Here is a 249892-nt window from a genome sequence, read left to right on the forward strand (position 1 = left end):
TGGAAGTCCCACTCCATAGCCCCTGAGCTTTGCCACCAGAAGTCTCCCCCCTTGCCCCCCAGAAGTACTCCTTTTGGGAAGAGGGTTTGCATCTTGGAACTGGAAAAAACCCAAATTATATACTAAAAATCAACCATCCACAATAAAGTATTTTAATTTTATTTTAAAAAATATTTTGTTCTGATTTGTATGTGTTTGTGTGATGTACATAGAGGTGGCTGCATAATAGCTCAAAATGAAATCTTACTCTTGTATATTGCAAGGGGTGTGGAGAAGTGGGGATGTATGGAGGAGTGTGTATGGGGTTTGTGGGGGCTCTGTGTGTGCGGATGCATGTGTATGTGGGGTGTGGGGGAGGGTGTGTGTAGATGTGGGTGTGTGGGTATGGGGGGTTTGTGGGGTGTGTTGGTGGGAATGGGGTTTGTGGGGTGTGTGGAGGGAGAAGGTGGCTAGGGATGTGCATGGGGGATGGGTGTGAGTGGGGGGGGTGCATGTATGGTGGTGTGTGTTCATAGCAGTGAGTGAGGCTCCCCCCAGAGGCACACAGGTGTGTGTGGGGGGGCGCATGTGAGGGAGGGTGTGGCATTTGTGAGGGAGGGTGTGGGTGGGTATGGCATTTGTGGAGTGTGTGAGTGTGTGGGGGGGAGGGTGTAGTTGTGGAGTTTGCAGTGGAGGGTTTGTGGGTACAGTTGAGTGTGCATGGGACCCCCATGCATGTGCCTTCCTGAGCCAGTTAGCACCTGCCCCTGCCTCCACTCCACAACAGCTTAGAGCCTGCACATCCTGCGGCACCTCTGCGCCACCGCCAGCCGTGCACAGCCCCAGCATACCCTGTGCCTGCTCCAGACTTACCCCTGCCAGAGCAGATCAGCTGGAACCCACACACAGCCCTGATCTGGCCAGCTATGGCACAGCCTGCCACCCCCTGGGCATGCAGCAGGGCTGGGGCAGATCTGCAGCTAGACCGCCTTTCTAGGCAGCTCAGGGTGGCAGCTCCTTACAGCTCCCACTGCTCACAGCCCCACAGTACTGGTGGTGACCTGCGCTGCATAACCCCAAGCTGTAGGCCCTGGACCTGCTCCAGGCTCTGTCACTCAGGCTCAACAGTGATGGCACAGGACAAAAGCTGTTGCTCAGCGTGGGGAGAAAGCAGATGCTCCCCCTCCTGCTGCTGGCAGTTCCCTGCTGCAGCAGCCCAGAGCCTGCATGGGGCTGCCCTGTGTCTCCGATGCCATCACCACTGCCTCTAGGCTGCCCTGCGGTGGCAGCACAGAGCAGACACCAGGAAGCCCAATGCAGCATGAGCTCCAGGTGGCTGCAGCAGGGAACTGCTGGCAGTGTGAGGGGGAGGGGGAGGGCCAGGGCCACTTTCTCTCCACACTGAGCAGCAGCTTTTGTCCCAAACTGCCACCGCTGAGCCTGGGCAGGTGAGCCCACAGCAGGAGTGGGGAACATGGGACTGTACAGCACTGGTCCCTGCCAGCTGGAAGGAGTCGCCTCCACCTGGGCTGCCTAGAAAGGCAATCCAGCTGTGGAGCCGCCCCAGCCCCCCTGTATGCCCGAGGGGGTGGCAGGACACATCATGGCTGGACTGTGCCTGGGCCAGGAGACTGAGGGAACCGCTGCAGGCTGGACAAAGACCTGCTGTAGGCCAGAACTGGCCTGTGGGCCGTATTTTCCCACCCCAGTTATAGTCAGTGTTCTCTCTAGTAGGACTAAGCTGCTCCACCTTTGGAATAGAAGTTACACTTGGTATAACCATTCAGCTAAGGGCAGATGAAGCAGTCTAGGTGTCTGCCCTTGGTCTTTATACCTGTGAAGAACTCTTCCCAAAACTGAGGGATATATTGCTATGATTTTTGTGGTCCCCGCAGTCATCCCTAAGTGGCTGAGAAAGTTATGAGTAACTTCATTTTTAGAAGGAGCAGTGACAAATGTACCTTTTCAAGGCTATATGTGAATGGAAAAGGCTGGAAAGCTTTTAGCATAAATTAAATTGACATTCTCCTGCATGTTGCTCAGTTCCCCAGTCAGGGAGGCACTGGGCACAGGCTTTGCTGGCCTGTGGTGGTTTTACTCTAAAAACCATCTGTAAGAAGTAGTGTCTTTTCATTCAACAGAGCTGTGCCCTGTGTGTGTTCAGTCACACCCACTGACTTGTATGACTAAAATAAGATTGTGCTGCTTTTACTCCTGTTAGCTCTGCAGAGCCAAGGCAGTGATAGGAAAGGAAGCTGTTTTCTTTTCTTTTATCAGCATAAAGAGACTTGTTTAGTGGGGGCAAGTGTCACTGAAGGTAAGATTTAGACTGCAGACTATTACAGATGATGACAAACATACATGAAAGCAAAGAGCACAGACTGCCTCTCAGAACCAAGGCTGAGTTTGTAGGGTTGCAACTGGGTTGGTTTTTTTTGGGGGGGGTGGGGGAGAAGGGAGTAAGGTATTCCTTGTAAAATGAAAAGTTTGCTATGGAGATGAAGAAACAATGAGCAGAAAGCCCCCATGATGTTCTCTGTACAGGATTTTTATTCCACATTAGAACAACACCTGAAGTCCCAATTCCATTCCCAAAAAGAAAGGGGAGAGCAAAGATTCAGGGTGAACACAAACTTGTAAGGAATCAGTGGGGTTTTTAACATCTACTTTCCCCTGATAACTCTCCCCTGGGGTGTGTGTTCAGTCCTGCCTCCTGCATGTTAACAGGGGAAGTGAAAAACTAGAATGTTATCAACCGAACCAGACAAAAACTGCCAAAATTATTCTATTCACTTAAACCCCCCCCCACCAACTCATCCTGGAAGAAAACAGCAACCTCTAGAAATGCCAGCCAAGGAGAATTGGGGGGGAAAAAAAACTGTTCAGGAGATCTAGCAGGGGCTGACGGGTTTCCTTGCTATGGAGCTTCTCTGGGGCAACTGCTGTGCCAGTCTCTCCCATGTCTGACATGGCTGTTTTATTGTCTCTTTATGGGAAAGGCAGAGGGGTTGCTCTGCCTGGCAACGCAGGGCTGTTAATTTTCTTTGAGGGGATTAAAAGGCAGGCTGCAGCACTCTGCCACGGAGAGATTTTCTTGGAGAAAAAAACCCTGTATGAGCACTTGCAGCTCAGTGAGGGCAGGGTAGGTTGAGCCATGAAATGTGCGTGTGGAGGGGTCTATTCTCCTACTTTCTCTCCTGTGCCTCTTCTCCCTTCCCTGCCTCTGGGGGTCCTTTCCCTCCTTCTCTTCTTTCTGAATCTCTCCTTGACTTCCTCACCCCTCCCCTTGCTCTGCAAACCTGCCTGCCCCCCCCCCCCCGCTCCCTCCAGCAACTCCCTGAGACCTCTCAGGCCCTTCCTGCTCTTTCCTTTCCCCCTGTCCCTGTCTCTCTCCACTACACCCCCCACACACTGTTACACACACATACACTTCCCCTTGCCCCCCACTCTCTGCGCAGTTCCCCCAACATATACCGTCCACCCACCCTGCCCATTGCTCCCCCAACACCTCCACCCCACGCCCCACTGCAACACACACATACCCACTGCCCATTGCCCCCCACACAGCCACTCACCACCCATTGCCCCCACATATACGTTGTGCACTGCAACACACATGTGCACGCCCACACTGCCCATTGCCTCCTACGCACACACTGACCATTTCAACACACACACGTACTACCCGTTGCTGCTACACCCCCCAACACATACATACACCTACTGCACCCACTGCAACACCCACCCCCACACACTGCTCCTTGCCCCCCACCTAACACACTGCCCACTGCCGCTGCACACACACCCAACACATACACTGCCCATTGCCGCCCACAGACACACTGCCCGTTGCAACACCCCCCCAAATCCCCATTAATACCCATCGCAACCCCCCACCATCGCCGCCCAGCCCCGCGCCCCGCTGCCGCCTCCCCCCGGCAGGGCGGGCTGCGGCTGGCCCCGCCCCGGCCCCGCCCGTGCGTGACGCGCGGGGCAGGGCCGGGGCAGAGGCGCGGGGCGCCGGGCCGGCGGGCCGAGAGGCAGCGGGCGGGCGGGCGGGCGGGCGCCGATGTGCCAGCGGCGGCGGCGGCGGCGGCGGCGGCGACGGCGCGGGGGGGCATGGAGAGCCTGCTGGAGAACCCGGTGCGCGCCGTGCTGTACCTGAAGGAGCTGACGGCCATAGTGCAGAACCAGCAGAGCCTCATCCACACGCAGCGCCGCCGCATCGACGAGCTGGAGCGGCGCCTGGACGAGCTCAGCACCGAGAACCGCAGCCTTCGCCAGCAGCAGCCGCCGCCGCCCCCCGCCGCCCCGGCCCCGGCCCCGGCCCCGGCCCCGGCCGCCGCCGCCGCCCCCGAGCCGCCCGCGGCGCCGCCGGAGCCGCTCCAGCACCACCGACAGCTCCCCGCGCCGCCGCCGCCGCAGCCCAGCCGCGCCGGGCCCAGTGGCCGGGCGCCCCCGCAGCCGCCGCCGGCGGACCGGGACAGGGACAGGGAGAAGGAGAAGGAGAAGGAGGCCCGGGAGCGGGGCTGCTGCGGCGCGCTGCTGCCGCACAAGCCCCCCGCTGCCATCGCCAAGGGCGCCCTGAGCCGGAGACCCGAGTGAGTGGGGCGGCGCCGGGGGCTGCGCGCCGGGGCGGCGGGGGGCGGCAGGGAATCCCTCCCGGCCGGCCCGGCCCCAGGGCTCGTGTGCGCCACTCCGTGCCTCTCGTCCACACACACACGCACCTGTTGTCACATACCCCACCCATTTGCCCCCCCACATCAGCCTTTGCACCACGTACACACACTTCCCCTTGCCACCCCCCCCCCCCGCATATTCTTTAGTCTCTCACACACACTGCCCCTTGCCACACACACTGGCGGTCACTCATACACTGTGCATTGCCCCCACCACATAAACACTCTGCCCCTTGCAACACACACACACACACACACATGCTGCCCCTTGCCACCCCCTCATGCTCTCCCTCACACATGCGTGCACCCCCCCATATTCTCTCTCACACACTGCCTCTTGCCACACCACCCCATGTTGTCTGTATCGTCTCTCCCTCACACCCCATGTTGTCACGCATACACCACTCATTGCCCCCACACACTGCCCCTTGTAACACACGCACGCGCGCGCGCACACACACACATATACATGCACACTGCCCCCTGCATACATCACCAGTGCATACACACACACGCACGGGTGCATGTGCACACCAATCACCCAATACATAAGGCAGGATGGTTCCTGTGCAGCCGGGGCAGGGAAGGAGGCTTTGCCAGTCACAGCAGCAGAGCGCCAGTGCTTCTGTTTGCATCAGGATGGTGGACAGCTGGTAGGAGGGAAAAGAAAAAAAAAACCAAAAAGCATCCTCGTGGCCCAGCAATGGGATTTCCTCACCATTATGGATGCCTGGCTGTGTTGCACAGCTTGGATGTAGGCACACATGCCATTCACTTGTGACTATCTCAGTTTTCTAGCTTCTTCAGTGACTGGTACCTGTCTAAGCTTTTCAAAGGAAGCGGGTATTTTTGCTTGCCTTTCCTCTTTAATAAAGCATGCATGGATTCTAATACCCAAAACCATGCTATATGTGTGTGTCTATGCTAAGCCGGAGCTAGCAAGCCAGCAGCACGGACACTGAAGGAGATTAGTGCTGGAGAGTTATGTTTTTCTGCATTAGCCATCTAGTATGTCCCCTTTGGAATTAAAACTGTGCTAGGTACCTGGTCTGCTTTTTCTTAGGTGTTTTGGAAGTAGGGAAGTGGTTTTGGTTGAAAGCAGAGTTAGTGAATTTGGGAAGAACAGAAAGAGTCTGATGTATTCCTTAAGCCACTATAGCATCTGAGAGCAAGAGTACACACTGGTTGTAAAAGCACGATTGGCCTTCTTTTCCAGATTAAAATGGTTTAGTTCTGATGCTATTGAAGAAAAGGAGGTCTTTGGAATATTTTCTAGCCCAGAACACATTCTTTTTCTCTCTCCTCTCTTTCCATAAAAGGATCCCTATACTGCATTTGCTTCAAACACTGAAGGTTAGCTAGAAGCATGCAGCTAGATTCCCAGCTAATTTACACCACTTGCTCATGTCAGTGAAATAGAAAGTTAGTACAGAAATGTCAAAATCTGTACGCAATATCTTACATAGTTTCATAGTTTGTAGGGTTGGAAGGAACCTAAGCAGATCATCAAGTCTAACCCCCTGCCATGGCAGGACATATACTATATATCTTGCATGCCAAAACCAAACTCCTTTCCCCTAAAATGTTATATACTATAAGGGCTCAATTTTGGAAGCCCCACTTAATGAGGCCAATAGAACTAGTCATGGTAGCAAGCACTCTGCCACATAATGAGCACTTTCAGGATCAGGCCGTCATTCACTATGCCCTGTAAGAAGTTTTAATAAGACACAGGACAGATTCTAAACTCATGTACAATCAACTCACTGTCCGTCCAGAAAAGCTCAGTTTAATTCACCTGTGTTACACCAAATTAAAGCCCATGCAAGCAAGGCAGAATCAAAGCTAATTTTTTAAGAATCTGAGCCCAGCAGTGAAACCACAATTAGAAACATAGTATTGGCAAGGTTTTCCTTTCATCTGAATATAGTTTCTAACATACGTCATTAGACAAACTGAAGAGTCAGATTCAATACATGAGTCTACTCTGTATAGCTGCTTCCTGTGTGAGCCTTTTATTTGTAGTGAGGTTGGTTTTGGGGGGAAAAAAACCCAAAGAACTGTGGCTTTTTGATTTCATATCAAAATGCACAAACAGAGGAGCATTAAGGACACAGATGATCTGTGATATATATATACAGCGATTTGTGGAAAATCAGGGCTGCTGCTGGGGATAACACAGCAATCCCTGCAGCTCTCTTCACTCAGGAGGATTAAAATAGACTGCTTCTGTTTCTTTCTGTAGCTTAGACAAACTAAAGTCTTTATATAAAAATCAAATTTCTGAGATTCAAAAAGGTCCAGATTCCTCACTCCCGCTGGTCCATGTCTGTTGTTCCTTTCCTTCTTTTTAAACTGATTATATATATCAGGCTTTAGTTTGTCTCATCTGAAAGTGTCAGGGGGAAATCAAAGAGACTGCAACATCTAACTCTGAGGCAAGTTGAATATGGAAGCTCTGACAGTGTGTGTAGCATTCCTTAAAGTCCAACTGACCAACCCAAGAGTTATATTTGGGATTTTATGCAAGAGTAGGGAACATTTGGTTTAGTAGATGCGGTACATGGAGAAGATCCAATATAAAGTTAACCTGATTTCCATCTTTTTCCCCTCCCCTAATCATTTTACTGCTATGTTATGAACATTAAAGTATAGTCTTCTCTAAAATGTATCTCACTAGGTCTGTGAGAACCAAATAATTATCACCAAAGAAAATGGCTACTCTAAACAGAGCAGTAATGAAATCTTACAATGCAGGAATGTGGTGGGTAGAAGCAAGGCTTAAACAGATGTCAAAGCAGTGCCAAGTCCATCATTGCCAAGAAATGGGATTTTATCAGTTTTCCACTAAATTGTAGGGCCAAGACAGCTTGTTTAAATCCATTCATTCTGCTCCCCTGTCTCAGGGACAGCCCAGAAGTCTCTCTTATTTAGAGCTGGGGTTGAGATCGCCTGATCACCCTGGCTCAGCCTTCATCTTTGGACAGAAGTGAAGAGCTAAGCTTTTGGGCCAGTGTTACTCTCCATCTTGACCAGCCTGCCTTTTTCTTAAGAAGCTGACAAAAAAAATACACATTCCTTTCTCTTTCCTCTCGCTTTTTATATAAAGTTTAGGCTTATTTACTGTTCTGCTTTTCTTCCCAAAGGTAGACAAAACCTCCTTTATATTTTAAGTAAAAAACCCCATATGTAAATAACAAGTCCTTTTCTGGAAAAGAAGGAATTCCTTAGGTATGCAGAGGACTGCTAATTGCTGCTGCATGTCATTGTTAGAGACTAGCAATGCTGAGCTCACTTATTAAAGGAGATGTTGAGGAAAGATTTGTGTTGCGATTTCTCAGCAGGAATTAGGCTGATTATTATTCTGTGGCATGTATCTCTTTCTGCCTAGAAATCTATTGCATAAGTGCCTCACTTTCAATTCTAAAAAACAAAAATTAAGGTCAGTCATTCTGGAATGTTTTGCCTGAAAAATACAGGTTGTCGAATTAGCATGCTTTAGATCACCCTTATTAGGCAAGCTCTTGTCTTAAGAGACCATCCTAAAATATTCCCAAATGTTTTGAATGCGATTTTCCCTTCCCCCTTTTATCAGAAGACTACATTTATTGCCAGTCCCTTGACACTCTTCATTGCATACCACAGAGTTACACCTGGATTGATTTGGCTTCATAAGTCTAAATGGGAAAATGCTGCAGCCCTCTCCTCAGTGGGTGTTACTACTCCAGAGTAAGAACTACAGGGCTAGGTCCTTTGTACACAGGTGGCAAAGGCTTTTGTGATATAAGTAATAAAAAAACATGAATTCATTTATAGAGTCTTCCATCCAAAGACAATAACATTTACATGAGACCAGGGAGCATTATAAAGCCTTCTAATACCTGTGGTGAAACTGGGGCATAGAAAAAAAAAGGTGGCTTGCTTACCCTTGCACAAAAATTCTGTGGCAGATCCAGGATTGGATCTGATTCAGTTGAATTCTAGTTCTGTATTTGCAGCTGAAGACCACCCCCCTCCTGCAATTTGGTACCTCTTGGTGCAAATGTTATAGAACTTCAGGTCCTTAGGGGCTATAATCTTTTTGGAGCACACTGGGCTGAAACTCTTCGATTTTGTGTTTGTTTTAGATGGGGGTAGGAGGAAGGTTATCTTGCTGTTTAATAAAGAAGACACAGTTCGAAAGATGAAATATTACAGCCACAGCCTCTGCTATGGACTGAGGCTGTTGGCTATATTTTTTGTTTAATTTAAAAAGCTCAATTATGTAACTATAAAATGAAGATACTGCATATGCAGATATGCTGCTTCCCTTAATTTTTCTTTATAACTATGCATTAATGTTCTAGTCTATGGATTTTCTGCAGGGTAAAAGCATTAGACTGAATCCCACTGATTTCAATGGTACTAACAATTACTGTAAATATTTTGGCTTACTAGTAACATATTTTGCTATATTTGTGCACTGTGCCTGTAAATGTTATATATATATAACAATAACACTCAGTTATAAGAATGACCCCAACCTTCCCCTCCCCAGTTTTATTTTGGGTACAGAAGTGTAGGAGTTGTCCTCTGATTATATTTTTAAATTCAGATTTAGTTCTGAGTGTCACAGGGTTTGATAACATATTTATTTTAGACAATAGTGTAGCAGTGTTGGTATTGCCACAAAGCCAACTCTACTGTAGATGCACTGCACCAGTGTAAAAAGTCACTTGAAGCTGTGTGGCATATGCTAGCTTCAAATAAAGTTGAGTTTTGCACTGATGCAGGTACATCTATGGATAATGCCTCAATGTAGACAAGTCAATAGATTGTTTAAGCATGATATATAATTTGACTAAAAAGAATATGAGGTAGTATCCATTTTTCCACTGTATGATGCAGTATTCCTTTTAAGTTATATTCATATTGGTTCCATTCACTTTCAGTTCAAAATACACAGTACAATATAAGCTGAATGATCACATCCATAGCATATAAAATCTGTACTGGGCAAACAGTTACGGCATTAGTGATTACTAACCCTACCATGAGAAATCCCAGAAAAAGGGGGAAAAGTCCAAGACTAGGACAGACACCATATGAAATCTCAGCTGCAAGGACAGAGTTTGAATGGCTAATAATGTTACCATGAAAAATCCCACTGATATTATACAAAATCCTTGCCATAGCAAGAAGGCATCATTGCTGAAGATGCTATCAGAAGAAATCCAATGTCTGATAAGGATATGAGGAAGCAGTAGCAAGTAATGAGTCTATAGGAAATACCGGCCAAGGTCATCATGTGTCAGTATCTATGACTACTACCACCAGAAATCCCAATAAGGACAGTGCAGCAGTGCCTCTAACAGGCACTGTATAGACCTCTAAATGTATAAACCTCTGAATGTAAACAGCTGTGGTCTACAGTATCAGCAATGAAGGTGGAACATCCAGTGCTCAGATGGGGAGATGAGAAAGATGCAAGCATGTTTTCTTTATAAACTGGCTCTATTTTTGCTTTAATTTCCCTTGGTTATATGTTTTGTTACAGCCAGCTGGATAGTCCCAAGTCACTTGGAAATTGAATACATCCTTCTACAGACTCAGACTTTGTGTTGGTTTGCCTCTTTAGTGCCTCTTCCCCAGGGAGATACAAGATTGAGGCATGCTTTCTTTTACTTCCTGCCCTTAGGAGGAGTGAGCTCGTCTGGCACCATTTTTAGTGTCATCCCTCAGCAACTGACATATGAAAGGGCATGTATTCCTGTTAATTAAACCATTGGGAAATCCAGACAGGAGGGTAGGGTCTCAAGGCCCAGTAATGAGACCACTCAAAACACCAGGAGGTGAGGATATGGGTCCCCATAATAGTGACTCAACACAATGCTGACCAAAAGGCCAATATGCCAGAACCCAGAAAGAGAACTGTTCAGTTCTGACTGGGGATGGGGAGCATTGCTACAAAGATTGACTATGGTGCCATGTAAAATCTCAGTCAGGGGTTCAGTTCTTCAGTGCCAGGTAATTGTAACATTTAGTCAGCCATAACTCTCTCTGTTGTACTTGTGCATTGCAAGAAACATTTTATGGAAGGTCACTTACTGCGCTGAAGTTCCTACTACACTTGATGGTACAATTGACCGATACTTTAATTTCCTGGTTTTTGTGGGTTAAAAAAGCCCTTTCATAGCATGCTCTCCCGCAAACACACTTTGTAAACAATTGCATTTGATTAATATAAATCTTCTGTTTATGTAACCTACAGATGTATAGCATATATATGCATACAATATAGTATTTACATTTTACAAAGATTATACACACTCTCATCTGCATTGTACGTGAAATCAACTGAGCTATTGGTCACGGTTAGGCGTAGCAATTACAAATTTGTTTCTAGCCTTGGCATGATGCCAGATAATGAGACTTTCAGGGAGCAAAGGGAGGGGTTGCTCTTTTATTAAATTCAGCTTCTGTTTAGTGGTTCAAAAAATATGTGTCCAAATGTTAAAGCAGAATGTGCACATGCACAGATTTACACAAAAATGCAGAGGGCTGCAATGACTTCCACACCTTGCCTATCCAGATCTTGCTCCTTGGTTTAGTTTGCTTGCCGTGACATCTTAGGGTGAGAGAGAGTCAGAAAAGCTCTGTTGTCTTTCTGTCTTAATCTTTTTACTTCTTTATTTTGCTTGCTGTGTTTTATTATTTGTCTCTTCGTTTCCCCTAGTATTTTCTTTGTGTCAGTTTAGCTGCATTACTCTTTCTCCCTTTCCTTCTTAGTTCAGCTATGGTTTATTTTTCTGTTTATTTGTGGATAAGAAACCTTCTTTGATCCCCCCCAGGAAAAACACTGTAGAAAACCAGAAATGTATTTTGGGCAACAGATACAAAACAAATGCATTTCTTATAAAATTGCAGGTGGCTTGTGATCATTGCTTAGTCTGGAACCCTTGAAGAAAAAATAAGTACAAGATAAAGGAATACTTTATGAGCCCAGATTAGAATGATCTTAAAGTGTGACATTTTTCTCTGCTTTTTAAAAAAGGAATTCTGAAAATTAAGTAATATTTCCCCCACAAATATCTGTGCCCTAACATACGCTGAGTTAGTAGAATTCTAGTGTTCATTCTATTTCTGGATTTTTTGTTTTGCTCGGCTAAGTCTTAAATTGGTAGATGTGAATCTTGGCTACTGGATCTGTTCCATACAGTGGTTCTATTTAGGGGGAAGTATGCTCTATTGGCTCCTGTACTGGGCTGGGAATCAGAAGACCTAGGTTCTATTTCTAGCTCTACTCTTAAATTTACTTGTGACCTTGAACAAGTCTCTTTTTTTCAGTGTACACCACTCTACCCATCTTACCTTTTGTTATAAAGCACTTGGAAATCTACAGATGAAAAACATTAGATAAGAGCTGAGTAGTCTTATTATGATCTCCATTATACTGAAAAACAAAGTTATCATCATTAGTTTTCAGTGTGTTATGTGTAAGAGAGGAAATGCGCTTGAATATGCACTAATGTGTGTTATGTGCCCAAGAGCAAAATGAAATACTATTTAGGTTTTTTTTCCTTTTTTATAGGTAAAAGTGCATCTTCAGCTGGTATAAATTCTGTTCCACTGACTTCGATCAGCCATCCCAATTTATATCAATTGACAATCTGTTGTAGCCTGTGTGCATATACACATGTGTGTATTCACATACACATCCATATACATAAATGTACACTGATTTAAATGGCTTTATCTTGAGTGCTGACAATACAACAGATAACAAGTCAACACAGAAATAACAGTGAAGAATGAAAAGCCATTAAGTATCATTTTGATCCTTCATGTAATAGGTGTGTAGTCCTTTTAATAGTATTATAATTTAGTGCCTATAGGAGGTTTGTTGCTGCAAGCTCATAAAGATATGCTGCATGTCTAGTAATGTCTTTATGTTCCCTACCTAATGTGTATGAGCCATCAGTCTGCTTCATATACAGGCAAATTTGTGCAGCTTTTGCTAGCAGCGAAAGCTAAAATTATGCTAATTGATCAACTCTTGTTTTTGTATACTCCAAAATTAAAACTTTTTCAGGAGGGGATAAAACTTTCTTTGATTAGTTTCAGAGAGGGGTGCATCTTTGCAACGTTGAAATGTTGAAGGAGAATCCCCTTAGCTGATTTTGAGTCAAGCAATAACAACTTTCTCCAAAATACACCTACTTTTGTCTAGTTTACATTTTTTTCAGGGTTTTTTGTAAATTGTTCCTTAGTACTTGAGAATGGTTAAATGGTAGAGGAAGGTGTTTTCTGCTCTGTTTCTGTGGCCATATTTCAATGTATTTTCTCAGCCATATTGTATGTCCTTCCTAGGTCTCTCGTGAAGAAGGGAAGCCTATATCCATATCGGGCTGGGCATCCATGAGAAGTGAGGGGATCTATTTGGCTCTAATAAAATCATTGCTCTGTTAAAATCTGTTGTCTTTTAAAAATGCTCTGTTAAAATCACTGATCCTTTATCAGTCATTTCTCAGCTATTTTAAAGACATAGTTAAAAGCCTATTGTTCACAAAGAACCAATAGTCTCCTGGGACAATAGTGTCGTGGGAGAAATAGCCTTTTAGCTATGTCTTTAAAACAGCTGAGAAATGACTGATGAAGGATCAGTGATTTTAACAGAGCATTTTTAACAAACAACAGATTTTAACAGAGCAGTGATTTTATCAGAGCCAGATAGATCCCCTCACTTCTCATGGATGCCCAGCCCAATATGGATACAGGCTTCCCTTCTTCACGAGAGACCTAGGCAGGACATACACTATGGCTGAGAAAATACATTGAAATATGCCCACAGAAACAGAACAGAAAACACCTCCTTCCACTCTCAAGGACTGGAGAAAACTGTAGGCACAACCCCTCCCCCCACCCCAAGGCAAATCTTGTCTTGCAGTTTTTAAACTTCCTCCTCATTTTTGCTGTATTCAAGGATACTTTTCCCCCAAAACCCTGAAGTTTCATTTAAAAATAAGACATTTATGTCAGGTTCTGCTGTCTTCTGTTCCTCTAGAGTCCATTTCCAGGCAGTCCTCCAAAAGTGGCTCACACCATTTTGCTCTAATGGGAAAATCATGCCCACTGCAAGTGCTTCAGCATCAGCTTCCAGAGTTGTGCTGGCAGACTGAGTGGAATGCTATCCATATGGACTGTACCACCTCAGCTGAACTGTATGGCTAAATCTGGGTTTGGGCCTAAAAGCTAGGAGGATCCTATACACCATTTCATTTATTTAAATACAGGGCCCATTTCCACTTTCATCCTGTAATTATGGAACCCAACGCAGTCCCCTGCCAGCCTCAGAAGAGACTGCTTTCATCTGTGCTGGATGTTACATAAGAAGCGTCAACTGTATAGGTACTTCAGTTGCCTCACAAATATCCTTGTCTTCCATGTGTTCATTTCTAATTTACAAATCCATTTCCAGCTGGACCTCAGCTTATCTCTGCCTAGATACTTGAATAGACTCCTTCACTACAATAATTGAATATTTGGATTTATCCTGAGGGCCATCCTGGTATCCATATATGCCAGACCACTGATCTTGCTCTGAACTTGCAAAAGACCTGAGGAAACCACTTGCCAATGCTTCTTCCAAACATTCTACATTAATGAAGCTACATCTTAATGTACACAGAATGCCATTCTGTAGTTTCATAGTTGGTAGGGTCAGAAGGGACCTGAGCAGATCATCAAGTCTGACCCCCTGCCATGGAAGGAAAAAGTACTGGGGTCAAACGACCCAAGCAAGGTGTTCGTCTAGCCTCCTCTTAAAGACTCCCAGGGTAGGAGCCAGCACTACTTTGTCTGGAAGTTGGTTCCAGATCCTAGATGCCCTGACAGTGAAGTAGCACCTCCTGATGTATAGTCTGAATCTACCCACTGCCAGCATGTGACCGTTATTTCTAGTCACTCCTGGTAGTGCTTGGTGGAACAGGGACTCCCCCAATGCCTGCTTGTCCCTGCCGACTACTTTGTAACAGGCCACTAGATCCTCCCTCGGCCTTCTCTTGTGGAGGCTGAACAGGTTCAGGTCCCGTAGCCTTTCCTCATAGGGCCTGCCCTGCTGCCCTCTGATCGTGCAAGTGGCCCTCCTCTGGACCCTCTCCATGCTGTCCACACCCCTCTTGAAGTGCGGTGCCCAGAACTGGATGCAGTACTCCAGCTGTGGCCTGACCAGTGCCGCACAGAGGGGGAGGATCACCTCCTTGGATCTGCTTGAGATGCATCTGTGGATGCATGACAAGGTATGGTTGGCCTTCCTGACCGTGTCCCCACACTGTTGGCCCATGTTCATTTTGACATCAATAGTGACTTCAAGATCCTTTTCTGCCTCTGCACCGATGAGAAGGGAGTTCCCCAGCCTGTAGGTATGGTGCTGGTTCTTCCTCCCCAGATGCATCACTTTGCACTTGTCAGTGTTGAAACCCATCCGGTTCTCATCTGCCCACCCCTGTAACCTGTCTAGGTCTGATTGCAGCCTATTCCTCCCTCCTAGCATGCCCACAGCCCCCCACATCTTACTGTCATCTGCAAATTTGAACAGGGTGCTTTTTACCCCCTCGTCCAAGTCACTGATGAAGATGTTGAACAGTGCAGGCCTGAGGACCGAGCCCTGCGGAACCCCACTGCCCACATCCCTCCAGGTCTAATAGGACCCATCCACCACCACTCTCTGGGTGCGACCCTCCTAGCCAATTAGTGACTCATTTGACTGTGTAGGTGTTGACACCACAGTCCTCTAGTTTTTTAATGAGAATGGGGTGAGAGACAGTGTCGAAGGCCTTCCTAAATGACACCCATCAGCACAGCCTGGATACATTTGAAGAAGCCAGATTCTGATCTCACTCCAATGCAAATGTGGAATGACTGTATTGACTCAGGTATGACTGAATCACAATCTGGTCCCATGTGTCCTTTCTTGGACCAAATTCTGCAGTATTATCAGCATTGTTAGCAGCTCACTCGAACTGACCGATGAACCTCCTGGTGCATCTTCCCAAAGAGCCACATAGAATATTACCGTCAATTGTTCTGAAGCGTTTCTCCAAAACTCTCCTACATTAATGTAGCGGGAACATTCTGGCCTCTTTCTTCTGAGACTCTTTGTTCTTTTCACAGTTATCTTCTGCTGCCAAGACCAGTATCTACATTCATTTTCGTTCAGTCAATGAGTAGTCATCAATGGCTCAGTGTCTACTTGGGAGATGGTATCAGGTAGGGTTCCTCGGGAGACTGTCGTGGGTCTGGTATTATTCAGCAGCTTTATTAATGATTTGGAAGATGGGATTGAGTGAATTCTTAGTAAAACTGTGGATGTCACCAAGTTGGGTGGAGTTGCAGATACTCTGGAGGGTAGGGCTAGGATCCAGAATGACCTGGACAGAGTGGTCTGTAATCAATCAGATGAGATTCAACAATGTAGAGTACTGTGTCCACTTGTGGGCCCCCCGCTGCAAGAATGATGTGGACAGTTTGGAAAGAGTCCAGTGCAAAGCAACAAAAATGATTAGGGGCCTGGGAGGCAAGACTTAGAAGAAAAGGCTAAAAGAACTAGGGTTATTTATTCTGGAGAAGAGAATAAACTGACTCCAAGATGAGTCAGTCATTGACTCCAAGATGAACATGAGCCGCCAATGCCAGACCGCAGCCAGCAAGGCCAACCATATCTTGTCATGCATCCAAAGATGCATCTAATGCTGGTCCAGAGAGGTGATACTCCCCCTCTATGCGATACTGGTCAGGCCGCAATTGAAGTACTGTGTCCAGTACTGGGCGCCATACTTTAAAAAGGAAGTGGCCAGCCGGAGAGAGTTCAGAGGAGGGCCACCCATTTGGTGAGAGGGCAGCAAGACAGGCTCTACGAGGAGAGACTGAGGCACCTGAACCTGTTCACCCTTGGCAAGAGGAGGCTAAGAGGGGACCTGGTGGCTGCCTACAAACTCATCAGGGGAGATCAACAGAAAATAGGAAGAGCCCTATTCTCCCCAGCACCACCTGGGATGATGAGGAACAATGGTAATAAGTTGATGGAGAATAGATTTAGGTTAGAGATCAATATTCTACAGTTTGGGTGGCCAGAATCTAGAACCAACTTCCCAGGGAAGTGGTTCTTGCCCCTACCTTGGGTAAATTCAAAAAGAGGTTAGATGATCACCTGTCTGGAGTCTTGTGAACCCAGCATTCATTCCTGCCTGTGGCAGGGGTCAGGCTAGATGATCTGTTCAGGTCCTTCCTGACCCTAGCTACTATGAAACTATGAAGACTGAGGATGGATTTGATAACAGGCTTAAAATGTCTGAAGGAGTATTATTGTGATGCTGGAGATGGGCTTTTCTCTGTGGCTGTGGAAGACAGGGCCAGAAGTAATGGCCTCAAGTTTCAACAACAGGAAACTTAGGTGGAGATTAGGAGGAGTTGTCTGACTATGAGGGTGATCAAGTCTTGGAACAGGTTATCTAGAGTAGTTGCAGAATCTCCATCCCTGGAAAGTTTCAAGAACAGGTTAGACAGCTACTCGGGTGGGATGGTTTGTTCAGGGATGATCCTGTGTTGAGCAGGGCCCTGGACTAGATGACCTTGCAAGGTCCCTTCTAGCCTTACTTTCCTATGATCATAATGAGTCCAATTCTCCACAGCCTTGTCCTTCACGAGTCATTCACACTAATGTAAAACTAATACAAAGCAAATGAGAAATGTTACCAAGAAAAAGCATCTTATGCCCACTCAGTGCAGGTATAGGTGACTACAGAAGTTGCGAGGCAGTGGGAAATCAAGCCCATTATTCTGCACTTCCTGCTGAGAACAGGAGCATCACTGCCATTGTTATACAAGGTAATCTATTTCACAATACAAGTGGAGGCATTTCAGAGGTAGCTGCATATTTATGGGCTTATGGTTGATAAAGTACTTTGGGAAACTTCAGGAATAAAAGGTGATACTAATATCATTATAAGCATACATTTAGACTGGCAAATATTTGCAAGTTTTCCCTCTGGCCAAGGTCCAGTGATGGGAGAGTAAAAGATCCATACAATAATACATACTAATAAAATCATAAAAAGAAAATGGGATAATAAAATAAAAAATAGTGTACAAGGGCTGTGTTAACCATCAGATTTCAAAGCACTATAACAAGGAGGTCTGTGTTGTCCCCATTTTATTGATGGGAACACAGAAGGAAGGGAAGTGACTTGCTAAGGTCTCCTAGCAAAGTCAGTGGCAGTCAGCAGTAGAACCTAGGTTCCCCAACTCCAAGTGATCTCTCTACCAGGCCATACTGCCTTGAGACAGACAGATGGACAGACACGCTGCACAAACATTTTAAATGCTAGGGGATTCATTCTTCTAACATTAACATAGCTGCATCCTGAAATCTAACTCAGTCCATGAGTGGCTAGAGGTAGAATCATACAATGGGAGAGAGATACTACTGGGATCTGCAGGTTCTGCTGCCATTATAGGAAGAGAAGGAAAAACAAAATTTTGTTGCAGGTGGGGCTGGGCAGGAACAATAATAAGGCTGTGACTATTTATAGAGCAGACGATCCTCCAAGCCCAAAGGGAGGTAATCCCAACACGGATCAAAGGGAGCTGGAGGGCACATAAGCCCCCATGGCTCACCAAAAGCATCTGGGAATGTCTCCTAGCTAAAAGGGAGGCGTACACCCAATGGAAGGGATGGGCTATCACCAGGGAGGATTATATTGCGGTTGCTCAGGGATGTAGGGGGGCGGTCAGGAAGGCCAAGGTGGAGATGGAACTGGGACTAGCTTCCCGGATCAAGGACAACAAGAAGTCCTTTTTTAAATACATAGGGGGCAAAAAGAAGGTACCGGGTAACGTGGGGCCCCTGCAAGACATGCTAGGAAATTTGGTCTTCACATCAGACGACAAAGCCAACATATTTAACGATTTCTTTGCCTCCATTTTCCTGAGCAGGGACCAGAACAGTCACCCCCCCTCTGGACCCCCATCTGGCCTCAGGGGAGATGCACCTAGGCCAAGGGTTAGTGAGGAACTGGTTAGGGAACTTCTGGACGGACTGGATGTATTCAAATCAGCTGGTCCAGACAATCTCCACCCCAGAGTACTGAGGGAATTTGCTGAGGTCATTGCGGGACCCCTGGCATGGCTTTACAAGCGCTCGTGGTGCTCTGGGGTGGTGCCAGAGGACTGGAAGAGGGCCAATGTGGTTCCCGTATTCAAAAAGGGGAAGAAGGAGGACCCGGGAAACTATAGGCCAGTTAGTCTTACCTCAATCCTGGGCAAGCTTTTTAAGAAAATTATTCTGGCGCATATCCACGAGGGGCCAGCAGGGGAGATTATGCTTAGAGGCAACCAACACGGACCAACCTGGTGGCCTTCTATGACCAGGTCACCAAATCCTTAGATGCAGGGGTAGCAGTGGACGTAGTCTTCCTGGACTTTCGGAAGGCCTTCGACACTGTCTCTCACCCCGTTCTCATTAAGAAACTGGGGGACTGTGGTGTCGACACCTGCACAGTCAAATGGGTCGCCAACTGGCTGGAGGGATGTGGGCAGTTGGGTTCCCCAGGGCTCGGTCCTCGGGCCCACACTGTTCTACATCTTCATCAGTGACTTGGACAAGGGTGTAAGTAGCACCCTGTTCAAAATTGCTGATGACACTAAGATGTGGGGGAATGTGGGCACGCTAGAAGGGAGGAATAGGCTACAATTGGACCTAGACAGGTTACAGGGGTGGGCAGATGAGAATAGGATGGAATTTAACACCGACAAGTGCAAAGTGATGCATCTGGGGAGGAAGAACCAGCACCATACCTACAGGCTGGGGAACTCCCTTCTCATCAGTGCACAGGCAGAAAAGGATCTTGGAGTCATCGTTGATGCCAAGATGAACATGGGCCAGCAGTGTGGGGATGCAGTCAGGAAGGCCAACCATACCTTGTCATGCATCCACAGATTTCATGCATCCACAGATGCATCTCAAGCAGATCCAAGGAGGTGATACTCCCCCTTTATGCGGCACTGGTCAGGCCGCAGCTGGAGTACTGCATCCAGTTCTAGATACTGCACTTCAGGAGGGATGTGGACAACATGGAGAAGGTCCAGAGGAGGGCCATTCGCATGATCGGGGGCAGCAGGGCAGGCCCTATGAGGAGAGGCTATGGGACCTGAACCTGTTCAGCCTCCACAAGAGAAGGCTGAGGGGGGGATCTAGTGGCCTGTTACAAACTAGTCAGAGGGGACCAGCAGGCATTGGGAGAGTCCCTGTTGCCCCGAGCACCGCCAGGAGTGACCAGGAACAACGGTCACAAGCTGGCAGAGGGTAGATTTAGGCTAGACATCAGGAGGCGATACTTCACTGTCAGGGCGTCTAGGATCTGGAACCAACTTCCAAGAGAAGTGGTGCTGGCTCCTACCCTGGGGGTCTTTAACAGGAGGCTAGATGAACACCTTGCTGGGGTCGTTTGACTCCAGTACTCTTTCCTGCCATGGCAGGGGGTCGGACTCGATGATCTGCTCAGGTTCCTTCTGACCCTAGAAACTATGAAGCTATGAAACTATGAAACTCATCCCCTTAATTATTATGATCAGGCAAAATCTGCCCTCCTTGCAGGAGTAAGTATAATTCAAGCTGTTGTGGGTGCAAGTGCAAATTAAATAAATAAATAAATAATCTAGAAATGGTCAGAAGTCCTACTCACAGGAGCAGGAAGGTTTTCTGTGCAGCAGGATGGAGACAGGACTAAAAATGCAGTCTCATACAAAGCTCTAGCTTAACATCAATAGGACCTTTGCCCAAATAGGGATGTTAGAACTTGGCCCAAAGGCTGCAGCATCTGCTCCCAGCTGCTCACTTTTGATGTCAAACTGTATAGCAAAAAAAGATGGCAGAGAGTGGAGTGGAGTGGAGTGGATTGGAGTGGAGGTAAATTTAGGTCTAAGAGGGCTAATTGAATAGCATACTCTTGAGTGTGTATACATATGTGTGTGTGTGTGTGTGTGTGTGTGTGTGTCCAGTAGGATTTTTCTGCATACAGCCAGCGTTTATAGTAAATAGCAGGGAAATTTCACTGAATAAAAATTAATGATATATAAATTAGCAATGACCTAATCTGTTTACCATAACAATGACCAGCAGGAGATTACAGAGGATGATGGGGCAGTGGGAAGGAGTAGTTTAAAAACTCATTGCCTCTACTGTTTCAGTCTGGTCTCACTGGAATTAGCTTGGCCAATGTGTTCAACATACCAAAATCATTTCTCTTTTGGGAGTAAAAGGGAAAGCCTCCCACAGAGGAAGGCACTGCGAGTGAGTTACAGAAGCGGAAAGTAATTATCACAGCTGTGCATGTGAATAAGTTGACAGTCTGCCTGTTCCAAGAGCCACAGCCGGGTGAGCTTCAGTGCTTTCTTCCCACAGGAATGCACCCCAAATCAAATGGAATAGCTGTCTGCATCTATCCCTGCTTGCTGATACAAACACACCAGTGCATGCAACACTGACTCACGCATGCAGTCTGAGACTTGCACTGTCACATCTGTCCCTGACTTAGCCAAGGAGAGATCTTGCGTGACTGATATGTATGGCTTAATGGATTCTGGATTGTGGTTTACATTTCCAGTAATAAATGGAACATTCAGGCCCCTGTCCTCCTGTTGGTGATACAACTCTGATACTATAACACATTTTCATTAGCTCAGTCTGATTAACTGTTATTAACATTTTGGATAGGGGCTTTTCCTATAACCTGCCATTTTGATGGCATTAACTCCATCCTTGTCTGTCTTTTCATTAAGTGTTTGGTGCTGGGGAAGTTCTCATAGGTCTTTTATAAACCCCTACAGTGTACACTCTCTCCTTCTCTCCCCCATATTGATTAGGGATTTACTATGGTAATTCTGTGCAATATGCATAAAAATCCCTTTTGCACAGGCAGGGCTTGAGTCAGAGGGGATTGCCTTGTTTTAGTTTGTTCTTGGAAATAGCAGAAGTGTGCACTGAAGGGGGAGGAGGGAGGGAGACAAGACTTTTTTTTTTTGGCATTTAGTAATGTGGTATAAAATGCACCTTGGATTTTGCTAGGTCCCTTCTCTCTCCCAGCTTCCAGTAGCAATTTATGCTTTGTTTTCCTTTCCCTTTACCCAGAGAGGTCATGCATGCTGTCATCTCTCCCACTGCAGGAGAAGACCAACACCTCAGAGGTCAGGTCTCCTAGCCCCCTTTCCTTCATTATCTACTACTGCTATGTCTTTCCCTTCCCTAGTTTGCTGTTGTTTTGAAACAATACCATTCTCCTTTGGGGAAGACAATAGCTTGAGAAGCACTTAGCTGGATGTGTATAGTTGGTGCTGTTCAGCACTTAGTGGGTGGCCTTTGGCAACCAGGTATCAGAAATGGGGCCAGTGTCCTGAGGCTTCTCTACTTGTTTAAAAAACAAGTAGCCTGTGGCAGAGGCATTCAAGGAGTCACAGTTCAAAGTTACAATCCAAATTTTGCACTGCTTGCAGCATCTTCTTGGTGGTAGAACCACATACAATGTCATGGCTTTATAGTGAGGCACTGCAGCCCCAGTTAGAACAAGGTAGTCGTTGCTTATTAAGAATCCTGTTGCCTCATCCAGCTGGATATCTGCAGTATGTCTGAGAGCACAGAGATGGGCTGATCCCTTGCGATACTGAACAATAATGTCGGTGTAGAAAATTGTGTGTGGGGGGGGTGGTCAGTCATACATGAGTGTATATAAATGTAGGCACACATTATGCATAGCCATTTAGGGGTGCATATATATTTGCAAATGGAGAGGCAAAGTCCTCTGGATTATGCACAATTCTTATATGAACTGCATATGAAAGCCTACATATAACATATCTATCTATACAAGTGAGCACATTAACTGGTATATGAACTGTATGTTTCATTACAAGGATCATGAGTTTCAGAAACATAGTGAATTGACACAGTACCAGGAGGAAGCATGGAAAGCCCCCTCCCTTCCCCAGTGGTTTAAGAAGATGAACATTTAGCTGACTTTAAAATATGTGGTTACCAGCTCATCAAAGTCAATGCCCATAACCTGATTACATGCTGTTGCTACAACAGTAATTATCAGACTCAGGAAATGCTGAGAGAAATATTGAGATTGCTTCACAGAATGACCCAGAAGAAGTCTGAGCATGTAAAATGTCATTGTGCTATGTGGTATGGATTCTGCCTTCAAAGAAGCTTCCTGTAATAGAAACAGAGGATTGAATCTCAAGCTTCCCAGATTTAGGAATCTGACATGAAGAGCTTTTGATCATATTTAAATACTGCAGGTAGAGGTGTGTGTGTCTGAAGAAGGTGGGGGAATGGGTAGTGCAAGCCATACAATTATATAAGGCCTTCAGCTAGTCAAGTGTCCTGTTGCACACAGGTTATATTTTAGAGTTTATTTTACCATAACATGCGTGTTCAGACTATACTTGTTATAGTGCTTTGTAGGGTCCAAACTTGAGCCTCTCTATAGGGCACCCAAAGGGCAACCACCACTGCTGGGGAGGGGGTGATTTTGAATGCAACAGACTGGTTTGTGTTCATATGACCTGCTTTTCCATTACCAGATGGAATCAGAGCTGTGCAACAGCATATCTTGAATCTTATAGTGCTCATACCTATTGAGGAGTCTTCTTTGGTAATTCTCAGTGAAAGAGAGCCATATGCTTATGAAGTAGGAGGATTTACCCTGCTGCTCCAGTGATATTTCTGTAGAGGTTATTGTGGGCGGTATTTGGAGTTGCCAACATGGAATGCTAGGTAGTCATAGGGTGGTCTCACTATAAGTTCTAAAGGTTGTATCTACGTAAGACTCATAGATTCATTAGGGGGTGGAAGAGACCTTGTGAGATTGAGTCCAGCCCCCCAACCATAGGTAGGAAGTCAGCTGGGATCAAGTGATCCAAGCAAGAAACATATCCAGATGTTTTTTGAAAGAGTCCAGAGTAGGTGCTTTCACCACCTCTGTGGGGAGTCTTCCAGACCCAGGACACTCGCACCATAAAGAACTTTTTTTTATTATGTCTAGTCTAAATTGGCCCTCCTGGAGTTTATGGCCATTAGACCTTGTTATCCCTTGGGGAGTTCTGCTGAACAGCTGTTCTTCCAGGTCCTGATTTACATCTCTTATACAGAGTTTTCATAAAGTCCTTGTGCACAACCTAAGTTATTAAAGTTTAAAAGTGCACAAAGCCTTTATGAAGACTCTGTATAATTGTTGGCTGCTGCCAAGTCTCCCCTGAGCCTTCTCTTTTCCAGACTGAAGAGTCCCAACTCCCTCAGCCTCTCCTTTTATGGCCTGCCCTCCAGGCCTTGGATCATACAAGTGGCTCTCCTCTGGACTCTGTCAAGCTTTTCCACATCCCTCCTGAAGGGAGGCGGGGGGGGGGCAAAACTGGATGCAGTACTCCAGCTGAGGCCTCACCAAGGCCAAGTAAAGTGTGAGGATGACATCCCTGGTTTTGCTTGAGATGCATTGGTAGATGCACAGCAGAGTTTGGTTTGGTTTGCCAGCCACAGCATTATATTGGTGACTCATTCATCTTGTGGTCAATCAGGACCCCCAAGTCTCTTTCCGTTGTGGTGCTAGTGAGCATGGCACTACCGAGCTTGCAAGTGTGTTGAGGGTTCTTCCTACTGAGATGCAGCACCTTACACTTCTTAACATTGAAGGCCATCTGGTTTTGATCAGCCCACAAGCTGGCCTGTATCCCCAGCCTGTCTTGCGGTGTGACCACTCTCCACAGAGACATTTTACTGCACAGTAGACTAATCTACCATGCAGTAAAGCATCACCATCTACACATGCATGACATTTACTGCACAATAGATTAGTGTACTATGTGTACACTAATTTTGCATGCTACCTGCAAATTCTGGTAGTAGATTAACTGTGCAGTAACTAGTACTATGTAGTGCATGTGTAGACTGCTGACTGGGAACAAATTGCTCCCAGTCAGCCCAGACAGCAGGGGGCAGGGAAACTGTCCCTTCACCTAGGCAGCTGCTTCCCAGCCCTGTATCCCAATTAGCAGATTAATGCATGAGGCTGAGAGGCAGCTGACCTGGAAGTGGGACAGCTTCCCCCGCCATCCCAGTGATCAGGGCCTGACTCTGGTGCCAGCCCACCTGGAGGAGCCTGGAGCTCCCCGTGGATGCTGTAGGGGGGCACAGCAGGGTTGGTGTAGCCCTGCATTGAACTGATCCTCTTGGGTATGTCCAGATGTGTATGGATATTTGGTTCTCTGGGGACAAGTACCAGCAGTACACCTTGTGCTGCAGCTACTTGTCCCCATGGAACGCTTGTGCCACACATGCTTTGGCATGCGGGAAGTTGCTTTGGACAGAGTATAGGGAGGCTGGAGCTGGCACTGTGCTGGCCTTACCTGGGGGCATCCTAGGGCTGCAGTCACAGCAATTCTGGCTTGTGGAACCTGGCTGGCAGCCGCAGCACAGCTCCGAGCGGCCCAGCTCCGCTTTTCAGCAGCGGAGCGTAGTAAGTAAAATCTTACTATGCAGTATTTTACAGCACGTTAATGGTACATGTAGATCTGCCCAAAGAAGTCCTTGAATCCAGCACTGAGAGTAGTATTAACACAGTAAAAAGCAGTATTTCTACGTTAATTTGAGATAGGAGCATGCCTTGGCTGCCCACAGCAAGCATCTTGCTGTGCCACTACCATCTAATAAATAGGGAGGACATTAGGTGCAATAAATTCATGTCCTCTTTTCATTTCTAAAGGACTTGAAGATCCACACTGAATTTGAGCCAAAATGAAATTGGTGCTCTACAGGTGTTGTCTGGTGGGTAATCTGATATTCTCTGTACTCCAGCAGGATTGGAAGTTTGTTCCAGAGGAATCCAGATTTGGATTAGAAAGATAGTATTGCAAGTCAGCATGAAAGTCAATTCAAAGATCTGGATGCACTCTCTAGGGAGGGCACAATCAAAAACTGGCAGAGAAGGAGCCAGAGGTCAGGACCTGGGTGCATTACTTATGTCACATGAAGGATCCAGGCTGGAGAAGCAGAAGAAGGTACATGATAACATGTATTAGTAGAGGTGTGTAAAGGAACAAGGTTGAATAGCAAGGAATGGTGCTGGACAGGGTTCTGATGCACTGATGAACTAGGACTGAAGAGCCAGGAGTAGAAGAGGGCAGGATTCTGGCTTATTGGAAGAGTTGGGTGGGTGACCAGGGCTGAGCTGGCATAGTAAGGTTCTGATGCATTGGCAAAGCTACGTGGAAGCTCTGGTTTAGATCAGCTGAGGTGTTGCAGGTAGCAGAATATTTGCAGAGCTGTAGGATGGAAGTTTGCTGGTGTTCTGCCTGGCCCTAGTCAGTACTATTAGTCTTTCACTTCCCTGAGCACAGAAATTAATACAAAATATGAAAAAACCCAATAGAAAAGGCTCATTTAGCTTCATATTTATGAATGTAGACAAAAGACAACTTGGTATGAATCTGGAAAAGTAACATCTCAATTTTATCCTGCCCATCAAGATGATGAGTGTGGGTATGGGAAGATTACTAGCTACTGACCCCCCGCCCCCCAACACACACACTTTATAATGTCCTACCTTTCCAGAGAGCTGCTTTCCACTCATCAGTACACAGCATTCTTTGTTGGCTCAGCTTGTGATTTCTAGTAGTGCTGAATTAGAAAGGGGCTCATCTGCTAACAGATAGTCTAGTTAATAATAGCAGGTCCATCCACAAGGATAGTTCTGGCCCATTTTACAAGATTAGGATGGTGGTTGCTGGCACAATGCCTATTCATATACTTTGAAGTGACACAGAACTCACTTAGCCCCAGCCCCTCCACCCATCATTTTTGGCTGACCCTAACTAATAACTACAGTGGTACAGAGACTCTGCATGCCATGGGGAACTGGGGACTGCAGTATCTGTTGTAGAAAGACTTGTTGTCACTCAGTACCACTGTACTACTGGGTACAAGTTCATTTGTCATTAGGGTGTTTCACTTTGAAAAATCCACTTGGATTTTCTTTACCCAGTTTAATTTTTATTAAGTAACACCAGTTTTAAAGAAGACTAGATCAAACCATCTTCAAAAACCATCTTTTTGTAGAGTTAAACCTAGCACAGGTACAAATAAGAACATTATTTGCAAGAGTGTATTTTCTTTTGCCTGTTCCCAGGCTCTTCTAAAGGCTTCATATACAGTTCCCTTGCTTGACTATAAAGTAAACTATGAGTAACTCCACTGAGGTTAGTGCAACTGATTCAATAGGAGTTATTAGTCCCGATTCCATGCAAGTGAAAGGAGGGCAAGACCACTGGATTCCAATGAACCCATGGGCAAGAGATACCGATTTAATTAAGCCTTTTGTTGCAGGATGACCAGTTAATGACAGCAAATAACATTTTAACCTTGGTAGCAAGTATTCTGCACTGATTAAACTAAAAAACAAGCGTGAAGTGATAAGCAAATAGAAAGGTGGCACAGTTATCCATCATTACTGTTGGTAGGTGACACTATTGCCCTGGCATGGTGGCTGGTTCCACCAAGTAGGGTGTAGTTCTAGTGGCGCAATAGTGCTCTATATACAGAGTCATGTTTATTTAGGAGCTCATCTCCATGCCTGTTTTCATTATGAACAAGGTGAAAATGAACTTAAAAAAAAAAAAGAGAGTTTGCATTTTGGTGCTTCTTTCAGATGAGTACATACTACCATACTTTCTTGCATACCACACATCCTCCCAAATAAAACATGGATAGTTTTGGGAAAGCAAAATTAAGGGGGAGGGGGAAAGAAAATAAAAGATTTTTATAGGTATGGTTGTATCTTGAAGGCAGGAGCAGAACAGACTTCAGTGTCAGCAAAAATCTAGTTTTAACCCTTGCACAACCACTGATGAATTATCAAAAAAGCTGCTGCCAATTCAGCAGCAGCTCTGAAAGGGTTAAAGTTATACTTCTGATCATGAGGAATGATTTTTGCCCTTCCCTCCCTGGAGCTGGCAGGGAGAAAAGCATGGCAGCCATTATAGTGTTTCCAAACTTCCATTCCTCCAGTCCAGAGCAGAAAAATCAGATTCCCCACTTAATATCTCACAGGGGGTGGGGGGGAATACATGTGGTATGAGAATATATATGGCATTTCCTCTGTACAAAAAACTCTCATTACTTGCTTTTAATTCAAACCATGAAGTCTCTTCCTTTGATCTAAGAGCCTAGTGAGGATATTAGAGAACCTAATTATGATGTCATAAAGTGGACACATAAGCTACTGCATCCACCTCTTCACCATGTGAAGGAATGAGGATTTTCAAATCATGTTCCATAGCAGTTATAGCTTGTGAAATATCATTATCCAGGTTTTTTTTAAAAACCAAGTTAAGGTCCTTGTAGCAGGTTTAGCCAGGCCCAGAAGCAAGCCTCCCCCTTTCCTACCTCAAACTAAACAGAATAACAAACACCCCTCCCACTTTATTCAGGGCAAGGGCTTCATCATAGTGTTTCAGTGTTGCCTTTCTTCTCAGCTTCCCTCCCTCCCCAACATCATCTCTCTGGCAGCTTTTAACTTCCCCCAGGGCCAGCCAATCAACCCTGTTGGCTGACCCAGGGCTCCTAAGCACTGGACTCCAGTCCCTGTGTTATGCACCTTATTACAGTCCTCTAGGTGAGAAGCTAATCCTTCCAATATAACGACAAGCAAGAGGTGGTGCTGGTGGCAAACTCTCCACACGCATGATCCAGGGACTACAGGGCAGACCCTACATTGAAAGACTGCGGGACCTAAACCTGTTCAGCCTTCACAAGAGAAGGCTAAGGGGGGACCTGGTGACTGTCTATAAACTCACTAGGGAGGACCAGAATGGTTTAGGGGAGATGCTGTTTCCCCTAGCACCCCCTGGCATGACAAGGAACAATGGACACAAGTTATTAGAGAGTAGGTTTAGATTAGACATCCGCAAGAACTACTTCACAGTCGGGGCGGCTAGGAGCTGGAACCAACTTCCTAGGGAAGTGGTGCTGGCTCCTACCCTGGGGATCTTTAAGAAGAGGCTTGATGCCTACCTGGCTGGACTCATTTGAGTCCAATCTTTTTCTCCTGCCCAGGCGGGGGGTTGGGCTTGAAGCTCTACAAGGTCCCTTCCGACCCGACTTCTATGATTCTATGATTCATTATAATTATTTATTTTTAAAGCAAAGAGACAGATTGTATGCATCCGAAATAAGAAAAGAGAAAATACTTATTCTTTTCTCTTTATATTTTTCCTAAATGGCTAGATTGTGATGCATTGTTTGTGTGAGATAGTCCCACTTAAACAGTGGGCATCCCAGGAGAAGATACTACGATCTAGTCCTGGGATTGGCAGGGGAACCCAGAACTATGTGTATATGTGAGAGACTGTTAGAGCAAACATACACTACTCAGTATGGAACATTTTTTTTAGTATGCTTAAATTAGTCCTCTTCAGTTTGTTCTCTCCTTTAATAGACTGTGTGTCTAGAAAACAGTCTGCAAACCTTTCTAGGGCAAGATAATAAAGAGAACACTGACGCAAGAACTTGTTAAGACAAATGAGTTTCTGTAGAATGATTTATGTTGGTGAATTCATGTAAAGGATTTGGTAATCACTCCAGCCCTGGCACTATCCATTAGCAATTTCTTTCATGAAGTAAGAATAAATAAAGGTTGACTTGATGCTCACCTCTTCCTTGCAGAAGGTTGGGTTAATTAAAACAAACAAAAAACCCCAACAACCCCAAACCTAAACAACAGATAATTGGAGCTGACATGCTAAGATGGTAATTGATATGTATGACCCTGAATCTGCTGCATCTCAGATGAGTGGCCAAAAGGAGTCACAAAACCTCACACAAAGGTTCAGCCTCCTTCCATTCAGGTGTCCAAATGTACTGTTCTTTAGGCAAGATGGCATTATTTCTTTTCAAGTGTGCCAAGCTCTCGGTTGTCAGATACCAGCAGCATGGTTGAATGGCAGCGGTCCTTAAACTTTGCTGCTCCATGGACCCAAGTGCTCTGTAGGTAAGATCATACTTTGGTCTGCCTGTAAAATGCAGCTGCAACTTTTTAATTTCCAAAAGCCAAAAGTAGTGTCTGGGGTATTTGTTGCATGTTGTCCATAAGCCATTGGTTGAGAACCATTGTTTGCACAGGCATCTGGGGGTGATGTGGTAGCTAACATTTTCTTGGGTGTTCTGAGATTACTTGAACCAAGAGGTTCACAGTTGCCATATGGCCTATTCAGTTTTTACTCCACCTATCATTAGAAAAGAATGGAAGGTTATCCCTCTCAGAAGCAAACTCCAGAAAACTTTGAAATTGAAATCCAAATGTCTATATAAAGTTCAGCTTCCTTTGTTGCTTCACTTATTTTCTTTCTCTTTCCATTAACAAGTGTTCTTTGTTAGCTCTGTCACTTGGGTGCTTCTCAGATGTTGCCAAGACAGCCCTAGTTTATTAGTCACCAAGACCAAATATACTGTGTCCAGAGCACATGAAACATCTTCACATCTCAACTCTATTTTGTTCTCTTGCATTCTTTTATATTCCTCTCATCCTCCTTTTTCTCTTACCTCCCTTTTCAGGCCTCCTTTGTTCTGAACCTTATATCCCTCAGCACAGTTTCTGACCAGCAAGGCAGAGGGCTTTATTTTGTCCAAGGCAAAACACACCCTTCAAAAGTAAATGAGAAAGCAATTCCTGTTCTTACTTCAGTGTCATGCTGAAGCCGGTCTTGATTCCCCAGCTACTCCTGGCTAAAGAAGATGGCTTCAGAAGATGGGATGAAGCAGAGATGTCTCAGTTCCATTCTGCTCCACAAAACTACAACTGTCTTTATCAGCTGCCATAACAAGAATGGAATCACATCTGCTTAAGACCTTGAAGAAATAAAATGCAGCAAAGACTTTTAAAAAAGCCCAAAGCAAAACCCCCCAAACCAAACAGCTGTCTATAGTTTAGCTTCCAAATGCATTGTCACTCAAATACATTTGTTCTAAGTGCTCAGTGCTTGCCACTTAGGGTGTCTGTACATGTACTCTGACACATTCTAATTAGAGAGCTTCAGCACCACATGTATTCAGTATCCCGTGTTTCAAAATGGTGGAGGGGGTGCCTTAATTAAAACTTCTTGTAAAAGCTTTAGTTAGAGCACCCCCATGACCATTTTGAAATGCAGGATGCGAAATACATATGATACTGTGGTGTTTTAATTAAAGTGGCTGTCTGTGAGCCTCTTCAATTAAAAGCTCCTCTCCCCACCAAACCCCAGAGCACTTGTATAGACACTCTTAGACCTAGGTCTCATTCTGACCATCTTGGCCTGTGTCTTCCAAGCCTGTGTAGTTTCTAATGTGGTTTGAGTGAGGATATTGGAAAACCTAATTATGCTGTCATAAGATTGATATGCAAGAAAGAAAAACAACAACCAGAGTGATTCAGACACACAGTTCCTTCTCCATTCCTCAGTACCACAGTAGCACCTCCTGCCCTCAGCTGCATTTTAGTTTCTAGAAGTTCAGACAGTCTTGTTATAGAAATCCTTCCAGAGATTTTAGATCTCAGATCTAGGTTATCAAGGAGAGGGATACATCAAACTTACCTTCTCTTTTGAAGGCAAAGGAAAGAAAGAGTAATTTTACAGCTACCCTGCTGAAAGTGGGGATGCTAAGAAAGAGCTAAGAGCTAAGAAACCCCTAATCTGAACCTGAGGATTTATTATACCTGCTCCCTCTGGCCAATGCTGGATTTTCTATTAGAACAGTTGGCACAGCCTGGGACTGTATATACGAGTACAGATTTAGCAGCTTCCTGCCTCTCAATGCTTCTGTTATTTAATTTTCCTAAGGAACAAGGCAATAAATCCTTCCTGTTCATATCATGCAGGCATCTTGGCTGGTTGGTTTTTCTGGCAGTGCGTGCTGAGGGCTGCTGACTTGCCTGTGTCCACCTCTCAATTCCATTTTTTCCCCAGTAAAATCAATATTCTTGATATTGATTACAAGGCTATAAATAGAATATTTTTCTTGTAGCCCTTTTCTTTGTGTACATCACCTTATGCAGTGCCCATCATTCATAAATAAATTCACTGAGTACTCCTGTCAGAAGGCAGCAGAGTGCACTCTGTTCTTAATACATAGTGCCCCTGCCAGATGCCCATTTCAGCCAGTTCTGTAAGACCAGAGACTTGTCTGGCTTGTTGTGAGTTTAGATGTGCTTTGCCCAGGCACTCTTACAGTGTGATACAGTTAAACTGCCATTGGTCACCAGTACTAATAGATCAGATTATCAGAAGGGCCTGTGGCCCTTAGCTGTCATAACCTGCATCAATGCTGAAGTAGAAGTGGCTAACAAAATATATAATCAAGCCACATCCTTAACTCAGGCTTATGAGAGACATTCTTTTTTAATAGAAACAAACCTTTCAGAGTCAAAAGAGTTCAGAGGCTTTGTAGTTGAAAACAATTCCACAGAAATAATGGCCATGGAGATGGAATTCCCTCTTACCCTTGGGGAAATAAAACTTGCATTCCAAGCCACTTTATTGACAACTTACATTTATAAAACCCTTTTTCATGCTGAAAGTTCCTTGCATGTTTACCACCGAGTCTGAGCCACTCAGCCACCACCAGAACACAGTTACCCCCTGGGGCAGAATACAGCAGGCTCTCTGAGCAGACAAAAATACAGAAGAGTCCTTGGGGACCAGCAGATTAACTTCTCTGATTGCACTGCTGCTTCAAGTATTGGGCAGAGAGACTAGACCAGATCCTCAGCCTCCATTAATTCCATGGAGTCAGATAGGTTTACACCAACTGGGATCTGGCCTGTTATAATTACCCAGGATAGCATTTTCCTTAAAAGCATCTAAACCAGGGGGAGGTTAGTCACAAAAAAACAAAAACAACCCCTCCGCTTCTCCCCCGCGAAAAACAACCCTCCACAAAAAACCCCTTTCAAAGCGTCTTTCCTGACTTTTAAGATGCTGATGTTCATTGGCGTCACGTTGTATCTAAAAGCTAGTACTTCCAGCAGATAGTTAGCACTAGTCCAGAGCACTCGCTTCATACAGACTAAGAGGGAAGTGTGCCACCTACCGAAACACCAACTTTGGTTTTCCTTGGAGGGCTAGCTAACTACTAGCCAGGACTGACCCACTGAGCTTATGAGATTTGACAATCACAGCCTAAGGAACCATGGCTGTGGGCCATTAAATGGAGCTAAACAGAGTCTGTTTCATCTCAGTGAAGGAAAACTAATGACTGTAATGAAAACCTGTCACAAGCTGTTTGCTTTGGAGTCACCCTAAATCAAACTGTGTCATGAACATCATCCCCCTTAAAGACAGGAAGCTGCATTAAAAGAGATGGTAATTGACCAGTGCAAGTTGTGAGAATGCTACAGATCCAGTTCATATGTCTACCCCCACCAACTCTTGTTTCCAAAATAACTAGATACACCTGCCTGAAGCAGGATGGATTAGTCTGATTTTGCATCAGCTCTTTTAGATTTTCTTCTTTTATATTCTGATTTTCCATTCAGAATCAGACCTGAGCTGCTCTTCAAAGGACCACAGCACTCCAGGTCTCCATGGCCTCACCATAGGAAATGGAACTATCAAAAGCAAAGAGAGAAAGGACAGTTTGCCCTTTGCATGCTAAGGATAAAAGCTACAACTAAGCCTGGAGAACATACTGCAAAATAAAATGTCTAAAGGGATCAAGCACTCTTGTCCATTAAGCTAGTTTATGGGATCTAAAAATAATGGAATTGAGTTTCCATCATGCAAGTCTTTAGTGACTGAAGAAATCAGGAATATGTCCCTCATCACCTAAAACATTTGTTTTCTGGCAAGAGAATCTATTTAGAAGTCTGTCACATGTCAAGGAAACCTATTTTCTGAAATATTTGTGCAATCATGAGGAGTCCCAGCTTGACCTTTACTACATCATGTACCTGTGACCCAAGAGCACATAGAAGAATGGAAGGAAAGGCTTATCTATCTAAACAACTGATTTCTAACCTTCATATTCTCTGGAGTCAAGACAAGTTGTGCTTCTGATGCAGAGGAGTTTTGTGGTTTACTGTGGGATGGAGAATCTCTCAGATGAGGCCAGATTAATTAGAGAAGCTAGATGTTTTCAGGTGTCAGGACCAGATGAGATGCCCCTGCATGTACTGAAGGAATAAGCTGAAGTAATTTCAGAGTCATTGGTTATCCCCTTTGAGAACTTGTGGAGGCCAGGTGAGGTCCTGGATGTTTGGAAAAGGGCAAACCTAGTGCCTGTGAAAGAAAAGGAGGAGGATGTGGGGAAACTGCAGACCAGTCAGCATGACCTTGATACCTGCAAAGATCATGGAGCAGGTCCTCAAGGAATCTGTTGTGAAGCACCTAGAGGAGAACGAGGTGATCAGGAACAGCCAGCATGGATTCACCAAAAGTAAGTCATGTTATACCTGGCCATTTCCTTCTACGATAAAGTGACAGACTCTGTGGATAGTAGTGGAGAGCAATAGATACAATATACCTTGATTTTAGCAAGGCTTTTGACATGGTGTCCCATGACATTCCTATTAACAAATTAAGGAAATACAGACTGGACCAGTGGTTGTCAACTTTTATAGACTCAAGGAACCCCTTGGAAATTACCAGCCCTTAGTTTTCACTTGTTTTTGGACCACAGAAAAATAGAGAAATTCTTTTTTTTTGCAAATAGCTCAGAAAGAACACAACAGTTCAGAATGTTTTTAAACTTACGGATTCCTATTTGAAGTCTCTGGGTTTCTCTTATGAATCATGCTTGCATACCTCCCAGTGCTAACTCTTGTGTGTGACACCTTGTATCACCCTTGAAAGCATCCTGGTTGAGAATCAGTAGACTAGATGGAAGTACTATACCTTGAATATATAAACATTGGATCATGGAGCTCAGTGAATAGTCATCAATGGTTCAGCATCTAGGTGGGAGGAATATCAAGTAGGGATCCCTCCTTCACTAGTGATTTGGACAGTGGGATTAAATGCATACTTAGCCAATTTGCAGATGACACCAAATTGGTTGGGGTTACAGATACTCTGGAGGGTAGAGCTAGGATCCTGAATACCCTGGCTAGACTGGAGAAATGGTCCACAATCAAGTAGATGAGATTCAAACACAGACAAGTGCAAAGTCCTACACTTAGTACAGAATAACTGCAAGCACAAATACAGACTGGGGAATGATTGGCTATGGTGCAGCACCATAGAAAATGATTGGGGAGTGGGTAGAGTAAACTAGGGTGTCAAAATCATCTGGTCCCACAGACTGGATGAGTGCCAAGGAGCTGGGCCCACAGACTGAATAAAGCCCATTGAACCCCCACCCCTGCCTTTGGGATCCAGCATATGTGGCATCTGCTGTAGGTGGTCTGGGACTGTGCTGTATACAGAGGCTGTGCAGGATTGGTTTAAGACTCATGAAGCAGGTAGCACCAGGGCTAGGGGCAGACATTACACATAAACCAGTTTAAGTGATCAGAAACTGGTTTAAACCTGTAATAGAACAGCTGTTCAGTGTACATAAACCAGTTTGAAAATGGCTGAAACCAGTTTGACATAAACCGGGTTGAATGTATTATCAGATTTAACTGATTTGGGTCAAGTTGGTTTATGCAGTGTCTTTGCCAGCTCTCTTCCTGGTTTAAGTTTGAGTCCCTGCCCAGCATCCTGGCATGCTCTCTGGGAGCTGGGCTGGCCCCTCCCCTCTGCTCCCTAGCTGCAGCTCCAGCAGAGACTGCATGTACAGTGGGGTCTGCCTGGCTTCCTTCTGCTCCACACCAGTCCCTGCTCAAGCAGGGATCCCCCTCTCCCCTCTGCTTTACACAGACACATCTCAGCATTAGCTAGCATACCACATGCTGGCTACGGTCCATGCTGCGGGAGATAGGACAAAGGCACACAGGACTGTCAGCTTACGGTTTTTTGGAGCTAATCAACAGGTAGCTGGTAATGTCCCCCTGTTCCTTTGGAAAAGCTGTTTAAGAAGAGCTTGAACTAATGGAGAGAGGCTGTTGTTTTCTTAAATGGGTTGATAAACACTGAGTTAAGGACAATAAACATTGTGATATCAACTCCCTGCTGGGCTGCTCAGGGGAGGTGGGGGATGACGCCTCCCTAATCAGGGCATACTGCTGGGGCCTGGACACCCCCGCCTCAGCTCAGTGGAAGGGAAGGGAAGAGAGGGATGCTCTAGTGCCCCCCAGCTTCTAGCCTGAACCACTGCAGGCATGTGCCAGCATTTCTTCAGTCCAGAGTGGATGTCTGTACAGTTGCAAACCAGTTTAGCCTAGTCAAGTTAGACTAACATGCAAAGATTGAATCAATTCAGGCTCAGGCTTTTTGAATGTCCGTCCCTAGCCCAAGGCTGGGGTGTACACTACATGCAGCACAGGTCCTGGACTGACTAGATTGGGTGCTGTGCGCAACATGAACAGGAGAAAACCCAAACCAGCTGGAGCAGGTGCTTCATGCAGCATGCGTTGTCGGTTGACCAGAGCCATGCATTGTGTCACCTAGGCCCTACATGCAGGGCTGGTCTGGCATGTACGTCATGCAGTGTGCAGGTCAACTCCAAGGCACTAGGGGCTGAATGATGGGGCACTTTAGGTCAGATGCAGCCTGCAGACCATATCTTTGACACCCTTGCAGTAGACCACAAGTTGAATGAGCTAATAATGTACTCTTGTTGCATAAAAAAGGCCAACAGCCTTATTGGGTTGCATTAACAAGAGTGTCACTTGCAAGTCAAGGAAAGAGATTGTTCTGCTCTGGGCAGCACTGGTGAGGTCTCACCTGGAGTACTGTTTTGGGTCCCACTTTTCAAGAAAGTGAACAGTTTGGAAAGAGATCAGTGCAAAGCAACGTAAGTGATTAGGGATTAAAATAACTAGGGTTATGTATTCTGGAGAAGAGAAGACTGAGGAGGAATTTGATAACAGGCTTAAAATATCCGAAGGAGTATTATTGAGAAGCTGGAGATCAGCTCTTCTCTGTGGCTATGGGGGACAGGGCCAGAAGCAATGGCCTCAAGCTTCAACATGGCAAATTTAGGTTGGAGATTAAGAGATGGAGGGCATATTTGATAACAGTCTTCAAATACCTCAAGACGGATTATAGAGGATGGAGAGAGACTCTTCTCTCTGGCCACAGAAGACAGGACTAGGACCAATGTCCTCAAATCTCAGCAGAAGACATTTCGGTTGGAGATTAAGAAGAATTTGCTTACTGTGAGGGTGGCCAGGCATTGGAACAGGTTACCTAGAGTAGTTGTGAAAACTCCATCCCTGGAAATTTGAAAGACCAGGTTAGACAGATACTTGTGTGGAATGGTTTAATCAGAGGTGATCCCACCCTGTGCAGGGCCCTGGGCTAGATGACCTTGCAAAGTCCCTTCCAGCCTTACTTTCCTATGATCAAAGCTATCCAAAATATCCAGATTTCTAATTTTCATTACAATTAATGGAACCTGAACATTCAAAACCTTCTAGGCAGATTTGCAGTCATAAAATGTACTACAGGATCACTTTTAAAGAGTAAGGGTTTGCCTGGATATTCCTGGCTCAGATTTCTTCTTCCTCCACAGCTGTTTGGAGTGGTAGCTGCCAAAGACCAACCCCCAAGATGGCTATACTTCACTGGTGGGGGAATTATTTCTTTCTTTTTCCTGTCCCCCTCCCTCCAACTTATTAAGTATTTGTGGAGTAAAGGAATTGTAATAAATACAATTTATTATCCCTATTATAAAGCAGCTGTTTTATCCTTCTCACTGCTTTAATTATCAGTAAGCCCACACAGAGCCAAGATCCCCTAAACTTCTCCCTGGGTACCACCCAGCTAAGCTCCTTATACAAAATGAGAGATAAGAGTTTAGCTGCAGAGTTTATCTTGATCCTTTTTACATTGCCAGCAATGACGCTTCTGACCCTTTTTTTCCTTGTGTGAAAACAATTGCATGTATGACTGCTGTCACTGCTGCCTCCTGGTAAAGGAAATGGTGTTGCTTCCCAGTTCAGTGGGTATGGAATCACCACTGAAGTATCTTCTTCACAGCTCTAGTGCAAAAGCATACATGGGATTACAAACTTGTGTAGGAGCATGTGATATGATACCAGCTGGCACTTGCTCACTGGTGTCTTTGTATTGTCTTGAGCCATTTTACAGAGAGAATGTGTCATGTCAAGATACATTTAGCCCAGGCACCTGAGTTTGGTTTGAGCCACTTTTTCAGATGAAAGTGAAAGTATTAGGCCAAATTCCTCCAAATACAGCGATATCAGCAGGATGACTTGATCCAAACAGCCAAAGCAGATACTTGTGACAGTGGGAAAAAGCTGATTTGGTTAAGAAATTCTAGAGAGAAGCAGTCACTCAATAGGGCTCAGGCTGATAAGGAATTCTCCAAACAGTACAAGCACAAGGCTTTGTCATAGTCTCATAGGTACTATATACATTCTTACAACAGCTGTTTGAAAAATGACAATTTTTATTAGCATTTTAAGAAAGCCAACTCTTATGGAAGAGTTTGGCTTGTGATTAAAATGCTGAAGCTTAAGCCAGGCCAACTGCAGATGCTTCCTAAGCCTGACAAAAGGCATTTGTACCCAAAAGCTGCAAAGAAGAATTTTTCCAACTATTTGGAGTCGTCTAATAAACAATATTGGATTTACCCAAAGAACTTTGGCAGCCTATGTCCTTAGACCAAAATGGCTACAACATACACCCCTGAAAGCTTAAACCAAAAACTCCTATGTAAACTGTTTTAGTAGGGGTTTTCTGTTTGTTTCTTTTTTAAAAATGGGGCCAGGGGATAGAAAGGAAACTTTAGAGCAAGATGAACATTTTTTGTTGGTCAGAAAGCTATTTTGTCTGCCGGGGGGGGGGGAGGGGGGGGAGTTGGTTGGGAAGGAAAAAGCCCGATACCTTTGGCATGAGCGGTACTATTTAGTACATTATGGGAGCAGATCCTCAGAAAGCAACTCTACCCCATGCCTTCCCCTCCTCCCCACGTTGGGGGAGAGAGGTGGTGGGGAAATTGCACCAACCACTGAAACTGCCCCAGGACCAGTAACAATTTCTCTTGAAAATGATTATTTGAAATGTTAATGAGTAGAGAGAGGTAGTTAGCAGGGTTAGTGTGAAGTTTGGCAGAAGGCAGGGAGGGTGATACCTTAGAAATGAATTGTTTCAGAAAGGCATAAACTTTTGTAGCTTCTAGCCTACTTTGTCAGATGATCATGCTAGTCTTTAAAAGGTGCTACCCTGCCCTTTCTTCTGAAACTGAAAGTCCAGCTAGTACAGACACACAGCTTTGTGGCTAACCCTAGCAATAAGGTATATGGTGCTGGCAATGAGAGAGGACTACCAGAGAATCTAGTATTGCTATATTGAACCCTTATAGCTAGCCAATAAACTCAGTTTCACCCACAAATACACAAACACAATTTGGCTGCCTTCTTGTGGGTGGTCCCAAATGAGCCTGGGTCTTTGGGATCCAAAGTTAAATGCCCTCTGATGCTCAAGTACATAGGCAGGGGGAACCCTTTACTTCTTCATTCTGAGACAGAGGACATAAGCCTATCCTACTCTTCTTTTACACTAGGGCATTGAACTCAGGCCAGCGAATAATCCTGGGGCAGGAAGTTCAGGGTTCCAGTTTCCCTGAACATGGTTAGTTCCAATATGTGGGGATGACTTCAGTTTAAGGTAGAGAAAAATAAAAGCGTTTCAAGTGCATGTTGAGACTGTTGATACGATTACTTCTTCCTGAAGTTTGTCTGGTTTAGGTTTCCATTTAGTCAGGTCTTTATTTTATTTTTTCCCCATGCATACTGTAGATATTAGTGACAGTCAGTCAGTGAAAGATATAATTTTCTTGCCTGTTTGGGGTGTGTTGTGACAGGTTTGATTTTTTTTTTTTTAAATCCAAGCCCGTTGAAATATCTTCTCTCACTGCACTTCCACTGAATTTGAACAAAGGCACAGAAGGAGTAGGAAGTCAATGACTCGCAGAAACATTGCTAGATTGGCAAAATGTATTTGGACTTTGACTAATGAGATTGCCTTACTTCAGTCCCTTTCTTAATGGTTGCTATTTTCTTAATGGTTGCTATTTTCTTGGTTTATAGTTTCTTCTTGCTTTTCTTATGCACGAGTCCCATTCTTCCTGTTCAAGCTTACATAGATAGGTGCTCCATGGTTTTTAGCTACCTGGCACTATATTTTCTAGCTCTGGAATGGGTATATTGCACTGAGGAAGAGGACAAGATCTTCAAAAAAGAAGATACTATTCCTAATACTGAATTAGTGACAATCTTCCAATAATGAGATCACACTTTCCTTTAAAGGCAGAAGTGCAATAGTTCTGCCAAAACCTGGCACTGAACCCAACACCTTTATATCTTCAGTCTAACATGCTCCCAAGTGAGCCATTTCAGGAAACTTATTTAAGAGTGTGACAAATAAGCAGCTCTCCTTGTATTTGTGGGGATTTATAATCATCTGAAATAATGCCCTGTGAAGAGACAGTGGCCACAGGGCTAAAGTAAAGCATTCTAACCTTACAGCTATTAACAGTAATTGAAAAGTACAGGTCAGATGGATTCCTATTCCTTTACTTTGTCAGTGATGCAAGCCATTTCAGTCCAGCTCACTGCGTTAACTTCAGCACTCAGAACTAGAGAGAACTAAAGCTCGTTCTCTGGTGAAGAGGTCTCCTATGTGTTTTGGCTTCATTTCATATAGTGTTGAAGGTGCATAACAGATGAAGAACTAGTGAACAAATTCATGTATCTTTTACAGGATTCCAGATATAAGAGATTGTACCAGACTTTAGGGCTACAACCTATGAAGGTCTACTGCAGTCCTCCCACCTGCTCCAGAAATGCACCGACAGTGCTACTCCAAGGCATACCTTCCATGGTTACTCAAGACATCAGTGTCTAGTATGCTAGAGATCAGCTGCTGGGGACAGCTCTGGAGCAGGTTCACTGCTCCATTTCCAGGTTGAGCATGAAAAGGTGAGCAGACCATGTTCAGGAACACTCCAGCTGGGCCATACCTTTAGTGTCCAGGTATTACTACGGTGTTTAATAGGAGTTCTCCATCTGAGAGAGGCTGGTGTTTACAGAGGCTAGAGTCCTGCACCAACACCACCCCCCCCCCCCCGGCTTATCTGCAGGATCAGATGGTGACTACTAGTTATACCTGTAGTTTTGTGCCACTATTAAGACATCATACTGGTTCTGTCAGCAAGGGTTGCTGTGTATCCCTACAGCCTGAAATACAGGTCAGCAAGAGAAGAGTAGCATGGATTGGTGAAGGAATCAATGTATTTGGCCTTGTTCTGTTAACAGGGGAGGGAGAGGCCAATCTCTGTCAGGCTCCTGAAGTCTGCTTAGGGCATGAGCATGCCTTTGCAGGGCAGATGAGATGAGAAGACCCAGGTGACTTGCATTGTTAGGAGTATGCCATCTACACACACTTTTCCCACAATCAGGGGATGTTGAGCTAAAGTGGAAAGCTTCATGCTTCAGCGGGGGTGGTAGTATTTAAGAGACAGGCTTATTTCCTTCCTCTCACTCTTTCAGACTTATTGGCTTCTGTGCTTGTTTCTTCCTTCCATATGGATTAGGAATGTATGCTATTCACAATTTTGCATTTTTCACAGAAACTGCAAAAAAAGTAGTTTCTGTAAATATGGGGATCCCATGATTTTGGCACAGAATTGCCAGGGGATGGCGGGGGAAGAGAGAAAGACTTACTAAAAATTAAATTAAATGCTGGCTGATCCTCAGGACCACTGTGGCCCAACCTTGCAGACCACCGTGGCGGAGAGGAGAAGAGAAGCAGCCAACAGCATGGAGGGGAACAGCAAAGATGGTAGCTGCTTCCCCTGTTGATTGGCTGAAAAGGCTGCCTGTCATGTGGTCCTACCCCTCTGCCAGTCAGTGACAAGGGGTGGGGCCCCTCAGTCAATTACTGGCAGGGGGGCACTGTGAAAAGACCAGAATGTTGCTGTGTGCTGCAAGGGGCTTGCAATTTTTCTTTTATCGCAGGGTGATTTAGGTAGATCGCCACACACGATAATTAATCCTTTTGGCTCCTGTTCAACAGAATTAAGCATCCACTCAATCCTCCGTCACTCATGAATAGATAAGGAACCAGGTCTATTGCTTAGAGAAGGGGACTGAGGAGTGGGGAGTAGAGGGCTCTACTATACAAACTCTCACTAGTGTAACCCTGGGTAAGCTGTATGACCTCTTTATCTTACCTTCCCCATCTGCAACCTGATCTTATACTACTGTTGCTTTCCTTCTGAAAGGATGGCAGAAGGCTTCATTCACTGGGTGTTTGTGAAGAGCTGTACAACAACAGCTCTTTTACTGAAGACTTACAACTTTGCTGCAGAAAAACTAGGATGACTGGATAAATATGACAACAAGTTGAGAGGCATCTAGTTTCAGAAGGCATCTTTGAAGTTGAATTACATGTTGTATATTTAGGCACACATTAAGGACAGGAGTTGCCACACTACAATATTTGACAACTATGGCATTTTGAAGCCAGCCGTTATACTGAAACATACCTCAACTCCAGCTAAAGCAAGAAATAAAATTTTCAGTACAACCTGCTCCTTTTTGATGCTGGCGTCAGAGCTGGAACTCTAACTTTGGGCTCCCTTGTTCCAGTTCAGTGCTGTAATCATAAAGTCCCTTCACAAGTGACTGGAGACCCCTGGACCAAAAACTTTCCCAAATCAAGCAAGTCAAGTTTCACTCCCCATTCAAATCGAGAAGTTTGAAAGAAAAACAAGAAGACTTTGAATGTTTTAGTGTGAAAAAAGTGGAATTAGAATAATAAAGAAGGGCTGGAAGAAACCTCAGGGCTAGGTACAGAAGTTACACATAAACCAGTTTAAGTGATCAGAAACTGATTTAAATCCTGTAACAGAACTGAAGTTCAGTGCACATAAACTAGTTTCAAAATGGCTGAAACTGGTTTAAAGATAAACCTGGATTTAGGTCAAACCAATTTATAAAACTGTCCCACACCCCTTCCTGGTTCAAGTCAAATCACAGTTCCCTCAGCATTCCAGCATACTTTCCAGCCCTGTCCTGTGCTGTCTGCTCCAGAGAGCAGGGCTGGCTGTGCCCTTCTGCTCCCTAGCCAGAGCACTGGCTGGCTTACTGCACTCCCACCTGGCAAACCTCAGGTTCTGGGGCCAGGAAGGAGTTAAAAACTCACAGCCCCCTGAGTACGGAGCTGCCCTGCCCTGCCCTGCCAGTGACTGTAGACTACAAATCCCAAAAGGCACCAGAAAGCAGGAAGAGGAAGCAATGAGCAACCCTGCACAGTCCTGCTGCTCTGATTCTGGACTGCAAATCCCAGAGACCTCAGGAACAGCAGAAAGAGTAAGCAAACACACAACTGATGCTGTGTTTAATAGTTCTTCAAAAGACAGAACTATTTTTGTTTAAGGTTTTTATGAATTCAGTGCCACTACCTTCCTGCCACCCCCATCCCAGGAAGATCATGGATCGGGGCCTGGCCATGCCTCTCCACTCCAGCGGGGAGGGGGGGAAATTCTTGGAGGACTTCTATCTTCCCTCCCTTTTGGCAGTGGCTAGCAGGCATGGTCTAGTGCCCCCCAGCTTCTGGCTTGAGTCACTACAGCCATGTGGCTGCATTTTCTGAATCAAAAAGTAAATGTCTGTTCACTTGCTTATCAGTTCAATCTTTGCAATTTAGACTAAACTGCAAAGAGTGAATCAATTCAGCCTTGGGCTTTTTAACTGTCTGTACTTAGCCCAAGAGGTCATCTACTCCAGCCCTGTTACTCAGGGCAGAATCATCTATCTTAATAATCCTATACAAAGTTGTCTTGTTTTAAAATTGCATGGACAGCCCTCTCAGTTACCAGGTACAATGCCCCAAACCATCTGGAAAACCCTAATTTCCATAGGTTAAGAGGGGTGGGAGGGAAATGAGGTCACTGTTAGTGTCCTTGCAGTGACAGGACAGGAAGCAACTATTAATACACTTGAGGGGTCCAAGGAAGAGGACCATGTGCCTCACTAAAGAGGAAAGCAAAAATCTTCCTCACAATCCCTGTGGATCTGATCACAGGGTAAAATTCCTTCCGGATCCTAAATGTGGCAGTCAGTCCGAGTGAAGGAGCAAAACCCTCTAGCCAGAAACCTCCCCTCTGGTGCCCTCCCCAACACCTTTAGATATTCAGAGACTGGTATCATCTCCCATCTTATGTGCCTTTTCCACAAAGCTGAACATGCCTATTTCTTTCAACCTCTCCTTATATGCCTGATTGATCTTCCAAGCCATTTAGAAGACACGTACACCATAAGATATGGTTCAACCTAACAGTCACAAAGAAGTTACACTGGTAAGTTGTTAGTTCAGAATGCTCCTACAATAGTAAAAGGAGTCATATTGCTGCAAAAAATTTAACTCTGAATAAAACAGGATTGTGTAGTTAGAAGTGTTCTTTTACATTTATACTGATATAAGAACACGCCGATCCAAGTCACATCATAACAGCTATGAGCAGCAACTGTTTCTGCCCTCCCCTACTCCCCCCCCCACACACTTTTAAAGCAGTCGAAAATTATGTTTGCTAATGGAATTGGAGGGGAAAATATAAGTGGGAAAGTTTTTTTGATGTCACAAACAGCATTACCACTTGGGGGCTTTGAATCATGGTTCTAAATTCTAAAAAAAGCACACACTAGAACTGGAGTGTTCTGCTTAGTGTAGATTCAAGGGCTGAAGTTTTGTGGCTTTTGTTATGCAGGTCAGCAAGAATAGGTTCTCTTTGAGCTTAAAAGAGAAGGTGGTGGTGAGGAAATGTAGTTTGTAGCACATTGAGAAGATTCCAGTGAAAGGCATAAGATGGCCAAGGTGTGCTTCCCCACTTCAAAGGAATTTAGTGCTAGTGCAGAGTTCTGAATTGACAGCACTAGAACCTGAAGTTTTTCATTAACCTCTAAGAAAACACACACACACACACACACACTGGTGGGACAGGCTTTGCAGGCTGCCATGCCAAATCAACTTGAACTTTGAGTAAGAGAGCACACCTGAAGATGGAAGGATAATTTACTTGCAGCATCACCACTGTGCAATTCATCAGGGTAGGCTGCCTAGACAAATTAGTTAGATGGGCAGACCAGAACCAGATGCTGTTCAACACTGAAAAGTGTAAAGTGTTCCATCTGGGGAGGAAAAAGCTGCAACAAACTTATAGGCTTGGTGGTGCTACACTAGCTAGCACCATGTCCAAAAGGGACCTGGGGGTCATAATTGACCATAAAATGAATGAGCCACCAGCATGATGTTACAGTTAGTGAGCAAACATGCTGGCATGCATCAACTGATGCATCTCAAGCAAAATCTAAGAAAGTTATTCTCCTGCTCTAGTCGGCATTGGTGAGGCCACAGCTGGGTACTGCATCCAGTTCTGGGTGCCACACTTCAAGAAGAATACAGAGAAGTGTGAGAGAGTCCAGAGAAGAGCCATTTGTCTAATTACAGGCCTGAAAAGCAAGCCATACAAGGAAAGGCTGTCAGATATGGGACTGTCCAGCCTAGAAAAGAGAGAAGCCTTTGTGGGGATTTGGTGGCAGCTTACAAATATACCAGGGGAGAACATCAGGAGCTAGATGAACAACTATTCACCAAAGTGCCCCAGGAGAAAACCAGAAGCAACAGTCAAACTCCTAGAAAGTTTCAGACTGGATATAAGCAAGAACTTCATGGTTTGTGTGACCAGACTCTGGAATAGACTCCCAGCGGGGGTGGTGCAGGCAGCTACCCCAGAGATCTTCAAAAGGAAACTGGATGCTCACCTTGCTGGGGTTATTTGACCTCAGCAGTCTTTCCTGCCCAGAGCAGAGGAGCTGGACCTGATGATCTCATGAGGTCCTTCCAGCCCTAGACTTCCATGAATCACTTTCTCCCCAAGAACCCTGTAACAGGTCACCCTCCCCAGCACCATCTTCCCTGTTACGTGGGGTGCCCTTGGAGTCCCCTTTAAGGTTCTTGTGTCCTGCTGTCTATTCACCTGCCACATCTTGATGGAAATTATTATACTGATGTTCTTGCAAGCGGGAGACCGCCTATTGTATTTCGTATGTTGGTGTCCTCCACCTCCATGGGCCTTGACTCCCATCTGTCTCTAGCTGGGCCTCCCCATCTAAACCCACCAAATAGGGTTTGACTCCAAGGCGCTAGTCTTTTTTTCTTGTCTTGAGGCTCATGACCTTCCTTTCTGCTTTAATCTGGAGTCCAGCCACCAGCCCCACAGTTAGGGGGCCGCAAGTTCAAGGCCAGGGAATGGCCCCAAACCCACACCATCCCAGTAAAAAAAAGAAAACAAAGAAACCCACACCTCAGGTGCACCAGACCACCCTGGTCTTTTAGGATAGTGCCCTTTGTCACTGGGGTATGTACACCCTAAAATCCTGCACCCACACTGGTGCTAGGGCTGATGTACCCCAAATACTGTGCCTTCTCTGGCGCTGGGGTCAGTGCACCCCAAATCCTGCACCCGCACTGGCACCAGGTCCCCGTGCTGTAGTGGGGCCCCAATGAGGCCTCCTCCTTCCCCAGTAGCCTCACCCAAAGCACTGGTGTTATTCAGTAACAAAAAAATATGAACAGTCCTGTCCATGGGCAATAACTGCCATCAAGAGAAATGTGATTAAAGAAGGCAGCACACCAGCTTACATGTCCACAGGGGTTCATGCTTTGGCTCCCCACTGTCAGCTACAGTTCTACTTCTGGGGTTGCTGCCTTCTCTCCAGGCTCCTCCATAGTTCCCCTCCTCCAGGCTTTGGACCACTCACCAAGCCTCTCCATGAAGCTCTGGGACACACTCCTTCCCCTACTGTTGATCAGCCCAGGGTTTTTATAGTCCTGGCCTGCCCCCTTCTGGTCACCTGACTAGCTGGCCAGGTTCAGCTTTTAACCCCCACCTTACTGGCACGCTGTGCCCAGAAAGCTCTGGGCTTAAAGGGGCTGACTCATCTTCTGGTAACAGGGCTAGGGTTCCCTGTTACAGACCCCAAAGTACTTTAACAATATTAAGTAAGGCTACATAGCACCCTAGTAAATTTCTCACTGACCCCTTCCATGGGGTTTTCCTCCTTATAGTGGATAAAGGAATGGTATTTGAAGCACTACTCAGGAGGTACCCACTCAAGTAAAAGGAGGAAGAACAAATTGTAAGGAACCCCATAAAATGGTCAGCCAAACTCGGTACCGTTCCATGAATGTTTCTTGGCATTGCTATGGAAGAAGCCAGAAGTAGTCATGCTTGTGAGACTCACAATGTGAGCCAAATATCTTTGCCGTCAGGCGGTGTAGAAACTTGAACTAAAGTTTGAGGGGTGGATGCCTTAAGCACACGAACTCTGGATTTAGTTAGAAGATGTGAACATGGATTAGAAGTCAGCATCCCTGGAGAGTATGGACATATAGAACATGGCCTACTTTTGAACAGTTTAGGAAAAGACAATATTCTATTAAAAAAACAAAAACACAACATGGGCATGATCAGAGGAAGCACTGACATGAGGAACAATGATAGGTAAATTAACACCTCCAGTAAATGGCATTTTTCACCCCCTAACAATGTGGAAAACAAGACTGAGACAAGTTTTTCCATGCAAATCTTTCCTACTTTGTACAGATGGTTAGAAATGACTAGAGGCATTTTACTCTCCAGAGATGAATCAACTAGGATTCATTCAACTGGAACTGAATCAGGCCCCAGATTAGGTCAAAGAGAAGGCTGTCTTGGGTTGTAATAGGAGTTGAGAAGGCCCCTGCTGAACAGCATTCTGGTTTCATTTTAACCCTTTACTTTTAGTTTTTTGGCTTTAGTGGATAAAGCTTTGAAAAATTATGAAGAAGGCTGCCACAATGATGCTGATCACAGACCCCAAGGACTCTTATAGTCTTGTGGGCACCAGGTCAAAAGACAAAAAGAACTCCTACCATCCCTGCATGAATGTGTATGCACACACGTGCCAGTTTAACATGTCAGAGGACTACCTTGAAGATGTATATGCTGCCAACAAACTATTGTTCATTTTAACATAATTTGTTCTTCCTTAATGTTTCAGCAGGCAAAGTAACACCTTCAGTATTGCCCACAGTTGCAGACAAACCAATATGTAAGGAAATGATAGTTTTACTTTACCTGGTTTCTAAACCTAGTTCCATCCATATAAGGAGTGCTCCCATACTCCATTTTGAGTGTCTCTGAGCAAAACGTTCCCCATATGTAAGTGGAGCCCTTAGATTTCTTCTGGAACCTTTCCAAACTTGATTTATTTCACATTGGCTTGTCCAGCAAAGTTACCCTTTTGCTGAAGCTTCAAATCCAACTACTAAAGGTATTGAATTGTCATGCTTATGCTTCCAGAAATGCACAGAAGTTAAGAGAGTTATTTCTCAGCATTTTCTAAGATGAGGAATGTTGCAAAGATACGTTATTCAATGAACACTTGATGAATATGATCATGAATTCACTCTATAACCAAGTGAATCAAAATGCATTATGAAGTTATTTAAATTAGTGTTATTTGCCTAGCTATCAAAAAAGAACCGAAACCTCCTTCTCCCAGTGAAATTGTTGAAGTTCCTATTAACAAAATTATAAAAAATAAGCTGCTACTAAGCGTGCATGTTGACTGTTTCAGTACAGTGCCATATGGAAATGTGCTAAGTGGCTAAACTTACGGGCGCATGCACAGCACTGCACCAAGCCAGCTACGCTATTCCTGGTTTGGAGATGGCACACAGAGCAAGCCTAGCATCTAGTATGGTGCTGCTTAGAATGCTCCAGACATACCCCAAATCTCTCAAGGTAGACACACTGAGGAGAGAGTAGTCAAACTCACCAGTACTGTATTTAGTCCTTTGTGATTATTTAGGCCACTGCCTTCTTATAACTCCAGCCCTGCACTGGTCATGGTCTTTCATATTAAAAACCACACAATTCTCCTTAAAAGCAAGATTTGCTCTTAGATGTGTGTAAAGACCTATCCAGTTCTCTCTTCTGCTGGGTATCCTAGCATTACTATGTTAAAAAGGACAGCAAATCCCTCCCGCCTTTGCCAACATGTCTCTACAACAGCAGCCACTCTACACAATTTGGGGGGCTTACAGTCTCCTAGCCATTGAATGAAACAGCACGTACCTTTGTCTCAACCTTCAGCCCTTTTCTTTTGCTGACTGTTACACAATACATCGCCATTTGGCAAAGAAGTTTAAGCTCTTTGAAAGGATCATTCCATTAAAATGCATTCCAAGTATGATCTAATAATTTAGGGGGAAAAAAAAAGAAAAAGGGAAAGAAAGACTCCCATCTTGAACCAGGTTAGATAAAAGAATAGCCATGCATCAAATGGCTGTTTAAGAAAACTGTGTTGGGGAGAGATCAACCATTTCAGAAGGTCAGAGCAAAGCTAATCCTTTTCTGTCCCAGCAATATTCCTTGCTAAATTGGTCAGTGCTGAATAATTGTCCAGGCAGCGTAGACTGTCAGTCCTCCCCCTCAACACCACAGTTAAGACAGACTTGATAGAAGTCCATAAACTTGGAGGTCACACTAATAGAGTAAAGCAAAATATGGGGACTGACCTTGAGAGACTCATGGAAACTAGATTCTTAGGTGACAGATTCACAGAAGTTTAGGATTGGAAGGGACCTTGTGAGGTCATCAGGTCCAGCCCCCCTGCTCTGGGCAGGAAAGGCTACTGTGGTCAAATAACCCCAGCAAGGTGTGTGGATGTTTTTACCAAGCTGAAAATGATTAAGTTGCATGGGCTGGTAAGGGAGAAGAGTAGAAATAAAGCTTTGTATCTGAACCGAACTTCAGCTAACGAAGTAATGCAGGGATGGCTAACTGTAGTCTGTCTGCCAGCCACGTGTTAGAGTTCTCCAATAACTGATGAGCAGGGATCCTGGTCTTCTCAGATTAAAAAAAATAAAAAAATAAAAAAATCCCAATTTCCAGTTTAAAAAAAAGTAACTCCATATCCACCTTTTTCCATGATTAAAATGAAAAAATCACATACATATACACACATATATAAAACACACACATACACATATTACATACATATACAACTATACACCCCCCCATACATACACACACACATACATATTAGTGCATGCAAAACCCTGTCCTTTCTTATTTCTGTGGATAGGGGTCCTGCAACTTCCCTTTCTAAAAACTAACCTTGCAGGAAAAGGCTCCAGAACCTGCCTTTTTAAAGGCCTGGAAGAGAGAAAGTTGTAGTCTCTTCTTTATTCCCTTTCCATCCAAAGACTGGGGTCTTCCCTGAACCAGTTTAGCTGCTGTGCCAGAAGCTCCACAAGTGTTACAAATTGCAAGCCAGACAAGTATTACCAATAGAAAATCTATTTGATTTGGATTCAACCCAGATCAGGAATGGCGATTTGATTTGTTGATTTGGATCACTGTCCCCGATTCAATTCAGCCAAATCCGATTCTGAAGATTCGATGCCAATTTGGAGAATCAGCGATTCAGACATAGACATAACTTTAAAAGGTTTTTTCTACATACCTCAAGGTACCAGCCCAGCCTGTGAGCTCTGCGATGCTGGGGTGTATGGAGCATCCCACAGGAGTGTGGGGTGGGGCCCTCTATGTGGTTGGCGGCAAACCCAGAAGCGGATCAGAAGTACTTCCGCTCCACTTGCGGGTCCGCTGGGCAGTGTGCTGGCCCCCCCTCAGCCGACTCAGTGGTTGGCTGCAGGGGACCCCAGGTGCCCCACCCCAGACCCAGGAGGCACCAGTTGCCTAACTGGGAGAGTGCAGGGGGGGCCCCTAGTGCACTTCCTGGCATACCTGGAAGTGGACTGGAAGTATTTCTGGTCTATTTCCAGGTCTGCTGCCAAGCATGTTGGGGAGCCCACTGCGCTTCTGTGGGATGCTTCGTGCACCCCAGCATTGCAGCATTCACAAGCCACCTGGTACCTAGAGGTATGTAGGAAAACAAAAAACAAAAAAAAACATTTAAAAGCTGTGTCTATATTCGAATTGCTGAACCTTTCCAAATCAATTTGGAGGGTTCCGATTTGATTCTGATAGATTAAAGGGTCCTCTGATTTGATTTGGATTTGGAGATTTGGCCACCGAAGCTTCACACAGCCCTAGTTTCCATCTGGTAGGTTAATGTGGCCGCCCATTCTGCCCTTATTCCACTTCACACAATGCACCATCCTCTCAGGAACGCATCTCCCCCCTGGAACCATTTAATACTTCTCTGTCCTCAGCATCACTTCTGCAGTGCCTAACCCCCTCCCCTCCCCGCCCCCCAGCTTCCCCAAACATTTTCCTGTTTATTGTTAACAAAGCAGATGCAGTCTATATGGGTCCTCGCCTACTGAGAGCTATATGAGCAGCCTAGGGCCTCTCTAAATTAGATCAAGGGTTGTTTTGCCCCCAGGACTGAGGTAAAACAGCAACTTTGAGCAAGTGCAAGTTAAGCTCAGCTGAAGAACTGACTGGCCCATTATTACAAGCTTGTCACTCAGATTTCTCCATGGTAACAAATGCAATTTGGCTTTTACAGAAAGAAAGATTAACAACAATATCAATAGAGCAGCATGGAGCTGCAGCACAAGCAAGATACCTACTGGTGAAATAGTTTAAAGCTCCAACTGAGCTCTCTAAGCAGTCAGCAGAGCCCACTTAAGACTTCCTTACCCAAGAAAGCTGTGTTCCACACCCAGACAGGAGTTTTTCCTCTCCACTGAACACAGTTTGTTAAGTGTTCTGTAGCTATATAATCTACACACTCCTACTCTAGAAGGTCCATTGTTTTGGGAGGGACTATGCTACTTGTTCTCAGATGCTAGAGCTGAAAGGCTAGCATCTACCAAACTATTTCAAACACTGTGTGCATCAGCATTTATACTTACCTTAACAAGCGCATGAAGATATAGACATGTAACATTTCAAGCCTAAAAAACATGGGAAGGAGGCAGAGAGAGAAATCCCTCCCCTCCCCTACTATCTTGGCTAAGTAGTAGAACTGGACTATTTGACTCACATTGGAATAAAAAGAAGTTCTGGACAGTACAACTAGAACAACATGGACTAGAAAAAATGAATTGGAGGGTAGTTTAGACTGAACGTCAATGTCTCAGACAAAGGAGTAGTTTAAAGGAAAAAGGAGAAAGCCCAATTGACTGGGCAAGTCAAACTTATTATGGATAAGCCACTGAGTACAGACAGATCGCTCAACCCAGTGGAGAAAGTACTTTGATTCAGTCTTTCACTAGTGACAAAAAGGACTTCAAGTAGAGGACTAGACTGTTTTTTTCACTTGAGGGTGTGGAAGTGGAAGAGGAAGAGGAGAGTATTGGGAATATTTGATTTGTAGTCAGTAAACTGCATGATATTTATCAGGTTTCATCTGCTCCCTCTGCATTCAGAGTCTATTGCCAAATGGAGGTGTTGACATATGTTGGTGTCTGTTCATGCAGATTAGGAAGTTTAAGTATGCGGGTTTTGTTTTACAGGGCTGGACTGAAGGAAAACAGAATTCCGTCCACAACACGGTTGAGGTCCCCTTGTGCAGGTTGGGAGGATTGGCAGGGTAGCATGCATGAAGCAAAAAACCCACTGAACTGCCATGGAGACAAAAAGTCCCTTCTCAGCCCAGGAGAATAGGCCCTTCATCTCTATAGCACAAATCAACAGGCTCCATTTCATCTCCATGAAGAAAATCCAGCAATTAATGAAAGCCTATCATAATCCATTTGCTTTGGAGTCAATGACCAGTCATGAGTACCTTCCCCCTAGACACAGCGAGCTCATTTCCAACAAGACATGACAGAAAATGACCCTTGCAACTAGACAGTGTGATAATTGCTCTCCTGTCTTGTACCTATACTGAAAACAGGAGCAGAATACCTGTCCATTCCAATCCAGACCTCTGCTTCAGCACTTCCCCCACACAAGATGTATTTCACTAGAAACATTATTAGCATTAAACCTTTGTCCCTTACAAAGGCTGAAGTTTTTCCTTCCATTCTCTGCTGCATAGCTCCAGTTCTCCTTTGTGCACTGCCCAATAAGCTTGACATGGAACAGCAGGCAAAAGTTGAACTCTATACAACTTCAGAGGTTGTTCAGGTCTCCATTGCAAGCCTTCAATAATAAAGGTTTCAGAAGAGGAACTCCTGGTGCAAAAAGCAATTGCAGGTACTATTGTCACCTCTTGCTAGAAAGGCAAGTGATGTCATATCCCAGTTTAGAAGTTTGGGGCCATTGCTGAAAATGGTTTCACAGGTGAACTGCAAAGGCAGAAATAGACTTGCCAACTTGTTCAGAGGTGCATGGAGTCAGCTCAGTCCCATCATAACAATTGTTAATGCAGTGGGAAAGACCGCTTACGTGAAAGTACCAGATGGGCAGGTTTGTCCACACTAGCCATGCTGTTTCGTGTATAGAAAACAGAAGTTTGACCTGACCAGTGCTAGATGACACTACAGTAGTTGCACTGGCTTCAGCAGGTCAGTCCCCACAATTCAAAGGAGCTGTGCCAAGAAACAGAAAGAAAAAGCCTTCTGATAGGCTTTGGAGATCTCAGACATGTAGGAGTAGCTCCCATAATCCATTGGGAATTTCCCGTTCTCCCTCAGGGACTTTGACATTTCCTACTCACTTTTCCAAATGCCAGCCAACATGTATACTCCCTTTTCAGAAGAGCTAGCTTATTATGCAGCTAAGGTCAGTCTTTGTCCTTTAGCAATTGTACCATGAAGAAAATGTTTGCAAGCCTGCTAGCATGTCACATTTAGATAAGCCAATGCTTTGGTTCAGGCCATGGTAGCATCCTTTTGAGATCCAAAGGTCCCCATTACAGGGCTGGAGCCTGCGCAGAGCTTTCAGGTACATCTACACTGCTTCACCACTGCTCCCACGAAGCACTGTTCTTCAGCACCCTCTTCACCTGCGCCAAACCAATAAGCAAGGCCAGAAAGCTGCTCCAGGCCTACCCTTTGCCAGTCTGAGCCATGCCACTGATATCTTGAGAGCAGGTTTGCTACCTCATTTCCAGGTTTGGTATTTGTGTAATAAGAGCTCTGGAAAGCAGCTGCAGATCTCATTGTCTTATTTCTAGGCTTTGGGCATGAGAAAGGAGTAGACAGGTGAAAAATTCTTAAGAGAGAGGCACCCCAGCAGTGTCACAAGATATGAGGGAGTCATATGAATGCTTACTCCCAACTGAAGTGCAGAGACCAGCAATTACACAGGAAGGGAAGCAGTAGAGATATTGCCCATGGTGAGCAACTCAGCCATTCAGCCACAGCTGTGTGCTGAACTTGCCAATGATCTTCAGGTGAAGGACTGCTCATACCTGGCTCTTGCCTGCTGGCAGATAAGTGCAACTCAGTCCTGAGGTCTGTAGAGCATCAGCATAAGAGCAGCTTTTTTGTATCTTTGTGGTGATCTTGTCCCAAACCTGCCCCACCAGCCCATCAGGATATTACTGTAATCAATCATACTGATTGAATGCCCTTGCAACAATGTATTGCTTAGTAAATCTTCACCAGGAGTACTACCCATAGGTTTCCCAACCCCCCGACCAGGATCAGGGGGGAGGGGAAGGGGGGTGCACAGTGGAAATAACAGATCTTTCCCTACTTACATAAGATTCAACCCAACTTCTCATGCTCAGCTTTTACCCCAAAGAGGCCAAGGGCATGCCACATAGAGCAGTCAGGCCTTAGTTGACTTTCTGGGAGGTTCATGGAAGCTAGGCAGGATGGGTATTTTCATGACATTAAAGGCAGTGGTTCTCAACTTTTTTAGATCTGAGGCACCCATTGGAAAAGCTCTTAGCTTTCACTTGATTTTTTGACTACAGAAAATAAAACAATTCTTCTATTGCAAAGAACTTGGGCACAACGGATCAGAATGCTTTTAACACTATGGATTCCTATTTGAAATCTCTGGGTTTATCTTGTGAATCATGTTTTTAACAGCGATAACATTGTGCCACTTTATAGCACCCCTGAAAGGATCAAGGCACCCTTGTTGAGAATCACTGCATTAGAACTTTCCATTGCTGGACTTGTTAAGAAACAGACCTGAGAACAGTATCCTACCAAGTATCAACTACATTCATTTTTTACTGGATCATTTAGATAGCAAGGACTCCTTCATACAGGCTGTTTTATAGATTACATTCAGCCAATTTCTGTTGTTTTGTGTAGAACCATACTTTGCAAGAGTCTTGTAGACAGAGCTTCAGAGCATGCCTAGTCCTGCCTCACCAAAAAACAAGCTGATATTAGTTGAGTTTGACATTGATCACCTAAGGACAATTGCTACTTAGCATGTACCAAGTTCAGGATGGCGATTTCCTCCCTGCCCCAAATCTTAGGTAGGTAGAGTTAATATGACTAGCATCCATAGTATTCCATTACTTAACTAGAGTAAGTTGCAGGTTGTGACTCATCTCCATTTAAAAGCGATACTTCATATACCTGTCACCAGTTGGGCAAGCCTCTACCACTAGACAACATGCATAGTTTTAGCTATTCACAGCTAGTTGCAGGAAGGAGAAAAAATTAGACTGTCTGGTGTCAGATGAATAACTTTGCTGAGGACCTGCTTCAAGAGAGGCTTGTGATGCTAGGCTGTGCCAAGTCCCATTGTGCTTTTTAGCTGCATTAGAGCTCAGTGAGCTGTAGCTTTGCAACATGCAAAATGGGCTCCTACATTTATACTGCACAGCATCCTGGACTACCTTCAGCAGATGATGGAAAGAGTATAAGAGCGCTTCTAGGGGCATCAGAAAGCATAAGATCAAAACCATGCATTTAGAGCACTTGGCTGCACATCCAGGTCCCCACTACATTACTCCAGTCTTGCATTGGAATTATTGTGGTTGCAGTAGCATAAAGTTGGAGCAATGTAGAAAGTGAATTAAGGCTTCACACTTTAGGTAGAATTCACATTCTTATTGCACACCTTTGCAAAGTTGGGAGCAAGCAATGGAGTTAAGGAGCAAAAACAGAAGCAGGCTCTATATATTGACTCAGATCAGTGTTCCTAAAATTTAGTGGATTTGCATGGTGATGGAATTCTGAATTATTGAAGAATGCTTTTTGCTTTGCTCCTTGCTTTCTACACATCACATTGCTGTGAGGTGGACTTCCCCATATCTGTTTAATATTATGGGACTAAAAGCTAACCACAGAAAAGGAAATATAAATAGTAGTAAAAAAATTAAGATTAAAATCATAGCTGACTCAATTATAGACAAAAAATTCCTCTCTGTGTTTGAATCTAATACTTGCTCAATTATTTTTGGTGAGGAAGATCAAATTTCCATGCATCTCTCTGTTCCAGTAATTAGCCTTCAATTTCACCAACAGAAATTTTTGCTCTTTCATCAGACATTAGACAGAAGAGACATTTACTTTGTTAATAAAGTATCCAGGCTGAGAGTTGTCTCTTGATCTCTTAGGGTGACCAAGTATTCACAGGTATGAGACTGAAAAACTATAATTAACCTATGAATAGCTAGCAGGGATTTGGAAAAGGTTCTTCAGCATATTTTAAAAAGTAAGCTTTTGCCCATTACTGACATTCTATGTAGTTACAAAGTTATTATTTAAACAAAGAAGATAAAACTAATTTTTCTAGGAAAAGTAACAAGCAGTCAGCAGCATCAAGGAGTTGCCATTATGGTAGGTCCCCATCTTTCTCACTGAAGGTGGCTGAAGTTTTGACAAATATTTTTTCCCCCTCATGGGAATATATTGGCACAAGCTTAATTTGTAAGAGCAGCTATTTGTTGATTCAGTTGGTGCAAAATGGGCATTCGAATCTAAGCAATCTTTTGATATTTGTCAATTAGAGGGAGGGATTCACTACGCTACCACCATTCTCTGATAGTCTTTGAGAGGGAGAGTTAATGGACTTAAACATAATAAATAAAAAAAAAAAGAACAGCCCCCACTCCCTCTCCATGTTTAATTCCTGGCAGGGAGGACTGCTGCTCCAAGTGGTTTTCCTTCTTCTCTTTAGAGAGAGTGGGGAGGGAAAGCCTAGAAAATGGCATGGAAAGTGGTCAAAGAATAATGAATACCCAGGGTGCAGGGGAGAAAGACTTCCATCCTCAGTATTGCCAATACACCTTGTACAAGTGCATTCTTATTTGTTTGTAATGCAGTAGCACCTGTAGGCCCTTAATTTTTTTTGGGAGGTCTGGCAAACCCATGAACTTCAGTTCATTAGGGACTTAATTCTCTCCATATACAGTTAACGACACATACAAGTCTTTAAAACAAGTAAGGTCATAGTAAGTGATTATCTACAGCTTGAAATGAAAGTAGATCACTTCCCCTTACTATTGTTACCTGGCTATAATCCTTTTTCTTGGAAGCTTGGAAGAGGCATCCATATAAAAAGCTTCTAGGTTCATATGCCATTTTAGTGGGCGCATCTACATTTAAAATTAATTTGAAGCAATGAACTCTGACACAGCTTGTGCCGGAGTTTACCGCTCCTGGGTGCAGCATTTACGTGTGTGCCTGGTCCCAGGAGCATGTTGAGCCAGATCAGAGCTACCCCAGCTGACAACCTGAGGCTGCCTTTAGCCTGGTTTAGTGTGCCGCAGAGCGGCAGGTTGGAGCACAAGGGTGCTAGCCAGCAGGCAGCCCTGCACTTTAGCACCCTGGTGTCCCAACCAGCCCTGGTCACCAGCTACACATAACAAATACTATTAGAGACACACTAGGATGCTTCCAGCCTAGTGACTGTCTATAAACTCACTGGGGGGACCAGAAGGGTTTGGGGGAGACACTGTTTCCCCTAGCGCCCCCTGGCATAACAAGGATTAACGGACACAAGTTATTGGAGAGTAGGTTTAGATTAGACATCCGCAAGAACTACTTCCCAGTTAGGGTGGCTAGGAGCTGGAACCAACTTCCAAGGGAAGTGGTGCTGGCTCCTACCCTGGGGATCTTTAAGAAGAGGCTTGATGCCTACCTGGCTGGACTCATTTGAGTCCAGTTTTTCTCCCGCCCAGGCAGGGGGTTGGACTTGGAAGATCTACAAGGTCCCTTCCGACCCTACTTCTATGATTCAGCCAATATGCATGCTAACGTGTGCAGGAATTTTAGAACTCTAGCATTAACTCTTAAAATGCCTGATGATACATGGAGAAGTTAGCTTGTGCTACTTAAAAGCAAGTGCTCTGGAAGAGCATGAAGAGGTGGCAAGAAGTTTTGAAAATGCAGCTGACTGAACAGTGAATCTGAGGCCAGACAATGTAGTGATGGTGGTGGTGATGTGGGGGGAGTGGGGGAAGATGTTCAATAGAAGAAGGCAGGATACTCAAAGCATTTGCTGTATCCAGCATGCAGCTTTTCCTCCAGGAGCTAAAGTCATGTTCCTATTATCCTACAGTATAAGAGTGATGTAGCTGTGATGGTCCAGAAATTATGCAAGAGGCAAAGATTTATTAGGGTGATACCTTTTACTGGACCAACTGTAGCTAGGATAAAGTTAGACAAGCTTTCAAATGTGAGACATTCTTCATCAGGTTTCCCTTGGAGGATCCACTTTATACATTAATGTCCCTTTCTGTAAGGTGGTTCTTCCTACATGTGCATTCAAGTACACCCCTTTAAAGAAGAGCACTGCCTCAGAGCTGACCAGTAAGTAGTGGAGAAGGGATATTTGTCCTAAACTTAGATGAAAAGTTAAAATTCCACATCATATGGGGAAGATTCATTATGACATCATTTGGGGGAAGATTCTTCAAAAAAGAAAGTCTCGGAGCAAGTCAACATAGAACTCAGCTTGCTGGTTTCCCATCTGGAAGAGTCTTCAAGTCCACCTTCTGTCCAAGTGATATTGACAAGAGCTTTCAGGACAGGCATCCATCTATTCACTGCAAGGGGTGGGGCAGAGGAGAAGGAGTTGGGAAACCTAGATTTTTCTTCAGACTGAGACTCAGCCTGTGCCTAGAATAGTTTAATCCTCTTTGTTCTTGCAGTTTGCATGGAGTCTGTAATGCCTGGACTGTCAGGCATTTTGTTTCATTGTTTAGAAGAGGTCATTGTCCTAGATGTAGTAACTCTGCATGTACCAAATATTTCAGTATAGCAGTTCACCATGCAGAAACAGAAGAAAGTGGGAGGGGGGAGAGAAGTGTAGTTGCTTTACAGATAGAGAAGCTTACTATTTCCTGGCAAGTGTATATCAACAGCAGCTATTTGCACATCAAGGTTTAAATGCACTCATTGTGCACAAATACCATCTGTTTTCTTAAGTCAGTGTGATTAATGCATGCCTTGAGAACAGGCTTTTAGTTTGTGGGAAATGATTAGGGACAGTTTAAGATCATCTGGATGACTTAAGTTGTGCATTTGCCATTTTGTAAGTGCTAACATTTTAATTCCAGGTTTGTCAGATCTCTAGTTTTAGAAGCCTGCTCTGTTCTAGTCTAACTTGAACTCGCACCAAAAGCAGAAGGTCCAGATCCTTCACTAGTGTGAGTCAGCACCCCCTTAGTATTTGTAAGGTATATCAACAATAGTTGAAGATATGCCACATTCCCTATTCAACTTGGGTATTTCCTTTGCTCTTGAAAGATTTCAGTGACAAAAGACTTGTACTCTCTTCAGGAACTCCAGTGGAGCTTGCTTGCCAACTAAGCAGAAGCAGTACTACCACCTTCCAGCTGAAGATAGAGAGCTATGGGATGGACTTAGTTCTTTTCCCAGTAACTTTAGCAGTAAGAGAAAGGGACAGATTTATTGAGGGGGAGAGTTGCATACAGAACCCATTCTCCCCTCCTTGTGGGATATCATCTGGCTTGCACCCATAGATGCTTCTCAAGTAAATCTCAGGATGTCAATCTCCCACTGTACTCGGCCTTGGTGAGGCCGTGGCTGGAGTACTGCATCCAATTCTGGGCTCCACAATTCAAGATGGATGTGGAGAAGCTTGAGAGAGTCCAGAGAAGAGCCATGTGCATGATCAGAGGACAAGAGAACAGGCCTTATGAAGAGAGGCTGAGAGCCATGGGACTCTTCAGCCTGGAAAAATGCAGGCTCGGAGGTGGCCTGGTGGCAGCCTGTAAGTACATCAGGATCTGGGGGAATGCCTGTTCACCAGAGCGCCCCAAGGGATGACAAGGTCCAATGGTCACAAACTCCTCCAAGACCATTTTAGGCTGGACATAAGGAAAAACGTCTTTACTGTCCAAACCCCAAGGCCAGGAGTAGACTCCCTCCAGAGGTGGTAGAAGCACTTACTCTGGACTCTTTTAAGAAATGTTTGGATGCTTATCTTGCTGGGATCCTTAGATCCTACCTGACTTCCCACCCTTGGGGCAGGGGGCTGGACTTGATGATCTTCCAAGGTCCCTTCCAGCCCTAATGTCTATGAAATCTATGAAATCACATAGGCCATAGCTCCTGATCTAGTGTGGTATCCTTCTATCTAGTCCCATATCCTCATCTAACAAGGCTAGCATCAGATCTTCTAGACTACAATCTAGAGGAAGGTTCAAGAAGCCCGGCAGTAGGGAACTGTTGAAAACCCCCCCAAAAAACAGATCCTTTATAATGGTTCTTTTCTATACCCAGAAGTTGGATGCTGGCTTCAACTCCAAGCCACAAGGGTTGCATGCCCTCCCAGAGTCTATGTACACTGGTTTGTCCTAGCTCTGGACAGTCCAGTCATCCCCCTTTGAATCATACCAAATTCTTGGCCTCAGCAACATCCTGTGGCAATGAGGAGGCCGGTACCATCACAAGGGATTGCAAAGTTGGTTGTCCCAGACTGTTTGCAACAGCAGCTGTTACTAGTTCCACAGTAACTCCAAGAACACCCCACCCTCTTCTTGAAAAACTAACCTCAAAGCCAGCAGTCCACATCAGGATGAAAAATGAAAAGATATCATCATTTTAAGGCAAACCATTCTGAGGATAATGGAAAAACATAATAAGTGGTTGAGAATATGAAGTTATTCTTATATCTTGTACCAGATATTGTCTGGTTTACTACTCACTGCTAGGGGTTCTGATGCAGCATAAGAATATACTAACAAAGTTTCAGGCAGTCAGTGGTCAGCAGTGACTTTATATTGGGGTTTACCTCCATTTTGACTATGCAGAGGCTAACATTTCCCATAGGTCTATTAGTAAGAGTGGGCAGTTTTCCTCTGCTTATCTGTGTTTTCAACTGCACAGCTTCAGACACAGTCAGAGCATGGGATCCTCTGACTAGTGCTTTAGAAGCTTGAATTACTGAACAGCTCCTGTTCAATTCTACAGTGTGGAGGGAGGATAATAGCCAGTAAAACCTAATCTAAGATGAATTCAGTTTTCCTCTGCCTGTCTCTGCCTTTAATCTTCCTTCCTAGTTCACATGTTTCTGCAATTCCATCTGTTCTCATGGCAGCTGTCCCAAGAAAGGAGTAAGAATACAAAGAAATGGAACCAAGGAACAGGATGAGCTGAAAAAGCCAAGGCTTTTAGCAGCACAAGCAGTCATTTTTGGTCAAAAGTCACTACCATTTCCTCTGAAATGTGTTAATGAAAGACAACACAGGGAAGAAACTGCCAACTTCCAGCTGCACAATGCTAATTACTGGAGAGGTCACAAGGAGTGAAGCTGCCTTTCTTCCCACCTCTCAGTCAGGGCTGGTCTTGGGGGTGGGTGACATGGGCAACTGCCCAGGGTGCTGTGGTCATATCACCCCCCACCACCAAGCACAGCTCAGAGCCCCATCCACATGCACACACTTCCTTTGCCAAGCCCAGCGCACCCCCCCATCTCCAGCCACTGCTCAGGAGGAGCCAGACTGGGCACATGTGGGTGGGGTGGCAGCAGCAGTGCCTGCCCATCTGCCTGCCTGGCACACCATGCCGCCCCGCCTCCCTGCCAGACTGCCCTTGCCTGCAGCACTGCTTCTGACTGGCAGGGGATGCCATAGTACAAGTTCACCTAGGGCACCACTTTCCTTAAGGCCAGCCCTGCTCCCAGTACTCACTCAAGCAGATGGTCTCATACTAGATTCTCATATACACATAGAAACAGGGATGTTGAGCCAGGCACCAGGATTTTTGAAGTCATAAGTGTAAAAATGACAGGACCACTGGGAAAAAAAGCAGTGAAGCACAACAGGCACAGCTGGACTAAAAAGGCAAGGGCCAGGGCAGCCATAGGTGTACATGGATCATTTCAGTTACCAATTAACTAAAGAGCTTTGTGTTAATTAGAAGTATTTGGTATTTTATCCAAGGCGTATACTACAGTAAGAGTCAGCAATTTTAAGACTGAAGAGATCCAGACATTTCTCAGGCCTTGATCATCACAGCATGCCCCCTACTACACTCGGTCAGACTCCTTCTACTCTTTATACCAAAGACAAATAAGGCATTACAGCAGTCTTACCTGCAAGCTCCGCACAGCTGAGAAACAGCTAATCCTCAGTGCTTCTCAGGTCCAGTAATCCTACAGATTTACACCATCCTAAAACAGAAATAGGAAAAAAAAAATACACTCTTCATTTCCTGCTTAAATACCCACCATGTGGCCCAGGTGAGAGCCTCCCTTTCCCAATTGGCAGGTAACTAGGTTCTGTGGGGCAAAGAGTTTGCAGTAAATTAACCCCTTGTCTTCTTGCCCATGCAAGGGCTATGCGCAGGACTGCATAAAGGTCTTCTTACATGTTTGTAAAACACCAGGCATGAAAATTACTTTACCTGAATAATACTGGTAGCTAATCTTTAGTAAGGGATTCCATTCCACATGGCACATGCCCTGATAAGGCAACATACAAAGAGATTCAATAAAAGTAACATATAATTGGGGTCAAGGCCCCTGCTGCTCCCTGATATGTTGTGAGCTCATGGGTGAGCAGGCATCATATTGGACTCCAAGCCCAAACTAAGGTAGAACCTTTTCATATAATCCCAGAATACTCCTTTAGCAGGATCAGCCCATTGAAAATGTTCCTACCAAAGGCATCACTCAATTCTTACTGCCCCTTCCCTGACACTGCCTCAGTGGTAATAGTGCTTGGACTCAGGTCTCCCAAGCTGGAATGAAATTCATTGCTGTGGCTATGTTCTATTCCTGTTTGTGACTGTAGGAGGAATAACAACAAGATCTAGAGCTGCATGTGATTATCTCAGGGACCTCAGCTATTTAGGGAGCCAGAACAAAGTGTACAAGTGTGGACACTGATTCTGGGTGTCTTCTGCTAGGTAAACAGAGACTCAGGCACCCCAGAGCAGTTGCTATATATGCAAATAAGGCTACTAGCACAGTGATACCCCAAAGACCATTGCTGGGATGATGCTCCTTGCTATGTTCATTTCAGACTCTTATACTGCTCTTAGTTTCCTCCTGGTTTTTGTCCCTCTTCCTCTTTTTTGTGTGTTTCTTCTTACACTTCCTTTTCCTGATATTTAGACAACAAGACAATCACAGATTCTTTCTCTGCCCTTTTATCTTTTTCTTTCTTCCCTTTCTCTTTTCTTCATACCTTTCTTTCGCATCATTCCCCCTCTCCTCCTCTTTATTAAAAATCATCTGATTGGTGCATATAATTCTAGCATAAATACAGAAACCGCTAGGAAGGAATCAGATTATTGCTGGCGAAAATACGATTTGCAGGAAATTCTTATATTTCAGAATCTGCTTTTACTCTCATTTTGAGTAGAAACCAAATTGTTCCAGATTTCTTGTGAACAGGAAAATAAATCATTTTGGAATGCTCCAGCTGACTGGAACTGTCCTTCTCAGTTGTACTGCTTCTGTTAGCTGTTTCAGCCACCACACTACCAGGGGATACAATGGAGAAGCAGCCTGCACAACCAGTCCTAGTTAGGATGGAAGGGACAAAGTGAGAGAGCAGTAAGATTTATGTGAGGTTGCTTCAATCTGGGATCCAGTACAGTTCTACCAACTGCTTATGTGCTTTGCAACAAAGGTACTTTACAGACAAACCAGACTGACAAGTACTTGCTGCCTGAGAAGCTTAATTTAGACACAACACAGTGGGCACATCTACACGTGCACATTTACCACCCCTGGGCCACATCTATCAACCTTTTATCAAGAAGAGGAGGAGGAACTGATACCTCAGGAAAGAAAGGTATGGCAGGACCTGAGAGCCCCAGAGACCAGCTTCGCAGTCAAAGAGTTTTGTTTCTGTTGCTCAGCTAAAACAGTCAAAAACACTGTTAGCTCCTGCAGTTAACATTTTGGCTCAGATTCTCACCTAGTATAAATTGATGTCGCTGCATTGTCTTTCTGCTAGGATAGTTTATTCACAACTGAGGGCCTCGCTTACTCTAGCTCTCTGGCTTTCTTTCCCCTTTCCAATTATTTTTTCTCTCCTGTACTTTCTCTTCTGTCTCAACATGTCTGAAAATCAGGCCCCAACAAGTGTCTCCAGGTACAGTCCCAAAAAGCAAGACAGACAACATTAGGGGCCACTTTAAAAATTATTGGCCTGTTTTTTTCCTTTCATCTTTAAATACTTCCCTTGACTTTTTCAGGTTGTTTTCCTTATTGGATCTGGCCTTAGTTGTTTCCTTGCTTTATTTGTACTATAATATGGTTTTTCTTTCAGCTCTCCAAGGGCCAGCATTACCAAAGAGCCACAATGTTCATGAAAAGTCAGAAAAAACATTATCTTCTGAGCAAGCCAGTGACTCACCTGTAATTCTTTGTCTTCTCTTACAGAAATGAAACTGTCTTACACCAGTTCTGTTGCCCAGCAGCTGATGCAGAGCAGAAGCCCTCATCTTCGGATTCTTCACCAAGGTGGGAGATCCCTGTCACCAGGGCCTTCTCCTTTCCACTTTCTCCTCTTTTCTTACAACCTCATCCCTCTGCTTTACACTCTGCTGTCATTCACTCCTGCTTACTCCCCTGTAAACATGCTCCTGACACTTCTCTTCTACACACAGATACTCCAATCTCTACCACCTCTCCAAAGCACTCTCCCACACACTCTCTCATCTACTCATCCAAACAGACATACATGCACTTTCACACCCCCAACACCCATCTCTCTTTCTTAGATTGTAATTACTTACATATCTCTTCAGCTCTCCACTCATGCAAATGCATACTATCTGGCTATGCACTCACATGCCTCTGCCCCTTCACTCTCTGCCCTGACACATCTTCCCTACATTGCTGCCACACATTCACACCCTCCATACAAATATACACACCCATTGCCCTTCAGCTTTCTCACACACAGAGAGACCATACCATACCCCTCCCTCCCTCTCTAGCATCCCTAGTCTCTGGTCTCCCGCCCTGTATGTATATACATGTGCACATTCACAGTCCACCAGAGCTTAGGACTGATGTTGGCATCATGGATATGCTAACAAAGGAATTCTGTTAGCTTGTAACAGAGGCCAAGGCTTGTTTCAACATGGTTTAAGCTACTGCAGTGTAGATTCCCAACTAAAATGGCCTGATCTGCCAATGGCAGCTGACCATAATAGTATCAGTCTGCATATAGATCAGCCAGGGAAGGCCCACATTGGCCATATAGCAGAGACTGGCATAACCTTCCCTGACTGACAAATAGCAGCAGAGCCAAAGCTCAGGATCCAAGAAAAAAGTAGAAAATCAAAACCAACCCATGAGATTTATTTCCAACCAGAAAAGTACAGGTGGATCCTGTCCCAGTGCATGGGTCAGTGCATCTCTCCCATGCCATAGCACTATCACTAGTACCACCAAATCCTGAGCACAGCAAGAAGGGTGCTAAGAAAGGCCCAGTGAGGGCCTGGTGAATGCTGTGTGCCCCATTTACCACTGGACATTGTGATTCTCAACATGTTGGTGGTACACATTCTCCTAACCAAACCAGCTGACCCTGAGCGTTGTTTGCCCATCTCAGCCAAGTCTGAAGCTCTGGATTTTCCAGTCCATCTTCTCTCTCACATGTATTTAGCCCCTAGATACCATGCTGATGGGAGTCCATAAGAGAGACAAAAAGATGCCCTAGTGAGACCATTCAGTCTCTCTTCTCTCCATTTTCCCTCCCAGTTTTCCCATAACTACCTCCCTGTCATAGACTTTCCCATCCTTCTTTCTCTCACGCACCTATGCACCTTCTCCTCTCACTTCTTCATTCTCCTCCTGTTGGCAGCTATAGGATTTGTTATTAGAGATTTTCCCATTGCTCAGACAGACTCTTACCTCTGACCTTTGCAACTGCCTTCATAAGCTAGTGCTCCTGGGGAAGGATCCAGGTGGGATGGGGAAGATCAGTTGTAGTGTGGGATGGTCTGCAATATATTATCTCTCTTGGCTTGTCCTGATCACTGGAAGGGGTTCTGGCTGCTAATCCCCCTGTAGTGAATGGTTGGAGACTCAGACAGCTCTGAAGAGAACAAATGGGCATGTGTGCTCAGTGGCAGTGGGTACAGCTGCACTAAGGGATGGGCAGAATGAGAAGAATCCCTCCTGCACTTAATTAGCTGGTTTGGGTGTCGGAAATGGTTTAGCCTAAGGAGAAATTAGCCCTGATGGAACATTAGCCCAGGCAGAGTGTCCCACTAGTTCTACTGTTTCTGAGCTACCTTGTCCAGAGCAAACTCAGGTGTTTCTAGATGGCAGTACTGCATACCCAGAGTGCAGAAGAGGGGTTAACCCTCTGGGCTGTCTTGGTTTTCAGTGCTTAGGCCCCAGGTTGAGTGAAATTATTTAAACCTTAAGAGGAATCCGGATCCAGTTCTCCATCTATTTGGAAAGGAGATGGACGCCTACAGAGGTTGCTCTGATAGGGACAGTTGGCATCTTCCCTCCCTGAAAAGATAAGACTGTGGGATGTGTGTCTGGGTTTGCTTGAGCCTCCGTCCTTCTATGGTTCTCAATGGCTGCAACCTTGGTCTTTGAACCCTGCTGCTTTTCTGTCCTTCTTCCACTCCACCTCTTTTCCAATTTGTTTGCAGTTTTCCCTTGCTTACTTCTAGCACTTTGCATTTGCGTGACCTACACAGCTTAGTCACCCCCACTAGGGCTTAAACTCCATGTATCTGATGAAGTGAGCTGTCACTTATAAAATCTTATGCATGTCTGATTTAGTTCATGTATAAAGCACACCTTTATCTTGCCTTCTGTCTTAAACTCCATAGTAACTTGCTGTCTCCTTAACCTCATAGGCCTTCCCTTTAGCTCACTAATGCCCTACTGTGGTGACAAAAAATCACAAACATCTTAGCCCAAGATTAAGAAATCTGTAGGCTTTCTGCAGTAATGCTGTGGAAACCCAAAACTCCTGGTTCAGGGTCAAGGATGTAGATGGAAAAGGACAAGGCACTGATTTTCTGATTTTTTTTTTGCAAACATACTATTATTTTCATTTGGAAACACATGGAAGCTGGATCTGGATCTGAATCTGGTCTTTTCTAAAGCATATTGCCTTTGTGTTTATGGCAAAGCCCTTTTATGTAGATGTCTGCCCATCTATTTCATGTCACTGAGTCTGTGTGCAACAGCTTTTCACAGTCTGCCTCCCCTGTCTCATCTCAGGCACAGTTTTGCTTTCAGCCCTGGTGATACAGCACTGTGTGCCTACCATAGTGTCCTCAGCTTGGCCATCACACTGAGAAAAGGCAGGCTTCTGGAGAAGCAGAAAAGTGCTGGAGGGTTCCCATGTCTGTTATGACAGCATTAAGGCAGAGCTACAGAGGCCAATCAGGCTTGGGGAGGGATGCTGCTTATGGACAATTCAAGTTTGGGGCTTGAGCTTAATGTCTTACCTGTCTCTCTCACCTGTCTTCAGACTGAAAGTGCTGCTGATACTTATACAGCACATGGGAATGCAAAAGCACTACATGTCCGTGCTGTAATATGATGGCCTACTTTGATAGACACGTAGAGCAGAATTCAAAACTCCTTACCTGGAGGCAAAATGGATTAACATGGTCCAGGACTTGGAGGGGTGGAAAAGAAGCAAACAGAGGGGAAAATAGGTGGTAGGGTGTGATTGGGAACCTGCCTCCTCAACAAAAAGCACTGCTGTGCAGCAATCCTCCCTCCCTCTGTAAAGGAATTGTGTGTGGGGAAGATAAGGATGGTTTGTGCTTTCCACCTGTGTGGGGACCAGAAGTACACCATCAGAAGCACATCCGTGTTCTCTTCTAAATGAGAGAAGTCCTTAAATGTCTGCCATGTCTTGGTGCTTGTGTGCTGGACAGTGCTCCCTGCACATAGTCAGGGTAAAAAGGTCAGAGTATGTGGTCTATCCAACTCAGTGGGTAAACTTGGCACTTGCCTGAGCCACCCTCTTGACATTCTTCAGGTACTTCAGTCTGTCCTGGACCTCCCTTTCTGCCTGGAGAGCTAACCCAAGCACAATGAGGGCGGCAAGAGGTGGTAACAGGACAGTGAGAAAGATAGCACAGAAAGCCTTCAAGTGGATGACAGTGTGCAGCCTTAATGGCGTTTTGCTGTTCCAGATGGGGTCAATCAGCTCTCTAGAATAAGCTCATCATATCCCCAGTGAGCTTGTCACATCACTAGGATAAACTCAAAGGGCTCTCCAGTGAAGTGATGAAGAATACAGAGCAGGCCAATCAGGACTTAAATGAGTCAGGCAGGCAGCCTGAATAGGCAATCAGCATTCCCAGTGAGCCAATCAGATCTCTAGAATAAGCTAATCGTGACTCCTGTTGAGCCAGTCAGGTCTGACTGGGTCTCCTGCAGCGATGTGCTTGAGCTGTGCTGAAGCAAGGTCCGGTCAATCTTAGTGCTCCAGTGAATCAGATGCACCAGCTTGGGGGATTTTTCCATTTTTTTTCCCCTTCCCCGGTCAGGCATTTCCTTAAATGAGATAAATCCTGTCAGAACTGATGCTGCTAATAACCATCAGACGTCTAGTTTTAATTAGAGTTTGCTTCATTAATGCCTTGACTCCTCTCTGTGCAGCAGATTAAACAATGTACTCGCAGCTCATTTACACAAACCCCCAAACTGCAGGGCTGAGCTGCAATCCTTTAATTAAACAGCCCGGCTGATCCCTGCTGCCGCCTCAGCTCATCAGTCTAAGCCGATTAAAGAGAATAGGGACTAATAAAGAGCATAAACAGGGAAGTGACTCTCATCTCTTCAAGGGACTCAGAGACTCCAGCAGCGGTCGGACTGCTGACTCCTCATCTACAGGGAAACTAGGCTTGGTCCAACCTGACACATGCTGGGACCTGCAAGAGCAGGAAGATTACTATTCCCAGTACATTACCAGCATGTGGGAACTGTGAAGAACTGTCCTCCTCTCATGGGGTAGTAGGAGGAGAAATCCAGACAATGGGACTGGGGGTGGGGACAGTGGGAAGATAACTTAGCAGCAAAAGTGAAGGGAATATGAAGCACCTGAGACAAAGAAATAGGCGTAGGTCGCTCAAAGCAGTAAGAGCAGGGACTGGGTAGCAGGAATACCAGCAGGGCGATAGGGCAGATGGCTGGGGTAGCAGGACTGTGGGACATGGAGAAGGGTAGGCAGGTGACACCAGACAGAGCAGTGGGGCATTTAGCAGTTTAGAGGGGCCTGGACAGCAGCTGCCTCTGCTTCTGGTCTGTGATGGTGTTTGCTGTCTGTGTGGTTTCCCTGAGCTCGGGTCCATAACACTGACACTCTTCGTTTTGTGACCCTTCTGAAAAATCTTTGAATGCAGATGGGTGGGGAGCAATGAGTCTTTGACTGTTCCCCAGAAATCAACTAAAACAAAGCACTTACAATTGTTCCCGCTCATTGTACTCTAGTTCAGGTTCACTGTCTGCCACAAGTACAGCTGACACCCTCCTAGACCTTCTTTTGCTCCTGGTTGAATCTGCTTGCCTTGCTTTCTGACTTGGGGACCTGTCAGGAATCACCAGGACAGTCTTGAGGAGCAAAGAGCTGTCATAAGCAAACAGACCTATACTTTAAGACAATGCCAGTGTTATTTAGGTCCATAGTATAATATCAGGCTTGTGGAAGCAGGACCAGCAGCTAGCTTCACAGAATCATAAACAAGTAGGTCTGGAAGCAATTTCTGGAGGTCATTTATTTCAACCCCTGCTCAGGGCAGGACCACACTCTGTGATGGTATTACAGATAGCAGAGGCAGGATCCAGAGGCAGGGGGTAGCACTGCTCTTTAGGACCATACCACGGGAGCAGCAGCTGGGGATGCTTTTAAGTCCCCAAAGCAAGTAAGAATTCCTCCCTCCCTTCCCTTCTGTGCTCAGCAGCCCATCCCCTCCCCTCCAGAGCTACTCCTGCCCCATTCCAGCCAGGCTATGCAGGAAGCCAGGCTTAGCTGGGGGCAGAAGCAGCACCAGTAGCAGCAATGGGAACTTGCCCACTGACACTACAGCTGTTGCCCCTGGATGAGTCTGGTCTCCTATGCAGCCTACTTGGAGTATGGCAGGAGCAGCTCTGGAGCACTCCTGGGTCAGCTGGGGACAGTGGCAGTGGTGGGCTGTGGGGGGGGTGGGAAGGAAGGGGAGGGGAGATGCCACTGAGCATGGAGGGGAAAGAAGAGAGTGCCAAGTGTGGTGGGGGTGGTTTTTTAACTGATGTGTGGATTTAAAAAAGAGTTACTGGCTGCTACCCCCATGGCATAGTCTGCCCACCCTGGTGCTGAGGAAGTTGATAGCAAAGTTACAGCCACCCCTGCAATGCCAGTCACTACTTCCACACCCCCACGTTACAGAATCCTGGATCTGCCTGTGAAAGGTACCCAGATCCATGTTAGAGTGAAGGGTTAGACTGACATTCAGGGTGTCAGAGTCTTGGAGCAAGGATCCTGGTTTTTCACACAGGCTCCTAGGTAATATCACTGTGCTAAGAATAAGAATGGTTTCTGTTGATGGCAGTAGCAGCCTGCCTTGCTGTTAGACTGGTTTGCACCAGTGATACCCAGGGCCAGGCAACCTAGGATGGGAAATTCCTAGGGGTGTCACTAGCAGCTTGCCTTGCTGCTTTGCTTAGGTGCTGATTAGAGACTGATTTGGCCAAAACCTATAATTTCACAAAAGAACCACTCTCTTCTTGCTGGCTTCTGCTGTTAATGGCAGGGCTTCATTCTGGGGATTTGAATAGTCTAGTAATTGCATTCCCACTTCCTCCAGTCTCATACAGTGGAGTGTGGCATCCCAGAACAATGACCTTAAAACATGTCCAGCAGCAAGCCATCTCTAACAAGATTACATGCCATTTGCCTTTGTGTGAGGTAATGCGACTGAGATGAGAAAGGTTTGTTTCTATTAGAATAATGAGAGGAAATGATGGAATGACAATTGCAGGGAATGGTGCGTTCATCCAGTTGCCATTCATGGGGTTTTTGGAGGCTGTCTCTGGCTCCCCTGCAGAGTAGAATAGCAAATCAAAAGAAAAATCAGCTTTGTGCCAGTAATGAGAAAAGTTCTACAAAACCATGAAGAGGTTGAGGTAGAACTGCTGTAGCAATGGATGCTGGGATTAGGATGGAGACATGACCAATTTGGTCCTTCAGAAGAGTAGATGGGATCCCAGCTACAGCTGTGTGATGGGGTGAAGGTGGAAGCCTAGATGGTGCTGAAGATCCATCTGGGTTTATGGGAGCAGAGGGGGATTTTCCCCTGTCTGCAGGTGTGTAGAGGCTGAGGGAGGAGAAGAAATAAGGCTGGGTTGGCATGGGGATGGAGAGAGGCAATGAACTTTCCTTGGGGGAAGGTGGAAGGGCTTGGATTAAACTGGTCTCTACCAGAAGAATGAGGAAGAGGCTTGCATGGGAGCTATCTGTGGGAAGGGTAAGGAAGCTAAATCTATAGGATTTGCATGTATTAGTTCTTTATGAGACTGAACTTTCCTGTGTATAAAATGCTGCTTAGATCATGGTTGAAACATGATCAATGGAACAAGCAAGTGTTTACTTCATGATTACAGACCAATTAAACTCTAACTCAATACAGATTAGACTTCAAACAGCTGTATACCCATTCCTATATTGCCTGCCAGATTAGTCACCGCTACAGACTGGCTTTTACCTTGAACCTTGGCACTGATTACCGATGAGGAAAGGTGCAATTCATTCTTCCCAGACTTTAGTGTCAACTCCAGCCCAACTTCTCCTGCAGTCAGGGTGAAATGCCTTCTTGCTATGTTTCTGAATTACTAAGTATCTAAAATACATAGATGGAAGATTGTCTCCTAGTTGGAAATGGTCCTTTATGCATGGTTCTTTGTGGTCACAGATTTTGGAACCGGTGCTCTCAAATTCCTGAAGAGGGAGGAAGCCATTTTATGCTTGAATACACACTAGAAAATCCTCTCTAATGTGGAGGGTGGTTTGTCTCAGCCTCTTCATGTGTCTTCATTTGAGCCACCTGTTAATCTTGTCTATTTACAATTTCTTTTCAATCTGAGGTGGTACAAAGTCACTGGAAAACAGTTGTCTGTAACTCTGAAAAGCATTAGCACAAGACAATGGTGAATGCTTGCTGTTGAGAGGTCTCAGTGGCATATGCCTTCCATGACATCACACTGTTAAATCCCAGGGCTCCTCTCACATATCTGTTTTAGTTCGCTTTGTAAAACACACCTCTGATTTTGCCTCTGGACCATCTGATATTCTGCTCAGTCACTTGGCATCATCCTTCTGGAAATCCATAAAACTGCAGCAGCAGCTATTGTTCTGGTGCTTTCTAAAGCTGGAGCTATCGAAGTACAGTAAAATCTCTGTTATCTGGTACTTCACCAACCAGAATACCTTATTAATCAGAATTTCGGTGCCATGGCAAAAGTGGCAGGATGCACAAGGTGCCACACCATGCCACTTTGCCTCCCACTGTGCTGCTGAAAACAGTGGGATGCACACGGCACAGCGCTGCTTTGCCTCCTGCTGTGCGGGGGGGGAGTGCGGGGGAGGAAAGTTTGCACGTGGCAGTGGTAGCGGCTGCTACCCACCACCCATGCTGCCGCCACTCTGTGCATGGCCGCTGCCACCTCCTTCCCCGCTCCTCCCCCCTGCTCTGCATCTGGCCAGAAACCCTGTGCCTCAGGTAACTGGCACGTTCAGCTTACAGGCACCCCCATTACCCACTTATGCCAGATAACATAAGTGAGATTTTACTGTAATTGGGAATTGAATAATTCGCTAAAGCAAGGATCTGCTACTCCAGGCTCCTCTGGAGAACATATATATACAATAGGCAATGCCAGGGAGGAAGGATGGTCATGTTTTTTATCTATCCCTGGGGGGGTACCACTTTCATTCTCATATGGAGAACAACAACAACTGTAGCCTAGGACTGAGATTTGATAACCACTCAAGAACTGAAGGACATGCCATATGAAGGTTTGTTATCCTCCAGGAAATGAGTATACTGATCTTGTTGCAAAAAAACCTAACAGCATACTGGACTGTATTAACAGGAGTGTCACTTGCCAGTCCAGGAAAATGATTCTTTTGCTCTGTTCAGCACTAGTGAGGACTTAAGTGGGTGTACAGTTTTGGGCCCTGCACTTCAAGAAAGATGTGGACAGATTAGAAAGAATCCAGTAGAGAACAACAAAAATCCAAAAATCTTTTGACCTGTGACCCCTTGGGATCCTTTGACCCTAGTTCACTTCCCGCCCCTGGGGCAGGAGGCTGGACTTGATGATCTTCAAAGGTCCCTTCCAGCCCTAATGTGTACAGAAACTATGAAATCTATGAAAAATGGCTAGAGGTGTGGAAAACATTACCTATGAGGACAGGATGAAAGAACTGGGATTAAGATAATTTAGAGTGGAAAAGAGAAGCCTCAGGATAACAGTCTTCAAATACCTGAAGATGGATTATAAAGGATTGAGAGAGATTATTCTTTTTGGCCATAGAGGATGGGACTAGGAGCAATGTCCTCAAATTTCAGCAGAGGAAATTTAGTTTGGAAATTGAGGAGATCTTGCTTACTATGAGGGTGGTCAAGCAGTGGAACAGGCTACCCAGGTAGGTTATGGAATCTCCATCCCTGGATATTTTCAAGAGCAGGTTAGACAGATACTTGGTTGAGATGGTTTAGTCGGGATGATTCTGTCTTGAGCAGGGGGCTGAACTAGATGACCTTCCTAGGTCCCTTTCCCTTATGATCCCTGTGATCAGTCATATACCATATAATTGCCTTCTTTTTTGTGTGCTACATTTGCACAACAGAATTTCATTATATTGCCACTTGTACGTACATCTACTGTGTCATGTCCTGATATTAATGACCACCCACTTCTTGGTGAGTGAAACAAGGACCCTGGAGTATAGGATCATGAATAAGAGTTTTATTTCTTACTTGTACATCTACCTATTGCTTTCTGCAAATTTCTTCTGTGAGCATATTCCAGCAACAATTCTGAAGTTCCAGCAGCAATTCTGCTTTGCTAGCACATATTGTTTGTGCTCCTTTCTCATTTATTTTCCTTATTGAGGTCACCAGCATGAAGCAAAGATTTTTGTTTCTTAACATCTCATCTATTTCTTATTCTTCCGTCCCTGTAGACCTAATAATCTTCTGCTTGAGGTACTGCAATTGGTTGCTGTGGGGATACCACAAACAGGCAGGGTCGAACCTGCAAAGTTCAGCTGCAGATCTACAAATTCCCCAGGCTCACTGATGACTGGGAACTTCTTTTAGCTCAGTAAAAAGATGTACTGTAATGTCTGGATCAATTGCAATGTCTGGGCCTAGAGTTGAATTCTCCCCCAAATATGGGGATGTTTTGGCTTTTGAATTTGCCTAAAAGAGACAGAAGTAGGGGTATAAATGGCTTGACAGAGGTGTAGTTGAGATAGAAATAGAGAAGCCTCATTGTATCAGGAACCAGCTCAGGAGTTCTCAGAACTGGAGTTGTTCCAGGTGAAGACTTTGCTTTAGCCCATACGCTACAATCATAGGAGTTGAAGAAGGATGCCAAAACATGGGAATGGCAGCAAGGACAGGTGAACTACAGAAGAGAAACCCACCTTCAGTACTGTTGCCTTTAATAATAAAAGGCTTGAACTGTATAGGGGCCAAGCACCTGTTGCTTTTGTTGACTTCTGTGGGCACAACTAGCTTTCTGTTGCTCACAGATTCAGGCCAAAGGTAGAAGAAGGAAGAGAGAGAGAGTGTGGCAATTCAGGGCAAATATGGAAACATACGATTTAGATAGAACTCTTTCTATAAAGACAGTTTTTAACATCATTTCCCACCAGGCACCAGCAGCTTTTGGAAACTTCTAGCAGAAAAATAGTGTGACTTTAGAAAATTCTTCTGATGCTATCAATCAGGTTACCCAGGAGGCAGCAACAGAAGCAGCAGGTCTGCTTCAAGGACAGGATCAGCAGGTTGGCCCTCTAACAGGGGTTCCATGGGACCGGACACTTGGCATGAACCCCTGAACAGGCAGCTCACTGCCCCTTCTTCCCAACAACAGTTGCAGCAATTTTTCAGGCACCCTTGCCCAACTGTAACAAGTGGGTGTCCCAGAGCTGGTTGAATCATTGGTCCACCCACTTGTCTCAGAGCTAACTGCCCACCTACCTCTCCTGCCATGCCTTTTATGATACTAATTGGATGATGTTAACCAGGTGGGAGGCTGCCCATTTACTTGCCCTGATACCAAGGATTTTATCTACACAGCTCCAAACCATCCCTTAGACCGTGTCCCAATTCTTGCAGATGGAATCCATGGCCTAACACCCAGCCTGTGATCCAGTGCCCCCATACTAGGGTTCTCATTCCCGTGCCTCACACCAGAACCCTCACTCCATTGCCTCATGTCGGGACTCTCACTCCTGTGCCCTCACACTGGAGCTCACAATCTTTGTGCCCTTATCCTGGGACTCTCAATTCTCATGTCCTCACACTGGACTCTCAATCTTACTCCCATTTGGCTCTCCCAGCCCCTCCCTTTTCCTTGGGCTCCCTGCTCAGCTTGGAACCCTCTTGGTCCCCTCACACCCCTACACTGGGGCCTCATCCCTTGCCAACACTGGGCCACAATCCCCTGCCTGACACGGCCTCAATCCCCTTGCCCGAGACTGGGCCTCAATTCTCCTACCCAACACTGGGCCTCAAATCCCACCCCCCTGAAGCCTCACACCCATCTTCCTTAGTGCGCCTCAGGCCTCACTGTGGACCTGAGCTGTCTCTGGCCCCTTCATCTGACCAGGACCTTGTCTCAGGCTCCACAGTAACCTGGGCCCTTACTTTGTCTTTGGGGTGTGCTCCTCTAGCCTTTCCCCTCCATGGGGTAACCTGCAAGGTGGTGGGGACTGAGGCTTTCTGGCACCCCATACTCACCCTTCACTGGGAAGGCACAGGTATGGCATTTCCTGGAGACTGCCCTGCCATCAGAAGTCCCACCACACCATCCAACTCCAGCAGGGTGTAGTTTTAGGTCATGCCCCAGGACTGGGCGCTTCCACCTTCCCCATAGCTGCTGCCCTGTACCTCCAAGATGTTATGAGCAGCAGCTCCAGCCAGCTGGTCCTCTCTCCTTAGCTGCTTGCAGCAGACTGCTGGCTCCATGGCTCAGGGCCTGCTTTTATCACAAATAGCTGGGTCCTGTTCCCAATCAGGCAGTTGTGCCTGTTACACTAACTTGTGCCTGTTAGTGTAACAACTTGTGCTGTGTTACACTAACTTTCAGGTGAGGGTAAGGAATGGCAGAAATGACATTCTCTATCCATTCCTTTCTTCAGGAACAGACAGTAGACAGGATCCAGGGGAAAACAGATGTAAGCCTCTCACTCCAGATTCTGCAAGATTCTTGTGGGACACTGGGGGATCTTGAAGGGCTGGGGTGGGGGGTGTATTTCTCTAAGAGTCAGAGACTGATGCACAGTCACAGAAAACTCCGGGCATGGGCTCTTCATCCTTCCTTTTTTTCTTTTCCCATGTAGACTCTGTTGCACATCAGGTTCTGCCATAGAGAAATGCAAGCCTAGAGGTGGCAATTGGGTGATTTCTTCCTATGCATGATAGAGTTGGTCCATCTTTTGCTGGACTCCACAATATTTTGCCAAAATAGCAGTACACTCTTTTGGAAAAAGTGCTGCTGTGCTCCACAACCCTCCCCCTCCCCACTCCATTTTCTATACCACAGGTTGCCCTGACAGGCTTTCAGATCTTGTAGGAAGAGAGCTTAGTTATGACAGCCTAAGAGATGAGTGGACCACACAACAGCTCACAGCTCTCTATCTGGCCTCTTTAAACAGCTGATGTTGGAGGTGGGGGAAAGTGTTGCAACTCGGGACTGTCTGCATCTTGGTATCTCTATGTGAGAGCAGCAGGTAAGAATGGAGCTCACCCCCTTTCCATTGTGCTGGCTGGAAGGAACGTGAGTGACATATTTGATGCTGCTTCCTTTGAGGGAAGGGAAACTCAGGGTCAGAGAGAATTTCAACTGCATGAATGGGAACTGAAATTCAGTGAGGTTTGGACACCTAATTCCATTAGGCTCCTTTGAGAATGCCCAGCTAAGGGGTGATTGTCATACTAAGAAGGTGATGGGTTGAAGGACCAGTAACAATGGGGTAAAGGTGGCAATGAGAAGAGTATTGTGGGTGCTGTAGGAAGGAGGAGGATCTTCAAGGCAGTGACCATACCAAAGTGATGAGAGGAACATCACTTGAGATGAGATTTCATAGACATTAGGGCTGGAAGGGACCTCAGGAGATCAAGTCCAGTCCCCTGCCCCAAGGGCAGGAAGTCAGCTAGGGTCAAAGGATCCAAGCAAGATAAGCATCCAAACACTTCTTAAAGGAGTCCAAAGTAGATGCTTGCATCACCTCTGGAGGGACCGTATTCCAGGCCGTGGGGGCTCGGACAGTAAAGAAGTTTTTCCTTATGCCCAGCCTAAAATGGTCTTGGAGGTGTTTGTGACAGTTGGTCCTTGTCATCCCTTGGGGTGCTCTGGTGAACAGACATTCCCCCAGATCCTGAAGCACGCCCCTGATGTACTTATAGGCGGCCACCAGTTCACCCCTGAGCCTGCACTTTTCCAGGCTGAAGAGTCCCATGGCTCTCAGCCTCTCTTCATAAGGCCTGTTTTCCTGTCCTCTGATAATGCATGTGTCTCTCCTGTGGATGCTCTCAAGCTTCTCCACATCCTTCCTGAATTGTGGAGCCCAGAATTGGATGCAATACTCCAGCTGCGGCCTCACTAAGGCTGAGTACAGCAGGAGGATGACATCCTGAGATTTACTTGAGAAGCATCTATGGATGCCAGCCAGAGTTCGGCTTGCTTTACCAGCTGTGACATCCCATTGGTGGCTCATGTTCATCCTGTGGTTAGTCATGACCCCCCAAGTCTCTTTCGGCCTTGGTGCTAGCGAGCGTAGCACTGCTGAGCCTATAAACATGCTGTAGGGTTTTTTTTCTCCCAAGCTGGAGTACCTTACTTTTGTTGGTATTGAATGGTATCAGGTTTGTATCTGCCCACTCTTTCAGCCTATCCAAGTCAGCCTGGATCACCAGCCTATCCTCAGGTTTGGATGCTCTACTCCAGTTTGGTGTCATCAGCAAACTTGGCCAGTCCACTTCTGACACCAGTATCCATGTCATTGATAAAGACATTAAAGAGAACAGGTCCAAGAACGGAGCCTTGAGGGACAGCACTGGTCACAGAGTGCCAAGGTGATTCACTTCTGTTGACCACCACTCTATGAGTCTGGCATCAGAGCCAATTCCCCAGCCATTGGACTGTGATGTAGCCAAGGCCATAGTTGGCCAATTTTTCCAAGAGGAGATCATGGGACACTAGATCACAGGCTTTTTAAAAATCTAGATATATGACGTCAATCTTTTCTCTTTTGTCCAGGTGATATATGACCTGGTATAGAAGGAGATGAAATTGGTCGGGTAAGACCTATCTAAAAAAACACATGCGGGCTGTCCCTCAGGATGTTGCCATCAACCAGCTTGTCAAGAATTAACTCTTTGATGATTTTTTCTAGCATCTTTCCAGGGATTGAGGTCAAGCTAATTGGCCTGTAGTTCCCTGGATCTACTTTCCTTCCTTTCTTGAAAATGGGCACCACATTGGCCTTCTTCCAATCTTCAGGTACTTCACCTGAGCGCCAGGAGTTTTTGAAAATCTTTGCCACTGGCTGCGCTGTGACTTCTGCCAGCTCCATAAGTACTCTGGGGTGCAATCTGTCAGAACCTGATGACTTGAAGGTGTCCAGCCTCTCAAGGTGTTCCTTTACAAGGTCTACAGCGATGCTGGGTATAAACTCACCCTCACCCAGGCAGTCCTGCATCATGCTAGACAGGGTGGTCCTTTTGGGTTGATGAAAAACCCTCGTGAAGTACCCATTAAGCAGTTGGCTTTTTCCTGGGTGTCAGTTGTCAGTTGTCCCATTTGATTTAGCAGGGGTCCATTGTTACCCTTGCTTTTCTTCCAGCTCCCCACATAGCTAAAAAAGGAATTTTCATTGTCTTTGATACATGTAGCCAGGTGGAGTTTGGTTGCAGGCTTGGATTTCCTGGTTCGCCCCCTACAGGTATGGACCGGTGCAGAGTAATCCTCCTTTGTGGTGATTCCTATCTTCCATCCTTTATAAGCCTCTCTTTTTTGGTGTAGGTCCACAAGTTCCTTGCTGAGCCAAGGGGGTTGCTGTACCCTTTTGCTACCTTTCCTCCGAGATGGGATAGACATCCCTTGTGCTTCCAGTATCACTCCCTTAAGGAGTGACCACTCCTCTTGGACTCCTCTCCCTGTCAAGTCATGGTCCCTTAGGGCCTTGACAACAAGCCTCCTGAGCTTATCAAAGTCAGCTTTCCTGAAGTCAAGGACTTCTGCATTGCTGATTGACTTGCCAGCTTTGTGATGGATAGTAAAAGTGATCAGCTCATGGTCACTGTCTCCCAGCTTTCCTTCCATCTTTAGGTTGCTGACTAGATCAGCCCCTTTAGCCAGTACCAGGTCCAGTGGTGCTTTACCTCTTGGTGGTCCATAGGCATCTTGGGTCATATAGAGCTCATCCACGCACATAAGGCAGCTTTGCAACCGTTCGGATTTGGCCGAGTGCTCTTCCCATGCCCAGCTGGGGATCATTCCCAGCTCCAGTTAGTAAAATCACTGAAATATGAATGTGTGTTCTCTCCATTTTCAAATGCTTGTGTCTCTTTGGCTCTGTCCTAGACACCATATGCATTTAGTTTGCATTGTGCTGGCTGGAAGAAACATGAGTGACATATTTGATGCTGCTTCCTTTGGTAGGTTGGGCAAAATCCAGTAGCATGCTACATAAAGTAAGAGGAAGTCTCATTTAGGGAGTGGGCTGAGTTTACACTCTTAGGCCCCCATCTTCCCTGTGACTACAAGCTTTCAACATGCACGTTGAAATTAAAATTAGGCTTTTAGATTTATATTAGGCACTTTAACGAAAGTGGCATTGGCTTTCAGAAAGCCTGAATACTAGAGTAGGAGTTCAGAGTTGGTCTGCCCCTGTACAGATTATGGGAGTCTAAATAACCTTTAACTGAGCATATCACCCAGGTAGTTTGTGTTTATCTGTAGGCATTGGTCATGTGAGCAGACTACAAGGACACTAACTGTATTAGTAAGTGGAGCAATAGCTATGCATCACTCTTGGCTTGGTTGACACATTTTCCCCTTCCTCAAAGTAGGTTGCTATCCCATTGTTTTAATGTGCAGATTGCTAACCCCCAGCCATGCCTCTGTAATGGGGTTTTGGGGGATTGTCCCATATTTTTGTGGGGTTGGTAGCTGCCTGGAATTTCCATCATGCACTGATATAATGGATGCATATGATGGGTGGTTGATCTATAATGAAGACAGAAATGCTGCTGCATGGACACAACCCAATAGCACTATGACTATATTATGAGATTATTTGAAAATCATAGCTGTACTGCTAGGGTCAGATTCTCAGTTGGTGAATATCAACATGACTGCAGTGGAGTACATTGGAGCCAAAATAATTTGCATCAGCTGTGGCTCTGATTCCTCATGTAGAAGTGCCATTGGATCTTGGATGTCAGTCCCAATTCCTGTCTTTTAATGAGCTTGTTTAAAGGATACATATCCAGAAAACTGCAGAACGGAATTCATTTTATCTGCCTTACAGCAATAAAAAGCTGAGATGGAATTAATACCTGTAGGCCCAGAAAGTCTAGACATGACAAACAAGCTTACGACATTCAGCCATGTCTTCCACCATTATAATGAAGAGGCAGAATAAAAAGACTGAAGTCCTGTGAAGTGAAATGACCTAGAAGGAATAAGAGCATGAAGAAGGCAAAGGTGGTGACACTGGGTTGAAAACTGTTGTGACCTTGTCATGACATGCTTTGGCTGTTATGGGGCACAAGGCATTGCTCAAATGGTCTACACTAGTGATGATGATATGATAGAGGAATTGATGGTGAGAAAGCTCTTTAACCCAGAAGTTTCAGTCTTAGTCTCTTTTGACAATGAGCTCAACTTAAACCCTGGATCTGAACTTTGGGTAAGTTTGAATACAGATCTAAACTCCGTTTCTAAGGCTGGTTGATGTTGACTGGAATACATTTGTTGGAGACAGTAAATTGAGATCATGTTGCTGTGCCTGTTGAAGGTGACTGAATTTCTTTCTCCTGAGGTTCACACAAAAGATGGTCAGTCACCATGGGCTGCTGTCAATATTACAGCACGCTGCTGTGCTGCTTTGATTATGGAGACAGAAATATAGGAGGCCAGAAACCAAGTCTTTGTGCATTATTATCTCCAAAACTTGAGACGTATCATCTGAGGTAGGTTCCGCCTTAATAACCTTTAATTTTAATTTTCAGTTGTTTCCTAAGAGGAACACCATAGTTACTGAGAGGCATAAACAATACTAATGCCTAATCCAACAGGCTCACACAACTTCCTGCGTGCTGTATCATCTCCAGCTCCATACAACCTGAGTTGTCTCCTTGTCTCAGCTTGTGGGGAGGTAAAATTTGGGGGAATTTACATGTTTCCCTCTCCATGCAGACCCTCCTGCCTCCTGGCCTTGATAGAATTTTACTGCTAAGATGGGATGAGTTCTTCTGCTTGGTTGCACCGGCAGGCTTTTGTCAGCAGATTCAGTGATGTTCAAACCTGCCTTGGGGACAAAGAGCCAAGAGATCTGAGTCAAAGTGGCAGAAAGACTGCTGCTAAGAAGCCAAGTTTCTCTTTCCTGGGGCACTGAGCGGGCAGTTACACTAATGCAGGATGCCATCTGTTTTTTCCTCCTCTAAAAGGTCATGTTTACTAAACATTGCAGAGGCAAGAGGGGTCTGAGGTTAAAGTAAAAGTAATTAAACCCTGCAGAGAATGAGGCTCCCTCCTCTTCAATGTCCACTTGGTACTTTTCACACCCCATTGGTATATGCAGGTGCCATGCAAGATGTAGCCACATACAATCTTCTCTGCAGTGACAAGCTATAGAATCTTCTCCTGGTTCTAAGCTGCGCAGACAGGATGGAAATGCAAACCCCGTGGTATCCACTGCATAGACACAGTAGGCAGCTGCAAAAAAGGCTGCACTTCCACAAACTAAGCCCCATGCTCCTGGGGCTGGTGAACTGGGAATCATTGTTGGGAAGAAGGAAAGAAGAATAAGAGGGGAAGCAGAGATTCTCTAGATGTGTTCCAGAAGTATTGTGCAACTGACTTGATAATCTCAATGAAAATCCTTGGGTAACATATGTGGCAAGTTCCTTACCTCACATAAGATATCCCCTTGGGCTAACCTGCATGACCTATGCTCACAACTCCTTTGAAAGTACGGATGAGCACCCATTCTGCAGCATGACGTTTTGCAAGCACTGATTGTATTTAAAAATCAAATGTGAGTTGTTTTACATGTCATTTTTTCCTGTGTGATTCAATTTGTTTTTAAGGGACACTTGTATTCTGTATAAGGAGTAGCTGAAACCCACAAAATGGAGGCATAAGTGCACCGTGTACAGGATATTGGTACTGAAGCAAATTTGAAGATAAGCTCATAGACTCTAAATCCTGGTACACTGTCATGAATGTTGTGTGCCGCCTGAGGCTAAGGGGGCACGGCAACTGCCCACAGGCAGCTATGGCAGTGGCAGCAGTGGGCATGTAGTAGTAGCAATTGGTGACTGTCTGCAGACGCTGCCGTCGGTGGTGAGGGGGGGAGCAGAGGCAAGAGGCGACCACCTGGAGGCACCACTGGCAGTGGCAGCCAATCTCAGGGGGTGCACGTGCACCCGTGTGTACTTCCTACACATTGCCAATGTACACTGTGATGTCACTGTGTGACTACACATGCAATTCATGCGCTTAAATTTTCTGTGCAGAAATTACAGGCTCATTAAAGCACCCATCGGTGCATGTCTACATGTGTTCCCCCACTGGGAGTATATTAAGCAAATTGTGCTCCTGCCCTACTGCATCCCCCTGCAGTAGCCAGGGGGAACTCCAGGCTCCCTTGAGTGCTGGCCTCAGGCTGGCAGGGGGCACAGTGGCTAAGTCCCAAGCTCCGGAGGGCTGCGGGGGGCAGAAAGGGGGAGTCAGCTTGGAGGGGAGATTGGGTTGGCCCCAGGGGGGAGAGGAGCTGTCCCAGCTAGGTGGGCAGCTGCCTCCCAGCCACATGGAGACTGGGACCCGTCCCAATCACCACGTGGCTGGGAGGCAGCAATTTACTCCCAGTCAACATTTAAACATGTGGTACAGCACATTAGTTAATGTGCTGTTTTTCTAGTACCTGTATCTACAGGTATTAGAAAATGGCACAGACTAATATACTGGGCAGTAATTGCTGTGCACATGTAAACAGTGATGCTTTACTATGCATTAGATTAGTCTAAGGCTCAGTAAAGCATCTCATGTAGATGTACCCACTAAGCAGTATAGCAGCATTGGTCTAAACCCCTACTGTATATATGCTACAGTGGTGATGGATAATACAAAACTCCCAGGCAGGCAAGCAGGCAGCTTACACTGGTTGAAGGTCATCTGCATTAATGGCTTTTACCCTGCCTCTTAGAAGATGTACCCCATGCCTTTGCTTGCTTCCACTGGGGCTTAGTTCTACAAATTCTGGGTTGAACAAGGTCTGAACTGGTGGCACATAAATCTCCTCCCATCCTCTCAACCCATTCTTACACTAGCTCTCTCTAAGTGCAAAATTAGAAAGAGGGGAACTTGTACAAAGTTCTGGAAGAAGGGAGGAAGTTAGACCATGGTGAAGTGGGAGTGAGACCAGAGCCATGCTCGTCAAGAGTTCTGTTCGAAGAATAAAGAATGTGGACCAGGCTCTACCAAGCAGCCCCAGTTCAACAGTGGAAGGAAACATATGGGCCAAACTCAGTAAAGATGTAGAGTGGTGCAAGTTTCATGACCATGGAATAGAAAATAGATGTGAATGATAACATGCTATAATGTGCTGTGATTAAACAGTCAGTGGGTATGAGAAACAGCATGTGACTGACTTGCCAGGGGTACAGCAGTGAAATAAAGCAGGGAAAGTTGCAAATAGGGGAAGATAACAATAACAAATCTGTTGCTTTGATTGATGCCTCTATCATCTCCAGCACTACCTGGATGAAATTCAGCTTTGGCATTAGCAAATGCAACCCACATTGGACCAAATATATAAGTGAGTGCAGTTCCTATTGACCACAAGTCACACTATGTTCATAAAAGCTGTGTGAAATTTTACCAGCTGTTTCATTTTGACACTGTTTCGACTCGTTTCAAGCTCAAAACAGTGAAATCAAAATGAAACGAAGGGCTTTGAAACAGCCTCAAAATGAAATGAGGGCAGTCAAAACATTTTGAGTTTCAAAGCTCAAGCTGGGTTTGTCTGCAGGGAAACAGAAAGTAAGGAGAGGGAGGGGGAAGAGGGGGGGAAGGACTGCTCTCATATTGACTGTGTAGCTGGCCAGTGACTGTAATCCTTCCCTGAGGCCCCTTCCAATTCCAGTGCTCTGGGGGAGGGATGGAAAAACAGCATAAAAGGCAGCATTGTTTAAACTGGCCTGCTTTCTGCCTTGGGCTCTGACAGTTACTGAGCTGTCTTCCAGCAGCTCAGGAGCATTAGACAATGAAGGCAACTACTAGCATTGATCTGAATGATTTCCTACTTGAATGATTCCAGAATACCTTTTGCTTTCTTCTAGATGCTTTTGTTTTATTATTGTATTCATTGATGTATTCTTTTCAATTTTACAATTATATTGGATATTGCACTTTAGAATTTAATTTATATAGGAAGGGAGAGACATTTATATTTTATTTCTATACATTTATACCTTATGACATAGACTACACACCTTAGAGAATTTACGTAGGAATGCAGATACATTTATACCTTGCGGCATAGACTACACACCTTACAAAATTTATATAGGAAGGCAGATACATTTATACCATGTGGCATAGAAGACTACACACCTTAGAGAATTTATATAGGAAAGCAGATGCATTCATATATTTGTATAAAAGCAAGACACTATAAAATACACCATGAAATGCAATGGAAAGGTAGCTGACAAGCATTCAGGGAGGGGCAGAAGAGAGGGTTGAGGGCAAGTTGTAAGTCCCCCCCCAACCTGAAACTCAGTCTTTTTCCTGCAACTAGCAGGGATGTGGATTCCACAAGCAGGAAAGAGAGGGGAGTAGTGCCAGTGCCACTGTCTGTGCCTGAGACTGCATCCCCACCAAGCTCACCAGCCATAACCACCCCCTCCCCAACCACCACCACCATGACAACAAGCAGCAGCACCAGCACCAGCATGACAGTCTCTTCCATCCCCATTTCACTTCCCATGCTGAGCCTTCCAGTGCCAGACGAAGAGCTGGAGCTGGAGCTGGAGCTGAGTGCCATAGCAAGGCAAATTCTGGGGAAGAAGGGGGAATCAGCTGAGTTTGTTCTCCACACCCCTCAAGTTTCCCCTAGAGCCAGATCTCCTTCCCCAGAAGGCACTTCAGAGGAGGCTGAGGTAGAGGTTGCGGAGGAAAGCAGCTCAGCTGAGTCCACCCCTCCTGTTGGTGTGCCTCTGCCTGCTGAGAAGGGGGAAAGTGCAGCATCCATATATGCACCTGCACCCCAGAATCAAGTGGGTAGTGTGGTCTGGGATCATTTTGAGCTTGCAGATAATCCCACATATGCTATCTGCCTGCACTGCCAAGCCAAAAGCAGCCGGCGCAAGGGAACAAAACACATGAGCACCACCACAGGCACCACCCCCTTGCCCTTGCTCCTCCTCAGCCTGGCACCAGTCAGACTGTTGGTGGTCTCTCCTTCAAGCCACAGTGAAAGATGAGTCCCACATGGCAACAGAGATCACGGGGGCTATGAACTGCTTGGTGCAGGGGTGGCTCATAGGGCAGGGCGAGCTCACCCATGGGTTCATGGTCACCAATAATGGGGCCGATATGGTCAAGGTGGTCTATGCTGTGTGGCACACAAGTTCCACTTCATTGTCAGGGATGCCTTGGAGAGGGACAGGGCTGCCAGTGACATTGCCAGCACCACCAACATGCTCATTTCCAAATGCGGGAAGGTGGCAGGCTACATCCACCTGAGGATCAAGGAGGGCAAGATGCTGTGGGACAAACAAGCAGATCTGAACATCCCACAGCACAGAATCATGCAGGATGTGGAGACTCGGTGGAACTCCACAGACCTGATGCTCGAGAAGCTGGTGGAGCAACAAAAGGCCATCCATGGCTCAGGGAGATTGGGCTTACTGGCCCCCTTAATACAGCTGAGTGGGATACCATCTCCCAGATCTTGGTGGTCCTCAAGCCCTTCCTCAAGGCTACCAAGACCCTCAGCACTCACAATGCCCTCCTTAGCCAGGTGATCCCCATAGTGAGGGAACTTCAGAGCCAAATGGAGAGCTTCCAGGGGATCAGTGTTCCTGGATGGGGCAAGCCGCTGTCAGCAGATGTCCAAGCACTGATGAGGGAGCTGAAGGAAGCCATCAGGAAATGGCTTGATCCCTTGTGGTCCAGTACAGTCCACATGCTGACCACCATGTGTGACCTGAGGGTGAAGGGCAGCATATGCAGCAGCCAAAGCCTGAATCACTGGATGGAGGTGCTGGTGAAGAGAGTCAGGGAGGCAGAATGGTAGAGGCGGGGGGACGTGGAAGAGGGGCATCCACTGTCCCATGCTAGTATGCCATCCATCAGCCAGTCTCCTCCTCCACTACAGGCACTGTCAATGTGGGCCAAGGGCATGGCTTCCATGGTGGGATCCAGAGGCACCAGACCCCATCATCAGGCAGGTAGCACTCAGACCTTGGTGGCTGCCTATCTTGCCTGGGATGTGGAGCCACTGTGCGACCCCCTTGTCCTACTGGACAAGCCACAACCAGATGTGGCCAAATCTGGCCATGTTTGCCTATGAACACCTGCCCTGTCTACTGACCAGTGTTCCAAGTGAGAGAGTGTTCAGCATTGCTGGGGATGTAGTGACACCCCACCATACCTGCTTGGATCCTGGTTTGGTGGAGAAGCTGGTGTTCCTGAAGGTGAACCTCTTGCTGCTGGGGTTCCCCAAGCTCCAGGTACTGATGGACTGAATGCCACCCTCCTCACTCCATCCACACTAATTTCCTTTTTAAAAAGCCATTTAATGCCCCACTTTCAGAGCTGAAGGGCGTACTCACTGCATGACCAGCCAGCAGAGGAAGAACATGTCCCTGTGCAGCTTCTGTGCCAGGACAAACTTGGAGGTATGGGCTGGGGCTATGGGGAAGGAGAAGACCCCAGGTCCTGGGCATGGCCACTAAAACTGCACTCTGCCAGGGTCGGGGAGGCCTGGTGGGACTACTGGTGATGTGGCAGCCCCAGGAAATGCCAGGACTGAGGATTTCCCTGGTGAAAGATGGGTAGGAGGCACCATAGCCTTCAGCTACCACATGTACACTACCACAGAGTCCTGGCTGGGGAAAGCCCAGACCTAGTTTCATAGTTAGTAGGGTCAGAAGGGACCTGAGCAGATCATCAAGTCCGAACCCCTGCCATGGCAGGAAAGAGTACTGGGGTCAAACGACCCCAGCAAGGTGATTGTCTAGCCTTGTCTTAAAGACCCCCAAGGTAGGAGGCAGCACCACTTCACTTGGAAGTTGGTTCCAGATCCTAGCTGCCCTGACAGTGAAGTAGTGCCTCCTGATTTCTAGTCTGAATTTACCCTCTGCCAGCTTGTGACTGTTATTTGTAGTCACTCCTGGTAGTGCTCGGGGGAACAGGGACCCCCCCAGTACCTGCTGGTTCCCTCTGACTAGTTTGTAATGGGCCACTAGATCCCCCCTCAGCCTTCTCTTGTGGAGGCTGAACAGGTTCAGGTCCCATAGCCTGTCCTCATAGGGCCTGCCCTGCTGCCCCCTGATCATGCGAGTGGCCCTCCTCTGGACCCTCTCCATGTTATCCACATCCCTCTTGAAGTGCAGCACCCAGTACTCTAGCTGAGGCCTTACTAGTGCCGCATAGAGGGGGAGGATCACCTCCTTGGACCTGCTTGAGATGCACCTGTGGATGCATGACAAGGTGCGGTTGGTCTTCCTGACTGCATCCCCCCACTGCCGGCCCATGTTCATCTTGGAATCAATGACGACTCCAAGATCCTTTTCTGCCTCTGTACTGACGAGAAGGGAGTTCCCCAACCTGTAGGTATGGTGCCGGTTGTTCCCCCCCGGTGCAGCACTTTGCACTTGTCAGTGTTGAAACCCATCCTATTCTCATCCGCCCAGCCCTGTAACCTCTCTAGGTCCAATTGTAGCCTATTCCTCCCTTCTAACGTGCCCACATCCCCCCACATCTTAATGTCATCAGCAAATTTGAATAGGGTGCTTTTTACCCCCTCGTCCAAGTCACTGATGAAGATATTGAACAGTGCGGGCCCAAGGACAGAGCCCTGCAGAACCCCACTGCCCACGTCGAAAATGACCCATCCACCACCACTCTCTGGGTGCAGCCCATCAGCCAGTTGGCAACCCATTTGACTGTGTGGGTGTCAACACGACAGTCCCCCAGATTTTTAATGAGAATGGGGTGAGAGACAGTGTTGAAGGCCTTCCAAAAGTCCAGAAAGACTATGTCCACTGCTACCCCTGTATCTAAGGATTTGTCTTTGACAGGCTTGAGGCTTGATGGTTGCAGTGGAGTTGTGAGGCTCCAGGTGAACTCAGCTTAGCTTCCTGGCAAGAAAGCCAGTCAGTGAAAATGGAAATGGAGGCATCAGGGGGTGAGGGACAGGCTGGGGTTGGGGCGGGGAAGAGGGATGTAGCAGTGCAGCTAAAAGTGGAGAGGTACCTGGGGACTCAGATGTCCGGCAGGTTGTAGCGTGTCATAGATTCATAGATTCATAGAATGTCAGAATTCCATTGTCTATACTGAGTCCATGACCTACTACCTAGGAGGCTGATGAAGTGAAGTTCATAGGCCTGGCTGTGAAAAGTGGTCTGCAAATTCCCTTTTAGGATTAGGCCAGAGAGACTGGAGACAGAGTGGCTGTTTTGTGAGAAATGTGCCCCCCACAGGTAGTTGGGTATTCTTGTCTTTGATAGCTTCTGATGTGCAGTTTGTGGGGATACTGGAGATTGTTGTCAAGTTTTGTGTTTTGAGCTGTAGGAAACTGGTTTCTGGTGATGACATTAGGTTAACAAGATTCAGTACTTGTTTGAATTTACAAACCACTTTTCACAGCCAGGCCTATGAAATTCACTTCATCAGCCTCCTAGGTACAGAAACTCATAGACTCAATATAGACATTGGATTTATAACACATTACAACCTGCCAGACATCTGACTCCCCAAGTACCTCTCCACTTTTACCTCCCCCCACCCCCCGTCCACACAGCCTGTCCCTCACCCCAGTGCCTCCAATTCCATTTTCACTGGCTGGCTTTCTTGCCTGCATTGCATGCCAGCCTCTGTCTTCTTTACTATTCCTTCCATCCAGGAACAGCACACACACACACCAACTGCAGGTGCTTCCTTCAGCCTGAAAAAGGGTTTTTCAACCGGAAAGCTTGCTGAGATATATTTCTGTAACTAACTATTCAGCTGATCTGCTAAAACATACCAGATTAGATTGAGCCAAAGGAAAGGGCCTTGTCTGCCAGTGCCATGTCCTTAGACTAACACCCCGAGCACCTGACCAGATGGATGCAGGGCCCTGGGCTGGGGCTGGCAGGGAGAATTCTTTGGCAGCTGCTGGAGAAGAAGCTCCTGCAGAAAGGAAAAGAAAGGCTCCAGTCTGTAACTGTTTGGCTGCCTGAGATGCTGCTGGTGCTACTGTGCTGCTTACTAAGTTATTACCTGTTGTCATTTAAAGTGGTGGACTGTACTGAGGCTGTAGGGGAGGAGGAGACCTCATTGGGGCACACTGCCGTGTCTTGTAGAGGCTGCAGTGCCAGTGAAAGCGCACCTTAACACACACACAGTGTCACCCATGTCATGAGTGTTGCTTGTCAGCAGCCTGAGGTGCAGTTTCCCAGAAAACCCTGCACCTATCTCCTTGAAACTTGGCAGGCTTCATGGCCTCAGAAAGGGCTACCATCTCTGCAAGTTGCATCTGAATCAGGCAAGAACTGACAAAGTTATAGGCAGTTTTGTGCTTCCCTATTAAAGCTTATAGGCAAAACATCGAAACAGCATTGAAAGTTTTGACGAAACAAAGTGGAACAGTGGTTTTGAAACAAAACGAAACTTGAAATGAAACACTGTCCCATTGTAATGTCAAAATTGAAGACAAAACAGAATGCTACTGTCTCACACAGCCCTAATAAATATACTTAATGTAACACTGAGGCAAACTACAGAGCTTGGTCTGGATTTTAGGACAATATCACACCCAAACATAGTATTTAGCTTGTCATTGAAATCTTCACTGCATTTCGCACTACATTTCAGTCAGTTGGATAGCTGTTCATCTTTTTCCAAAAGGTAAACCCAAACCTGAATGCTCCAGGAATTGGAGCTGAATTTGGGAAATGATCTCTCTGGGGTTCAACACACTTTGCACCTAGGTATGCTGGAACCCAGATCCTTATGTAAACAGTGCTTGAAGACTGGTTCTCCTTGACATGCCTTGCATGTCACTTCCACTAGTGCACACTGTTACCTTTCTGACCTGGTATGGGATTATATACCTACTTTGAACTGATGTAAATCCCTGCTGCAGGTGCAGGGCAGCAGAGATGCAGGCTCACAACTTCTTAAAAACAGCTTGTTTGTGCTAGCAGTGCAGAAGGGTGGCTTCTCTGTGCTATGAAAAAAAGGCGGAAAGAACTATTTAGTCTGAAGAAGAAGATTTATGGAGGATGCAGGGATTAAATGACAGTCCTCAAATATCTGAAGTGTAAGTATAAAGAGGATGGAGATAGACTATTCTTTGTGGCTGTAGGGGATAGGACTAGAAGCAAAGGCCTCAAACTGCAGCAAAGGAAATTTAGGTTGGAGATTAGGAAGAACTTTCTGACTACGAGGGTGGTCAGGCATTGGGACAGATTACATAAAGAGGTTGTGGAATCGCTATCCTTGGACATTTTGAAGAGTAGTTAGACACTTGACTGGGATGGTTTAGTTGGGAATGATCCTGCCTTCAGCAAGGGGCTGGGCAAGATGACCTTATGAGGTCCCTTCTAGCCCTGTTTTCCTACAATCCTAAATTAATTTAAAGGATGCATCCAAGAAGGCAGAGCAATTAGTGCAGCATCTGGACACTCAGCACAGGTCATATTTGTAAGATAGTCCTTGCTACCACAAGGGCTAGAGACTTACCAAAGAAATCCTAACAGCAGCATAGGTCCTAGAGAGCAGTTGTGTGATGGTGGAATGGATTGGGCAGCAAGAATAGCACAGCCCACAGAACCCTCTGAACATGAGACTTGGAGCTGGGTACTCTGACTTTGACAAGCAGGGGTCCTGTGGGAAAATAGGCCCTAGTTATTCTTACTACACTTTCCATCTATTTAAAATATATTGCAAAGGCTTCTTTTGACAATATGTAAGTGACGCTGGCTGGCTCAGTCAATGTTAGAGGATGTGAAATGTAATTAATTTCAAATATATTTGCAGAATTGTCAAATATATATTTTTCAGGTATGCGCCATGGTTTGTTATGAACATAGGCACAGGTCATGCTCTCCATTACCTTGCTGTAAACCGAGAGTAATTCCACTGGTGTAAAACTTGTTTAGGAAGAGAATCAGCCTCCTTTGAGTTGCATGGACTTATGCAGCTATAGATAACCTCAGAATTTGGCTCCTATTTTTGGCAGTGTTGGGGGAGAATATCTAGAAAAGCTAATATTCTTTTGGCATGGCATGAAATTCCAACCTGCCAAGAGCATGGATCCTTGCCTAACTAGCTGGCTCTTTTCCCTTCATCATTTTCAATATGCTTCAGGAACCATGTGCTGCTGAGTCACCCCAGAACCCCAATTTAGAAAATCATTTGTGGGAATTTTGCTGAACTGAGACATACCTGAGTACATCAGGAGTCCCTGAACCCTGAAAAGAACTCCTGATATCTTGCAATTCTACTCCAGCCATCTTGCACTGAGTTTTGATCAACCCGTTCACCATATGCCAGGAATATCCTCAGGGAAGACTGAGATGGAATAAACTGAAAAGGCACTTTGGATTCTGCTCAACTCAGCAGTTGTTTGGGGGAGGGGATGGGAAGGGGAAGGGACATAAGAGAGAACAAAGAAAAGTGCTGAATTGTCTTAGAGAGGGTGGATTTTTGTAGGCATAGGGCCTGTTCTCCCCATGTCTGGCTCTGGCTGGCAACCTTTTTGTAGTGTGCCAGATGGCAGTTTCTAAGGGTTTTCCTTCTGATATCTTTAAGGCTTTGAAATATTATACAGCTCTAAGACCATAATAATTACAGCGTATCAAAATTCTGACTAGACAGTAACTAATCAATCCTAACTGCTTTATGAGACAGATGAATAAATTATCATGAATATAATTATTCTTGACTAGTCCTTGCCTTGGTTACAGGTAGCAACCTTTCATGCTGATTTTTAATATTGTGGAAAACAGTTTGTGAATCATGCACTCAAAACAGCTATCCAGTTTCATTAGTGTGTGACATGTTCAGACTTCATCAGTTAGTGCTCTTGTCAATGGGGTGTCTGAGTGGTTTAGAAGAAAATAAGTACTGCTGGTTCTTGTGTGATTGGTTTTCTCTCTCTCTGTGCCCACTCCAATCCAATAGCAGAAAGAAGTGTTTCACATTAGCTACTGGCTAATTTGTTTGCTACTTTTACATTGTTGTTTGAAAGCTGAGGCAAAGACAAATAGTCTTGCACTTTGACCTGAAGGAGTGAACCCTGGGATGGTCCACTGAGAATATTGTTTCCAAGGTCCGTCATGGAGAGCTCCATTGTTCCTATGGAGGTACATGTCATGGAAAAAAATTGGCCATGGAGCACTGGTAGTCACTCTTGTAATTAACTTTTGACAGCACTGAAGATAAGTGCCAGGACCTTGAGCTGAACCTGGAAATCAACAGGTAGCCAAGGTAATGTGTTGAAGCATCCAGGTGTTATGCTCCCATCCACTTGGATTGCTTGACTGCATTTGAATATATATCAATATTTGTATGCTCATTCCCAAATTATAGGGCATTAGAATGATCAAAGCGGATTGTCATGGAAACATGGATCATCATGGCAAAGGTTTGTGGTTGTTAGTATTAGGCACAATCTCTTAGCTAGTTGCAAAGAGAAGAAGGCTACTTGGGACTGTAGTATCAGGAAGGCATGCAAGAGATTCTTGAGGCAATGTGCCATTTTGATGATTTGGGAATTGAACTGAAACAGAAGCCATTGCAGAATGCACAGAAGACAGTTCTTCCTAGAATAGTGACCTGGCAGTTCTTTACAAAGGTGGCGGGCACGTGCTACCTAAGATGTGATGGGTTTGATAGCCACTGATCTGCATTTAGCATTTCCACAGGAATGTTTGCAGTAAAAAAAGTAAAAAAAAAGAAGGCTAAAAAATGCCTGCAATCCTCCTTTTCCTCTATCACTTCCCTCTATCCCCTCCATCAGTGTTTCCCCTTCATGGGAATACAGTAAATCTTTATGGGAGATCCAAACTCAAAAGCTAAGCCTTGGAAGGTTTGTCTGTTTATGCAGAGCTTTGACAGGACAGTTCATTATTGCCCCAGCGGAGCAGTCCCAGCTGGAGCTTTATCATCATTCTGCCTTCTCCAAGCAGACATCCAGATTCATTCAAGAACACTGACACTCCTGATATACATGAGACTAACAATAGTGCTTAATCAGAATGACTGGAGCCAGGCCATGGCCATCAGTTAAATTAATCCTAGTGCTGTACTAAATTTAGTTAAGGAGTAGTGTGAATGGAAATGAATCAATCGGTGAGACCATTCTGGTCTCAAATCCTAATTTATTGAACACATACGGAATAACAATACTGAACCAAGGCTTTAAATGCAACACTTAGCCTTTAAGCAAGCCCTAACAGTCAATATAGATACTCTGATGCAAGCCTTGCGATGGATACAGTATTTTCAGCTGGCCAGGTGTCCATCACTGTTTCGGGGTTCAAGTACTTGTTACTTTTTCCTGTGTCACTCTTCCCCAACTTAAGTTTTTTTCTTAATTTTTATATACTTTTAGCAGTTCCCTTCCATACATTTCATGTGTCATAAATATCCACCAATCATTGTTTACAAAGGTTGTTTTCCTGTTAGCCCGCCGTCTGTATCCTTGTGTCTCAGACTGCAAAACCATATCTTAACTTTTGCTGACATGCGTTATAGAAAAGGTCACTGTGACCCAGTGGCCTTTGTATTTAGCTAGTGGTGCTAGTTATGTCAAGGCAGAAAATGATGTTGCTTTTGCTAAATATTTTGCTAAGGCCACAGAGCCATGAGGATCAAAGTCAATTTTATGTCTCAGTCTCTGCCTTATTGGCTAACTATTTTTTTAAAGCTGTTTTCAAAAGTGTGGTTTGCCCATGCCATTTACCCTGAGCTTTGGTGATGACCTATAATGTGCAGGTGCATATTTTTATTCTTCTTGGCTTCCTCAGTTTCTTTTTCAAATGGCTCCCCTCCTTCAAACCACTTTCCCCATGGTTTACATCTTTTGGTAAGGGCCATTTTTAAAACAATCTATATATACAATGCAGCAGCCTTTTCAACATGTTCCTCAGGTTTCTTAAGAACCCTGTCAGTCTTAAAAAGGACTTCAAAGTCATCAAAATATGCATTTCCTTTCAGCAACAATGTTTAGCTGTTGGGAGGAGGGGCAGCCTCCTTACCTTATTGATAATAAAAACGCATTTTAATCTGTGAACACATTTGCATAATCTAGGAAAGCTTTTAAGTTTTTCACCTCAAAATAGCACAAGAGTCAGCTGACAACCTTTTTTTAAACCTTGTCTGAATAATGAGTAGTATGTACTAAAAAGTTTAATTCCTGGGAACTTGGGATAGTTTATGATTAAATCCTTCTAAAGTTAAAAAGCCTGTGGTCTTCCAGTGTTCATCTTGGTTCTGTATTTATTATGGAATTGGATGCCCTCCCTGTTAACTAACATTTTGTACCAGCAACTCTTAATGGTGATATATATCTCTGGGGGTGCCCCCAAGCATCCAGGCTGAATTTAACTGCGATACTTGATTTGAGAGTGTGGCATGCAGTGCCACTGGAGGGTTTTGTTTCTATAGCTTCATATTTCTTTAGCCACACAGCTAATTGCCAGTATCACAGCCCTTTTGGTACTTTTTTATACTTGCTGAGTCTTTAAACTATATTTTTATAGGAGGAGCCTACTTAATCACCTGGTTTGTTATTTTACTCCTTGTCTGTGCCTTTACTTTGTGAGCAAGTCCTCCTCCTTTGTTTTTAATGGTTACACCAGCTTTTTTTTCCCCCTGCTGCTTTGATGAATTTAGATTTTCCTTCTTAAATTGCTTTGTGTGTGAGAAAGGTACTAATGATTCTTTTTTATTAAACCCCTCCGTATTTTTTCTTCTGCTTGTTTTTCTTAATTACTTACAACTGAAAATAAAGCACCAGTGGGCGCATCTATGCATTCATTAATGAACCGTAGTTACTGCACATTAAGTTTAGTACTTGTATAATCACTTGTACTAAACTAATGCACAATAACCAGTGTTACTGTGCAGTAGCACATGCCTTTTTGGTGATGCTACCGTGCAGTAGCCTAATTGTCACAGTGTGGGGTCCCCAGGGATGGCTGTGATACCCCTAGGGCTCCATGACCATGACAGCTTCACCTTGTGGGCACCTTCTAATCTTGCTTGCCATGTCTTGTTGGTAAAGACAAATAAGGTGGCTGTCTAAAGTGTCTGTGTGGTCATGGTCCTGTTGAACCCCACTAGACCCTGTGGGTTCTTGGACCACTTGCTAGGTCACGCTCCAAGTCAGTGCCTCATGGGACACCTTAGGCCTAATAAGCTAAATGCGTGGTTCCAAAACCTCCCCTTTACCATGCCCCAGGCCTCGCGGGTGGTATATGAATATTGTCCTTCTGTTGGGGTCTCAGTTTAACTCAGCCTCCGCCCCTGTTATGTAGCTAAGCCACTGTGTTAGGCCCAGTTTTGAGGGACCCCTGGCCTTGTCTGCTGCGTCCCTCTGGCACTGGGCTCCCCAGCCCCTGTAGCTACGCCCCTCTGGTGCTGGGCTCTACACAATTGTGCGCCCTCCTCTGGGCACTAATGAGGCTTCCATCTCCCCTTATAGCCTCATCCCAAAACCACCAATTCAAATGACAACATAAACATAAGCCCCTGGGCTATAACATAACAATAATGATGGAGGCCACACTCTGCCCCTTTAAGAAGGCAAACGTCTCCCCTAATATTGTGTGCCTCCTAGCCCTGGGTACCTTCTGAGCCCCTGGAGCCCTATTAGTCTTGCAGGCAGCAGATCAGGAAACCAAACATTTCTAGGTAGCTCTTTTGCACAGGAGCTCCTTCCCTTAGCAGCTACCCTAGAACCCTCCCTCCCAGCCCCAGCCCTGGGGCCTAAATGTGCCCAGAGCCCTGCCTTCTTCTGGTCAGCTGACCAGATGCAGGTGCTGGCTAATTTCCTCATTAGCCTGCTGCCATGGCAACCTGTGCAGGGCTTTCTGGCTAGGCTGCTTCTGTCTTTAAAGGAGCAGGCGTGCCTTAGTACCCTACAACACTAATAATACTGTGCAGTAACATATTAGCACTGTTTGTGCTGTGATGTGCTACTATGCAGTGTTATTAGGCTACTGTATAGTTAGCATTTCATGTAGACAGGCCCTGTATCAATTAACATTTGCTGCCTCAGTGTCTCCTTTCCTTTGTTCTCTCAGAGCCAACTGCCCAATTTCATAGCCATCTCTAGCCCTCTGCACAACATCCTGGAGGGGCAGTTCTGATGCTCCTCCTCTCAAACAAATTCGTATACCCACTGAGAAACCTTGTACTAACAGTCCCTTAAGCTTATTTTGATCAAAGTTAGGGTTTTGGTGTTTTTTTCCAATAGGCAGACCAGCCACCACATAGAGCAGCTTTTTCTGTCTCACATAAGCATTTGGTCTCTCCTCATGAAACAGCATTATTGCTGGCTTTCTGGGGAGGAATAGTTCTAGTAGTGCTGCCTGTATGGTTCCTGTGAGTGTTACTGACTTACTCTTCACATCAGAGGGAAGGGCTGCACAGTCCTTCAGGTCCATACATTTCTAACACAAATCAATCAAATTGCTTATTGTATACTGATTTCCTCTTTCAGCATATTTACTGCTATCAGCCAAGCAATAGCTGTTTCCTGCTTGAGCAGTCTCAATGCCTTACAGCTGCTTTCAACTGGTCTGAGGTAAAGGGTACCAAAGTCTCTGTCTGTTCTATCCGATGGTCCCCTCAAGCTCCCTGACGAGTTGTCCTCTTGCCAACTATTGTTGCTATAGATGCTTGTTCTTGCATTTTCCTTAGTTCTTCCCTCAACAGTGTGAGAAGGGGATTTTTTAGGTTTTGGTTCCACCTGCTCTCCTCATAGTCATAGTAAGGAGGATATAAGTCAGGGGCATCATCACCATTTTCATTCTGCCCTTCTTCATAGTCACTACTACCTTCCTCTGCCTTTCCATCTGGATGACAGCTATAATTCCCCTCAAAATGCCCAGCTTTTGTTCTAACTCCATTATCTTTTGCTGACAGGCACTATGATCTGTGGGCTTGCCTGCCTGTGTATTCTTAATGAATGGCAGCCCGGGAATTATGAGTCTTTTTTTTCCAGTTTCCTTTTCCTTTTCCACCCCCTCTATTACCTGCACTGCTTTCTGCCATCCTTGCTCAGTCTCAGCCAGTTTACAAGCATCCTTCAGTGACATTCCTTGCAACACTCCCAACTGTGTCTTTAAATTCTTTTTTTTCCTCTATCATATTGCTCTCTCAGTTTCTCCTGTTCCTCATTGTTCCATGCCAATTCTTTAGCCACCATTAACAAAACCTGTAAAGTAGGCCACTTTTTGGTCTTTTTATCCGGATACAGCTTTTTCCCAGAAGTCACCCAAGAGGACTGCTGTTTACAGAAATCCTATAAAGCATTTTCATTATTCTCAAATGCTTCCTTATGCAAAATTGGGGTGTGGTAGTCTCTACTACCCATTTCTCAAGCTGTTTAATTTCCTTTAACATGGTGTTAGTTTCAGAAGGGGGAAGATCTCTAGCTCAGATATTCCCTACTTGCCTAGGAACTTACAAAGCCTAAACAAATCCCTCTCTCTGAGGGTCAGGGTTGCAACCCTTGGAAAGCAGGGAGGTTCAGTGAATCAGGATTTTCCAGTCTCCATTTACTCGAGTCCACCCAGGGACGCCAAAACTCTTGTACAGACAACCCACACTTAACGCTGTTTCACTTAGCACCCTGAGGGTCAGGGTTGCAACCCTTGGAAACCAGGGAGGTTCGGTGAATCAGAATGTTCCAATATCCATTCACTCAAGTCCATCCAGGGACACCAAAACTGTTGTACAGACAACCCCCACTTAATGCTGTTTTGCTTAGTGCTATTTCACTATAATGTTAATTTAAAATTGATACCTGATTTCACTTAGTGCTCAGCGAGTTTCATTATAACTCTTTCAGTCACCATCTTGGGCCATTAAAAACAATTGTGGTCGCCATCTTGGGTCATCAAATACTTTCGGTTTCACTTAACACTTGTTTCGCTTAATGCTCATTTCGCTTAATGCTCAGTTTTTCAGGAACCAATTAAGAGCACTAAGCAGGGGTTGCCTGTACTAAATTTAGTTAAGGGGTGGGGTGAATGGAAACAAATCAATTGGTGAGACTGTTCTGGTCTGAAATGCTAATATATTGAACTCATCAGCAATACAAATATTTAAGCAACACTTTAAATACAACACTTAGCCTTTAAACCCAAACAGTCAACATAGGTATTTTTATTCAAGCTTTCTGATGGATACAGTAATTTCAACTGGCCAGGTGTTCATCACCATTCTGGGGTTCAAGTACTTGTTTCTTTTCCTGCGTGTCACAATCCCACAAATTTAAACTGTTTTCCTTCATTTTTATATATTTTTTACAGTTCCCTTCTGTATGTTTCATATATCAGAAATATCCACCAATCATCTTTTGCAGGGATTATTTTCCTGTTAGACTACTGTCTGTATCCTGCTGTCTCAGACTGCTAAACCATATTTTAACTTTTTGCTAACATGAGTTATAAAAAAGGTCACTGTGACCCACTAGCCTTCATATTTAGCTAGTGGTGATAGTTATGTCACGGCATGAACTGATGTAGTTTATGCTAAGCATTTTGCTAAGGTAGCTTTCACATCTACAACAGAACAACTTTGAGAACTAGTTTTAGCACTAGCAGTAGATGCATTCTTACCAGCATAAACAGACAACAGGTACCTGAAACATTAAACAGGTGTGTTCTCTATGACAATGAAATCCTATTAGTAATAATCAACAGAGCTAGTTCCTTTGGATCAGGAAAATCACATAGAAGCATCCAGAAATATCATAGCAGTTGAATTTATTGACTTGATTTATACCTGAATGCAAAAGATTTACATTTTTCATACATGTTCAATCAAATGGAAACCAAGTACAATATGAATATTTCCTAACAAACTGTTGAAACCATGGAAAATCCCTTTGTCCACTTCACAAAAACAGCATCAGATGAAACATGGCTATAAATAATAGTATGTAACAATTTTGCACAGTAAGTAAAGAATTTAGAACAGGAAGTAAAAGATTCTGGTTACAGTTGACTTTACAGTGGTCATTTAGGGATACAGAATTGAAATTAACCTAGTTGGAACTTGTCCAGGACATTGGGGTTCACATCTAAATGCTCCATGGGATTTTAATTATTACAAATAATATGAAGATTTGTCTCATCCAAGAAGCAGCATGCTAACAACGCTGTGTACCCTAGCACTGGGAGAACTGATTCTGCGCTGACGTTGGGAACCTGACTACCAATCCAGTTCCTGTAATTTACCTAATATGAGAACTTCCTGCAGCACCTTATATTTCTCCCTAGTAGTATTACATCTACTAGTGTCTGATCCCAGACATGCTTTTATCATAAACATCATCATAACCATGGTATCTGGAAGTCCTAACCATGGACCATTACACCATTGTGCTAAGCACCGTAGAAGCAGAATGAATACGCACATAGCTGGATATCAGAGATAAGGTCTAGGATCAGAAACACCTAAATATCAAAGGGTTTGGTTTATTTTTCTTGTCAGCATCTATTTGGCTCATTAGAGATGTGTCTAGTCTCTGATGCGGAGCTCCCTTCTGCCAAGGAAAAACTGGGACTAGTCCCACAGTAGGCTTTTACACTGGAACAAACTTAAAAGAAAAGAACATTAGAGCAGGAGCAGCAGTGACTGTGATGCTATGATTGAGGTTGCATAACAACTTCTATTCTTGACATATTTTTGCACTGTGTGTAAGTTTCTGAAATTTTCCCATTGCCAGTTAAGATTTTCAAGGCTCAGGCTTTTGCCTAAAGGTGGCAAAATAAAAAAAAAAAATGATTCAGCCATTTTCACATACAAAGACCTGGAGAAAGATCCTGTTCCCATTTTAAAAGGGTATCAGCATCTACTTTCTGAACAGCTCAACAGCTAATATTTTTTATATATTTAGCATGAAGATACCACTTGCTGAATAATACTGCAGAGTGCTCCAGTGAAATTGGATTTTGTTCTGAACAAGTTATAACCCACAGGAAAGTTCATGATGCATGTGTTTGATGCATTTTGTATGGGAGCTTTCACTGTGCTCAGAAAGAATGTGACTAAGGCAGGCAACATTGTGTGCACGTCTGACTCATTTGGCGTCTGATCCCAACAAGACTTCTGCATGTGCTTAACTTTACATGCCCTGAATAGCACTACTAAATTGAAAAGTACTTTTTACGTACATGAAGCTTTTTACGTACTTACATGAGGGCTTTTTACGTATTTGCATGAGGGTTTGCAGCATTAGGGCCTTAAGGGTCTGTGAGAAACATATTAAAACACAGTGAAGTTAAAGAATGCTGCTGTTCTTTTTGCTTCTGATCCAATGATCACTCATTGAAGTTGGTAGAAATTTTTCCCATCTCTTGAAGGGACATGGGAGCAGGTCCTTTGTAAGCCTGGCAAGTGAGAGCCCCAAACCTGACTCACGTTAGAGGCAGCAGTGTGCAAGAAGACTGTTTCCTTCTCTGGATCTCCTAAAATGGGAGGGACAGTGTGTTCTGGTGTCCAGCCAAATTGCTCCCTATTAGGAAACCTGCAAGCAGTGATGCATGCCACCATTTGGATGATGGTGTCACCATGGACGTAGTCTTTCTAGACTTTAAGAAGGCCTTTGACACTGTCTCTCACCCCATCCTCATCAATAAATTAAGCGACTGTGCCATTGATGCCTGCACAGTTGGATGGGTAAAAAAATTGGCTGATGGGGCCCACCCAGAGAGTAGTGGTGGATGGGCTGTACTCAAACTGGTGAGCAGTGGGGTACCCCAGGGCTCGGTTGTTTTAACATCTTCATCGGTGACTTAGACGAGGGGGTGGAAAGCATGCTGTCCAAGTTTGCTGATGACACCAAGATGTGGGGCAAGGTGGACATACTTGAAGGGAGAAGGAGGCTGCAAATAGAGTTAGACAGACTACAAAAGTGGGCAGACAAGAATAGGATGGGGTTCAACGTATACAAATGCAGGGTTCTGCACCTTGAGAGAAGGAATCCACAGCATACATACAGGCTGGGGAGTTCCCCTCTTGAAAGCACAGAGGCAGAAAGGGATCTTGGAGTCATTATTGACTCCAAGATGAACATGAACCGCCAATGCCAGACTGCAGCCAGCAAGGCCGGCCATACCTTGTCATGCATCCAAAGGTGCATCTCAAGCTGGTCCAGAGGTGATACTCCTCCTCTATGCGACACTGGTCAGGCCGCAGTTGGAGTACTGCACCCAGTACTGGGCACTGCACTTCAAAAGGGATGTGGCCAGCCTGGAGAGGGTTCAGAGGAGGGCCACCCGCTTGGCAGCAGGACAGCCCCTATGAGGAGAGACTGAGGGACCTGAACCTGTTCAGCTTCAGCAAGAGGAGGCTGAGGGGGGATATGGTAGCTGCCTACAAACTCATCAGGGGAGATCAATAGCAAATATGTAGAGCCCTTTTTTCCCCAGCACCACCTGGGGTGACTAGGAAAAATGGTAATAAGCTGATGGAGAATAGGTTTAAGTTAGAGATCAGAAGGCAATATTTAGGCTTCCAACAAAAAAAGGGCTCTACCTATTTGCTGTTGATCTCCCCTGATGAGTTTGTAGGCAGCCACCAGGTCCTCCCTCAGCCTCCTCTTGCTGAGGCTGAACAGTTAGGGTGGCCAAAATCTGGAACCAACTTCCCAGGGAAGTGATCCTTGCCCCTAGGCAAATTCAAGAGGGGGTTGGATGATCACCTGTCTGAGGTCTTGTGAACCCAGCACGCATTCCTGCCTGTGGCAGGGATCAGGCTAATCTGTTCAGGTCCCTCCTGACCCTAGCTGCTATGAAACTATGATAACAAAGGCCTGAAAAGTAAAGCTCACTTTTTGTGTTTTCCTCCTGCACTTTCTCTTTATTTTAAACAACGCACACATACACACAGGAAATTCCTTGTGAGCAAGCTGCAGTAGGAGAGGAACAATATAAAATTGCATAGGTAAATCATTACAAATCAGGTGGAGTTCAAGCATGGTTATAACACTTCCCACATGATTGAGTTTGTTCCAAATTATGCAAATAGGAATCCACCTGTGACATGTTTGACTTTAAAAATAGTTACTTTTAATTGACTACTCCCTCAACCACCGTCATAACATATGTTGTCGTAACAAACAATGGCCTGATCACACTGACAGCACTGACCCTCCCAGGATTCACTAACCTTATCATTCATCTCCCTACTCTCACCCACACCATAGGCTGACAGAGTAGATGGACTTTGCAGTGTCGCTGAAGCTCAGCAGATCTTAGCCAGCTTGGAGAAAGGGGCAGAGCATATTCCATAGCCAAGGACTCTTTGAGGAGAATCCCTTCACCATCCTGCTTACCTTCACTACTGCATTTGATACTAATGTTAATGACCTGGTCCAAGAACATGGCCCTTAGTTATATACACTTGGTAACTTGTTGGCAGTTCCTGTTACTCAGACAGACTCCAGATTCTAGCAAAATCACAAAAGCCATTCACTCAAACCATGCAGATCAGTGATGTTAAAGATATGGCCTGCAGAACCATTTTATCTGGCCTGCGAGGCCAGAGGCCCTCGGAGGAGGGCCTGGGAATTCAGGGGTGGGCCACCTGCTGTATGAGAATGAATATGTTATACATACACTTATCTTTACTTCCAAGAACAGCCCTACAGAAATCCATGAATCTGCTGCTGGACTTCAATGAGAAGAAGATCAAACCTGTGCTCACCCAATCATCCCTTGAACATACACTAAGAAATCTAAGCATGTGAATAAGTTTCTGTAGGCTTAGGGCCATAGGGAACATTTGCCAGCATATATAAATGACTTGTGTTTTCAGGGAAGACAGTTTTCTAGTCCACTGTCTCTGTCTCTAAATTGCACTAAAGTTGGCATGCCACAATGTCACCCTGATTCAGCAAAGTGCGTAGGTATGTACTTAAGTGACCTGCTGAACTGGAGGTTATGTTTCCAGCTAAGTAGCTTTAGTAGGGCACAATTCTCTTCCCTTCAAAATAAATAGTGAAGTTTGGCATGGACTTCAGTGAGAATAGGATCAATCCCACACTCACCTGGCCATCTCATGAGCAGAGCATTAAAAAGACTATACTGCTGGGTAAAAAGAAAAAGGAAAGTACATGGCCTGCTGATAAAAATGTAAGGGAAGAGACATTACCAAAGAAAAAGTTTGATATTAAAGATGCCCTGGACTTCTATCCAGATGCAAACAGTGGTTGTATTCAAGAATGAAGTCGGATACTAGAACAAATGTTTTCGCTCGATCTGAGCCTTCAAGAGGCCGAGAAGCGATTACTACACATGAATACCCCTTGGTTTAGAAAAAAATACTTTGCGTCATTATTTGAAGAATGGAATAATTAAAGACTCTGTGAAGTACGCAAAAGGGCAGAATTAAAGCTCTAAGTACAACTGTAATGGTGGTGCTTCTTGATTTATGAATGCCCAACCATACTTTTTAATATGCTCTTGACATAGTTGACTGTAAGGAGCTTACTCAGTAAATCAGTTTCCTTTGTGAACTCATTTTTCTGTCTTCACCTTGCCATTATAGTAGTTGTATATTAGAAAACCTCTGCTTAACTCTGCTGTGAATTTGTGATCCTATGTTTGTGACATCACAATGAGTTGCCATGGAAATTACCATAATCTCACAAGAAGAGATTATGAATTCAGTACCAAGAAGTGACAGAACCTCATACAGGAAGGAACAAACTTCTGTTTAAGCACATTTTGAATATGTTCAGAAATGCCTTAGGCTGCCTAGACATGTGTAATGAAGCTCCTCCAGTGCGCTGTAATTACAGTGCGTCAGAGCAGACTTGATTAATTTAGTCTGCTGGAGCGCTCCAGCAGACTCCAGCATCACATGTATCAGGATCCCTGCACTGAAAAATGGTGGTGGGGACACTTTAACTAAAGCTCATTCAATGAACTTTAATTAAAGCACTCTTGCTGCTATTTTTCAATGCAGGGATGATATTACACATGATGCTCTGGGCTCTTTACTCAGAGCCGGTCTCCAAGCCGCTCTAATTAAAGCACTCCCCACTCCCCCCCAGTCCTGCCTCCCAGAGCACATCTATAAACGCACAGTCACACGTTGTCAGTTGCATTTCTTCCTTGCATAGCTTTGATTTGCCACCAGAGGTCTGTCACCTGGGCTGTATCCCTACTCAGAGGAAGGGATGTGGGAGTGGTGCATCCTGGAATTTGAGGACCTCAAATTGCTCACTTTATTTTTGTGGAGCACACTGAGATTATCCTGACATGAACTATGTAGCACACCCCAGAGTTAACCTCCATTTCAATCGGCATAACTTTGAGATGCCCAGAGAGCACTTAGCATGAGTTAATGAGATTTATCTTGTGGATGGTCATGTTTTAAGTGTCCTCTAAGTATAACATATAACTTGTCTAAGTGTAATGTGTTACTTCACCCTTAGGGTATGTCTGCACTAGGTATGCATCACTTGTGGCACTGCAACTTAAATATAAGCTCCACCTATGTGCTCGTAGGTGATGCATAGTGGGGGGGCATGTGCCCTCTCACCACCATCCCCGATTTTTGTGCTGATGGAGGGACATGGGGTGGGAGGCTGCAGCTAGGCTGCAGCCAGTCTCCAGCAGCAGCAGGGTTGGGGGCACTGGTGTGGAGTTGTACCCCCCTCACCACTGTCAACGCTTACACATCATCTATAAATGTGCTCCTACTTTCCGTACTCCAAAATCTATAACTAACACAGTGGGCACACTCTGGGGACTGCCCTCAAGTCTGCCAGGTACACAGATCTTAAGAATAGTGATAGGAGTATCCCAGGACTGTCCTTACCATCTCTCTGAACCAGTTAGCCTTTAAGGGTGCCTATACATGAGCAGAGAGACTGCTCCATAGATTCAATTAATTGAGTCTGCTGAAGTGTGGTAACTACTGCACTCCAGCAACCCCCCACATCTCATGTATCAGTGTCCCCATGCTTCAAAATGGCAGCGGGGGCACTTTATCTAAACCTTGTTCGATGAGCTTTAATTAAAGTGCCCTGTCACCATTTTGGAGACAGGGACACTGATACATGAGATTCTCTGGGTGCTTTAAGTAGAGCAGCTCTTAGAGCCGCTCTACTTAAAGCACCCCCCCAAGCACATGTATAAACACAAAAGGCCTTGCACTGCCTTTTGCCTTGGTTCTAGGTTTGGAGTTTGCAGAATGGGAGAGTGAACAGGTCTTACTTTTCAGCAGCTCTCTCAAGTGTGGCACAGAGCTACAAATCCAGAGGCCTGTAATGCAGACAAATCCTAAGGCCTGTAGTAACCAGGCAGGCCTTCTAAAAATGAGACATAGGCCACTCAGTCACTTAGGCACTTTGAAAAATATTACCCAGCATGTCTGATTTTTTTGTTCTCACTTATACCAGTGTGAATCAGGAGTGGAATGACACTGTGCAAAATGGAGTTAGGAAGAGCAGCACCTGACCCAATAATTAGCAGATTTGGAAGAAAAAAATAACCCTGTGAATCACAAATAAAGATTTAAATAGGTCAGTGAGATTTAAGTAGAACAGTAGCTATCTCTGTGCCGAATTCTGTCCCCATTTAAATCAGAATGATTCCATGGAAGTCAGTGCAGTTCCATTAAGATTTGCATAATTTTAATAGAGATCAGGAGCTGGTTGTGTTGTCTTGTACTCTCCTGTGAGGCAGGAGTTACTTCACTGTGGTCAGTTGTAGGACATCAGTGTCAAACTGGAGAGAAGAACCAGTCACAGAATACACATCTCTGTTGAAGTCAGCTTTTGGTATCTGCAAACACTTAGCAAGAGAGGTTAAAAACAGAATTCCCAGCATCTCCAGTAGCTCAAACATGCACCAACTCCAGGCTGTCTAATGTGCATTGTTAACACACATTGTTTTTTTAAGCCGCTATTCCTTTGACCCAGATGACTTAGCTGTGAGGAGAGAAGGGTGCTTTCCTTTCACCGCTAGACTCCATCAGTGCAGCATCCATTCTGTGGGTCTGCTTCCTTTATGAAAGCTTGGAAATCACCAATGCCTTCTTCTAGAGATTTACTTTAAAGATTTTGGGTCCCAGGGCTGCCTGCTCTCTGCAATCCATGGATCTGCCAACAAAGCTAATGGTTGCTCTATGAAAGTCAGTTACTTGTGGTTCATTTCGCTTGTACCTTTAGACCTCTAAATGTAGGCAAGTTCTTTGGATCTTTGGGATCCAGGTCCCATGGCAGATGGGATCCAAAATGCAACAGTGAGCTAGTAAGCAGTAGACAGCATGGCATATAAATGACTGCTGTGGCTGGCTGATGACCTGCTGGTAGGATGAGGTCCAGGGAAGAGGAGATCCACCAGCCCCTCTGGGTATATCACAACCTGACCTGAGGAGGCAGATATAGTCACTTGACAAACCTCAGGATTGCATGAGGTGGACCTTCTAAAGCTTCCAAAAAGTGGCACTAGACAGTTTTCCATGTATGTCCCCAATAAATTGATACAAGATCTTTAATATGTACATTTAGTAACTAGAGACTGGAGAGTTGCTAGGGATCCCCAAAGGTCTCTAGATCTGGTGACAAAGTCACTAAGGTGGCACCACTGGGCAGACAGGCCACAGCAGGGAGTCATATATGACTCTGGCTCCTGAAGGGTATACAGGGCACAATGCTGGCTCTCTGGGAGGGAGGGGCCAGAGCCTTTTCTGGGTCAACGCACAATCCTGATTCATCCCTGAGAGAAAGGGAGAGAGAGAAAGGTTCCTTGATCCCACCCTGCAGCCCAGGCTACCTGAACACTTAAAAGGAAGATCAGTTAATGAGGGCAGAGAATCAAAAAACCAAATAAAACAAGCGAAACATTGCGTTTTGTTCACAGCGATGACCCCTGCGGTTCTACCAGCAAGAAACCTGGGTGTGAAACGGAGGATCCGAAGGAGGCCAGCAGACACGGCAGCCAGGAAGGCAGGTCCGACACCCTGACGCTAAAAGCCCAGCATGCGGAGCTGCAGGAGGAGCAGGCCGCGGGGTGCTCCCCGCTGGTGCAGAAGGCGAGCCTCCACCACACGGGCTCCCCAGTGAGGGTACAGCGCAGCAAAGGGACGGCCACGTGTTCCCACGCAGCTGCCTCCGATTATGAGCTCTCACTTGACCTAAAGAATAAACAGGTACAGAGGCTTCCTCCTCAGGCTATGGGAGAGAGGGACGGGGTGGGTAAGGCCACGCTCACACCACAGGGGGGCCATTTCTCTGTGACCGTTTTAGCCTAGTTTCTACATACATCCTGTGTCCTGCCTGAGCTCCCAACACAGAATGCCTGGCTGCTACATGGTGTCGAATTTGTGCAGGAAGCGTCATGTAGGGACCTCATCCATCCTCTTCCTCTTTATCCTCAGCGTCCCCTCATCCTATTCCACCAAGTTCTGCATCCTGCCAGATAGGTTCCACAGTCTACAATGGACCCCATTACTCAAGGGCCGAATGTAGCATTTGAGAGGGACTTGCATAGGAAGGGTATAGCTGTGAGTGTAAGGTGCCTGGCAACATCCCAGAAGGGTCAAGGCCTAGCAAAGGACAAGAAGTGGGACACTGGCCTTCATTGCCCTTCTGGGTTAGCCCTGAAAGCTTGGTAGTAGAAGCTCTGTTCTACTTTCGCCTTTTTGATTCTAAGACCTTTAGGGCAGTGACGGTCTTTATTTATGTCTGTACAGCAGTGGTCACCAACCAGCGGATCTTGATCCACTGGCAAATTTTGGAGCCTCTTGCAGTAGATCTCGGAGCCTCTTGGAGTCAATCCGAGGCTGGGGTGGGGGGGCCGAGTGCCTGCGTGCATGCACACGTGTGCCCCAGCCCAGAAGGTCAGTCCTTGGGGAAAGAAGGGGCAGGGGCTAGATCGATGTCCCCATGGTGAGGGACAGTGCTGCAGAGGCAGGAACAGGGTAAGTTGAGTGAGGCCCCAGCTGGGTGGGACTTACCTGCTGGGGAGGTGTGCTCCCAAATATTTTTTCTCCCTCTGCCTTGATCTGCGCCCCCCTTCCCTCCCCACAGACTTACCTACTGGGCAGCGGAGGGGTGTGGGGGTCTGTGCAGTGGCTCACAGTAGATCTTGGGTTGCTTTTCAATGCCAAAGGTGATCTCCTGCTTTAAAAAGTTGGAGACCACTGCTGTACAGCATCTCCCACACTGTGGATGTGTCACTGATGACAACAAGAGTTTGGGGATGGATGCTACAGCAATAGACAGACTTACAAGGCTGAAAGGGAATGAGTTGATCTCACAAGTCAACAGCCTTTCAGTCCTCACTCATGGCAATTCCCCATAGTATCTAACAGCACCTTTGACATGGTCCTGCCAGACAGCTGGTGACAAACTGTTCTGCTGCCTTGTACACACTGTATTATGGCAATGTGTTATTAAAAAAACAAACCCAAACAAGCCTGTTATTAAGAAAAACATTTTTGTTCTTTCCCTAGGCTGCAGTTCTAATGGTACTTGCTGAATATATAGGATTTGCAGAGCAGGAGAGTGGGAGGCTAAGCAAGCAGTAGGGACACACTGGATTGTGCTCAAGGCACAATCATAGGCAGATGCTTAACTGAATTATTCCAGCCATCTACAATGGCAGACTGACCTTTCTTCCACTCTTCCCAGGAGTTGCTGAGAAAGTTAAAGTCCCAACCAGCCAGGTTCACACAGGGAGATGCTGCAGGGAAGTCTTTCTGTCACTTCTGTCTCCAAAAGCAGAGATGTCAAACTAGTCACTAACTGAAATACTGAGCAGACAGGAGTACTTCAGTCTCTTGGCTAGTCTGTGTTTATAGAGTCCTGAACATACCACTCTGATTGGTCCGAGATTGTGTTTCACACTGGAAGAAGAGAAAGGAGACAGTGTCTAACCAGCTTCAAGAACCAACGTGGGATATACTGCTGCTGGGGCAGTCACACCAGCAGGTGTGAAGTAGCATACCCTGGTTAAAGCCATAAAGCTACAATGATTTACATTCAGGAAGGTCTGCCCCATGAAAGCTCTGAATTCATTTGAACACCCCCAAACCCTGCCCTGCCAACAGAGCCCAAGGCTGCCATATATGGCTTTGAGATAGAGAGAAATTTTGTCTCCATCTTTCTTGAACTCTAGTTTCCCCCACCAGGGAACCCAGAGGGGACCCCAGCCTTGCCAAGGTTGGAATCACTTTGCCCAGAGTGAGGGTGGAACACAGCATCCATGTTCATCCAGCCCTTGACATTCCTCAGCCAACCCCTGGCCTGCCCTGGGGTGAGGAAGGCATTAATTCAGGGCTTGTCTGCCCCTCTTACTCCAGGAGAAGCTCTGTTTGTTTAAATGAGGCTACCACTTGAGTACTGTGCTACTCCTTGTGTATAAGGGCAACAGAAGCGTGCTTGGTTTTCCCCATGCCACCCTGGCAGTTCACATAGTATTCTGCTCTGGCATTGCTACAGTATATCATTGTAGGGATGGAAGGGAGACCTCCATCTAATAACTATGTTCAGGCAATAAAGGAAAACAGAAGCAGCAGCATGGGACCCTGTGTTGGAGAGGCAGGCAATGGGACATGTTCAGGTTACATTGGAGAGCACCTCCTCCAGCTCTGTTTCTCCTAACTCTACGTTGGGTTGCTGATGGATGGACTGCAACCGGGGAGCAGGCTGCTTCCTGCCCTCAAGAGGTCTCTGTAATGTGATAGAGCATGCCCAGTTATTACAGGCAGCAAAAAAGGACCCTAACCCCAGGAAAAGGTGAAGGAGCTAGCTCATGGTCCAAAGGACAGTATCTCAAAGGTTGACTTATTGCTTTGTTACGATAAAGGAGCAGACCCAGAAAATGAAGGGCAGCAGCCTCTTGCCCTCCCTCCACTAGCACAATGACAGGGAAGCAGGTGGAGCATGCTTTCTGGACAAAGGATAACGTCCCATCAACACAAAATCCCTTAATAGGATGCTATTCACTGGTGGGTGGGAAGAGTGTTTAGTTGAAAAGGGAACAGGAGTGGAGAACACTGGGAGGATGGGTGCATGAGGAATTCCCCACCTCAGTATTTTTACAGCAGATACAATAGCCCGCTCTGAGAAGCTCAGATGCAGCCACTGGCCCTGAACTTCACCTCACTAACTTTGCTGCAACTAGGGAACAGCACTGGAAACCAGAGCTCCTGCAGAAGTAGGCTTGGCAGAATTCAATTTTTTTAAAAAATAATTTTGATGAATAATATCAACATTCATTTTTAATCATGTATTTTGATTTTTTAATCAATTTAAATTTTCAGGATTGCACTAAATTACGGATGGGAGGCAGACAATGTATTAATTATGGTATACTGTTAAAAGCTTTATAAAATCATATGTACAAATATAAAAAGTCAATATCCATAAATCAATTAATCATACCTGCTTCAAATCATTCTGTTCATTTGGTAGCACAGTTGTAAAATAGTGAAAAATTTAAAAATAAATTTAAAATAATTTAGGTCTTTTGTTACAGTTACTGGAATGCTTAATTTGCTAGATCCAGCGGACTAATCAAGATTTCAAAAGCTCTCCAAATTTGAGTTTATGGCTTTGTTGTAATCAAAATGTTGAGCTGTCCAATCGGCTATCAGAGACACGCATACAATGTTTGCTTGAACTTTTCTGAACAAACTGAGAGATCTCTCCATAGGCACTGAAGTTACTGGCACTGTGAGTGCGCATTATGCCATGCTGGACATGACAGCCAGTGACTGGGTTTCACTTTTTCAGCAATCAAGTGCTGTTATGTTGCTATTACAGGGCATTTCATATGCCATGTACAAGTCAAAGCCATGTTTAAACTTGCAAGGGAAAATGCACGGAATATTTTCTTAGTTGCTGTAATTGGGTGACATCTGAGCCTGGAAAAATGGGTCAAGCACTTTACAGTTGGCAAAAGACAAAGCCCAATCCATAGAATCCGTCTGGTACATTGTGGGATATGGCTGTTGTTTTCAGTTTGCTTTGAAATTATGAAGCAAAAGAATGCATTGCAGATGAGAAGGGCTGCCATTTAGAGCCCATTGCCCTGAGTTTCACTTCTTTTAAAGCAGCATTTACACCAGCAGCAACTTGCAGATCATAGTTAAGCAGAATGTCAGTGTGACGTATCAGGAGTGCATTTGTTTTCATTTGCAAATGAACAGTGTGGATTTCCCCCCAAAAATGCACAAGCAAAAGATAACTTGCAGTATGGTTCTTGCTGGTTTCCATTGTCCTGGACCATCCCACTACTTTTGCTGCTTTCTTTGAAGTGACTGTGTCTGGTTTTTAGTAAGAAAGTTTGTCACATTGTCCCAGTGTGCATGATTGGATTTTGCTGCAACAAGTCAGGAAAACCAGCAAGGCTGCATAACCTGGGGAGGTGGGGGCGGAGGGGGAGGGGGCAGGGTGGAAGAAGGACATATGCAAATCCAATGGATTTGTTGCTGGCACAGATTTTAAAAATGCTTGCTTTTGCTTGTTGGTATGTTTAAATATTGCTGAAAAATGTGCTGATGTTGTGGGACTTGTTTATTTTTAATGTATGATCAATGGCCACATGGAACTTGAGGCAGATGTGGATACATTTCATTCAAGTCCTTTACTACGGCGTTGAAAGTACTTCGTGGAGTCACTGTTGATTGACACACAGTTTTCCCATGTTAGGCCATACTCTCTCAACACATCTTGAATCCAAATTGATACAGCTCCTCTGCTGCACTGAAGGAGAACAGAGGATTTTAATAGAATTTTATTTACAGACTTATTTTTATCACTGTAGAGCATTGCAAGGACGTTAATTGCTGGCTGTCCTGCAAGCTCAGGGGTTTCATTAATTACTAAAGAAAATTTCTCACCCCTCAAAAGTTCCTTATTTTCTGCTTGGTGCTGGGCAAAAACTTCAGGGAAATATTTTTCTTCCGGATGACGATGCTCTGGGCAAGTGGAGCTGCTGGTGCATATTTGCAAAATGGCACAAATAAATAACTTGAACCCCGGACCACATTCATTGGAATCGCCTCAAAGAACAATGCATGTACCAGTTTGTGAGGAAAATCCATTGCTCCTGCCTTCCATTGTCTCATTCTTCCTAAGCAGTCTTCCATCGTAGCCTGTACTATTTGTCTGACTTTCTTCTCATTTCAAATGAGTCTTAGTGTTCGAATGTTTGGTAATGCGATTTGCTTGTCGGGTAACTTCCATCTTACAAACTGTGCAGAGCAAAATCTTCTCATTTCCCTTCCAAGTCTTTTTAACCATTTTTAATTCTAGGTCAGGGTGTTCACTGTAGCATTCCTCTATAGATTTTCTGTTGTGACCCATTATTGAAATGAAACAAAAACCTCCTATTATTATAGTGCAGTTTAACTGCCCCATGACAAATGTAACTATGTATGAGATATGATCTTTGTCAACTTTAACCCCAACACACTGCACACTTGAATGATGTGCAGCATACATTATTCACAGCTCCACCCCACAGCCAGCTGTTCTAGGCAGAGATGTAAATACTTGCTCCACTCATTGCATTTTATACACATTAATGAACTCTAATAATGTTTCAGCCATTATTTTTCTTATGTCCCCCTTCTACACATTTTGATTATTAACAATGGAAATATATTTTCATCAGTCTGTGAGTGTGAGGTGAAATCATATTTATTAACATTTACCAATAAAAATCGAATCCTGAAAAGCCTGTGCATAAGTGAGGTCAGCATCAGGCCTGTTGCTTTTGAAGAACCTGAGCCTGCTTCAACATGCTGTGGGCACTGAAGCCACAGGGACTGTATCTCAAATGTACTGCCACATCCCAGCCAGACAGTGGGGCTGGCCTTGGGATGGGTTGATGAATGCTCCCTCCCTCCACAGTCCCTCTTGGCTACAGCTATTTCCCAGCTGTTTCTAATTCAGCCAGAAGGGCTGATCTTTTAGGACTGAGCATTCATTTTGAGGCCCAGAAACGTATTAAGCTAATTATTCTTTTAAATCCAATACCATCCCCCTCTTCCTTCGGTGCTTGCTGTCGGATCATTCCCCAGAGAAGAGCATTTTTAAGCAGGCAATTACTTGTGATTCATAGGGTTTATTAGAAGTGAGAGAAGGCCAATCACATCTGCCTTCTCTTGCCTCTCACATGGAAAGAGAAGGTTCCTTCAGTGAGCCAGACGTAGATCTCCATTACTTGCTACCACAATGAAGTGTTAATAGATGCCCTCTTCCCTTGCTCAACAGCGGGCATGTGAAATCCCTAACTTCTGCCGGACATTTGATAGCCTGGTCCAGCATCGCATGAATATTGCAGGCCTCAAGAAATGGCTGAGCTGAGCAACACAGAGAGAGAGGATGAAAGAAAGAGGACAGTGGAGCCTAACTGCAGTGAAGGGACTATATGGGCCAGTGGGCAGACAGCTGGAGTGAGTCAGGAGACCCAAATGCTATTCTGGGCTCTGCTACTCCTCACCTACAAGCCTGGACAAGTCTCTTTGTCCTAGTTTCCACCTCTGCAAAATGTGAATAAGGTCCCCAGCCTCTGAAAAGTGCTTGGAGAGCTTCAAGGAGATGCTCTGCATTAATGCTAAATATTATTAACATGGGTGATTGCTCTTAGCAGAGCCCGTGAGCTGTGGATATTGGGAATGCCTCTTATACTGTCTCACATGGTTATCCCCCTCTCTGATGGATCACAGAGCATTAGCAAGTACCAGACCCTATGATACATTGATGTCAGTGGTTTTGGCCCATTCCTTTAAACTCTTCAGTGGCTCTCAACTGTCCCTTTGAGATCCACTGCTATCAAAGTCTGCTGGTTCAGAAACTGTCCTCTGCTTGAGACAAATCTGCCTTTGAGTACAGATCAGCAATTACATCTTGTTCTGGCTTCTAATAAGAACAGACTGACTGAGTTGTATGCTTCCAGCATGGCTGTCACCTCCTTGGAAACCCTGGATAATTATGAGGCTGCAGCTTCTCCTGCTTCTGCCTTATTTTGTATCTTGTTATTATCCCATCCCTCAGATGGCTCCTTCCCCTCTACCTTCACTCCCTCCTTTCCAACAGAATCAGCCTGGGAGCTGATGTTAGAGCCCATTCTATCCAGAATGCTTGGTCAGTTCTCAAACCACAGCTGGTTGCATTGCACCTGCACAGATTTATTTAATATGCATATTTTTAAATGAGCTTCACTCATGGAAGTAGGGCTGGGGAAGGGATGGGTCCCAGTTGCTCATTGGGGTGTGAAGAGCAGAGAAGAAATCAGACCTATTTGCAAAGAGAACAGCCCTTAACCTTTTCCAGGTGTGTAAAGGGAGAAGCCTAATTTTATGTCTATGAAATTGTAGCAGAGTTGGGAAGAAAGGGTAGGTGATCCCTATTTGTGATAAGGCTTATTTGTGATAAGGCTTGAGAAGGGAGGGCAAACAGAGGCTTCTTTATCCCATCAGAATAAGGGTAAGGCCTGAAGCTTCCCCATGTGAGATAAACGATCTGGGTCTTTTCTCACTTTGTTCCTGCTTGCCTTCTTGTGCAGAGTGGTAGCGGATGCCAAGCTGCACTGTGCACTCTGCAGGGTGAGGCTGAGCTGAGCTCCAAGCCAGATCATCTGTACCCTGCACAGTTACTGGGACTACACCTATGCATGTGCAGATCTGTCCTGCTCAGAGTGGATAGTGCTTGACACCTACTTTTTACACGTGTCAGGGATTATGGAAGGAAGGAAGCAGAGAATCTGTCTGGATGGGTAAGCATGAGGCAGAGCCCTCTGCACTGACAGGGATGAAGGCAACCCAGGGTACTAGACCCACCACAGTACAGTGCCTCTGCCCTGCACCATGACCCCACCGCCCGCTTAGGGTAACATAGCTCCTCCTTCCCAGAAGGACAGGGACAGGGGGACAGGCTTCTTTCTTGTATTCAGGTATGACCTCAGGACACTCCTCCCCCCCAGTACAGCAGAAGTTAAACTCTTCCTCCCACTACTGAGAGTCTGCACCTCAATGCTTAGCTGGGATGTATCTGCTGGGGAGCACAGGCTGGACACGCACCACTCTTCTCTTGCTGCCCAGCTAAGTCAGCACCTCTTAGAGGTAATATCCCACTGTGATGGAGACAGCAGCTTGCATTTTGCAGAGTTATTGTTCGAGGCTCTCAGCCAACTCAGTCAAATGCTGTCTCAGGGTAGGGTGCTCAGGTCTGTCTCTGATGCTCATCTTTGTAGTGTCAATATCTAGAAACTCACTTAAAATAAGGAAAAGAAAAAGCCAAGATCTGAATGAAATGAAGACACTCTCAGAGCTGGGGCCTGATGCACAGGCAGTCTGTTTGTGATTGCATTTGATTCTGGCCTTGTCTGCATGGAGCAACATGCAATAAACCTCATTGCTTTTTCACACCTTTGGAGCTGAAAAGGCATGAAATGTATGTGTGTGCACATGTGGGGGGATTGGCTATGTCTTGAAAATGGGGATGCTTTCAGTTTGCAATGCACTGGATCTGGCTTACAAGCAGAAAGTATCGTGGTGCTTGTGCAGCAGCTCCTTTGTTATTAATGCAGGGCTAAACTCCCTGTCCTGCTCTTAACTCCTCACTTTGCTTTTACACACACATGTGCATACCACACTCAATACCTGCAGGCTGTGGGATGAAGTCCTTTGTCAGATGCTGGAGGGGACATGCTGATCTCAGTAAAGCAGCCAGAACCTTAGTGGGAAAAATTAGGCTGTGTCCTTTCTGCTTTCCTTGGTATCATCTTCATCATCACCATCATCATTGTCCTCTGTTAGCTACTCACTGGAATTAAGGCTGGGAGGATGCATAAAGGAGACAGAAAACAACCCCTTGTGGCTCATGTGTTAGGATTTAACTGCAGGGCAAAAACTGTGTGAGTGTGTGTGTGTGTGTGTGTGGGTGGGTGGGTGGGTGGGTGGGGGTTGGGAATAGGAAACAGCACAAAGTTCATGTGAGAATTGGCTACATTGTGGCAGAAATGACCATAATGAACTGCCCAGGTAGGCATGATAACTGCTGCTCTGAGTAATGTTGAAATATCTCTTAACTGTGTGTGCGTGTGTGCATGCATGCGTGCACGTTTCCATATCCTTAGCAGCTCTAGTAGCACTTCAGTCTAGACCCTCTCGCTGTTTATTTTTAATATCTTTTCTCAACCTTTAAAATCAAAATTACTACTCAACTCTTCAAACAAAGAATCTTTTACCATTTGAGTTGGTTTTTGTTCTTTGAAAAAAGGCAAATTATGCTGGGGTTAAGGACAGAACTTATATACTGGCTTGAGAACCTGAGTGCCCCTTGGGAGACGCTGAGCACAGTTAACACACAGTGGCATCAGTGAAGGCTGAGGTCAGTAAGCAGCTCATAGGATCAGGCCCATAGTTGGCATTTGAGCCTTATTCCATTGTAACAATTCCTGACCTATTCCTTTTTCTAAACAGTATCTCTTTCCCCCACCACCTATGATGGAGGAGGGAATATAAGCCTTAAAGCGGGTCTGAGACAAGGGCTCTAGGCAAGCAACCATGCTTAGCATTGCTAGCCCACTTCTGTTTGGAGATGCACACTACTGGGGTACCATATAGCATCGACCAGCCTTTATTCTGAAGAATTTTACACTAGAGTCTCACTGTGAGGGCAGCACAGTACGGCAGCTCATAATGCTGAGCCCTCAGCAGACTCTGATAGAGCATTGTTGGAAGAAAGCTCATGCTGCTTTTACCCACCCTCGTATTTCCAAGGCACTCCTCAGGAAGACCATCCTGCCCCTGCTCTCACCAGCATTGCCATGACACCGCTGCTAGGAGGGAGCTCATTTTGTTCAACTCCAAGCAGGTATTTCTAGGGCACAGCAGTTCAGAAAAAAAAAGTCTAATGCAATATTAGAAGCTCCTCTTGTTGTCATTACTTACTAATCAGTCTAGAAATTGGGGTCGTGAAAGGCCTTCAGAAGTCAATTAAAAAGCTTTGTTTTTGTGTGTTTCAGATCGAAATGCTAGAGCACAAATACGGAGGCCACCTGGTCTCTCGCAGAGCAGCCTGCACCATCCAGACGGCCTTCCGCCAGTACCAGCTCAGCAAAAACTTTGAGAAGATTCGGAACTCCCTGCTGGAGAGCCGCATGCCCCGGCGCATCTCACTAAGGAAGGTCCGGGTCCAGAACTCGGAGAGCTTCTCTGCTGAGAAAGCGCTGGTGGAAGGGTACAACTTTGTGGGCATCCCCTTGGTGAGGTCCCCTTCTTTACCAGCCACCATAAGTGGGGCGCTGACTGAACTCGAGGACTCTTTCACAGAACAGGTCCAGTCCCTGGCTAAATCCATTGATGATGCCCTAAGTACCTGGAGCTTGAAGACCATGTGTTCCCTTCAAGATGGCAGTTCATACCAGATCAGAGAGACCTTCAGCGCAAGTTCGATGCAGCCAAACCAGGACTTGGAAGCTGAATTAAAGGACAAAGAGAAGGAGGAGGGTTTGCTGCCAGACACTTTGCCTAAGAGCAGCAGCACCCTCATGATGGCTTTCCGGGATGTCACAGTCCAGATTGACAACAAGAACATCTCTGTCTCGTCATCTACCTCGGTGTCCATGGCAAACTGTCTCAGCAGCAACACTCAGGCAGGGCTCTCTCAAGCAGCCAAAATTGAAGAAAGCCCAGGGGAGGGGGAAAGAGAGGACAAAGAGACTCCGGCTGCCCAGGAGGGGTTACCTGAACCCAGGATCCTCCAGAACAGTCACACCTTCACTGAGGTGAACGTCAACACCAATGGGGTGGAGGGAGGGGGACCAGAGCAAGGACAAATGATGGTGCAGAAACTCCAGTTTGACTCTAACAATGAGACTGGGCAGAGCAAGGGCTCAGAGTCTGAAAATGCAGACAACTCGGAGCAGCTGAGCAGCAGCAGCACTTCCACATCAGCCAAGTCGGCGTCCGAAGTCTCTTCTAAGGAAGCGCTGCAAGCCATGATTCTGAGCCTCCCACGGTATCACTGTGAGAACCCAGCCAGCTGCAAGTCCCCCACGCTTTCCACGGACACCATGAGGAAGCGGCTGTACCGCATTGGGCTGAATCTCTTTAACATGTAAGTGGCTAATGGAACTAAATCTTTTAATCCCTCACAACTTTCTTCATTAATGGTGACAATAGGCTTTGAAAGGCCCTTGGACTGGAATCATCCCTGGTGTAATACTTTTGTGTTCACGGGTTAGATTCCTTGGAGACTGAATACAGATACCTAGTTTACATTCAGATGTTTTGTCCACTAGGGTCTGAACTTGGGCCCTCGAATTGCCATCCCACTGTTCCCCTGTACCTGGGAAGTGAACCCGTTGCTTCAAGGGTACCATTCAGGATGCTGAATATTGAATCCTGGTAATTGTTCAGACAAGGAAGGACACAGGGTTCTTCCTCCCTTGAGCCTAATAACGGAAGATGCTTAGCTGAGAATGGACCCCAAGTCCTGGTTACTCAGTGCAGAGCTTCTCTCAGTATGAACTGGACCCAGACCTTTTGCCTAAGAGGAGTTTAGCTAGCACAGGGTTAATGTTTCTGCTGCTACTGCTTCCCTTTCAGCAGTGTGGGTAGAATTTTAAACCTGACAGACCCAATTTAGTCATCTCAGTCTCTCACACATCTGAGGTTGATGTCCTGTGAATAAAGCTGTAGGTGTGAAAGCAAAGGCAAAGCAACTTCAAGACTAGAGTTAGAAAAGGTAATGCGAAGGGTCACATCCCCTGTAATCTGGATTTGCATTGAAGGAGGTTGAGTTTTTGTCAGGGGTTTTGGGCTTGAGAGCCTTGGTGAGGCTCTCCTGACTGAAGTAAACCTCAGAAACACTGGTCTTTGCCCTGATCTAAAACGGCATTTTGCATGTGGTCCTGGTGATGTTAGAGCTGGGGCTTAGAGAGGAGGAAGGGGACAGTTTACCTGAGATGGGATTGATGGAATATATTCTGCCAAAGTTGTTTTGCTTGGCTACTTCTTGGAGATGGGAACACAGAGAGGATGGACACCAGAGGCAGATGTGGGGCTCACGAGTCTGGTTATGCAGAAGGAAGTTCCAGGTCTATATGGATGTTTCACCAAGATGAGCCTCAGATGTGTCTGGTTCTGGACACGTGTTCTCCTGGAGATGGACTCAGTGCTCATGTCTGTGCAAGTTAAGCGTTCAGTATTCTCGGACATGCCCACATCTTCCTCTGGCTTGTGTCATGCATGGGGCTGACAGGTGAACTGAGGTGATGAAAAAGCAAGGCTGGAAATGCTTTATCCAATTCCTCCTACATTCAGTTTGCACATGCATACATGATGAATCAGCAGCTCCTTGACTGTTTTGGAAAGCAGGGCTGCAGTGTTTTTTTACTCACTGACCCAGGTTCACCACATCACTTTAGAGACTCTGTATCACTGGGAATTTTGTGATAACTGAGAAGGCAGAAGCACAATTTCCTGGCCATACCCAGCACTCCCTGGTGATCAGTTTAAGAAATTGTCTCCCAATCACCTGTCATGGTCTGTTTTTTCTTGGGAAAACATTAACTAGAGAGAGGGAAAGATGCTGATTTGTCACCTCTGGAGAGCAGAGTCTTCTCTTTATCCCTAGAACAGAAACTGCAAGGGAGGCAATAGGATAAGTTTCTTCACCAGAGACATAGGAGTGTGCCCCAAGCCTGACCCTATTAGGACTGAGATGGCAGAGTCTAGTATATGTCTGTCACCCATCCAGTCCTTGGTCTCACAGTTGACACTTCCAGCAAAGCAACCATTTGGACTAGTAGGTTTTGTAATGTGGACACCTAACCACTGGGAACCGGAAGGAGACCAACAAACTCATTTCACCAAACAGCATCAGTTGTTGGTCACCAGCGACCTGGCTTAGAAGAGAAAGGCTCCTCTTTGTTACCTGTTCCTCCCTCTGCCATTAGTCCCCCAGCCGTGTTTTCATTAAGCAGTCCTCTGGGAATATACTGATTACATTTTTACAGCAGCACCTTAAATGGTCCATGCTTCACAGTGAGGGGGTGGAATTCCTGAAGTGGAGAGCCTTGCATTATATAGCCTTGCTCTAATAGCTCTTTTTGTGTGTGGGCGGCTAGCAGCGTAGGCAGAGGGAAAGCCAGGAGGACTGTAGGAATCCCACAGCACAGACCAGTCATGCTTAGCTTCTTTGAACATAAAGGAAAATGTTCAGAAATGATATCAGCAGTGGTGTCAGATATACATCTGGGGTTATATAAAGGGGGGCAGGTAGCAGGAATGCAGCGACTGTGCTAAAGCAATGTGCATTTCACCTACTAGGATTTTGGGGTAAACAAGCTCAGCCTCTGGCAAAAGCAGTCAGAAAGTTCCTCTTAGTCAGTGGGACGTGTATGCACAAACATTGTATTATATTGCATTTATAGCCCACGGAGTGCTAGGAATTGTGTTGCATATTTTTAAGTGGGGCTGGTGGGAGCTCAGCTACTTTAACTTACATGCCTGCTGTTTATAGCTTTTCCTGCACCATGCTGCTGTCTATATCACTGCATCCAGCCCTGGGACTTGTTTCACTCACATAGCCATAGTCATCTCTAAGCAACACTGGAGTGAATCTGGAATAAAGCCATTGACTCCAATGGAGTTACTCTGGATTCACAACAACGTAGTAGTGATCAGCCTCTGGCACTAAGCTTTCTTGTGCTTTCCTACTGATGTGCTCCTGACATGCATTTGCAGCTGCACCTCTTCAACACGTGCTGGACTCCAAGATGAGTCCTGAGGGGTGGCACAGTTGCTGCATTTTTACTCCGTATTCCAGTCATGTTAAGCAGCCCTTGATGGGTTGAGCCAACCTAGGTTTTCATTGGCACACATTATAGAACTCCTATGTGCATTATTAATGGGCGGAGTTGCTGTCATTCCCTTGGGACAATCACATTCCCCAGTTTATTGTGTTCATGCCTTCAGGTCCATGTACTTTTTCTGCCCCGTGAGACTCTCCTAAGCAGAATGAGCAACTCTTGGGCATGCTGTCCCATTCTAGATTTGTGTAAGTGGCTCACAAAAATCCCTACTCAGCTGGTAGATCTGAGCAGTAGAAGTCAGTGGGGAATCAAGCACACCCACATAACCATGCATTATGCTTCCTCCCCCAGGGAGAACGCTTGTGCAAATTTGTTCATTAAGCCTTTGCAGAATTCCCCCAACAAGGGACTCATGACAGAAATGGGGCACTCCTTCCTGTCTCTCAGCAGCCTGGATAAGAGACCCATGAGGAATCTGGAAATCATCCCAGCATTTGCTGATTCTGCTGTGCCTCTGACTGACAGCATGAGCACGATCTGCTAGAGAGCATCATAACCGCCAGCCTGCCAAAGGGGGTGAGGGAGAAGGGACAGAAAGAGAACCTCCTGTGTGCCCATCCATATATGCAAAATAAAGACAGGCACACTCCTGCACATATGCTCAGGCACATGCAGGACACACAAACACAGCCACTCAGAGAAACCCAGACATGGACACAGAAACATACCTGGGACGGACACACACAAAACAGCACACGATCTCAGAGGCATTCACCTACACCCTCTAACATGTATCCACAGAATTGCACCGGCACATAAACACATGCAGAAGCATAAAAAGCACTCAGAGACGCATGTCATGGAGAGTTCTGTACGCAGACAGAGACAAACATGAACAGCAAAAGACTTACTGAGACAGTCAGGCTTGCAAAAACACACACTCATTCTGAGAGAAAAGCTCACTCAGACATAAATGCATTTACGTGGGCAGGCACAGCTATGCTCAGACAAACACAGATGGAGAGGCACTTTCAGATAGAGGAGCATGCTCAGATCCCCATATCTGCATAAATACACTCTCACACATACATATACATATGCACCCATGCATGCACATGCATACATACATACATGCACTTGCACACGTAGTACATACAGACGTCACCCTGAGATGGTTAATAAAGGGAAGAACAACAGAAGAAAGATGGGATGAGGTGAAAGAGAAGTTATACCCCCTAGAACCTCCTGGGATAAAAGTAATGAGACCAGTCAGCACCAGGCTTAGCTGAAAGAGAAAGTGTCACTGAATAGAAACAGTAGAGTGATGTTGTAGCCATAATGGTCCAGGAATTATGCAAGAGGCAAGGCTTTCTTAGAGTGGCATCCTTTATTGGACCAACTGCATAATTCTAACTCCATTTAACAAATCTAACTATCCCAATTATGCAGTTGATCCAATAACAGATACCACCATAAGAAAACTTTGCATCTCACTGAATGGAAAGAAAGGAGGACAGACAGGGGGAAAGAGGGACAGGGAACAGTCTTGATTAATTGAGTCTGCTCCAACATGTTCTAATTAGAACACCAAGAAGCTCATGTATAGGCAGCCCATTTGTATGGGGCGGGGGGTATTAGTTCAATCTCAGTCCAAACTCAACCTGATTTAGCCACTCTCAGAGGAGTTCAGCCCACCTGTATTTATTCATCCCTATCTACCCACTTTCTGTAGAGTTGTGGTGTCTTCTGAGCCCCTTTATGTACCACCTTCTTCTATCACCTCTTGGCTGCAGCATGGTGGGATGAAATCCTATCCCCATAGAGGTTAACAGCAAAATTCCTGTTGACTTCTAAAGGAGGGAACCCAGGATTTCATCCTTGTCATCTTGATGGGGTAACCCACAGCCAATTAGTTTGTTATCCCATCCACTCCTCTGCAGTACAGACCTGCTCTTGTACATGCTGGACCTACTGATGTTCCACGGGCTGCTGATGTCTATGCTAATGCATGCTTTGCAGCCACTTCCCCATATAAGCATGTCCAAAGCACCTCTGATCCCACCCTGATGTAATATTTTTTTCCCATGTGCTCCATAGGATAAGGAATACAAGAGAGATGATTCTGAACTCACATAATGTAACTCACGGGAGTCCTTGGGAGTGGCTTCTCCAGTGCTCAGGATCAAAGTCAGGCTTGAAAGGTTTAGACCTGGAGGAATGTGAGGGTGGGCACCCACATTCTCTGGAGAGTTGTGGACGACAAGGGCCTCTGAGAGGCAGTCCTGCTGGAGAAGAAAGGCAGTCACGAGGAGATGGGTAGGCATTAAGCTTGCTGTTCCAGGTGCTAGTTCAGTCTCATGAGCTATTTGCAGCAGAGCCTCATGTCTCCAATGGAAGGGGAGGCTCTAGCATAAAGGGGGATAAGTGAAGGTGGTTGGTGTTTCTGGGCAGCAGGAAGGCTAAGTATTAATGGCAGGTGTGGCGGTCTGTTCCTTTGCTCGCTTTTCATTGACAGCGAGCTCATGCAGGCCCTGCCTGTCATTGTTATCAGATAGGGAACTGACAGGACCAGTCCAAGTCAGTCTGGCCTGAGGAGTGGGGGAGGTTATGTCCCATGTGTGTCACCGTTGGTGGGTTCTCACAGTTCGGTCAATCCCTCCAGAACTGTGCAGGGTACGCTACAGGGTGGCACACTGGCAAGACAGGTACCATGGGAGTTTCCAGGGGTATTATCATCAGAACCAGTTCCACTTCCTTAACCTCTAACACAGCAGGACTCAAGAGATTTCTCCCCTGAATACTGACTTCACTCCTGCCCACCACCTGGCTGGTGACTTGGATCCACTTTAATGGGAGGAGAGTTAGACAGACTGGCTGTCCCAGGGGAACTGTCATCACATTGCTGCGAGGTGAGAGCTGATGAGGCAGAGGCAATGGAGCCCTGAAAAGAGCATCCAGACTCACCGCTTGTGTCCTTCCCTTCCAGAAATCCAGACAAAGGGATCCAGTTCCTGATCTCCCGGGGCTTCATCCCAGATACGCCCATCGGGGTGGCACACTTTCTGCTCCAGCGCAAGGGACTCAGCCGCCAGATGATTGGTGAATTCCTGGGCAACAGCAAGAAACAGTTCAACAGGGATGTCCTGGAGTAAGTGAAGCTGTCCCTCCCCTCCCTTCTCCACAGCCCTGCCCTCCCCTTCCCATCTTCTCTCACCTTTTGATTGAATGGGCCCCACTCCCTCCTGCCCACTCCTCCCCCTCTGTGAGTGTGTCCCCTCATCTTCATTCCCTCTCCCCCCTGGACTCAGCACAGCCCCCATGCCATCTTCAGCCCAGTGACTTGAAACTGTTGTCCTTGTCTCCCAGCTTCTCCTTCCCCAGGGCTCTTCTGGCTGGGCCAAGTACAATAGCACCAGGCTTATTTCTAAGTTTGCACTGGTGCAAAGGCTTTCAAGGGTGTAAGTCTGGGGTGAGCAAGAGGAAGATCAGAGCCCATGGTTCTTTCATATATTAGAGGAATACCCTGAGGCACTTTTTGGAAAGTTTTAGTGGAGACCAGGGCACAGGGCATACCATCCTATCATTATGGATAGGGTGACTTGTTCTCTTCCTGCCTCTGCCTCTGACTGTCACTACTGGAGCACATGGTTTAGCCTCCATTTTTTAAGGGGATGATAAATCACGAGTCTGAATCTGTTGGTGTTTCTGAAGTGCACTGAGATCCTTGGTCAGGTGACTCTAGAAATGGCTTACTGCATTCCCAGAAAGCAGGATAACATGCCCATTTCAGCAGCTGCCCAGGACCAGCCCCGCCCCCAGGTTACCATCATGGTTAACCACCTGTTCCTACTGAGTTCTGCTCACTTGTCCAGTTGAACCCCTGGCTCCCTGCATTTCCTCCTCAGGTACTGACTCCTGCTAAGCTTCACTGATCTCCGCTCTTTCTTGTTTCTGTGAGCAATCTGTCTCTCAGACAGCACATTCCCCTTCTGTCAGGCTTATGCTTCATCCTTCAGAATCCTGCTGCCATAATGCTCTTCCAGAGCCAGGCTCTGGCCATTCATGCCCTCCTCCCCATCATAGTCTTCAGGATTATTACCAATCTGACATTAAGCCTTGCTAGGCCTTTGAGCAGTAGGGCTAGGAAATTCAGTGATTCTCAACCAGAGTGCTTGCCCCTTCCCAGTCGGCCCAGGTGACTTACTTCTTCCTTAGCTCTGAACAACCTTTTGTCCTACAAGTGAGGGATAAGAAAAGAGAGTGTGGTTTGCATTTAGATACAACACTAGTTTCTGCACTATGGCAAACCTGACATCTGAGATGAACAGCATTAGGAACAAAGGAGCCCCACCCCTCTGACAATCAAGCCAGTGGTTGACAAGGTCACTTAGCACCTTGTCTCAGGAGATGCTCACTGCTGACAGGATTAGGGCCTCAGACAAGTTTCCTCTATTACCTTGTGCCATCATTCTCTGAGGAGGTTTCCTTCCATGAGGTTTGAAAGGTTGTACTAAGTATCTTGTTGTAAATCGTAGGTAGGTCTGAACCCCTGAACCATGAATGTTGACCCCCATGTTTCATATAGGGTACAGTGGAGTGGAAACTCAAATCCAATGTCCCACGAACTTTGGTAAAATCAGGCTCCAAACTTGGATCTGAACATTAAGGCTTCTCTCTTTTGTACATCAGGGTTATTTTGTTTCTGTTGGTACCTGGCATTGATTCTGCCTGCTTTTAATATACTGGGTATATGCCGTATATTGATCTGTTCATAACTGAAATGCATGTTCTCTCAAATATTTTCATATTGAGAGCACAAATAAAAGTAATTCGTTCTTCCTCCAGCAAATAATGTGTGGGCTGCATCTCCAGACAGATTCTCTGTTGATATCCCAGTGCAGCCTCAGCACAAGGAGTGAGGCTGTTGTGATAGCAGTATCTTGATAACTTCCTGCTTTCCCTACACTCTCACTGGGTCTTCATCTCTTGGAAAAACAAGCAGTGTGCCAATGCAAAGGGTTCCTACTGCAGAGCTCAGGCTCTGCCTCCCAGTTCAAATCTATAGTAGATGTTGTGTTTTTAAATGACATACTCTGGGTTTTTCATTATAACACAAGTGTCTTGGTGTGATAGTGTTCCTGGGCCCTGCCACCCTCACTCACAGTTAGTGCTCCAGTGGGATTTCTCAGTGGTGAGTATCACTGCATTTAACAAGGGGGATGGGGTATCTTTAGCTCCATTTTACAGACAAGGGAAAAACTGAGGCAGAGAAAAGCTAAGTGCCTTCCCAACATCAAATCAGTCCAACTCGCTGCTCAGTAGTGTAAAGCAGAGCATTTCCCTTCAAGTTAATGGAGTTGCACTGCTATAAATCAAAGGATAATTGGCCTCACAAGTCCACAGCAGAATCTTTCTCCTTCATCCCAGTCCCTGTAGTAATACGAGAGTGTTAGAGCACCAGTGATGTCCTGTGTGATTGTTCCACTCTAAGCGTGCTCGTTGCCTCTGCGCATCAGTGTGTTCCATGTCTGCAGCCTGCACAGAGATGCTACGTTTATAGTGCAGCCAGCAGGACAAATGCCCTCCCTCTTTCTCTTAGCAGAAGCAGCAGCCACTTCGTTATGTGTGCTTGTGGGGATGGAGGACAGGAATTGGTATTGCTGCTAGCAGTACCATGCACCCTAGAAACAGCACATTGGTGCTGGCTGTAGACATTAAATGCACACACATCATCACACACAGCAACTCTGACTGTGTGCACCGTGGTAATGGCTGCTCATACAAATTACACAGGCCTGGTTTTGGAAATCCAGCCCCTTGTTGTTTCAAAGGTATCTCAATTATTTATGCAAATTCTTATGTTAATTTAGCTGTAGTTTATACAAACAGTGCTTGAAAACTTATGTCAGAAATGTGTACTCTAAGTGTTGTTCCTGTCATAGGCAGGTTAAATTAGCCCAGGCAAATAAATAAATAATAGGGGAGCCTTTAAAACAACCATGAAAGTCTCCAGCCTCCCTCATTCACTTCCCTGTCACACTCCAGCCTCAGCATGAAGCCCTTACTCAGGAAACTCCTGTTGGCTTCAAGGGACATTTTAATGCTCTTAAGTTCCTCTAGCTGACACTGGTTGAACCACTCAATGCCTGTTTCTTTAGTCATGTAAAGAGTTGATAATTGTGCAGATACATTTTGCACCATCCTTTAAAAACATGACTTCTTCCACATATGTCCAGAAAATGCAGGCAGATGCAAGTGACAAGAATGTACAGTACAGCTTACATAGCTAGAGGTGTAAAGATCTTTATAGTGCATGATGTCTGGTATGTTACTTGTGCACTGCGCTCCCATTGCAAGACTTCCATGAGTCCCTACAAGGCCTGGCATTGCACTTTCCTTTCATCCAATGAAGTTTCTCATCTAATTTCCTTTCATCTAAAGTATGATCAATTAAATAGTTTCTAGGGAAGTTTTTGAATAGGCTGGGAGGAATGGGGGAGGATTTTCAAAAGCACCTCATTCTACATGGACAAGTCCATAGGACTATGTGCCTAAGGACTTATTTATCCAGGAGAATTTAGCAACGTAATCTACTGGTAAATGTCCCCATGTAGGCAAGCTGCAAATTGCACCATATGCCCTCATTCCCTCCTCAACCAGACTTCCCAGTGCATGTCTGATAGAAGGGGATCAATGATCTCCCATTGGAGCCTATTCCCAGCACACTTGCAGTCAGGCAACCAGAGCTACTAGAGAACATGTTGTGGCCTATTCTCTTCTACACAGCCAGACCAGGACTAAGGGTCTAGAGCTAGAATCCCAGCATGTGTTGTACCATGTGGCCACTAGACCACCGACCTGATTCCAGCCTGTGTATCAAATGCCTGTGCATCAAATTCCAAACACATCCCACGTGTACGTGGACTACACTAAATAAAACAGGTTAACACATGTTTTTAATACAAGAAATGTTCCCATTCTTTCTTCCAGGCAGTCTGCGTTCCTTCTTCCGTGCCCTCTAAATGTTGCATTTTGCCTTTAGTGCTTTCATTGTTTCATGCTTTCCTTTTTCACCTTCATTCATCCTTTTCTGTACACTTTCATTCTTTCCCTTCCCATGCTTTTGTCTTAGGAATTTCATGCGTCCCTCACTCATTCATGAGCTAGCTCACATGATCCTATGCCATGAACAGAGCTGACGTGCCACTACAGCTAGCTGACTTGTGCTCTGGCTCACAGGATTTGGGGAAGGTTAGACATGGCTGTCCTGATTCATTTGTTTTCAAAGGAGGGGCTTTTTTAATGTAGGAGACATTGTGGTGAATGGGGGCAGGCTGTTGACAGGATGTAAGCACTGGGTTAGTTCTGACGTATTCTCCTTACAGGCGAGCTGCTCTCCTCATTGTCAGATGCATGTTGCCTTCCCTTTCTCTAACAGAAAGCGAGAGGAAGAGGGCTTCCTCCTGGGAGATATAAATTCACAGCTGGATTCACACAGAGGTGGCTCTTTTCAAAGGAAGTTCATTTGCTATTTTACTCGTTAAACTCTCTTTGGATTAGCAGAGGATTCACCCACAAAACACTCCATCCCGAAGAGTTAACTTCCCTGTGAAGAATCCCCAGGAGCTTTGCAATATAGGTGGATTTGAGTAGTGACTGTGTAACAGCTTCTTTGGCTGGAGGTGATCCCACAGCTTCAGTCTATCTAAAGAGTAATAATGCCTTGAGGATAGAGGAGATGAGGGATAGTCTGTCCCTCTGTGCCTTCTTTGTGGGAGCAAAGCCATAGGCGCAGAAGATGAGCAGACCCAAACACAGCACAGAGCTCATTAAAAGGGCTCCTAAGAAAATGCCCTGAACAGAAAGCAGATGCCTTTGTACAACAGTCTTGCATGTAGTCTAGACAATCTTGTAGTGAGGCACAAGTCACATAATCATAGAATCGTAGAAGTAGGGTCGGAAGGGAACTTGTAGATCTTCAAGTCTGACCCCCCTGCCTGGGCAGGAGAAAAAACTGGGCTCAAATGATCCCAGCTAGCCTCCTCTTAAAGAACTCCAGGGTAGGAGCCAGCACCACTTCCCTTGGAAGTTGGTTCCAGATCCTAGCCGCCCTGACTGTGAAGTAGTTCTTACGGATGTCTAATCTAAACCTACTCTCCAACAACTTGTGGCCGTTATTCCTTGTTATGCCAGGGGGTGCTAGGGGAAACAAGGTGTCTCCCAAACCCTTCTGGTCCCCCCTCAGCCTTCTCTTGTGAAGGCTGAACAGATTTAGGTCCCGCAGTCTCTCATTATAGGGTCTGCCCTGCTGCCCCCTGATCATGTGGGTGGCCCTCCTCTCCATGCTGTCCACATCCCTCCTGAAGTGCAGCGCTCAGAACTGGATACAGTACTCCAGCTGTGGCCTGACCAGTGTCGTGTAGAGGGGGAGGATCACCTCCTTGGCCCTACTTGAGATGCATCTGTGGATGCACGACAAGGTCCGGTTAGCCCTGCCAACCGTGACCTCGCATTGTCAGCCCATGTTCATCTTGGAGTCAATAATGACTCTAAGATCCCTTTCTGCCTTCGTGCTGTCAAGAAGGGAGTTTCCCATCTTATAAACATGCTGCTGGTTACTACTGCCCAAGTGCAGCACCCTGCACTTGTCAGTATTGAAGCGCATCCTGTTTTTGCTAGCCCACCCCTGTAACCTATCCAGGTCTTGTTGCAGTCTTTCCCTCTCTACTAGCATGCCCACCTCACCCCAAATTTTGGTGTCATCAGCGAATTTAAATGGGGTGCTTTTCACCCCGTCATCCAAATCGCTGATAAAGAGATTGAACAGCACGGGCCCAAGGACCAAGCCCTGGGGGACTCCACTGCCCACTTCTCCCCAGGTCAAATATGACCCATCTACCACCACCCTCCAAGTACAACCCTTCAGCCAATCTGCAATCCATCTGACTGTGTAGGCATCAATGCCACAGTTGCCCAATTTTTTAATGAGGATGCGGTGGGAGACGGTGTCAAAGGCCTTGCTGAAGTCCAGAAAGGCTACATCCACTGCGACACCTGCATCCAGTGCTTTTGTGACCTGATCATAAAAGGCAATCAGGTTGGTCTGAGATGACCTGCCCCTAATGAAACCGTGCTGGTTGCCTTTGAGCATCGTCTCTGAAGCTGGCCCATCACAGATGTGCTCCATGATGATCTTCTCAAAGAGTTTCCCTAGGATTGAGGTAAGACTGATGGGCCTATAGTTGCCCAGGTCCTCCCTCCTCCCTTTTTTAAAGACAGGGACCACGTTGGCTACCTTCCAATCATCTGGCACCTGGCCTGAGCACCACGAGCGCTGGTAAAGCCGTGCCAAAGGCCCTTCAATAACCCCAGCTAGCTCCTTCAACACCTTGGGGTGGAGAGCATCTGGACCCGCTGATTTGAACACGTCCAGCCCCTCCAGAAGCTCTCTAACCCGGTCCTTCCCAACCTGAGGTCTGGAGGCATTGCCCTCGAGTTCATCTTGCATCACAGTGGGGAAGTCCCGATCCTTGCCCAAGAAAACGGAGGTGAAAAATTGGTTAAAGAGGTCTGCTTTCTCCTTTGGCACAACCTGCAGATTGCCCAGAGGATCTTGCAGGGGCCCCACATTTCCCGATGCTTTCTTCATCCTCCCTATATATTTGAAAAAGGACTTTTTGTTATCTTTTATTTTGGATGCAAGTCCTAGCTCTATGTCCACCTTAGCTTTCCTGACAGCCCCCCTACAGGCCCGAGCAGAGGAGATATACTCACGTGTGCACTTGTAGCCTCCCTTGTGTGGGATCACTTGTAGCCTCCCTTCCTGCTTTCTTTGGGGAGACTAAAAAGATGATAACCACTGTGCAACTTTTCCCGCTGAAAATGAGCCAGTGTCCAGCCCCTTGCAAGGCAGAAGACCTAGCATGCAAAGCACAATCTGAATCATGCCAGGAAGGCTGATATATGCAGTGTTGGTGTCTCACCACCAAGTGTGCTGACATGCACAGTGTGACCACGTGAATCTGGGAAGGGCCAGAATGCGCAGCACAGCTGGTCTTCTGCAAAGACTAGCAGCAAGCACAATGAGGAGGGATAACCTTTGTAACCTTATCCCTTGAGTGAGGAGGACTTGCACACCTGGCCCAGTCCCCCTGTGCATGGAAGGCAGTGTGTACAGTGTGGCATCTCTGCATGCGCAGGCTGGCACAAGCCATGCAGCCTCCCTCATGCAAGTCGAGCTCTCTCTCCCATTTTGCCCCAAGGTCGTGTTTCTTTTTTGGGGAAGGGGGATGTTATTTATTCATATTTTTGTGTCTTGTGGTTTTAAAAGTTTCCACCTGGCTGCCTCTCCGAGCGTGGGCTGGAAGTTCATTACAAACGCTTTTAGTTGCAGCCCCGCTCCTGCTGCATTGTCACCTGAGTGGAAATGCTGGAAAATAGGTCATTGCGCTCAGCTGAGCAAATCCAAGGCCTGCACAGCACAGCACAGCTGCTTCCTGCCTTCTCAGAACTCTCTCACCATAAGTCTCTATGGCTGTTATTAGTCCTGGGCAAACTGCTCGCGGCACAATCGTCACTGGCATGATGCCTCAACATACATCCCATGTGCCTCTGGGCATGCTACTTTGGGGCACAAGGCCCACAGGGCACCATCTCTGACTCCTATAACAAGAAAAAGTTATCTTATTAACTGCCAGGCCCTGGGTCCTACCTTGGTCAGTCCCACGGCACCTGGAATCAGATCCCCTGTGGGTGTATGGCACCTGAATCCTGGGCTCTCTGTTATGTCCCCAGTTGCTGGTAGCTTCTTGATTCAGGCACAGAGATGAGGTTCTGAGGCCCATGCCCATCACCTTGCATGCTTCCATCTGCACCACCTTGACTTCTCTGGAGCATTGAATAAGTTCCCAGTGTCAAGGACATGCTAAGGAGCACTGTATGGACACTGAGATTATTGGCACGTGCCTGTGCCCTACTGTAACAAATACCTGAATTCAAATTCAGGATGTAGCACAGGTGAGTGCGTCTGGTTCACTAGAGCAGTGGTCTCCAAACTTTCTTGATCGCGCACCCCTATCAGTAAAACATTTTTGAGCATGCACCGCCAATATATGTATATTTATTTATTTATAAATTATATACATGTACTACTCAGTGTAACACTGTACAAAGTTTGGAGACCACTGTACACTGTACTACTGTACCTCTGCGTTGTGGAACTCCCACTCTTCCCTCAGGATGCCTCGCGTACCATATGTGACACGTGACCGTCTGACATACGGACTGAGTGAGGGCGCCAGTGTCAATCGGTATATTAAATATTAGTAAAGCTTAATTTCTTTCTTATTTTTTTAGATAAAACATAAATATAAATAGAAGTTCTAATATTTCTTCCTGCACCCCAATGGATCCTCTTGCACACCCCACTTTGGAGACCACTGCACTAGAGCACTCCCCAGCAGTGTAGATGTGCCCCCAGAGGCCAATCCCCACCATGTACTGGGATGATTGCCATTCTGCATGGACTGCAAGATCTTTTCATGACTTGTTTCAGAGTCCTAGTTGATAAGGTATCTGGAGGGGATCTTGTCAGGCACTTACATTGCCCCCCACTTCCTTGCCTCTCCTAACCAACTGGCATAGTCACCTGTTAGGTGCAGTGATGCTATGTTGGAAGAGTAAGCAAGATCCATTAGTTCTGGTGAATAAAAGCAAGCTACATGATCCCTCACCTGAAACCAGGGAACACAAGGTCAGTTGATGACTTAGCTAGGTTAGTCAAGGCAACTCTAGAGAAACAAATGACCCTCCTTGTTGCAGTTTCATGAAGAATATATAGAGTCAGGTACCATTGAACCAGCATCTAGACATGACAGCTAACAGTTCCTAAACACCACAGAAAGCTTCACTGGGACTAAGTAAACCTAGGAGACAAAATAAGTGCAGGGCTATTGTAACATAGGGAATGCCAAACTGTGCCACCTACTAGCCATTCTACCAGCCCTCTGTTTCTTAGTGTGTGGGACATGCTCCTCTGACGGGGGCAAAAGACCATGCAGGAAGGCACCTAACAAACCTTGGCATGGGCTGATCCAGGATTTTGTGAAGGGGGATGCATAGAAGCAGTAACTAGGGCTGCAAGGGTGGCCGCACGCCTACTCCCAATTTCTTCCCAACCTCCTTGGGATGGACAGACTGTGCTGCAGGAGCGGAAGCCAGGGACTTTTTCTAAGTCTCCAAATCAGATAAGAATCTTCCCCTGCTCTTGACACCTCCGCCCCTTTCCTTCATGCTCAGCGGCACCTCCCCTTCCCTTCCCTCCCATTCCCCCCTCCCCCAAACACTGCTTTCACTGTCCCCATGTGCCCTGGGGGCTGTGGGGGAGCTCCAGAGATGCTCTTGCCCCTCTCTATCTGGGCTGTGTAGGGAACCAGACTCAGATCGGAAGAAAGCCAGTGGCAGTAGTAATGGTGGGGTTTCCTCCCCACAGCTGCTCCAGGGCCAGCAGGAAACACACAGGGGATTGGGCAGGGAGGAGAACCTACACACTACTGCTGTCATGGGATGAGCTAGGCTCCACACACAACCAAGCTGGAGCAGGGTAGGAGCAGCTTGGGAGCTCCCCCGTACTCCTAGGGCTGCTGGGAACAGTAAAAACAGTGGAAGCAGGTGGTGGAAGAGTGGGGAATGGGAGGGCAGGGGACATGCCATAAGCACAGAGGGAAAGGGAATGGGGAATCTTACCTAATTCAGGGACTTAAAATAGTCCCTGTCTACTGCTTCTATGGTGTGGTCTGAAAGCCGGGGCAGGTGTGACTATGCCACGGCACTCCCTCTGGATCCTCCCTTGGCCTTTGAAGTTGCCTTCCAGAGACTCAAGTGAAAGAAAAGTAAATCTGGGCCCTTGGACAGTTGTGAAGAAAACCTTTAAAATACAAAGTGAGTGTAACCAGTGCACCAAGACCTACCTGCTTTCACTGAGTCAGAAACAATAGCTCTGAGGTATGAATTGAACCATTTTTTTCATAAGGTGCTAATTTACTTGCTAGTGGTGGCACTTGAAAAAAGGAGGCACTTATTCAAAGGGACTCCATTGCTCAAGGCACCTGCACAAGGAGAGGAAATGCGATGTTCTAAACCAGGGGTGTCAAACCCACTCTTTGCCCTCTGCTGGTTCTGGATTGTAGGGGCTGACCTGGGCTGGATCTTTAGGGGCATGTAGCATCTGTAACTATTCTGGTGTCAGCAGTGGGGGTCTGAGGTCAGCAGCAGCAGACCAGCAGTGGTGCAGCCCCTGGGGTGGTGACACAGGTCTAGTGGCATGGGTCTGGTGGCAGCAGCAGCCTGGGTCAGGGAGTGGCCAAGCAGATTGGGCAATGGCAGACAAGTGAGGACTTTATCTACACAGCTCTCACTCACCATTCCTCTGCTGATGGCCATGTCCATTAGGGCTAATGGACCCTGAATTCTGCAGCAGGCCATGTTGCACCAGCCCTGCACCCCAACTTTGAGTAGCCTGATGTCACAGTTTTGTGGGCCAAAATTAGTTCATAGGCTGTATGTTTGGTCTTAAAGCAAAGTGTCTGGGGAGGGCTGTGAATGGTAAGTTAGTGGTGGTGGGTAAGAGAAGTGTAAACAGGTTAAGATGTGCAAGACCTTAGGCTTACTTCATGGCATTGCAGGCCACAGGCTGGAACTGAGTCTTGAAGAAAGGCTCAGCTTTCATGAGTTGGGAGACAAAGTAGAGAGGCTGCAGTGGCAGATCTATTTGGTTCTCTATAGTGGCCATCCCATCAGCAGTGATAGCAGGAGTTTTCATTGCGGTTCAGTGCAAGGAAATGTAATGCACTGGGCAAGGGTTTTTTTTGGGTTTTTTTAAGTGCTACATCTGCAAAGGTGGCTACTGCTATGAACCCATTAATGATTAACCAGAGTAAAGCTTCTCTTGCTATCAAACCTAAATGCTGAGCAACAAAATGCCTTGATGTCCTCCCTCGGGACGAGTGCAAGCGTTTGAAAAATTAAAATAACAAAAGGAAGAGAAAGCAGGAGAGTGCGCGCGCGTGTGTGTATGTGTCTGTAGGGAAGTGGGGGGGGAGGAAGGAGGAGGAGACATGAATTCTCTGCTTCTATAAGCCATTTCTGATTGTTTTTGTGATTCATCTTTGAACAGAAAGACCCTTTTGAGACACCAGCCACACTAATTTCCCCCCCCTCTTTTCTCTATTCCTTTCTTCTATCTATGTGCATACTGTGTTGAGAAAGAGCCTGGGTGATTTATTTTGGGAGGGTTATAGGAACCCGGGCACCAGATGCAGAAGGATCATGGTCCCAAATTCAACAGTGAGTCTTACCTCAATTTTATGCAAAATTTTAGAAGACCTTTTGAAGGAAAAATATGGAGATAAACATAAGATGGGATAAATGCACTCCGAAGGTTGATATTCCAGACTAACCTGACAACTTTCTTTAATAAAAAAATGATTTTCTAGACGAGGGAAATGTGGTAGATTACTGTGGACTTTGCTAAAGCATTACATATGGTGTTACATGGGAAATCATAAGTTAGGTTACAGAAGATGCAAACTAGAACAAGAACTTCAGAGTGAATAAGGAACTGGCTCAAGAGAAAATAGCAACAGACTATGCAGAAATGGGAACTGCAAGGGCTTGAAAGGGATTCCTAGTGGAGTTCCTCAAGGATTGGTCTTTGCACTGATCCTATTTAATATTTTCATTAATGACCTGGGACGAAGGATGTCACAAAGTTGGGGGGCAGTTCTCATTTGGAACCTCATACAGGAAGTACTAGATAATCAAGAGGATGGCATTAATAGAAACAGGATAAAATTGTATAAAATAAATGGCAAAGGTATCCATTTATAAACTCATTACAGGAATCTATGCTAAAAGGTGGGAACTCATTAATTGGAAACAACACAAGAAAGAGAAAGAGCTGGGTTTATTAGCTGATCATAGATAACTATAAGTCATCAATATGATACAATCGTGCACAAAGAAAATTCAATTCTCATATGTCCTATAATTGAAGTATTTTGAGTAGAGATAAGGAAGCATTAATGTCATTGAACAAGGCCCCCAGTGAGACTAGTGTGTACAGTTCTGATTATCTGTATTCAATAAAGATGACCTCAGACAGAAACAGGTGCAGAGAAAGACTACTAAAATATTGGGCAATATCATATGAATTGAGGCTGAAGAGCCTGACTTCATTTAATCTAGCAAAGTAAAAGCTGAGAGGAGATATTGTTCTCTCTAAGTACATCAGGGAGGTAAACACCAGGGAAGGAGGAGAGATTAAGGACAATGTTGGCACAAGTTCGTGGGCATAAACTGGATGTGAATTAATGTAGTCTGGAAATTAGAAGGTGTCTAACCATTGAAGCAGTGAGGTTCTGGAACAGATTTCCATTAGGAATAACAGGGCAGGTGGGGGGCAAAAAGCCCAAGGAGTTTAAGATGTAATTTAATCAGTTCATGAAAGGGATTATATGGCATGTTGCCTGCAGTAACAGTGACTGGACTCAATAAGCCAAGACGTCTCTTCTAGTCCTTTATCTTTGTGTTCCTGTAAATCAACTCAGCAATTATCTATGAGGTGGAGTGGCAGAAACAGAGAGTGCAGTGGTTGGAGAGAGTGTGTGTGGGGATATAATGCACAAAACTGTCTGAAGAAATGAGAATGGGAAGAAAAAAAGACATAGGAATGCAGGTTTATGGGGATGGACTGATGGGAGATGGTGGAAAGAACTGAAAGTTGTTTATTGAACGGCAAATCAATGGGTGAAGAGGAGGAGAGTGAAAGCTGTATTGATAGGATGTATGGATAAACTGCTGTCTGAATAAGGTGTGCCTTGGACAGGAATGAGTGATATGGGACAAAAGGAATATAGATTGATGGGGTTGAAATTAGGGGTTGGAACTGAGAGTCTCTTACGGAGGTACAGAGGGTGCCGGTTGTTCAGGTGAGTGATGGAAAGATGAAATGATTGGAGATGGGATGGATGCTCAGAGATATTATGAAATTAATAGGAATGGTTGTGTAACTGATAGAGTAGATGGAGACAGGTAGAATGGATGTTTAGGGTAATGGGTGCACTAAACTGATTTGCATCACTAGTATTTGTATGAATGAGCAAAAATAGTTTTACATGGCCTTGGCATGTTGTGCAGCCTTTGTATGCCAAGCCTCCTGTTCGCTATTTCCTTCCAGCTGGCTTTGATCTTAAAAGAGATGGATGATATTCTGTGACTGCAGTATGGGGTGAGTGAGGAGGTATCAGGAGGGGAGGGATGGCGAAGGGAAATGAATGCATGAGAAAACGGGGGACGTGAAAGTGTGGGGATAGCTGGGTGGAAGTCTGGAGCAAAGGAATGGAATGGATAGGCGGGACAGGCTGTGGACAAATTGTGCAGTGAGTTAGTGAATGGGTTTTTTGAGGGAGATCTATCAGTGTGGAAGGGATGGCCAGTGGACTGGAGATATATGAATAAGTAAATAAATGGATATACACAGGAAATGCTCACCTGCTGCAGACTCCACTGGCAGTTCTGTTGGGGTCACCGTCCCTCTTCATGTCCTGTAAAGTAAGCAGTCTTCAGGCTTTAGTTGCCTCTCATAGTGAATTAGCATTGTTTCCTTAGCAACTCTAATTCTCAAGGTGTCAATCAATAAGCTTGCTGCTGGGCCTCCCCAGAGAGGGTGTTACTGTTGGGCTAATGCTGAAAGAGGTTTTGTTTCCTTCCCCTCTAGCTGTGTGGTGGATGAAATGGATTTCTCAGGCATGGAGCTGGATGAAGCTTTGCGGAAATTCCAGGCCCACATCCGTGTTCAGGGAGAAGCCCAGAAGGTCGAACGGTTAATTGAGGCCTTCAGGTAAGTGCATGGCTGCGATTCAGCACTCCTTTAGCTGTTTGAGGCCCTGCTGACACTGAGAAGACTGGACTTGAGCAGGGTGGAAACAGACTTGGGGCAGGACATAGGTAACAGTGAAGGGGTGACAAGGGAGTGAGTGACAGAAAGCAGGGTAAATACTGGCTGATGGGCAACTTCAAGCAATTCCTGCTATGGCAGAGCATCTGTCTCACTGGAATTAAGTGGCATTCACAGTGCAGAGCAAAAAACTTTTGTTAGAAAGATAGCAGCATGAGGTTCAGAGCACACAGCATCCTGGGACCAGGGGGAACTGGCCTTTACATGGATGCCCTGGAGGAAGAGCATACAAGGAGCCTTCCTACTTCTACTTTGGTGACCCACACACCTCCACACCCAACTGCAGCCCGGCACTTAGAGGAATACTATGAGGCTATTCTCAGTGCCCTCCTAGGGGTCCTGTGTACTTGAAAAGCCAGATGAGAGATGAGGCTGTAGCCTGGCTTCTCCCTTCCACCAGCCTGTACAGCATTTCTGAGACGCAGGTTCCCAGGGGGCTGTATGACGGGGGTTTAAATGGCACAGTGTGGTTGTGATGGATGAGCCCATTATTCCCTGTCAAGTGAAGGCAAATGTGGTGCAAGGAAGGGATGTGCTCCTTTGTGAGGTGGTTCCATTGAAAGGGAGCAGGTGCCATAATGCAGGGGTAGATGAGTTTTTGATTTGACAGTAGAATACTCATGATAGTATATGTCTGTTCATGCCTCCCCACTGCAGCCAGAGATACTGCATGTGTAATCCAGATGTGGTCCAGCAGTTCCACAACCCAGACACCATTTTCATCCTGGCCTTTGCAATCATCCTACTCAACACAGACATGTACAGTCCCAACATCAAGCCCGACAGGAAGATGATGCTGGAGGACTTCATCCGCAACCTGAGAGGTAGGGAGCTGCTCTGCCTAGTTTCTGACTCCAGGCGCTCCAAACCCTGCGTGTGCCGGTGCTGAAGCCAAAGGCAAGCCAGGCCTTCTTCAGCCTATGCTGTTGCTCGCTCTGCCCCAGCATTTGACCAAAGCTTTGAAATGGAAAAGACCTGGTAGGTCCCAGCTAGCCCATCAGCCTGTGGGGTCAGTGCAGATTGTTCATTACAGTATATTCTCCAGCAATCTTGTTCAGCCTTCTCTTTATATGGTTGCTATTGCTTTTCTTGAAAGTTATTATCACAGTTTATTATCTCACACTGTTTGGAAGTTGTCCATGCAATTCAAATTTTCCTTTGCTCAGTTCCATTGTATTTACATCTTGTGGGCTCACACTAAACAAATCTTTCCCCTCCTTGTTGCTTCAAATATTTGAACAATGCTTCCCTGATGTTTAGCCTTTCTTAATTTAATGCTGTTATTTTTCAGTTCCTCTGTATCATTTTGAACCATTCTAATTCATCCCTGGCCTTCTTGGTATTCACACCCTTAGTCTCTTATCTTGAGTCTTGCTTTAGTTTTCACTTAACCAAGCTCCACTTATACATTTCCTCTTAATCATCTCTGATGCAGGTCAGTGCCCAGGATCTATTCTGTTGCTCTTTCTTGAGTTTCTTCCTATCTTGGTAATAAGCTGCTGAATGCATATTTTTAGTTGTGAATCACAACAAGCTTATACACAGAGTTGCCATTACCTCACAGCACCATAATATGATATCTCTGCAAATGCAGCTGAAAACTGCTTTGGCCCATTTTGACATCTTATCCCCCTACACGCTCATGTCTAATTTGCCATTCACTTTCACCTCTAGCTCTGCTGCTTTCCATGTTCCCATCTCCTATTGACTATCTAATCTTCAGCTTAATTTTCTCCATATGCAGTTTCCCAAAGTTAATCTCATTTTATTTCCTGTCCAGGTTTCTAACCTCCTTCAGCTCTTTTGTATTGCTTTTCTGTCTCTTAGCTGTTCAGAACACCTCCTACTACACCATCAGCTACAAATTAAATTAATATGTTCATTATACCCCGCTTCCAGGTCATTAAGGAAAATGTTACGTGAAACTACACTTAAAACCATTCCCTGTGGTAGCTCACTATGTGTCTCCCTGAAATTCAAAACATTGTTCTGTAGCATTAACTTTTTACATATAGTCCTTCAGCTGGCTTTTAGTTCACATAGCAAGGTATTCAGTCAGCTTGAACTTCCATCGTGGCCAGCTCACAATAGACCATGCTCTGCCAAATCCCCAGGAGGACATTACAGGCAGGACTGGACAATTCAGCCCAAATATTCAGCCCCAGCTTACAAGCATCACCTCAAAGTGTTACAGCATTTGGTCTGCATTCACAAAGGTGTCAGCCATGAAACCAGGAGATGGTAATGTCTTTTTATAAACACACTGGTGAGTGTGTTGCAGCTAGCGTGTGGTCCTCAAATCTGAGTACGACGATCCCAGGAAAATGTAGATGAATGGGAAGGAATTAAATATAGAACAGTATAAAGGGATAAATAACGAACAATATGAAGGGACTGATTATTATGAGGGAAAGCCTGAAAGCTTCATAGGAACAGCTAGGCTGTGGGAAAGCTAACCATGAGGATACACGCTTGTCTGTGAGGGCTTCAGTAAGTACCTGAAGGATGTGAACACCAGAGAGGAGGAGGAGAATTACACAGGATGATCAGAGGCACTATGACTAGGAGGAATGGGATGGAATGAAGACAGAGAAAATGCAGGTTGACTATTGAGATCATGATGCATGTTAGACGATGGAGCAGTCTCTGAACAAAAGGGGTCGAAGTCAGCAGAGGCATTTAAACCTAGATTAGACAAAGTAACTACTAAAAAGCACAGTTGGACTCAGTCCCACATTTGCAGGAGTAGAGTCTGGATCCCTAAATATCCCCTTCCACCTTTAAAGTCTACGATTATACAAAATCAATTCAGGTTTGCTGCTGAGTGGTCTGAGATATATGAATATGAAATTGTGGCTATAAAACCTAAGGGAACACATGAAAAGAAGCCACCATGCAGAGCAGAGGAATAATGAAATCTTCTGCATTATCCTGATGTCTTCCCTTCCTGCTGATGCATAAAGCCTATTATATCAGAACAGAAGACAGTATAGTAGCAAGAGATGATTCCTGTCTCTGCACCCTCCCCACACTGCCTAGATGTTAAGTATAAAGCAGACCATCAGCTTGTACCGGGGGCCACCAGCTCTTCCCTTTTGCTCAGCCTGCCCTAAGTTCCCCATGTTTTGCAGGGGTGGATGATGGCGCTGACATTCCTCGGGAGCTGGTGGTGGGGATCTATGAGAGGATCCAACAGAAAGAGCTCAAATCCAATGAGGACCATGTGACCTATGTCACCAAGGTGGAGAAATCCATAGTGGGGATGAAAACTGTAAGTTCTTGCCCTCTGCTGGGAGCTGCTCCCCCCTGCTTCCCTCACTCCTGCAATCTCCTTTGTTTCTCCTCCCTTCACTCCTCTTTTTGTTGCCTCCTTATGCCCTCCCTTCTTCACTCAGCCTTCTCCTGAAATCTCTTCTTTCTTTTCCCTCACTCCTGTCTGTCCTGCTGCCTTCGTTCCCTCTCTCCTTCATTCTTAATTGGTTTGGGTCTCCTTGGCCAGAATTTGGCTTAGCTTGGTACACTAATTGCCTGGCCAAGAATCTCATCACTGGCCCTGCCTGCTGATGCTGAGATAGCTCCACAGGGCTTCAGAGTCTCCTTCAGGTCTTGTGAGGACATCAGAAGCTCAGGTCTGACTGAGAGCAGTCTAGCTCAACTCTCTAATGAGTTCCCTGAGGACTGCAGGGTTAACAGAGCCCCAAATCCAGAGGTGATTTCCTTCAAAGTCACCAGTGAATAATGCAAAAACACACCTTTTGGCTCAAGCTGTGCAAAATAATTTGCTGAAGGAAGGGCCAGAAAGTTATAAACACAAGGACAAGCAGTTGTACACATTCGACATAAACCAGACACATGGAGATCTGATTCAGCAGGAGCAATAGGGCTTACCTCCTGCCCTGCTGCCGAGACACCTCAGAGCCAACGGCCATAAGCCAGTTCTTTTTGGGTCAACTAGAAAAGGTGATGATGATGAGAGGACATGGGTGAGCAAAGGTGGTCTGTGTTGCTGGCATGTTGTTGTGAATGGCTAGTGGTGAAATACAGGATCGTTCAGGTTGAGTTGGTGGGCAGCAGTGGGGATACTGCCCACTTCACTTCTCCCATGGGCCTTACAGGTTCTGTCTGTGCCACACCGCCGGCTGGTTTGCTGCAGCCGCCTCTACGAGGTGACCGATGTGAACAAAGTGCAGAAGCAAGCAGCTCACCAGAGGGAAGTGTTCCTCTTCAACGACCTGCTAGTGGTGAGTGTGCTTTGGGAGCAGGGCACAAATAGGCACAGAGAAAGAGAAAGCTTTGCTTTTTAGAGGAGCTGTTTCACCCATAGGTGCACATGGCCAAAAAGGGTAGAACAGGAAGGGACAATGGCTGGTGGTAAAATCAGGCAATGGAATTCTCCCTCCCATCCGAAGGACAGATCATAATATCCCTCTCTTAATAACAGGCCACAGCATCTCCCTCTCCCAGGCTAGGAACAGGCCACGGTATCTGCAGCTGTCTATCAGGCTATTGCACTGAAGGGATTCTCTGTTATCCTTTTACACCCAGACTGTTACCCCTCCCTAACAGCTGCGTGCCCTCTGACAGCCTTTAACAATCCAAGGACTATCATTACCCTCCACAATAACCCCAGCCCTGTTGCCTCCTAGTGAATCTTCTTTCTTCATCTGTCAGTGCCACAATAGGCACAGCTCCCTCTGCTAGCTAAATCCTTCCTGACAGGCATTGTTACACGCATCTAAATCCACTGCAGTGAGGTTTGGGGTAGATTATTTGTTACTCGTGGATAGCCAAAGATGTCTGTGGCCCTTTGAAGAAGGGGCTCCTGTCCTAGTCTAATTGAGATAGGCCACAGGCAAACAATGAATAATTGGGGTAAGCCTGAGAGCAGAGGGCATGGGAGGAAAGCCTGGCCTAAGGGAGAGCAGTGAGATTTGAGGAGTAATTTCAAGGCAGATTGAGAAGATAGTTGTTCTTATGATCAGGCCAGACACTATGCCTGTCCCTTGGATAGGTATATAAAGGCAAGAAGACACAAGGAGCCTTTCCCCCATTTCACCCTATGCAGGAGTTTGATTATAAAAACTGCTCCCTGCTACTGGCACCATCTCAAAGCCAAGAGGGAAGCAATGAGACTAAGAGCAACTGTACAGGGGAGGACATATTCCCCAGGAGCAGGGCAGCCTACATACTTCCCTGTACCTTGGTAAGCACCAGGAGGCATTTACAGCTGGCTTCTCCTACCTTTAAATGTCACTGCCTGTCCATAGGGGGAGAACAACCCAGGGTACATTCACAAACTGGCCAGGGGGGCTGCTAATGAGACAAAGCCCTGAGGAGACAGGGCTGTGTGGGATCCAGGGCTGCACATTTAGAAATCCTGAAGGACTCAGCAGTAGCGATGGTGAGCAAAGTGGCCTGACACAAGCAGCACTTGACAAATGCCCCCCCGTTATCATCAGTTATCCTGATGTTGTGTTCACAACTCACTAAGCAGCTCTCCTAGTGTGACCTCCACAGTCTGCACTGTTGCTGCCTCCCCCTCTCCTAGTTCCCTTAACTGCTGATGCCTCTCTCTCTCTCTCTCTCTGATAGATCCTTAAGCTTTGTCCCAAGAAGAAAAGCTCCTCGACCTACACATTTTGCAAGTCAGTTGGCCTGCTGGGGATGCAGTTTCACCTCTTTGAGAATGAGTGTAAGTCTACCATGGATGGGCAACCTCAGGGGGATTTGCAGGTGAAGCATCATCCCACCCAACCCATGAACCTGAAAGGGGGCATTTGAACCAGCTGCTGTCAGATGGGTGAATGGATTATGGTCATTAGGGCTATGCGAAGCTTTGGGTGGTGATTCAATTTGGAGGAGATTTGGCCCAATTCAGTGGCCGGATCTCTGAATCCAACTAGAATCAGGACCAATTTAAAGGTCCGACTCGATTTAAAGCTCTCTGAATCTTTGGAAAAGATTTGGAGAGCTTTGATGAATCGGGCAATCCCCAGTGGCTGCAGCAGGGAGCTGCAGCCAACTCCCAGCTGTAAAGTATTAGGGGTGGGGAAGGTGGGGCTGGGGGGGGACTATGGGAAGACCCCTGGCAGCCCCCTGCCCCCCACCCACCCCCCAGCCACCCACCCCAGCTCGGTATTTTAAAAAGAAGCTCTGGTGCTCACTGGGTGCTGCCAGGCAGTGGGAGGGTGCTCCTTGCTCCCCCCCCACTACCCCATGCTGCATGGGGGGCTCTGCACAAAAAAAAGCCCTGGGATTCACTGCTCCTAGTGCAGTCTCAGGGCTTTGGGGGGCTCGTGCACAGCCCCTCACATGGCGCAGGGCAGCGGGGAGCAGCAGGGATCGCCCCCACCAGCAGGAGCAGTGAGTCTGAGAGTTTTTTTGGTTTCTTTTTTTTTTTTTAAAGGGCTGGAACTGGCCTGGGCAGGGGACGGGGGGGGGCCTGGGAGAGCAAGGGAGGGGTGGGGGGCTCGTGCAGAGCGCCCCCATGCAAAGAGGGGCAGCAGGAATTTCCCCCCACCCAGCAACACCTGCTGAGTTGGGGCTTTTTTTTAAAACAAGTGCTGGCAGCTGGGACAGCCATTGCCGGGCTGGCAGAGGGGCTGGGGATGGGCCTGGCCTGGCTGAATCAGATTCGGCTGAATCAAATTGGGACAGTGATTCAAATCACTGAACTGAATCACCATCCCCTGAATCTGCCAAATCCGAAGCAAATACTAGCCACTTCACATAAGCCTAATGGTCATGTGGGAGCAGTGGGTTTGGGAGAAGTTGCTTCCACAATCCCTCCCTTCCTATGTATCATCATAATGTTGCCTACTTGCCCTCCCTGCATAGAAAGGGATGGCTTACTTTGGTGGTATGGCCAAGGACCCCATGGCTACTGCCTAGGTCAAAGGACCCAGCACAGACAGACTTCACTCCCTTACTGCTGAGCTTGTTCCCTCCCTGACAGATACTGCCCTCCTACCCCCACAACAACTCTGCCTTTCATGTCACTGTTACACAGGAGTTGGCCCTCTTCCTACACCATCACTAGCTCCAAGAGACAGATTAGAGCCCTTGGAACTGCACCCAAAAATGTGGCTATAAGCCAGGCCTAGTCAGCTTGACCTTGATGGTCTGGGAAGGGAGCCATAATCTGTCATTCCTGAAGCCAGGAGAGGAATGCCAGCGACACTCAGGGTAATGGATGGCACAGGGCTCTGGGAGGGAGGTGAAGAAGAAGGGGATGACAGTGCTTGTCCAAGCTCCTAATGCTCCTTGTTGGCATTTGTGCATGAACTCACGTACTGTGTTTTGGAGAAGGGAGATGGTAATGACACTCCCCCCTTGGAGAAAGCTTTCCATCACCACAGCACTCTGCAGGCAGACTAATTCATTCCTGCTCCACCCTGATTGATTTACATTTTACAGAAGGGGCAGATGAATCTGGAGGATTTAAGTGCCTAGGTCGGAGAGGAGATTCAGTCAGAGCTGGGCTTAGACCTCAGAAACATCATCAGTGTAATTAATATCTGTTTCAGACATGTCTAAGGACCCACCAGAACTAGGGCCCCAGTGTAGAAGGTCCATACAAACAGAGGGTCAAGTACAGTCCCTGCCTCAAAGAACTCACAGTCTGACTAGAGATATGTAATGCACAAGCAAAGTGAATGATGTGATGGCAGCAGACATCTTTGGTGGGTTTAGTTCAGAGGGGATAGCTAAGGAGGAGGGGAAAGGGAGCTGAGGAGTGAAGCTGAAGTGAAGACGCTGAGGGAAGGGGAAGAGGAGGGCTGGAGCAACCAGCCAACAGGGCAGATACAGCCCAACCCAAACCAAGAAAGTTCTTTCCAAGTCCCTGCACTGGCTACTCCTGCTGGCTGGAGCCTGCAGTTGGCTCCTCTTTGAACCTACCTTAGGTCTCAGAACACCAGACCTCATCCCTCTGTTACCTTTTCAGCCTCTTTGCATCTGTCCTCTGTTGCATTCGCCATCATGCCTCTGGTTGAGTGGGAATGAAATGAGTGTATATAGGTACATACCCTCTAGATCTCCTTCCTGCAGTTCTCCATGGGCAGCAGAGCCACATCCCAGCCCACGTGGTGCTGGAGAGAGTCTGTGACTCCTAGATATCCCTGTTTTCTTCCTTGCCTGGAGACTTAGGGTGAAAGGCTGGCTCCATTAAATTAATAGGAGCTTTGCCATTGACTTCAGTGGGACTAGGCTTCCATTGCCGTGCACCCCCAGGGTGTACTTCTCTCTGTCCCAGCCCCCTGATGTCCTACTGGATGAGAAAAGGATTTATTGTCCCTCTATGTACTCTTCACCCCTACTGAGGTGGGCTGCAGTCACCTCTGAGCACTAAAGGTTCCCAAAGCACCTGAACATGTCAGAAGTACATGGTTTGTGCTTTCAGTCTGAGAGTTGCCAATGGATGCTATACTCTCATTGGTGGAGTCACAGCAGAGGTGCATTGGTGCTCAGAATGCCTTAGCTCTGCATTGTAGAGTAGTACTAAGCTTGTATCACCTGGTGCAGAGCTCCTTTCTGCTGTGCTGTACTGTGCTGTAGCAGAAGGGATGCCGCCACGTGGCAGCGGTGGCAAATCCCAGTTACTGACGGCAGCTTGCTGCCATGTGAGTGGCTGCATGTTGTGTTATGGTGCTGAAGGTCAGACTTTCTATGCTGTGCACAAGCAGGGCTGATGCAGTTGGGCTGCAATTCTGTGGTGGTCCCAGATGCAGTACTATAACATGCTGTGACAATGCACTGCATCCTGTGCTCTGGGCTAGAGGTTCTGGGCTGGTAGAAATGCAGCCACATCTCATGCTAGGGTTTGTGCTGTTAGGTCTGCATTTGTCATTTGGTCAATGTGTTTGTATGTCCTGTTCTCAGATTACCCACATGGCATCACTCTGGTGACTCCAGTTTCAGGCTCCGAGAAGAAACAGGTACTACACTTCTGTGCTCTGGGTGCAGAAGAAATGCAGAAATTTGTCGAAGATCTAAAAGAGTCAATAGCAGAGGTGATGGAACTAGAGCAGATACGAATTGAATGTAAGGCTTCCAACGTGATTCAAACTCCATGCAACCCTACTATATGTATGTACATGTGTCTGGGAGGCTGGGAGGAAGGTATCTGAAAGTGAGGGGGTGTATGTTTAACTGTGTGCTTGTCCCTGTCTATGATCATATGCAGATATGACCTGTGTGTGCCCAAAAAGCTTCTGTGTGTGTGAACTTGCATTTGTGTGAATCTTCACAATGGGGCAGCTCACCCCACAAGAGATGAAGGGGCCTGGTGGATAGGGCACTTCCTCTTGTGGAAGTCAGGACTAGCCTCCTGTATGATTCTGGGCAAGTCCCTTTCTACTGAGTGAAATTCTATGAAGTTCTCAATCTTGTTAGACTCAAGTCTCACCTTGGAAAATGCCAGCTCTAGCTTTCACTTGTTTTTTGACTGTAGAAAGCAATCGAGAAATTCTTTTCTTCCAAAGAACTCAGAGAATTTATCTCATGAATCACATGTAGGTGTTTGCACACCTAACAGTGCTAATATTATATGGCAGCCCCAGCACCCTTAAAAAGATCTCACAGCACTCACACCCTGGTTATTCATTGCTGGACTAGATCAGCAGGGTATCTGCTGCCTTTATATCTACAGGCAGCCCTCCTTTGAGTGAAAGCCCTCCCAGCACTCATGGAGTCAGGTGGCACTCAGGATAAACTGCAGGTGTCAAACTCTAGGCCAGAACTGGCATCTTAAGTGTTTACACATACACAATACGTGCTCTCTCTAGCCTCTCCTCCCCTTCTGTCTCCATTTGCCTCCCACTGACTCTTTTTTTTTTCCAGTCTGTCTCTTACACATTTCTACATCTAGTCTCCTTGCTGCCTTTCCTTTCAGTTTCTTTTAGTGGCTTTATAGAGCACAAGGCAGTGCCATGTTTAAGCAGGCTGCTGCTGAACCAAGGCATGTCCCATCAACCTTGTGCATGTTACCTCCCTAAGTAGCTGCAGCACAGAAGTTGTGTGCAAGTTCTGCCCCTTCTGGTTCAGGAGTTAGTACTTGTGGTGCCAGCTTAGTGCATCTCAGCAGAGCTCTGCCTAGCACCACATAGGCATGCCTTTGGTATTCTCCCCCACTCATCCCTCTGCTTCTCTCTTATAACTCACCTCTACCCTTCTGTCTCCCAGGGGAGCTGGAGAAGCAGCAAGGAGCAAAGACTTTTACGTTAAAGACCAATGGGGCTCAGATGGAACCACAGTCCAAGCAAGGATCTCCAGCAGGTGAGAGGTTATTTTCTACAGTGGCCAGACCTGTAGCCATTACTTGTATCCTCACACAAGTGTTTCCACATGCGGGAGACACTGTGGAAATACGTGGTCACCACCATGGGTATACTCCGCACACCACCACTCGTGGTGACCACCCAAGCCCTCAGTCAGTAGTGAAAATGAACTAGGTTCATCTCTTCCACAGATACTCTAAAAGAGTCTTGGGAAGCCCTCTTTCATGGTCTACCCAAATAAAAATAAGCCCAGAGAACATGCTGATGGGGAAAGGTGCCAGGTTACAAGCCCTGAAAAACACACTCAATCCCTCCCTGGAACAGATCAGCACAAGGGCAACTGTACAGTCAGCTCTGTTTCCCCTACCTCTGCCAACATGCTGCAACCCTAACAATTCACCATGATATAATGCAGGCTTTACACCCACAAAGGCCTACAACTCTTGGACAATTAAGAGCAGATGCAATGGGGATTTGGGTCATAGATGACAAGAAACTGAGCTAGGATCACAAGCCTATTTCACCACGAAGTAGCCATCAGCTGACGATAACAACAAATTGCTGTCAGCTTGGGCTGGACTGGGACCACCACTCCAGAGGCTGCATAGCAAGCAGCTTACCAGCCCCACTGAGCAATCCAGGTGTCAGGCTATGACATGAGACCTGTCAGACAGGCCTTTGTTACTGAGAGATCTGTTCTATTCCAAAGGCAAGAAGGATTTGGGGGAGAAGGTCTCGGACAGCACAATGGAGGTAAGTAGAGTGCAGAACAGCTGAGGTAAGTAATTCTCTCTCACTTCAGCTCTTCTCACATTCTCTGTTGTTTCTTTTCTCAGGTTTTAATCAATGCCTCCCCAGCCAGACTGACACTTTTACCAATTTCCAGAGATACAATTAAAAGTTACTGCTAGGACGGGTAATACAACTTTCACATCCAAACTAAACTTCAAAGCATTTTCAATCCGTTTTTATAACTGTAACATCCCTCATGGACTGAGCTCCCAACTGCCGTGGACTAACCCACCCTACTGCTTAAAGGGAGAGAAAAAACACAACTAAAGACTTCCCTGACAGGCCACTGACATTGCTAACTCCATGCAGCATCACATGCAACCTTCCCGGCACCCAGCTTCCCTGCACAAGCTCTTCAGTCACCCTAGACATCATCCTCTTTAATGAGGACAAGGACACACTCAGTAGCACCCCAGTACACAGGAAAGCATTCCTTCAAAACTTGCCTTCCTGTGCAGGGAGCTCTGCTGTCCTCTTTATACTTATTTCTGCAGGGATTGCTGTCTCCTAGCAGACAGCCCTCTTGCCTTAGTGGTGCACAACTTCCCCCATAGCTCTGTCACCTAGAAAATCTTGTTTCCCCTGAAGATCTCCATTGCTCTAAATTAACCCTTTCCTAGGGCAGTTCTTTCCTCTCTTGATGTAGTGCTTCCCTTGTATATATTGATTCCCAAGTTGCAGGCAAGGGAAGCTGCATTTCCCCACAGACAGGATCATTGCCTGCGGGACAGTCCCTAAATCAGCCACTGGGGATGGTGTTTCCCTTCGCAGACTTGCCTCCATGAACTCTGGAGCCCCTAGCACATCATACCCCAGTCGATATTCTTTGCTAGGAGATCCCACTGCCTCAGAGACCCATTCCTGTGGAAAGCTCAATTATTTCAGTTCTTATTCCTGCTGAGCACACTCTTCCTTGCAGACACCAGCTGCCACTGTCTGATTCCATCGCCCAGACAGACTGACAGTCCAGTGGGGCACCACCGTTGGCCCACACACCCCTGCTCTCATAGAAGGAAGCTATCAACCTGCAGGCATATTTCCCCCTTCAAAGCAATAGGGGGAAATGGTCCCTGGCAGAAACCAAATTTTTAAGGCAGCTCCACCTTTCTACCAACCCTCAGTCTGCCTTGCACAGCTCTGCCACCTCGCCACTAACCATTGCCAGGGGGACTGTGACATCACCCAGTCTTGCCCAGGGGGCACACCATTTCCCTGCCACCAGTCAGTCAGTCAGTCCATTGTCCTCCAGCTTTCCATTGCTGGGAGGTGCTTGAAACCATGGAGCCATGAGAAGCTCCACAGTATGACACCCCCTCATTTTCACACTGGAACCAGCAGGTACCCACAGGCGTGTGACTCTCTTCAGGTCTCTGCCTGTGGAAATGCCAAAAGCCCTCTCTGCCTTTTCCCTTCCCCTTCTGATCACCCTGTAATATTCCTCAGCAGAAGAGCATTTCCATTCTCTGAGATGATCTAGTCTGCTGCCATTTCATCATGAATTTCTTTTATCATGGTACAAGCTAGCTGGGTAATTTTTGTTTTTAATCATTTCCTTTCACTTACAAACCATCAAATGAATGAGAGTGAGCTGCTGTTTGCTAGAGTTTGTCAGATTGCTGCTTTTCCCTTTGCAAACAGATTAGCCAGCCAGGCGGTGCACCTTTCTGCTTAGAAGGGGAGCTGGGATAGGCTTGAGTCTCTCTCGGGCTCAGCCAATATTATTTTACAGATCTGTACAACCTCGATTATCTGAAACCCTGCGATCCAATTCCTTCCCACACTGCCTATAACAAGAGCATGACCTCCCAGGTCTGTTCATTACAACGAGAATCCTTGGAAGCCTCTACCATCACAATTTAGTCGTGCTTCCTATGATGTTTGGATAATCAAAGTTGCACTGTGTTTGGAAAAGCTGACTGGGCCTTTAATGTGAGGGAGAGAATGGGGTCTCTGACTTCCAGATGGGGAGGCTGAATGGGTACAGTTGCTGGGAGGGTGAAGGGGGCTGTAGCTGGGGATCGTGCTCTTGGGTGGGTTATGGCTGATGAAGAGGTTGTGGGGGCTCAGGGCAGCCAGTAGTAGCAGATGGGAAAAAGTCTTGTAACATTTAATGCTTCTTTGACTGTTTCTAAACTAGGTGTCAATTCACAACAGGCTTCAAACGTACCAGCACAACTCCGCCCTGGGGCCCGAGAGTGGAATGCCGCCCAGCACGCATCCTAACATGCCACGGGAGAGGCTGGAGACAGCATTGGTGCCCTCATACCCTGCCACAGCGGGGACACTTGTACAGTGCCAGCAGATTGTCAAAGTCATTGTCTTGGACAAGCCGTGCCTCGCTCGTATGGAGCCGGCCCTCAACCAGACTCTGACCCGCTACGTCACCTCTGATTCCTGTAGCTCCACCCCTTTGCGCAGCACAGGCAGCGGGCTCCAAGGGACCCCAGTGAAAATCATCCATCAGCCCCCACTACCGCCTCCGCCACCACCCTACAACCACCCGCACCAGTACTGCCCCCCCAGCTCCCTGCTTCAGAGGCGTAGGTACTCCAGTGGCTCACGCAGCCTAGTGTAGCCACACCACCAGCACCAAACAGCACAGACTTTCCCCAGGACCCTTTCTGTCTACAGAGGTCTAGTTTGTGATTTATTTTTTAGTAAAAGAAGAAAAAAAAAAAAAAACCCGAATGAACTGACCTAACTTCTCCCACTCTCCCCTGAGATGATTTTCATCCTGAGGAGCTATCTATAGAAACTGCCAACCCAGGAGCTTGCATTTCCATACAGGCCTCCTGCTCAGGCTCAACCCCCACCACCACTCCAAGGTCCAGGGTAGTTTGTCACTGCCCCACTCCTGACAAATTTGACTGTTCGTTGCTTTGTTTGCTTTCTGTTTTCAGTTTGCTCTTTCTGCCCCTCTCCCCCCACCCTCCAACCCTGCCTTTATCCTGACAGATTTTGCCACGCAAAATTTCACCAGTCTCTGATGGGAATGGACTCACCTTTCTTGGGCACTGATTTTTGGGTAGCTTGGGGGTGGGGAGAAGGAGTTGCCGCTGCCACTGTCGCCGCCGCTGCCGCCGCCGCTGCCTGCTGAGCTGGAGCTGAGAACTTGTGACACTCATCATGCTTTCTCCTCATCGCCCTTTGGTATCCCCTCCTCTCTCAGCAGCTTGTCCCGAGATAGAGAGCAGGAGAAGGAGACTTTCCTAAGCTGCAGTAGAACACAAAGATGGCCTCATTCCGAACACCAAAAACTGTTCCTGTTGTTATATTGGAGCATTGTACCAAGAGCTCTGCTCAGAACCAGCAGAACTCATCACATGTAAATACACCTGTCTGGTAGAGTACCTACAGAGCATGCTGAGTAAAGGAAACACCAAGCAGTGCTAGGAAAGCAGAGCAAAGAGATTAGACCAAGAAATCTTTCAAGGGGTGTCTCCTTTCCTCCAAGGGATGGAATTGAATGGCACTCTCCTCCACCAAAACACACACACAAACACACACTGGCCTGTTTTGGTACAAAGAAGGATGTTTCTGCATTTGGGGGACTCTCCTCTGCCTCCCCCACTCAGCAGATTTTGTGTTTCCTTCTCACCAGCTTTTGTATTCTCAAAGCAAAGCCAAATGTCCTGTTCACCTTGTGGGTTGGTGAAGCCCTTCACTTAGTCTTTTTCTTTTTGTGGAACAGAGAAGGGGCTTTTTGGATACCTCCACTGGAAGGCCTCTTGCACTCAAATGCTATGCATAGGTCTCTTACTTGGTTGATTTGTGATCCTCACTGAGCTCTTCCTGCAGGACACGTGACCCAGTCCTCGCTCTCCAGAACCCCAAGTTCGCCCTCTTTCCCTGCATAATAAAGCTTTCAAAAATGTGGGGGGAGAAGAAGCTCCAGAAGGAGGAGCTGACAACTTAGAGCCTCTGCCATCGACATGCAGAAAGATGGCATTAAAAGAAACTAAGGCTATATTTTTAGTGGGGAATACATCTCCACATGCAGTCAGGAGAAGAAGGTATTAATTAGTAAGGCTTTAGGCTCACTCACTCACTTTGTCTCCTTTCAAGGTTTAGGAAGATAAACTGCAGGATGTTAAAATAGAGCAGAACACGTTTTAGGCACTTTTTTATTTTAAAGGTGTATGTGAGAGAGAGAGAGATTGAAGATTTTCCTTTCCATGTCAGTCTGAGATGCAGAAGCCAGATGCCGATGACAGCAGTTTTAATTTCCATCACTGCGAGGTGGGGCTTTTGGTGGACAGGATGTTTAATATGTCGGGACAAGTGGAGCCCTGTCAGATGTAGGAGGGCTCTTCTATCAGTTGGGTCAGAGTGGTAATTTCCTGGGGCTCGGTCCACCGAGCATATTCATCTCCCAGTGGCTTCTCTGGGGCAACTCCTAGAAGTGAGAGCTGTGGTCTGTCAGACCTAGTGCGGCAGCTTGTCTGAGGGCTCTGTGCAACAAAGGACTTGTGCAGTTAAAGTGCCTGGAGCAGGGCAAGGTTGGTGGGGAGAAGAGATAACTCTGCTTGGCTGAAGTACCAAGGGCAGCACCTACATTCAGCAGAAAACCTGGTAACCAGCCCAAATTTAGACCCTCTTTCTTCCCTCTGGAAGCCCCTTTTATTTCCGAGTCTGCCCTGGGACACAAATAGGCAGATGTTGGGGTTGTTTTCTTGGCTTTGTGCTTCTGCGTGAAGCAGGACATAAAGCCTCTACTTTTAAACTTAATGCCTAATATGAATTATATGGAGCTATAAGCAACACTCCAGTAATGTCTGTGATGGGCCATTCCAGCGTAGGGGCATAGCAGGAAAGTGTGGACATGGGAGAGAGGATGCAGGATTAGAAAGTTCTCTCCCTTGAGAAACTGCCCCTTACCTCTCGTGGAACAGGCTTTAGGGGCGCTCTCCTGTCCAGTGTTGCGCTCCCATTGAAGACAACAGGATTTAAGAGTCTATGTGGCACCAACGTCCTGTGATGTGCCCTGACTTTTCTATCACCCCTTCTGTGAGCAGGATATGACATGCAGACTGGTTACCATGCCCTCTGGTTTTGTAGTGAACCCTTCCCCATTAGGTGAACCTACCTAGGCTCTCATTTGACCTGGGCCTTAGCCTTTTTGGGAAATCCTTCAGATGTAATTTGCCATTGTGCTGCTAGCTAGCAATTGCTGCAATTTTGTTTTTCCTCATGGCTGATATGAAGATAGCAGTGGCAATCTCCTTCCTTCTCAATACTTCCCCCTCCATCAGGAAGGAATGCCATGTTTTTCTAAAGTGCGTTAAGCCACTTAAGATTTGTGTGTGCGCGCGCGCATGTGTGTTTAAATAAATAAATTAGATTTTATTTGACATTTAACACAAAGGCACGACAAAGAACACCTTAAAGTATTTGATGAAATAATTTTTTAGATAAAATATTTATAGCAATGCCTATGAAGTTCCTGCAAGAGAGGTTTGCATTATGTATAACAGATCGGTGAAGCCATGAAGATAAAAGACACTTTCATGAGTTTTCCCCCTTAATAATGGATGAAGGACAGAAACAAGCTAACAATAATGCTAAGATTTACCCATACATGGGTGAAGGAATGTGATTGAAAGACAGAGCTCCATTTCCCTGACATGCTTGAGGTTACTTTGGGTCCTGGGATTTGGTCAGAGAACCAATCCTATATCATGCTATCACCTCTTGTTTTCCAGGTGGCTAGAAACAGCTTGTTTCTATAAGAGTTAACTGGAGAAATACCAAACCATTTTATACCAGGTTTTCCTTTGGTGGTAGAGGCTACTTTAAAATCCACTGTGTAGCTGAGGCCTGGGAAATGTGGCCAGGGGTCTTCTGCTGATGTCCTTTGGGTCTGTCTAGTGGAGTAACAAACACTTTTGAAGTGTGTATGTACACCGTCTGACCTGTTCTAACCTCTGCCCTGTTATAACCCACCCACTCGCAAACACACATACACACATAGACTCAGTACGGTGATAATTCTGAACATCACCTGCAGCAGATAAGAGCGTGAGACTCGACAACTGTGTTAGTGAAAGCCCTGACAAACAACAGGAAAATAATCTGCCACTTGCATTAGAAAGACAGGCCAAAGCAAATCATCAGCCATGAGCGATGGTCATTCTGGTAGAAGTATTCAGATTGTGGGATCAGGTGAAAGCCTGTTGCAAGGATTAGACAAATCAAACTAAACTGGTGACAGTTGTGGCTGCATTCAGCTCTTTCTGGATTAAAGGAGCAATCAAACAATCAACACTCCACAGGAACGGTCCAAAACACAATGAAGAAAATCCTTGACTACTGTAAGTTAGAGTAGCTCCACTGAACTATAAGGAATTATGCCAATTCACACCAGCCCAGAAGCAGACTCTGCGCATTTGATTCTTCTCTCCCTCAAACCTCTGTAAATCAAAAATAATTCTTGCAAATGTCATGAGTTAACCCAATAGAAAACTGGTGTACAAGAAAGCAGAATCAGGCTCCTCCCCTACAAGCGGGTGACTCTGGTGTTTGGCCCATTACTGCACAATACTGCAGGATTTTTAATAAGCATGCTTATGAATCACCAAAAGAATTCCAACAATTCCTTGTTACCCACAATGTAGATGTGTGGTTGCTCTTCAAGTGGAATCTCCTTAGGATTCCACATCCTCTGATAGAAAAACACTACCCCATTTTGCAATGTCTTAGGGACTCCTGGCCTATTATACTCTAATATTTTTTAGAAGGTTCAACCTAGAAGTTTGTAGTGCTTCTAAAACAGGATCCAGGCCCATATAGTGGGAGTTGCTCTACTGCTTGGGATAATCTCTGCTTTGAAAATGGGAATTCAAGTTGGATTTCTCTGCTGAGTTAGCTTGTGCTATTCCCTTTAGGCTATCCCAACCCGCCCCCCAGCCCACTCTACCCCTGGCCCAGGCCCTTCCCGCACACTTTGCTAGGGGAGGGGCCCGAGGCTTCTGAAGCATCTCTTGAGATACATTTGTAATTCTTGACAGGCTGTAGCCCATTTTTCCTGACTGCTTTTCAACGACCATGCCTAGGACAACAACTTTGAAGCTACCCTGTTCTCACTCCTTTGCCACTTATTCACATCCCATCTGAATGTTTCTTTTTTAAGAACAATCAAAATGTTACCTATGTGTAGGCTTTTGAGAGCACCTGTCTGTCTGTCTGTCTGTACCTGTTTCCTGCTGTAAATATCATTGAAGAAAGCTTCCTTTGAGAAAAGTGGTGTAGTCACACCTAGTAAAGAATCCAAATGGCTAATATTTTGTAACAAAAATAGATCAGAAGTATTTTATCTGTTCAATTAATAGAGTTTTAGAAATTATATTGAGATATGTCACTTGTGCACTAATGTCTTCTTTGCCTCAGCCTTGTTGCATCCCCATCTGCATATGTGGATGGGACAGGCCATGCATGAAGGGCCTGATCCCAAGTGTTTAACATCTTCAGCTCCTACTGATTTAAACAGTAGCCCTAGGTGGCCATTATCCCTCACTGATTTCAACAGGAGCTGATGGTACTCAGGCTCTTTTAGGGTCAGGGTTCTAAATGGAAACAAGCCAATTTGGTGCAAATTCACTCCTATACTGAGGCAGAGAGGGTAGGAGAGCAAGCCCTCTACAGGTGCTGCCCTTCTATTGTGCTGGAACATGGCAGCCAGCAGGGATTCAGCTACATGCGTCTGTGTCATTATGCACCTTTGGGGGAAGAAGCTGCACGTGCATGTGAATAGCATGCACATGTGTGTACTCTGCAGATACAAACACATATCCACATACCAATGCATTGTGCACAAGCAGGCAGCAAAAAGCTAATGCACACTGTAACATACATGTACATGTAATATACATACTACACATAAGCACCACATACAAAACCACTGTCCATGCAAGGACACCCTGCAAATGATGGATATGTGCATATACTAAACTTACAACATATTTATTTGTACAAGAAAACCCAGGACATATAATCATTTGGTGCCCAAACATTGCAGCCATACCATTTATACTTGGGCAGAGAGAGGTAGTTAGCTGTGTTAGTCTGAAGTCAGGGAGAAAGCTAGTCTACACGATACATTTATACTTGGTGGCATATTGCATTTCTTAAACAAGGCAGGTTTGGGCTTTGTTAATCTTTGGATGGGAGACATATGAAGGAGAACTGTACTTCCCACACAAACCTATACATGGGTGTTTTTATAGAAAAGCCTAGCAATCACCTTAATTAAACTGACCCGTGTAAAATTTTGCTCACCCATGGGAGATTCAACCCCATAACATTTGTAGGTGACCATGTACACAGAGGGTGAGATCACCTCCTTGGTGGATGGATAGTCCATCTTGTTCTTGTTGAAGAGGTTGTAACACATGGGATACTCTTTGCTGACCACAAAACATTCCCTAGACAGGGAGGCCTCTGAAGAAGAGCTTGTCAGGATGAAATTCCCCTTTTAGTATGAAACAAGGACAAGGAACTTACTGGCACTCTGAGGCTCACATTCATGTTCATGCCAGATATATGCTAGCTGCAGATCATGACACAAGTCAGCCTGCCCCAAACAAATTCATTTTCTATGACGTTCTAAAGCAGGATCTAACCTGAAGATGTTTCTGTCTGATGGTTAGATCATGCACCTGGCTGTAAAGGTGAAAGCAATAAAAACAGGTTACTAATAGGTGATAAATGTATACCCTGTTTCCACCCTGCTTTCACTCTTGTAGGTTCATTAATATTACCATTAGCAATGAGGGCAGTGACCAAAAGCTGGCCTCATTTGAAGGGTGATATGCTGAAATGGAGCAAAAGGCATTCTCTGTCCAAGGAGCTTACAAACTAACAAGTGCACTCCACTTTTATGCAGCGCACATATTATATACCATACAGTTAAGGCTGACCAAAAATATAGTACAGCAATTTTGAAATATTTTCATTTATTTGGAGACTTTGAATGCAGGCTTAAAGTGAAGCTTGTGCCTAAGTGCTTGGCTGAAATAGGGTCAGTGCCCTGAGCAAACAAGATGTGGAGATGTTGTCCCTTCATTCCCCAGCTGCTCAAGTGCCCTGCTCTGTTCATGCTGTATGTAAGGTGAAACACTCATCCCAAGACCACAGCAAAAGATTGGCCCTACAGGAAAGGTTAAAGTCCAAGTCCCAAATAGTGAAGGGTCTCTGTGGAACAAAATACACTATGTCTCATTCAATGGACTTCAAACAGACCCTGACAAGGGCCTTGCTGGAAAACAAATGCCCCTGAAGTTGCAGGAGCTGTCATCCTGGGTGGTCCTGTGGGCCTGATTCTCCTCCGATTGAACCTTAGGGTAAATCTACAACTACTCTGCTGAAATCATCAGAACTACATGGCTACAAGTGAGAATGGGATTGGGCTCTGTGCTTCCTTGGAGGTTCAAGCATCGCACCCTCTCAAACCACCAGGGGATAATGCCTCTAACTCTGAAGACATAGTTCCAGTCCACGCCCTGAGCCTAAAAAGAATACCTTACTAATGCAAGTATGTCTGAGCTATGTGGGCAAGTCCACCAACTTCGTAGGGCTGAAGATAATGGGAAACTGTGGTCTGCAGATATGGGGCATGTGTTTGCAGGAGAGGCTTTGAGTTTAATTACTTATGTGATTCTGAAATAACTCCCCTGGAGAAACCAGTGTAACTCAGATCAGATTCTAGCCTAAAGTTTCTGCTGTTTTTTGAAATCCATACATTCACACACTTAGAGGGACCTGCTCCCAATATGCAGTGTAAAAATATTTTCTATCAAGGAGTCTAGTGACAAAACACATGCTCAAGTTACCAAAAACTCACAAATGAGCCTAGCAACAGGATAGATGGATCCTACTGCTTTTTTTTTTTTTTTTTTTTTTTTAAACGCAGGCCCTACTGGTATCACTGCTTGTGGAGGCAGAGGGGACCTTATTTGAACTTCTATGCTTTTCTTTTCCCTTAGCTGTTTACCTTTTTATTTTTCATTCAGCATGCAGGCTTCAGGTGTACACTGTTACTCCCATTATTATTCCAGTCAATGAGAGTCTTTCCAGGCAGTAGTGAGGATGACTTTCACATAGCTCATTGCAAGCACTGGAGCTAAAATCCCACGTGTGATATTAGTTCATGATATAATTGTACCATTTCTTAGAGTCAAGAATACAATGAATGTATGACGAAGTTGCCATGGGGCCGCTGTGATGTCCCCTTGTAGGACCAACATGGCTACAACAGCACTCTAACTTTATTTCCTCCATACATTTCAACTCGTCATCACAAATCTTCAAGTGAAAAAGCTTTGGTGTGAGTAGCCAAAGACATTCTGCTAGAACAAGATCCCCACCCAAGGGCCAGCAACAAGAAAAATTCTCCTCATGGTGGTAATTCTCAGTGCCCAAAGGGTTTTGCACCCACACACCTCTGCACTCATGATACAGATGTCACCACAGGCAGTTTGTCTGTCTGTGCTAATTTAATATAATTTCATCTATTATTCAGTGAATAATAGAATAGCTCACCTGTCATACTTTGCGAAAAAATGTAACAGGTGTTAAAATATTTCATTCCCCAGATTTCCAGTCCTTTTCCATCTCAGCAGCTCCTTTAGATAAGCTGCTTCCGTCTGGAGGGACTATGAATGAAGAATGACAGGCATTGTGTAGATAGTAGCTGCTGACAGCTGGTGATAAAATTACATTAATTTGCATTAAAAGCGGCTTGATGGTGCAGGAGCTTCCAGCTCCTCCCAAAAACATAAACACCAATTAATTAATTATCCATCCCCTCCAGCGCTATTTCAGTTAATTTTGCAATCCTCCTCCTCACTTCTGTGCCCCCCCAGCACTTCTTTGTTTCTCCTACAGCTCTGGGGCTCTTTTTCATTCAATGCAGCTCCAGCAGGGACTTCAAGGCTCGGAACTTCAGGAGGAGAGAGAAAATGGTCCAGAGATTAGGAAGATCAGGTTTTGATTCCCTACTCTACCACAGACTCCCCATGGGACTTTAAGCAATTTACTTAGTGTCTCTAAATAGAGAGGGTAGAACTTTCCTTTCACATGGGACAGTTAGGATGATAAATATGTTTAAGACTCAGAGGCTGTCAGGCACTATGGACCCTATAAATACTGTACAGATGGAAAGGAGAATCAGAAAGGAGTCAACATGTCCTTCCTAGGAGGACAGGAGAGAGTGAACCTGCCTTGAATTGCTAGGTTCTTTCTGCTCTACCCTGTCCCTCTTCCGTAAGTTGTACTTACTCATCTTAGGACCCCTGCTCAAACACACATTGTTCACAAGGTGGATCCAGAATTTTTCAAAATGGGGGTGAAGAAACAGCAACCCACACCTCAGGGCTGGCTGCATCCCTTATTGCCAACCTCCTCTGCCCCCACCAGTGAGAGCCGACTGCACCATGGGAGCCTCTGGGGCCTTTTTAAAAGCAGGTTAAAATACCCCCTCCCTTCCCCTTCCTACTAAGAGACAGCCACCTCCCCTTCTCTTCCCACCCCCAGTCCCCTGCCTGCCACTGCTGCTTTCTCCACTGTTTGGGGGCAAGACGCTCCAGAGCCAGCTTGGCTGAGCAGAGACTGGGCTCAGCTGGCGAAAGGATAGCAGCAAAAGGGCAGCTGAAGAGTAGTTCCCCCTACTCTGTCTGGTCACAGTGCCAGGAAGGGGAACCTCTTGTCCATCCCCATGATGCCATTGTCCAGGTATTCAAATGAGCCCTACTCCCAAACTCTGGTGCTTCCCTGCCCCCATGACAGCAAGGGAAAGGCAGGGGGTTGGGCAGGGAAGGCAGGATGTGGGGTGCCTTTGAGCAGAAGGGGAAGGAAGAGAAGATTTTAACCTGCTTTAGGGACTTAAAAATCCCAAGAGGCTCTCATGGTGCAGTCCTACCAAAAAGAGGCTGCAGTTGCTCCCAAGAAGAGAGGAAGTTCTGCTTGCCTGCCCCCTCTGAGGAGCTACAGAAGCAAGGAAGGGCAGCCAATTGGAAGGGGATTCTCCCATAGCCTGATTCTCTCTCCCGCAGATCCATGGGAGGGTTTTAATGTACCCTGCAGTCTACACATGGATGAATGGAAATGATCCATGCAGGCTGGTCTCGGCTAGGACAAAAAACTGCTTAGGTGCTGCAGTGCCTTGGAAGGTTAAAGAAGGAAGGAAGGAAGGGCTAACATTGATGAGAACAGAGCTCAGACAGTCAAACAGTTAGTGATAACACTATGCCTTGTATCCAGGTAGGATATGGATGTAGCCAGCCAGAAACAACTGACATTTTTGTATACAAGCATTAGGAACAAAATGGAGGAACTGGAGCCACTACTGCTGGACATGAATCTGGATATTACAGGCACAGTAGAATGGCAATCAAGACTGAAAAATGTGTGCTGTTCGAGAAATAAAAAAATGTTAAAGGTTTGGGGGTAGCATTGTACTTTAATGATATGATAGACTATGACAAAATAAGAAAGATAACATGGATTAAAAAAAATGTTTGGAACAAACTCACTTCGGGGAGGGATGATAATAGAGGCTCTACTGTGCTACACAGCCCCAGAGTTAGATTGGGATATGGGCCAAGATATCTATGCTATTAGAGAGGCAAATACTACTGAAATGATAATGCTACTTTACACTTGGGTTTGGTGAGCAAGGAGGACATTGTGGAAGCTGGTCACAGAGAATAACTGGACTGTGTAATCATGAGCTAATTCAGTATAAATTGAAATGGAAAAATAAACAAAAGTAGCTCAAACACAGGTTCTAAATTTCAAAAGAACAAACCGATAAAATAAGGGAACTAGTTACTAAGTTCAGCTACACCAAGAATCACAGGGAGGCTCTTGAATGCGAAGAAGGTCTGGAAATTTCTTCAAGTAAAAGGTGCCCAAACCCCAAGAAGACTTTTGCAGGAAGGAGTTCCAGATCTAACTATATGAATAGCCAGCTCAGAAAGGCTATTAAGAAGAAGCAGAAAGCCCACAAGGAATGGAAAAAGGGCTGATCAGCAAAGAATGCTGTTTTGGAGATCAAAGCTTTGAGTTAAAGTGCAATTGTCCAAAGTCAAGATAGATTTAACCTTGCAAAGGATATTAAAGCAAATAGCAAAAGGTTCTTCAGCTATCCAAAGAAGAAGAAAGCAAAGAAGATGTGGGGATGCTGTTAGATTCAGTAGCAAGGATGTTAAATAAATCTCTGTAGTTGAGAATAATGCTATGTGACTGGAGAATAGCAAATGTAGCATGTACAATTAAAGAGAGGCAAAGAGTGATCTGAGCAACCAGATACCCATTAGCCTGACTTCAGTAATACACAAGACTTTAGAACCAATCTTGAATGAAAGGATAATTAAAGACATGGAGGTAAAGAGAAAACAGGTTCAATGCAACAGAATTTACCAAAAGTAAATCGTACCAACTAACCTAATACCTTTCGCTGATCTGATTAATAATTTTCTAGACAAAGGACATGATGTGGATCTCACCTATTTCAGTTGGATCTCATCATTTTCAGCTGGAATAAAGCATATGGTGCCATATGGGAAACTATGAATTATGTCAGAGCAGATGAGGATTAGTGGAGGAACTATAATATGAGAAAGGAGCTGGCTCAGGGCAAGATCACAACAGGTAATGTTGAAAGAGAAAATATCGGGCTGGAGGGAGGTTATTGGAGTGGAGTTCCTTAAGAATTAGTCCTGGCAGTGATCTTATTGAATATTTTCACTAATGACCTTGGCACAAAAACTAGAAGTACAAGGACAAATTTCCAGATGACACAAAGCTGGAAGGCACTATCTATAGTGGGCTATGATACCATATAGGAAGGTCTGAATGACCCTGAGGACTAGAGTTCAATAAAATCTCAGTACAGAATGTAGGGCCACGTACTTTGGAACTAATAAGAAAAACATCCACTACAAGAAAAATGAATTCAAAACTGAATAGGTTTAGAGAAGGGATACCCAGATGAGTGGTGAAACAGGAGAAGACTGTCTACACTGGATCCCTGGTGCTCCTGGAGAGAGCCATTATGACTCTTGCTTGCATATGCCAAACCTGGAAATGCAGCAGCAAAGCTATTCTGACAGTATCCTCCACCATTATTCTCTAGATCCATCTCAAGTGTGCCTAAGAATGGCCATGGGGTTTCCTAACCTTTCCTCAGGTTCTGGAACAGCCTTCCAAGTGGATAATGGGCACAAAAACCTTAACACTTCTCAGATGAAACTTGATATCAGGTGATCCAGGCTGACCTGGACAAGCTCAGCAAATGGGCAGACGAGAACCTGATGGTGTTCAACACTGAAAAATGCAAGGTTCTCCACCTTGGGAGGAAAAACCTGCAGCATCCTTATAGGCTCGGCAGTGCTACGTTGGTTAGCACTACAGAAGAAAAAGACTTGGGGGTCATCATTGACCACAAGATGAACATGAGCCTCCAATGCGATGCTGCGGCTAGTAAAGCGACCAAAATGCTGGCGTGCATCCATAGATGCTTCTCGAGCAAATCCCAGGACGTCATTCTCCCCTTGTACTCAGCCTTAGTGAGGCCGCAGCTGGAGTACTGCGTCCAGTTTTGGGCTCCACAATTCAAAAAGGATGTGGAGAAGCTTGAGAGAGTCCAGAGGAGAGCCACGCGCATGATCAGAGGTCAGGAAAACAGATCTTACGATGACAGGCTGAGCGCCATGGGACTCTTTAGCCTGGAAAAGCGCAGGCTCAGGGGTGATCTGATGACCACCTACAAGTTTATCAGGGGTGACCACCAGGATCTGGGGGAACGTCTGTTCACCAGAGCGCCCCAAGGGATGACGAGGTCGAACGGTCACAAACTCCTGCAAGACCGTTTCAGGCTGGACATAAGGAAGAATTTCTTTACTGTCCGAGCCCCCAAGGTCTGGAACAGTCTGCCAGTGGAGGTAGTTCAAGCGCCTACACTGAACACCTTCAAGAGTAAATTGGATGCTTATCTTGGTGGGATCCTATGACCCCAGCTGACTTCCTGCCCTTTGGGCAGGGGGCTGGACTCGATGATCTCCCGAGGTCCCTTCCAGCCCTAATGTCTATGAAATCTATGAAATGATAAATATGCAAATGGATTACACAATGGGATGCTCACCATAGCATAGAACTGGACTCGCCTGGTCCCTTTCAGTTCTGTGTTCCCAAGCTTCTATGACATCTACTGTGGATGCTAAGATACAAATGCATCAAGTAATACTTAGAACTTGCATTGAATATTTGTCCTAAGCATTTCCCAAAGGAGGAAAACTAACCACTGCTCCCATTTTACAAATAGGCCAGCTGAGGCACGGAGGAGTTAAATTATTACCAAATGGCATAGAGCAAACCCAAAGTCAGGAATACAAGCCAGATCCTCTGATCCTGGGACAGGGCTGCCTCCAGTGCTGTTGGCTCCTTTTTATGCATGTTCATAAAGACATACCTTACATAGCATACGCAAATGTACATATGTGCATCCAGATGCATAGGTTTACAAAGGCAATCCAAAATACTGGCTGATTTCCATGGAAATATGGATAATAAGCTAAACCTAAGTAACATGAGGTTCTTCCCCCACATTTTGTATCATAGATGTGAAATCAGAATTGCGTATATGTGTCTGTTGCCTAAGACCTGAGCTACAAGCAAACTGCACTCTGGGTATAGTTTATCAATTTCTTTCCATTCTGGGATAAGCAGGAGATATGGACATCAGCTGTGGCTAATACTTATATACCTCCTTTTCACAGGGCGTGAGTATTCAATCAGTTTCAGAGCATGGTGGGTGTTAGTTAGGTCTCAGGTTCAAGCCCACGCATCTACAGCAGCACTTTTGCCCCTAACCAGCAAAGAGAACTCTACTTTGAGGAGGCAGGGGGTAACCCCAGGAATGGTCACTGCTCTCAGCAATGAACCAGTACTTTCATCAAAGCAGAACCAACTTACAGGCCATGTCAGGTGATAATACCAGGAGGAGACACCAGTGGGATTTTATACCTAAACACACCAGCTGCAAGACCAGCTTTAGAGGAAATGTCAGGGGCACAACCAGGATGTTAGCACTTAGGGCTTGGAGCTAGGGAGTTATGAGCCCAGGAATCAGGAATAGGCAAGATCAGGAAGCAAAGCATCACAAACTAGGAGCCAGACTCAGAGATCAAGGACTAGAACTAAGCAGAAAACTTGAATGGAAACCAGGAGCTGGAGGCCAGGGACTGAGAACTGATCATGTAGGATAAGGACATGAAACAGGGAGCCAGGTGGACAACAGGTACAAGACCAAGGACAAGGACTTAGAAACTAGGGCAACCAGGAGCTGGGTTAGGTGCAAGGAGTCAGCATTCAGACTAGGTACAAGAAATATAGGACTAGACAGAGAGAAGATTTGTTTTGTTGTGTAACCCACTATGTGGGCTGCTGCTTATATCGCAGCAATCACACGTGTACAGTTAACTGGGACCAGCTGGGGTCAAACAGTCTATCTGCTGCTTTGACTTCTAATAGGAAGGCTCTAGCTGCCTGTGAAGGTTTTCATTACATCAAGTCTCATTAACAAACTCTGTTAACCACTTCATTAGGCATCAGCTGAAAACATACAAGTCCTTTATTAAGGTAGTTCCCAAACTTTGCTGCTGTTGACCCCACATCTGCACTCATGACCCCCAGTTCCTATTGCAAGCCCCACTTCTGTGACTGGATTTCCATCTGGCTCACATCCCCACTCAAACATGGATTCACAACTCCTACCTTATGGACAACTGCATTAAGGCAATGTCAACAATAAGACAAAGGCAATAAGGAAATAAGACTAGGGTGACCTGGTTTCTCCGGGACAGTCCCAGTTTCCATAGGCCAGTCCCAGCTGGTTGGTCAAGAAGTCCCAGGCTGGAGTCCAGTGGAGAGGCAGAGTGGCATGGTGTGCCACGGAGGTGGGCCTCTGTTCAGGAGCAAGGTGGGTGGATGTATGGTCAGTCACCCTATCTATGATGCTATGTCTGAGGTCTCTACATTCCTTGCTCCCACACAGCAGCAATGATGCCTGCCCACCCGCCTGCCTGGTGCACCTTGCGGCTGTGCCTCCCCATCAGACTCCAGCCTGGGATTTTTGACCAACAAGCTGGGACCAGCCTACAGAATCTGGGACTGTCCTAGCCAAACCTGGACATATGGTCACCCTAAAAGAGACAGAACCTCACCTATGAGGCCAAATCCTAAGAGTTACTAAACACCTGCATTTCCCTCATGCCCTCTTCCTGCAAGACTGTAAGCACATCCTACAGGCCACTGCACAGACATCTTTCAAACACTACTGACTTCAGTAGGAGAGGCTGGTCTTTAACACCCTATGCAGTCAGACTAGTTGATACCAAACAGGAGTTGCAGTTCTCTGCAGATGCTCAGCAGCATTCAAATATGGCTCAGATTGAAAATCCACCATTCCTGTATCCATCTCCCCACTGTCAAAATATTTGCTTCCTTACATACTGCCCTGGTGCTTATACAGCTGAAGCTTGGGCTACATGCTGCTCATTGGCTCAAGAACAGTTTTCCCTCCACCTCATCCTATAACAGGACATAAGAGGGTCCTGCTCCATCCAAACTGTATACAAAAGCTGCAGGCACCTCACAGCAGGGCTTTGAAATGCACCAAAAGACACGAACTAGTTTCCATTCCAATCTTCTTTTCCAGTGTTTCTAAGTTCTGTACACTGTTCTCTTTCAGGGTAAAAATTACCAACCTTGGACTCTTCGTAAAGTTATTTTTTATGCAAAGTTTGAGATAATTCCCTTTGAATTACAGGAAATTATGGGGAATGTTCCCAATGTAAAAGAAAGAAAGAAAGAAAATTTAGCCTTACATTTTTGTCTGAAGCTACAGCAAAATAAATAAATAAATAAATAAAAAAGCCACAGAAACCTAAAACTTGAAATATCCTGAGTATAATTCCCAGAGAGACCCCCCACACCAGCAGGATGGGTAACAATAAATAATGGCTGCTGAGCATACTTAGTGGCACCTACCAAGACATTTGAGAGAAAATTATAAAACCCTAAAGCTTTTGTAATATTACACATTTGTGTGTCTCTTTTCTGGCTAGGCCAAAGGGCTCTGGAGGGAACAGCAGCTGCTGCTGGGAGTTTGCATTAGGGAAATTATAAATGTCTGAGTGAAATACACATAGCAACGCCTTCCAGAAATTCAAGCATGAAGGAGTGATGAAAACAAAGCAAAACAAGAACCAAGATCTAGAAAAAAATAGGGACTTGCTATGATTCTTGCTGCTTACTACCATGTTCTGCCAGTTAAGGTCTCATTTAAAACAAAATTAAGATTCAATTGTTGTTGTTTTTGAAAATATACATATTACAATAACCCCTCAACCACACCTTGGACAAAACTACCCCCAGGTACATAACAGAATTAGCCAAAATGAGAACTCATTCCCAATTTCACTCATATTAAAAAGAAGGTGTGATGGGATCTGATGAGTGATCCCAACTATTGTGCCTTCTGCTGTGCCATAGGTGAATGGCAAGAGGCGTGACTGAGATAGAGCATCAGATCCCACCATGCAATATTGCCACTGCAGGGGGAGCCCAGGATCATAATCCCAGGCTTCCCCTGCAACAGCAATCTTCACTCCTGTGGCTGGGAGCCCTGTCAGCCGAGGGGCTCTCAAACACAGGGGCACAGGGTGGGAACACAGGTCAGCTGCTTGGGGCTCCCAGTCAAGGACCCCCAATCAGCTTACCTGTGCTCCCAGTCTCCTGGGAGCACTGGTCCCACATTCAATTACAGGCAGCATAGGAACCAACAACAGACAGTTATTACATATATACTGTAATACCTTAAATGTAATGTGCATCAGGGGCCAAAAAATATTAGAACCTCAGTAGGTGCATTTCAGTACTAGTATTATCAAGTCCAAGGAATTTGTATCTTTGGGGGGGGGTGGAAACAACCCCTAAGCCACAAAGTTCAAAAAGAAATGTGAGGGTAATATTGAAAACACAGAGTTAAAATAATAATTAGAGATAGTCCAGAAGGGCAAGATTCCAATCCCGGCGCTGATTCAGTCCCACGTACAATACTATGCCTACGACCATTAGACCTCCCTCCTAACAATGTACCCTTCTTTGTGCTAGACCTTAGGCCTCTGATTTTTTGCACAGGAGAACCCTGCAACTCTTCTGTTCGCAAGACTAGATCCCTGGCTTCAGCACCATGGCTAGGGACAGACTTTAAATATAAACTAGGGCTGTGCAAAATTTCACCAGCCGTTTCGTTTGGACACTGTTTTGACCAATGTCGAGGTTGAAACAGCAAAATTGAAACAAAACAAAAGCCATCAAACTAGCCTTGAAACAAAACGAGGCTGGGGAAAGTTGAAACGTTTCAACCATAGGCTGGGGAGGGGAAGTCAGTCCAGCTGGGCCACCTCCCGCCCTGGGTGCAATCTAGCATGGGGGTCGAGAAAGCAGCCCAGCTGGGCTGTCTACCACCTCTGGCATGATCTAACATGGGGGGGTCAGGAAAGCAGCCTAGCTGGACTGCCTCCTGCCCCCAGCATGATCTACCATAGGAGTCGGAGAAGCAGCCCAGCTGAGCTGCCTTCCACCCCCAGCATGATCTAGTGTAGGGGACAGGAAAGCAGCCCAGCTGAGCTTCCTCCTTCCCCAGGCACAATCTAGTGAGGGGGTCAGGGAAGCAGCCCAAATGGACTGCTTCCCACCCTGGTGCGATCTAGCACAGGGGTTGGGAAAGCAGCCCAGCTGAGCTGCCTCTGACCCCCGGCTGGATCTAGCATTGGGGATAGGAAGTCAACCCAGCTGGTCTGACTTCCCATCCCCAGCAAAACTTGAAACAGCCTCAAAACAGCCTTTCTGTTTCAATGGAATGGAACAGCACAATTGTTTTGACTCGAAATGAAATTTGAGACAAGACACTGTTCCCTTGAACTGTTGAAACTCAAGGAGAAATGGGATGGTGCTGTTTTGCACAGCCCTAATATAAACTGGTTTAAGTGATCAGAAACTGGTTTCACCTGTAACGGAACAGACAGTTAGTGCACATAAACTAGTATCAAAATGGCCATAATTGGTTTGAGATAAACCTGGTTGAAGGTAGTATCAGACTTAACTGATTTGGCTCAAACCGGTTTATGCAATGTCTGTCCCAGACCCCTTGCTGGTTTAAGATAAATCAGAGTCCCCCAGCATCCCGGCATGCTCTCTGGCTGGGTGGGGCTCTCTGCTCCACAACAGGGCTGGCCTCTCCCCTTTGCTGCCTCGCTGGAGCTCAGCAGTCTCTGCAGGTATCTGCCCGACTTCTGTTCCCCACCCCACTCTGTCCTAAGCAGGCATTCCCCATCCCTCACAGACACCTCAGCATTAGCTAGCAGACCACATGCTGGCTACAGTCCGTGCTGCAGGAGATGACAGAAGCAGACAGTCTTTTTGGAGCTATTCAACAGGTAGCTTAATGTCCTTCTTTGGAAAAGCTGTTTAAGAGTTGTTTGCTCTCCACCTCCCCCTCAGCACTCACTGCTAAGCAAGAATTCCCCCCTCCCCTCTGCCTTGTGCAGAAGGTATCTGTGTATTAGCTAGCAGACCACATGCTGGGTCTATGCTGAATCAACAGGCAGAATCAACAGGTAGCTGGTAATGTCCCTATGTTTTCTTAATGGGGCGATATAAGAGATCATCCTCCTCACCCTCCATCTTTCCTGTTACCCGTGCCCTACGTGGGGCACCCTTGGAGTCCCCTTTAAGGTTTCTCATGTCCCACTCTATACTCACCTGACACGTCTTGATGGAAATTTTATACCAATGTTTTCATAAGTGGGAGACTGCGTATTGTTTTTGTATGTTGTAGTCCTCCACCACCGCTGACCTTGACCCTAGTCTTTCTCTAGCTAGGCCTCCCCGTCTAAACCCACCAGATAGGGTTTGACTCCAAGGCTCTAGCTCTTTAGCCTTGGGACTCATGGCCCTCCTTTCTGCTCCAATCTGGAACATAGCCTCCCTGGTCCAGAGGCCCATCCACTGGCCCCACAGCCAGGAGGCCACAAGCTCAAAGCCAGGGAATGGCCCTGGACCTCCACCATCCCAATCCAAAAACAAAATACCACATAGTCACACCCCGGGTGCACCAGGCTACCCTGGCCTTTTAGGCATGCCCTCTCTGGCGCCAGGCCTATGTCCCTGAATATTGCACCCTCTCTGTCACTGGGCCTGCACACCCCAAACACTGTGCCTATGCAGGCACCAGAGTTCCCATGCTATAGTGGGGTTCCAATGAGGTCTCCTCCTCCCCCAGTAGCCTCACCCAAAGCACCGGTCTTATTCAATAACAAAAAAATATGAACAGTCCTGTGCAAGGGCAAATAACCACCACCAAAAGAAATATGATTAAAGAAAGCAGCACGTCATCTTACATTTATGCAGGGGTTCATGCTTCTGTTCCCCTCCATTGGCTACAGTCCTTCTTCTGGGGTTGCTGCTGCTTCTCTGGGATCCTCCGTAGTTCTCCTCCTCCAGCCTTTGGACCCCTCACCGAGCCTCTCTGTGGAGCTCTCTTTCCCCTTCAGCTGCTGAACCCCTACTGCTGCCCAGCCCAGGGTTTTTATAGTTCTGGCCTGCCCCCTTCCAGTCACTGACTGGCTGGCTTGGCTCAGCTTTAAACCCCCACCTTACCAGCACGCTGAGCCCAGAAAGTTCTGGTTTTAAAGGGGCCAACCTGCCTTCTGGTAACAGGGCTAGGGTTCCCTGTTACAGGTGATAAACACCAAGATAGAGGTGACAGTTATTAGCCCCAGCACCCCTGGCCTGCTTGCCTGTCAGTTTGCTGCAGACAGTATACAGAAGGAGGGAGGAAGATTGAAAAGTTCTGTATCAACAGATGCATGCGCTGCACTTCCCATCCTTGCCTTAGTGCTAGCTGGGGGCTGGCAACATTCTCTCCCCTTGATCAGTGGTCTGGGAAAAGCCTGAGACTGCAGGCAGGCTGGAGGTTTACACCCCTACCTAACCAGAGCCTCCTGCTGGGACCTAGCCACACCCCCCTCAGCTCAGGTCTGCAAGGTGAAGGAGGGCTGCTCTAGCACCCCCCAGCTTCCAGCCTGAGCCACTGCAGGCATGTGCCTGAATTTCCTAAGTCCAGAGGGATTGTCTGTATGGTTGGAAACCAGTTTAGCCTAGCCAGGTTAGACTAACCTGCAAAGGTTGAATCAATTCAGGCTCAGGCTTTTTAAATGTCTGTCCCTAGCCCATTGCTTGTTAGTGCACTTCCTTCAGATAGTAAAAAAAGTGTGTGGCTTCCTGTTGGAATGTTATCCTTTTGAGAGTCGTATAACCAGCAAATGTTTGCAGCAACACATGACAGCCTTTCTAAAAGAAGATATCATTTATGAGTCAATCAGATTATATCACCAGGGGACACATTAGAAAAATGAAGCAAAGCCTACATGCCTGTACATGCTTCCTGTCTTGCCCAGGCATTGAAAACTGAACTCCTGTCCTGATATGGCAGGATCTTAGTATGCTTAGCCTTCAGTTTTTTGTCTCAAGGCCCAGCCTTCTTTCATAGCTCAACTGATGGCCTCCTATTATCTCCCTAAGGTCACTCCATGTATCTATTGACTATTCTTGATAGACCATGCCTACTACCCAATGTGTATTGGGAGCAGCATAACTTCAGCTCTTGTGTCCATATAACTCTTGGCTGGTCATCACCACTTGAGGAAAGAAATTAACCCCTCCATATTCAGTGGGAAAGAGTACAGAAGTAGGCAAATCATGAAATATTTTTCATAAAAATAGTGTAGACTCTTCCTAAATTCCTAGGGAGAGACCCTTAGTTGCTGAGGCTGATATAGCTGGACCAGTTTAAAAGGCCTGGGTCATAACTCCTACCTATTCAGGTTTTACCAGGTAGGGTTTTCCTGCTCTAATTTGTAAGATGAAGTGTGTACTGCCAAGTGCTCTGAATAAATCAGCAGAATTGCATTGAGGTCAAGGCAACTACAACAAATTTATACCATCTGACTAGTAGCTTGTCAAAGATATACAATTAAAGATTCCCAATATGCAGTATTACCTTTATTGCCCTGGGTCATGAATGGGAATACCCATACCCTGATGTCATTTACATTGGTTTTATATATCAGTGTTAAGTACACCAAGATAAGGGATACACTGACAGGCAGCTATCCGGGGGTAGCTCACATTGTAGGTGGCTATTATGGTTGCCCAATATGAGACAGCAGGGGAGCAGGTAATATATAGCTTGTTTGCCTTTGGCAAGTTTGGATACAGGAGCCGCTTTCAGACAAGCGTGGACATTTGGTTCCACAGGGACAACTAGAGGCAGTGCACCTTGTCCCTGTGGACTGTCCATGCCATGCACCCTCTGATGCATGGCAGATTACCCTGGGTGGGGCATAGAAGGCTGGGGCCACCACTGGACTGGCCCCAGCAGCTGTACCTGGAGTCCTGGGGGGCTCCCAGTGCTGGAGCAGAGGCAATCCTGCTGCTCAAAGGCTGCCTGGCAGCTGCAGTGTGGCTCTGGCTGGCCAGGCTCTGGTTTTGAGTGTTGCACGCTACCCCCATGTGTGCCACTCCATTTTTTTGTATGGGTTTTTTTGACCCCTGGATATCCAGGGGTCAAAAAAAGCCCTGCCTTCTGCTGCTCCCTTGTAGCATGGAGAGCAGCTGAATGTACAGTATGTGGCACCACAGACATGTCTGCAGCACCACATACCACATGGCCGTGTTCATCTGGACGTGGCCGGGGGTGCTGATACAAGTGACAGTTTGTCACACGATCAGACCCCTGAAGTGCTCCATAGCTGTGTCCTGACAGAGAAGCACAGCTTCAGAGCACTTTAAAAGTGCCTGATCACACTTTAAAAGTGTACCATTATACAAGGGTTCAGATGAAGGCACTTCAAAGCACAGCTCCTTCATTAACTTGTGTCAGTGGACAGGGGGGAGCAGGGCTAGGCTGATGTACCCCAGCCATGGTACCAGTGCTGTCTTTGGAATGGGAGGGGGAGAAGGGAGGGAAAGGAATTCCATCTGGAATTTATCCAACCTGCACTGGAGGGTAGGGAGTGTGGATTGGAGCCCCCCTGAGGCCGGCTGGGTAAACCCCAGACCAAGCTCCCTCCCCTCCCTTCCCCTTGTCCCATTCTGAAGACAGCACTAGAGCTGGGAGAGGGGAGGGGCAGGCTAGAAAGAGCTGCTGCAGACACACAGCCACTCCAAACTGAAGCTCCATCCCCCGACCCCCTAGACACAGCAGCAAATGTCTGCTGAGTCTGGAGGATCGCTGTAACTCATGGTGCTTCCTGTACAGCACTATGTGTTACTGTGGGGAGTACATGTCTGTCAGTGCCCAGGGAGAGAAAACCTCAAGCAAAGTAACTTATTCTAAAGGAGTTTTACCCCTGACTTGCGGGGTTGTTACTACTTTGGATTGACAAAAGTTACCACATTTTTGCTACTTTTATACCAATTATACTGATGCAAACATTTTGCCTGTTCATGGCCTAAACCAGAGGTATCAGACTCATGGGCCAGATGAGTGGCATGGGGTTAGTCCACAGGATGGATCAGGTCCATGGACCCCCCTGCTTCCCCACTGCAGGCTCAAGCACCCACGGTGTCTGGTCTGCGGTCTGCACTACATGCAGCACCCCTCACCTGGGGATGGCACATGACCTGTATTGGGGAGAGAGGGGAAGGGGAACACTGTTTGTGGCCTGGATCTGAGACTGGCTGGAAAGGGCACTGTGTGCAGCACAGGCCTCCAGGTGTGCATGGGTCTCGACTTAGCAAACAATGCATTGCAATGGGAGTTGGGGAGCGTCTGCAGTTAATGCGCCTCTGACGTATGCATTAATACCCATGCAAACGCACAGACTTCAAAGAAATTACTGCTGATCCAGAGCAACAGAAGTTAGGGATGGGTAATAAGTATATTCAGTTTGTTTCTTCTTTCATGGATTACACTACTGTTACTTCCCTGCTTTCAAAGGAGCCATCTAATTTATTTTAGTGCAGATGGGATCAGAAGTAGGTTTAGAGAGTCAGTATGTTACTCAGGGCCATATCCTCAGGTGATATCAATTGGAATAGTTCAGATTTCAGTGGAACTACATTAGATATACACCTTAGCTGAGGATTTGGCCCTGTGAGCCCTGAATGTGATGCAATACTTTTCTTGTCCAGTGTTGCTGCTCTTTCTTCATCCCCTTTTTTAAATTTTGTTCTGATCGGGACCATGTAAATGTGGGAAGAAATTATGTTTTCTTTTATAAAGAAGAAAAGTCAGGCTCCAAAACACAACCATCCACTTGCAAAAATCCTTCCACTGACATCCACAGTGAAAAGGACAACTCACCCAACAGCTTGAGATATGTGGCCAGGAAGAAAATGTGCAAAAGAAAACAAGGAAGGACCAAGAGCCCTTATTAAATAGATTGTTCAGAGCTAAAACCCAGGCCATCTGTCGATTTGCCCGAGTAGCGCGTGCTGGCATAATAATTAGCAGAGGGAAATGTGGAAGAGATGCCAGTTAAAAAACTGTTCTTCAGCATTTCATACAGGTTTGTTATGTACATGGTGAGAAATCTGAACAAAGAAGGAGCAAATTATCTCACAAGGGCAAATGCTGCCGGCAGCGATATCCACAAAACCTTGTATTGTCAGTGAGGAGGCAGGAGTATTTTGAGGTGGGTAGAGCGTGGCATTAATGTCTCAGGTGCAATGGCTGCCTTGGGGAGCACTGATGACACCACAGAGCTGTTCTTCAGCATAGATCAGCCCAGAGTTTCTGCCTGGTGGCAGCAGAGGGTGGAGACAATGAACCCAAGCCTGATCCCATTGGTGGCAGGGTGAATCGAGTCACTCCCTGAAGTAGGATGGTGTCATGACCGTAGGGCCACTGCAACTGTGAGCAGTGGCAGGCCTTGTGAATACTGAAGTGGCAGTAACCTCCCTTTTAAAAAGCACTCAAAGCAGGCACTTCTTGTGAAATCACCATAACTCAGAGCCCTCCAGACCCTGCTATATAGTCAGACCCAGTCAGAAGACTGATGAGTATGCTAGTTTATACTAGGTTGCAGTCCTGGCTTTTCAAAAACTGCTGAGGTTGCCCTGAACAGGTCATGCACTGGTAAAGAGATATTAGGAATTATAAGCTGAGAGCTGTGTGTTAAAAGAAAGCTGCTATAGCACGCGGCGTAGGAATCCTCAGGGGTGATGGCCTTATGGAAACAAAGCAAGTGACAGGGATGTTCTAACAACTACTTATATGTTCTAGGTAGCACAACACTGATGTCCTGGCAAAGAAAGAGCCAGCACAGCCATGGCATTCTGGGAACAACAGTGACAGTACAGCAGTAGTGTCACAGTGGCATTCTGGCAGTGATGGAAATGGTATAGGCTGTTGGCGATTGCATCGAGGGAATGACAGTGGCAGGGTGGTCTGGCAGTGATGAATGGGTTGTAGCAGTGACAACGCTTCATCAAAACTGTTAAGGTTCAGGCAGCTGTGTTTCATCTATGACTATCATTTCCTGACCATCACAGTAATGTTCCAGTAGGGACAGTAGAGCTATTTAACATAAATGAGTTTTCCAGAAACTGTCAATAAGGTCCTGGGAAAGATCCCCCTGTAGTTTCCTGACCAGGACTTTGGAATAACAAAGAGATTGTGTTCCTCCAGGAGATCTACTGAGCTCCCTGCAGGCTAGATTAGGACTGTATATACTCATGAAGTGGAGACATGATAAAAAAGCTCTGATCTAGGCTTCTTGTTATGCCTCTATGTACACCACATAGTTGTTAGGCTGTGAGCACCACACTCACTGGTAAGTCGCAATGGTTCAATTTAAGTAGCTCCAACTTGCATAGGACAAAAAAGTCCAGGCCCTCCAGTTTTGTCCCAAACCAGTGATGTGCAGTTATAGACAATGGCAGACACTAATAGGATATTATCCCCAGACAGTGAGGAGGCAATGCCTATGTATTCTGTAGACTGCAAGCACATTATTTAAAAGTTAGCGTGTCTTTGATTACCCTCTTACCTTTTTTTTTGCTTTTAATTGTTACCATCAACTCAGAAAATAAAGGAGCAGAATGAATGTGTCACTCACGTTTCAAGTTGGCTAAAGATCCATTCTGTTTAAAATTGGCTTGCCATACACTTAAGTAGACATGTATTTGGAATATTATTCTTAATGTCTTATGCTAGTATATAGATGACAGAGTATTTTATTGTGAGCTATGCCTATCAGACAAGCAGCACCTAGTTTTCATGTTGCATAGCAAACATACCCATTTTTTAGGGTATGAACCTCACATGCATACCTGTCAAGATACAATCCCATGTACACCAGAGCTAGGGGCTATGCACTGAATCCTACAAGTCCAGGTGTTGTGATGTGAGCTACGAACCCTACACACATGCCTGCTAACATGTGGTATACACCGCATAAGTTCAGCTCTTATGGTGTGAATTGTAAATAGTATCTACCCAAGAGATAGGAAATTAATTAATTGCACACCATGTAGTGTAAATAGGGCTGGGCAAGCAGGGCACCAGCCCTGGGTACCAACTTAAGAGGAGCACCAAAATTGCCCCACACCATTGGGCAGCAGCAGCTGGGTGCACAGAAACCCTGCTGCCTCTGTCAGAGCAACAGCTGTGGGGTACAGATCATGCACCACGAGCAGCTGCTGGCCACTGTTTTTGAGTCCCCAGCTTAGGTAAGACTCTTGTGTGCTCCTCCCCATCCTCAACTCTTGGAACCCACACACCTTCAGCACTGTCCATGCCCATGCCCCACAACTCGCTCTCCCATAGGATTTGCCCAGGGCACAAACCCTTCTTCTTATGCCTATGTGTACACCACACTGTTGTTGGGCTGTGAGTACTGCATCTAAGTAATTTAGGGTATGACCTGTGAATGTTACTGCTAAGCTTCTTATGCTGTGAGGACACCATGTCACTATTGTAATAAGGCTGCTACAATACTGCTGTTAGAATATCACTACTGGAGCATTCATGTGTTGGCCAGCATATGATGGTCACTGCTGGAACATTCTTGCTGAAACATCTTCATTACTGATAGAACTTGGCTAATGGACTATAACTGATTCATCCCTGTTGCCAGAACATCATTTACTATCCCGCTTCTGTTAGTGCTACTCCATTTCTGTCAGTGCCAAAACCATCACTTCACACCACTCCTGACAGTGCAGAACATCACTCTACACAGCTCCCTTTATCACAAAAATGTTACTGCTACACCATTGCAGTCACTGCTAAAACATCAACGATGAAACACTGCTATAGCTGTAGATTGGCTGACACTGACTTCTCAAGAGAGTGTAATCATGGAGGTTTTCTATGCACAGCTCAAAAGCGGCTTTGCTTTAAAATATGAATCTTGGATTACCATCCCTAATCTCCTGATTTAGGCAAAGAAAGAGGACAGATACAGTGATGGAAATTGGGTTCCCCCACCCCCCTCCCTTCTCTCTCTGCCACATGCACACCAAAAATATTTCTAAAACAAATCAAGCTAGTTCTTTCACAGGCTGGGGAGGAGGAAACAGGGAATAGTTGTTAGGTGACATTTCCATTTTTTAATTGAATGATACTCAAATAACCTAGCGAGGAAAAGCACAGAAATATCTATGCAAAGAAGGAACTTCTTCCTAAACAACCCCTCCGTACAAGCACGGAGCATGGATACTTATAACCCCTGTTCCTCCCATGCTAGCACAGAGCAATTACACAGATACAGAGAATTGCTTCTTAAATCCCTCACTACTCATTCCACACATTCCCTTTGCAGGCCCTGTCAAAGGATCGACGTGTATTTGTACATTGTCCAACTTAGTGTTAAACGTCCCCAGTCACTTCCCTTGCAAAACAGTCCCCTAATCTAACAGCACTCACTATCAGCAACATTTTCCTTCCTCAATTCTATCCCACTGCTCCTTCCTATATAGATCTTTGCACTAACCTGAATAATTCCCTTCCAGCTGGGTATAAACCATCTCCAGATACTTTCAGATTGTTGCTATGTTGAGCTGTAGTCATCATCTAACCAAACTGGAGGGCCCTATTCCATGGGTGGATCCAGGATTTTGAAAAGGGGGGTGCAGATGGTGTAGTGCATCATCACATATAACACCACCCTTAGTTTGCTTCTAGACCTATATTATTAGCATTTCGATCCAAGCAAAATCTATATAATTTTATTGGAATTGCATGAATTTGCTATACCATATATTATATATGAAAACACAACAAACAAGGCAAAAACAATCAAAAGATGTTGTTTCATTAGACCTAATGTCATTGGAATTAAATGCACACCTCTTTTTCAGATTCCTAAAACAAAATCTAGCCTTCTAGAGCATCTTGCATTCAATGCTTTACTGAAAATTATTTCCATACCTGAATTAACATTTCTAGCTAGAGTTAAAAACAGGCTGCAGGGCTGTGAAATAGAAGCTACATTACCAGAATAACTAACGAGCAGCAGAACTTCAGAAGAAAGGCTAGCTTGATTAACTGAACATTAATAGAGGACAGAGGGTTGTCTACATCTGTGGAATGAGTAATTTAGAAAGAATCAGGTAAATTATAATAAGCCATGAAATCAATTGATTCCCTCACTGCTGCCTGAGTAGAAATGCTGCTGCTACTACCAGGCAGCTGGTTTTAAACTTTGAGTGGACCAAGGATATTGATGACCTATAGGGGGTGCACGGGGGGTGAGATTGGTGTTGCACACCCTGCAAGAAATGCACCAATGCTGCCAGTGGCATCTGCGGGTGGTTGCCACTCACCAGGCTTCCCCCCTGCCCACTGCTGACACCGCCGCTGGCATCTGCAGGTGGTCTCTGATCACCACTGGCCACTGGTGATGCTACTGGCAGCATTTGTGGGGGGTTGCTGACTTCTGGTCAGTGCTTCTCAACCCCCCCATCCCCACCACCGACACTGCTGCGGCTGCCTGTGGGAGCTCCCCACTCACAGCCGGCATGCCCCTGCCACCCCCACTGCCACCTGTGGGTGGTTGCCATGCCCCCTCCCAACCTTGGGGGGCACACATCGTTCATGACCAAGGATCAAAGAGGGGTATGAATGCATCACTGCACACCCCCTGGATCTGCCCATGTCTGATTCCCTTCTCCTGAACCCAAATGTTTCAATGGTAATACCTATGCGTTCCCAGGGTGCAGGATATTAGACACAAGGGAAAACCATTTGCAAATCTTTTCTACGCCTTCCCATTCCAAGGTCTAGGAGAGTAAAACAGGTTCTACCTATGGAAGACCTTTCACACATGGGATGGCACTAATGTCTAAACTGCTTTCCCTGTGATGCATTGACCCCTGGGCCTCTCAGTCCAGGCTGGGGGAGACTTTACTCTTAACCTTCCAGTTCAGGCAGGGGTCAGTTATCTTGCAAGATCAGAAGCTGAAATCTCCCTCGGTTCTCCTGCCGGTATCTTCTCTCGCTTACATCAACTGTGACTCAGAGGAGCAAATTGTATGGCCCTGCAATGTGACTGCCTGAGCCATTCAGCCAGGTATCTCCCATTGCCAGGAACTGCTCTGCTGTGTGCACCTGCATGTGCATGTGCACATGCATTGGAGGGGAGGGAGCAGCCCAGCAGGACTCTGCATGTCCTTGTGTCAACAGCTTCCCAGCTGCCCCCAACCTAAGCATCAGAAGAGGAATTGGGCTTAGCTTCAACCACAAGCCCTGACAGCCTCTATGGCTTCGGACAGACATTCAAAAAGCCCAAGCCTGAATTGATTCAATCTTTGCAGGTTAGTTTAACCTGCAGAGATCATACTGATTTGCAAGTGGATAGACATTCACTTTTGATTCAGGAAATGCAGGCACATGTCTGCAATGGCTCAGACTAGACGCCAGGGGGTGCTATAGCAAGCCCTCCTTTCCCTTTCACAGTGGTGAGCTGAGGGGGGGCATAGCCAGGCCCTGGCAGAACGCTATGATTAGAGAGGGGTTTAAACCCTCACCCTGGCCTGCACAGTCCCCAGCTGGGGTGTGCATGGAGGGGGAGAGGGAAGCAGCCCTCACCAGGCTTTTCCCCCCTCTTGCTGCTCAAGGGGCAGAGTTGGGGAGTGTTGCCAGACCCTAGCCCTAGCTAGCACTCTGAGGCAAAGGGCGGGGTGGGGGGGACACTGCTTGTGTGGAGCGCATGCATCTGTTGATAATACTGGGCTTTTCTACCTACCTCTCCCTGCTTCTTCATACTTGCTGCACCAAACTGACAGGCACTGCATTCATTGTAAATCAGGTCATTTCTCTCACCTCTCTCTGTCCACTGTTGAACACTGACAGCAAGCCAGCAGGGAGCTTATCAGAATACAAAGCTTATCAGTCCATCAAAAAAAAAAGCCTCTCTGTCATTAGTTTAAGCTCTTCTTAAACAGCTTTTGCAAAGCATTTTTAAGGAAGAATGGAGGGACATTACCAGCTGACCTGTTGATTAACTCCAAGAAGCCCTAAGTGGACACTGTTCTGTCTACCTTTGCTTCAGTGAAATTGGAGACACACACACATATGGACACCTCTCAGCATTATCTAGTATGGGGGTGGCGTGACTGTGACAAGATGCTGGCTGGGGTCCATACTGTGGGAGGGAGGGGAATCCCTGCCTGAGCAGCAAGTGGCAAGGTGGGGTGGGGCAGGGAGAAACCAGGCAGATGCTGCTGTGCCTGCAGTCTCTACCTTCTTCACAGCCAGCCAGAGCGGTAATAGTGCTTCAGCTAGGGAGCAGAGCGGTGGGGCCAGCCCTGCTTTCTGGAGCAGACAGCCCAATGCAGTCCAGCCCAGGGATGAAAAGCATGCTGGGATGCTGGGAGAAACTGATTCAACTTAAACCAAGAAGGGATCTGGGACAGAAGTTCCATAACTGGCCTGACCCAAATCATTTAAGTCTGATACTACATTCAACCAGGTTGATCTTAAACCTGTTTCAGCCATTTTGAAACTGGGTTATGTGCATGGAATTTATATTTCGTTACAGATTTAAACCAGTTTGATCACTTAACCTGGTTTAATGTGTTACTTCTGTCCCTAGTCTAGGGCTGAAAATGCATCAGCTCCGATTTGTGCCATAAGGAATGCTGCACCCACCAAGGCAGCAGGAGCAGGTACCCCTCTGAGCAATACTGGGAAGGACAGGAGGACGCAGAGCATCTGCAGCCCTGTGGCAGGATCGTGAATGGGACCAGGCAAGACAGCATATCCTACCAGTGCCCTGCATACCCAGCCCAGCCACTCCTGCTGCTACTTGCAGCCAGGATGTGGGATGAGCGGGCCCCTGCCTGTCCACACTGTGCAACTTGTCTCACCACATGAGAAACCCAGGCTTGGGGAGGTGGGAGGCTGTGACTTGTAACATACCTGTGAAAACTGGAGCATAATAAACCTTGTGAGCATAGCCCGGTCTGGGCACTGGGACCTGCGCGACTGGAAGCTTCTCGGAAGAGCTGGCTCTCTGGCCAAACCAGGAATAAAAGAAGAGAAAAGGCAATCTTTTCCCTCAATAAGCATTTTTGTTTGGTTGGTTGTTTTTTAATAAGTACATGCATTTCATGATGAAGCCTTCCCTTTCTAAAACTCTAAAACAAAACACTTTGAAAGCTTTTCTCCCTAGTCTCTTTTTGGTTGGTTTTCATTGCCTGCTTGGTGACGGGGGAGAATCCACTTTTTATAGCCATGTCACACACAACACAAATGGCCAACAGCACTGGCTGACCTAAGAGGCATTTTCTGACTTAAACCCAGTTTTGTCAGCAAAATCTGGCCCAGATCTATTGCTTACCTGTGTGTGGCAGATCAGGGGGCTGTTGGTCAGCTGGGTTGTTTCCAGCTGTGCCACTGCCGCACTGTGTGATCTTGGCTAAATCGCTTTCTCACTCTGTCTGCCCTCCTGTGAAGAAGAGTAACAAGACTAATCTTTGAAGCCCTCATAAAACAAGTGCTCCAGATAACAAGAAAATAAACAGCCAGTAAAACAGATTATGGAGTTCCTGGTCAAGTCTGCGCTGCAACTGTTGCTGGCATGTCAGCCAAGAGGATGATTAAGCATGATTTGTGACTGATAGGCCTGTGCCAGCAAAAGCCCCAGGTTTAGACGCTGTCTCGTTGGTTCAAGATGCTCTTTTTGTAGACATGGTCTTCAGAAACTCCAGGTAAGGACTGAAACCATTTTCTTGGAATCACTGCACCACTTAGTGGGAGTTGTCTAGACATATTTATATTAATGTCACAGCTGTCAGGTATCTACACAGAGTATTAAACTCATCTGAGAGTCTCCAGCCATGGGAAGTTCTGTGTTGACAGGATACTGGGGATGATGGATGGACAGGTGCTCAGCAGAATTACTTCTTCAAAGGCCGGCTCCATCTGGACTACTGTGGTCAGGTTCAGTTGCGCTTGCTATGAACAGGTCATCCTGGCAGATATGGTCAAGTGCTTGTCTTCTCAGACTCCTGCATCAGGAAAAGCTGATCACTGGCCTTTGTAAATCTAGCTCCAGGGCGCTCCTGTAAATCTTTTTTTGCTCAAGACAGTTTTACTCAGGCAAGGTTTCTTAACAGCTGGTAACCCTTCAGCTGGTTGTTAAACAGCGGCATAAAGGTGCGCTTGATAAACAGCTCAACTGGCTCAAGCCCCTGCCCTAAAGCTTGGGAGTATCATAAACATATCCCTTGGTGCTCATAACAGGCAAAGCTTTTCCATTCGATGCCACAAGACTCCGATCAAACCAGGAAATCTTTCTGAGAGGAAAAAAATGTAGTTATAAGCTCAGTGGAATATAACGAGAAATATGTTTGCAAACAATGGGTAAGATACCGTGTTGTGTTCATTTCAATTAAATAAATACACCCAGAAAATAAAAGGTGTTTATATGACCCTTGTCACTGAACAGTTCAGGGTTTTGAGTATAAACACCTTGGCCTACGCATTTCCATGGCAACCACCACCATTAACATATTTTAACCTTTGACTAAAAGTGCAGGAAAAATAGTTTTAAAATAAAATAGTTAAAACACTGGAAATGGAGGCCCCTCTGAGCCATAGGCTTTACAAATGGATTTTCTTCAGTGGTCCATTGTGACAAGTTTTCCTTCATCTTTATAAGACAATCTCTTAAGCCTCTCCTCACAGATGCAAATGCTCTACATGACTTACAGACACAGGGGCAGGGTGTCTATCTTCTTCAGGGTGGCAGAAATGTCGGCACCATCCAAAAGCACCCAGAGAGCACAACAGTCCTAAGTACTCCAACAGTGTGGTATCCCCCGTGCCAGTGTGGCACACAATCTGCTTCCCACCATCACTGCTGCCCTTCAGCAGTGGCAGTCTGGGTTTAGGGCACTAAAGGGTACTACACCTTTCCCATGAGAGCCCCATTCACCAAGCACAGTCTAAGCCTCCTGCTGGGAGGTTTAAATTGCCACTTCTGTCCCAGCTTTCCTTTGGTGTACATACACCTGACCTCAGCCATCAGACATCTGGCTCAGTGTCCCCATAACCAAACAGACTGGCCTTTCCAAGTTAACATGTCCTTTTATTACATACTTACAGCATTGCGAATGGTCTCATGTGGCTACATGGCCTACATTGTGCCTATTCAACACAAATCTGTACTAGAGCTGTTGCAGAACCACAGTACTCCCAGGAGGTGGCACAATCCTTCTGACGCCCCTTGGGGAGAACAGATGTCATTGTCGCACCTCATAAAGGTTTAACGCATGTGCCTCACAGGGTTGGCTAGCAGGGGAAGGTGGGGGTCATGGTCCTTTGGTACTGACCTGTGCACCAGTAACGAGACACCCTGGTAGGGGCAGCCCCTGTGTTCAGAACAGAGGACTGCATCCAAGTTGTGCAGAAGATTCCTTTCACCCTTGGCCCACCATCCTGGATATACCTTGTACATACATGGAAAAGGAAGTTGCACAAAGCAGAGTATAGACGTGCTTCTTTCCAAATAGGTTTTGCTACCTGAAGGTTCTGCTTCACAAGTTGTTTGGTGATGACCATTGGATCCAGGGGTGGATCCAGGGTGTTACAAAAGGGGGTGTCCCTGTTCCCAGGCTTCTTGCCTCTTCCCCCTGCACCAGGGAGACAGACCACATGGGGGAGCTGGGAACTTTTTTTAGATCCCCAAAACAGTAAGAATTCTCCCCTCCCTTCCACTCCCTGCTCAGAGGCACAGCCTCTCCCCTTCCTCCCCTCCCACTCTTGCCAGTGTCCCTGCTGTCCTTATCGTAAGCACTAGCCTGACTGTACAAGTGCTATGCCAGGGGCAAGCAATTATTTTGGGCAAAGGGGCCACTTACTGAGTTCTGGCAAGCTGTCAAGGACCACATGGGTAGCCCCGCTCCTTGACAGGTGCCCCGCCTCCTGGTTGCCATCTTGTAACCAGAAGTCCTACCCCCTAACCTCTGACCTTTGCCAGGAAATGCTCCTTTCAGCAAGGGGTTTTGCCATCTTAGAACCAGAAAAATACCCAAACAGTCAAAAAAATCAAACATCTACAATATTAATTACTTTGATTTCAAAAAATATTTTGTCCTGATTTACCTTCATTTGTATATTGTACACAGAGGTGATTGTACAACAGCTTAAATGAAGTCTTACTCTTATATATTGTGGGGGTGGGGCTGTTAGTGTATAGGTATGTGGGGTGTGGGGGAAGGTGTGGGTGTGGGGTGAGGGATGAGGTAGCATATGTCTGTGGGGGCGTATGTGGGGTGTGGGTGGGTATAGAATTTGTGAGGGGATGCATGTGTGGGGAGTGTGGCTGGGGTGTGTCAGGGGGTGTGGGGGTCTGTGTGTATGGCAGTATGAGGGGGGATATGGAATCCATGTGTATGGTGGGGTGTGCATGTGGGACTAGCCCTATGAACACACGCACGCACGCACACACACACACAGTCTCTCCCTCCCACTCACACACACAGATTCTCCCTCCCAGTCTCTCTCTCTCTCTCTCTTTCTCTCACACACACAAACACACCTACAGTCTCTCTCTCACACACAGAGTCTTTCCCTCCCACACACAGAGTCTCTCCCTCCCTTATTGATCTCTGTCTCTCCCCCACTCATTGCAGGGATGCGCATATGCAGGCGTGCACACAGTCTCCCTCTCTCCCACCATCCCTCCCACTCCTGGCCCCAGTATACTGGTGTGACCCCATGCTCCTGTGGTCCAGTAATGCAGCTGGGGTCACATGACACTGGGGCAGCCTGAAAGCTACAGCAGGTAGAGACTTCCAGTTGGAGGCAGGGGAGGTGGCTGGGGGGAGAGGGGGACAGGCTGGCCTTGCTAGTGAGTCCTGCTGGCTTCCCATGAGTCCTATTGCTCCTGTCTCCTGTCAACTTTAATAAGCAGCCAGGAGCAGATAAATATACATTTTCTAAATTTTTTAACGGTCCCGTGGGCTGAATATAATGACCTGCTGGGCTGGATTCAGCCCACGGGCTATATTTTGCCCAGTCCTGTGCTATGCTTAGCCCGGGACAAAGGCAGTAGTGGCAGGGAAGGGGAACATGAGTTCTCCTCAGCCCTGGAGCAATGGGAACACTGGCAGGCGCAGGTAGGGGAGGGAGGAAAAGGGAGAGACAGGAAAGTTTGGAGAGTCAGAGATGTGCCTCTGAGCACAAATGTGAAAGAAGGGGGGAATTCTTACCTTCTTGGGGACTCTAAGTGCAGTTCCTGCCATGTGGTCAGAAAGAGGGGGTATGGCCACATCACTGCACCCCATCTGGATCCACCCCTATAGGATCTATAGATTCTTCTCTACCACACCACAAAAGGGACTCTTCTCTACCACACCACTATTTTTGCCCTTTGTTTATGTGGCTTCTTGTGGTATGTAGTCATATTTTCCACACACAGATGCAATCACTATGGGGACAGACATTCAAAAAGCCTGAGCCTGAATTGATTCAATCTTTGTAGGTTAGTCTAACTTGGCTAGGCTAAATCAATTTTGCAACCAAACACACATCCCAGAAATACAGGCACATGCCTGCAGTGGCTCAGGCTAGGAGCTGAGGGATGCTAAAGCAATCCTCCCTTTGCTTCCCAAAGCTAAGTTGAGGGGGGTGTAGCCAGGCCCAGCCAGTATACTCTGATTATCTCCCCCCCCCCCACCCCCACCCCCACCCCAGCAGCTCAGCAGGGAATGCTTATCACCTCTGACTCATTTATCAACCCATTAAGAAAACAAAGCTTCTCTCCATTAACTAATGGAGCCCTTCTTAAACAGCTCTTCCAAGGAAGGACATTAAGCTACCTGTTGATTAGCTGCAAAAAGTCTGTCTGCCTTTGTTGTCTCCCACAGTATGGATGGTAGCCAGAATGTGGTATGCTAGCTAATGCTGAGGTATCTGCATAATGCAGAGGGGAGTGGGGATAACACCTGCTTAGCAGGGAGAAGCCAGGCAGATGCTCTGTGCTTGCAAGTCTCCGCCAGAGCTGCAGTCAGGGAGCAGTGGGGAAGGGCCAGCCCTGCTGTGGAGCAGAGAGCCTCACCCAGCCCAGAGAGCATGCTGGGATGCTGGGGGTGTCTGGTTTATCTTAAACCAGCAAGGGGTCTGAGACAGACATTGCAAAAATCAGTTTGATCCCAATCAGTTAAGTCTGATATTCCATTCAACCAGGTTTATCTCAAACTGGTTTCAGCCATTTTCAAACTGGTTTATGTGCAATGAATGTCTGTTCTGTTACAGGTTTAAACCAGTTTCTGATCACTTAAACCAGTTTATGTGTAATGTTTACCCCTGGCCTTTATGTGCAGATTAGACATACAGTTGTACACATTCATAATCTAAAATTTTGCTCCTTTGGTTTTATCATAATGTTTCAGAGTCAATGCAAGATAGCAAGATGACACAAACTCTGCACACTGTCATTTCATGTTTTTGGGTTACACTGCTTTTCTCCCCAAACAAGAGAACCAGAAATGGCAATTAAAAAAAAACCCACACATACACAAAATCTCTTTTATTCTGCAGAGTAAGTATCAGCCATGATGGAAGGATTATTATAAAAAGCAAACTGGATCTGGCCTCCAATCTGTGTTTGTTACCACTGCACTAACACGAAGCTTCATGCTTGCAGCTCCTGAATGGCTAAAGAGCAGTGCTCACAGTGCTAGCTCCAGAATCAGGATTACACTGGCTACTTCCTGGCCAGGATTCTATGCTACCAGGACAGGTTGCAGTGGACACACCTCATGGTGCAGACAGCCACTGTCTTTATCTGCCTGAGTAGACTGTAGGGCGGACTTCTGATATACTAATCATCTAAATCAGACTGAAATTGGAGAGGAGGGAAGGCAAGGTTTTAACTGAGATGATGTGATTTTTTTTAAGGACAGTAGGTAGTTCAGCACCCTTGCCATCAGAAATTGAAATACCAGCTTTCTAACACATTACTTTACTTGCTGATTCATGAAATGTAGTTTAAAATTATGATTCGACGCTTGGTCCAGAAAAAAGATACAGACCATTTACCTGACTGGCCAAGATGCTTTTAGCATCCAAAGCAGCTGGAGGAAATCCAGCTCTGGCCAGCATTCATGCTCTGAGCCCTTAAGAGCTGCATGACCACATACAAGTGCACTAACAGCAGGAATAATTCTCACTATCTCTGGGCGCAGTTGGGGCCACCTATTGGAGCCCCAATGCTGGGATTCACATACCCAGACTGCATGCCAGAGGTCTCATGTACCAGTACAGTAAAACCTAAATAATTTGTAGGGACTGAGTTTCACTGTGCTCATGAAGATGAGATTTTGCAAGCAAATCAGGGGTCATACACAACCACAGCAAATGGCTGTGCGTGGCCACAAAGGTGGTCCAGCTACTTGCTGTGGGGGTTTGTTCAAAGGCACTGCTTCTCTGAACAGCTGCATGTGACCACTGATGAGCTCAGCTGCAGCAGACAACTTGGCAGCTTATCTTTTATTCTGTAACCTGCTGCAAATTAAATGGGCTCCAGACCACCACAGTACAAATGAGTTGGGTTCTACTGTCAACAAACACTGGGTTTCTCATTCTTCCTACTCCAAGTTGCCAAATGTCAAGTACGAGTGAATGACCTTTGAGAGATTCAGCATTTCTCATAGCACCTTGGAGACCATTCCTTAGGCATTTCCTAACACAGAGAATGGGAGAGCCACATACAGTTGCTCTATCTATATATGTGTCCAAAACATTTATACAAAATACCTATGGCATACAGAAGAACATAAGCATAAGAAGTGCTATGCCAGTGGTAGACCAAATATGGTTTGTGGGCTGGATATAGCCCATCAGACCATGCTATCTGGCCCGCGGGGGCCCTAAAAAATTTAGAAAATATTTATCTGCTCCTGGATGCCCGTCAAAGATGAGAGGAGATGGGGGCAGCAGGTCCCAGGAGGAGCTGTCAGCAGGATACAGCAGCCCAGCCCAGCCCAGCCCAGCCCCACCCCCAGCCATTTCTCCCCCTTCCTGCCCCTGCACTGCTCCAGCACCACATGGCTCCCAGCTGCATTGCTGGACCATGAGAACACAGGGCCCACACCAGTACCGTGTGTGTGTGTGTGTGTGTGTGTGTGTGTGTGTGTGTGTGTGTAGAGAGGGAAGGACTGCACGTGTGTTCATAGGGTGAGTCCCACATGCACACCCCACCATACAGAAGCACCCACACCCCCGCTCTCACTGCCATACATGGAGACCTCCACACCCCCACACTTACCCCAGCCACCCTTCCCCCCTCACACACAGTCCCCCACAAACCCCATATCTACCCACACCTCATATATCTACATACACACCCACATGCTCCCTCACTCCACACACCATGCCACACCTATCCACCCCCCAAAGACACACCCACACCATCCCCCACACCCCACATGCACACCCACAGCCACCTACAAACCTATTTCCCCCCACACAATATACAAGAGTAAGACTTCATTTTAAGCTATTGTGCAATCACCTTCATGTACATTACACAGACATGTAAACCAGGACAAAAATATTTTTTGAAATCAAGTTAATGAATGTTTTAGATATTTGCTTTTTAGAATATAATTTGGTATTTTTCTGGTTCCAAGATAGCAAAACCCCTTGCTGAAAGGAGTACTTCCAGAGGGAAGGGGAAGGACTGCCATTGGCAGCGTCCGGGTTTAGAGGGTGGGACTTCCAGTCACAAGTTGGCAGCCAGGGGGTGGGGCACCTGTCAAGAGGCAAGGCTACACATGCAGCCCTTGACAGCTTGCCAAAACTCAGTAAGCAGCAGCCTCCACCCAAATAATTGCCTGCCCCTAGGTTATACTGAGTCAGACTAACAGTCCATTTAGTCCAGTATTCTGTCTCCAACACTAGCAGAAATGAATGCTCTAGAGGGAGAGCTTTGAACCATCTTTCACTAGAGAGATCTATCCCCTATTCACTATCCTCCTGGACATCTGCCATTATTGGTTTAGAGATACCAGAGGAAACACCTCCAGCTGTTCTGTTCAATAGTCATTAATAGATCTATAATCCATTAATTTATCCAGTCCCTTTTTGAACCTGGCTGTGCTCTCTCTCTCCACCACCTCCTGTAGCAATAAATTCCTATTTTAACTCTGTGTTTCATAAAAAACTACTTCCTCTTGTTACTTTTAAACCTGTCACCTACTAATTTCATTAGGTGCCCCCTAGTTCTAGGGTTCCAGGACTTGGTGAACAACAGTTCCCTGTACATTTGGTCCATATGTTTCCTGATTTTATAGACAAATATCATGTCCCCCATCTATCATACAGAATATGCAAGGTTTAGATTCCACGTCACACACAATGCATAATAAGAACTTTCCAAAAAAGTATATTAATAGAGAGTTCAAACACTACTGACAACACCACAATTCTGCAATAGTCCACTCAAAGTCTACAGTACCTAGGATCATGCCATACAACTTTTATATCTTCTTGTAAACCTTACATACATTTATACAATCATTGCCATGGATTGGAATGAATAAATGAGAATTGCATGTGGAGGAAGATCCCTCTCCCTGGAGGCTGTGTACATTTCTCTGGAGGAAGTAATATTGGTGCAACACAGAACTAGGCTTGCTTTCCAGCCCATTCCCCAGCATCACAGGCTGCTGAAAACCAGGCTTCAGGCTTTGCTATACAAAGGCAATAGAGTGTCCCCCCCGCCACATCACCTCCCTCCTTTTCACTGTCCTCAGGAAAATCAGGTTTTTTGAGAAGATTTCACCATTGCTCTCTAAATAGCTGCTTAGAATTAAGAGGTTTCATGGAGGATTATTTCAACTGGATACCAAGGAACTGGGGTCAGCTGACAGGTGCTTGAGAACACTGAGGTCAGAGAAAACTCATTAACTTGTAGGCAAGTATAACAAGGGAAGGAGGAGGTGGTGTCTGCCTCTGTTATGAGCTCAGGGGAAAAGGCAGAATTCCTGCAATCCTCACAAGAGAAGCATCCTCTCCTGTGGCCCTGTGTGAGGTTGCTGTGGAGGAGGGGAGAGAGAAAGTATGATCACAGGGAGCATTACATTGTAAGAGCAGGGTTTCAGGCAAAAGCAGCTCCTAAAAATTACTGCAGTTACAACTAGGCTCCACAAATGCCTACTGTGCTTGCAGCAATGCTTGAAAGCAAAACTGAACAGCAGAAATGGCTGAGCCTGGGAGGATAGCTGCACAAAAGTGGTATCTGAGAGACAAAGTGGGCTGTGAATAATCAAAGGAGCATTACAACACAAGAGAGACACCTACATTTATTAGAGGGCAGGGAGCAGCAGTATATACAGCAAATAGGGCTATGGACTTCAGTGACATACTGAAGAACCTGTACAGGTACAAATTCCAGGCCGTAAAAGTACAAGTGCAACAGTGACTGCAGATTCAAACAGTGCTAGTGAATGCAGCATGCTATAAAATCATAAAAGATACCCAGGTTTCCAGGACAGCAGTAGTGAATTATTCCAACAGCCTCAATAGAAGCTGGTAGAACGTGGCTTGGAAAAAACATTTTTATACTACAGGGCAGTGTTTCCCAAACCTGCAGGCTCACACCCTGCACTATCACTTCCCCCTTCTTCAGCTGCCACTGTTGCTGCTTCCCTTGCTGACAATTACCCCCAGCTCAGGGGTCAAAAACATTTTTGGGCACAGTGCCAAAAACACCTGCAACCTTGACTTGTAAGATGTTGACATACCAGGGCAGACGGCAGGGGAGCCACAAGGGGCCCAATCCTCATCGTGGCAGCACAGCCCAAGGCACACATACACCTGCCACCAACCAAAACCCATGCTGGGGCTCCACAGACCCCAGTACAGCTGCTTATAGTCTGTTGGATGCCTGCCACAGCCAGCATGGGCTGGGGGCAGGCCCCTGCTGCTCACTACATGGCCTGAGCTGCTCACAGTGTGGAGGCTATAAGCAGCTGCACCAGGGCCCACAGAGCCCTGGCCCAGCTAGTTGCTGGTGGTGGGTGTACACACACCTTGAGGCAGATGCCAGGGAAGGGGTCTGGGCTGCTCTGCCACATCATCCACCCTGAGGTATGCATGCCAAGCAAAATGCCTTTGCATGCCATGCTCTGGTATGTGTGGCAGGGGTTGCCTAATCCTGCTCCAGGTGCTGAGCACCACTGATTTCCTCTTGTCAGCAGCAATCGCTGGCAGGGGAATCAGTGGGGATGAGGGAGGTAGCAGCAGCAGCTAGTAGAAAGGCATGAGAAGTATAGTGGGGTGCCACTGATTGCTGTCATGATTGGCATGCATCCCAGTTTGGGAAATGCTGCCACAAGGAACTGATCCTTGGACCAACTCATTCTGAAGCGAGCAACAGGAGAAGCTAGTTTTCACTTGGGTTGAACATGGAGGTACTTTTGGCACTTAGGTCTCAATCTTGAAAAATGCTTAACTCTTCCTGAGTCTCTTCATCTTCCATGCGTAGCTGTGCTCTGTGCCTCTCTCAGAAGTGGTCATCAGTATACTTGTAGAATGGGTCTCTAAGCTTGAGTGAGATGCTAATTAGTAATGAGTGCTAAATGGGAGAGAATCAGGGGGTGTGTGGGGATGGAGAGTACAGTTGGTAAAAAAATAGGAGGAAAAAAGATGGGGAAAAATAGGAGGAATGAAAGGAGAGCTCAGATTCTACAATGATAGGGCCACGAAGATGGTAGGGAGATCAACTAGAATAGATAGATTAAATGGATTCTTTTGACTGGCTGGATAACAAGTTGGGGGGAGAAGATAATATAAGAAAAAAAGAAGAGTAATAAAAGGAAAGCATAAAAGAGATGTCAGAAACAAAGGAAAAGCAAGGAAACTGAGCAAGTGATTGCATCTTATTGACTATATTTTATTGAGTGACCTATGTGCAAAAAGATACCTGCTGGCCCAGTTCCAGTACACTTGAACTGATGCTGCATACGTTCCACATGCAATCCTGCAAGTCAGTAAAATGTCGCAACACATTTATATTACAAGAGCCAAACAAGCAGAAGTGGAGATTTATGTATTTCTTCAGGACACAGAACTGCTCCTCTGGTAGACTGAGAACTGCAAGGACAGGAATGGATCCCCCTACAAGAGCAGAATTCAGAAGCTACTCTTCGGGTAGTAGGTCTGTCCCACTGACAGAATGCAAAACGCAGGAACCATTCTGCCATCAAAGTACTATGTGAGCGTGCCCTTGTTTATGGCAGGGGTGGGGAGGAGGGAGGAGTACTCATAGCTTAAGGTAGGAGACAGCTTCCCATGCAGTTTTGGCCCCATGCCATTCCTTCCTTTGCACTCTCAAGCCCTACAGGACACCACAGAATGCCATGGCAAGGCAGAAAGCAAGTCAAAGTCAAGACTATCTGGCTACAGAAGGACTTTTAGATCTCCTCGCCCTCCCAGCTAAAACAGATCCAGAGCCCTAGCACTTGATCTCAGTTTTGGAGAGGTATCCAATACGCAGCAGTCTTGTGTGCTCTTCCTTGATGCATTCCACATACAGCACTTCGGGAGTATGTGATTATTAAAGCTGCTTCAAATTAAATCAAGTGATGATCACCTAGGACTTGAATGGAGAACCAAAATGCAGCTGTTTTCCTTGCTGTGGAAGCTTAGCTGTTCATCAGATGGTGGATGGTTGACGTCTGTATAGAAGAGGAGGCTGAAGAACACAACAAACAAGAACCACTACGAAGCTGTTGTTCTCTAGAAAATACCGCCTCTAAGTAATCAGACATAGGCCTGAGAAAATCCTTTCTGACAGCCTGGACTGGAATTACAGATTATAAAAGACAGACACTGCACAAAGTCCTTGTTGAGGTAGACAGAGACTCCTGACGACCTTGGGCTGGGAGGAAGTAACATGATAGGGCTCCTCTGAAACCAGTAGTGGAGCTGGGAACACACAAAGGGTGCCAGAGGAGACCAAAGGGTAGCAGCATGACCAGCGACAGAGCAGCACAAGGAGGTCCTGTCCTCTGCTTAGACAGCAGCATCAGAGCCCATCCCGTTTGATGAGGTCTTTGGTGTTAGTTCATTGTTCTGAATGTTCATCTCTAAGGTGGGTTGTGTCATCTGCTGAAAACGCTGCCCAGGAACAAACAAAAATTACAGGAAGGCTGCAAGCACTTGGGTGAAACAAACAAAACAAAAGGAGGAAATGCTTTCACCACTACCTCTCCATGTGGTACATGAGGTGAAGGTCATTTGCCAGTATAATCAAATCACTTTGGCATTGTTATTTTATATATTCATCTCTTTTGAATAGAGGCCAGATTAGGCCAACAGTTACCAGAATCTAAAAAAAAAAGAGCTAGTCAAAACATTTTTTAAAAGAAGACACATGCCAGAATCATTGCCACTTCACGGGGTCCAAAATGGGCCTGCTTTCCTTTTTGCACTGACTTTTCCATTACGTTTTAATTAAAATGTTATCCAAGGACTATATCCAAGCTTACACTCTCCACCTGCATGGATTTTTATGCTAGTATTTATTCCCAATCATATCACCGTGACAGGAACAAACTCCAAATAAAGCTAAATAACATCAGTAAACCTGTGTCAGGAATCTACCTGGGACTGCCCATGCATGGAGATAGAGCCCAGAAGAGAGCAATCCCTCCAGGAGAAGTGTACTCATTATTTGAAGAGTTTGGGTTGAAGCCTAGGGCTGAATGAACACAGAAACTGAAGTCCCTTCTTAATCTTAGAAAGGGGAACTGAGATAAATCATGTTCACAGAGTAGAGGGGAATCGGGCCTGAACTGAATGTAGGTTGTTAGGTCAAAGGAGGATCCCGTCCAGAATCAGAGGAGGAGCTCCCATGCTCAGACACCACAACTTCTGCGTCGCTCGGTGGGTGAAGTGTCTGAAATGTTTATCAAGCCTCTCCTGCAATTTATGTTCTTTTCTATTTACATTCATGCTCAGTAGGATCAAAATGACTTATAATCTTGCCTGTCTGTCAAAACCACTTTATTCTGCATTGGCATCTAATTTTCCTCCAGCCTCAGCTCTATTACAAAATAATCCAGGATCAGTGTGTGTATAAGAGGCCAGGGCTTCACACACATCCTATCTCCCTGCTGCCACCTGCCGTTCACTGATGAAGTGCTGGGTGATGGGAGAGTAGTCCTAGATTGACATTTTGCTGAATTGGAAGAGCAGTCAATGTGCACCAGGATACTGAGTTTGATAGAGTGCTCAGCGCGAAAGGACGTCAAATAGAAACGAATCACACTGTTATCTTTTCTAATTCCCATTGACTGACACTGTCAATATGCACTGGATGCTGAGAGAACTCCTTGTACTATAAAAAATATCAGTCTGCCATAGCCCTTCAAGAAAGGGATTCAAAGGAAATATGGATAACTGCTGGGACAGTATCTGAGATCCCACATAATAAAATAGATTCAGGTACTTACTCAACTGCCCTGACAGAAAACCAAAAGAACTACATGAGGAGTTCAAGCATGAATTAAATGCAAATTCAATGTTCAGTGTCAGTAAAGATATCTTTTAAATTTAACTCACAAATTTCCCCTATTTTTCTTCTAGGTTCCATTATTTATTAACCATACATAAAATCCCAATCAAGTTGATTAGCAATGGCCCCGCCCATTGATTCGAGCTCTGAAGAGCCTAAATGGAAAGAGCTTGAAGATTAGAAATGTGTCTGTTCTCTCCCACCCCCATACTTTGGTCCCAAACAAAAACATGACCTCCCTTCACAAACCTACCTTTTGCAAACCTCCAGGTATTTTCAATGTTCTCTAAGGGGAGGATGCAGTGGGGACTGTTGTTTTTCATACAAAGCAGAATATGCAACCTTGAGCTATTAATGGAGAGAAGGTTAATGCCCTGTCTGCATTTTCTGGCCCGAAAGAAAATGGTATTGGTCTATTATGGATTCAGCATTCTCTTGCTCTCTTTCTTTTGGTCTTTTTAAAAATGAACTGTAGAAAGAGATCCAACTCCCAGCCTCTTTTTTATCCACAAGACAGATAGCTATAATGCAGGGTTCCCTATCCAATTGACTTCAGACCCAATTTAGTTCAGGGACTGTGTTCATTCTGTTGTTTTCCCTCTGACATCAGACTGCCAGTTAATGACACTCCTAAACAAAGCTGTACAAGAACTGGAACTGTGCTATGTGGTGGGAACCTCCATGCTTTCAAGAGCTGGCTTTGTTCTGAATTAGGTAAGGAGTCACCTCTCACCATTACTCCAGTCCCTTGAGCCAAGTAGTTGCCCACAAGTAAGGCAGGGTTTCTGTGGAAGGTGTTGTGCAGGAAGTAGCAAAAAGCTTTTGGAGCAGGTCTGAATAGTGATGGGAGGCATAGAAGGGAGGAATGAGGAGGGAGTATCTGGGAAGCCATGATTTACAGAGCACCCTTGGAGTCAATGTTGTGGCACAAAGCCTGCTTTCCTGGGTGCTGGGAAGGTTTATAGTAAGCTGGTGGTGGAAAATTCACTTGGGACAAATAACTGAGGAAAATGGGAAGTGCCAGTGCTGCTCTTACCTGTCTGATGGTCCCCTTTGAGATGAAGAAGTAGTACAGCATATACCCTGGAATCAGCAACATAGAAGACAGAGCCATGAGCCAGCCGATGCCCTGCCCCCATGTGGGATAGACATATTTACCCAGAGTCAAAGGGGTCATTTCAGCAACACTGAAGACAAACACACCCTGGGGAAACAGAGCCAGTGGTCACAGCTTAGGATGCCAAAAACAGGAACATTCACTTACTTTGTGCTTCAGTCTAGAGTTCCCTAAGACTTCACTGTGAGACATAAATCAATAAGCCTGTACAAGTGGCTCCCAGCCTTTTGTTGGCCCATGGGTAATAATACTGAGCAGTATTGCACTGACCAATGTTACTTTGCTCTCCTTGTCAACCAGGAATAAAAAAAGATATCTGTAGAAAGTAAGATTTCCTGTTGCTATGAGCATGCTGTGGAATCTCCCAGGCAATATTTCACCAGAAGCTGCAGGCTTGAGATCACTGCCCTACAGCAATCTCGACAGCACCATTTCCTGCTCCAGTCTCTAAACTGTCCATCAAAACAGACCAGTAGCATAACTAACGGAGGACCAGCAGGACACTAACTCTGGGCACTAATTTAAGGATAGGCATGAAAATAGCAGCTACTGCTGGTCTGGCCATTGCCACCACCAGCCAGGCCAGTGCTGCTGCCCTCTTCCTAGGACACAAAACTGCCCAGTTACCTCTGCAATAGACAACAATTTTACACCATTTTCCTGCTCAGAAACTGGGAATGAAGCAGTTGTGATGGACCACAGTCAGGGTACCTAAACTCGTCTGCCCCAGCCAATGAGCTCATACCACTCCCTACTGCTGCTTTTGCAAGCAGTACTCCCATATCATTTCCTAAACATTTTAAACACTTCCTTTACGTGATTCTCAGGAGCTTGGACCATTCCAAATTGTCATTTGAACACCATTCCCTTAAGTATTTCCTGCAGGAAGAAACTGCATTATAGATGATAGTGCCCCAGGCTGAAATAGGTATAAGGGGTGGAGGAAGGGGGGCTGAACATGGAACAGGAGTAGCTGAGAGTTTCCTCCATAGTAATAAGAAGATTATAAACTGTTCACCACACCCATTAGGCATATGACAAGAAGTAATGGGTTTAGGTTGGATATCAGGAGAAACTTTCTAACTTGAAGGATAGTTAAGCACTGGGATAAGATTGTCTGGGGTGGGTAGTAGAATTTCCATCACTGGAGGTTTTTCAAAAATTGGTTAGACAAATATCCAGCAGGCTTTTTTTTCAGTATATAGTTGGCCCTTTGCTAAGGGCAGACAATCAGATTAGATGACTTCTCGGGCTCCCTTCCACCCCCCTCTTTTCTATGATTCTGTGACATCAACAGTTCACCTTCTGTTACATAAAGCAGAATAGTAAAACGTCTTCTGAGGGGTTCAGAAAGAGTCTCCCGATATTTCTTTATCAATTCAACATCTGCCTAGAATTACCTTGTACTTACAGCCAGATCCAGACTGAGCACTTCCCTCACCCACAGAACCCCTGCAGCTAGGAGGACCCACTGGATCAGCTTATACAAATGTCATCACTTTGTTCTCACCAAACAAATGAAGGGAGTGCAGAAAGCCCAGCAGATCTTCCACCAGCCGCAAGGTTTGTAGCCAATCATCTCCTCAATGTTCCTGTAAAATCTGTTCACACCTACAAGGAAAAGTTTGAGTTAAACAAGGCAAAAAAATCTTGGCATCGTTCTCATCATCATCACCCAGGGAACAGGATCAGTATTCAGGGATCAACTACTGACCAAGAGCATCAGAGAGACAGCAAGGTGAAATTAAAGTGGAGAGCAAGCATTTTGGGGAACAGGAAGAACTCAGACTCCTCAGTTACAGAGAAGGCCATTTTCACAACCGCTGAGATAACCTCTTATGATCAGTAAAACTATCCACAACCTCTCACACTAACACAACGACAGAAGTAATTACATCTTGTGTTCTATACTGTAAACCAGACCAGGTTCATACATGGACTCTGTAGGTGTCAGGAAGGAATTCCCCAACATCCCAGCCCTGGAACGAACAAGGGGATGTTGGTCTCCCTTCTGAAGCATGAGGAATTATCCACTGACAGTGTATCAGACCATAAGACTCAACAATCAGATTTGGACTGGCAAGTTGTACACCCTGAGAAAAATCATAGGCTAGAGGCCTGAGAACATATCAGTTTGAGAAGGAGTCTCTAAACATGTGCAGTGTCTCAGTCTGGACCAGCAAGCCAAGTCCCTCTTTTTGGCTGTCTTTTCAAAGCCCTATAGCCCATGCCTGACACTGTTGTCTGTTGTACAACAGACTTCAAAGTTGGGCCAGTGTGAAAGGCTTCTGAAAATCCCCCTTTTGGTGTCAGTGTCCATGCAAATGGAGAAGCAAAGGAACAAGGGGGCTTGCCCTTACCATAACACCAGGAAATTGAAATGGTCTCAAAGAAGACAAGGAAGAGAAGACACATGCCACTGGCTGAGTAATAATCAAACAGCTTAAAGACATAGATGCCACCCTGAGAAGACACAGCAAAAGGCAGGAGGACTAGTTATCCAGTATAGCCTGGCTGAGTAACTAATGAATAAAACAGTCAGTGCTATTTTCTAGCTATGCTGGTTCTGGATGTTAATTTTCTTGGAGTAGGGAGGCCAACAGAACGACGTCAGCCCATTAGAATCTAATTCCTGTCATCTTGATAGATGTGCTTGGGAATGGGGCCAAAGAGCAGGCATTCAGGCCTGCAGAGTGGGGAGAGAAAGAGAGAGAAGCTGGGCTCAAATATGACTGGCTCCCCTCTCCCCTCCCAATCTTAGATGAAATCACTTGCTAAATTAATCACTTTTGCCCTTCCCACTCTACTGCAGATGTTTATGCTGACATGCCCCTGCTGGAACTCATTCATTATAAAGTCACACAATGGGAGGCCCAAATAGAGGCCTCCCTCACTGCCACTGAACTGGAGCCTCTGCTTCATACACAGGGAACCTGGGCCTCAGTGCTACTGCTTTAGGACTCCAAAAGTCCTTACATGCCTTGGGTCATCTCAATCTTCTGCTATAAGCAGAAGCATCCTGTAAGGATGTGCCATCCTCCCCAGCATAGCAGGTTTCTTCTGTGGACCCAGGTCCTCCTCTTAGTACTTGCTATCACGAGGTAGCAACAAAAAGGCACCAAGAATGAAGGTTAGGGATGGAAGAATAAACACAGCCATAGGTACCTGGGTGATATTGGAGAATCCAATGAGGTAGGAGATGAAACAGATGACAGCAATGAAGATCTTCTTCCTAGCTCTCAGAACATGGGGATACTCATCCATGAGAGCTGTGATAAACCCTTCCACGGTACAAAACTGCAGAAGTAAACATCCCAAAATACAGTTGGCACCTTCTGCATTTTGTAAGAATGCTTCTTCTTCCTTCCTCCTCCACCCCGCCCCCCGCAGGCCTTCTCCTTCTCTGAATGCAACACCCCTATGACTTGATTTGTTTCGCACTGCTCCTGCTGCCCTGGGGGCTGGAAACTGTGGATGAACACCCCTGCAGTCCTCAATTCCCTTAAGAGCTCTTATACATAGGACTGGGGCTTGCGGCATTGTGATCACTTCAGGCTTAAGGTGCTTACAAGAGACTTACTTTAGTTTGAGTCAGGCTCTACTTGGTTTTGTACAAAGGCAGCAGGAGGTCTGCAGTGCCCTATTCAAACTCTTTGTCTGGGCAGCTCAGCTCTGAAAGGAACAGTCCCCGTATGACAGTATTGAAGAGTTAATGTGCTGAAACCTGGTGCTTGTGTGTCAAAACTTCTTGCTTCCACTTGGCTGCAGGAATCAGCACAGGTTGATGTGTTCTGAGGACTGACAGTCAGAAAGGCATGGACTGGAGTGAGGTGAAAGAATGGTGTGTGTCAGGGAAAAGGAGCGGAGCTGGTGTGGAAAGTGAGGGGGAAGGAGGCTCAGAGGAAGAAATGGGTATGCCAAGCTATGGCAGAGATGGATAGGGGAGGGCAGGAGAAACCACCAGCACTCAAAGTCTTGGCTATTAGATGTCTTGGACAAAAGGGTAAATGGAAAGGGTGACAGAGTAAGAGGAGCTTGACAAAAAGGGCCTTGGAAGCCACTTCAGATTAGGAAACAGGTATTAGAAAGACCCTTTGGTACAGAAAAGCAGGGGAAATGGGCATAGGAAATCACTGGAGTAGGAACATGTGAGAGAAGGGAATGGAGAGAGGAGCAGGGTGATGGGGACAGCAAAGCTGAAGTGGTAGAAACAAATTAGTCACACCTCTCCACATCCTAACCAGGCTGTGTGATACATGGAATACATGGGAAGAAGTAGTCCAGTTATGAGGCTGCTTGGTTCAGTTCATACAAAATGGTAATTAATTTCATGCCATTCACTGAAAGAGACATAATGTTTAATTTCTCCAGCACACAGGAATGATCTAGTTGGCTGGAGTACTGGTCTGGAAACCAGGATGCCCTGCATTCTGATTTGGACACACACTTGCTGTGTAACCTAGACAAGCCATTGTGGTCAACATTTTCAGCCATGGATATTTCAAGTCAGACACCCACATAAAGTACTTTGGCACCACCTGGTAAATAAAATGGGTTTCATAGGCAGTGTTGAGCACCAGCAGCTCCCACTTAACCTTTGAATAGCACGTGGATACAGAATCTTGTATTACTTATTCTCCTTTCTCCCCTTTCCCCCTGCAGTTGCTGTGATACATTTTACTACATACGTTCACCTTTCACCATTATTTCTGCCTCTTTTTTGTGAGCAATGTCTTGTCCCCTCACCCTTACTCTGATGATCCTCCCGTCTCCTAAATTTCTTATTTCCATTAGAATTTTCTCTCCGATACCCCTCCTCCCACCTCTCCTTGCCCCTTTCTTATCCCTGAATTAGTCGTGAGGCCAGAGGTTCAGGCCCTGTGGTTCAGTTGCTGACCACTTGGTACCCCATCTTGATCAGCAGGAACAAAAAGATTTTTCCCAGCAGCTCCAAGAGTCTGTTACTGACACTTCACTACCACATGATACAAGGAATACCCATTGGCATCAGTGGAAGTTACTTGCATCACACAACAGAGGAGCAGGGCCCAAAGGAAGTCTAACTGTTAAAAAGAGCCATGCAGTAGAGAGACTTATAACTGGGTCTTAGTGCTCTGCAGGTCTCTGAGCTCATCTGCAAGAAATCCTCATGAATAACTGGTAAGAGGCAGCATTTATCACATGGGATAGACACAAGGTTGCAGTCACAAAGCTTCAGTAGCTCCCCTGTGGAGCAAAAGCCTGACCAGAAAACTGGTAAGTTAAAAGAAATCACTAATATGTTGTGCAAGAGGGACTAGATACAGAGAGAACTAAACCCAAGATAGATCAAAGAGAGCAGAGGAGGCAGGGTCTAGGAGGGCATGGTAGGGGTGTACATCCATACAGGCCTCTTCTGCAGTTCAAGAGTTACAGATATGAATAGGAATTTGAAGTGCCTCTCCTGGCAAAAGAGGCAGGACTTAAGCAAAATAAATATCAAAGGATGCTTTCCCCAGAGCTACAGGATAGAGGTACACCCTGTCATTTTCCCTGCTGCCCCTCAAGCTCCCAGACTGAACCACATGCTCACACTAGCATCTCCAAAGCCAGGCTTCCCCTGAGCCCAGGTGACAGCAGACTGAATCCCTGCTTCCACAAAGTACACAAATCAAGGTTAGGACCTGATTCAGCACAGTGCTTATGCAAATGTTTATCTTTAAACACATGTTTAAGCACCAGGGATGCGGCAAGGAACATACTGAAAGTTAAGCACCTGCTTGGGGCTGTTCCTGAAACAGGGCTCTACTGTGCAAACTCCCCCCAGCCTCCACGGGGTTCAATTCTATTGTTAGCCCATGTACGTCAACACCATATAAACCTCCACCTTAATTTCCCTCCCATGCTTGGCTGTCCCTTAGGTTTCCCTATCTTTTCTCTAGGGAACCACTCCCACCTGCTGGAATGGGTCAGAAGACTTCTGTTAATAGTGGAAGTTAACTAATGAACCCTCCTCCTCTGTGGCACCTTAACCAATATCCTGATGCAGGAGCAGTCATGGACCGGACTACAAACCATATTGCTATATGCTGTACACCAGTGATACTTAATGAGAACACACTGGGTCCTAATTTCCAAATTGGAAGCCACTTTTCATTAGCGTTTCCAAACACAACGTGTGCAAATCAGGCTAGCCAGGCATCTGCTACTGATGGAGGAGCTGTTACAGCATGTGCAAATGAGGCATATTTTTTACATGCAGAAGCTGGCACTACGAGGTCCACACTGTATGAGTCAATTGTAGATCCAGTTTAACCGAGCCTCCACTGTGCAAACAAAAATCCTCTTAAAATGCATTTATCCATGTTTCTCCAAATGCTTGTTTTGCTTTTGATGCCTCATTCTACCCCTCCTCCAGGCACTGCTGTCCCCCAAAGAACAATCTTCTCTCTAAGGCTGATTGTCATATGGGGCTTGGAGACTTTCAAGTGACATTTGAGAAGCAAACTGTAATAAATGAATTCCACGCAGTGCTTATAAGGCTTATTGTCATGTATCCAGCTATTTGCCGGAGCTGAGTGAGTAATCCATGGAGAATAATTCTTTCAATGAATTTAGCTGATTTGGGAACATTTAGTCATTATTTGAAATTATTTGCCAAATAATGTCTGCAATAACTCTGGTGCTCCTGAGCTGTCTGGTGGGAGCATTCAGTAATTGAAACTGTAGCTTCACAGATTACATTCGATTGGACACAAAGTGGGACACTTGTGAAAGATGCCTATGCCTGATTATGAATTACATTTGATGTGACTGATGGTTTTTGTGACCCAGTAGATCACCCATGCTATAGGGCAGGAATTTGTCATATTATGGAGAGACTATCTGGCAAGGATATGAGAAGCCATGACAAAGCAGTCAAATACCATCATCACTGAATTAATCTCTACTCCTCAGAAACCAAGGTTTTGCTATGAAAGATTCGTAGATTCATAGATGTTAGGGGTTGGAAGGGACCTCGCAGATCATCGGGTCCATCCCCCCCGCTCTAGGCAGGAAGACAACTGGGGTCAAGTGACACCAGCGAAGTGACTGTCCAGTCTCCTCTTGAAAATCTCCAGGGTAGGGACTGCACCTCTTGACCCTCGACTGAATGGCCTGCCTTCACAGAAACTTGCCTTGGTAAGAGAAAGGGCTAGAATCCTCCCGGGTTAAGTTCAAAGGTGGAAAGGCTTTGTTTTCTTCACAAGATCCAAAAGCTGGTAGCCTTCATAAAAGGTACTTTTTAAACAAACAACATAATTTTATTTCCCAAAATAAAAGACAAGGCTAGACCCAAAACTCAACTGCAAACTCAAGCCAAACCAGGGATAGCAGAAAAGGGGCTTCAGTGAGCTTGTTGTTTTCCACAGAAGTACTCCCATTTGCTTTATAAGGATAAAAGGTTTGTATTTAAGAAATTCCTTTGCAAAGCCCTAAAGAGATAAAAGAAACCAGAACTCCCACTTCCAAGTGGTCTCTGCGGGGCATGTGTCCAAACAAGTGGGGACTCAGGAAAGTTGTGCCACTGGATCCAGAAGCTAGGCAGCCAGACTACAGGTCCTATCGCCCAAGGAATGGGTAAGATGTAGTACCACAGCGATCCAGAGCTAGAAGCAGTGACCAGTAGCTTGTGGGACTCAGCAGCTGAATCCAATCACAACAAAATGGTGTCCCCTAGGACCATGGGGCTGTATCAGAAGTGACACAAGATTCTCTATAATTTCTGCCTGTTCTTTTACTCTGTCCCGTCCATAAAGGAAAATAGGGGCAAACAAAGGAAGCTCATGTGTGCACAGATAAGCATCAAACAGGCATGAAATGAAGCATTTCATTTTGATCTTCCCCACCATAAAATAGGAACAAAGTAACAAATACTGATATTTTCCCACAGAAAATGTAATTTTGTGGATATCACATTTTCTGCCAAAAATATTTTGATGGGAAGTTTCTAGTTGGGTGTATTCAGCCCCCATTCACCTTCAACAACAGCAGTGCCCCAATGAAAAAGTTGATTCCAGCAATAATGAGACAGGCTTCACCCCTAATAGCAGCACAAAAGGGTCATGAGCATTCATCAGATCTGAAAACAGATTTGAAGGGAAACCAAAGGCATCTATACACATGCTCGGGGGAGGAGGGAGAGGGTGCTTTAATTAGAGCAGCTCCAAAAGCTACTCTAATTAAAGGGCTCAGAGCATTTCATGTATCGCAGTCCCCACACTTCAAAATGGTGGTAGGGATGCTTTATCTAAAGCTCATTCAACAAGCTTTGAAGCCTGGGGACAATGATACACAAGACACAGAGGGTGCCCAGAGCTCAGTAATTACCACACTCTGGTAGACTCGATTAATCAAATCAGGTCCAATGCCCTGTAATTAAAGCATGTCGGAGCAGCCTCCACACTTGTGTATAGGCACCCTAAATTTCTGAGAAGCCTCTGGCCAGAAAATGGGAACCTCCATTTTCTGACTCACTCTTTTTGTTGGTATACAAAAGATTGGTCATTACTGTGATTATTATTGTTGATTTGTATCAGGCCCAGGCAGTGATCAGGCACTATTTTTGCTTGGCATGCCTAATGTTTAGCATGGAGATGGTCCCTGTCTCAGAGTCCATACAGCTAGAACTCATCAGGAAACAGCATAGCACTATACAAATATCTAATTATATGGATGAGATTCACATCAATGGGTGATCCAGCCTCAGAAGGCTCACTCTAGAAATGGGGCTCACTTCAGCACAGTGGGAGGTTACCCAACACAGTCATATGGCTCATGAGGGGTAAAAAAAAAAAATGTCTCCCAAGAGATTTGCCCCATATAGATATGTTTTGCTTTTGAGAGTGAGAAATCAGCCAACATGGCTCTGTCTATGAACAGTGGAGGACTGATAATCTCCTAATTGATCATAGATGGTGGAAGACGGGGCTGCTCTTACCAAATCATCTCTTTGTTTCTTACCGCACTTTTCCCCTGGGTGTTTTCTCACCTGGCTGTCCAGACCTAACATCATTAGCATAGAGAAGAAGAGAATTGACCAGAGAGGAGACATAGGCAACTGTGTAACAACCTGTGGGTAGGCAAGAAAAGCCAGTCCTGGACCTAGAGTAATGAAACACAATGAACAGTCTATGTCTGTAAAGCATTTTGACAGCAAGATAAGTCAGAGCAACTATTATGATTAAACAGAGAGACTACAGCAGCAAAGAACTGCCAATAGTTAATATGAACTCCATAAAAAAAAAATCTCTGCTCCTCCTTGCCTGGGACATACCCAAGGTATATGAAGCATCTCAAAGAGGAAGGGTGAAGGACTGTCGGCATGGATTAGCTCTTTCCCTCCCCCTGAAGAAGAATGCTATGGCTTTACCATACACAACAGAACTAGAGAGCTGGAACTGGACAAACTATTTCTGATTTTTTTGTTATTAGAAATGTTCATTTTGTTGAAATAAAAACTTTCTGTGAGAATATGACATCAACTAAAATTCATTTTGGGAAAGCAACCAATCAAGCCGTTGAAAGATCAAAACTGGAATTTGGACTTTAAAAGGTTGGAATTTCCCACAAAAAAAAGAAGTTTTGAGGTTTGATCATCTCTGCATAAATATCATCAGAACTTAGGTGCTACAAAGGAATAGTACTGTAGCAAACCAACCACTGTAAGTCTTCCTTTAAGTATATCAATAAGGAAACTAGGTAGACATAAAAAAAGCACAGAAGACTCTTAGTTTAGTTGGAAGTCAGAGTGCAATAATCACTTGAGTCTATCAGGAATAAACTTCCTGAGCTATTCTGGATCAAGCACTTTTTCATCTGCATTAGCCATACCAAAAGTCTCACTACCAGTCTCCTGAGCATCCAGTACCTAAAGCTCTCAGCGAAGTGAGTTACACACTTGAACACAAGTCAGGAAAGCTCTGTCAAAGTTATATGCCAACTGGCACATACATTATTACAAATAATTATATTTGGGACATTTGAAAAATGTTTTTCTTTTTCTGGGTAACTTCAACTAAGTTCATGGGCCAGATCTTCAGTAGTTCAAATGTACACCAGGGTAACTTCATAAATCCTCCTGAATTATGAAAAAGAAAAAGAAAAAGAAGGGAACAAACAGGAGAAGTAGCTTGTCCAAGCTCAAAGAGCAGGTCAATGGCAGAGCTGGAAATGAGAGTGAGTTTTCCTGATTTGCAGGCCAGGACCTTATCCACTGGGTAACAATACAGGCAACATCTACTTACCTGAAGATGCCAGCTCAGCAATTGACTTCTTGGTGATGTGAGACATGAAACCAACAATAGAGAAAATAACAAATCCTGCAAATAGGCTGGTGGTGGAATTTATACAGCAGACAATGATGGAGTCTCTGAAAAAGAGAAATAGATGTGAGAAAACCTTCTTCATTTCTGTTCCCATCAGTTGATTAGAACAGAATAACAGTCGGGTTGTCAGATGAAGCTGGAAATGAGGCATAAGGATGAATATGAGAAGTGTCATACTAGGTCAGACCAGTGGTCCATCTTGCCCAATATCCTGTCTCTGATAGTGACAAGTGGTCAGTGCTTTAAAGGGGGAGTACACATGCAGAGCATGTCTCATGGATGGATCTAGGATTTTGAAAAGAGGTGTGCAGATGGTATGGTGCATCATCACATATACCATAACACATTTTTTCTCTAGTTAAAGAGAAACTAGAAGCATTATAAATATGCTAGGGGGACAGCACTACATTATTCAATTTAAGATCAAAGCAAAAGCAAATATAATTTTATTAGCATGTTCACTAATTTGCTAGATGACCTATGAAGTTTTAAAAAATATGAAAAACTAGGCAAAAATGGTCAAAATAGTCAAAAGACATTGTGTCATTAGTCCTGTAGTCATTATAGTAAAATGTACATTTCTTATTCAAGTTCACAAAATGTAGTCTTCTTGAGTGTCTTGACAGAATTTCCAGCACTTTACTGTCAGTCATTTCTACACCTAAGTTAATATTACTTCATCTGAGTTAAAGTTTTTATCTAGGACTAAAAACAGTCTGCAGGACTATGAATATTCTCATAAGAGAGAATATAATAGAAGAGCCATTACCAAGAATGGCTAACAGACAGCAATACTGCAGAAGAAAGGATAGTTTAAATAGTGGAACATCAAGACCATTAAAATGGAGAGAGGGTTGTTAACACCTGTGGAATGAAGAGATCTTAGTGTGAATCAGATCAACGATAATAAGCCATGAAGTCCATCGCCACTGCACCTTCTAGGCAGTCAGTTTTAATGTGTAGATAGAGCAGGAATCAAAGGGAAGTACAATTGCATCACTGCACCCCCAAGGATCCACCCCGGCATGTCTAGTGAAATTCAACCCATGTCTCACACTCCCTGGCTTCGACCATCATTGGTTTAGGGATGTCAAAGGCAGCAGGGTAACTAAAGAAGGGCACTGGCCCCAGGCATCAACTTGAAGGGCAGAAAAAATAACAGCCGCCACCACAGCTGTGTGATTGCATTGACAGCTGGAAGTTATCAATACTCCGGTGCTGCATCCAGCTGCCACAACCACCTATGGCAATGCATTTCATAAATGAACTATGTACTGAATAAGAAAGCACTTCTTCCTCTTGTTTGTTTTAAACCTCTCTCCTGTTAATCTCAGTGGGCATCTCCCTGCTCTTGTATTCTGGGACTTTGTGAATAACAGTTCCCTGTTCACTTTACCTATGCCATCATGGTTTCATAGAAGTCTGCCATATCCTACCTCATCCTTCTCATTTCCCACCTGAAGAGTCCTAGACTGTTAAAGCTTCCCCTGGTATAGCAGCTAATCAATACCCCTAATCATCTTTGTTGCCCTTCTCTGTCATTTTTCTAATTCCACTCCATGCTTTCCAAGATGTGCAGACCAGAACTGCATGCAGAATTCAAGATGTGGGTGCAGAGGCAGTGTAAATCAGCTGGGAGCCTGCGGTAGCTGCAATGAATGGAGGTAGCGGTGATTTCCAGCTGCTGCCATGATGCTGGCAGGATGGTGCAACTGCAGCAGCAGCTGCTATTTTTTCACACCCTGACCTTCAAGTCTGTGCCTGGGGCTGCAGTCTTGGTTGCCGCAGCTTAGCTGCAATGTTGCGTGAGTGCGCCACAGATTTATACAGTAGACAAGTGAGAGAGGTCAAAGTGGTGAAGGACAGACTTGTATGTGTGCCATTGCCAGAAGATGGTCAGATATTAAGATCAAAGGTGAGGCCTTAGTTGCATGTTGATAAACTGCAGAGTGCAGGGTCAGATACTAATGGGCCAGACTGTGAACACTTTACTCTTGCTGGTAGTGGATGCTCATGGGAGTAGAGTCAGAGGCTTCACTGGAATTGCTCCTATGACTCAAGTAGTCACCAGGGTAAGGCAGAAGTTCAAAATATGTTTCTACATGTTCTTCTGCTTGCAGAGGCATTTGAAGAATGATGTGTTTAACACACCTGTAGACATTGTTGTGAAAGGTGTTATAGCTTCCCAGGGCAATCAGAGACCCTAGGCCCAGTCCATAGGAGAAAAAGATCTGCGTGGCTGCATCCATCCAGACCTGAAAAGGAGAGGCAGGCTTAGTTTATACTATTGCCTGTTTAACCCCATCTCCCAATCAAAGTTCCTGCATCTGCTTAGAAAAAAAGGTCATCATGTCTATGACACTTTTCTGTGGAAATGCTGAAGGTCATTTGGTCAAAAACCTTTTTACAAGGAATTAAAGAACAAACTACACTGATGTACTCCAGAGATGAGTATCCAGTATAAAGGGCTGTGGTGCTTTGCCAAACTGATTTCTGCTCTGATGGAGCTGGGACAGAAGAGCCAGCTGCAGAAAGACTCCCACATGGCTACTTAGCGCCCACAGCACCAAAAGTAAACAGAAGTTTGTGCTGAAAATGGGGCCACATCAAAACCTAGTTTGTTCAGATTATAGCAGTCCCACATCCTGGAGATGTCTGTAGTCTCCAGCCCAAGCCTTCCTTGTGCCTGACACAGGTCATGAGAAGGCTTCAAAGGGTTTCACATTGAGATTCATTTCCCATAAGCACCCCAGAAGGGGCTGTTTACCCAAACCTATCAAACCTCCTGGGCCAGCCAAATGGAAGTCTTACAAGAATGGTCTTCTGTATTTTATTTCCTTTCCAACCTGTTTCTTGTGAACCAGAAATGCCAGCAAAATCAGAGGTATCCCTGAGGTATTGTGCTGGACAGTTGGAGGGGTGGGGAGACAGCAGAGGAGGGAGGTGCTGCTGAGCACCGGAGGGAAGGGGATGCTGAGAGTGGGTGTGGGAGGGGAGGTGCTGCTGAGTGCCAGAGGGGTGACGGGGACCAAGAGCCAGGTGGGGAGCAAGTACAGGCGTCTTACCTGATCTGGGGACTCAAAAAAGTCCCCAGCTGCTGCTGCTGGGGTATGGTCTGCCCACCTCGGTTGTTACTCCTACAACAGCTGTGAAGTGACCATCCACCCACCTGCTGCTATCCAGGTGTGGACTCCCTGGGAGAGGCACCATTTTGGCACTCCCACTAAGTTTGCATCCAGGGGTTGTGTCCTGCTCAGCCATCCCAAGTTATACTGTACTAGTGAGAGGAAAGTTTTTCTCTCCATAGGTCAGCACGTCTGCTTCCAGTGGCAGCAAAAGGTCAGAAAACCAGACACTTGGAGAGGAAAAGCAATGGGGATGATTGTTAAGGGCTGCATTTTTTTTAAGATTCAAGCTTCAGTAGCATATGTATGAATGGGCATAGGTGCATGCAACACAGAACACTTAAGTGAACCTCAGGGAGACATGTTGCCTGCTGGCAACACAGCATCTCCTGCATTTCCCCTCTACCTGGCAAGAATACATGTTGCTCCTCCACAGAGGTGGACAAAGTGAGTGCTCTCCTTCACAGCCAGCCCAACAACTTTGGTTAACAGAGGGGGTGAAACAGTGGAACATGGCATTTGCCTCTCATAGTTTGCTCTGGGGCTCCTACCAGTCCAAGGGTAATAGGGGGAACCAACCCCTGGGTTTAAAAGAGACTGATAAAACAGGAAGCCCTTGTACATCCTCCTCAGCTGGCAAAAACACCAAGGGGCACAGACAGAAGAGCAGCTGCCTGTTGTAACTCATAGCACTTTGCAGGAAGTGCTATGAGTTGGAAAAGTCCCCTGGACCCCAAAAAAGTTTGCTGTTGGGTCTGGGAGTTGGGGATTCCAGCTGCTTGCTGTGTTCCTGCAACCTGGTTTCCATAGCAATGTATGCCACTCCACCCTGCCACCCCAGACACTGTTTTCAGAATGGGAGTGGGGAAGGCAGCAGAGGGAGCTTGTTCTTGAGAGTCCACAGTCGGCACTGGAGAGCCCCATCCTCCAGCGCTCGCTGAAAGGACCCCCAAACCAAATTCCCTCTGCTCCCTTTCCCCCATCCCTTTCTGAAAATAGTGACAGGCTTGGAGCTTCGCAGACACAAGTTACAGAACGTGCGCTGTTTTGAAGCGTGTTCATCTGAACCCTCATGCAATAGGAGTTCAGATTTTCCCAGGATTGGGCCCTTATAAAGCAATCTGCAGCCATGCGATTCTGTTTGGTCAAAGCTGTAGACCACCTTCTGGGGTTACATCAAGCAAACATTGTCACTTATGTCTGCACCCCTAGAGCCTGGCGCAACATGATTTTCAAAGAGCATCCAAGAATATTCAAAAGGACTTTGCATTAGGTTTAGGTCCTTGAAATAGGCAAAGACTAGAGTGGGGTAGGGCAGGAGGTGAGATATACTGCACCATTTCCTTTACCTCTTAAGGCAGACCAATGCAGGGCCCTCCTGAATGAACGACAGGGTTTACAGAACATCAGTACTTGCAGCAAGGTTACCAAAACTCATGTTTTATCACAAGACTCCCTGTATTTGGTGCTTTACTTAGAGTCCCACTCCTCAAGTCACCTGACCATATGAGTGTCTTTTTATAAAAAAGCTGCCTTGTAGCTGACATGGTTGCAAAGAAAAGCTTTAAAATATACAGGTAGTTCCAGGGTATTTAGTTGTTCACAGCCAAAAAGGTTAAAAAATAAAAAATAAAAAAAAGCAGAACATATTGGGTTTTGTTTTTTAATTGCCTGATGCTTAAAATTATCTTTTATTTTCTTGGGACCCTCCCTCATGGCTTTGGAATACTTGTGGGTGGCTGTAATGTTATAGCGGAGTGTCTCCTACAAAAAATGGATCGGGGAACTCTCAGTAAAGCAAGACTGTTACCACTTGAATGTGACTGGCAATCTCACAGACCTCTAAGTTACTTTATAACATAGAGACAGTGTTGGCTGAGAAACTTTGCCTCTACAAGCATCCCTGCTTCTCCTGGGACTCTGTTGTGCTTCCACATATTAAGGCAATGATACATGGCCATCACTTGTAATTTAAACCCTTCCACCAAAAATAACAGTGACATCTATTGCTGAACTGGTTCTGGTCCCAAATTACACAGACCAACAGCACTCAGCTCCATTGCCTCCTCCTCCTGGGACTGCATTAGCTAGCTAAAATTGTCACCCTTAGAATAACCAGTGTGATGGGGCATTCCTGCCACTTCCTCATTAATAAAGCAAAGCCTTAGCTGGTATAACTGGGCTGATATCTCTCTGTGAATAACATTGCAGAACTTCAGTAGAGCTAGAAAGATTTACACTACCTGTCCCTGGTTTTGTTACAAACTGGAAATGGTGTAGCATCTGGGATTGTAAGGCTAACATGGGAAGCTTTTCTGGTGCCCTTTCCTTGAAATGTTCTGACAGTGTCAGGGAACAATACTATAGCAGTGATAGTGCTGTCAAAGCTTTAAGAATTGGGGTACAACCTCAGACTTAGAGAGCTTGCTGAAGTCCGGTGTCAGGTAAAAGAGGATTCCCTCCTTGGCTCCTGGAAGAGTGACGCCACGGAAGAAAAGAATAAACAACATGAGGTAAGGATAGGTGGCTGAAAAGTATACAACCTAAAGAGAGATGGAGAGAAAGATGTCAGCAGTTAGCGACACACTAACTGCCAGCGGGTGCAGCTACTGTGAAGTTGACTAATTAGCTCTGTAGAAAAGTGCCATTGTCTACACGTGTGTTGGTATGAGGGTACAGTGAATTAATTAATTCTGTCATAGGATACAGTACTCTGCTATGGCAGAGTAATTGTGTGTGCTGAAACACACGTGAAGACGGTGACAGGGGCTGGCTGGACACGAAGGGCATTTTTACATATGCAAGCACTGCTGCGCCAGGTGCTTTGAAAAGCGCCCGGTGCTGTGACGCTTGTAATTGTATAAGTGGCATAATGCACGTCAGCACTGAGAAAATAGCAGTGACACGCTTTTGAACTAACACACTTAGAAGGTGCTTTAGTTCAAAAGTGCACTGCCACCATTTTCTGCGTGCTGACATGCATTTCGCCACTTATACAACTGCATGAGACACAGCATAGGGGCAGATCTCCAGCCCATCACAGGACCAAAAAGCATGTGTATAAATGCCCAAGGGTGTTTTATGAAGTGCAGGGGCTGCCTGTCGCATGGCTCCATACTTTAGCACTCGTGTCCCAGCCAGCCCCTCCACCACCTGGCACTGCCACCTGGAGCCCGGGGCTGATGCCCCTAAACCTGCTGGTGGCCCCGGGCTGCTCCACCCCTGCTCAAACTGCTGCAGTCCTGGGCACACGTGTAGGCCAACTCTGGTGCTAACCATGCCAGAGTTTATTGCTCTGCATTAACTGAACATGTAGATGCACCCAATGTTATAGCAGTTACTACAGTCTCCTATGTATTGTGAGTTTATTTCCATTCATTTGTATCCATATAGGAAAAGAAGGCTGGTAGCCCAGAAAAGAAATAATCTCCATAGACATTACACAGAAGGCTCATGCCTCATGTAAGAAGTAGCTGACTTCCCCCTGCTCCTCCCCCATCCCTGTGTTATGTTACTACTTATGTAATATTTCTGAATTTTTAGGGTTTTTTCTATTAATGGCATGGGAGGACTGACTGATCACAGAAATATTGAGATAAACTAATTCCTGGTGAAACTGCAGTAAAAGCAATTCAATTCTATGTGTGATGAATTTGATCCACAGAAATAGGAAATGTAACCAACTGAAGTAATCTTGCCCTTATTTTCTATCACTTTACCGAGACTTATTTTATTAAAATGCTTCAGCAGTCCTAATTTCCTTGATTCCAGCACTGTGACACTAGTTTACAACCTAAGGGAGTTTACCATAAAGAAGTTTTTTCCTGTTATTTAACCTAGATTACTCCTTTCTTGTCATTGCATTACTCCAAGTTGTACCCTAAAATATATTTATCAGGACCACTATTTTCATAAACTGAGTAATTTCATGGATTTGTCCTTTCATTCTACTAGTCTGCAATGTTAAACAATAGCAATAGCTGGCAAATATAATATGTTTCTGTTCCGAGGGTCATCCACCAAGACCTAAAGTGGTAGATGACGATTTCCAAAAGAGACTAGTGATTTCAGATGCTCAATTTGCAACATCTTAAAAGGGCAATTTCCAGAGAGGAGGTACTCAGGAGTGGGCCATAGGCCTTTTTAATATGTCTCAAGTTGGGCATCAAATGTAATTTTTGAAAATTTTTGCCTGAGTCCATCAAAGATCTGACAGTTCAATATTCAGCCCTGTGACTCTATCGTTGTAGAGTGCTCTCTATGTTTAGAATGAAAATTACTGCAAGCATGGTGGCAATTTTTATAACTATGAAAGGTAAATGTCAAGAATTTAATGGCACTTGCTGCAATTCTGCCTTGAAACACAGTAACCCTAATTACAGGCACTCAAATAAAATTGAGTCTGGAGGACATTTCAAAGGACAGCAATAAAAAGCAACACTGTAATGCAAGATTATTGCAAAGTACCTTCCCTGTCCACTCTACACCTTTCCAGATGGAAAAATAGACAAGAACCCATGCTAGAGCAAGAGTTCCAGCAAGGGGCCAGCGAATGCTACCTGGCTCCCCCAGGCCTCCAGAAATCTGGTGCATGTTCCTTCTGCAAAACAAAAGATGTTACATTTTTTAAAGTACAATCCACAAGGAACAAAGGGTTTGAAATTGCAGGGGTGGGCAAAGGGCACAAAGGGGGTGAAGGAGCAAGCTCAGACATGGGCAGGGAGTGCAAAGGCCTTAGACACAGAGAAAAAGGATGAAAGAAGGAGGACGGAAGGAGGAAGGCTTTGATCCCCCCTGCTCTGTCTGAACATCTGACTACATGCGAGTCTGCCATTTAGAAAGAGCATCTCCCGTGGGGCACCCTCTCCATATGGCCTGCTGAATAAATCCATGCTATTGACAGAGACTTTCAAAGCAGCACCAAAAGACGGAACAGCCACTGCAATGGTAAAACCTGACATAGGCTGGAGACGTACTCCCAGAACTCAGTCACAGCACTGGTCAGATTGGTGGTATCGTTGAGCGAGTAGTTGGAAAAGCACCGATCTGTGTTCCAGGCATTGCCACAGCTTTGCCATGGGAGGTCCTAAAGGGAAGAGGAAGTTGAGGGTAAAACCAGGGTAGCAATATTTAACTCTGCTCTCAAAACACTCTTCATAGCCCTCTCATCACTGAATACGTATTTGCTTGTTAACCCTCTACCACCTCCATTTGTACTAATTAACAAATGAATGAAGGAAGGAATTAAAATGTCAGACTCTAAGAGCAGAGGATTCTCTGTGGACTTTGAGAAGGGAATGTGAGGTCACGTTCTCAGGAGGGGAGAGGGGCTGTGGAAGCATAAGCCTGGGTGGACAGAGAAACTAGGAAAAGAGACCAGATGGGTGCTGGAGCATCAGGCAGTGCCTGAGGGGTATGGGCACATGGAAACATAGGAATAAACAGGTGGAAGAGACTACAAAAACAGGAGAACATGCCAGAAAGCATCTGCAGAAATGTAAAGATGTGCCAATGTGTAGGCAGTTGGTCGGGTATGGGGGCTATTGAACATGAGGATGGCAGGGGGAGCACAGTGGAAGGTTGCAGGAAATGTCAGGTCAAGCTTGCTCAGGTATGTCTACACATGCTTGGAAGGTGTTATGGGGGTAAGCATCTTCCAAATGTAGGGTGGACATATCCAGTGTGCCAAATAAGGTCTTGGCCATGCATCCATTTGTAATGCTACAAAGTGCTGTAGGGTGCTATGGGAGTAAGCACTTATTCAAAACCTCAAAGCCATGCTGTACAACCAGGATGGGACTTTTGCTCCCTCTGATTCCAGGCCAGAGAGGTTGCCTCTAGCTGATGCCACCACCAACTCAGGGAAAGGGCCGAGGGAAAGACATGCTGTCCTCACTCCCCACCAAATTTGTGGGCAGTAGGGGCTTTGCTTGATGACTGCACCTGCCAGGACTGGGTCCTGCCCCCACAGCAGCAGCTGTCAAAGATAGGCTGTAGCCATCAATGGGGGTGGCAGAGCTGCTCTTCTTGCCCCCTCCAGCTCCCTGCTGGTGGTGGGGGGCTGTGCTTGCAGGCCATGGCTTCCCCCCTGTGTGGAACATCTTCCTCAGAACAGTTGAACAGCTGCTGATGAGTTGTTTCATAGATTTCATAGACATTAGGGCCGGAAGGGACCTCGGAAGATCATCGAGTCCAGCCCCCCGCCCGAAGGGCAGGCAGTCAGCTGGGGTCATAGGATCCCAGCAAGATAAGCATCCAATTTGCTCTTGAAGGTGTTCGGTGTAGATGCTTGAACCGCCTCCGATGGCAGGCTGTTCCAGACCTTGGGGGCTCGGACAGTAAAGAAATTCTTCCTTATGTCCAGCCTGAAACGGTCTTGCAGTAGTTTATGACCATTTGACCTCGTCATTCCTTGGGGCACTCTGGTGAACAAACATTCCCCCAGATACTGGTGGTCACCCCTGATAAACTTATAGATGGCCATCAGATCACCCCTGAGCCTTCACTTTTCCAGGCTAAAGAGTCCCATGGCTCTCAGCCTGTCGTCGTAAGGTCTGCTTTCCTGACTTCTGATCATGCGCGTGGCTCTTCTCTGTACTCTCTCAAGCTTCTCCGCATCCTTTTTGAATTGTGGGGCCCAAAGCTGGATGCAATACTCCAGCTGAGGCCTCACCAAGGCCGACTACAAGGGGAGAATGACGTCCTGGGATTTGCTTGAGAAGCATCTATGGATGCAAGTCAGCATTTTGGTCACTTTACTAGCTGCAGCATGGCATTGCAGGCTCACATTCATCTTGTGGTCAATGATGACCCTCAAGTTTCTTTCTTCCGTAGTGCTAGCCAGTGTAGCACCGCCAAGCCTATAAGCATGCTTCAGGTTTTTCTTCCCAAGGTGGAGAACATTGCATTTTTCAGTGTTAAACACCATCAGGTTCTCATCCGCCCTTTTGCTGAGCCTGTCCAGATCAGCCTGGATCGCCCACCTGTCTTCTGGTGTGGATGCTTTGCCCCAAAGTTTGGTGTCATTGGCAAACTTGTCCAGTCTGCTTCTGACTCCAATGTCCACATCATTAATGAAGATGTTGAATAATATGGGTCCAAAGACAGAGCTTTGGGGGACCCCACTGGTCACAGGGCACCATGACGATTGACTTCTGTCAATTACCACCCACTGGGTCTGACCATGGAGCCAATTTCCCAGCCAGCGGATTGTGGTGGACCCAAGGCCACGGTTGGCCAGTTTCGCCAAGAGGTGATCATGGGATACCAGATCGAAGGCTTTTCTGAAGTCAAGATATATGACAACAATCTCTTGTCCCTTGTCCAGGTGGTCACCTGGTCATAGAAGGAAATGAGATTGGTCAAGCAAGACTTACCTGCAACAAATCCGTGCTGGCTATCCCTCAGGATGTTGGCATCGGCCAGTCCATTAAGGATGGCCTCTTTAATAAACTTTTCTAAGACCTTCCCAGGGATAGAAATCAGGCTGATGAGCCTACGGTTTGGCGGATCCACTTTCCTTCCTTTCTTGAAGTTAGGCACCACATTGCCTTCTTCCAGACTTCGGGCATTACACCAGAGCACCAGGAGTTCTCAAGGATCCGTGCCAGGCGCTTCATGGAGCACGGTTCAGTCTGTAACAACTGTACTGCAAACAGAGCTGTAATGGCCATGTAATGGCCATGTGGGCTTTCAGGGAGCCAGTCAGTCTCCCCTTCTCTCACTCCAGAGAAGGAGGCAGAGCAGAGCACTCTGGGATGCTGGAGGTCTAAGAGTTCCCAATAGTGCTAAAGAAAAGTTGCTGTCTGAAACAGAAATTTGTGGTGCCAGGTCTGCCATTTTTGTGGTACTACAAAAAGCCCGAGCATGTGGACACTTGGTTTTTGTGGTACTACAGCAGCAGACACTGCATCTAGCACTACAAAAGTAACATGTGTCCAAGGCCTAACAATACTCAATAGAGGAACTAAATAAGAATAGGCAATTTAGGCCATTTTACTGTGTAGACTGGTCTTAAGGTCTGGATTCAGCAAAATATGCAGATACACACTTAAGTCCCTTTAAATTTAAGGGATGTTAAGCATGTTTTTACGTACATGACAAATGGCTGCCTTAGAAGTCTAGATCTGTGGTATAAGTCTGTTCACTTTGCTGGAGCTGATTCTGGGAGAAATCTGGCCTAGCAGAATAATGCTGATGAAGAGAGTGTGTCGGTTAGGTTGCTTCCCTTTATCTGAACTTTAAAGACCAAGTTGAGTTGCAAAATTCAAGCATGGGTGTGGGTTCAGGTTCTGATCAAACAACTCCTTGCCCAAATTTTGGGAATACTCCAGTCTGGGATTTTGATTTGGGCCCAGCTTTCTTTAAAGAAACTGAGAATATGTTTGGTAACTGTGAAATGTATTAATCAATTTGCTGAGACTTTCCATTAAGACTGTACAATCAGCTTTATTAATCATACCTGCTACTGCCTGCATATATATGTAGCAGTGACTAAACATCCAGTGTCCTGTCCAGAAAAAAATGAGTTCTGCATGAAAGCTTGGACAGGTTAATTCTCTAGGGGTAGACTCTTCTTTGTTGCTTCAAAATCTTCAGAAATCTCATATCCATCTCACAACAAACTTTACAAATTACTTGTCTGGGCTTGTGAGACTACAACAATATTGCCAGTGATTAGAAAGCATTAGGTACTGCAGACATATGGTTTGGGAGTGCTAAACAATAGGAAGATTTTGGCAAAAGATTTCACAGATGCTTGAAAATGGATTCAAACAAAAAACTTAAACTGGACTGCAGTTTGGTACATGTATAGCATTTCAGTAGCTAAGTCTAAATTAAATGGAATCCCAGAGGAACATGGTAATACAAGTCTTCACGTTTGTGAATTGCTAAGATTTATTCTCATACATTAGAGGTCAATAAACATCAGCTGACAAGAAATGAATTTGTGGCTTGATTCTGATCTTACATTAAATGATATAAGACCCTGATTTAGGCAAGTACCCCACTGAAGATAATAAGACTTAGCACAGACTAACTTATATACTTAAAACGGTGTCCTGTTTAGGGGCACATCCTTACATTTCTACATATGCTTCTAACATAAACAGATGCTTAAGTGCTTTATTGAATCAGGCCTACACGAGGAGAAATCCCATTGCAGTCAATAGATTGAGAGCAGCGTAAATGAGATCTAATTACTGGGGACATGTTTCTGACCTTAATGAGATAATATGAAGAAGCTATGTTTGGAACTTGTCACTACTAAGGTCTGAAACTCTAGGGATGTGAAGAAAGACAAGATGATTTTTACAAGACTCAGGGCTGCAGAGGACACATTTCTAAGATTTGTAAAGGGAATATTCTGCTTAAAAGAAAAATATCAGTATAGTTGTAATTATTTATGAATGTCTCAGTGAAGAATCCAAGATCAGTGTTAATTGAGCCGCTTTACTCAATCCATAAGCAATCTGTTGTGATATTTTATAGCAATAGTTTTCAACCATGTTTCATTTGTGGGCCCCTAAAAAATTTCAAATGGAGGTACAGACCCCTTTTAATTGTAAATGTAGGTATTCCCATAATTTTGATTGATCATAGTCATCTTTCACAGATCCCTTAGACATAGTATGCAGACACAGTATGGCCCACAGGTTGAAAACCACTGTTCTGTAGTGCAAAAAGTAATATATTACACTCCACTTCAGAGAAACAGGGTTAGAAAATACACTATAAGAGGCCAAGTTAGCATTTACAGAAATGGCTGAAACTCACCCCAGTGAAAGAGCTGAAGAGATAGTACAGTGACCAAGCAATGATGACAATATAATAGATATTCAACCAGAATGAGAGAACCACAGCAGCCAGACCCACTCCTGGAAGAGAAGGCAAAAAAGCATACTTAACATTAAGCCTGTGGAGTTGGACTGAGCAGACAAATTAGGTTGCCCAATCCAGTCATTGGGATTCAGGATGCTTCCATAAATCAGTGTTACCTGTACGTTTTTTGTTATTATAACAAACAAAGTCATTCAAACAAGGAGCAGGATTGTTGTTGAAACCTGCACACCTTAGTGAAGGCATAACTGTCTACACTGGCTCACCACTCATTTCCCAAAGTCCTGTGTCCCATTCCCACAGGGTTTACTTCCAAATCCAGGACAGTAATGGGGTTAATCTCTAAAGCTAGTTAAATTATCTCAGCTCCATGGATTTACAGTACAGTACCTTTAAACATAGGTGCTAATTTCCAGACACCCAATCCGCCCACGGAGGTATATTGGCCGAGAGCAGTCTCCAGCAGGAACAGAGGAATCCCAGCAAACACCAGTGTCAGGAAATAGGGGATCAGGAAGGCACCTGAAAGAACAAGCAGCTTCTAGCAAAGGGCTCTGTAATGTTCCATTACCGTCAGTCTTTCTACTGCACTGGGGCAGCAAACGCATTCCAGGTTAGACAGAAATCAGCCACCTCTTCACTGTGGAAAGCTCACAATTACTACATGAATTCCAGGGTTCAGTTTGCCACCCTGGTACTCTATTCCAGTCTCAGCAATCAAATGGCAGTATTGTGCTCACCTCTGAGGCCATCCCATGTGATAGTAGACCAAGTTTCTCTGGATCTGTCTGTAATTATAGTTAGGATCCTTATGCTGATCCTTAGGATCCTTTCATAACTATGAAACTATGATGTATTTTCCAATAAATGATTAATCCCTTTTGCCCTACCAGTCACAAGGTGCCCATCACTGACTTATCAACCCAAATATTTTTATCACATCTGTCAGTGTAGCTTCTGCGCACAAGCCAAAATGGTAGGCAGGGGTAGGTCTTTGGCTATTGATTTTCTGTCCCCTCCACACAGCCCCAAAGCAGAAATGAGTGTTTGCATGCATTAGCCATCAGTTTCCTTGTTTTCTACAATGTTATTATTACAGGAAAGTTAAAGCATGCAGGTGGGTCTTGCGTCTTGATCTGAGGTCATCATACTTCATTGAGGAAGGCAGCTCCATAGTCATAGGATGGCTGTTAAGAAAGCTCAGACTCCAGCTGTCATTGATCTAATGTTTACTAAGGAGAGCTCCATTCCTCCTGAAGCATGGGAAGTCCTTGCCATGGAGGACATAGCTACTGAGCTCTGAAGATTAACACCATGAGTTCAGATTAGCTTACTCTTCAGCAAGATAAATGGATATGACTGGAGTTTGGAAGGGAAATGTTCCAACTTACCAGTGTTGGGGGTTGCTGCATTCTGGATGAGTAGATTTTCAAAATCTGCTACTTCATTTTCAGATATAAAGTATTGCAGTCAAGTCTAGCAGTTGAGAAATCCTAGATCTTTGTAATTGGGCCCATATCTGACAGTACTGAGCTCCACAAACCACTAGGGATGGCCCTATGGAAACACATCACATCAGTCAAGACTGCTAACTCAATGGGTGTGCAGCTGAGGCCCAGTGGGAGCCAAATAGGCAGCTGGGCCCTGCTGGGAGAGGCTGGCTTCAAGCCCCATACATGGAGTTATGGCTCAGGAACATGAATTGGCAGCAGGTGGCAGGCAGACAGGGATCAGTGAGCTCTGGGCAGACAGTTCAATGGCCATGAGCCTGAGTTGCAAGCTGGCACAAACACAGACTTTCATATTCAGCAACACCCTGGCATGAAGTAAACAAAAGAAACACTGCGAGCATTGACATCAAAATGACTTTGTCTGTTCACCAGCCTTTACAGCATAATAGCTAGCAATGGATCAACTACAAGCCAGAAACAAGGTCCAAATCCTCAAAACAGCTTTGGGGAAGGTGAGATCCAATGCTGGAGGCTGTTAATATTTGCTTGTCTTCCAGCAAAGCCTAGATGCCCTGCTGATCACCAATCACAGTGCTAGCTAGTAGCTATACACAGGTGCGTCTACATGAGATGCTTTTCTTTAGATTAGAGCAAATGACTCTGTAGTAAGCATCAGCGTCTGCACATGCAGATGCTTACTGCACAGTAATTTGCTCTAATTACAAATAATACAAGTAGCAAATTTACTCACAATTAGTTACTACGCAGTACGGCACGTATAGACAACTAACCAGGAGCAAACTTGTCATTTTTCATTTTTTAAGTTATTAACCCAAGGAAAAGAGGGATGATTTGGTGATCATGGCACTAGATTGGCAGTTCAGAGACCTGACATTCAGAGGTGTCCTGTCTGACTTTGGGCAAATTCCTCATTTGTACAATGGAAAGGATAAGACTCCCATTTCCTCCCTCTGGTATAATACAGTCTTTGAAGCAAAGGCTGTTTGTACAGCACCTAAAAGAATGGAGCTCCAAACTTACTTGGGGTCTCTTGCTGCTAATATGGCACAAATAACAATAACAGTAATAATTCATCATTAAAACAGCAGCTGCAGACCTGTGACTAATTGCCAAGCTAGAAAATCACCTATGTTTTTGCTTGTAACCTTATGCAAAGTCAAAGTAGAAATGCCATTGACAAGCTTCTCATTTAAAGAAGTGTTTACACCATCAGGTGTCTTCAAGTTCAAAACCTCCCAGACAATTAAGCTATTGCCTATTAAGCTATATTCAGAGCTAATTTAAAGCCTGTACAACTCTGTTTACATCAGGAAGGCTGCATACAGTTATAAGTCAGTGCAGAATTTGAACATTATTCATTGGGAGAGAAAATGAGCCTTGTGCCTGGCTGCAGCACAAAGCTAATACACCACTTGAATACAACACCCCCCACCTAGGCCTCAGGCCTCATGTAGATTTATAGGACTTGTGCTGAGCACCACTGCACAGGGGCTGTATATCACCCTAACTATTTGCCCAATAACAATCTAAATTAAATCAGCCATGGCCTGATACAATGTGACAACAATAAGTGAAAGGACAATATTTCCATTCACTTCAATTTGCCTGTGTGTAATGGACGCTGCCCACACAACCGTGCTTTGAATGTTGTACATTCAGGACTCTGTAATTGGAGTGCCACCCACAGTCTGCTCAGGTTTGGAGACCCTCAGTCAAGGCAGGAGGAAGGCTTTGCCTGCCCTGGTCCGAGTCAGATGCCATTTGATTCTTCCCCAGTGCTTTACATTGACTTCAAATGACATTTTTGTGCGTCAGTTTACCTGCTCCTTTTCAGATGTCAGCAGCCTTCATGGCTGCTCATTGTTGTAGGCTTCAGAGACAATTAAGCCCGTTGGCAGGCAGACCAGAGATGGAATAAAGGAGATTGCAGATTGTGATGACCAGCCTGAACAAACTAGCAGCATGGGGCATTCGAGCATAAGCCGGCATAGCGCATGGTTTTTAATTTCCTGAGGGCATCGCAGTAGGCTTCTTAGGTTCATTTAGCCCTTTATGAATGTCCCACTGGATAATACTATATGCCTACCTGTGCTGTGCTAGATATCATACTGAACTATATCCTAATGCTAATAATGGCACTTTAAACATCAGCAGCATCTTTCATCCCAGGATCTCAGCATGCTCTGTGAATAGGAAATGTTTCAGCTTTATATGACACCCTGAGCCGCGTATCATTATTCGCCATTTATACATAAGCAAAGTGAGCCATACAGAGATGATGTGACTGAGCTGAGATCACACATCAGCTACGTCACAGTCAGGAATTAAAAACAAGTCTCTTGTCTCTAAGTACCGTGTCTTAACCATAAATCCATTCTTCCATACAAATTGGCATGAGGAACTGTCACTGTGAAAGGAAAAAAAAATATCAGGCTCCCTAATTTCTTATCCAGTCTGCAGCAGTAGCCAGCTTCCACATACTTCAAAGGAAGCTACATCCACCCCACTTCTCCCCCATAAATGCACCTAAGTGTGCTACAACTTTTTGTGGTAGGATTTCACAGATAGTATCATGTAGTGGGTAGGGTTGGGACAGGGAGCACCGACACCTGGAATCAGACATGTCTCTTCTCCAAAGAGCAAATCAGGGGAGACAAACTAAAACGATATGCATGACATCAAAGCATATACAGGAAAGCTGGGACATACTGTTTGTGAGGAAAACAAGTAGTGAAGTCAGAGAAGAACAGAATTTTAGGGAAAACTTTAAAGGAGAAGGAAAAGACAAAGGGAAGATTAGTGCATTAAGAGAGGAAGGCACGTATACAAGGGAAACATGAATGAAGGGGGAATCTGGGACCAGTAGAAATGAAGAGAATGAGAAGGAAAATAAGGAAGAAAGAAAGAGTTACCACTGAGGCTGAACTGATTCAGAGTCTTAGAGACAAGGACAAAGAATTTGAACATAACGTGAAAAGAAATAGGGAACCCTGGAGACAACAGAAAAATAATCAAATAACTGCTGAAGCAGAAAAAGAGGAAGATTACTTTAGCCATAGACCACTGCAGAAGAGAAGGGAGGTGAGATGTGGGGAAGAAGGCATGGAGACAAACATTGAAATCAAGACAAGCTGTCTAGATACATAGGTGTCCACCATCACCAGGTGCCATGGCACCTCATAGGTCACTGATGGACCATACCTCTCTCCATCAGGAAAGAACAGATACTTTACAGAGGAAGACCTGACGCACAAGCCATACATTTTTTATTTGTCTGGGAAGTCTGTGGCCAACAAAGAGAGTTGCCAGCTGTCTAAATTTTCGGACACTCCATAAATAACCAGGCTAAAAACAGCTGTCTGTAAATTTTATAAGAAAAACTGTGCCATCCATAAATCATGAAGCAAAAACAGCCCCATAAAAGCATGGAGCTGACTGAAGCTCTGTGGTCAGAAAGCAAGTTGAATGTATTGTTGAAGCCCAGAACAAATCAGTACCAACCTGGTGCCTGAGCAGGAGCACAGCACCCAAAGGTAGCTGTTCTCAGGGCTTTGTGGCTCCCATGCTGATGGTGCTGCCTTCCAACTACCTGTAACACTGCTGGGTGGCAGGTAGACAGACAGTGGTCTTTTTGTGGGGGTCTGTGCTGGGATGAGGAAAGTGGGGTGGCAGCAGTAAGGTTGAGGGGGTGAGCTGAGGGGGCAGCAGGGTGTAACTGGTAATACCATGGTATGGGGGTAAGAGGCCCCTGGGTGGGGGCAGCGTGCATTGCTGAAGTCAAGTAGGGTTGCCAACTTAAGAAAATGCTTTGTTTTGTTTGTTTTTACTAACAACCAAACTTTTATACTATGGCCTGAACCTGATCCTTATCCAGGGTCTGGCAGAAGGCTTACATGTACATTATATAAAATGCATGTCAGTAAAAATATTAGTTCTCAGTAAAAGTTTGCAGATTGTTGGTAAAAACCCTGTCAATGAAGCAACTGAATCCTCATTCAGTGCCCTATTACCACTAGCTCATCTTTCTTTATCACCTCTAGAGATAACCAAGAGGTAGAGGGGACCAGCAAGGAAAAGAGAGATTGTAACAGAACTAAAGAATAAGAATGCACAGAACTTGAAATGGATGGATACTTGGGGTGAAAGACTCTAATTCCAGCTGTGCTGCAGAGTTCCCATATGACTTTTCCAAGTCCCTTAGTCTCTCGGTGCCTCAGTTCTTGCATCTATGAAAGTGAGTCAATAATACTCACCCCTCTCACAGTACTGCCATGATTTTTAATTCATGCTTATCAATATGATGCACTGAGCTCCACCCCTAGGGGAAAGCTTAAGTAATTATTTCTTCCTGACCTCATCTTTTAAGCACCTTATGCTGACATGGGTCAATAGATTATGAGTAGAATGAAGGGGAGAGGGGCCAGCAGATCAACCAGCGCAGGCACCTATTTCAGAGCACTAGCTACATCCCTGGGTGGAGGCCAAAACAAAGAGTACATGGTTGGCAATACACTCTCACCTCCTCCATTCTTGCCACAAAGATATGGGAACCGCCAAACATTGCCCAGTCCAATGGCATAGCCCACACATGACAGCAAGAAGTCAAACTTTCCCTTCCAAGAACCTCTGTCTGGTATCTCTTTCTTCTTCTGGACACTGCCAGCTTCTTGGGCAAGTGACTCAGATTCCTCAAGGGCTGCTTGCTTTACCTCGGAAGATGAGTTCAGCTCCACAGATGTGTTGTCAATCTTACCCATCACAGCTCAAGTGACTGCATGAGCTGGAGGACAGGAAACAGCACTTCCAGACCCAGCTGACCTCAGAGGAAATGGTACCCTGTGGGTTGGACAAAGCCGCTGCAAGGAGGAAGTAGAGAGAGAAATCACTAGTTGTTGTCTTAAGAGGATGAAGGTTTATGAGCCAAGTAATCCTAAATAGTAACTGTGGCTCTGAGCCTGACATTCTAGGTAGTTTTGAGCAAGTTGTATCAACCCCACCCATTTCAGTAAAAAAAAAGTTCTTCAGTTTCCCTTAGTATGAAATGATATTTCCCTATCCCAGAAGGAACTGTGAGGAGGACGGTTTCTAACAGGCTTGGATGATGCCAAATGGTAGGTAAGATCTAAAAGATCTAAGCATTACTCTTACTAACAGAAAAAGAGGTACTGGAAGCATAGCCTTTACATGGTCTCATCTCACAGACTTCCTGCCACTGTCAATGCATCTCAAATACAAAAAATTCAGAGACAAGTGTGGAACTAGACATTCACATGGTCCAGGCAACAAATTACCACTGGTGATGATATGGTCATAAAGCATCTCTGTGGAAAGAATGAACCACAGGATACAGAGTTTATATTCCTAATAAGGGAACAGCGATGTTGGACAAGTGTGTATGCTTGATGCCATCAGGTCACTGGGGACTGTAACAGGGGGACCTTCTCTGGGCTGATTTCCCTGTGGCCTGCCCGCCTATTTCTGGGCTAACTGCCCGCCTTCTCATCCACCACGCCTTGATGATAATTAATTAATTGTTGTTGATTAAGAGGGAGGCTGCCAATTTCTTGCCCCAATGCCAGGGGTTGCTATCTGTGGCTCCATACCTCCCCTACACTGGAGCCCATGCCTCACATCCTCTGTTGTCAACATCACTGGCCCCACTCTGGGCCCCAGAATCCTCCAGGTTGACCCCCACCTGGATCCCTCCACTCAGGCGGCCTACTCCACCTTAATTCATCATGGTGTCTTGTGACCAGTGGGGTCCCCCCAGGCTCTGTCCTTGGGCCCATATTGTTCAACATCTTCATTATTGATGTGGACATTGGAGTCAGAAGCAGACTGGCCAAGTTCGCCAATGACACCAAACTTTGGGGCAAAGCATCCACGCCAGAAGACAGGCGGGTGATCCAGGCTGACCTTGACAAGCTCAGCAAATGGGCAGACAAGAACCTGATGGTGTTTAACACTGAAAAATGCAAGGTTCTCCACCTTGGGAGGAAAAACCTGAAGCATCCTTATAGGCTCGGCAGTGCTACACTGGCTAGCACTATGGAAAAAAGAAATTTGAGGGTCATCATTGACCACAAGATGAACATGAGCCTGCAATGCCATGCTGCAGCTAGTAAAGCAACCAAAACACTGGCTTGCATCCATAGATGCTTCTCAAGCAAATCCCAGGACGTCATTCTCCCCTTGGTACTCAGCTTTGGTGAGGCTGCAGTTGGAGTACTGCATCCAGTTTTGGGTCCCACAATTCAAAAAGGATGTGGAGAAGCTTGAGAGAGTCCAGAGAAGAGCCACGCGCATGATCAGAGGTCAGGAAAGCAGACCTTACGGACAACAGGCTGAGAGCTGTGGGACTCTTTAGCCTGGAAAAACGCAGGCTCAGGCGTGATCTGATGGCCACCTATAAGTTTACCAGGGGTGACCACCAATATATGGGGGAACATTTGTTCACCAGAGCACCACAAGGGATGACAAGGTTGAACGGTCATAAACTACTGCACAACTGTTTCAGGCTGGACATAAGGAAGAATTTCTTTACTGTCCAAGCCCCCAAGGTCTGGAACAGCCTGCCATCAAAGGTGGTTCAAGCACCTACACTGAACACCTTCAAGAGCAAATTGGATGCTTATCGTGCTGGGATCCTATGACCCCAGCTGACTTCCTGCCCTTTGGGCAGGAGGCTAGACTCGATGATCTCCCGAGGTCTCTTCCAGCCCTGATGTCTATGAAATCTATGAAATTCTAGGCTGCCTAGCTCCCTGAGCTGCTCCCCCTTATGGGTGTGGTCCCCTCGGGACCTTTGGCTCTACTGGCCCTGGCCCACCTACCACATGAGAGAACAACACATGACTGACCCCTACCAGCCCCCCCAACCCTCTTTCCGCTGCCCAACCCCCCACAACCCCTGCCTGCTCCCCCAGCCCCACCATGGCTGCCTCTGTCCAGCCCAGCTCGGTATTTTAAAATAAAAGCCCTGGTGCTCACCGGGTGCTGCCAGGCAGGGGGCGATCCCCTCTGCCCCATGCTGCATGAAGAGCTCTGCCATGAGGCCCCCGACTCCCCGCCTCTCCCCCGACCCCCCCTCCCCCCTCAAGTCCACCCATGGCTGTCCAACCTGGGCCAGGTCTTGCCCTTTAAGAAAAAAACTAAGAAAAGCCCCCACGCTTACCGCTCCTGTGGTAGCCTCAGGGGGCTCATGCAGAGCCCCCCATATGGCGTGGGCCAGTGAGGGGCTGCAGGGATAGCCCTCTGCCAGCAGGAATGGTGAGTCCAGGGGCTTTTTCGTGAGTTTTTTTTTCTTAAATGGCCGGAGCTGGCACCAGTGGGGGGCTGGGGGAGTGAGGGGAGGTTGGGGGGATCATGCAGAGGCCCCCCATGCAGCATGGGGCAGTGGGGGGGGCAACGGGGATCACTCTCCTGCCTGGCAGCACCTGGTGAGCCAGGGCTTTTTTTACCCCAAGTGCTGGGAGCTGGGGCAGGCAGGGCAGCCATTGCCCAGCTGGGAGAGTGGGCGGGGGATGGGCCTGGCCTGGCTGATGCAGAGATTCAGCAGCGGCCAGATCAGATTCAGCTGAATCAAATCAGGACAGTGATTTGAATCATCAAATCAAATCACTGTCCCCCGAATCCAAAATGAATACTAGCCACTTCGCACAGGCCTAATAAACATGTATGTGGCAGTATATTGTTACACCTGAGAGGCAAAGATTTCACCTGAGGAAGAATGCCTCGCATTTGAAAGCTTGTGTAAATCTATCCTAACCTTGCAATTGATCCAATAAAAGATATCACCCACAAAAAGCCTTGCCTCTCAGTTCCTGGACCATCACAGCTGCATCACTCCTACACAACCAACGCTCATTGCACCTGAGCCACCCATAAATATCAGCATGATCACACTGTTCAGTGCCTTGTTGCATACAAGATGTGTTATGTTCCTGTCTAAAGGATTTTGCTCTTCTGCTTAGGGTCAAACTGACAGCAAAACATTTCAGGTTGCAAAGGAATTTTACCCCTTAGTCAGATTGGCATGGACTCTTGCCAGTGGCCCTTAGCCAATCGCCCTCTTCTAGCAGTGACCGATGTCCACTGCGCTTCAGAAGAAAAGGGAAAAAAAACAGCCAATACACCCTTTCCTTCTTTTGAGAAGTCTAAGTCTCTTTTATTCTTCAGTACTGCCTTCAGTACAGCATTATATTCTTTGAGTAATGCCTTTGGATGAAATACACCCTGTGCCAAAAGCCAGCCTGAGGCCTAGGAACAAGTTAATTGCCAATGAAGCAATTGCACGAGGCAGAAAAGCTTGATCTGAAGCCTATCAAAGACTTCCATTAAGTTCAGACCCAACTCAAAACATAAGCAATCTTTGGCCTCGTTCTGGTGTAATGCACCCTACATTATGGAGAGATGCACTATGCATAACAGTGATCAGCTTTGCAATCCTGCCAGGCCTTATGTTAAAAAAATCTGCAAATTAATAATAGAATAACAATCAGAAAGCAAAATGATACTGTGAGGAGGCAGCATTGTTTAGTGGTTAAAGATGGTTTAGAGGGACTTATTTAACCCCACGGTCTCCAGTCACAGGGATAATAACACCAATTTATTTCACAGGGGTCTTGTAAGTATTCATTAACTAATATTTCTAAAATGCTTGGAATATATTCAACTGCCATACATGCTAAATGCTATTGTTGGTTCTTGGCTACTACAGGGAATGGCAGCCTATAAATACAATAGACAGGTTTTCTTCCTCGGTAGAATCTGACAGTGAAAGCATAAAAATTATGGTGAGGGTAAAGGAGAATGGGAGGGAATGGAAAATAGCTATAATTAAGTTTTATGCCTGAAATGAGAAGCCATAGAAGACTCCTGCTTCTATCGTCTCCTTATTCAGTAAAGAATTTAACCAAAGTCCTTAAAGGAAATAAGGCCAACTCTAAACAATGCAACTCTTCTCCAACAAATGGTTAAGTATAATTTCAGATTAAAGTCGAGCTGATACCTGAAGCTATAAGAAGTTCCAGGAAATAATGACACTTTTCAATAGCCCTCGGCGCAATCATCAGAAGAGATAGTTTTCTGACATTTAAAATGAAAGCTTCGATAATTAGATCATCAGCCTGTTCTACCCACTCTGTTAGCACAAGCCAAACCAAATCCTGGTATCAAAATAACTCCAAGACTAGAAAGACTGAATAAAATTTGTAGGAAGAAAGGAAATTAAAGGCGATTTTGCAAAATAACGAAGTAGAAGTAACACCAAAACCCTTGGGAAAGAAAAAAAGCTGGAATAAGGCAGTATAATTAGCAGTGGCTGGAGACATAACAAATTAGGGTCAGAAGAAGACATTTTGACTTCTTGTCTTCTGAGAAAGAAGCTATAGATCAGCTGCTGTGGATTTTTTTTAAGTACCCATTCTCCCTTTGTTCTTTCCCTAAGTTCCTACAGTCACAGAGCTTGATATATTGTGCTGAATATGCAAGAGTATTTCAGACATGATATATTTGAGATGGGGATGGAAGGAAGTGGACTAGGCTGGCAGTTTATTCTTGTATTATAAGCAAGAAACTTTTTTGTATCACCACTCAGAGGAGGAGAAACTCCTGTTCCCCATCATAGCTAATCTATAGAAAGCTCAATCAGGGAGGCATCATAACCTCCCATGACTGCTGCTGTAGGAAGCACCCTAACACAAAAGTGCCCTCCTTCCCCACCTCCGTTTCCATAGATCACCAGAGTTCTAGTACAACCAGGTGACACAAACCAAAGGTGGAAGAAAACAATGGAGGTTAATGGTGGTAAGGATGCCCTGAGAATGCCTTATCATCATGGCCACTTTCCCGATCCCTGTCTGTGGCATTCTTGAGAACTGGTACTGGGTGCATCCGTAGAGCTTTCTCAGTGCCTCACTTCCAGGTCTGGAGTATGCAGAACAGACAGGTGAGGCTTTTTTTTTTTTTTTTTTGTAGCAGTCTTAACAGCACCATGGAGCCAATGTAAAAGTGCTTCAGATGCCAAAGTAACATTTTGATGCCTGCTGGGAAGAATGGTATCCGACTACATTTTCAACTATCCATGTTTTTCTTTCACCTTCAAGTTTGTTTCACCTAACCAGGATAGGGACTTAAGCATGGTAAAATAGGGTTGCCCTAAGTACTACTTAAACACCAAAGGAATAGGATCTGGCCCATAGTCTCTTCGAAAAAAACAACATGGGCTGAATTCTAGTAGCAACACCATGCTCTCTATTCCCTGTAATGTCATATTGTTAATTGGAAACAGCCCTATCTCCCAGATGTCTCAGGGCCTGGTTAACATCAGCCCATGGATGAAGAGCAGCTCACTAAAGGTGGATGTAGGCAGGACTGAGGTGATGCTATTGGGAGGTGATCACCCATCCCTAATTGGGCGGGACAGTCCTGGAATGGAAATACCAATTCCCGTTCCCAGGCTGAAGGACTGGGACAGAATTTGTCCCGGATTCATGGTATTCTTCAGGGATCTGGGTTTGGGAAGTGGCAGGTTTCCACTTGCAGGCTGCTTGAGGCTGGGGGGAGCGGGATGCAGTGGGTGCCATGTGCATGTCTGCGCCCACACACATGCACGTGGCCAGGAATACAGCCAGGCAGAATGGAGAGCAAGTCCCTGCAGGTAAGTCTATAGCGGGGAGGGAGCATGGTGGGGCACAGATTGAAGCCCCCATGGTGAGGGAGGGACTGCAGCAGGGGCTGGGGGCACTGCCCAGCCAGGGCAGTGCGTGAGGCCTGCGGCAGGGAGTGGGATAGAGCCACAGGTGGCTTGTTCAGAGGGAAGGGGGGGGACAGCTCCCTGCCACTATGTGTACTCCCAGGGAGGGGCACGTGCTCCCAAATTTATGTGTGGGGCAGGGGCAGATGCGGGTTGCCTGCTGCGGCCTTGGGGCTCTGTACCTTGTTGCCCTCCCCTGGGAGCCTCACGCTGGCTATACTGCCCAACCAGCAGCAGTGGGGGTGGCAGCAGTGCAGAGCTGTTCCCACTGCTGCTGCCGGGTGGGCAGGGGGTGCACAGTGAGCACAGGGATCCCCAAGAGAAATGCAGTAGGGTGGGAAGCTCAGATCCTGCAGCAGGCAGCCCACATGCGCCCCTGCTCCACTTGGCTCTGCTCCGGCCATGCCTCCGGCAGAGGCAGAGGCAGGGGCAAGGAGGAGGAAAGGCAGGCATGTGTCCTGCCTTTCCATTTTGAAAAGGTGGTCACCCTAAAGAAAGCATGTCAAAGAACTGCCCCCCCAAAAATCTGTACCCAGGTTGTTTTAGTTGGTCTGCAGAGCCTTGGTGCCCTTTTTAGACTCCTTGATACTCCATCAGCTATGGCAACAAAACGCACCCACTTCCATAAGGGACTAGCCAAAATGACTGTGCCCCTTCCTCGTAGAAAGAACTGTGCCCAGGGTGAGCTGTGCTTCAGGGCCTTCCACACTTGATTAGCACAATTCCTGTTAAGAATGAAATCACACATTGAGCAAAAGACACAACAAGGACAAATGCAGCAGTCCTCCTGCATAGGTCTCCCTAAACTTAAACCCCCTGGGCTCCACTCTTGACAGTGATTCCAGAGTGACGGCATAGTATAGTACAGTACCTCTGCCATGTCACCCTGTTCGTTCTCTCATGTCTGCCATGTCATCATGTTTGTGCCTAGCATTTTGGAGCAGTGTAAAACATGAATAGAAATAAGTAGTAGTAAGAGCTGCCGTATAAGCAGGTGTTAGGCTGTGCTTCACTGAGCTAAGGAAAAACAGCTTCATCATAATGAAGTGGTAGGTTTCTCTATGTTTTGAATCTGCTTTGAAGATGTCAAACTTAGGCTGAGACTCTGGAGCATCTGTCCAAAATCAGAGTCCTATATAAGTTACTTGAGTTTTCAAAATGCTAAGCACTGAGCCTTTAGGAACCTACCGTTACATACCAAACAACTGTTCCTGAGCTTAAAGTCAATGGAAACACCTTCACTGACTCCAGGGGAGGCTGGAGTCAGATGCCTCTACCTGGAAAAAAAATTACCTTAAGGTTTTGGGGAATTCTATTTAGAGTAAAAATTTGCCCAGGGAAATACCACAGCTCCACTTGCAATTCCGTATACTGAAACTGTAAGCAACAGCAACTTTTTTGTGCTTTTATATGCTTCAGTGCAAAATATTAACAGCCTCCTAAAATCTGACAGAAAATCAACATTTCAAGGGTATAAAATTGCCTGAAACAAACCAGCAAAATTACCTGTGTAATTTTTTGCAAAAGATATTTTCACACCTCCACTTCCATTTTGCACAGCCCTAATAACCACACAAATCAGTTCTGACCCATGCAGGTAGAGTCACAATTAATTTAATTACACAACTCAGGGTGCTCTTCAGGCAATTAGATTTCTTTTTCCATTCACACCATTTTAATGATAGCTAAGTAGCCTTAAGGCTTAAGGCTACTTCCGGTTTTGAACTGTAACCAGGCTGATCAGGGCACAACAGATTCTGAGCTGATTTACTGCTCATTGGAAAAGAAGCATATGTTTTAGCCTCTTGCAACTGTGAAACCCTTGACATTATTTGGCTGGGCACAGGATCCATAGAACTGCTGAAAGGCTGTTGTGTGCACAGTAGATAATACATGTGATAACACTCTTTTGAGCAGCCTTATATTCAACCAGTGAATAGGCAAGGGGGTTACGAGTGTGAGGTTAAACGAGCACTGTTGGTCTCAGTCTACACCTATTTATGCCCGAAGGTGTGGAGCACAGAAAATGCAAGATTTGTGTTGGAATGCTTTTTCACTAGAAAATTGGGGTTTAGATTAAATAAAATTGCCACACAAAGCATCCCTTACTTTTTTTTTTTATTTTATTTTATTTTTCATTAGAAAACCAAAAACTGATATTTTTCCTTCCCATTTATGGTCATCTTCATCAGAAATGTTTTGAAATTGGAGGGCTTTAAACTCTGGGTTTAAAAAAGCAGTATTTTCTCTCTGAAAACATCAGTGAAAGTGAAAAAATATGTATTTTATCAAAGATGATGGCAGGAATTTGTTTTTTGCATCACCTCTAGAGACATCACAGCTAACAGGAAGAAGGGAGACTCTCGAACACTTTCCCTATTCGAGCCAAAGGTGGGTCCTCCATGGGGTGGGGAAAGAAAGGAAAGATTTCAAATTCCTCTCCTAGAAGGAATCTGTAGGATTTGCCACATTGGATCAGGCCAACAGGCAAACGTTCAGCTGAGATCTTCCAACAACTCCAATGTGGCCCAGACAGCCCGAGTTTCTCAAGTGCCTGGGTGGTATTGGCAGCTTCCCCTAAAGCTTGGGGACATCTGGTTTGCATTGCTGGGAGCTTGGTTTTATTTCCAGGCCTCACAGGTGGGTGCTGTTGGGCTGAACTGGCTGCCATCTAATTGTTTTCTTTTTCCAGAGCCAGGTAAAGGGAGAAGCAGGTGGTGAAAGTCTCTGCCCAGGGTACTGGCAGCTCACAGGAAGAGGTTTCAAGGAGCCAGGGTGCTAGCTAAATGGTAGTTACATAGAAATTAAGGCTAGCAAGTAATAAATGTAGTTAGACAAATGAATTATCAGAGTACTAAATGAAGCCTGATCTGGGGCAGAGCCCATATAGCTGGAAGTGTCACTCCTCTAAGACTTATTGCTGTTCCCCTGCACTAACAGAAGCTGGTTTTTGGTATACCAGGAAAGAGCTGTGGGGCCCACCTATGGCCCAGAGAGGACAATCTGAAGCTATTGTTGAGCTATTATTTCTGGTTCCATGAAATCTTGTGGGAATCGCTCAGTTCAACGGAAAGATGCACTGTGGCAGGAAATATTCCTTAACACTGTTCTACATTCATCACCTGATGACATCATAAGATGATATCTTAACTTCTCACATAACATGAATAGAAAGTACTGAGTTAGTTAACCTTATACTCTTCAAAGTCTTGCACATAAGTTTAAGTCTCTAATTTGTTTCCCTTCCCATAGTCAAATCTTGCTCACAATTATAGCAGGAGAAAGTGGCTTTCTAATATTTTGAAAGCAATTCTGGGCATGAAGGCTCTGCCTATCATGTTCTCACTCATACTTTGAGCCCTAAAGCAGCTCTAACTTACATGAAGGTATTTTCAATTTCCAGATAACTTCAGAACTGGAGGGGAAGACAAAAGTGACCTAAAAGCACACCTGCCCCCTCTTCTTCCCAGAAGAACCATTGCCTTAAAAAAGTACATTTTTCTCCATTTTGATCAAGTATTGCAGGCAGGCAGGTATGCCTGAATGAGTTTCACAGTGCCAATATTTTATGGACCTCTGTTATGTACTTTGCTTGTTGTGGAACTGAAGTCTACTCCATGATAAGGTACATTGGGATCTTTAACTCTGGTTGACAGCCTGCCTAGGAGTGAAGCCCTGATAGACAAATGGATGACCTCCTTTGCTCGGGTAACTCCTGCAGCCAAGCTGGCTCCAAATGTACTGGCACCTGCCTTTCATTTGGATTAAACCAGCAAGGCTGAGAGAGGGACACTGGTTTTGGGCAGCTCAGTGTCTCCATATACACTGTCCAGGCTTTAAACACCCTGGAAAGGTCTCTCCACCTTCATTTTATTTTCAAGCACAGATTATGTTCAGTGAGCTGATGTCTCACTCAGTGTAATTCTATTATCTCACAAGATAGACAGATGCCTACGACTATTACTACTGGTGTTCAGACTTAATTAGCCCAGTCATTTATTCTCTTCTAGCACAGAGAATGTCATCTCCATGCCATTTTTCTCTTTCCTACACGTACCCTGTAATAAAGTTCATTGCTCTTCTCGGGAATTTTCCCATTCATGCTTGTTCTCTGTAAAGGATAAAAGCTAACCTTGTTCTCAGTGATATTAATATGAACCCCTTTCCCCACCATGACTTCAACAGGAAGAGAATCAGAGCAGAGTTGCATCTAAAAATGAAAACAGTGCAGTATTTCCGCTAAGAGGCTATGCTTGATGCCTGCTTTGTGTTTTCTATATCATTTTCTAGCCTTTTTTTCATTGCACCTGTTCCAAGTATCCTGTTCTGTCACTCCTGCCCTGTTCTAGGGAGGCCCCTTCATCCATTCATGACAATACCTAAGGCTTCTTCTTCAGGGAACATTCAGGTTCAGACTCTAACAGTGTACTTTAGCTGTGGATGTTATTTTCCCCTGCATATAATACCTTGCTTGTATCAAAGGGAATACATAACAGGATGGTAAAGGCATTCCTTGCAACTCACTTGCCAGAGTCCAAAAATCTCACTGGTGAAACATGGCTATTCTCAGGGGAAGACTCATGCATGTTATATGAATAGACTCACAGTGCCAACTGCAGCATGATGGCTATATTAAGATTAGTAAAACAACCCCTTCATTTCAATAGGAAAAAAATATTTATTACTAACCCTATCACTATCAAATAGTACCACTAGACTGCTCTGGAAAAATTAAAGAATTCAGGATTAAGATTTGAAAGAATAAATACAGCACAGGGATTCAGATGGCCATTGTTCAAAAAGACCTAAACTTTAGAAAACCTTGGAATAGCTAAGAAGCTGTCCCCAATCTTAGTCCTTTCAGCTAATTTAGTCTGTTGCTGTACCACAACAACTGCAAGAGTTGCTATTTGAATGAACCACTGTCGTAACTCTGGCAGAAGGCAAGGAAAGTTACACTTTATAGACTAACAAAATCTGAGATGCATAAGCTTTTATGAGCCTGAGCTCACTTCATCAGATGTTGTCTCATGAATTAATTAGATAATTAATCTAAATATTAGGCAGCATGGTCTAATACCATGACCACTCCCGTTGCTCTGCCTATCACCCTTAAGAGCAAATCTTCTGGCAAATCCCAAACCTCATTCACATTTAGGCAGAAGAAACCTCTCCTCCCTCCTCCATGACTTATGAGGAAAGAGGGAACTGGGTTTATTTAGTCTAAAGAAGAGAAGACTGAGAGGGGATTTAATAGCAGCCTTCAACTACCTGATGGGGGGTTTGAAAGAGGATGGAGCTGGACTGTTTTCAGTGGTGGCAAATGGCAGAACAAGGAGCAATGGTCTCAAGTTGCAGCAAAAGAAGTTTAGGTTACATATTAGGAAGAATTTTTTCACTAATAGGGTACTAAAACACTGGAACAGGTTACCCGGGGAGGTGGTGGGAGCTCCATCCTTGGAGGTTTTCAAAACTCGGCTAGACAAAGCCTTGGCTGGGATGATTTCGTTGGGCTGGTCCTGCTTTGAGCAGTGGGTTGAGCTAGCTGACTTCCTGAGGTCCCTTCCACCCCTAACTTTCTATGAGTCTGTGCCCACTATACCTAAGACCAGAGGCTGAATTTATTTTACCAGAGGTGGAGTTTTCTAGTTTTGTGATGTTTGGGGGGAAATCTGCTGCTATTGTGTATTTATTGTAAGCAGTTCTGAGTCTTTCTGGAGACAGTGGGATATAAATCTAAATCACGATCATCATCATAACCTGCAGCCTTGCTTCCAATCTGTATAAGCTATAAAGGGATTTCCAATCATTCCTAGCCTGGTCTGTAAAGTAACAATAGGTTCTGTGGCATCTACGCTTGGATTTGACAGAGGGAAAAGTTGTTTCTGAAGAGTGGCCGTGCCTTGGAAATACTTAGAAATTCAGAGTAAATAGGTGACCATCCAGCCCATAGTGAGGTTGTGGAAGAGGACAGGATAAGACCATAGGTGTGGACTTGCTGCTGTGGTTTTAGAATGAAAACATGAAGAATAAAGTCTTCTGTGGGGAAAACAGCAAACAGGTAAAAAATAAAGCAGAGAAGGGAACAGTGAGAATCCAAAACCTGATCCATGATGGATCATACCTCCAAGAAGTGATGGCCTCTTCCTTTCCCTGCCTCAAGAATAACGTAGTATCTGATAATACCTACTTCTCAGTGTCCTCCATAGACCGGACATTAGAGTGATTACTTTGCCATTGGAGAAGAGAGGAGGAGGCACCCATTGCTCTGAAGGGAAACAAGGCTGCACCATTGTTTCAGTAGAAAGGGAAGAGCATTAGATGAGATTTTGCAATCTCAAAAGGCAACACACTTGACTTAGCCACACAACTTCCAGGTTGCCTTTTCATAGAAGAGAGCAAGGGAAATCTGCAATAGGGCTGAGACCAAACCCAAATCTGCCGAGTTCAGGGCAGCATCTTTCCCACAAAATCACCTTCCCTTTACAATTTCCTCCCAGGGACTGCACTGGTTGGCCCCGGAGGTACGCAGCCACAGGAAATACTCAAGGACCATGGCTCACTGGCTCTCTGCTTTTCTAATGAATGGAAATTGCATCTGTGGAAAAGCTGCACAGATCTGCCCTCAGGGTCAGCCCTCAGCATTGTGCAGTTAGTCATTTGTTCCCTTTAGCCATTAAGGTGCTTTAGAAGAAAATTTATTTGAAAATAAATTACTCAGCACTGCTTCTTCTCTGTGGCTCAGCAAACATGGAGTGCCGAACTGTGCCATGCCTGCTCCCAGAAGGGGGCAGGGTAATTAACATTTATGAGAGAGCTTCACCAGACACTGATATAATTATAGTAAGGACGCAAGTGACATACAGAGTCTTTTATCTCCAGAGGGCAACAACTGGAACTTTACAGCAACTGTTTGTCAAAGCAGATGCTGGAGGAAAGCAAGGGAAAGGCTCAAGAAGAGAATAGATGAACACACTGCAGAAATGGGGGAAGAAGGAACAGTAACAAAGAGTAAATAGTCTCTGGGGAAAGGGATGTCAGTGATTCTGTACTGCAAAATGTGGCACGACACTGAAATGCCCAGGTTAGCTCCAGTAGAAAAGGAAGCATAACAATATTAGCTCAGCACACCACGCGGGCTAATTAGCCTTGCCATTCAGTTAGCTTGTTTCGTGCTAATTCAGGTATCCCCATATGGCCTAGCATTGCGCTATGTACATGTGCCCTATCTAGATGACTGAAGAGATGGGCAGTACTGGAATGGATTTCTGCATTCACCAGAAATAACCCCCGCCCAAGCACGCACATTCTACAGACTCAGGGGATGAGTAAGAGAGACTGTCCAAGCTTGGGAAAATTTGTGGAGTCTTTTCACAGAGAGGTCCTGAGAGCCAGGTAAAGGCAAGAGCATGACATCCTGAGGAAGACTACCACTGTTAAGTAAATCAGTGCTACTTGCTTCTATGCTCTCTATCACTCACTCTTTTTCCATGAGCCTCCTTCCTCACACTCTCTGTTGAAGGATGATCCCAAGGGAAAGAGCAGTGACTCAGCTGAGCACAGGAGGGCAGGAACTCCAAGTGCTCACCACCAGCCACTGATGGTGCAGTACACTGCGTTCTCTCAGGATGCGACAGATCTTGCCCACTAGACTCCAGCTGCCTGAGCTTCTGTGACAACATGAGCCCAGGGATGGGCCCTGAGTATATCAGGGCTTTCTGAAAGAGCTGAAGATAACAAAAGGCCCACAGAGAAATGCACAGCTGGAAAAGGGTCAAGGACAGACCTGGCCCCTGCTTGCTGAATAAGGCCCCCAGATTGTCCACCAGACTTCTCAGCTCTTTCTTCCTCTTGATTGTTCTGTGTTTAACTTGTTCCCTCCTGCCCAGGTTTCTCTGTTGTATTTATCCTGCAGCTCCCAGGGCTCTGATTAAGGTTTGCTACTATAGTTCCCCATAGCAGATAACTTGTCTCTCATCCTTTAGTTGCTGCCTGGGTGTGGGGTGGGGGGGAGGCATTGCAGGGGAGGACTGGGGTAAAGGACTTTTCATCCCAGTGGAAAAAAAGTCCCCTGTGTGGGATGGTGCCAGTCTAAGAAGAGTGTTTTTCTTTCCAGCTAGCTGGCTCCTTTCTTTCTTGAGGAGACGCAGAGAAAATGGCAAACAGTAAACAGTTAAGGAAACTTAGACTGAATGGTGTGGAAGAGCAGAGTCGACCCATCCTTCCCTCCTGCTGTTATGAGACACTGAGCGCACCCAACCCTCATCAAGCTCAGCAAGAATTATGGGTGCCTGGCATCAGGCAGAACTAGGCCATCTTGTGCCCCAAACCCAGATCTGTTTTGGGGAGGTGACTTCCTTTTTCTCTGCTACAATGCCCCACTCACAGCTTCATTCCCCTCTGGACACTGTCAGCACACCAAGAGGTTCCTTTGACTCCCTCTCATACACCAAAAAGGCACCTACCTCTTAGTGTCTTGCCCAAGGCTTGTACAGGTTGTTGCAGTGCTCAGAGAAGCTCAAGGGGACAACCAGCCAGAAATGCACCTACTGAAAAGCCCCAGCACTGACAGAAGAGCTTTGAGCCCTTCCTGCCACCAGCCCTCCTCCCTGCAGCTGGCCCCAAGCAGCTTCTCGTTACCAATATTGATGAGCAGCTAATGAACTTTGAGCTTGTGTCTCATTAAATCAATGCTCTGCGTGTTGGGGGGGCTCTGCATCCGCTGGAAAAACACATGGTCTTGTGCAAGTTACCCTGAGAGAAAAGGATTCAAGGGCATGGACACATGAGGAGGGTCAGGGATCCAATGCCCTGAGCCTGTCATCATAACAAGCAAGGAATAGTCAGTTTTATGAGAAAAAGTAGATTGGGACAGATGGAGATTGCAGGGGCTCTGCAAGGGTCATCATGCTGTGGCAGTCACTGTGGGCTCACTGTAGCGTACAGTACAAGACCATGGGGGTTACAACAGTGTTAAAGGCACTGTAGGCTATATTTGCTCACGGCACTTGAATTCCTGCAGCTGGAGAGTAGTCTTCAGTGCTGTGGGACCCTATGTGGATGTGAGGGTTGTGGTGGACGTAGTACTCAAAGTTACATGGGGAGTGGGAAGGCCAGCACTGAATGCACCAAGGGCAGGTCCTTCCTGCCTCAATAGCCTCCCCACACTCTGATCTGCAATGCCATTTTTACTGTCACATAGGCCCAATGTACAACTCTGCATGGAGACCTAGTGGCACTGATGGCCACTGGTTTGGGATTTGTATTCACAGGGAATAGAAGCTTTATTTGAAATATCAAGTATTGGTTGCTGCCAGAATCAGGATATTGGATGTGAAGGACCCATTATCTGGGCTACCATTGCACCTTCTACATTTGTTTCAAGTAAGGCTGCCTCAAGTCCCTCTTTCCCTTTTCCAGGGCCTAAGACAATTTGCATCTGCTGGGAATGCTGAGATTTCTTTTCCAAAGAAATTGTAAGGGAACTGACTGCAATGCAGGAGCCTCCTCATTGAGGAAGGTATTTTGAAAGAGAAAGATAGAGGCAGCTCAAGGGAATTAAAAGTCATTCTATGCAGAGAGCAACTGCAAAACTGATGCCTTTTCTCTATCAGTTCTGCTCTGGTTGTGAATGCAGGGCTGGGTTTGCTCTGACTAGCAACAACAATACACTTTGGACAACTCTTCACCCCAAAGGAGTCAACGCAGACAAGAAAGACTGCCCTGGACTGTGTTCAAAACTGTTTGCTTGGTCCTAATCAGTGCCATCTGCACAAACCCAATGACAGCCACAGGGCTGCCTAGGTGCTGCTGAAGGGAAGGAGCTTGGCTTCACACTGGACACATCTACACAAGACGCTTACTGCACATTAGCTTAATAACACTGCACAGTAGCATGACAGTTAAAAACCATGCTTATAGCCTATTATGGAGTGTTATTAAGCTAGTGCACAGTAAGCATCATGAAAAAAATGTGCACTGGCACCACTGCTCAGTAACTCTAGTTATTGCGCATTTAGTTAGTACTTTATTAAGCAGGGACTAAACTAAATGCACAGTACCCAAGGTACACTAATGAACGTGTAGACATGACCACTGACATCTTAGTGGGACCAGAAGCTGAATTTATTTTACCAGAGGTGGATTTTTCTAGTTTGGGAGTCTTGTTTGCAAAAGCTGCTGCTGCTGTTTGTCATTTATTGTAAGCCATTTTGAGCCTTTCTGGATAGAGCAGGATATAAATTAACTAAAAATCATGATTATTGCCAGGCTGACAGTGAAAGGAAAGAACAATTCCACTGGTGAACAAAGCATATTTAGTTTACCATAAACATGGAGCTCCCAAATGCCATCACTATTTAATCAAGAGGACAGTATCAAAGGCTGTGTAAGGACTCCTGGAGCTACTAAGGAAGGTACTATCTACAATGGCCAGGAAAGATGTGCTAGCACATTCCCACCAACCTGTATTTAAAGTCAGTTTTGGCTAAACAGGGCTTCTCCAGACAAATAAATCTATGAAATCATGTCATAGTCCCAGTAGAGACCAAGGGAGAGTAGAAGAGACATACTTAGCCACTGGGCAAAGGAAAGAGAACTTGATATAAGAAACTCCCTAAAGAGAGGGACTCCAGTGGCCAAATGTACAGGGGACAAAGAGGAGAAGCTCTTACAGACATGCTGGTGAGGCCATGGCCCTCCCAGCCAGACTGGGTTGAGGCAGAAGGCTGTGGTGGGTTGATGTGTACTCCACCATGGGCCCTGGGAGAAGGGCATCTGGTCTGAGCTGAAGGATGTCCTGAAAAGGTGAACTCCAAGGACCTCCTGTCAGAGACTCAACCCATGCCCCACCTCCGTCATGTTTCCCAAGCCCTTCATCTGACTGTCTCTCACCCTACAACCTCCCACCACCAGCAGTTCTCTGGTATTTTCTCCTTTTTTCCTGCAGAGAGCAGGCAGGTGAATGACATGCCTCATATTTGCCCGCCTAGTTTCTTCTGCTGGGATTCTTGGTTGTCTCTGTGAAAATTGACCGTCTTCTTCCCATCCTAGGCAGCAGCATCCCACTAACTCAGAGGCTCTTCTCCTGTCACCTCGAGGGGAGGGGTATAGGACAAATGGTGCTTCTAATGACAGGGAAAAGAATGGGTTCCTGCTCCTCACCCCATCCCCATGTCATTCAGGAGTTAAAGATGCCTTCTCCCAGACCAAGCAGGCCTAACAGAAACATGGGCTTGATCTGTCAACATCCTCTATCCGCTCCTCTGGCAGTGCCTGAACAATTCCCTCACGCTGCCTCCCTCTGACTCATTCTCACCCCAGGCTCACAGACCCTCTTTCTCAGATTCAGTACTGGTCCAGTGATGCATCTCAGATACATCACTGGTCCACCCTCTCTGCCTCTTCACTGGAAAACAACAGCGAATCTTTCCTTTTACCCCACAGTTTCCCAACCTAGCAACAGGGATAAAGTCTGCTCTGTCTTGCTGCTGATATGATTGTAGTAATTTATGAATAACCTATGTACTCCCCACCTCCAAGAAACTGACCCCAAGTGATAGGCTTGAGGCTAGCCCAAGCAGGCACAGAACAGCATGTGTAATCAGTGCTGTGAAATGAGCACCCCTTGCAGTGCAGGAGAGAGAGACAACTCCCGCCCCATTTATGCTGGTGGAACTCCACTGGAATTGGTCATGATTTGTGCCAGCAAAACAGAGGTCAGAATTTAGCCTAGATCATCTGTGAATCTCCTCTTCTAGATAAGAATCTGTTAAGCCTCAGGCTCCTGATTCAGGGACATCCCTGGCACCTAGGATATAACACTGTGTTCCCTGGGTAGGGCAAAGACAAGTTGGAGCAGAGATAATTGATGTCATAATGACCAATAACCAGAGTGCAAAATGTATTTTTGGTGGGGAGCCATACATACGGAAGCCTGGGGGCTGGATACAATAAAAAAATCATAAGGAAACGAGCTACAGAGAGGGAGACTTCAGACTTACCAAACTTTATGGCTACTGGGAAGAGTTCTCTTTGGTTTTGATCAGTTCTCAAGACTCATCTCTGATGCACCACCGACAAAAATGAAATAAAATGCTCACCAATGGCTACTGTGAGGAGAGGGGAATAGCTGCAGTTTATCAGGTTATGGCAGTTTATAGAGTGCAAACACCTGCATTTATAGAACACATGCATTTGACTGAATTCCTCACCCATCACACTTGTCATATCACCTGTCCTCACGCACTCCGAATTCAGCAAGGTGTTTACGCACGTGTCTTGAACATGTGAATAGTCCCATCAACATCAATGTGACTACTCCCAAATACAATTTTAGGCAAATGCTTAAACATGTTTAAGCATGAGAGGCTGAGAGTCATAGGACTCTTCGGCTTGGAAAAGCACAGGCTCAGGGGTGTCTGCCTATAAGTATATCCGGGGTGTACGTCAGGATCTGGGGGAACACCTGTTCACCAGAGCGCCCCAAGGGATGACAAGGTCAAATGGTCACAAACTCCTTCAAGACTGTTTTAGGCTGGACATAAGGAAAATCTTCTTTACTGTCCAAGCCCACAAAGGCCTGGAATAGACTCCCTCCAGAGGTGGTGCAAGCTGGACTCTTTTAAGAAACATTTAGACACTTAGCTTTTGACCCTAGCTGACTTCCTGCCCCTGAGGCAGGGGGCTGGACTCAATGATCTTCCAAGGTTCCTTCCAGCCCTAAGGTCTATGAAATCTTGATGAAATGAAGTCTGAGCTTGTAAAGACTTTTATGCTGGGTACATCTCTTTAGAAGTATTTGTACAGTTCTTTTCACAAACCTGACACAGTAAGCCAAGTGCTACATCAATATAAATATTAATTTAATAACAGCTATTAAAATAGTAATGCTATGTGTACAACACAGACAAGGTTCTTTGGGTAAATCCAGTATCTTTTATTAGACCAACTCAGATAGTTGGAAAAATTCTTCTTTGCAAGCTTTCAGGTACAAACACCCTTCATCAGGCTGAGGAAGCATCTGCAGTTGGTGTGTGCTCTTCCTGGATGGAACAGAATAGAAGCCAGAGGCCAGTATGCATGCGTGAATGCCAGTCAGTTGAGGCAATCAGTGGGTGAGAAACAGGTGGAGATGTGGGGGTGAGGGAAGGGGAATGTAGACCTGGTGATAAGAATATTGCTGGCAAATAGTAGAGAGGTTACCTGGGGTAGCAGATGTTAGGCAAGTTATAATGCATCATAAATCCAATGTCTACATTTAGTCCATACAAAAAACTAGAACTCTTGGCTCCAAAATGATACCTTTTATTAGACCAACTGGAAAATGGCAAGAAAATTGTCCTTTTCTACAAGCTTTCTGAATCAAAGTCCCTTCGTCAGGCTCTGAGAAAAGTGTAGGTGGTGCAAGATAGTAAAAAGCCCCCATAGGTAGGAAATAAACTTCATTTTTGCACAGAGGGAGCTGAAGATGGAAGGCTGTCCCTCTGGGTCCCTGAGAGTGTCTTTGTGAGCTGTGCCGAGCAGCTCTTTGATGTGTAGGTCAGGTAGGATTCCTTCCCTGGAGGTGTCAGATGGCAGGCAGGGAGGCAAAAAAACTTCCTTGTTGTTCTGCAATGAAGTTTAAAATCCAAAATTGGCTAAAATTTGGCATCTTCCATGTTTCCCAGGTGTACTCAGTAGCTGTGTTGGTCTGAGACAAAAAGACTAGAACTCTTGGTTCCAAAAAGATGCCTTTTATTAGACCAACTGGAAAATGGCAAGAAAATTGTCCTTTACATTTAGTCCATGATTTTTTGTATCCAGTAGGTTGATGAAGTGAAGTTTGTAGACTCATCTGTGGAAGGTGTTTTGTAAATTCTCTTTGAGGATGAGAACTGAAAGATTTGAAAGAGAGTGGTTTTCTTGTGAGAAATGTGTCCCCACAGGTAATTGGGTATTCTTGTCTTTGACAGATTTCCAGTGTGCATTCATTCTGGTATGCAGCTATTGTTTGGTTTCTCCTACATGTTTTCCATCAGGGCATTTAGTGGGCTGGATGAGACATATTATGTTTCTGGAGGTGCCGGTATAAGATCCAGTAATGCTGATGGTTTCATTTTGGGGTGCAGTTATCATGGGAGCGGGGTAGAGATATGCTGGCAGGTTTTGCAATACAACCTTTATGGGAGAGTCAGTCCCTGTAACAGAAACAAAACAGACACATTTCTGCAACTAATAACATTTACCAACGTGCAGAGAAACCAAAGCACAGAGCGAGCAGCTGCTCTTGCTGAAAGGATGAAAAATTGGTTTGAAAGGAATGCCTGTGTTTTATATATATAAAAAAAAAAGAACTATACGTATGTATAACATGAAGGAAATATGTTGCTGGCATCAAGGGCACTGGATTCCAGGCTAATAAGGACTTACCACAATCTAGTACTGAACTGAGTAAACCTTCATATTTGAGGCCAAAGGACAGTAAACTCAAGAAGAGCAGAGGGGCAGGGAGGAACATTTCAAGCCGTTACAATTAGATGTTGGCATTTGGAAAACTGTTTAAAAGAGCAGAAAATTCATTTTGATAGATGGTATTTGGAATCCTTTAATTGGTTGTTTTCTACAGACATTCATCTAAGTGAATTCTCATTCACTGGAGTGTTTGCGGAGAGTGAAAGCGTTGCAAATACTCACACAAACATGTGTTTTTCTTGAGTATTCAAGGCAGCCACCTGCAAAAGCTCTTTGCAATTTGAAAAGTTACCCACTAGTGGAACAGCAAACCTACCACATGACCCGGGTGACCAGTCATGTTGTGCAAATAACGTTCCATGAATAATGGCCTTTTAAAGCGGTAACAACGGTAAAATAGCTTGTGAGTTTAAAAGTCATTTGCATAAATTATTAGCTAAGCACTTTTAAAATAATGAACAGAGACATACAAATTTAAGCCTGGCCAAAGGTAATTTGTAAAGAGTATGCTATATATTGAAAAAAAATTAGTTGTAGTGGTTAGCCTGCCTGACTCTTAACAAGATACCAACAACATTCAGGAAGAACGTGAAGAGCTAAGCAATGCACACTTGGCAGCATCCAGATTTCAAAGCCCATTAGGAAAAAGATTTTTCTAAGATTTTTAGCAATCCAAGTATTTAAATTCAGGACCTAGCTAGATACATTTTTTACAATCATTAGACAGACTAGCCTTAATAAAATCAGTTCATCTCCAGCTCTGCTCAGCACAGGAATGAGACAAAAGTGGGTTCATATCCTTTGTGCTTCCACTACTCTTCACATAGCCAGGAGTCTGCCCAGCTAAAACCACAAGCCAGAACAGCCTCCGGGCTGTTCTAACTTGCACTCAGCTGCTAATGCCCTTCTCTCACACCCATTCCTGAGTTGTGTGGAGCAGCAGTTGCCAATAGACAAGGACCCAGGTCTTCACATCTTAAATAGTGTTTCTAATTAGTTACACTAAACATTGACATGTGTTCTTTTCAAAGCAACAGACATTAAAGACACTCCACAAACACAGATAAATATTAACACCATTTTACAGATAGAAAAATCTAGGCACAAAGCAAGTTCTTGCCCAAGGACACTCTGTACGCTATTGGGCATTAGGAGTCTGACAATATAGAAACCTTTTCCTCAGATTGTGCTGTCCTGTTCTCTCCTCACATTTTCAGAGGCTCCTTCATAGATTTCATAGACATTGGGGCAGGAAGGGACCTTGGAAGATCATCAAGTCCAGCCCCTTGCCCCAGGGGCAGGAAGTCAGCTGTGGTTATAGGGTTTCAGCAAGATAAACACCCAAATGTCTCTTGAAGGTGTTCAAAGTAGGTCCTCGAACCACCTCCGGCGGCAGTCTATTCCAAACCTTGGGGGCTCAGACAGGAAAGAAGATCTTCCTTATGTCCAGCCTGAAATGGTCTTGGAGGATTTTGTGACCATTCAATCTCATCATCCCTTGGGGCACTCTGGTAAACAGATGTTCCCCCAGATCCTGGTGAACACTCCTGATAAACTTATAGGCAGCCACCAGATCACCCCTGAGCCTACGCTTTTCCAGGCTAAAGAGCCCCATGGCTCTCAGCCTGTCATCATAAGATCTGTTTTCCTGACCTCTGATCACGCGCGTGGCTCTTCTCTGGACTCTCTCAAGCTTCTCCACATCCTTTTTGAATTGCGGAGCCCAAAACTGGACGCAGTACTCCAGCTGTGGCCTCACCAAGGCCGAGTACAAGGGGAGAATGACGTCCTGGGATTTGTTTGAGAAGCATCTATGGATGCAAGCCAGCATTTTGGTTGCTTTACTAGCAGCAGCATCCCACTGAAGGCTCATGTTCATTTTGTGGTCAATCATGACCCCCAAGTCCCTTTCATCCATAGCGCTAGCCAGCATAGCACTGCCGAGCCTATAAGGATGCTGCAAGTTTTTTCTTCCCAAAGTGGAGAACCTTGCATTTTTCAGTGTTAAACACCATCAGGTTCTCATCCGCCCATTTCCTGAGCCTGCCAAGGTCAGCCTGGATCGCCCACCTGTCCTCAGGTGTGGATTCTTTACCCCAAAGTTTGGTGTTGTCAGTGAAGTTGCCCGGCCTGCTTCTGACTCCAATGTCCACATCATTAATGAAGATGTTGAATAATATAGGCCCAAAAACAGAGCCTCGGGGGAACCCACTGGTCACAGGGCACCATGACGATTGACTTCCATCAATCACCACCTTCTGGGTCCGACCATGGAGCCAGTTCCCCAGCCAGTGGATCATGGTGGACCTGAGGCCACAGTTGGCCAGTTTTGCTAAGAGGTGATCATGGGATACCAGATCAAAGGCTTTTTTAAAGTCAAGATATGACATCAATCTCTTCTCCCTTGTCCAGGTGATAGGTCACCTGGTCATAAAAGGAAATAAGATTGGTCAAGCAAGACCTACCTGTGACAAACCTGTGCTGGCTATCCCGCAGGATTTCGCCATCAGCCAGTCTGTTGAGAATGGTCTCTTTGATAATCCTTTCTAGGATCTGGGATAGAAGTCAGGCTGATGGGCCTGTAGTTTGCCGGATCCACTTTCCTCCCTTTCTTGAAGATAGGCACGACATTGGCCTTCTTCCAATCATCAGGCACTTCACCAGAGCGTCAGGAGTTCTTGTAGGTCCATGCCAGGGGCTGGGCTATGATGCTCGCCAGCTCCTTGAGTACCCTGGAGTGTAAGCTGTCCTGGCTGGCTGA

The 249892-nt window shown here is 45.7% G+C and overlaps 2 protein-coding genes across 6 annotated transcripts; one reads left to right on the forward strand and one right to left on the reverse strand.

Moving 5' to 3' along the window:
* Window positions 1-4012: 4012 nt before the first annotated feature.
* Window positions 4013-155238, forward strand: IQSEC3 (IQ motif and Sec7 domain ArfGEF 3). 5 transcript variants are annotated; one of them, XM_090043385.1, is made up of 15 exons: window positions 4013-4580; window positions 64534-64614; window positions 107922-108210; window positions 118044-119137; window positions 124825-124986; window positions 138613-138735; window positions 139510-139676; window positions 141984-142123; window positions 142968-143093; window positions 144445-144544; window positions 147733-147894; window positions 149035-149127; window positions 149839-149882; window positions 149966-150045; window positions 152076-152194. In XM_090043385.1, the coding sequence occupies exons 1-14, from the start codon at window positions 4099-4101 to the stop codon at window positions 150038-150040; spliced, it is 3138 nt and encodes a 1045-aa protein (XP_089899511.1). In that variant the 5' UTR covers window positions 4013-4098; the 3' UTR covers window positions 150041-150045; window positions 152076-152194. The 5 variants fall into 5 exon arrangements, with proteins under 5 accessions (XP_089899511.1, XP_089899512.1, XP_089899509.1 ...); XM_090043386.1 differs by having other exon boundaries at window positions 152059-152125; XM_090043383.1 differs by lacking the exon at window positions 149966-150045 and having other exon boundaries at window positions 152059-155238.
* A 39083-nt stretch (window positions 155239-194321) lies between these two features.
* Window positions 194322-226681, reverse strand: LOC149866350 (sodium- and chloride-dependent GABA transporter 1-like). Its single transcript, XM_090043390.1, has 14 exons — window positions 226444-226681; window positions 220843-220974; window positions 220390-220490; window positions 215589-215698; window positions 215080-215212; window positions 213021-213155; window positions 209639-209742; window positions 207407-207531; window positions 206152-206264; window positions 200307-200438; window positions 199502-199604; window positions 198652-198752; window positions 197061-197228; window positions 194322-194625 (listed from the first exon to the last, which is right to left on the reverse strand). Exons 1-14 carry the CDS (start codon window positions 226679-226681, stop codon window positions 194521-194523), a joined length of 1800 nt encoding a protein of 599 aa, XP_089899516.1. The 3' UTR covers window positions 194322-194520.
* Window positions 226682-249892: the final 23211 nt, after the last annotated feature.

This window comes from Crocodylus siamensis, chromosome 4 (assembly GCF_052110815.1).
Source record: "Crocodylus siamensis isolate JL-2025a chromosome 4, ASM5211081v1, whole genome shotgun sequence".
Taxonomy (NCBI): domain Eukaryota; kingdom Metazoa; phylum Chordata; order Crocodylia; family Crocodylidae; genus Crocodylus; species Crocodylus siamensis.

Excerpts from the sequence above, each read along its gene's own strand:
- IQSEC3 (XM_090043383.1), top strand. The coding sequence starts at position 4,099 with ATGGAGAGCCTGCTGGAGAACCCGGTGCGCGCCGTGCTGTACCTGAAG. Across the intron at positions 119,138-124,824 it reads GGGCTGAATCTCTTTAACAT|AAATCCAGACAAAGGGATCC; the intron begins GTAAGTGGCTAA and ends CTTCCCTTCCAG. Across the intron at positions 138,736-139,509 it reads CGGTTAATTGAGGCCTTCAG|CCAGAGATACTGCATGTGTA; the intron begins GTAAGTGCATGG and ends TCCCCACTGCAG.
- LOC149866350 (XM_090043390.1), bottom strand. The coding sequence starts at position 226,681 with ATGGGTAAGATTGACAACACATCTGTGGAGCTGAACTCATCTTCCGAG. Across the intron at positions 215,213-215,588 it reads GCTGTGACTGAGTTCTGGGA|AAGGAACATGCACCAGATTT; the intron begins GTACGTCTCCAG and ends TTTGTTTTGCAG. Across the intron at positions 206,265-207,406 it reads TGCTGAGCTGGCATCTTCAG|GTCCAGGACTGGCTTTTCTT; the intron begins GTAAGTAGATGT and ends TCATTACTCTAG.